This window comes from Furipterus horrens, unplaced genomic scaffold (genome assembly GCF_987537825.1).
Source record: "Furipterus horrens unplaced genomic scaffold, mFurHor1.1.pri manual_scaffold_8, whole genome shotgun sequence".
Taxonomy (NCBI): domain Eukaryota; kingdom Metazoa; phylum Chordata; class Mammalia; order Chiroptera; family Furipteridae; genus Furipterus; species Furipterus horrens.
Window position 1 is genome coordinate 77,910,515 of NW_028327178.1, and position 288,358 is coordinate 78,198,872.

At 38.6% G+C, this 288,358-nt stretch overlaps 1 protein-coding gene across 1 annotated transcript; it reads right to left on the minus strand.

The window, feature by feature from the left end:
- Positions 1–22,722: 22,722 nt before the first annotated feature.
- Positions 22,723–170,483, minus strand: SPTLC3 (serine palmitoyltransferase long chain base subunit 3). Its single transcript, XM_090285212.1, has 12 exons — positions 170,106–170,483; positions 134,621–134,806; positions 119,897–120,051; positions 119,113–119,261; positions 97,321–97,445; positions 93,507–93,600; positions 73,375–73,480; positions 63,451–63,670; positions 54,391–54,517; positions 33,635–33,770; positions 28,618–28,747; positions 22,723–23,890 (listed from the first exon to the last, which is right to left on the minus strand). Exons 1-12 carry the CDS (start codon positions 170,304–170,306, stop codon positions 23,777–23,779), a joined length of 1,743 nt encoding a protein of 580 aa, XP_090141338.1. The 5' UTR covers positions 170,307–170,483; the 3' UTR covers positions 22,723–23,776.
- Positions 170,484–288,358: the final 117,875 nt, after the last annotated feature.

Below are 288,358 nucleotides of genomic sequence, written 5' to 3' on the forward strand. Positions count from 1 at the left end.
GCCTGTCAGTCCATAGTATGTATATTTGTGTCAACTAAAATAAAGAAGCAGTGAGGTGCTGGGGAGTGGAAGAGGAGAGGGGGAAAAGGGGAAAGTTCCAGGCAGATGGAACCATGTATGCTTGATGCCTGAGGCAAGAAGAAGATAAAAAACATTTAAGAAATATGGCATTGGAGCTGGAAGTGGAGAGAGGTGGGAAACAGTGCTGAAGGGGAGGCCCAGTGATTGTTGTGGAGTGCTTGGATTCTGTTTTAAAAACAGTGAACTAGTTATTCCAAAACTCAATTTCTATCACTCACATACTTAATAGGTAGAAAGTTGGACATTGTGCCTTACTACAAATTCACTTTTTAGTTTTTATTGTTATTTAAATTAAATATTTTTAATGTTTTTGTGAAATTGTCTCATGTCTTTAATTTATGGGTTCTTTGTGATACTACTACTTTTTCAATACATTTATTGTGTATTATATATGTTTTCTTTCATGTTTGAGGAAAAATTCTTCTTGAGTCTTTTGTTTCATTTGAGTTGTTACCCTTCAATTATTTAAAATGTATATATCTTCCCATCTGTTGGTCTGGCAACTCAGTGGTTTATAACTATAAGCATTGATTTCTCATGTCTGTGATTTAGTTGAGATTCAGCTAATCTAGACTGGGCACTTTATAAATATGTAGTTGGTGATTTCTGGCCACATGGTCCTATGGAAAGGCTAATGTTTGATTTCTTGGAGAAAGTTATAACAATGTCATAGTTGACTCCAATAAGACCATAGGTCTCAAGATTAGATTGTTTGTGGGTGAAAAGGAAAGAGGTGCCTTTTTTCTTGGGTTTACCTTACAGCAGACTCAGGAAAAACAATTTTTCTAGTAGTTTATATTGGAGATGATTCCAAAAGCATGGTGAGAGAATGAGGAAGGAAGACAGGGGAGAAAAGGTGGCCAATAAAGAATTTACTGATGAGAACATTAACATTATGGGTAGTTGAAGCTCTATCCTACTGAGGACATGCTGAAAGACTGTGTAAAACATACCTTCAAATTATGCTCCCATATAACATAAAAGTCAAAGTGCTCATCTGCCAACTCCCATTGCTCTTGTGGTATCAACTCTTAGTGTATGTGGACTGGGGGTTGCTGAGTCCAAAGAAAAACCCTTAGGCAAAGGGATGCAGGTGCTTGTAGGAGGAAGCTGTCAGTGTGCAGGAAAATGTCCAATTATCTGCAAGTGACCTAAAGGGACAGCTAAGAGAACAAGAAACTTTAGAATGTAGAGCCTAAAATGAGCCTGAGGATGCAATGACTCCTTTTATTAAATAATGCTCTGAATTCAGCTGTCTTCAATAAGCACTTGTCATTGTGAGTGAGCACCTTGCAGGTAAGAACAGAGTGATTTTATTTCCCTTTCCCAATATTTAGTTCAGAGAGGACCACACCCATCACTTAATAAATGGTGTAGGGAGGCAGTTTAGGAGCATAGAGAGAGCTTGGCCCCTGGGGCTAGATAGACTATGTAGAGTCTTGTGGCTTGGTGATTTACACCATTGTATTCCCACTGGCAAGTTACTTGCTCCTTTTAGTCTATTTCCTCCATCTTTAACATTGAAATAATAATGTTGTACTCAAATATTGTAAGAAGCAAATGAGTTAACAGATGTTCAGTGACTCTCCTAGAATTTCTATACTGGGGGAACTTAGAGCAGATATCAGTCAGGGTGGAAAGGAAAGCAGTGAATTTGCAAAAGATTGACAGTACATCCTTTATTGGGGAAAGACTGGTGGAGCTTAAAGAAGCCCTTTCATATACCCCTTTGGTTCTGCTACTGTATATCTGTTAGGTATCTAGACTAAGGCTTGGCAGTTAACAAGGTGTTTAATCTAATGTAGATTTTTATAGTTTAATGCATGAGATTGTCCCATTTGGAAATGTTGTGCAGATAGCATATTGATAGTGTTTATGTCTTATGATATGTAATTTTTATTGCAATACAGCTATAATGATGTGACATCTGAAACAATAAACTTACAGTCCAAGGCAGAAAGTACCCTTGAAATCACTACTTTTTCACGTGATTTCTCTCTTGATATCTAGGCCCTCATGAGTGACCATCAACACTTAGAATCAGGATTCAGAATGAGGTGAGGAACCCAATCCAAAGACTGGATGAGTGATAACTAAGCAGGGAAGGTCAGGCATTCTACTCTGAACACCAAGAACGATGAGTTGTATTTCATAGAGCACAAACTCTGTAGCATAGCCGACCTTCGTGGATGGTGATGTTGGGGAAATCAACAAATTCATCCTATAAGACAGAATGAGGTGCAGCCATGTCAATCACATTACTGTGCTTGCTGCCAGGCAATTGGTTGGGCGTCCTGAAAAACTTGCTGCAGGCTCCTCCAAGTGGCTGGCTATAAGGGATAAGGGACATGGTGGCAGGGACCCGTGAACAATTCAGATGTTTATCCTGAGTAATAAACACTCCGTATCTTAGATCCAGATTTCATTGTGTTTGGACAATAAGACTTCTCAAGAGGCCTTTCCACTCCTCTGTCTCTCAGTGCAAAATTATACATTATGAGCAATCTTGATCACTATCTTTAGAGCTCAGCTCCAAGCCATTTGGGACTTCAGGTCAAACCAGAACCAGGGAAGAATTGTTAATCTAAGAACAATGTTCTGAGTTAGTCTATTATGTGTTATTTTTCCTATAAAATCTATTGCAGAAGATCACATACACACACACACAATTTTATCCCTCCAAATTGGGTATAGTTTTCAAGATTTTTCTTGGTGGATTTATGTATTGTACATATGAGTTTAACTGTTTAATTAGTTTTGCAAAAATATTTATACTGTCAGTATCAATAAATACATTTTATAGTATCATTTAACCTGAGTTAATTAAAATAAAAAAAAATCTTAAACAGAAAATGGAGGTATAAATAGACACGATTCACCTCCTTCCACAGCTATAGGAAGGATTACATCTACCTCAAAACAAAGAACAACCAGAACTTCCAGAGAATTGAACTGCATAGAAGTCCAACAAAGATATAAAGAAGCAATAATCATCCAGACAGGTAGGAGGGGCAGAGCCAGGGAGCCAGGGAGGAGAGGATGGGGTGTGGTGGTGGCAAGGCAGTGGCTGTGGCTGGCTGGAAGAAAGAACAGTCACACATTATAAAAGCCGGGAGGGACACCCAGGGAGTGATCCCAGTACCAGGGCAGACCAAACAGCTCATGGTTTCAGTGCTGGGAAAATAAAGCCTCATTGCTTCTGGCTGTGAAAACCAGTGGGGATTGGGGTGGCAGAAGAAGCTGCCAGTCTCTCAGGAGAGTCCATTTAGTGGGCTCCCATGGTCCTAGAACATATGCAAACCCACCCACTCTGGGAACCATCACCAGGACAACAGCTGGAGGGGCAGAGCAGCATATGGGAAGTGGGTGAAGTGCCTGGAAAAGGGGAGGGTGCCAAGCAAGCAGCAGTGTTCTCTTACCCCTCCCCCACATACAGCACCACAAGGTGGTGAAACAGGTCATCCAGCACTGATGAATACATAAAGCTCTGCCCCTTACGAGGTAACAGGTGTAGCAGCCATACCTAATACAGAGAAGCAAACACAAGAAGTTGCCAAGTTGAGAAGACAGAGAAGTACAGCCCAAAAGGGGGAGCATATTAAGGCTCCAGAGAAAGCACTAAACAAGGGGGAGATAGCCAACCTAACAGATGTAGATTTCAAAACACTGGTGATAATGATGCTCAGAGAAATGATTGAATATGGCAAATGCATAAGGAAAGAAGTGAAGGCTATACTAAGTGGAATGAAGGAAAAGCCACATGAAACCAATGGTGAAGGGTAGGAAGCAAGGGTTCAAATCAACAATTTGGAATATAAGGAAGAAATAAACAGTCAACCAGTACAGAATGAAGAAAAAAAATTGAAAAAATAACAAGGAGAGCATTAGGAACCTCTGGGAAAACTTTAAATGTACCAACATCCAGGGGATTAGGGAAGATGGTGGAGGAGTGAGGGGAGGCTGCACTCTCAGGCTCCCAAGACCCGTCTGTAGTTTGGACTAACTGCAGACAGAACATCTCAGTGAGCAGCTGGACACTGGCAGGAGTCGAGCCTTGGCACTTCTGGATTAGAGAAAAACCATCTGGGAACAACCTGTTTAGTGAGGATAGTGGGAGAAAAAGGGACGAAACAGGATTCCTGACTGGGGCGGCTGCCTGAACTGCAGCTGAAAGGACACAAAGGCTTTTTGGCGGCCACAGGCTTCCCCAGAGAGGAGTCGGGAGGAGAGCGGATCTCTGCCCGCTGGCAGAGACAGGACTCGACCAGGCAGCATTGACGCTGGAAGATGGGAGACAGCGTGCTGCTGAGCAAGTGAAATCGTAATTTTTCCTTTGTATTTTTCTCTTGTGAACTGTGGAGAGGGAGGGAAAGTTTGGGGGTGGTAGGCCATTCTTGAGGAGCGCAGGCACAGAAGTGCACTTGCCCACTCCTCAACCCTCCCCTTGGGTCGCGGGCGCGCATAGGGAAGTGCTCTCATTCACTGGCCCAGGTGCACAGGGCTGCGAGTCCAGTTGCCCCTTGGACACACCCCAACAGACATAAGATCAGTGCCCCAACGGGCGCAGGGAGGGCCCACTGGATACGCGGAAGACTGTGCGCAGTCGCCCCTGGCCAGCTCCAGTGGGCGCCAGGCCCGAGTGCCAGGCCGGAGCACAAAGCATTTGCTCATGCTCTGCTTGTGCCTGCCCAGGCGGGTGCTGGAATGGTGGGCGGCTGCAGCGCCAGAACAGCAGGCAGTAGCGACTCACAGACACTCACTTCTACTGAGCACAAGCGTTTGGGGCCCCGCCCTAAGAGGCGAGAGACTAATTCTCAGAGCGTTGTGTGGCAGGCCTGAGGCTAGCTCCCCAGCCACCTTGGGCTAGCATGGGCGCGCAAGCGCAAAAACACCTTGCTGACATCAATAGGCACCAATGCTCACTTCCACTGTGCACGAGTGTCTGGGGCCCAGCACTGGCAGGCAAGAGACCAACTCCCAGAGCGCAGTGCGGCAGGCCTGAGGCAAGCTCTCGGGCTGCCTTTCCTGTTCACAGGCATGACTGCAAGGACACCTTGGCTAGCTCCAACAAGCACCTAAGGAACGCGCTGTGTGGGGGCGGGGCCCACTGCTGAAAGGAAAAGGAACCTCTGACCCACCTCATTAGACCAGCTGTGAATACAGAAAAACAAGACAACACACAAAGGCTGAACTGACATCTCCAAAAAAGAATTCAAGATAAAGTGGATAGAGTGACTCTCAATCAACTAGCCAGAAGGAAGATCCTAACAAAAAGCATCTGAAATATAACCAGACAGCATAAAAAATGGCATAAAAGGTACCCCAAGAAGATCAGGCTCAGGAGATCAAAGAGCCTACACCACTGAAACCCCCAGATCTACCATAAAAAATCTCATACCACAAAGGTGGGAAGGCAAAGCAGACAAATCTAAAAAACAAAAAACAAACAAGAAGAATCCAACATGGTAAGACGCAAAAACAACCTCTCAATGAAAAGAAAAGAGGAATCCCCAGAAAGAGAGGTAGATGGAATAGACATAGCCCAAATGTCAGACGTGGAATTCAAAACAATGGTGGTGAAGAAGCTCAATATAATCGACAACCTTAAAAACAACTATGACAGCCTCCAAGGAAGTTACCAACAGCTCCAAGAAAATTACAGGGAACTTGCAGAGAACTACACCAGCATAAAAAAGGACATAGAAACTATTAACAAGAACCAGGAAGAAATGAAGAATGCAATCTCTGAACTGAAAAACACAGTAGAATCAGTCAAAAGCAGACTAAATGAAACAGAGGATCGTATCAGTGAGTTAGAAGATAATGTAGGAAAAAACTCTCAGATGATATAGCAAAATGAAAAAAGATTTAAAAAGTACGAAGAAGAGGTAAGGGAGTTACAGGATAGCATAAGGAAGAACAATATAAGAATAATTGGAATTAAAGAGGGATCAGAAGAACAAGGAACAGATAAACTGATAGGAGAAATAGTGACAGAAAAATTTCCCAACCTAATGAGAGAAAAAGTTATGCAAGTCCAGGAAGCACAGAGAGTTCCAATAAAGAGGAACCCCCAAAAACCCACTCCAAGGCACATCATAGTTAAAATGGCAACTTTCCAAGACAAAGAGAGAATCCTAAAAGCAGCAAGAGAAAAACAGCAAATGACTTACAAGGGAGCTCCAATAAGGCTATCGACCGATTTCTCAACAGAAACACTACAAGCCAAAAGGGAATGGTCAAAAATATTTCAAGCAATGAAAAACAGAGGCCTACAACCAAGAATACTCTACCCAGCAAGGCTCTCATTCAAAACAGAAGGTGAAGTAAGGAGTTTCTCAGACAAAGGAAGACTAAAAAAATACATCTCCACAAAACCAGCATTGCAAGAGATGCTAAAGGAAATATTCTAAGAAAAAGGAAGAGAAAAAACAAAAAAAGACTAGAGGACCAGAGGTACAAAGGGAAATGAATAAATACATGTCAATAATAACCTTAAATGTAAATGGATTAAATGCTCAAATTAAAAGACATAGGGTAACGGTATAGATAAGAAAACAGGACCCACAGATTTGCTGTCTACAAGAAACACACCTCAAAACAAAAGATTTACATAGACTGAAAGTAAAGGGATATAAAAAAATATTCCAAGCAAACGGTCCTGAAAAAAAAGCTGGGGTAGCAGTCCTCATATCAGACAAAATGGATTTCAAAGCAAGGGCAATAAAAAGAGACAAAGAAGGACATTTCATAATACTTAAAGGAACAACCCATCAAGAAGATATAACATAAACATATATGCACCCAACATAGGAGCACCCAAGCACATAAAGCAAATATTAGGAGACCACAAGAAGAATATTAACAACAACACACTCATAATAGGGGACTCAACACTCCATTATCAACAATAGACAGATCATCCAAGCAAAGAAACACCAAGGATATACAGGCATTGAACAACACACTAAACCACATGGACTTAACTGATATATATATATAGAACTTTTCACCCCAAAGAAGCAAAATATACACGTTTTTCAAAGGCACATGGGACATTTTCAAAGATAGACCACATGATAGGACACAAAACAAGCCTCAACAAATTCAAGAAAATTGAAATCATATCAAGCATCTTTTCAGACCACAATGTCTTGAAACTAAAAATCAACCTCAGAGAAAAAAATCAAAGACGCCCAAACTCATGGAGAATGAATAACATGCTATTAAATAATGAATGGGTTAACAATGACATCAAAGAGGAAATCAAGAAATTTCTAGAAACTAATGACAATGAACACACAACAGCCCAAAACCTATGGGACACAGCAAAAGTAGTCCTAAGAGGGAAGTTCATAGCAATACAGGCGTATCTGAAAAATATAGAAGAAGCTCAAATAAAAAAATCTAATCCTAAAGCTACAAGAACTACAACAACAACCAACAAAGCCTAGGGCAAGAAGAAGAAAGGAAATCATCAAGATCAAAGCAGAATTAAACGACATAGAGACTAAACAAACAATCCAAAAAATCAACAAAACTAGGAGCTGGTTCTTTAAAAAAATAAACAAAATCGACAAGCCTCTAGCCAGGCTCATCAAGAAAAAAAGAGAGAAGACTCAAATAAACAAAATCAGAAATGAAAGAGGAGAAATCATGACTGATACCTCAGAAATACAAACAATTATAAGAAATTACTACAAACAACTGTATGGCAAGAAATTTGACAACCTAGAAGAAATGGACAAATTTCTAGAAACATATAACCTTCCAAAACTGAATCAAGAAGAAGTAGAAAGTCTCAGCAAACCAACAACAAAGAAGAAAATTGAAACAGTAATCAAAAATCTCCCTGCACACAAAAGCCCTGGACCGGATGGCTTCACAGGCAAATTTTACAAAACATTCAGGGAATAACTAACTCCTACCCTCCTCAAACTATTCCAAAAAGTCCAAGAAGAGGGAAAAATCCCAAACTCTTTCTATGAAGCCAGTATTACTCTAATCACAAAACCAGGTCAAGATACAACAAAGAAAGAAAACTACAGGCCAATATCACTGATGAACATAGATGCTAAAATCCTCAATAAAATTTTGGCAAACAGGATCCAACAATACATCAAAAAGATCATACACCATGATCAAGTGGGATTCATCCCAGGGATGCAAGGATGGTTTAATATTCGCAAATCAATAAATATAATACATCACCGAAACAAAATGAAAGACAAAAATCACATGATCATATCTATAGATGCAGAAAAAGCATTTGATAAAGTACAACACCCATTTATGATGAAAACACTCAGCAAAATGGGAATAGAGGGAGCATACCTTAACATAATTAAGGCTATATATGAGAAGCCCGAATCCAACATCATACTCAATGGACAAAAAGTGAAAGCATTCCCCCTGAAATCAGGAACAAGACAAGGCTGTCCACTCTCTCCACTTCTATTCAACATAGTGTTAGAAGTCCTAGCCACAGCAACCAGACAAGACAAAGAAATAAAAGGCATCCAAATTGGGAAAGAAGAATTAAAACTATCATTATTTGCAGATGACATGATAGTATACCTAGAAAATCCTATAAACTCCACTAAAAGACTACTCGATATAATAAGTGAATTTGGCAAAATAGCAGGGTACAAAATAAATATACAGAAATCTAAGGCATTTCTGTACACCAACAATAAAATATCGGAGACAGAGGCAAAAAAGAAAATACCATTTACTATAGCAACAAGAAAAATAAAATACCTAGGAATAAACTTAACCAAAGAGATAAAAGACCTGTACACTGAAAATTATGCAACAATGAAGAAAGAAATTAAGGAAGATACAAATAAATGGAAGCAAATACATGTTCTTGGATGGGAGGAATCAACATCATCAAAATGGCCATACTACCCAAAGCAATTTACAGATTCAATGCTATCCCTATTAAAATATCAATGACATATTTCACTGACCTAGAACAAATCCTCCAAAAATTCATATGGAACCAAAAAAGACCCCGAATAGCAAAAGCAATCTTGAAACAGAAGAACACAGCAAGAAGAATCACGATACCAGACATCAAACAATACTACAAAGCCACTGTGATCAAAACAGTCTGGTACTGGCATAAGAACAGACATATACATCAGTGGAACAGAATAGAGTGCCCAGAAATAAACCCAGGCCTCTATGGTCAACTAATATATGATAAAGGGGGAAGGAACATAAAATAGAGTGAGAAGAGCCTCTTTAACAAATGGTGCTGGGAAAACTGGACAGGGACGTGCAAAAAAATGAAACTAGACCACCAACTTACACCACACATTTGAGAATAAACTCAAGATGGATTAAAGACTTAAATGTAAGCCGTGACGCCATAAAAGTCCTACAGGAAAACATAGGCAGGAAAATTTCAGATATCCCACGTAACAGTATCTTCATGGATACATCGCCTAAGGCAAGAGAAATAAAGGAAAAAATAAACAAGTGGGACTACATCAAACTAAAGAGTTTCTGCTCAGCAAAAGAAAACATCAGCAAGATGAAAAGGAAACCAACCATATGGGAAAACATATTTGCCAATGATATCACAGACAGGGGACTGATCTCCAAAATATATAAAGAGCTTATACAACTCAACATCAAGAAAACAAACAACCCAATTAAAAAATGGGCAAAGGACCTGAACTAACACTTCTTGGAAGAGGACATACCGAAGGTCCATAGGCACATGAAAAAATGCTCAACATCATTGGCCATCAGAAAGATGCAAAAAAAAACCACAATGAGATACCACTTTACACCAGTCAGAATGGCCATCATCAACAAATCAACAAACAAGAAATGCTGGCGAGGATGTGGGGAAATGGGAGCCCTACTGCACTGTTGGTGGGAATGCAGACTAGTGCAGCCACTATGGAAAACAGTATGGAATTTCCTCAAAAAAACTTCCATTTGAACCAGCGATTCCACTGCTAGGATTATACCCGACAAATCCTAAAACCCTAATTCAAAAAAACTTATGCACCCCTATGATCATAGCAGCCCTGTTTACAATAGCTAAGTGCTAGAAACAGCCTAAGTGCCCATCTGTAGATGAGTGGATCAAAAAACTGTGGTACATTTACACAATGGAATACTATGTAGCAGAAAGAAAGAAGGAACTCCTGCCGTTTGGGACAACATGGATGGAACTAGCGAGAATTATGCTTAGTGAAATAAACCAGGCAAAGAAAGCAAAATACCATATGATATCACCTAATACAGGAAACTAAAGAGCAACACAAACAAACGAACTAAATAGGACAGAGTAGAATAGTAGTCAGTAGGGAGGAGGGGGGAGAGAGAGAAGGGGGATAAGTAATGGAAGGGTCTATTCAAGGAACGTGTATAAATGACTCATGGACATGAACAACGGGGAGGGATATGATTGTGGGAGAAGGGATGGGCTGGGTGGGGGGAGCAATGGGGGAAAAATGGGACAACTGTAATTGAAAAACCAAAAAATAAAAGAAATTAAAACAAACAAACAAAAAAATGTACCAAGATCCAAATCATAGGGTTGCCAGAAGGAGACGAGGAAGAGCAAGAAGTTGAAAACTTATTTGAAAAAATAATGAAAGAAAACTTCCCTAATTTGGTGAAGGAAATCGACATACAAGTCCAGGAAGCATAGAGTCCCAACAAGTTGGACACAAAGAGGACCACACCAAGATACATCATAATTAAAATGCTAAAGATTAAAGATAAAGAGAGAATCTTAAAAGCATCAGGAGGAAAGAAGAAAGTTACTTATAAAGGAATTCCCATAAGACTGTCAGCTGATTTCTCAAAAGAAACGTTGCAGGCAAGAAGTAGTCAAAGTGATGAAAAGCAAGGACCTACAACCAAGATTATTCTATACAGCAAGGCTATCATTTAGAATGGGAGGGTAGATAAAGTGCTTCCCAGACAAGGTAAAGCTAAAGGAGTTCATTATCACCAGGCCCCTATATAAAATATTAAAGGGACTTATTTAAGAAAAAGAAGAAGATCAAAACTATGAACAGTAAAGACAATGAACTGACGACTATCAACAAATGAATCTAAAAAAAAAAAAAACTAAAACAAACTAAGCAAACAACTAGAACAGGAATAGAACCATAGATGTGGAAATCATATGGAGGGTTATCAGTGGGGAGAGGGAAGGGGGAGAATGGGGAAAAGGTAGGGAATAAGAAGCATAACTGGTAGGTACAAAATAGGGAGACATTAAGAATAGTAAAGTAAATGGAGAAGCCAAAGAACCTATTTGCATGACACATGGACATGAACTAAAGGAGTGGGGGAATTGCTGGAGGGAAGAGTGGTACTCAGCAGAGGAGGGCAAAAGGGAAAAATTGGGACAACTGTAATAGCATAATCAATAAATTATACTTAAAATCTTAAATAAAAACCTTAAAAATTAAGAAATTAAAATTAAATAAATCTCCTATTTATGGACAGTTACATTATTTCCAATATTTAGATTTACAAATAATACTCTGATCCTTTTTTCTAAACCTTTGTAACATTCTTAATTTATTCTTAAACTTGTATTTTGTATATCTTTATCTCTCTAGGATGCATTTTGAATAATTTTCTTTCTTATAGTTCACTGATTTTCTCTTAAGCTATGTCCAAGTTGCTAATATTTAATCCATATTTCGAGATTTTCCTTTCAATAATCAAATTTTGACTTTTCTAAGAGTTCTGTTTTCCAGATCTATCTCGTCTTTCTCATATTCTTTTTATTTTTCATGTCTTTAATCATTTAAACATGATTATTGTGGTGTTATCCAAAGGTGTCTATTTTCATTGTTTCTGATATTAACCGCTATTGCTCTTGTTCATAGTGGACTATTTTTCCATGAGCTTTGTATTTTTGGACTGCGAACTCATCTTCTGTGGGACCTCAGCGGGGATCCTGGTGTAAGGATATATGCCTTCAGAGAGATTTTCTGGTAATTTCTGCCACACACACATGGGAATTATCAGCTCAGAACACATTTTATGTTAATTTCTTGACATGGGAATTTGAGTGTAAATGTGAATACCTAACTCATTAGGACACTTCAATGGTTATAAATTCTCAGAGTAAACCAATTTTTTCTTCATCTAGAGCCTAGGCAGAAAACATCATTGTCTTTGCCTTTAGATAGATTGTTCTCACTGGTCTAAATTCTCATCTGCATTCCCAAATGAGCATTAAAACCCAAGTCTCTATGATACTGATTTTAGAAAACACCCATATGGCCACCAGAGTTTCAGCTCAGCACTTACAGGTTAAGATTTCACATTCCTTTTTAGTTTTCACCCCTGCGGACTTCCCTAACTTTCCTGCAGACTTGGCTCTGTATATAAAAGGATCTTGAATTTTCTCTAGTATTTCCACTTTGCAATGAGAAGTTTTCTGGTTATTTAGACTACAAAGTTGCCAGCAACTAAAGTTTGTGAGCATTTCTTTAGATAAATAATAAACACTGTTGAAAGCAGTTTGTCCTCGCGGAAACATCCTATAATTCAAAAGCACAATAATACAAGTCAATTTTTTAATAATCTCTTAGCTCCTTGGTTAACTCAATCTATGTTCAACTTGGCTATCTCTCATTTTAAGCATCTTTTTATGAAAACTTTTAATATTTTCCACAAAATGAGAAAAAAATGTTTCAACATGTGAAGCTCATGTTAGATTTTTGTTCTGGTACTTTTTTCTTTTAATAGAACATCTGTCTCATCACAATGTTTTGAATTGTAAATCCAAAATCCTGAACATAAATGTTCATGGAATTTTGATGAACAAACGTTTTCTAAAAGCATGTTCCCAAATTATTACTTTGCCAGGAGAAGGCCTACTCTATATAAATTCTATTTTCATATCACTCACATATATTCCTGTTTAAGGCTAAATGGTTAAAATGAAGGAAGCCACTATGTGGGGGTGGGACAAGAATGAATTACTGTGCATGCTGTTATTTTTAGTGGCTGCCTCTCCTAGTCCTTAAACAGTCACTGAAGAGTAGCTTTGAATAGGCTGCAAAACCCTGAAAGGTCATAACCCAGGAGGGGAGAGACTCCAAGAACGTGTACCAGGGAAGATACAGATGGATAAACAAGCCATAAAGTGCACCATATTTTCTCTTTTCCAGCATTTCACTGAAGAGTTGACCCCAGGCTATTACCCTGTGAAAGTGGAATTTTAAGAGTCAACCCCAAACAAACCTATACTAATCCAGGGTTGGCTGCCTTTCCCCATCACTAATGAAACCCAGGAGGGTCCTGATGTGAGGTGTGACAATTTGAGGGGCAGAGTGAAGATCACAGAGGCGAGAAACCTATCACCTCTCTTTTTATATCCTGAGGAACATATGGGCCAGACTCAGCATGCTCAAAGTTCTGGTCGGCCACTGCCTGAGATCTGCATGCAGATGAACACCCATCTCTGTGGCACCCACTCCTGTAGTCTGGCCCAGCCCAGCCTTTTCAAAGGTGCCTTAGCTGAGAGCATCAGATCTGATGGCCACCTTGCACATATCTTTCCTGAGGAACTAGGTGAATGCCTCCGCATGAGATGAGGTGATGAGAATGAGAGATGGGATAAGCAACTGGTCTAACCTGCTAACCAGCAGACTGTGGGTTCATGACTCTGGGTTCTTTGACTGGAGTCTGGATAGAGCTTATAAGGTCTTTCTCTATCTATGGGAATAAATGGGGTTGGTGTGGGAAGAGTGCTGGGAGAGGCTCTCTGGTAACTGAGATATTAGGGTATTATTTGCAGCAATTCTGCTTATAAATCTCTGGATATTTCTTTTATATTGTGGAATCAGAGCCTGCCATTCTCCTTAGAACATATCCAAAGAGTCAGAGTTAATTCAATCATTAGACAGGAATAAGGTGTGGGATTCCTTCACACTCAATTTTACTTTCTCACAGGTCGAAATCTGCAGCCTCTACTACACATGAAATGACAAAGTCGTAGGGCTTGGTGAAAGTTGAGGTGAGAAACCAGTCTGGGCCCTTGAAACACTCTGTGGAGGAAGGTGCTTACCAACCACAGAAACTAAATTTGACTTTTCTATGAGCAAAAACCAGTCTATCACCTTTTGTTATAAAAGTTTAATTTACTTTAACTAACAAATTATCATTCTCAGATTTCTTTTCATTGTACTCCTTGATTATTTCTGCTCTTTTCTAGATGCCATGTCTTCCTTTCGCTTGGATGTATTTATTGGAGTTTTCATTAAGTAATTTTTTTTAAGAAAGGGTACCGAGCAAATAAACTTTCTGAACTTTTCATGTAAAATAAATGTCCTGATTTCACCTTCCCTTGATTATATAGATTTTAGATTCAAACTATTTTCCCTCTGAACGCGAAGGAATTGCTTGATTGTCTTTTAGCATTCAGTAATGCTAATGAGAGACATTCAGGATAAAAAACGAAGTGGCAGTGGATACAAAAAAAAAAAAATGTGCAAAACACCAATACAATATGCACACAAACAAGTACGTCACTAGTAAGTGGGAATCAGACATTAATGAAAGCCCGTTTTCTTCTTTATCAGATTGATAAAGACTGTAAAAATGGTAATACTTAGCATTGGCACAGATTGGGGAAGTATTTTTATACACTGCTGAGAGATGTGAAAATTGTAATAAATTTGATGGAGGACATGTTTATAATTTTCAGAAACAAAATCTGTTATTTTCACCTTTGTAGATGAGACTATTTTTCTTTCCCCAGCTGGAAACTTTTTAGATTTCCTCTCAATCCTTGGTGTAACAAAGTTTCATTAAGATGTGTTTAGGTGAAAAAATTAAGAAATACAATTGGCAGTTACAAAACAGTCATAGAGATGTGAAGTATAGCATAGGGAATATAGCCAATAATATTGTAATAACCGTATATGATGCCAAATGAAACTATACTTACCAGGGGATCATTTCATAAGTTATATAAATGTCTAACTACTATGCTGAACCCTTGAAATTAATATAATATTGAACATCAACTGTAATTAAAAAATTTAAAAATAATTTAAAAATCTATTTTTATAAATCAACAGCATTTATGGGCCATTTCCATTTTCTGTTTTGTTAGCTTAGGGAAATAGTTCTATTATTTCTTTTATTTTTCCTCTCCCTTCACTTTTTTTCTGATTCTTTGTTCTCAACTTTTTATTAGATGAAAATGGTACTCATGTATATATTTGTTATATCTTTTAAATTTTCTGTCATATTTAAAAAAATTTTTGTCATTTGCTTTGTGTTTTGAAAAAGACTTAAACGTTTTTCTTCTTTGCTTTCTACTGATTTTTTCCAAACACTTAAATGTTAAATATTTAAAATTTATGAACTCTGGTCCTTTTTATATCAACCTATTCTGTTTGGGGGATATGATAGCTTCATACAATTAGGTTGACCAACAGGAATGATAATTGGAATATTTAAAAAGTTCTCTTTCCCACGAATGTTTCTGTTGGTGAAAATTATTTTTCTTTAAATCTTGGCTACTCATTCGGTGTTGCTGGTTTTTCTCAAATATCTGGTAATTTCTGATTTTCCATTCTTTTGTTACGATTGAGGTCCATGTTGATTAATTTTAATAGCTGGCTTGTTTCTTCTCTCCTTGGTTATAAATAATAAACACAGTAAAAATGTAATTTTTAAAAGTTAGTTTTAACTTCATTGGAAATGAACCAAGTTTAATAAAATATTTTAATTTTAATAGTATAATTTATTGATTATGTTGTTATAGTAATCTCATTTTTTCTTTCCTTTGCTCCTCTCTACCCAGTACCCTCCTTTCCTCCAGCAATCCCACCTGCCTTAGTTCATGTCCATGGGTCATGCATATAAGTTCTTTGGCTTCACCCTTTCCTATATTATTCTTAACTTTCCCCTGTTTATTTTGTACCAAACAATTATGCTTCTTAGTCCCTGCACCATTTCCCCATTTCTCCTCCTTCCCCCTTCCAGCTAACAACCCTCCAAATGATCCCCCCATACCTATGATTCTGTTCCTATTCTGGTTTGCTTAATTGGATTTTGTTTTTATTTTTTAGATTCAGTTGTTGATAGTTGTGAGTTGGGTCATTTTAATGTTCATAGTGTTGATCTTTTTCTTATGTAAGTCCCTTTGAAATTTCATATAATAATAGCTTGGTGATGATGAACTCCTTTATCTTTACATTGTCTGGAAAGTGCTTCATCTGTCTTTCCATTCCAAATGATAGCTTTGCTGGATAGAGTAATCTTGATTGTAGGTCCTTGCTTTTTATCACATTGAATATTGCTTGCTAGTCCCTTCTTGCCTGCAAAGTTTCTTTTGAGAAATCAGCTGGTGGTCTTATAGGCACTCCTTTGTAGGAAACTGTCCGCTTTTCTCTTGCTGCTTTTAAGATTCTCTCTTGATCTTTAACCTTCAGCATTTTCATTATCATGCGTCTAGGTGTGGTCCTCATTGGGTCTAGCTTATTTGGGACTTCTGTGCTTCCTGGACTTGTATGTCTATTTCCTTCACCAAATTTGGAGAATTTTCCTTCATTATTTTTTTACATAAGTTTTCAACTTCTTGCACTTCCTCTTTCCTTTTGGCACCCCGACGGTTCGGATGTTGGCACGTTTAAAGTTGTCCCAGAGGTTCCGAAGCCTCTCCTCATTTTTTTCAATTCTTGTTTCTTCATTCTGTACTGTTTGACTCCTTTTTTCTTCCTTATGTTCCAAATCACTGATTTGAACCCTGGTTTCCTTCCCTTCATCATTAGTTTTGTGTGGATTTTCCTTCATTTCATTTATCATAGGCTTCACTTCTTCCCTTATGTATTTGCCATACTTAAGCATATATGTCAAGCCTGTGAGCATCTTTATCATCAGTGTTTTGAACTCTACATTTGTTAGGTTGGCTATCTCTTCATCTGTTAGGTTGGTTATCTCCTTGTCGCTTAGTTCTTCCATTGGAACCTTGATCCGTTCCCTCTTTTGGGCCATACTTCTGTTTCCTTATCTTGACAGGCTCCTGTGTTTGTTTGCCTCTGTGTCTTAGTTAGAGCTGTCACTCCTGTTATATTATAAGGGGCGGAGCCTTAGGTATTCGTTGGTAGAGGGTGACTCGTTTCACCATGTTGTGGTGCTGTTCATGGGAGAGGGGTCTGAGAGGGAACAATGCTGCTTTACCAGCACTTGCCCCTTTTCCAGGCACTTCTCCCACTTTGTATGGGACTGGTGCCTCTCTAGCTGTTGCCCTGGCCACTGTTCCCAGAGTGGGTGGATCTCCGGATTTTCTAGGACTGTGGGGGTCCTTTCTTCCTTCACCCCAACCTCCACTGGTTTGCACAGTCAAAATCAATGAGGCTTTATTTTTCTCGGTTCTGGAGCCATGAGCTGTGCGGTCCCGTCTGGTGCTGAGAGCACTCCCCAGGTGTCCCTCCTGACTTTTTAAAATGTGTGACTGCTCTTTTCACCAGCTTGCCACTGCCGCTGCTGCTGCCGCCACCACACCGCGTCATCTCTGCCCTGGCTCTGCACCTGGATGAGTATTTCTTCTTTATATCTTTGTTTGTTGGACTTCCACGCAGCTTGATTTTCTGGAACATATGGTTGTCTCTAGTTTTGAGGTAGTTATATTCTTTCTTAGCTGTGGAGGGAGACACAGAGTGTCTGTCTAGGTCTCCATCTTAAATATTTTAATTTTAAAATATAATGCACTTTTAACATTTACTATCTGTAAAACTTATAGACTTACCTACATAGAAAATCTTTAACATTTGGTTGATCCCAGAGTTGACTTCTTAATAAAATATCTTACAAATACATATTTTGAAGTTTTATGTAAATTTTGAGTTAAGTTTTTTTCATAAATATTCAGTTGAAAACATTTTAAGTGAACTAAATTATATTTTTAAATATTATCACACTATTTTATATATAAAAGAGGACCCATTTTGTTATAGGTGTCTATACTTTGTGTCCATGATTTATTGATACTTTATGTGTGCAGAGACTTTTCAAAAAGATTGGTATAAAGTGTATGAAGTTGGTATGGACACTAGTAAACTAGTTGCATGACAACTACAATTATATGCAAAATAGATTCAGTATGAAGAAGTTATGTATTGCTGGCAATAGGTAATTTTTTTTCCCTTTTAAAAAACTGATAGACTGATTGGCTGAATCAGACTGGTGAAAAATTTTCACTCAAAAGATGCCAACATCTTTTTCCATGATCTCACATTGCTACTCATTTCTTTTTCTCACAGAGTGTTATTCATGCTGGGGATTACAGTCAGGTTGTAGGCTAGATTGAACTCATCACAGAGAAGCCTTTCCACTTCTCTCGATCTTCCTCGCATGTTTGCTCCATGCATGCTTCAAATCTGGAAAAAAAATACTTATGGGCTGGAGAAACAAAGAAGCAGCAATTTTGTTGCCTTGTTCCTTAGACGGTGATGAAGTAGAGAGCATGATGTGGTGATTGGAGCCAGACTTAACCCTGGCCATGGGCATTGCAGCCGACCTAAACCTAATTAAGAAAGATCCTGAATAAACTTGAGTAAGAGCCAAAATCACTAGCTCCTTCAATCAATATTTTTGATATAAAAATTAGCATCTGGGCTGAATAAAAGGGAACACTGTTTCATTCCTCAGCAAAAACAAAACAAAACAAAAAACCCCTCTTGTTTCTACTCTAACCTCTTGATGTTAGATATTTTATTGATTTGTATCTGTGATAACTTTTCAGAGCATTTGACTGGTAACCATCAGATATAAGCCTCTCACTTGAAACTATGCAATGAGAATCAAAGTGACAAGTTCTACCTTAAACACTAACTGTCACAGGCAACAAACTTTTCCGAATGGGTAAGTTGAGCTTATTTATTCTCTTATTTCTGCCTTTGTTATCCTGAAGACTTATTTTTTAAAGAAGTTAAATTAAGGAACAAGTTAAGATATCTACCTTTTAGAGAAATTCAGTGAAGTATTTACTGATAAAATCTTATGATTTCTGGGGCTTGCTTCCCAGTGATCTGGTGGAAATGGGAGTGAAATGGGTGGGGCAAACAAATAAAAAATACTGGCCACAAATTGATAATATTTGAAGCTGGTGATATGTGCATGTTGGTTCATTATACTATTCTCTATGTTACTGAATTTTTAAAAGTTTCCATTATAAAATTGTTTTTAAGTAGATGGATTAGAAATAACTTTTTTAAAGTGGTTGGACTGCTGTCCGCTCAAAACTGAGTTTCTCCACACAAACTGCCTTCAGCTGAATAGTCTTGTTCAAGGTAATGCCCTTCCCCACATCTAGCATGCATCTTGTGACTAGTTGATGGCAGGGAGGACACAAAACCTTGGCTCCCTTGCCTTATTTTGCGATAAATCTAAACTACTATGTCAGTTGCATAGCTCCCCATGGAATTGGCTAAAGCATTTTTTATGGTATCACAGTTCAACTTCTTCCTTTTCCAATCCTGTTCACTCACTCCAACCTAGATATTGTACCATTGTATGTGGTCTCAGTGGTGTGCTGGTAAATGTTTAACAGCTGGCTCTCCAGATCCCTAATTTGTAGTGTTTGCCAATTTCCTTGGTTTAAATACTTGCAACACAGCCAATTTTAAGCTACCAATATGATGTCACTGAATGTAAAATTGGGAAGAGATGAGCACAATTAGTACTTGTGACAAAATACAAGCCAGCAGCAGCCACTCTTGCCAGTTTTCCTCAATGAAATTCTGAAGTGCAAATCTCTACCACAGTCTTCTTTTAAAAGAATACCCCAAACTAAATTAATGTAAAACAACTAATTATTTTTATATCATGAATTTTGGTGTTTTGTTTATTAAACTAATATTTCACAGGTAGAATGAAATGAAATTGGTCACCTCAAATGTTTCATTGAAACACACACATGCACACTACAATACTATAAGACAATGTCCAACAATAATTGCTTAGAAACATTTAAAATATAGACCTTTTAACTTCCTAGACATTATACAGCTGCAAAAGGTGTTCTGAGAGAACAGACTTCAAATATGTTACTCTTACTGAGACCAGCAAAAATTGCCAAGAAATCACTAGATAAGTTCAAAATAAAATTATTATAATTGCTGTAAATAAAAAAAATATATTTAAGAATTAAGTTTTTGTCATCGGAGCTTTTAGGTTAGAGTAGGTCACTTTATTTGCTATCTCTGAGGAAAAATACAGAGGAACATCGCATGTTTGAAAAACTGTTAAGACTTTCACCCTATTCACGAGTTGTTGTTGGAATAAATAAATAATCAAAGGTTGAATATTTTTTTAAGGACTATAAAGAAAATAAATAAACAAGACACCACATTCAATGAAAGCAAGTGATTGAAGGAAAAAGAACATCTTGTAGGAAATGATACAGAGGAGAATGAGAGAAGGAGTAATGTGTTCAAATTAATGATGGTTGTTATTCAATATTAGATACCTTTTTGGTAGTAAAAGAAGATACTTAGAAAATGGGAACAAAATGTCCAAATGAGTAGAAAAGTTTGGAATAATTCACTTTAGTTTAGTAGTATAAACACCCTGAACTATAAACAGAGAATCAGAACAAAATTTCTGTTATGTTATTAGCGCCAATTGGTCTATCAAAACAAAAGCTCCAATAATGGTCTCAAATTATGATATGGATTAGAATCCCCTGAGATGGCTGGTGAAAACATAGATTCCTGGGCACTACCGCTATTCTGATTCAATGGAAGACTGGTGTGGAATCCAGGGATCAGCATTTTATCCTAGTAAATACTGAGGCCTGTGATCTCTGTTAGACCAAAACTTGCTGAAAGGCAATCCAGACAAACACCCATGATACTGCAGTTCCATAAGATTAGAAATGTATCCATGTCATTTTATTATGCAAAACATCTTTCTTACATATATCAGTCTGGATCCTTTATCTTCTGCTTCCCTGAAGATCATTTTTGGACAACACCTTCCATCTATCTACCAACAGATCAGATTCTTCTCTCTCTAACTTTATACTATTTCTTGCTCTGTAAAGGAAGAGTAAGAGTGTGTGTGTGTGTGTGTTAGCAAATGGGAAGTTTGTGGGTAATAACATTCTAGTTCTGTTAGAAAATTCTCTTTCCCAAAAGAACAACCAAAAAGACATTTTTGGCTCTGTGATAGTTATGGAAACTCAGTAATCCTTACTGAATTAAAATCATGGTCTTATTAACCTAGCAGTACAAGATGAATTCTCAGTATTCACAATCATCCTCTTAACTAACCTCATTCTGTATAATATATACTAGTGTGTGTGTATATATATATTTATGTGTGTGTGTATGTTACCAGCCCAACAGGACCTGGATCCCTCCTAATGTGCTCAGGAAGCATTACTCTTGAATTGCAGTTCTTATAAGTGTATATTCAATATAGACTGACAGAGATAGGTCTTTTAACTTGTACACGAGAAAGTAATAGATTGCCCCAGAACTCTCGGATCTCAATGAAGAGAGTAACCTCTCCCTGCTGCCCAAACCAGGTGGCTAAATAATTAGTTTCCTATCATGAGTCAAGATGCTCCTTGAAGGTATAATAATAGTAATTCCTGCTCACAAAGTACCCCTCTAGAGGCTTAAAACTCAAAGGGTGGGTGTGAAGATCACAGGTATCTGGAAAGGAAGGCTTGCTATGCCTTAGGAAAGGCCCAGAACTTCTGCTGCCCTCTTTGTCCCCTGTTTCTTCTGCAGGTCTGAAGACATTCATGCATTTTGGAAAGCTAACTAGGATCAGCTTTATTTAAGTGCACATTATCAAAAGGAAAGACCTACATGTCTTCCTTGTCTTTGTACATTTATAGAACATATTTTCTTTGCACAAGTAGTGCTGTACTGGTTCACTGAGAAGAACTAACACTTAAATTACCAGAATCAGCCATTGGATGGGGCAACTGCATCTTCAGAACCCAATTTCTCTTCTTTTAAGTTAATGAGACAAAGAATGGTCACTAGGAAAATTATAATGCTTAAAAACTTTTATAAGAAACTTTCTTCTTCTGCTAACTTCTTAAAAACATTCTTGATACACGTTTACACTGTTGTACCTACTAGGGGTTATAATTTCCCCATGAAAAACTTTCCACTCAGATCACCTTTATCCTTTAATAAGTTTTGAGTATCAGGGCGTATTGCTGCATCCAACACTGGTGCTTTGGGTTGAATTTTTATCTCAGTGCACACAGCATGAAAGCTTGGGTCCATCTGTGTCACACAAAGTCAAACTTCTCTTGAAGTGATTTGTTTATGGTGTCATTTGATGGAGTGGAATGTTCTGTAACTCATTCAAACTATTACAGAAGCTTTGCTAAAAGGTCACCACTGCTCTTTAGAATTTCCAAATCTGGGCACCATCTGGGAGCTTGTTAAAGATAAGGTTTTCCACTGGCTTTTTCCATACCAACTAGATCCAATTAGCAACAGGGTACTATTCCAGAGGAGTCTGTGGAAGAGAGAGAGAGAGGAGAGAGAGAGAGAGAGAGAGAGAGAGAGAGAGAGAGAGAGAGAGAGAGAGAGAGAGAGAGAGAGAGAGAGAGAGAGAGAGAGAAGAAGGCACTGAAGTAAATTACATTTAGTTGCCAATACTGCACAAGTTTACTTTGCAAATTAAAGTGCATGAGGCAGACAACAGTACTATTTAATATTAATTGGTCTAAATGGGTATGTGTGTCAGTCCAGAAAAAGTTGAATAGAATTTGCCTTTAGATATTTTTGAACCAATTCTTCAAGGGTAGTCTTGAGAGTCAACTCTAAAGAAAATTGAATCTCATTATTTACTCAAAATTCAATAGGAAAACAACTCATTACTTAGAGTCATGAAGACTATACATGCTAAACACTCACACTGCATAGCACCAAAAATGTTCAAGTTCTTTTAACTTTATGGTTTTAGTTTAGGCCTAAAATTGGCTTGTGCTTGCTTTCTACCCCCTTCCTTATGAAATAAACATCTTGAATTTTCCAAACCTCAAAAGTTCAGCTGTAAAACTACAGGAGACCTGAGAGAGGAAAAAGAAAGTTTCTTTCAAAGAAGTCTCTAGGCACTGCTGGCCAGTTTTGCTTTATTCCTCAAAACATCAACTATGGCTTTTGACACTTGTCCTTGGAAAAAGTCCAAATGTGACAAATGGTAGAAACAACATTTCTTTACCTTCCTGCCTGGAACTTCCTCTGATATGAATGAGTTCTAGCTGGTGGTTTAACGCGGGGAACAAGGAGGTCAGCTATTGCCCACCACACTTGCCCATGTCTGCAGATGGAGTAAGTAAACATATAGTGAGATTTACTGAATTAAAAACCCTCTCGATTAGAATTCCTGAAAGGGTCTGGACCAAAGAGGCTGCACAGTAGCAGCTAAAACACAGGCTCATTGCCATTAAAAACATTCTAAGAAGTGTGTGTGTGTACTTGTAGCAGTATGCTTGGGAGAGGAGGAACTTAAAATCTGAAACCATATTTTTGTCTCTGCAGTCCTGAGTTGGAGACATTAAGAACACAACAAACAACTCCCTCAGTTCAACCAAGCTGGTTTGGAAACCAAACTGTCCTTAGAAAGGGAGAGAAATCCACTTATATCCCTTTTGAAGCAAGGAGAGAGTCTTTCTGGCAAAGTCTTTAGGTTCCAGTCAGGACCAGGAAACTTAATCATCGAGTTCAAAGCTTGTCTCGTCATAGAGTTCAGGGCGCACAGACTTCCTGTTCCGGGAATACTTCAGTTGCAGGAGATCACCCATCTCATCCAGGGCTTCCAATACCTGAAAAGAGAGAGCCTTCCATCAGTTATCTATACACCCCTGAGTGGCTCTGCTCTCCAGTGCCTCACAGATAGTCACACTCTCCTTTTGCCAGCTTCTTTGATTTTAGAGAAAAGAAGAAAGATCCAGTTCATTAAGGTGTGCTGTATAAGGCAGTCCTGGAGAAATGCTAGATGCTAATTCACTTTACTTCATATTCTTTAATAGTCTAACTTCACATTGTGAATGTTTCACTTATTTTGGGGGTATGAAGAAAAGAAGAAAAGCATCTGACCCATGCTTATCCTTTAGCTTTATTTTAAAGTTTAATGCCTTATATATAAACTTTTGGAAGAAAAAGATATGGTTGTGAATTACATTTATATTATATCTTCATGACACAGCAAATCAACCTGACCGATATTAAAATGGAACATTGTGGGAGCTGATGATTAGTATTGTCCTTTCTCTCCCATGCTTGCTCCCCATCCTCACCTAGGATCCTCCTCCCCCACTATTAATTAATTAATTATTTTTATTTATTTATTTTTTTAATTTTATTTTTTGGTTTTTCAATTACAGTTGTCCCATTTTTCCCCCATTGCTCGCCCCTCCCAGCCCATCCCTTCTGCCACAATCATATCCCTCCCCGTTGTCCATGTCCATGAGTCATTCATACACGTTCCTTGACTAGACCCTTCCCTTACTTATCCCCCTTCTCTCCCTCCCCCCTCCCCCCTACTGACTACTAGTCTAGTCTTTGCCTATTTAGTTCGTTTGTTTGTGTTGCTCTTTAGTTTCCTGTATTAGGTGATATCATATGGTATTTTGCTTTCTTAGCCTGGCTTATTTCACTAAGCATAATTCTGTCTAGTTCCATCCATGTTGTCGCAAATGGCAGGAGTTCCTTCTTTCTCTCTGCTACATGGTATTGCATTGTATAAATGTACCACAGTTTTTTAATCCACTCATCTACAGATGGGCATTTAGGCTGTTTCCAGCACTTAGCTATTGTAAACAGAGCTGCTATGAACATAGGGGTGCATAAGTACTTTTGAATTAGGGTTTTAATTTTTCGGGTATAATCCTAGCAATGAAATCGCTGGTTCAAAAGGCAGTTCCATTTTTAGTTTTTTGAGGTAATTCCATACTGTTTTCCATAGTGGCTGCACTAGTCTGCATTCCCACCAACAGTGCAGTAGGGCTCCCATTTCTCCACATCCTCGCCAGCATTTCTTGTTTGTTGATTTGTTGATGATGGCCATTCTGACTGGTGTAAAGTGATATCTCATTGTCGTTTTTACTTGCATCTCTCTGATGGCCAATGATGTTGAGCATTTTTTCATGTGCCTATGGACCTTCTGTATGTCCCCTTCCGAGAAGTGTTTGTTCAGGTCCTTTGCCCATTTTTTAATTGGGTTGTTTGTTTTCTTGATGTTGAGTCGTATAAACTCTTTATATATTTTGGAGATCAGTCCCCTGTCTGTGATATCATTGGCAAATATGTTTTCCCATATGGTTGGTTTCCTTTTCATCTTGCTGATGTTTTCTTTTGCTGAGCAGAAACTCTTTAGTTTGATGTAGTCCCACTTGTTTATTTTTTCCTTTATTTCTCTTGCCTTAGGAGATGTATCTGTGAAGATATTGTTACGTGGGATATCTGAAATTTTCCTGTCTATGTTTTCCTCTAGGACTTTTATGGCGTCACGGCTTACATTTAAGTCTTTAATCCATCTTGAGTTTATTCTCGTGTGTGGTGTAAGTTGGTGGTCTAGTTTCATTTTTTTGCATGTCCCTGTCCAGTTTTCCCAGCACCATTTGTTAAAGAGGCTCTTCTCACTCTATTTTATGTTCCTTCCTCCTTTATCAAATATTAGTTAACCATAGAGGCCTGGGTTTATTTCTGGGCTTTCAATTCTGTTCCACTGATCTATATGTCTGTTCTTATGCCAGTACCAGACTGTTTTGATCACAGTGGCTTTGTAGTATTGTTTGATGTCTGGTATCGTGATTCCTCCTGCTGTGTTCTTCTGTTTCAATTTATTTTTTATTTTTAAAGTATATTTTATTGATTATGTTGTTACAGTAGTTCCAATTTTTTTCCTTTTGCTCCTCTCTGCCCAGTACCCCCTTCCCTCCAGCAATCCCATCCCCTTGGTTCATGTCCATGGGTTGTGTATATAAATTCTTTTGCTTCACCCTTTCTTATATTATTCTTAACTTCCCCCTGTCTATTTTGTACCAACCAATTATGCTTCTTAATCACTGTACCATTTACCCATTTCTCCTCCTTCCCCCTCCCAGCTGATTACCCTCCAAATGATCCCCATACCTATGATTCTGTTCCTCTTCTGGTTTTCTTAGTTGGGTTTTGTTTTTATTTTTTTAGATTCAGTTGTCGATAGTTGTAAGTTTGTTGGTATTTTAATGTTTATAATTTTGATCTTATTTTTCTTAGGTAAGTCCCTTTGACATTTCATATAATAATGGCTTGGTGATGAACACCTTTAGCTTTACCTGGTCTGGGTAGCACTTCATCTGCCCTTCCATTCTAAATGACAGCTTTGCTGGATAGAGTAAGCTTGGTCCCAGGTTTTCCTAAGCCTCTCCTTATTTTTTTCAATTCTTGTTTCCTCATTCTGTACTGATTGACTGTTTTTTTCTTCCTTATGTTCCAAATCATTGATTTGAACCCTGGTTTCCTTCCCTTCACCACTGGTTTTGTGTGGATTTTCCTTCATTTCATTTAGCATAACCTTCACTTCTTCCCTTATGTGTTTGCCATAAGGGAAGCATCTTTATCACCAGTGTTTTGAACTCTACATCTGTTAGGTTGTCTATCTCCTCGTCGCTTAGTTCTCCCACTGGAACCTTGATCCATTCCCTCTCTTGGGCCATACTTCTCTGTCTCATCTTGGCAGGTTCCTGTGTTTGTTTGCTTCTGTGTCTTAGGTAGAGCTGTTGTACCTGTGACGTTGAAAGGGGCAGAGCCTTAGGTATTTGTCAGTTCAGAGCAACCCATTTCACCACGTTGTGGCGCTGTATGTGGGGGAGGGGTCTGAGAGGGAACAATCCTGCTTTTTCAGCACTTAATCCTTTTCCAAACCCTCCTCCCACTTCTGTATGGGACTGGTGCCTCTCTAGATGTGGCCCTGGCTGTCGTTCCCAGGGTGAGTGGGTCTGTAGATGTTCTAGGACCATGGGGACCCTTTAAAAAAGCAGACTCTACTGAGAGACCAGCAGTTTCTTCCTCCACTCCAACCCCCACTGGTTTGCACAGTCAGAGGCAATGAGGCTTTATTTTCCCCAGTGCTGAAACCATGAGCTGTGTGGTCTGGTATGGTGCTGGTAAAGTTCCCCAGGTGTCCCTCCCTACTTTTAAAAGTGTGTGACTGCACTTTCCTCTGGCCTGCTGCTGCGGCAGCCACCACACTTCATCCTCTCTGACCTGGCTCCACCCCTCCTACATGTCTGGATGAGAATTTCTTCTTTATATTTTTGTTTGTTGGACTTCCACGCAGCTCAATTTTCTTGAACTTCTGGTTGTCTCTAGTTTTGAGGTAGTTGTATTCTTTTTTAGTTGTGGAAGGAGATGCAGTGTGCCTCCATCTTGGCCAGAAGTATCCACACTTTTAAATACTTATCTGTACATTTCATAGAAAGGTAGATTTTAAAACCACAAGGGACCAAGAACTCATTTGCTTCAATTCTCTTAATCAGGCAGGCAAATATATCCCCAATTTTACAAATGAAACACCTAAGATCCAGAATATACAAAATATAATTTTTACTTTTATTATATCACTAATTCTTTAGTATTGGGCATGACTTTTTACTCTGTTTTGAGCCTGTTTTCATAACATATCAAATGAGGTGGAAGACAATGTTAGTGTCTAATGCTTTGAAAAAGGTGCAATGGGGCTTATGGACCTTCCCCTTTTAGAAGTAATTTCTATTTTCATGTATAATGACTCATTCATATATAATAAATGAATGTGTATAATCATATATAATAACTCATTCTTACTTTCATGCTCTTGCAGTCATCTATATATTTATATTTCAAGATGAATGTATTCTGTCTGGTATTATCTTTAGTTGCTTACTTAGTAGTATCTCCTCTTAAACTTTTTGCTCCAGAATTTTTCATTTAATAGACACTCAATTAGTGTTTGTTAAATTGTATTGACATTATTGGAAAGCTCCATCAGCTCCAAACTGATTGAGATGGCTTAGTTCTCTGATATTATTTATTCACATAAAGATTTAAATAAAAGGACAGTGAAGTGTGGTTTTTAAATCATGAATATCTCAGGTAAATTGCTGATTGGATGGATCTATCTTTGCTACTGATTTTCCAACATGTTGCCTAATTGGGTTATATGTCATGATGAGTTTGGTGGCTATGCAAAACATTGTAATACAGGCAGTTGATGCTGAAATGGCATGTTAGATTAGCTTTTGCCTTTAGAACTAGTAGATAGCAAAACACTTGGCTACTCAGTAAGTATTTTCTATAAAAACCAAAATACTGACTTGATTCAAGTGTTACTAAACCCATTTCCTTTTCTATCTATTGAGCTGATCATATTGTTGGGCAGTGTTGGCATACCCTTTGCTTTTTTATTAGCATTATTTTTCTAAACCTCACAAGAAAGACCCAGGGAACCCTAAGCTAGTTCAATAAAAGTGTGCTCGGAATCCAAGGTTACACTACCGGAGACTCCACTGGTGTGTCCTGTACTTACTGTGTCTAACATCTCTCGTGTATGTGCTGCTGAGACACAGAACCGTGCCCTAGCTTCTGCTAGAGGAGTAGCTGGAAATCCAACGACCACCACCCCAATTTTTCTGTTTAGTAGATGCCTTGCAAAAGCCCTAAAGAAAAGACAAAAATGGAGATTAATTGAGAGATGACAAAATTATACTGCAAAAAAAAAAAAAAAAAAAGAATGTGGCTAATTGACTTTTTCTTTTCTTTTTTTACAACAATTAGTAGAAGATAACATCTGTCAAATACAGTTAACAATGAAATGGGCAGTCACTGGGTGGCACCCATAATTGACTGTGTATATTATGGGATGTGGCCCATTTATTAAATAATCTTGACTACTAAGCCTCTGACATTGAGCAGAAAATGCTGATATACCTGACCCTGACTTAACAAGTCTGCATTGATGTTAATTTTTTTTGTCTTCAGGATTCCTAGAAATAAAAATGAAATTACTAACACAGTGCAATTACATAAAGAAAGAGTAAACATCAAATGCACACCTACATATTTTAATAACTTACTACCAGTAATATAGCATAAAAATTTCAAGAAGCCTATACTTAATGACCATATTGTAAATTGAGAACCAGGATCAGAGGTCCTGCAGAAGCCAATCCCAAGTCATATTCTCACTCCAGAGCCAAAGATTTTATTTTCCATTAAACCAGAGATAGGAAATAGCAAGGGTTCCCACATTTCTTTCTGTGTGAATGAACACATCCAGGTATGTTCAGGGATAATAGAATCATTGACTGGTTAAAAGACAAATGGAGCAGGAGGGAGACAGGGGAAAAAAAATATGCATGCACAGGGTGGCTGGCTGGTAGATGCAGCTTGTAGGACCTAAGTCACAGCTGCAAAGCTTTCTGATGCAGGGTAAAAACTTTGAAAGCTATGATTTCTTCTCCTTTACTGCTTCTAGTCTCTTTCTTTTCCAGAGCAAATCTCAGTAACAATTCTAGAATATCAAGCTGTCAAAATCTGTAAAATAAATGTCCCAAATGAAACATCACCTTTGTACTCATTTGTTCTCTCAGGAAACGTTGATTACTGAGTGAGGTAAATGCCTCATACCTGTTAGCATTAAGAGGTTGCTGGTGTCTTGTTTGAGCTGAAAGCTGTTGGCACCATAGAAACGCTCCAGTCATAGGAAGGATTCTTGAACCAGGTGTGAGAGCAAGCCTGCCCATTCATTCATTCTTCTCACCCTTCAGCTCTCTGCCTTTTGGTTGCCTCATGAAGGTTATCAAATGCAGAAATGGAGATTACAAGATCTACTGAACATACAGCCTCTCTGGGCCCCTGGCTTGGATAAGGCAAGATTCGTCTTTTGATTTGGACTGGGAGGGTTACAAGCAGATGAAGCTTTCTAACTGAGAAAGCTTGAAAACAGAGGCTGTTCGCTTTCTTTCTTGATCACCCTATGGAAGACTGCCCACGGAACTACACAGGATGAGAGCTCATAATTGTCTGAGAAACAAGTCAAGTGTTTTTATTGAAAGAGTACAAACCACCTGACCCATTATCTCAGGCCGGTCGTTGGGACTCCCAAAGGAGCATTTTTGCTGTCTGTGTGATCCTCTTTGTACCAGAGGAAGTGAGTTTTGCCAAAGAATGTACAGCAAACTATATGACTGTTGATTCATTAGGCTAATCTGAGGCCTCCCTGGAGCACTTTTGAACTTAAAACTTACACTACTAAATTTCGTTTCTTTCAGTTAATGCATGTGATTGCCCTGAACATTTTATATAATAAGCCTCTGGGTTTGTATTCCCCAAAGGAAATCAGAGCTGGCATAGGCTGAAAGAAACTAAATTATGCAATAATAATAATAATAATAATAATAATAATAATAATAAACACTAGCATGTGTTGCATGCAGCACCACTGCATCTTGTGTCCCATCATCTTCCAAGTGTGTGACAAGGACCATGAAAGGAAAATGTAAGCCCTGGACCAAATAGTAAATACAATACATTTTTGATTATTTAAGTGCATGTTTTATTAGTGAAATCACATTATACTGAACTCCTTAAAAGGTTCCAGTGGTAGAGTTGCAACAGGACTTTTTTCAAAAGTTCATCTGGCTAGAGATTGTATTTTCATTCTGCAGCTCTTTAATGAAATCAAAGGTTTTAAAATGAGAAAGTAAAAGAATTGCTCATACACAGGCTTATATAATTAACTCATTGTCTCAAAAGCTTCTCTACATATAAAATTTACATTGAAGGAATATCAGAAAGAAATCAGGTCAGCGGCAGGGCAAGCTCTTACCAGCACCTCCTGCTAAAATAGATGATATGACCTTTTTGTAACTAACCTGTTTAAGTTTACGTAGACAACTAAACAGTTATAGTATTTTTTTCATTGTAGTGACTGATGTTTTTGGATTCACCAAAGGTGACATTAAAGGGGGTTAAACTTATACCCTGCCTTGCTTTAATGAAATATGCATTTTTTTTTTTTTTTTTTGCCCTATGGACTAAAGCTTGAGAGGCTGTGCTGTGCACTGAAAAGAGCTCTGGCTTAGGATGCAAACAGAACTGGCTTTGAATTCTATGTTCTATTATCTACAATCTGAATGACCCTTAGAAAGTAGTTAACTTTTGTGAGTGTTGGTGTCCTCATTTATAAACTAGGGCTAAGAGACCTATCCTCAATGGATGATCACTGGTTCTATGAGCCTTAAGTATCACGTAATTGGCATTTGGCAATGTTAGCTCCTCATTAAAAACCATCTTAAATTAGAAGGCACTAGATAGTTTGCATATCCTCCAATGTTCAATATATCATAATTGATGCAGAGTATTGCAGGATCTTTACCTGCTACTTTTCTGGAAGTTCTGTTTTCATTAATGTAACTAAAGATTGCAATAATTATTTTGGAGAGCCATAAAAACATGTGACTCCATCTTGCACTCAGTTGAAACTAGTAATAATCATCATTGTACCAGAATTAGAAGTAGTAGTAATAACAATGGCTACCACCGATTGAGTACTTACAGTAGGCCAAACACTAAATAAAGTGCTTTATATATATTATTAATACTATTAATAATAAAAGCTAACACTGAGTAGCTTCTATATAAGAGCTAATGCCTAATGACAATAGACCTTATCTTGTTTAATCTTCACAATGGACTTATGAAATAGGTACTGTTATATCTCATTTCAAAAATGAAAATACTGGGGCTTCAGAAGGTTGGGTAACTTGTCCAAAATTTCCCTAGCTAAGAAAAGGCAGAGTCAATTTTTTTTTTCATCCCAAACATCTCACAACACCATAGAGCATAACTTTCACATGAAGCTCCCTGTCAGTTCTATTTTTATTTTTTCATGTTTACTGTTGTCTAGTCAGCACTCCTGGCATATAAAGGAGCAGGGATACTCTCTCTCTGGTATTGTACATTTGAGTTCTTGAATTTAAATGAATTTGTTTTTACTTTTCATGGATTTTTCTCATTGGATTAATCCATTTCCCAACCTGTTGAGATTTTAATTCCAGATTTCATCATCAAGGTCAGAATTATCCAGCACACCCCCTACTGCCACCTGCCAGAGCTGTGCACATCACATTCTAAAATAATAAAGTAAGCTGATTTGGCAGCTTCATTTGAGCTAATGATAAAATATTAGACTGATGTGAGCTAAATGTGGAGTCTTTCTTTCAGAACACACAATTTCTCCAACTACTCTGAATAAATGTAGGTGGGTTTTTGTGTGTGTACCATCTGATTTGCCTTCCAAATCAGATGGTAAAGGATTTTGGATTATCTGCTACTTTAAATCACCTTTGTCACCCCTCCCTGCCATTAGCACACAGCAGTATGCTGTGTGACCTTTCTGTAGCACACTGTCTTTTGCCACTCCAGGCATTGATGTCCTGATCCAGATCTGTGAACAAAAGGCCTACTGGCGAATAAGCCAAAGCACATTAAACAACTCTCCTATGTGTTTTAACTGCTTAGGATTTTGCTGTGGTGAAATGACACAAAAGTCTACTCCAAAGAATTAATCTTTTGGGAACTATTAACTCACTCTTACCCATCATGAGGTCTCAATTAATAGCTCTGGAGGCTCTTTTGTATACCTCCAATACTTTGCCAATCTATTCAGACTGTTAGCCAGACACAAAGTTCCAACAATGGGTTATGTTCAAAGAGAGTCAGGACCTCTAGAATCTGATAAATACATGTTGAATATTACTTTCCACCATGGGCTTGGTCAGACACATGAATAAGCATTTACATTTAGAAAGAATGTTTATTGACTTTCTTTTAATTACAGAGGTAATTAATCTCTAGCAAGTTGGAAAATAGCACATATATAAAATTCTCTGACATACTGAGAAAAAGTCACTTTTTTCTCTTTATGCTGTTGCTACTTATGCTCAATTTGAGTTGTGATCAGTGGAAAACAACTCCAAGTAAGCTCACAGGAGAGGTATTAAAATTTGGTGTGAAAAGCATGAGCTTAGGAGTGAGCCTACGTTTGGGTTTGCTGTTTGGTTTTAATACTGCTTGACAAGTATGACTTTGAGAAAGCTGTTTAACTGATCTCAGCTTCAGTTTCCCTACACTTAAAGTGAGGCTTCCTTCTGAGAATGGCTACAAGATTTCAATGGGAGAAAGCACAAAGCCTAGTAATGTTATTGTTAAATATTAGGAAAAATGATCTCCAGAAGTTCTCCCTGAGAAAAAGCTATGGCAGGAGGAGGCTCAGGATCATCTTAATTTACTGTTCAGACTTGGGGTGAGAGTACGTGACTCCCCTAAATTCACAGAGCTTAAAAATGGTGGGCCCTAGCATCTGTGAAAAGACCCAGCTGATGGGCTGCCCTGTGGCCTCTGAGAAGGTCTACAAATGAATTCTGAACTTCTTCAAAGTGCATTATCAATGCCTATGCTGCAGGAGCCTCTTGGTGATAAAAGCAGCATCTTAGTCAGATTACCTTGGGCCTTAGGCATTTGAGAGTCTGTTGGATACTCACGCTACTTTAGCAGGTAGGTAAAGGAGCAGGGGAACAACAGGAGATTCCTCATTGCCATAGATAATGAATCCCATTTCGTTCAGTCTCTGTCTGAAGTATCTTGTGTTTTTTGCAAGTTGTCGTACTCTCTTTAACCCTGAAAGGAGACAGGCATGAAATCCATCAATTCCCACCAGGAAGAAGGATGCAAAGGTCAGATTGGCTTGGCAAGCATTCCTAAGTCTTTCTGCAGGCCTGCAGCATTAGCTGGGATGAGGTGGAAGTAGGGCAGGGACATACCTCCTGGTGAGTGGGCGTGGGCACTGATGCTTGAAAACTGTCCTGAGCCTGGAAGACAGAATCTAGAGGCAACGGTGCTGCCAGGTATTGCTAGCAACTAAAGGCAGGCTAGGCTGCAGGAACACAGTGGGGTGGGGTGGTGGGGAGGGTTTCTAGCAAGAAGGAAGGAGATGAACTATCTTTTACTGGGTACCTACTATGTATGGACTCTGCACTAACTGTTTTAAAAACATTAATTCAAGAGAAGTGACACAAGAAGTCGCACACACACACACACCATATCATGCTAGTAGTTTGTAGAGGCTTTTTAGCCAAGCTTAGCTAGCCCACTTAATTGCTCCTCAGCTAAGTCTCTAATTAAAGAACATGTCTCCCAACCTGAATTTAAAGGGGTAACACATCCCTGGACAAGATAGGTCCAGCTGAAACCAGGACACTTTTGTAAGTTGTTTGGAAGGAAGGGAAGGGAAAAGGTAGATCTCTGCTTTCCCCAAGCAGAAAAAATATGATAGTGTTGAACCCAAAAAGATGCTCAAGCCAAGGTACATGTGTCAATTTCCAGGTTATTGGTAGTTTTGCTCAAAAGCTTGTCCTCTGTCCTCAGCATGTGTACAGTAGGGAGGTTACACATGTTAGATGACAATGGAATTAAAGAGCAGAAAGAGTTCTGAGTACATCTGTCTACTCCAATCCTTCCTCTAATCAGGAAAGTCAGTAAATCATCCACAACTAGTCAGTAGATCCTCAATAAGGAAGGTTGAATAGGATTGGGTGTTTAAGCTCCTTAGAAATCAGTTCAATGTTAGCATTTGATTCAAGCTTGCTATTCAGCAGGAATGTGCTGTTACTGCTGACCTCTATTCTGATTGGTTAGATGTTCATTCAAACTGATCAGAGTTGTCACTCTACCAATTATTCAATTGTTTGAACATTATTCCTGGTTGCCTGTAATTCTCCAAATGTAAAATGGGTAAAATGTGTGGTAAACATGTCCTCTAGTATCTTCTTAGAGACATGGCTGTAGATTGTGCCTTGAAAATGGGTTAACCAACGGATATCTCCTGCTCAGCATCCTTCCTCCAGGGCACCATGGTGTTCAAGTAGAGTTTGCCTTGCTTTTCCATTTGGCAGCAAGGGTAGCATGTGATCAATCCCTAGCCAGTTGAAACACTTCATTTTTCTTATTATTGGTTCATGATGGAACACAACCTGGGCCTATCAGCATCTTTCAGATCCACTGAGGAAGAAGTATAAGAGTTAGGTCAATCTCAAGCTACATCTTTGTCACTATACGGAGGAAACTTGCTTAAGAATGACATCAGTCCAGAAGAAAGCTGAGGTACAAGTCAGCAAGAGTCCTGATGGCATCATAGGAACTCTTGGGTCTATTCATATCTAAATGAGTCCATTTGTTGGACTTGCCCTGTTGTGTGAACCAGTACATTTCTTTTTTCTTATTTATGTTACTTTGAGCTGAATTTCTAAAACCTATAACCAAATGTGTTCTGAGTAATATAGGTGGCCACTAATTGAATGAAGTTACCTCTAAAGGATAATAATAATATCAACAACAATAATGGCTGTAGCTCACAAATAGGTAATGGCACCACTGTTATAAGCACTTAACATTTAATAGTTTATTTAGTCCTTATGAGAACTGTATTGACATAGATGTTGTAATCTCATGTAATACATGAGGAGGAGCCAAGTAGGTAACAGTGTCAGAAATTGAACCCATGTTCTAGAGTCTGTGTCATTAACTTCTGGATTATTGCACTTTCTCAGGAAAGCTGACCCCTTACCCTCACCATGTTCTTGGATGCAGGACACCCTTGACCATTTGGGTGTTGGCCAAGGAGCCATGCTTGGTCTATCACAGTAACTTTGCCAAAGAGATAATAAATATGAATTATACCAATAAAATCCTCTTACTGGTAAAATGTGAATGTGAAAAAATTTAGAGGGGACCAATAATTGGTAGTAAGACTAGATATTAAGGGACATAGGGAGAAAAGCTAATTATCAGAATCTATAAAACTGAGGAAGCCACAAATATAAAATTGCAACTCTGATGAGTCCTGTAAAGAATGCTATTTGGTTTCATGAGGGCCCATATTAGATTGGACCAAGTCTGAGGAAGTCAATACATGATAAGGGAGCTTAGATCTCAAGGATGAACAAATATGAACCTGGCAAAAAGCCAGAGGAGAGCATTTCAGACACAGGAAACAGAACAAATGGAACAGTCCTATGGTTTGTAGAACAGAGTGGTTGAGAACCAGGCAAGATGCAGTTGAGTGTGGGCCATGATGAAGCTGAAACTCTGGGTAGATCATTAAAAAACAAAAGCACAGGGATTAAAGGATCTAACATCTAATGTTTTGGAAATGGAAGATGAACTTAAAAGGTAGATAAATAGCAATTGGTGAGAGAGAGATAAATCAAGAGATAAAACAGTGTTCATTGGATTTATCAATACAGCTGATTGATAACCTTTACTTTCAGGTTCCTGATTGGGATTTTGGTTTTAAAAAATAAGCAGTTGCAAGTATGGTTTTACTTTAACTCACATATGCTTTTATATTCCCACTCACCTTTTTTTTTTAAAGATAAGCCTTCTTCCCCAAAGTTCCAGGTTTGAAACTTGAATACAAGTAAGGGTATAGAGAGGTATAGAACCATTTGTATAAATTTTATTGACACAGCCTCCTTGGGGCTTAAAAAACCCTGTTTTGAACAATGCTGAAGCATCCCTTGGAAACTTGTTATGTTTATAGAGAGCAACCTATGTGAAGGAAAGAACTAAAAATTAGGAAGGAGAATATTTTTCTTCACTTAAAAATTTTTTTCTCATGCATACATTGAATCTGTGTATTTAGGGAGATGTGAACATAAGAAATAGGGGGAGATTGTGGATGGGAAAGGAAAGGAAAGGAAAAGAGGGACACTAAGACTTATTTTAAAGGAGGTGACTGAAATAAAGGCACAGATATACATCCCAGCCACTAAAATGTATTCCATATGGCCTGTCCCCTTGTGCATTTAGCTCTTTTGTTGATCATTAGCGGCATAAAGAATAGATGACTTCATCAGGCTGGGTCTGATGATTCCTAAATGATCCCCCTCAAAGACTAGAAGGGTTTCCTGGCCTGGAAGTACGGGAACGACTTAAATTGCTTTTCCCAGTGGCATTATCTTTGCACTTGCACATAATGATTCATCTATCATTGGGCTGCCCAGCTACTTAATTGGCCCCGTCTGTCCCTTCTGCCTTGATTAACCCAAGTAACTGAATCATCAGCTAATGTCATCACTTTACTGCTTCTAGATTCTTTGGGGAGTTGACTAAACAGATCAGAGTATCAATCCCAGGGGCAGCTGACTCTTAAGAACTGAGTGTTTTATTTTTGCCCAGTCTTCTCTATCTTTGAACTATTTAGCACAGCATGGATTATGAGCCATTATGACACACTTTGTGGTCACCATGTTTTCTCATATAGGTCACTATAAATGGCTTTGAGGTCTTTTGAATTGGCCAAGATACAGCTCCTTTCAATTACTCTATTGCTCATTCTTTAAAATTGGAAACATTCTCCTACTCTTGAAGGGCCTGGGGGCAGAGAGGAATTTGTACATATAAAATGCTACTCATCTAGACAGGATGTGGGTGATTTTATTAATTACATTGTGCTTTGAGATCCTTGCTTGAAGAGTGCTGTATAAAAATAGAAAGAATTTTTAGCACTTGTCATAAAGGGATAGCCATGCCAGGATGACCTGGGGATTGGCCATCGCAGTCACATTCTGTTCCCAACACATGAGGTCTATCCTTAATTTCTGATCCTTCTTCTACCTATTCCACAGAAGACAGGAAAGGAACCTGCACAGATATATTGGTGAATGGGCTGATTTCTTCTGTAGGGTACTGGAGAGTTTACTCAAGTGTTTTATTTTGCTTTATTCTAGGTTCTCTGAAGAGGCTGTTGAATGGAAAAGGATAGGTTTCAAAGCTAAACAGTCTAAGAATCAAGCTGTACCTGGGTGACCTAAGGCCTTAACATCCCAGTTTGACCTGTAAAATAGAGATAAATAATCTTATCTCCAAGTAAAATTTGGAACATTAAAGGCGTTAATGCAGGGAAAATGCTTAGTACTATGACTGGCATATAGTAGGTGTCTGAAAGGTTATTATTACCTTTTTTCATAGGGCAGCAGTTCTCAGCATCCTGGGTGCTACCTCAGAATCATCTGGAGAGCTTGGAAAGATCTCAAGCCTAGCCGGCATCCCAGACCATTCAAATAAGTTTCCCCTGGGATGGGACCAGGCATGAGTTTTGGCTTTCACAAGGTAGAGGCAAGGAGACTCAGATGTCTTAGAAAAAGCTGCCATTACCAGTTCACCTTCAAGACCATGCATGGCAGTGTTCGGTGCCTGATTGTGTCCTGCCTGAGTCATACTCCCTGGTTGGACATAGAAAGCAAAAGGGGCTTATATCATAGCCTCTCATTGAGCACAATGACATCCCAAGTAGTTATTGAGTGCTTAGGTGCTCAGATGGCACGTATTATGGGTTTACCTGCTCCCTTGACAGCTATCTGCTCCCAAGTGCTCACTTAACTTGAGTTCAACCCAGTGTCAACCTCACCCCTCTCATGAAGGTAGATGAAATCAGGAATGAACCCATCTGAGCAGATGACATGTATGTTACCATTCCATCCATTCAGATCCCTAGCTCTGCCGACTTGAGAGACGGGCTAGGTTAAAAGAGGCCACAAATACTTTAACCTTCCCTCCAATGCTGTTAAAACAAAAACAGCTGGGGTAGGGGAAGGAAAACAAATAAAACACAAAGCATCCCACTACAAAGCTTTGCAGTCCCCTAATAAAAACAATCATCTGTGGCCTTTCCAAAAATATGTTTGGGACAACTCAGTCTCCAGAAGGGCCAGATGGAATTGTGGACAGTAGTGACTCCCAGAATAACCTGTCAAAAGCTAAAGAAGGAAAATTTCTTTTCTGTTTCATCAGCATGAAAGAGAGAGAGGCATTTCCCCTTATGAGACTAAGTAAAAGAGGCGGATTTGAGGAGCTCGTGAGCCAACACCAGTGCCTCTCTCTATTTTCTGCAGACTTTGCAAGCTCACTTTTGAAGAGAGGAAACGTGAATACGCCCAGATGCCATGGGATGACTTATTGTATTATTTTCCAGGCTTAAAAATGCACAAGTAGAAATACACACTGCTCTCCTTCCTTAAATTATTTAGCACACCACCACTGTCCAAATACAGACTAGATGACCTCAAGCACACTACTAGGCAGCATTACTTGGAAAATGTGGTCCTTTTCTTCAGAGATGGGAAGAATCTTTCCGTAAAATATGTCTCACTGAAAAATCAAATTGATATTAAAGAATGCCTGCAGTGTTCTAAGAATGCCTGATTTCCCTGCCTCTTCCCCCTTCTTTGTCTGCCAGGTCAGCCTTGTTTCTCCACCTGGCACGGGAAAGGGGTGGGAGGTTGGGGCTGTTGAGGAGAAACCTTGGAGTAAAGTTTCAATGTGGCAGCAGGAACCCAGTGTCTATTATTTTAAACTCTGAACACCAGACAGGACATTTTGTTTCTAATGCACTCAGGGGCAGCAAGATCTCAATAAAGATCAAGAGGGTACAGAATGGCAAGAATCATAAGAATCACATTAGCAGTGACAAGCTTCCCAGTAGGATAGAGAAAACAGTGGAGTGGTTTGCTGAGAGGAACGCACATTTTTATCAGGCATTGAAGCGCTTTCTTTTGATGTCCGGATTCGAAGTTTATGGCATGTTTTATAGTCATGTAGACATATTCCAAGGACTCTCCAGGCCACTCAGTTCTACCCCTGTGGAATGCATGTGGGAGCAGGTGGGCCGGACATCAAGGGTAGATGGCTGTCCGCATGGCCTGATTTCAAGGGCCCTGGGAAGACGCCACCCTCTCCTCCTACCTACCAACTGCTCAAATACAACAAAAGGGATTTAATCCACGAGGAGGGATAAGAACAGGCATCTCTTGAGCACCTAGTATAAGCCAAGCAGTGTGTTTTGGGGTTCCCTTTACAGATGAGGAAACTGAGCTTGGAAGATCATTAATGCATTACCCAGCTGACCCGGAAACTGGCTGTGTCTCCAAGTCTATTTAAGTCTGCTCTTTGGAAAGAAGCTGGTAAACTCATTCCTGATGATGTGTGAATTCCATGATTCATGGATTCGTACATTTCACAAATGAAAAGCACTCACTATGTACAGGAGCCAGGCCAGCTGCCAAGGTGGAGTAGAAGATGAAAAATTTCTGAGGCTGTTTGCAAAAAAATGATCTACTAGTAGACAGGGCAGGTATTAGATAATATACAATTGAGAAGAGCCATAAGACAGATGAAGATGAAGTTAGCACGCTTTTCACATACTAGTGTTTCATGAATAGTTACAGGATGAATAATGATTTGATGTTAACTTGCATTAAATAGAGAGCAGTATTGTCAAAAGTCACTAATTATGGAATTTTCCACATTAAATGGGAAAATCTGGAAAGTTAGGATCCTTCTAGGAACCTTGTAAATTAGTAATTCTTAGGCAGGAAAACACAGAGAATTTTAGATTTTTTTCCTCTAGAATATACACAGTAGGGCCCTCTCTGTAGAGATCCTGCTCCAGAAGGTTTGAACTGGACCTTTTAGAAAAACCTGGTAACTGGTGTGCACTCCAGTTAAGAACCACTGCTCCAAGTCACAAATTATGTTGTTATATATTTTTGATTCTACAAAGATAATAAGGCTGATCTTAATTGAAGACACCTGAGATCAATTTAGTCTCAGTATTTTGTCCTCTGTCAACAGATCTGTGCATTAAGTTCCATCCAACCTTTTCTTTTTTCTAGGAAGATGAGCAAGTCACTCATTATCTCTAAGCTTCGATTTACTAATTTGTTAAATGTGGATGATAACAATAGCTGCTCCACCTATTTCCCAGGACTTTGGGGAGGATGCTACTTAGTGACTGTTGTGACCAATGGAGGATTAAAAGGCAAATGTATCTGCTATTTTCAAGAAGCTAGAAAATAGCTTCATGACTGGAAAAAATCATGTAATTATAAAGGAAGGAGGAAAATTGAATGATCCACGGAAGAAGTGCTTTGAGAGTTTAGAGTAAAAACCTAGAGGTGATAGGTTAATCTCTTGTACATGTAATTTTGGAGGCAGGGTGGGGGATGTCACCAGGGAAATGGATAACTCACTTGCCTAGAATGTTTGGGTTACAGTCATGAGAAAGATCAGTGAAGTCAGACCATTGAGTTTTATGAATGCCACCCTAAGAGCTAGAAGCTTCTGCTGAGCAGTCGGGAACCATGGCAGCATCATGAGCAGAAAACACTATGTTCCTAGGGGGTTTAGGAAGAGAAAGATCATTGTGTATAGTACATGGATTAGGATGAGGAAAAAAATTCAGGTGGCAAGACAAGGTAGGAAGCCAGAGAGGCAACAAATGTCTGTGTGTCAGCAACTGCCCTGGTTTATGGCATGAAGGCAAAGGAGGTGGCAAAAGACAGGTCCTGGGTTGAGTACCTAGATGACTATGGCCTCTGAAAAGGCTCTGAGAAACAATGCAAATGAAAGTGGCCATGAGGAAATCCTATTTGTGACAGCTGCCTACATGATTCAAACTTTTGGTTTTCAAAGTGTTTGCTTGGTTTTGCACTGAGCAAACCTCAGGGAGGGGCATGCAAGGAAAAATTGAGGGAGAGGCCCAGCAACTGGGAGATCCGACCACCCTCTTTTCCAGCCTGCCCCCAGTACAATAGCAGCATCAAGGCCAAGTGCTCAAGAACTATGAGCCCAGTGTCTTGGGTTCAGAATCAGCTCTGCCATTTTGGACAAGGTACTTCATCTTTCTGTATCAGGTTATTCACCTGTACAATGGACTAATGATAATAATAATGATGCACATTATATGCTGTTCATGAGGATTAAATATTAAGTACTTAGAAGAGTATCTGCCACACACTAAAGCCCTGTATGAGTGTTGTGAAATTTAAAAAGTATATATATATATATATTTTTTAATAAAATGTACTTCCACATACATTTCATTTGAAAAAAATTCTACAGTTCAAAACTATTAAAAACCACTCACTTGAACAAAGATTAGACTGAATGACTTGGATTTGCCCTCCACAGCTGGACCTCTGTGATCAATCACAGTGACCTGTGGCACCTGCAGCCAATCTGGCTGTTACTGTGCCCTCCTAAGTCTTTTTGGTGTTTGGGATAGGTCTTCAGATATCTTTTTATCTCCCAGGGTTAAGTATTCACCAAATAATTTTCATTCTTAATATTCAAATTGAAGCATATGATCACTAGAAATCTAACTACATAAACTCCTCCAATTTACAAAGGTGAAATACATTTTAAGGACATTAAGACCTAATCAGGTGAGCCCTTAGATGGGACTGGGCTCTTCCTAAAGAAAGAGATTCAAGAGAGAGGTGTATCTGATATGAAGAAAATTCTCCATGGCTGGCTTTAAGGTGGCTTGGGGCCACATGTTAAGAAGTTCAAGCAGTCTCTGGAAGATGTGAGGGCCCCTGGCTGACAGCAGGCAAGGAAACAGGGACCTCAGTCCTGCAACCCCAAACAACTGGATTCTGCCACAACCACATGAGCTTGGAAGAAGAGTCTGAGTTCCAGAAAAGAGGGCAGCTATTGCCACCTTGATATCATCCCTGAGAAAACCCAAGCAGAGAACTAACTGTGCCTAGACTCTGCCCCAAAGAGACTATGAGATAATAAGTGGGCATTGTTTTAAGCCACTTAGTTTGTGGTAACCTGTTTTACAGAGATAGAAAACAAATACATTCTCCCTAGCCAAGAACACACGCTGGGCTTCTCCAGGCACAAATCCACCTGCTTAATCCTCCCCAGCTGTGGCTGCTAGGGTAGCTGGTTTTCTCCACAAATTTCTCCAGACAAAAGTGGGGCGGGGGTATGGCCCTTGCTGCATTTGGGGCTTTTGCTGCTTAGCTGAAAATGAACCCATGATGGGAAAAACAAAGATCAATGAGGAACAGCAGTTTCCCCTTCACCCTCAAAGATGCTACAGCTGGAATCATGTTCTTTCTTTCTCCAGTTGTACTGAACCAACATGAAATTCCATGTGTGCTACATCACAACTCCCCCATCCCAGACTCCATCAATACAGAGGAAGCCAAAGTGAGGAGGAAGCTTCTGTAGGACCCTTGGTGTAAAAGGATATCTTGTTTGTAGGTCAGTGGAAGGAAGTGGCCACACTATCCATTTGCCCCATTGCCAACTAAAAGACAAACAGTTTCTCTTTACCCACTTGCTAGGGGCATTTTTAAGTCCTAAAAGCAAGTGCAGAATTTACTGAGCTGCCATAAAATTCTACCCTTGGCTAACTGTTAAGGTGAAGTAAATAAAGGGACAGAAGGTTGTGGAACATTTTGTAAGTGATTTCTGCATAAACAGACAAACTCCCCCCTCCTAGATAGAATTCCATTTGCTGGCTAATTCTGTGTTTATGGGATAAACCCAAGTCATCCTACAGGCACATAAGCAGCAATAGGGCAGAGAGGCAAGGCCTGTCACTTCACTTGCTAACTGCAACCTTAGGTCCACACACAAAAAGACCAGGTAGAACGTTTTTACCCCCCAGCACAGGTAATTAATCATGGACGAAGGCAGCCCCTCAGTTGAAGGCCAGCGGAGCGTAGCACCCGCCATCTGTTTTGTATTAGCTATTGCTGAAATGCCAGTGGCCTGAAACCATTTAGAAAGCGCAGCTCTCCGTGCCCTGTGTCTCTCTCTCTGCCTCTTTCTGCGTCTCCAGCTGGTAACCAAGTAGCAAATATATTTAGGAAGCAGCAGCTAATTCCTTCCTCAACAAAACCAAAGACCTTCAGTGTCAGGGCCCTCAGACAGTGCATTCAGGTGGAATTCTCACATTCATTGAGGGACTTCAGAGGGACAGAGGGTTTTTTTTTGGGGGGGGGGGGGTAAATTGTAGGAAGCCAATTTTGTATTCGCTGAACTCTACGCCAGGATAGATGCTGAGAAACATGAGAAGACCTTTTAAAACCCTGTGTCTAATTATCACCGTTTTATCACCCCACTCACTGTCCTTTTTGGTTTTCACTGTCTCTTCCTCTCCCTGAGGAAGACAGGTCCCTGAGGAAGAGATAGGTTTGCAGATGAAGAGCAAATCAGCAAGAACAGCTGCAAGATAAGCTTGATGCTGCGGACAGGATAGGTGTAGTTTGCAACCCCCAAAGCTGAAGAAAAGCAACATCTTATGAGGAAAGTTTGTGAATGTATCTTGTGTCAAATATAAACAGTAGGAAAGTGAAAAAATTCCACTCTTGAGAGCAAACTGCTGTCACCAAGTGTACTCCTTTGTTTCCTCTCTCAAAGCCCTAAATCTTCCCAGTTAGTCACTTCTGTTTTTTAAACCTATCAAACTCAAGTGTAAAAATATGTGTGCCCTGTTTCAGGGACCAGAGCAAAGGTCCAAGGTCACAGCTGGAAGGCGCTGGTGCCACTTTCTCCAAGTCCATGTTGTGTTAGAGACAGGGTTAATACCTCACCTGCCAATCTCATGATAAAATTTCACAAATGATCAGGATGAATGAAATAATCCAGATGAAATGCTTTAAAAATCAGGCATGGTTGTATTTTTTGGGGCTAATGCATTCTAAGTCTGCTCCCTGCCACCCCCGCCCCCTATTCTATCCTCTGTAGAGAATAAAGAAAAGAAAAATGATGGAACTCCATAAGTGAAGTTATTTGAGAGATGTTGTCATTTCATACAACTCCTTCTCCTAATAGTTGAATAAGCAACAGAAATTTAAGCCTTTGAAAAAAATTAGAAGTCTTAGGTATGGTATAGAATGAATTATCTGGAGTGAATGGTCTCTGTGGATATAACAACAGAAGCACACAGTGTTAGTGTTAGTGTAGATGAAATGCCTAAAGTGATGTTGATCAGTGTCATAGTTTCCTATGAATTTAATTTTGACATGGAGTCACTAGTTTTATCTCTACTAGGGCTCACAATTCAGTCTTCTCTTGTGCCTGCTTACCTTGACAAGTCAAGTGTTGGGTGCTGATGTGATGATATCAGAGGTTCAATCCTTGTTCAAACCTCCTTTTAGCCCATGGTCCCCAAAAACCAGAGTGTGGCTTTTTGAATAGGAGAGTTGGGGTGATTCAAAACAAACCCATCCAATTCAGATAACTGGCCTAAATGTCTGTGTTTTTAAATTGCATGTTTTTAAGTGCAATTTACAATTTTCTGATACTGATGCAATTTATAATTTTCTGTTTAATGACACCCCCATCCCCCCCCCCCCCCAAAAAAAATGTCCTTAATGTCTGAGAGTGTGTTACTATTTCCAAAATATACATTCTCTCCTGTTTTGGCCTCATTTCCAGAGCTGTTCCAATTTCATGTTATTTTAATATCTTCTGGGGAAGCATTATGCCCAGGGTCCATTTTCTCCCTTCAAACAGTACACAGCATTGGGGAATTTAGCAACATAATAATGATAATGATCTCAGTCCCTGCCATGGCCCGAGACTAGGTTCTCTGAAAAAGAAGCAGAAGTGGTTGGAGTAAAAGCCAGACAAGAAGCCCTGAGAGTCCCTATAAAAAGAGAAGAAATTTGTCTTCAGTGCTTTGGATTCTGTTTTTCTTTTGTCCTTAGCTACTTTTATTTCATTCCAGGTCAAGAGTTTATTTACTAAGTCAATAGAGAAAGATTGGGAAACTGTCTAAAATATACAATGTCTTTCTACAGTATACACCCAACAGAAAGTCTGGGGAAAGAATGTGCTGGACTGAGGTTAAGTACTAAAACAAAGACTGGGTAGCTATTCACCAAACCCATTTCCCTGGCCGAGGAAGACAGCTAACTTTATTTTCCTGGCTCCTTTGTGGTTGTGCAAGGGCATATGACTGAGTTATGGCCAATAGAATGTGGACAGAAATAAAATATGCATTTCAGAGACACATGGCCTTTGAAAACACCACACACATGATCCTCTGTGCTCCTTACTGCATTGGTGACAATCTTGAAAGCCCTATGTTCAAGCTGGAGGAGTCACAAGAGGAAAGGAGGCTGGGTTCCTGGAAGAGGAACCTGCTCAACAGAAACATCCATTTTGGACTTGGTATGAGCAAAAAATAAATTTCTATTGCATTAATTCACAGATATGTTGGGGTGTGTCTGTTATGGCAACTAACTTACTGATATACCTTAACTAATACAGGACTTATAAAAAAAAGATACCGTAAAATTTTCAAGGATTCAAAATATTAAAGACCTCTTTTTTTTATTGGCTGTATGGTGTAAAGGGAAACTCTACCTGTGGGAATTTTACTTTCTTAACTTCTCATTACTTGTCACGATGTAATGTCAGAAAACATGATGCTTCTTGGTTGAAGAAGATCCTAAGTACCTAAGTGCAAATCATCATTAAGATGGGGAAGAGGAAAGAGGGAAGTCCCTCCAGCATACTCAGTGGAGAATGCCATTTTTGCATACTTAAGAATCAATCTACTCTCCTTTGTTTTAGAAATGTACTTCAGTTTGGACAGAGAAGATTAGCTGGTGCCCAATCTTTGCTGATTACTGTGTGTAAAAATGTCAAGTGCACCTCTGAGCTTTGGATGGTGTCTCCATGGGAAACCTTAAGTGAGGGATTCAGCTAACTGTTTGGATAATTAAAGGAAAAACTCCATTTTTGCTTCTGTTATTTGGGCATTATTGGCTTGAATTATCCAGCTTACTCACCTCTATATTAGACAGTACCCAGACAAAGCTTTAGTATATAATGTAAAACCGCTCATTTATCAGAAGAGTAGAAAAGGAACTCTAGATTTTGGGTTATTCATGTACCCACCAAGGAAGTGATTATAACTCTAATATTTGAAGCAAAGTACTTCTATAGGTAAGCTCTGAAGAGATTAAGGTCATGATTAGGGTCTAAGCTTTGCCCAGGAAATTTTCTTCAAATACAAAATTAGGTCATTCAATATTCATTCATTCATTCACATATTTTATTCTTAAGGCATAATTAATTAACTAATCACCACCTGTTTTAAGGGCTGTGGTAGGATGTGTAAGACTAACATCATGGAAGCAATAGACCACATGAAACTGAGAAGGGAAGATTTTCTTCTGACTGCAGCTGTTCAGACAAGGCTTATAAAGCTGAACAGGGGCTTGGAAGGTAAAGAACAGGTAGAATGGGTTGTGGGGAGAAATAAGGACTTTCCACATAGAGGAAATACAACAGGGTTGCAGACTGGAGGTACCAACGCCTGCTGAGTAACTGATGGGTTCTGGTCAATGCTTACATTGAAGGAAGTCATTCATTCAGCCAACATTTTCTGCTTGAGGTTTAGGACAGTGTCTCTCCCTTTATAGCACATGTACTCTCCTGGGGGAGACAGACAGTGACCAGAAAGACAAGTACATAATTTCAGGTGGTGATAAGTGCTATGAAGAAAAATGGTGCAGAATAAGGGAGTAGATAGAGTCACCTACAAGGAAGGGGGTGTATTTTAGAAAAGGTGATTAGAGAAGGCCCCTCTGGGTTGGTGACAGAAGCTAGGAGGGTCACTATAGTGTGAAACTCCATTCCAAGCTGTTCTGACTCCATATAACATTTCAGCCCCAAGCTTTGGTCTGGGACTGTTCTGAGAGATGAAGTCAAATAGCAGAAAGCATAAGGGCATTTTTGTCTGGAGTCAAGAGCAAGAAAGGTCTGTGTGCTGGCCAAGAGGTCAAATATGAAGGAAGTTGACAAGCTGCTGGAAAATCAGAGAAGACCCTAATTGTTTTCTTTGATTTTGTAGAAAAACTATCTCTTTGTTTGTGGGGCTAAGGAAAATGTTACCAGTGACAATTTTTGACTTGTGTTTTTGAACAGGATTTGAACTTCTTCAGCTAACAGAACCCATGTCCCCTTTCCATTGCTTGTTCTTTTTTGCATAGAAACCACAGCCATTTTTAGTACCTTGGATATTCTCAATTAATAGAATCAGGGAGCTCGCAATGGAGGGATGGAATAGTTTTAACTTTAGAATAGGCAACATCGCCATAAAATAATGACACCGGAATATAACCAAGTATGGATTTAAAGGACTTCTCTTGCCCAGTTCAGGAAGGGAGAGTCTTCCTCCCAGAGCCAGAAACTCAGAGGAAAAAAGAATAATCCTATCAACTGAGAGCCTTCATTCCTCAGACTTGCCAAAAGCAGTATGTGATGTGCAAACAAGAGGTCTAGGGCCCATGTAACAACTTCTTCACAGATGGAATGTTTTGAATACTTCCCAAGTCAAGCAAGAACTAAAACCTCAGAAAGATTTAGTGTGAGGAGGCCCTCTGTTGGGGAGTGTGTCTATTTAATACTTCCCCCTCAGATCCTGGGCCGATCACATTTTTAATTTTCTAAAGGGCAAAGGGAACTCGGCTTGGGAAGAATTGCTTGTGTTGGAACATGGCTGGAGGTACTTAGTTCTGATTTTCAGGCTCAGTTTCCTCATCCTTCTCTAATTGGCCTTCTTTCAACAGTTCACTAAAAGCTGGGTTGGTACACTCTGAAAGGCTTAGTAAGCTCTTCTTTAGATTAAAAGTGGGGAATTGTGGTAATATATGGATAATATACAAGTTTGATTGATAATATCTAAGATGACTGAGAAGTATGAAACTGAAGGTGTAACAAGAATCTTAGTATCTGATTTTCCACAGCGGCATCAGGCTGAGCAGATCATCTTTTCTTAGAAAATTGCCAAAATCATCTCAACACTGTGCTATCAAAATTGTAACCATTACAGCAGGAAGATGAGTAGCCAACAGGAAGGGGATAATTATAAAGTCAAGCAGCCTCCACATAATTGTAGGAAAAGCCATTCTCTCTGAGTTATGAATTTATCATAATTTAACTTAAACTTAATTGGTCATAATTTAAACTAAGCAGTGTTGCTCACTGGGGATTTCCTTTCTCACCAGCTGGATTCCACCTATTAAAGATGCACTGAAGAGATGAAGAATTTAATTATATGAGTAGTACCCTGTCCATAGCAAGAAACATGAGTTAGAGAAATGGCAGTATCTCTGCCAGATGCCTACTATCAAATCAAATAATATAATCAATGCTGTGACTATGACCAATTAATGACTTTATAAACTTCAGGAAGTTATATAAAAGCACAGATTTAAGGAGGAGCCTGTTGTGGGGCACATATATTTCATGAGACATAAAGCTCTTGGCTGTTCCTGATATCAGAGTGATCACAGCATGGGGGAGGAACAGGGTAGGTGCTTGCAGTAATTGAGTGAACAGGATTGAGGAATCAGTGGGGTTTTAAAAAAGTAGATCAAAATGCTATTTTCCCCCTGGGTTTTCTCTTATTTTTATCTGTACTTCCTCCTATTCTCCTAGTACATCTACCCCTACATGCATTTGCCAGAATTCTATCCTCTGTTCTTTTTACTTCCCCGCTGCACAACATCCTCACCTGTTTTTTCCTGCACATAGAAACGTTGTTCTAAAACTTGTGTCTGTATCAGAATCACCTGCAGGGATGGTAAAACCAGACTGCTGACCCTCCCTCAGTGCATCTGATTCAGGAATTCCTGATGCAGTTCTCACTTTGAGAACCACTGCTCTACTATGATTTGTGGCCATCTTCTCTCTCTCTTCAGGTAGTCCCATCACTTCAGATGGTTGGGAACACATGTGTAATTTTTTCTGACATCTGTGGCATTATAATTAGAATATACATGGAAAGAGCAAAACTAGACATGAGCATAAGTAAGAATTTCAAGGAAAAAAAAAAAACTGATCTTAGAGAGTTTAGTTGCTGAGAGGGCCTGTGTTAAGTGTTTAGATATTCTGCTAGAGTCTTTTGATGAAAAGATGGCCCTAACAGATATTTTATCAGCATCTGAATCATGGCAATACATAATTGGGGGTTAGAACATTTATTTTTAATTCAACTTGAAAATATGTATTGGAGGCCTACTATGTGTCAAGCACTGTGCTGATCACTGGTGATATGATGGTCTCTATCCAGAGGAAATACACAAACCATTGCGCCTGATGGAAGGGACAGGATGATTAATTATTAGGTCATTATACAACAGTGGTTCTCATAGTATGGTTCCTTGACCAGCAGCATCAGCATCACTTGCAAGCTTATGAAAGTTGCAACAATAATTTCTGAATCAGAGGCTCTGGAGGCAAAGTCAGCAATTTTTCATGATCCCTCCAGGTGACTCTGACGCATACTCAAGTTACTGGGTGTTGACTGTGTATCAAGCATCATACTAAGTTCATTATCTATATGACATAATTCAATCCTCCTGACAACCCCAATTTACAATGAAGGAACTGAGGCTAAAGAGGATTCACACCTTACCAGTCATGGAGCAAACAGTAAGTAGATGACTGGGCCTCAAGCAGTCTAGCTGCAGAACACACACCCTTAATCCTCTTTGTGATTTGAGAAGTGACAGGGTACCCAACGTTGGGGAAAGGAAGGGTGGAAAAGCAGGGACAGGATTGGGAACTCATAAAAAATGACTTAATAATTGAAAAATATGCATCAAAGATTAAATAAATAATAACAGAATTATTGACAATGCTTGCTTTAGGGGAGTCATTGGTGTGGTTTGGGGCTCACCCTCCTGTGGTTGCTGGTGAAACGTCTGCTTATATGAAGAAAATGACTGAGCTGCAATCTCTTTGGACCTCTTTAAAAGTTATGCCAGTCACTGAGGGCTCCCAGTTATTGAGGGGTCCTTTCAGTGGCCACAGCTGGTGTGGAACTGATTCTGGGCTCCGGGTCCTGAGCTAAACCTCTCCTCGATGTTGTTTAGCATAACACTGATGCTGAAATCGAGTGGCTGGCGAGATGGAAGTTGAGTCATGACATATTTATTAAGCTGAGCACTGGCTTTAACACTCAGAACACCAAATTAATTCAAGACATATTTCTAGGCCTCAAGGGGCTTACAGCATTGGTTTTGCTGGTGGACCACCCAACATCCATTAGGATGGAGAAACCAAATCTTCACTGTGGGCTCACTGTGCTGCACAGAGTGACAGAACAGGAGATGAAAAGGGCCTCAGTGCATGTGGATCGCACGCGCGACGGGCCTGCAGCCCCTCAGCCTGTGTGCATTAACCCCGCGAGCAGCCCGGCTGCAGAGGGAGGTGGTTGTTTGTGCATAAACACTGTCATTTCACTGGGACTGCTATTTCATCTTTGAACCTTGGCTTCAAAGGAATACTGACCTTATTCCTGTAGCTTGTCTTTCTTTGAAGCGCATGGTTTTGCATTGCAGATTAAAGTGAAGACATTCATCAAAAAAGAGATCTGGCCAACCGCTCCCCAAACTCTACCCGAAACAAAGCCTTGAAAGGCTCCAATCACAGTGGCAGTGGAGTGGGCCGAGGATGAAGGCTCGGAGCCGGGCCCTGTTTCTCAGATCCTGTAAGGCGGCTCCGGCGTGACATAGTGCTTCCCTTTGAGCATGGGGCAACTTTACCCTGAGAGTCAGTCTCAGCAGAAAGGGGTGAGTTAATGCAATATTCCTAACCTGTCCAGCCCATTTTATTTAAAGCAGGCATTGTCGTAAATGAGGCCAGCATGATCATTCAGTGTGTGCCTTTGAATTCTTCAAAAAACGTGTCAGGCAGAACCATCTGAAATTTGGCTGATGATTCTGTCAGTTTTCTTTCCTACTACTTCCTTTTGTTCATTCCTTTGAAAAGAAACTGTCCTCTCTTTCTCCCTGGTTCTCCGATCTTGGCTCTAAGGAAACAGGCTGTCCACATAGCCTTCTCTGTTAGTTATTTATCTCTTTTCTCTCTTAAGATGGCAAGAGTAGTGAAGGGAGAAACTTAAACTGGGAGGTTAAAAATAATAACCAAATAATTCTTTAATTTTAAGACTAAGAGAGAAAACCAAGGGAAATATCTCCCACCGCAGAGGAATAAGTATTGATGATAGACAACTACAAAAGGAGAAGTGATTATATCTTGAACGCAGTTTTTCTGCAGACCTTCAACTGTGACCAAACACACAGAATGAGTTCTCTCTGGGATGCAGTGGTAAAGCAATCCAGGGGAAAGAAGGAAATGATTGTCAAGTGGGGTACATGTAAATCATCTGATTCTGACAATAGATACACAAAAGGGCTTAAGAAATAGGCTAATTTTCAAAATAACTTTTTTCCAGTTATTCATCTCTAAAATAAGACCAAAGGATAATTCTGGTCATTGTAAGACAATTCACTGAACTTGTTCTTTAGTTTACATCTCAAATAATTGTTTTCCATTAAGAAATGCATAAAGTTCAGGATCGTTAAATGCCTTCATGAGAAACCAGTGGTGTTAGGGTAGCTTTTTACACATGATAGCTCACATGGGAATGGAAACAGCTCTTCTTCTAGCTTAATTTTTAAAAGGTTGAAAGAAATTGGCTTATCCATATCATATCCATATCCCTTAATTTACAACCCTCCCCAAGTTGGCATGTGGCCGTGTGACTAGATTTGGCCAGTGTATTGTGAGCAAGGCGGTAAAAGTGTCACTTCCAGGCTGTTGTTCTCTTTCTCTTGACCATGGAGGTGGCCAAACCTCAAACTAGCAGCAACCTGAGTCACTGCCCCCATGGAGGGAAAACTGTGCAAAGGGTTGTCTGATTTGTATTAGATGTGGTACGAACGAAAAATAAACCTTGGTTTTATTAAGCCACTGAGATTTTCAAGGTTTATTTGTTATGTGGCATAACAATTTATCCTGACTAATACAGGACCTTGGAGTACTTGTAGTCTTACCTTACTTCCATCATAAGAATCCTTCCTATAGCAGCCCTGAGACAATAGTCCAAATACTTCTTGAATACTTCAGGAATAATAGCAAATAATATAGCAAGTAATTATATAGTGCTTACTATATAATTGTTTTCAGACATGATTTTAAGCATTTTACATGTCTCATAAAAACCTTAACTCATCAATAATATTTCCCTCCTTTTACAGCTGGATGAACTGAAGCACAGAGAAGTAACTTGCTCAGGGTTAAACAAATAACTTAAGTCATTTGCCTAAGGCTACCTAGTATCTTAGGTGTCAAAGTCAAGTAGTTGCTTTCAGTCTATGCTTTTAACCATCGCACCATGTGGCTTCCCTAGATTAGATTTTCATTTCCTTTTCACACAGACTGTTCAATAAAACACAGAATTATAAAACCCAAAAGGCAAGACTGGAAGAGACCTTAGAGCTCAACCAGTCACTGCATTTTACATGGAGGAGAAACAAAATCTCTGCCAGCATTTTCCTGCTTTTGTGAAAAAGGCCTCTCTTGAGGGTTTTCAGATTAGTGACCTGGGGATCAGCAGAGCTCAGTAGAAGGTCACAGGGACCATTAGTTTGGAGATTAGAACAGATCAACCCTGCTTTAATTTATTTTATATAGCAGACTTCTGGGTAAAATTTGTATGTGAATATTCTGTTGCTCTGATAGAATTGAAAAATGGTGGATTTCTCCAGACTTCTATCAAAGCAGTAGGCTTGTAAGGTTGGATTAAATAAAAGGACCTCACATTAGCTGCATTGTTTATCCCAGTGGTCGGTTCTGGGCTGGGATAATTTGCTAATTCCATGGAAGGACTCACTAGGTTTTCTGGCATCAAGAACTGCCTTATTTACCACTGTTACCTACACTACAGTACGTAGTAGGAGCTCTATAAACCATATCTGAAAGAGAGAAGGAGGTTTCCAAGAGGTCTTGATGAAACAATTTTTCAGAAAGAAGATAGAGTTAATTTGGGTTGGGCAAAGTAGCACGCTTTGGCTGCAGTGACCCAATGTCAAAGAAATGGCTGTAAACTTATCATTGTGTGTTGTTTTGTCTATATATTCTCAAATGGCCAGTGGTGGATGTTTTTCGCCCATGGAAGAAAGAAAAGAAAGAAAGAAAAGGAAGAAAGAAAGAAAGAAAGAAATACAGAAAGAAAGAAAGACAGAAAGAGGTGGATAGATTTAAAAAATGTATATTAAATTGACTGACAGCTCTGAGAAAGCACAGGCAAACACACACCATTGTTTGATTCATTTTAACACAACTAATAATACAAAATTATCCAAATTTTCTCATCACATTAAGAGGTAAATTAGAAAGTTTTCTAAAGAAGCATTTCTTTTTTCTGTGTGCTGACAGCATTCTGGTACATTTATGTACTATGTATGATGTGTATTAGGTACTATTTATGAACACATGGCTTAATTTACAAATTTGGTTACATTAAGTCAAAGGTACACATTTTAGAAGAGTGGAACTTGATGGGGCAAAAGGACACAGGGAGAGGTCTAGGAAAGGATTTTATGGGAACTGTGCTCATTGCAGGCCCTCTTACCTTGCGTGGTCCCATCCAGTCCCATGATGAATTTCATTGATCTGATGATTTGCTCTGCTATTGGGGGGCTCATGGATGTAGCATAAGCAGCACTATGTGAGTGAACCCGTAAATAATCCACAAGGTCCTTTAATAAAGGAGAAAAATCCAAAAAGAAGGCAAGTGAATCTCAGTGTTGGTGGTGATAATCACATCTTGTCCCAACCCCATTCATCATAGCATAAGACATTTGATTCATGAATGTGGTCCAGTTTCCAATGGGCATTACCAAACTTTTTGTCTATCCCTTTTCTTAGTTTCTTTCTCATAGGTTTTCAGTAAAAAATGAAAATTTGGAGTTGAGGTCTGTAACGCCAAACCAGATGTATAAAAGAAAAATTATTCCCCAAACTTATATTGAGTACTCAGTATGTACGAGCACTGGATTAGTATTCAGGAGTGTCCAAAGAATATAGGATGTGATCTTGCCATTGAGCATATTACATTAAATTATGCCCATGGAAAAGTAATGGTAGGAAAAGTAACAAGATATACAAACTAATATATGCAACAGGGCTATAAAGTGCAGAGGGAAGAGGGTGGGTATTTACTAGCTGGAGTGGGTAGGGAAGGTTCCAGCAAGAAAGTGAAATTGATTAAGTCTTGAAGAATAAAAACAAGTATAGATCAAAAGAAACTTGGGCAGGAGGATGGAGCGGCAGAAGGCAGAGCTGGTTATGCCTTAGGTGACAGGGAACTATCAGAATTTTGTACAATGCTTTTTGGAGTGCTGACTAACTACAGAATGTTGATTTTCAGTGGGAGGAATGATTCTCCACCTGCATGTCTGACTCCTGAAGCCAAACATAAGGTCCCAGGTAAGCCTGTTGAGAGCCTAAAGAAGCTCCAATAACCTAATGTCACAGTCAGGAGGGCCTCAGAGCTGGCATCTGGAGGCACTCAGCTCCAGCTGGGAATACCATCTATCTGCCCACCTCTACTGGCTCATTACCTGGGACCTTCAGGATGTTCTGCATAAAAGCTAATGGCTTGATGATGGCTTTCTATATTAGCAGTGGGGTCTATAAGGTATCAGCCACCTTTTCTTCTAGGATAACAAGACAGTTTAGAATCCCACTTAGGTGTCTTCTCCAATTATTCCTTCTTGTAGGTAAACTGGGTGAGGGGGAGATCTGCTTTGGGTAGACCCATCTCTTCCTAACCCTCCCATCACTGGCCACATCTATTCCCATCTCTGAGCCTGGGACTGTTCCTTACCCTTCACTTTTCTATCTCTCTTGGGGTCTGGGTGGCATGGTTGTTCAAAAGCATTTTAAACATTCATTGTTCTTCTTCAGTAAAGAAAGTTACCTACTTCACAGCTGTTTGGTCACAAAATGCCTCTACTTGGCTCATGGAGTAGCTCCATCCTGTCCTTCCTGCCTGTTTCAATGTGTCCTTCATTCTAATTCTCCTCTTTCAAGCATCCTTCTTCCCTTAATTCCTTTCTCTCTTTTCTCCTTCATTTTACACTCTTCCTTTTATTCCTTTTTTGTTTCTTTCCTCCCTCTTTGCTTCTACTCTAATTTCCTCTCTCCTTTTAATTTCAAATTCTCCACCTAATTTTTTTCTCCATTTCTATTTTCTTCTTCCCTGTTTGGTATTTTTTCCCCTTTATTCTCTCCCTACCTCCCACCCCTCACCTTCTTGCTCTGGGCTACGTTCTGGGCATGGGAGTCCAAAAAGAGAAGGATAGAAAAACTAGTTCTTAACAGCTATTATCTACTTACATATTAAAATTAAAATTCAATTTTTATCTTCTTTTGTTTAGTGGGTTTTTACCATATTTGAAGAGTATGTGCCTGATGATGGCCTGACCTAAGGCACTGGCCACATGACATTTGGAAAGTTCACTTTGGAGGATGGCAGGGTTGGGGAGGAGTTGCTCAAAGAGAGAAAGGCAGCCATGTTCCAGGTAGCTTCAGCTGGGCTGTCCTTCACAGTTCTAAGTTCAGTGTTCCCTTTGAGCAGCAGCAAGTGTTTTCTTTCTCTGTTTAGAGCCAACTAGGAGACATGGGAAGGGCTCCTGTGAGACTGAGTCAGGAAAAGGCTGTTTCAGGGAGGTAGTCTGGCCTTGAAGGATGGGTAGATTTGGACACATGCAGAAGAGGGGCAAGGCAAGGGCATGTGGTAAAACTAGGAATAGAGGTGGCATCTTAATCAGCCAAAACAGAGGAGTCAGTTGGGAGTAGAGACAGAAGCTAGTGCTTCCAAGAAAAAGTGGTGAGGGGTTGTCTCCTTGAAGGGAGGTATGACCTTGGAATTATGGCACAGGCTCTGGATTGTTTGGGTTCAAACCCTGGCTCTGCCACTTACTGATATGTGACCATAGGCAACTTACTAAACCTTTTTGTGCCTTAGTTTTCTTCTTTGAAAAATGAGATAATGATACTTACTTCAGAGTCATAAGGATTAAATGGGTTAATATATATATATATATGTATATATATATATATATAGTGCTTAGAATAGTATCTGGTACAATACACAGTGAATATCTGATGCTCTTGGGAGTTATCAATGGATTGTCAACTTGGAGATCTTGGAGATTCTTAGAACTGGGAACATGGGGCGGGGGGTGGGGACCAAAATATAAAAACTCCTTGAAATCCCTTTATTCTAGCTCCCTTGTTTTGCACAGGGTAATTAATGTTCTAAGTTTATGTAACTACTGATTGAACCCAGACATCAAACAAAATATTTTCATCCCAGTACTTCCTCCATAATTATTTGAGTGAAAAGAATGGAAAATGGAGGCTTTAAAGAAAGGAGTACCCAGATTTGACAGATTGCCTGACGATGAAGAGAGGACATAGCTGATATGGTCATTGATGTATCTACAGCTGAAATCCATTGGCTGCTTGAGGCTCCCTTTTAAGAACTTTACATGTGTTAACTCATTTTAGCTTTACAATAACTCTGTGAGGTAAATACTATTTTTATCTCCATTTTATAGATGGGATTTCTGAGTCACAGAAAGGATCAGAAAATTATCCAGCTGAATAGTGGTTGGATAATAAGGCTATAGACACAAAGAGCCTGGCTCTAGAGTCCCCAGCCTTAACACCACATTGTATTACTTCTTCGGACCAGAAGTGGGGGACCAGAAAGGCACAGAGATTACCTTCACTTCTACTTTTTCCTAATCCATAGGGATTGTTTCTCTTTTTGGCGGGGGGGACAGGAGAATTCCTTATATACTCAAGTGTTTATAGTACTAAACTACAGATTGAATTGCATCAGTATCAACTGTTTCATGTCTATTAATCTCATAGCTCCAAAGAGACTGAAATCTCCTTGAGAGCAAGGAACAGAGTTATACACTTCTCTGAAAATTCATAGTGGTCTGTTAAATACTGATAGTCTAATGAAGAATAGGGAGGCACTTTAAGGTTTAAGGAAGGATGGTGAGGGTCCCTGAAGTATATAGGGGGAAACTAAACTGCATTCTTAGGGGGAAAAAATGTAGCCTTGGGACATTGCTGACAAAAATCAGACAAGGAAACAAAACAAGGCTGCTTTTGATCCCTAAAGGGCTCTTCTCAATGTCCTCACCCCCAATTTTCCTTCAAAAATTGAGAAATTTCATAAAGCTAAGGTCATGTGCATTCTTTGTTTGAATAAATGCCTCATCAGTGCAATATCACTTCCTTCTGACATTATGACTACCATGCCCATAATCTAGTTTCTTCTAGACTGAGTCCATTTTCTATCAGAGTCTGAGTGTATAGACATGGGCTAATTTGCTTCTGTGGTTAGGAAAGTTGGGTTCCTTAATTTCTGCAGAGCATCAAGGAAGCCTTGTTTTCTGTTTTTTGTTTTGTTTTGTTTTGTTTTTGTATTCCCTTTTAGCATTCCCCCATTGGGTGCCACGAGCCAGGAATTAAGAGTTGGTTTTGGTTTTTTGCAAAGCAAGTCTGGGTTGTGTCTTCCTTCAGGGCAGGTTAGAGGTCTTCTCGCACCAAAGTTTCCATGTCCATTTGTACATTCAAAACCCTGATTATTTTCTCTACCCATAGGCCTGGAGTTCAAGGACAAGGGTGGTTTTTCTGAGAAAATCAGACAGGAGACACTTAGAATAAACATCTTGGTGTTCATTCCATGACCCCCATTTACTTCAAAGGGCTGTTAAATACAGCCAGGGCTGAGCACGCAGGGCAGAGTTGGCTTCTGCATGGGGCCTGCTTTCGTCTGGCACACAGGCTCGTGGGGCTAATGCTCACTCCAAACTCAGCTGCCCTGTCCCGCTTCCCTCCTCCAGAATTCCAGCCCTGCAACCTATCAATCATGAGGGTTACCTTTGCTTTATTCATTTGTAAGTCTCTGGTCAGCCTGCGGAGACTGTGAAAAACAGTGGTCAGCACCAAGCATGCAAGAGAACTCAGGATCATGCCTGAGAACAATATGGATCCCAAAATTGGGTTTTCAGATTTGACCCATCTCCTCAGCAACTGGATCAATAAAAATTAAAAAATAAAAATAGGAAAACTAGCCCCATCATCTCAGGCATTCTTTAAAGAAGCCATTCATGGCATGAAGCTCTGACAGGTGAAGAAAATTACCTGACATTTTACCTCAAAAGTCTTAAAAGAACAGAATGCTTCAAGGTGGGTTGTTCACTGATCATCTACAGCAGCTCCAAACTCTAAGTGAGCAAAACAGCAAAATCTTGCTGACCTTTGAGAGACTTTTTAGCAGTTTCCCTGAAGTGAGGAGAAAAGGTTGAGGTCAGGGCAGTCGTCGGCAGCCGTCCGTCTCGAGAGACGATAGTGTAGCTTCTTAAGAGTCTATCTGCACCGCCGAGAATGGTTGTGCAGTCCGACTCGGGAGTGACACGGTATCTGTCTCCTCCCGTGTTGAATCGACCTCTTACGATGACGCTGGAGTGTCCTCTCCAGCGAAGCTGAAGCTACAGAGCCTGGGCAGGGTGATATGGAGGGTCTGCTGTTGCCCATGCAGCAGACCCCCCCTCTCTTCGCAGCTGAAGGGTCCAAGGGAAAGACGGAGTCGATACAGCTTGGTTTCAGGTGCGCCGCAGGAGTTGCCGGTGTTGACTACAACGTCAAACCGCCTTAGGGACTCCGGCTCCGGATTTTCTGTCGGGGTTTACTCCCTTAGCCTTTCCCCTGAAGAGGTATGCCGCAAGGCAGCGGAGGTTTTTTGGAGTCAGAGTTTTCCTTCTCTGATGTGCCCTGACTGGAAGATCGAACCAGCGACACTTAGCTCGCAGGCCGACGCTCAATCCACTGAGCCAAACCAGCCAAACCAGGTCAGGGCAGTAAACAGATGAATTTGTAGGGCCCTTTGTGACAGGAAAACTGAGGCCAAGATGAAACATCTACTCTTTGTGGTAGTATCTTAACAACAAATCATTTTTTCTCCTCCTGTTTGTTTCCAAATATTTTTTCTTACCTGATGCATCTGATTGCTGATATATGTAGTTATCACCTTGACCACATTCACAAAGATTTCTAGAGCCTTCTAGTAACTGTTAGTGAGAATATGTATAGATCCCCTACAACTAACCCTGACATTGACATTCAGTAAGAGAGATAAGAGCCAGGAAGTAATTTAATTTTATTTTAGTTTTTTAGACTCAAATGATATTTTCAAATCTTCCAAGATTTACTAAGAACCTGATGAACATAGTAAAATTTAAATTATTAGGGTTTCAGAAAAATTTAAAGTCCTAGTATGGGCATGTTAACATTTTTTTATGGTTAATTTTGTTGCTTTTTTAGAAACCTGGGTACTATGTAGTATCCATCAAATTGAGACATATTCTGAAAAGTATCCAGGGAAATTTGTATGCTGAAACTCTGAAAACTGTGCTCTAATTATTTAAATAGATAAGTAGCAAGATTTTTTCAAGCAAAAGCATTAGCATTTGCCCAATTCTATGTCCCATCAGTTAAAAAAGCATAATTTAGAACAAAGTGAAAACTCTTCACAGTTATTCAAAATTCAGGGTAATAAAAACTGTGATTTAGCCCTGGCTGGTTTAGCTCAGTGGATTGAGCGTCGGCCTGCGAGCTAAGTGTCGCTGGTTCGATCTTCCAGTCAGGGCACATCAGAGAAGGAAAACTCTGACTCCAAAAAACCTCCGCTGCCTTGCGGCATACCTCTTCAGGGGAAAGGCTAAGGGAGTAAACCCCGACAGAAAATCCGGAGCCGGAGTCCCTAAGGCGGTTTGACGTTGTAGTCAATACCGGCAACTCCTGCGGCGCACCTGAAGCCAAGCTGTATTGACTCCGTCTTTCCCTTGGACCCTTCAGCTGCGAAGAGAGGGGAGGTCTGCTGCATGGGCAACAGCAGACCCTCCATATCACCCTGCCCAGGCTCTGTAGCTTCAGCGTCATCGCAAGATGTCGCTTCAACACGGGAGGAGACAGATACCGTGTCACTCCCGAGTTGGACTGCACAGCCATTCTCGGCGGTGCAGATAGACTCTTAAGAAGCTACACCATCGTCTCTCGAGACGGACGGCTGCCGACGACGACGACGAAAAACTGTGATTTAAATTGAAACTATACATAACTTAAAATTAACATAATTTTCAAAATTGAAGGTAGGGAAAGCAGAAACAAAAGTTCCATTAACTAGGGCTCATTAGCTGAAAGCGGTTTGTCACAGTCTGACCAAAAAAATAATTTTCCAGACAGATGTGTATCTAACTGATTTTTAAGTCACCAGGGAATGACACAAACAGACACCTTGTCAAGTGATCTCCTATATCACCTGATCACTCTTCATTTCATGAAAACGTCCTTATGTTTTCTAGGTTTTTCATCTTGCTGTTTCAAGGCAGAAAGTCTCAGTACAAGCTAATGGATCTCTGCCAAACACTTCCAAATTCTTGCTGCCATCTAGTGGTAAACTCAGAGACTGCAAGGAAACGTGAAGAAGAGGTAGGGGAGGAAGAGAGAGAGCAGGAAGAAGAGGAATGATGCAGTCCTCTGGATCCAAGTATGCAGAAAGTGAGTATTTTAAAAAGCAAGAAAATAAACATATCTGCATACATTTTCTGCCTCCTGATTAATGCAAGTAATAATAATTTTCACAATTGCTCAGTAACTACCGCAAATGAATAGAAGTTACATAGACAAGAGCAAGTATACCTTGAAAATAGTCTACTGATTTTGGGACATAGAGTGTGAGAGAAAACTGTGAGCTGGTCCTTACTTTAGGGTAATCACAGACCTTTGTTTAAAGTGATATCAAATGAAGGAACTCTTAAGGGAAAAAATGTGACAGCTACCAAATTTGACAATATTTCAAGGATCCGCTTGCTTCAGTTTATTCAGGTGCCTTTAGTTCAGGAAACAGAGTTACGCTTGGTTAAAATTTTTGTAGCTCAGAACTGCTGCTAAAGTAATCACAAAACCACAAGCTCACAAACTACTGTAGTCTGGAGAAGGGGCCTCCTACATCTGAGACCCTCTGATCCCATTTCTTTTTCAGTCAAGGAAGGGAATATTTAACCTTTCACTAGATTAGGCTGAATTTTGTAGGATCCTGGGCGTTCTCTATGTTTTTAGCATTACCCAGCTAATTCCTACAGGATGAAAAACAATGCTTTGAGCTTGGAAAAAGTAGTACATATCAAAGGGCAAAGACCAATGAAAACTCTGAACATTTGAAGCATTTGTTCAACTCATGGCAGGGCAAGTGGCCACAATAAAATCTGTTGTTTTAAATCACAGGATTTTGATGACCAGACTGTTTCAGCTGTCCTCTCTGGTTTGTCTAACGGGTTTATCAGGAGTCTGAACTCTTGATCCTGCTGGTCACAATGAGTAAGGAACTAGGAATTTTAGGTAAGCCGTTGATGGCACCTGCATGCCCTAGTGTTGGGTTTGCTGTGCCCATCTAGGCAGAGCCAACACCACTGTCATGCAGTCTCTTTAGGGACAGGTGTAGGCCTGTGTGAGATAGTCAGGATGTAGATGAAACTGTCATACAATGAAGCAGCCAACTGTCTCCTTTATCCCTCAAACCCAGGTTTTGAATACAGTAGTCCCTTCTCTATATCGCGGCTCACTTATTGTGTCCCCACTGTATCATGGAATTTTAAAAAATATTATATTTAATTATTTATTGTGGATTTTTCGCTATATCGCGGGATTTTGTGGTACTGTATACATATGTTGTTAAATTATGTAGGTTTAAGAGTGTAGAATAAATGTAAGGTTCTTACTTCACGGAGGGGGGCGTCTAGAACATAATACCTGCAATAAGTGAGGGAATACTGTATTTCATTTTCTACTTCCCTTTCCTTTTAAATTTCTTTTAAACATTTACTGGTTTATACTGGCAATCCCCTTGGGGATACTGGCACTAGAATGACCATAGTGATACTCACTTAACAGTCTAACCGCATCAGATCAGAGTTTTTAAGTCATGTAGATTTAAAGGATGACAAGATTTGATCCAAGAATTATCCAAAATTGTGAGAGATAATTATTTTGCAGAGAAAATCCCTTAAAAGGATGTTTCTAATCTTGCTACTATTTTGATTAACACTTTTAAAAACCACATTGTAGCAGAGGGTTCCCCTCTTGAATATCTGATCTTTGCGCACACTGTTGCTTTGTATTTTCATGCCACAAAACCCACACTGCTTACAGAATTGTAACACCCCCTTATCATTTCTCTGGTTTGGTATACAGAAATATAACCCCCCATCATTTGCCTACAAAACTGCCATTCATTCTAAGACTTCTTCCATGCTGCCTGCAGAGTTTATCAGCCCTCTCCTTTCCGCTGTCTTTGCTTGTGTACACTGCCAATGTTGCTGTTTTTTTATAACATGATTACTCATCATATGTTCCTCTGATTGTCAGATGGTGAGCTCTTTGGCATTCTGGTTGCTACTTGGCTGTGAACCCCCTGTCATGAGACTGCAGTGATCCATCGACATGTGGTGAACTGAACTGAAGCTCTCATGGAACCCAGATAAGCCCTTCAGAGCATCCCCAGATTGTTCAAGTTTTAAATAGACACGAGGAGCCCCTCTCTTACCTTCCTTCCAGCTATGTAACCTCCTGAGGCTCCAAAGCTTTTGGTGAACGTGCCCATAAGCACATCGACATCTCCAGGGTCCATTCCAAAGAATTCCACTACACCCCGGCCAGTCGGGCCCACAGACCCAATGCTGTGAGCTTCATCTATGTAGAGGTAAGCCTTGTATTTCTTCTTCAGAGCCACGATCTGGGGCAGACGCACAATGGAACCTTCCATGCTAGGGCATAAGGAGAAATGCTCATCACTAGTGTGTACCCTCCTGGGAAGCTCTGCCTTAGTTTCCCTTTCAATATTTTGCAGGCAGCCTGCCCTGACATCAGTCAGGAATGACAGGGATATGCCACTCCTTTCTTCTTAGGGGATATCTTATGTGGCTGAGACAACCTTCTCAATCTTATAAGGTTAATCTGGCAGTATTTTATATGAAAAAAAAAGTTACATTTAGTTGGTTTAAGTGCTTTGAGTTTTTATAGCTAATTCCCAAGTAAACAATTATCTCACAGTATGACCAATTTATTTTAAAGACAAGTTTGATTAGACTGGCCATTACAGATTTTCGGTATTTTGCTAGTTTTAATCAAATTGCTCTACGTGAAGCATCCTTATCAGTCTGTCACTCCCTATCTAGCCAGTTCTGTCTGACCTAAATTCAGTGGTTGAACTGCCAAAGATTGAAAAAAGGAATTAAAAACACACAAAATAACTTTATTTTAGAACACATATTATTAATTAAAACACAAAAGAAAGTTGTTAGGATCTGTTATCCAATACAGTCATTCCCTCTCATCCTTGGGGGCTATGTTCCAAGACCCCCAGTGGATGCCTGAAACTAAGCATAGTCCAAACACTGTATATACTGTACTCACTTTTTTCCTATATATACGTATCTGTGGTAAAGTTTAATTTATAAATTAGCATAGTAATAGATCAACCACAATAGCATATAATAAAGTATAATTATAATAATATATGGTAATAGAAGTTATGGGAATGTGGTCGCTCTTTCTCTCTCCCTCTCTCTCTGATAACTGATCTGATGTGATAACTGAGGTGGCTGCTAAGGGACTCATGGTCAGAGAGAGTATACATTGTGGATATTCAGGACAAAGGGGTAATTCATGTCCTGGATGAAATGCAGAAATTTCATCATGCTACTCAGAGTAGTGCATAATTTAAAACGTATGAATTGTTTATTTCTGGAACTTTCAATTTAATATTTTTGGACTGTGGTTTACCACAGGTAACTGAAAAACATAAAGCAAAACTGCAGATGCAGGAGACCTCTGTAGTCATTGGAAGTCAACGGTTCTGGTGAGGCATCTAGTGGTGGCCCCTCTTTTTGTTTCTTCAGGGCAACGGTTGTCAGTCTTGAGGGAACATCAGACCCCCCCCCCCCGAATGGTTTACTAAAGCACAAATGGCTGGGTCCCTACCCCAGAATTTCTAATTTAGTGGATCTGAGGTGGGCTGAGAATATACTTTTCTACCAAGCTCCCAGGACATGCCCGTATTGCTGGTTGGGGACAATAGTTGAAGAAGCACTGCTGCAGATAAACTGTTTTGTTTTAGTTCTAAGTGCTTACTTTTTCGTGGTATTATAAGTTGCAAAATCATGTCAAGTTCTCCAGCAACGAGAAAAATATGAAGTGAATAAGCAAAATTGTAATTTATATTTACATGGCAACTCTGGAACTCAATGGATTTAAAAGAACTTTTGACTTTCCTCAGTTCTCAGAACACTTGGTAAGCTGTGTCTACATCGCACACAGTTTTGACTGCACTGACAGGCAAGTGGTATGAGAACATAGACTCGCACCCTCACCCCACAAAGGAGTTTGTCAAACAATTCAAACAACCCATCAGTTTAGTTCAAGAACTAATCAACTGATGCAAACAGAGTTGAATTTTCCCTTTCTTCCTAATTAGTTTATTTATTAAAGTTAATACATTAAAAAAATAAACTTAAGTGTTAGGTCAATTCAATCAAAACAGTCCAGCTGGTTGTACAATTACCCAGACCAATGGTGTTGATTTGGAGGGAGTATGATGATCGACTGCAGCATGCGTATGTGTGTTTAGAGGACTTTGTTTTTTAGGGCAGTTTGAAGTTCCCAGCAAAACTGAGAGGAAGGTACAGAGATTTCCCACATGCTCCATGGCTCACACATCTCCATAAACTGCCCCTGTTATCAACATTCCCCACCAGAGTGGCACATTTATTACAACTGATGGACCCACATTGACACATCATCACCCCAAATCCATAGCTTATATTAGGCTTTACTCTTGGTGTTGTACATTCTATGGGTTTGGACAAATGTATATATAATGACCTGTATCACATGCATCCCTCATACAGACTATTTTCACTATCCTGAAAGTACACTGTGTTCTGCATATTCTTCCTTACCCCCTTAACCCCTGGCAACCACCGATCTTTTTATTGTCTCCATAATTTTGTCTTTTCTGGAATGTCAATATTTGGAATCATACACTATATAGCCTTTCTGGATTAGCTTCTTTCACTTTCTAATGTGCATTTGGTTTTTCTTCATGTTTTTTCATGGCTTTATAGCTCATTTCTTTTTAGTGCTGAATAATATTTCACTATTTAGATGTACCATAGTTTATCCATTCATTGACTGAAAAGCACTTTGGTTGCTTCCATGTTTTGACAATTATGAATAAAGATGCTATGAAGATTTATGTGCAAGGTTTTCCATGGACACACCTTTTAGGTAAATACCAAGGAATATGATTGCTGGATTTTAGAAAAGAGTGTGTTTAGTTTTGTAAGAAATTACTAAACTGCCTTTTCCCAGTGGCTGTACCATTTTGCATTCCCACCATAAATGAATAAAAGTTTCTGTTGTGATACATCATTTCCAGCATTTATTGTTGTCAGTGATTCAGTGTCTGGCCATTCTAACAGATGGTTAGTGGTACCTCATTGTTTTTGTTTTTGTTTTTTAAGATTTTATTTTTTTATTTTTAGAGGGAGGGGAAGGGAGAGAGAAAGAGAGGGAGAGAAACATCATCATGTGGTTTCCTCTCATGTACCCCCAACTGGGGACCTGGCCCACAACCCAGGCATGTGTCCTGACTGGGAATCGAATTGGCGACCCTTTGGTTCACAAACCAGAGCTCAATCCACTGAGCCACACCAGCCAGGGCTCATTGCTGTTTTAATTTTCATTTCTCTGATGTCATACAATGTGGAGCATCTTTTCACATGTGTATTTCCATTTGTATATCTTCTTTGGTAAGGTATCTGTTAAGGTCTTTGGCTCATTTTTAAAAAAATATTATTGATTTTAGAGAGAGAGGTATTAGTTGTTCCACTTATTTGTGCATTCATTGGTTGCTTTTTTAATGTGTCCTGACTGGGGATTGAACCTGCAACACTGGCATATCAAGACAATGCTAACAAACTGAGCTACACAGCCAGGGCTTTGGCTCACTTTTTAATCGAGTGATTTGTTTCCTTACTGTTGAATTTTAAGTTCTTTTATATTTTAGGTGTATCTTTTGCAAATATCTTCTCCATCTGGAGCTTGTCTCCTAATTCTTGACATTGTCTTTTGCAAAGCTGAAGCTATTATTTATTTATTTACTTATTTACTTATTCATTTATTTATTATTTTTGTTGTCGAAGCTCTTAATTTAAATGAAATCCAGTGTATTACATTTGTGCTTTACCCAAGGTTGTTCTGAATGGCTATTTTCAAATTTTAATGAAAAATGAAGATGAAGTAGAGTCATCTTTTCTTACTTAAGTTTGTGAGTTAATTCCAACATTTTCTTAGATTAATTGCTTGCTAATGTTGTTTCCATTGAGAAGGAGAAAGTACAGCCATCTAATTACCTAAGCTCAGATTGTAGCTATACCACTTATTGAGGATGTGGACAGCTTACATGATTCTGTGCCTCAGTTTTCTCGTATGTAAAATAAGCATGATGATGAGACCCTCCTTATAACATCTTTATTAGAATGACTAGAAATAATGCTGGCAAAGTGTCTGACACATGAGTGAGCATTCATTCACTGGGATAGTGCTATTCTTAGGAGGAAGTCACAGCAATTAGGCCTAACTTGAGAAAGCAGGAGCCCTTGACAATGCTCTGTGTTGCATCTTCTAGAAAAGAGGCATATGGGTGTCACATATAATAAATGGCTTGATGCCCTTAAAATTCTAGAATTTTCTTCTCATCTTTAAAATGTTTTAAGTTGCTAACACAAATATACTAAAAACATGACATGTCACAAATAACTCTGCTTTGTTCTGGAACTGAATTTGGCAGGAGCCAGAGTTAATGTTGAACAATTTGCAGACACTCAGAGCAGCTAATTAGCTATCCTTCACTGGGGCTGGTCTAGCTGATGTTAGGAGTCTACCCACCTGGTTTATATTTCTCCCTGTAAGATTAATGACTCTACGATACTGCTGATTTCTGGAGTTAATGCAGGGCACACATGAGTCCAAGGAGAATTCAGAATTTATAAAGAGTTATATTCACTTGCACTAAGTCTTCATTTTCTCATTGTGGCCCAGTTTGATTTGAACCATTCCCTATAGTGGGTTATTGAGTTTGGTGCATGAATAAAGACTATCTATGCTATTCCTCTGTCTGTCAAAAATAATATAGAAAACAAGGAAAGTGTTTTATTCTTTCTTCTGGAATGGAAAGTCATGTTTTCTTTTGACTTCAATAGAAGAAAGTCAACTAAAATACAACTGTGGATAAAGATAATTCCACCAGTTAATTTGAAGCCCTGTGCAGGGATTTGAATTATGCTTAGACCAGCAAGACAGTGAATAATTTCTTTATACCTTTTCTATTACATAATATATTACTTAAGCGACAAGACTCCTTTTTGAAATCTCCCTCTCGCCACCTTCCCCTTCACATATAAACCATATTATCCACTAGCAGGATATGGAATTAAACCAGTGGTTTGCCAGCTTAAATGGTGGAAAAACCTCCTTGGTGGACCCAAAGTGTAACCAAAGAGAAGAAAGGAGGATGGAAAGAGAACGAAAAGAGCTAAGACTAATTAATAATAGAGTAACTAGTGTTTTCTTATTCTTTGTCTTTATTTGTTTAAATGATAGAGGTATAAGTTAGAGATTACCGCTGAAGTTCTCGATGCTTAAACCTACATTATTTTGAGGAGGAGAATGGATTATATCCTTAGAGAAAGTGGCATTCTGAGACTTCAGAATTTGCCTATATATATATATGTGTGTGTGTGTGTGTGTGTGTGTGTGTGTGTGTGTATTCTTTTTGAAGGACTGGCTGTTATTTCTTGGTTAATTTTATTTTAAAAGTTTGTGCTCTAGCTATGTTAGTTTATCTCAGGTTATTTGGGACCCCTCTCTCTTCTAGTATATTTTTGAATAATTTTGAGATTTCTCAACCACAATGAGTCAAAAAACTAGACTCCTTAGAGACATAAAATTAGAAGAGTGTGACTTTAAAGCAATATTTAAAGGAAAACACACATCAGAACACTAAAATATTGCTATTGTACTTTTAAACCAAAAATCATGGAGTCATGGAACTTCAGGCTTGAAGTTTCAATCTTCCTATTTTACAGATAAAGAAACTAAGCCCTACTTAGGTTAATGCTGAGAGTCAAATGGATAACCTTGCAGTTTCCACATTTATTTCATTAGATGTGGACACATTAGCTTTCTCTCCTGTTTACACTGGGCCTCTGTCTTAACAGGGCCACCTGGTTTGAATCCCTCCTGTTTCATCTCAGTTATCTGCCCTGGGGCAAGCTATCCAGGCTTCAGATCCTCAATGTCTTCATCATCACAATAACTTCAAGAGACCTGAGGAGACTTACTCAAGATGGCACATGTGAAATGTTTAGTAAGGAGCAGACACATGGTCAATGTGATTTCCTTCCTCTGACAACCCTCCTTGAGGTGGGTGAAGAGCAAATGAAGCTGCTTTGCTACACGACTTCATTTGCCATGGTATGTTTTCCAAGTTGCAACTTCCTCAACTGAAAATAAATTTAATGATGAAGGCAGCTACCCTTGGTTGCAGGCTTACCATGGGGTGGGATTAGGCAAGCACTTACGACACAGCGTTACACAAGGCACCAGCTGTAGGCAGCAACAAAAAGATTTGAATGCAGATCCCCAGCCTCCCTCCAAATCCTGGCTCTTCTCTATGTAAATAATAACATACAGATGATTTGTGAATGATGACATTATTAATATTTTTGCTGTTATTTTTAAACTGTTTTTGTGGTGCTTACTGACTTATTGGCCTTGGTATTTAGCCTTTTCTACTTTGATACCTGCCTGAAACTTTCTAATTTGGTTGACTGTTCTCTTTTGGAATTATGAAAACATTGATTTATGTGAGCTCTCTGTGGTGGGATAGCTTTGCCTATGGTGGGAAACCACAAGCAAGAGATTAAAAAAACCTGAGAGTGAAAGTTCAGTGGAGGTTTTGCGTAGATATGAACAACGAAGATGTCCATAATATACCTCTAAAAAGTAGAAATGGACCAAACTATTGATTTCACATTCCTAACCAGGAAGGCCCTTTGGAAAATCTTGTGGGAAGTAATTTCATTTTCTGGTGACAGCATCAAATGAGAACAGCCATGTTCCAAAACTCTATTCTTGGCTAGTCTTATTTTACATATAGGGAAACTGAGACCTGTCTAAAATATGCTATTTCCTATCTATGAATGAAGCATTTTAGTCACAGTCTCATTTAAAGACGAGATTCCTGTGTGAGTGAGATAAAAGGAGCCTCTCTTTGATAGCATGTGCATAGGAAGTGGACATTTCACTCTGCATACATGCCAGGTTAATTGAACCATTAGGGTAGATCCCCAGCAAAGATGGCTGTCTGCACACATAAGACAGCTCTCCCATCAGGAGGTGGGCTCTATTCCCCTCTTTCTGAATTAGGGCTGGCCTCGTAATGTGCTTTGACCAATAGAGCATGGCAGAAGTGGTACTGCACCAGTTCTGGGCATGGTCATTGAAAGGCCAGCAGCTTCTGCTTTTCTTCTCTTGGAATCAGCCACTGTGCTATAAGGAAGCTTTGGCTGAATGGGACAAGCCTATATACAGAGAAAGCACCCTAGTGAAGAGGAGAGAACTGTGCACTTCAGTCAACAGCCAGTACTAAGAGCCCAAATGTATGAAGGAGGTCATTTTGAATGTTCCAGTCCCTCCTAAACTCCCAGCATAATACAACCCCATGAATGACCCCTAACCAACAGCATGTGGAGCAGAAGAAGAACTTCCCAGGGAGTCCAGACAGCCCACAGTAGCATGGGAAATAACAACTGATTGCTGTGTAAGCCACTATATTGTGGGGTTGTTTACAAGGGGAAGGGACCCAAAATTCCTGGAATTTATTTATAAAAATTGTGCATTTATTCTTACATGTTTAAACTTCAGTCACCTTAAAAGTACTCTCCATTTGATGCAGTACACATACAGAGATGTTTTTCCATGACTCAGAACAGTTTTTGAACTTGTCGATTTTGATGCCCTTTAGTGCTTCTGCTGTTTTTTGTTTCACCTCTTCCATAATGGCAAAACATTTCCCTTTGAGGATTTTTTCATCCAAGGAAACAATAAAAAGTTGCTTGGGTGAGTTTGGGGGAGTAGGGAGGGTGGGGCATGGGGGTCATGCCATTTTTGGTCAAAAACTGCTGAACACTCAGTGTGGTGTGAGCAGGTGTGCTCATAAATGAAATGGGCTAATGTGTTTGAGTCTTAAAAAAGAAATCACTGAAGCCAAACACAACCTCTCACAATAATGCCAGTAGGTACACTGCTACTGATGGGTTCCTAGAATACCTAGCAGAGGAGGCCCACCCTCCAGAAGATAATTCCATTTTGGGGGCATCCCCCATCGTATTATGCAGCAATAGATAACAGAACAGTCATCATTAGTAGTGAAGCCTAAGTTGTGGTTTGGTGCCATGCTAGCTGAGAGCCAGAAGTCCACGCTCAGCTCCCCTGTCCTCCTGAGCTCATGGTAGGACACAGGCCCAGTGTAGCCATTAACAATTCCTGCTGCTGGAGTGATTTCTTTTATTACTGATGGCAATATTTGAGAATAAAACACTGGTAGCCCATTTAATTTCAGCCATGATCAAAGTGCTTATAATGCAATTTTCCTTTAGTGGAGTCACGTTTTGTTTATTTTCAGTTGGATTTTGTTTACTCTGGTTAATGGAAATGCCCTATCTGCTCTCCCTCTATTCCAGGCCTGAGTGACAGGTGTTTAGATAAGGGCTCCCCTCTCAGACTGGCAGCTGTCACAAATCACACAGGAAGAAATATCTGTGCCTGCAGTATGATAGCTCAGAGACAATGTGAAATTATTTCTTAAAAGTAGCAAGTTCAGGGCCAGTGAGTAGTTCAATTATTCTACAGCAGGGTTTTCCAACCTCAGCCTGGTTGACATTTGAGCTGGATAATTCTTTGTTGTAGTGGACTATTCTGTGCACTGTAAGATGTTTAGCAGCAATCCGTGGCCTTTGCCCACTAGATGCCAGTGCGTTCTGCATTTGTGATGACTGAAAATCAACAAATGTGCCTGAGATGGGGATGAATTGCGGGTGAGAAATTACTCTGGTTGACAATGCTGCTCTAAGGTGATCCCAGAGATTTCATAAACGGGACACACTCTCAGGCTGACCCGAGGAAGTCCCAGTAAGTGATACAGTGGGTGGCCTACTAGAAATGTGAAATGCCAACTTTGCCACCCCACAGAAGTACTGGGAACACCCAGAACACCAACCATTGGGGCAGTAAGTACTAGAGGAAAAAAATAAAATGATACTAGGATGATGATGATGATAGTTTTAAATTTTAGAGAAAGCACTTCTTTTTTTCCAAAATGGATAGACACATTTTGTCTCTGCTTGTTACTTATTTAAGAGTGATAGTGTACATTCCGGGACCAATTTGATTAGCTGGCTGAAAGAAATGCTACTTCTGTTCTCAAGTCTCCTTTGTGGATGCATTTCTCCTTGTTGGGAAGTTAAGCCCTCATTCCCTTCTTTTCATATTTTTCACTTTTCTATAATTATCTTATAGGAAACATCTTCCTCAATTCCTCTAATATTAGGATTGTTTGAGAACTGATTTAGAAGTAACTCTGAGACGATATTTCTTGACTCTAGGACTAGAGTATCTAACAGAAGAAAAGCTTGGAGGAAATTTCCATTTCGGTAATAATAATCAATTCAGACTTGGATTGAGGCAAATTCAACCACAAACTGCAATTTAAAAGCACAACTCTGAATGGCTTTAATGGGTGTTTTGTCTGCTCAGCTCAACAGGGATGGGAAAACTCAGGCTAGAGCATACCTTTAGATGCTAAGACGATTCTTTCCCCCACCCTTCCCCAATTCTTTATGGAGAATTGTACTCCAGGTTGAGGAAAATTAGCAGGCCTTTTGTATTTTGATAGCAACTACCAGCTATTGGCTAAATTCAGCAAGCAACTGGAGGTTGGGTGCACTATCCATTTAGAAACATCCAGGTGACCATGAGCGATATCTACTAGAGTTTTAGTGGCAAGGAGCATTCTGATGTTGCATCACCCAGCCTCCAAAGGCCTTTGAAACTGTGGCTCAGCCAAAGGTAGAGGGAAGAATCAATGCAAGTCAGTAATGTCCTGTGAGGATATTTCTGGAGAAGTATTCACAAGCATACTAGCCCCCAAGGTGCTCTAACATATGTTTAGTCAATAAAGACAGGTGACCCAAGGCCTGACAGCTCACATGAATAGCTCTAGCTCAGATCCCTCCATAATATCTGTATTAACCCATTATTCTCCTTAGCTAGGAGAGGTCAACCTTTTCCCATTTGTCAGCTTGCCATGGGCTTCAGAGTGCTCAAATATCTCTGGTTATTTACATACCTGTAGACGCCCTCCACCAGGATGAGAATCTTTTTCCAAGCTCTGCGGATTCGAGGCTGGCCGTAGATTACAGCATCTCTCAGGAGCTTCTCTAGGCTTTGCATGTCTTTGAATTAAAAAAAAAAAAAAAAAAAAAAAGACAAACCCTAAATCATAAGAGGGGTTTTCTTCCTCCCCTATTATCTTTTTTGGGGAGGTGCCAAATTTTTAGGCTCAGGCTGAGATTTGAACTTTTGGAGAGCAATGTTGGAATCAGAGGACAGCTGGGGCGACAGAGGGGTCCATTATTTTAGTAAAATTGAACTCTGACAAGGTGAGTAGTTGTACTTCTAAAACAGGCAGAATAAACTTCTGCTGGAGGCATATGGCTTCATAGGCTATTAAGAGGCTCTCCTTTCCTGCCTTAGCAGAGACTGAAATTCTACATTAAATATCTCTTAGGTGTAAGCTTTCCTGCCAGGCTGAAAGGAACCAGGAGAGGTAAAATGAACTAACACTGGTTTTTAAGACATGAGCATGTTAGTGTTTAGTTGAGTTTGCATGGAGTGGTAGCATTGCTGGTAGCCGCCTCACTTCCTATGCTCTGGGACTTTTACTTTTGGTAACCCCCAACTTCAGACCTGTCAACACTTTAAAGGCAGTGGGACAACTTTGCAAAATATTTGGAGACTTCTGGACATATTAATAATAGCTTACAGTTATTGAGCCCTACCTCCATTCCTTCCAAGCACATTCATCATAATAACTCATTTACTCCTCTAAATGACCCTAAGGAGGAGGTATCTGCATTTTATGGTTCAGAAAACTGAGGCACAGAGAGGTCTGGCAAATTGCCTGAGGTCTACGATCATAAACAGCAGAGTCAGGATTTGAACCCATGCAGTCTCGTACCATGACCCACATCTGTAACAACCTTTTCTGTGAGAGCCACTGTCCCTTCTCATTCTCCATAGTGATGTAGAACAAGGAAGAATGAATGTCTGCTAGATTTTTCTTGTCAACTTTTGATGTCAAATATAATTAATAATGACTTTTTGTTTATCTGCAGTCAGATGTAGGTGACTGGGCTTTGGTCGGGAAAGATTTGCCTACCAATCTAGCTGTGTGTGTGTGTGTGTGTGTGTCTGTGTGTATGTTTTACCTGCAAAGCTGAGAGAGAGAGAGAGAGAGAGAGAGAGAGAGAGAGAGAGAGAGAGAGAGAGAGAGAGAGAGAGAAAGCAGAGATTTATGTACACATTTTATACTCATATTTCTACTATATTTCTTTGCACCACTCAAGATTTTCCTATTTTTGGAATCTAAGACTATAGTCCTTTAGACCTAGAATTCACTCTTAATTTGAAAAGATAGGGATGCTACTGAACTGCTGACTTGACTGTCGTATAATGGTCACTAGGCATTAGAGATCTCATTTTAAATGCTCACAAAGAGAAACATAGCAAAAATAAATCTAAAACAGCACAGTCAATATTAGTTTTAGCCACTGAACACAAGCTCTCATGAGGCAGGTACTTGTAGATTTATCACTGGTCTACGCTCCAGTTAGCTGAGATTCTTGGTCTCAGTAGAAAGCCCTTCAACTTTGTCTTTTAGTCTCCAGTCTGCGGCTGGATCTGCTTTAAGGTTACCCCCACAGCTGGCTGAATGCATTGGTGCATGCATTTACTTTTCCACACTACAATCCTGCCACCCCCAGTGAGACCGCAAGTATTTCTTTGAAATAAAATTATGGAGGTACTAGTGGTATATTTTAATCGATCGAGTACACTAGAGCTAACCACATTCACAATGGTACACAATATAAAACATATGAATTGTTTATTTTTAAAGTTTTCTATTTCATATTTCAGATCATGGTTGACCAAGGGTAACTGAACTTGTGGAAGCGAAACCATGGATAAGGGAGTAATGCAATCTCCAAGGCCTTCCTGACCTAGTTCTTGTCTATTTTCCTGACATAGCCTCTCATGGCTTTCCAACACACAGCCTCCCAGCTTTCCTTTATGCTTTTTCTTTCTTGTCTGTCTAGAGAATTCTCACTCATCACTCAAGTTTCAACTCAAACTCTACTGGCTGATAATACAGATTTTCTTTCTTCTTGGTGATTCTGATGCTTTTTTATTTTTTAAAGTATATTTTATTGATTATGTTGTTACAGTAGTTCCAATTTTTTTCCCCTTTGCTTCCGTCCACCCAGTACATCCCTTCCCTCCAGCAATCCCACTCCCCTTAGTTCATGTCCATGGGTCGTGCATATAAGTTCTTTGGCTTCACCCTTTCCTATATTATTCTTAAGTTCCCCTGTCTATTTTGTACCAACCGATTATGCTTCTTAGTCCCTGCACCATATCCCCATTTCTCCCCCTACCCCCTCCCAGCTGATAACCCTCCAAATGATCCCCATACCTATGATTCTGTTCCTATTCTGGTTTGCTTAGTTGAATTTTGTTTTTATTTTTTAGATTCAGTTGTTGATAGTTGTGAGTTTGTTGTCATTTCAGTGTTCATAGTTTTGATCTTCTTTTTCTTAAGTAAGTCCCTTTGACATTTCATATAATAATGGCTTGGGGATGATGAACTCCTTTAGCTTTACCTTGTCTGGGAAGCACTTCATCTGCCCTTCCATTCCAAATGAAAGCTTTGTTGGATAGAGTAATCCTGGTTGCAGGTTGCCTTTCATCACATTGAATACTGCTTGCCAGTCCCTTCCTGCCTGCAAAGTGTCCTCTAAGAAATCAGCTGATAGTCCTATAGGCACCCCCTGTAGGCAACTCTCTGCCTCTCTCTTGTTGCCCCTAGGACTCTGTCTTTATCTTTCACCTTTGGCATCTCAGTCATGATGTGTCCTGGTGTGGTCCCCTCTGGGTCCAGATCGCCTTGGACCCTCCGTGCTTCCTGGACCTGTATGTCCATCTCCTTCACAAAATTTGGGAAGTTTTCCTCGTTGTTTTTAATTCTTGTTTCCTCATTCTGTGCTGGTTGACTGATTTTTTTTCTTCCTTATGTTCCAAATCATTGATTTGAACCCTGGTTTCCTTCCCTTCATCATTGGTTTTGTGTGGATTTTCCTTCGTTTCACTTAGCATAGCCTTCACTTCTTATGCATTTGCTGTACTCTAGTATATCTGTCAAGCCTGTGAGCATCTTTATCACCAGTGTTTTAAATTCTGCATCTGTTAGGTTGTCTATCTCCTCATTTGTTAGATTGGCTATCTCCTTGTCTCTTAGTTCTCCCACTGGAACCTTGATCCATTCCCCTTTTGAGTCATACTTTTCTGTCTCCTCATTCTGACAGGCTCCTGTGTTTGTTTGCCTCTGCATCCCAGGTAGAGCTGTCACTCCTGTTAAGTTGTAAGGGGCAGAGCCTTAGGGATTCATCAGTACAGGGAGACCTGTTTCACCATGTTGTGACACTGTATGTGGGGGAGGGGTCTGAAAGGGACCAAAGCCGCCTGCCTAGCACTCGTCCCTTTTCCAGGCACCTCTCCCATTCCCACACCGGACTGGAGCCCCTCTAGCTGCTGCCCTGCCATTGTTCCCAGAGTGGCTGGGACTGTGGATATTCTAGGACTGTGGGGGCCCTTTAAACAAGTGAACTTTGCTGAGAGACTGGCAGTTTCTGCCTCCACCCCAACCTCCACTGGTCTGCACAGTCTGAAGCAATGAGACTTGATTTTCCCCAGTGCTGAGACAGTGAGCTGCTAGGTCCAGTGAGGAGCTGGGAATGCTCCTCAGGTGTCCCTCCTGACTTTTTAAAAGGTGTGACAGTGCTTTCTGCCGGCCTGCCATTGCTGCCACTGCTGCCACCACACCGTGTCCTTTCTACCTGGGCTCCGCCCCTCCTACCTGTCTGGATGAGTATTTCTTCTTTATATCTTTGTTTGCTGGACTTCTATGCAGTTTGATTTTCTGGAACTTCTGGTGTTTCTAGTTTTGAGGTAGTTGTATTCCTTCTTAGTTGTGGAGGGAGGCGCAGCGTGTTTGTCTACGCCTCCATCTTGGCTGGAAGTCAAGGCTATCCCTGATTGTTTTTTAAAAGCACTCATCATGTTCCTCATTATTCAGTTTCCTGTCTCTCCTCCACGGAAGTCAGGGACATTATTTTATTCATCCTTATAACCTTAGTCCTAGTGTACAGCATTAGTGCATGAAATAGAATGTAGACCAAGAAACAGGAAAGAGAATTATACTTTGGAATTAACTATGTATTATTAGAAAAGCCTCATGTCTGCAATAATATTTCTTTAATAAACTGTTTTTGCTTTTTTTTTTTGAAAAGTCCGTCTTCACGGATGTAGCATTTATTGACACTATATCATTAACCACTAGATGGCAGTCAAGAAAACAAAAAGCAGATTTCTTATTTTGACAATTTCAGGGACAATGAATATTCTCCTGTATTGACACCTTATTTTCCTATTTACTTTAGGCTGGGCTCCTAAAATGTTGAAGGAATCAATGTAAGTTGGGGAGCCAGATTCCTTTTCCGTAATCTACCACAAGCCTTTTAGCCTGTGAATGGAATATAGAGATGATGAATACAAGCATTCCTGTTTAGTGCTTTTTCTTCTGGGACTTGGAATTTGTAAGTTTTATATAGAAATGACACAGAATGAGTGTAGTTCCAATGCTAAAGTAACAAAAGCACACCCAAGTGAACAAAATTAGGGGTCATTTAAGATGAATATTCTAAGATTTTGAAAACTCTGTGCATGAAGAGATTATTGTATTGTTTATGCAATCAAAAAGATCATAAGCATATTACATACTTAGTCCGGAATTAAATTTAAAATAAACACCACTAAAAAATAAGAGAAATCTCTCTATACTAAAGAACAAGCAGGACCTGAAAACAAGCCTTTAAATGGCCATGATGTGATTTGTGCATTTTGCACATAAAAGCCAGAGGAATCCCAGGTACTTCCTTGGCAGGGGACTCATTGTATTTAATGTAAAAGGAGAGTTCCACCAACAGTGCACCAGGGTTCCCTTTTCTCCACATCCTCATCAGCACTTGTTTGTTGATTTGTTAATGATGGCCATTCTGACTGATGTGAGGTGGTATCTCATTGTGGTTTTAATTTGCATCTCTCTGATGGCTAGTGATGTTGAGCATTCTTTCACATGCCCTCTGTATGTCCTCCTTGGAGAAGTGTATGTTCATGTCTTTGACCATTTTTTAATTGGATCGTCTGTCTTCTTGGTGTTGAGTTGTATAAGTTCTTCATATATTTTGGAGATCAGTCCCTTGTCTGAGGTATCATTGGCAAATATGTTTTCCCATATGGTTGGTTTCCTTTTCATCTTGCTGATGTTTTCTTTTGCTGAGCAGAAACTCTTTAGTTTGATGTATTTCCATGTATTTATTCTTTCCTTTATTTCCCCTGCCCTGGGAGATATATTGGCAAAAATATTGCTACATGAGATATCTGAAATTTTACTGCTTATATTTTCCTCTGTAATTTTATGTTGTCACAGCTTGTATTTAAGTCTTTTATCCATTTCGAGTTTATTCTGGTGTATGGTATAAGTTGATGGTCTAGTTTCATTTTTGTGCATGTCCCTGTCCAGTTCTCCCAGCACCATTTGTTGAAGAGGCTATTTTCACTCCATTTTATGTTCCTTCCCCCTTTATCAAATATTAGTTGACCATAGAGACCTGGGTTTATTTCTGGGCTCTCTATTGTGTTACATTGATCTCTATGTCTGTTCTTATGCCAGTACCCGACTGTCTTGATCACAGTGGCCTTATAGACTGGTGCAGCCACTATGGAAAACAATATGGAATTTCCTCAAAAAGCTAAAAGTGGAACTTCGGTTTGATCCAGTAATTCCATTGCTAGGATTATACCCAAAGAATCCTGAAACACCAATTCAAAAGAACTTATGCACCCCTATGTTCATAGCAGCATTATTTACAATAGCCAAGTGCTGGAAATGCCTAAGTGCCCATCTGTAGATGAGTGGATCAAAAAACTGTGGTACATTTACACAGTGGAATACTATGTAGCAGAAAGAAAGAAGGAACTCCTGCCATTTGCGACAACCTGAATGAAACTGGAGAGTACTACGCTTAGTAAAATAAGCCAACAGTGAAAGACAAATACCATATGATGTCACCTAATACAGGAAACTAATGAACAACATAAACAAATGAGCAAAACCGAACCAGAGGCATATAAACAAGGGAGAGATGACAGGGTGGTGGGGGTAGAAAAAGGGTGGAAAGAAAGGGGAAAGGTCTAGTCTAGGAACTAGTATAAATGACCTATGGACACAGAAAATGAGGTGGGGCTAGACTGTGGGAAAGGGGGTGGGTTGGGGTGAGGGGGAGCAATGGGGGAAAAAGTGGGACAACTGTAATAGAAAAGTAATAAAAGAAAGAAAGGAGAGCTCCATGGGGAGAGGCTTTTGGTGGAACTTCACAAAACCCCTGGTATTCAGAACCTAGAATCCTTGAGCAGAGGGAAAATCAATCAGCCATTTTTTCACCTGTGGGGACAAACTCGCTGACCTCTTAGAATCAGAGAAACTAGACAGGGAAAGGGATAACTTCACTCAGCATGGGATTCTGGACCCATGTTAGTTAGCATCTGGTAGTTTGTAATTCTTACGGTCTTCCTGTATTATGCTATAGTGTGTGGGTCACAAACGTATAGGGTTCTGGATATTGTGGCTTATGATCTGCAGACCTTATAAGATCCTACTGTTCTAGCAAGCCACATACTAACATCTGCAAGGAATTTTTAAACACTGATGTTTATTAAAGCATTTAAGCTTGCATTATGTTAATTCTCATAATAGCTCTGAGAAGTAGGAAGAATGATTAGGTGTTTGTTTTTTTCTGATGAATAAACTAATGCCCAGAAAGTTTATAAAATCAACAACTACAATGACCTCCCTCAAAAACAAAGACAAAACCAAATTCCAAACCCAAACAAACCAATTTCTTGTTGATGTATGAAGATAACTCTGAAATACGAAAATTAAAAGAATAAATTTGATGCCATCATGGTGCACATACACAGAGCTATTGTACAATGTGGTTATAAACTTATAATGATACACTTATGGACTTGTAATCACCACAAATTTGAGCATGGACAATGCCTTAGATAGTATTCACCCCTAAGTCTGACTCACCAAGGCTTTTTCCTTTGGTTTGTGAAGGGCTGAGAGGATTAAGTTTTACTGGTGGGTGATGATCACAAAGCTATTAAAAATGAAAGCACTGAGACCACATACTGCTGCAGAGCTGATCCTGGTCCGTCACAGGCATGGCTATTGGATTACAGAATTACTAGGTACCCAGAATAATATGACTATGGGCCAAAAACTAGAATCAGGCTTAAGGGACAAGTATACTTTGAGAGCTTGTTATTCGGCCTGTTCTAAATTCAAAGCCTTTGGGATCTGGGAAGGCAACAGATAAGGTCCTGTGAAAAGATGACACAAGGAACCAAGACACAGTCTTCTAAGCAGAAAGGTTGGGTGTAGTTTTAAGAGTGTCTTCCAGAAGATAAGAACTGGATAATTGGCTTTGTCCTTACTTTGCTGTACAGGGATAACACTGTTTCTTCTGCCAAGGCTTCCTCCTTCCTCTTCTCTTAGGCTTTTGTTGAGACATGAGCAATTCCCTCACTGCCCATCTCTCAATGTCCTTTTTCCTCTCTGGACCCAGGGTCCATTGTCCTTGTTGGGATGAATGTCAACTTCCACTTTCCATACACCGCCCAGTGTGGTTGGTGCTTCACCCTTCATCATTCCAAGCTCCACAAACTCTACTCCTAGCTGCACATAGATACAACCTCTGGTTCTCTATTTCATATGCTGAATGCCAAAAATATTTTCATACTTGCATATGGTAAGCACTCAACAGCTACTGCTTAAATAAAATATGGTTGGATGATGAAGAAATGCTACTTGTTATTTTTTATAATTCCTTGGTCCCCATCTTTTCTCCCATCCCATTTGTTTCTTCAGGGATACCCAATTTCATCCTTCAATATTGAGCCCAAAGGTGAAATACTAAGTAATAGGTACTTTAATAACTATGGACAATAATAAAGAAATTATTTTTACTTTTGAGACTGCCCATTATTTAGCCTTTGGGGGAAAACAAGCCAGCTTTGGCAATCCAAGCAATGTATTTCTTAAAATCACATTTACAGATTCTTTTTTCCACGAAATCAACGAGGGCATTACCGATGTATTGAAAATTTAGTGCTTTAAATTTTGCAAGGCAGTTCAGGCAAATACTTTGTGATTCAGATTTCCTTGATGGCTTTGTAAATATGTGGGCAGGTTTTACGTGGCCTTTGGTAAGTCAAAGAAGCAGATGATCTTCTCAACTGGACTAAATTTGAGTGAGGCAGCTACTAGGGCAGGTCTGTGTACCTTGGGAGGGAGTGTCATACCCACAAATTCTGACCTTGGGGACATGAAATGAAGAAAGGGCAGAGCCTAAAGCATGGGCACAGTGTGTCCCATGCACTCAGACTCTGGGTCCAATGCAGTACTTAAGGCTTTAATCCTCAGGAAGGGGCCTGTAGAATTAGACAAAGTACTGAGATGAGATCCCTAAGTCAGTGGGTCAATGCAAGGAGAGATATGAAAGGTGAGATATGATTCAGGAAACAATATGGAAGCTCAGAGGTCAGTGCTGGGATCCTGAGTCTTAGGTAAAAGGTGTCAGCAAGGGCAACTGGAATGAATGCTGGCTGCATCTGCTGGACCCAGCTGTCCTGACTCACGGACATTGCATGGGAGATGGAGGCTACTAAGAATTGCCCACATCAGTTTACCATCAAGGGGGAGGAAGGGGGTGGAAGAGGCTGGGACAGGAGGTAAAGTGCATTGTGCTTAAAAATGGGAATTCTGGAGTCAGAGCTCCTTGGTTTAAATCCCAGCTCTGCCCCTTTCTAGCTCTGTGTTTCTAAGGACATCATCTTACCACTTTGTGCCTCAGTTTCTTCATCTATAAAAAGGGCATAATCATACCAGGTGCCTCCTTGTGTAGTTTTGAGGCTAAAATGAGTTAGTGCAAGTAAAAGGCTCATATAGCAAGAGTTCAATACTGTTAGTTATTGTTTAAATACATAGAGGCAATTGCTGTATTTATTAAAGTAAAGAACCTAGTTCAGGAGCCCAAGTCATACCTTGAGATCAAAAGGTCATGGATTATAAAGTAGTCTAAATAATGTTTATAGATCTGACCTTCTATTCAAATAGCTCTCATGAGCCCTTGTTGTACAGATGAGGTGGGTCTCAGAATTTTCCCACTAACACTTCACTCTTTGTTCTTCTTCCTCTTGGCCTTTAAATGCCTCTAGGCAGAGTCTTGGTTCTTCTTCTCCACTTTTTTTTTCTTCCCAAACCATTCCTAATTTCTGGCCTGCCCAGCCCACTGACCTCATGGCAACTCTCCTAGCTGAAAAGACTACTTCTCTCCAAGGCTAGTTCAAGAAGCCCTTTGTGGCTCACTTGAGGATGGAGACAGCCTACAACGTTGGTGTTTCCTGTGTGGTCCTGCACCAACGGCATTGGCGTCACCTGGAAACTTCTCAGAATTTCAGAAACTCAGGGCTCAACCCAGATCTACAGAGTCTGCATTTTAACAAGACCCCCAGTGACTCCTGTGTACATTAAAGTCTGAGAAACAACATTACTTTAGAATCTAGATCATGTGTATTTACCAGTAAAGTGAGCAGATTCAGGAGGAAAAAATTACTCAGTCTTGATATTCCCAAATGTCTAACAGAAGATGTTAACCTTTCCAGAGAGTCAAATCTTACCCAAGGGTTTGAGGTCCTGGCATGCTCAGGGTGTTAATACACTCAGCCCAGGGTTTGTGTTTACCAAAGCCAGAGAAGTGCCCCAAGGGGCTCTGGCCTATTTCCTCCAATACACTAAAATCCTAGAGGAAATCATCCTTGATCCCTAATTGGAGCTGACGCCTTAGTGTAGGGTGTGCAATGGCTGGAGTGTCTGTTTTGTGCCACCAAATGAGTCACAAAAGCAACTAAGGATTGGCTATTTCACTGAAGCTGCCCACAGTAGAAAATCCAAGGAAATATTCTCAGCACTGAGGGATTCAGAAGCCATACTTCAGCATTCTGGGTTGAAAATCGGGCTACTAACAGGATAAGCCATTACACAAGACTAATTTTTACAAGGACACGCAGCCCTCTGGGTCCTACATATGGCCTGGCAGTAGTCAGAATTAGCTAGTGGATAAGAAATTTAGCAAGTGCTGTTCATGCCCTGACTATATCCCTCAGCCCAACTCCTTATTGCAAACACCGGCCATTCTTAGTCCAAGAACTTTTTTTTCAGGCTGTGAAAGCAAACTAAGCCTGAGTAGGGACAGCTCTCAATCAACTACAAGTGTGAACTGGTGGCTAAATACCTCAGCTCCCTTACTCCTGAGGTAGGATAACACAGATATATCAAATCTACAAGGCTTCCAGAGTTCCCTAGTAGGATTGAGCTCCATTTGTGTATTGTGATAACTTGCTAGACAACATGCCCTTTACTGGCTGCCTTTCCTTTTCTGTCTCCATTCCCTGCTAATCTGCTGGTGTTTCCTGGGGTCACCTCCTGAATAAGTGGTTGGGAGAAATAAAACAAGGTGAGAGAAACAGACTTGGGTTTGAATTTTGACTTTCATCATTTGCCATCTGTATGACCTTGAGTGGGCCATTTAATCACTTTGATGATCGGTTTTCTCATAATAATGAAGAGAACTATGAATCCGAGTTTTTGTTAAAATTAAGTGAGCTGGTTATGTAAAGGGTTTAATGTATTTGCTGGCACCAGCGAATCCTGAATTAATGACAGTTATGATCTCAGTAATTGTTTACACTTGCTACCCAGGAGAGCTAATCCATGGCGATAAAGGACTGTGGTACACAATTTTGAATCTAGCACTGATAAAAAGGCACTTCTGAGTCCTTAGAGAGTAGCTTTTGGTTGTTCCAATTTTGCTCCCTTTCAGAACTTTTGTGGGAAATAAAGAAAGAGAAATGATGAATAGATTGGTCAAACCTATTTACAAAGGATTCAAAGTTTATTACGGTGGTCTGAATAGGTTTAAAGGCACCTTAGGTATATTTTTCCCATGCAGAATTTCAAAATTCAAGGGTTGAGAATTTTGATTAATTTAGAGTTGCTCTAAATAACAAAAGTTATTTGCTGGTACTGAACTATATGGAATAGAACTTCCTCTCTTTCAAAAGTCAGGAGAGTATCCTAAGGTGTAAGCAAATGATGCAAAGTGGATGAAAGTCCAGGGGAGCAGAACATGTAGAGTTGTATGAAACCCCATAATCCTGACATCTGCGAACCTTCTGGTTTAGGTAGTCATCCTCAAGAACACATCTCACAAGTTATTAACTCCTCTCTGGGCTGGTTGCCCGCCTCATACTCACACAGGAAGGCAACTTTACATCTCTGCAGATTCTTACAGAATCTCCACTTGCTCATTCCAATCTTCATGGATGCATATTGTGGATTAAAGCATCGTTATTTACTGAGGTATTTAATATTATCCTGGGACCAGCAGACTAGCAACTGATGCCATACATTTTGTAACTCAGTTTAATTCTTTCCCTCCCATATACCTTCTAAATCCCTAAGTTCTCAAATAACAAGTCTGGAGGTAAGGGCCCTGGCTCTCAAAAGTGGCTATTTTTGTGATGTAAATCAGCAGTAGAGAAAGCATGTTCATGGGTAAAAGTCCTATTGAGCATATTGGTGAGTGGAAACAGGCTTTGTGATTCTGAGGATGAAAGTGTATTAGTTTTCTATTGCTACTGTAAGAAATTAGCACAAACTTAGAGGCTGAGAAACAACACATTTATTTTAGAGACAGGGAAAGGGAGGGCAAAAGAGAGGGAGAGAAACATTGATGTGATGAGAGAGAAACATCAATTGTCTACCTTTTGTAGGCAGTCTGACTGGGGACTGAACCTGCAACCCAGGCATGTGCCCTGATTGGGATCAAACTGGTGACTCTTTGGTTTGTGGGGTGATGCCCAACCAACTGAGCCACACTGGCCAGGGCATCAACACAAATTTATTATCTTACAGTTCTGGAGGCCAGAAATCGGAAATGGGTCTTACTTGGCTAAAATCAAGATGTGGGCAGGGCTGCTTTCCTTTCTGGAAGCTCCAGAAGATAACCTGTTCCCTCGTTTTCTGCAACTTTTAGAGTCTTCTGGTGTTCCTTGGCTTGTGGCTTTTTTCTGTATTCAGAGCCAGCAATGGCCATTAAAGTCTTCCTCACACTGCATTTCTGACTCTCCTCTTCCCTTTTCCACTGGACCACACAGATAACTTCTTTATGATAAGGTTAGCAGAGTAGCAAACTTAATTCCCCTTTGCCCCATAATATATCTGAAGGTTCTGGGGATTAGGATGTGGACGTCTTTGGTGGGGGGTTATTTCACCTACCACTAAAGCAAAAGGGTAGCAGCAGCTTATATCTAATAGTTTCATGGATCATATGATGGACTTGTGACCCTTGCCACACACAGTGCTCTATTAGTTGGGAAGGCCAGCACTTATACAGACAGTTTCAGGCTTCACCACTAAGCAGCCGTATGATCCTGGACAAGGGGTTTAATATCTCTAAGTGTGAGTCTTCTCATTTATAAACTAATACCTACCTCATAGGGTTGTCCACAGAGTTAAATAAGTACATAAGAGAAAGCCATTAGCTCAGCATCTCGCAAAGACTACATTCTCAATAAGTGCTAGTTGCTGGTATAAAATAACCACAGCTAACATTCATTGTAAAAATATAGATAACAAGTATTATCTCTTTTCTGAGAGTACAAAGGGAGGGCATGAGGAATAAATTATTGAAAGCTTTAAGAGCTTTGTAAACCTGGAAGATAAAATTAAACTCTCAAATTATAATTTCAGCAAAGAACTAAGGATTTAAAACAATTTTATATGGAAATAATTTTAAACTTATAAGAATAAGAATACTACAAAGAACACATATATACCCTTTACCCAGATTAATCTATTAATACTTTTTACCATTTACTTTATCATCTCTCTCTCTCTCTCTCTCTCTCTCTGTCTGTCTGTCTGTCTGTCTATCTATCTATCTATCTATCCATCCATCCATCCATCCATCCATCTATCTCTGTGCATATATATGTGCATGTACATACATATACTCACATTTTTTTTTCTGAATTTGGACTAAATTGCATATACCATGGCCCTTACTCTTAAACACTTTAGTGTGTCTTCCCTAAGAATAAAGGCATTCTCTTACAAGACTCCAGCAGGGGTCAGAACAATTTTTCTGTACAAAGTCATATAGTAAGTAATATTTTAGGCTTTGTGGACTACATATGGTCTCTGTCACACATTCTTCTTTGTTCTTTATACAACACTTTAAAATACGGCTATTCAGGTCTCACAGGACATAGTTTGCCGTGGATTACAGTGTGGTCATTCCGTCGTCGTTGGCAGCCGTCCGTCTCGAGAGACGATGGTGTAGCTTCTTAAGAGTCTATCTGCACCGCCGAGAATGGTTGTGCAGTCCGACTCGGGAGTGACACTGTATCTGTCTCCTCCCGTGTTGAATCGACATCTTGCGATGATGCTGAAGCTACAGAGCCTGGGCAGGATAATATGGAGGGTCTGCTGTTGCCCATGCAGTAGACCCCCCCTCTCTTCGCAGCTGAAGGGTCCAAGGGAAAGACGGAGTCAATACAGCTTGGCTTCAGGTGCGCTGCAGGAGTTGCCGGTGTTGACTACAACGTCAAACCGCCTTAGGGACTCTGGCTCCGGATTTTCTGTCGGGGTTTACTCCCTTGGCCTTTCCCCTGAAGAGGTATGCTGCAAGGCAGCGGAGGTTTTTTGGAGTCAGAGTTTTCCTTCTCTGATGTACCCTGACTGGAAGATCGAACCAGCGACACTTAGCTCGCAGGCCGACGCTCAATCCACTGAGCTAAACCAGCCAGGGCAAGTGTGGTCATTCACTTCAGGATATTTAACATTGGTACACTACTCTTATCCAGTATTATCCAACCTACTGTCCATATTATAATGTTGTAAATTGACTCAGTAATGTCTTTTATAGTATTTCCCTGTCTTCTTTTGAAGCCAGTCTGGAATCAGGTATTATTCTTTAATCTGGACCATCTCCTCAGCCTTTCTGTGTATTTTATGGTATTAACATGTTTAGAGAATACATTCCTCTTTTATTTTAAAAAATAGAACATTCCTAATTTGGATTGTGTAATGATAAAATTTAACATTCTGATTGAAATACTATGTAAGTGATGTTGAGTCCTTTTCAGGGTATCACACATAAAAATACATAATGTTCTTCTGCCCCTCAGTGATGATGTTGATTTTTACCACTTGTCAGCATGCTGTCTGATTTCTCCTTGATATAGTTACTATGTTTTCCTTTGGGTATAATTTCACTGGAATTTTATCCTGAGGTTGGAATTGAAAGGACAAGATGTAAAATAGCTGCATAGGATGTCATGGGCTGGCCCTGGAATAGCAGGCTGAACTTTTCTATGTATGTGGCTGAACTGCATCAGTTTATTTAAATATTTAAAATAAAGTTGTTTTGTAGGGCTCTGCTTAAAATATCTTCCCAGTATATGATTTTGGCTAAATTATTTGTATTTTATATTGATGTTTGAACAAAAAGTGGAAAAAATCTGCACTGACATGTTCAAATTGTTGTTATCTACTCCATATATCCAGAGATAAGAGCAATATTTTTGATGACTATTTGTGGAACTGGAATGTGGGTGATGATTATCTCTTCTCTTCATATTTCAGCCTTAGCCAATAGGAAAAGAAGCACTTCAAGCCATCTCTTCCCCACTCCTCCCCACAAAAAAGGGGTTGCTAACATGGTGAGTTAGAGCATGACATTCTTTGGCCATGATGACCATGGGAAACTATGTCTCAGAAAGCAGCAGACAAACCTTATTTCACTTCCTGACCTTTGTGCTGCAGGCTCTCAAGTTTCTTATCCCTTGTAGACCAAGAATGGCTAGTCTTCCAACTTGTCTTATTCTGGCTTTTTTACTGGTAAGCAGGTGGCTAAAGTAGTTGGGTTGAAAAACTCAGGCTCTGCTGAGCCATTCATTTTAGAATAAGCTGTTCACTCTAGATTCAAAGAAGGAGGAAGTAGGAAGTAGGAAGTTACGCTTGGGTGTCTCAGCAATAGTGGCCAGAGAAGGTATATAATTTATCTATAGTTACGTAACAAATTATCCCCGAACTTAGAGATTTAAAACAACAGACACTTATTATCTTGAAGATTTTGCAGGTCAGGAATTTGGGAACCTTTGCTGGATATTCTGGCCTAAGAAACTTGTGAGGTTTCAGTCAAAATGCTGGCTGAGCTACAATCATTTGAAGGCTTGAAGTGAGGCCAGGAGATCATTCAAGATTTCCTGCTCCCATGGTTGTTGGCAGGAGGCCCTTTCTTCATAGGCTTCCTGAACATCCTCATAAGTGATCCAAGAAAAGAGAGGCAGAAGCCATAATATCTTTAAAACATAATCTTAAGAGTGACATATCCTCTTCTCTGCTGTATTCTTTTGATCACAAAAATGAATCCTGAGACAATGCAGCAGGGGACTATACAAGAGCATAAATACCAGGAGGTGGTGGATCATTGATGGCATCTTGGAAGATTGCTACCTAAAAGTCTTGAGCTGGAGGGTGGGGGTGCTTGGATAATAATTTAAAAAGGTTTCATTTAGTCTCCCAGTTGGGTATGTATACATGTATATAGGTCCATCTGTCTATCCTCTTTCTAGCTGACATCTAGCTATCTATAAGTATCAACATCATCATATATATGGACTCTCCAATACTACTGAATAATAGAATTTGAGCTGAATTTCAAATGACAACAAAGGCAGGAGAGAAGGTGTAACAGAACTATGGGGATAGTCAATCTTTATATTCCATAAGTAAATGGTCTTTTCCATATGTTGCTGCTTAAAGATCTAATTTAACTCAAAGCTTGTATGTCTAGTTTCATCTTCACTGAACATATGAGAGGGCTATCAAATACTTTGATCAAAGCCAGTTCACCCAGGGAATAGAATGGCATGAAGCCGACTGCCAAGCTTTCTTGCTTCTTGAAGTACATACATCTTAGCTTATTTATATCTCTTAGCAGCTCTACATTAACTAGCCAAAGCCTTATTTTTCAGGCTCATCTCCAGTATTTCAGCTCCATAGTCAGGTCACACTGGAATTATTGATGCTCTTTTCACACTCCAGCTTATTCTTCTGTTTGAAATATCCTTTCTCTCATTCCTGATTAGAATTCTCTTCATCTTTCAGAATCTAAGGCAAACTACTCATTTCATGCAATCCCCTAAGTAAAATGACCTCTGCATTCTTCTGAGTCGCTATAATGTTTTCTGTTGTTCCTTAGTGGTACCGGTGATGAAAATGATGAGGATAATAATTACAATAACCCAACAGGCACAAAAAATTCAGTAGATGCCATTACCAGGCATTGTGCGAGGTAAGCACTTTATATGCTTCCACCAACATATCAGGAATCAGGTATCATAATTATTCTTACTTTTGAAATAAGTAGATTGAGATCTAAGAAGATTAAGTACTTTTCCTAGGACAACATGCTAATAAGCTATAGAACAAGAACACAAATGCTTCAGTCAATACAGTATTCCCTCACTTATCGTGGGTATTACTTTCTAGACACCCCCGCAATAGGTGAAAATCTACAAAGTAGAAACCTTACATTTATTTTAGTATTTATGTATATTTTAAGGCTTTATAAACCTTTCCCACACATGTATAAACCTTTCCCAGTCTCTTATTAACCTTTCCCAATCCCTTATTAACCTTTTCCACACTTTTATAAACACTACTTATGTTCTTAAACATATTCTACACTCTTAAATCTACGTAACTTTAACAACATACGTATACAGTACCACAAAATCCCACGATATAGCAAAAAATCTACGATAAAATATAATATTAAAAAAATCCCATGATACAGTGAGGCCACAATAAGTGACCTGCAATATAGAGAGGGACTACTGTACCTATATTAGTTTAATACCAAATCAATGGTTTTACATTTATATATACTGCATGATCATCATATTTTTAGGAAAATTTACTTACAACGAAATATACAGATGTTAAGTGTACAATTCAATGAATTTTAATAAGATTGTAAGCAACACCCTTATTAAAATATCAAATATTTCTATCACAGAAGACAGTTTCTTTAAGCCTCTTCTCATTAATTTCCTCCTCCACAATAAGAGGCAAGCATTGTTATGATTTCTATTGTCATAGGTTAGTCTGCTTTTGAATTTACTATAAACATATTTATGCAGTACATACTATTTTGTGTCTACTTTATTTCATTGTAAAAGTGTTTCTTTAGAGTCATGCATGTTGTATGTATCAGTAGTTTATTCCTTTTTTTATAGAGTCATAGTCTACTGTATGAATAAAACAAAAACTTTTCCATTCTCATTGATAAATGTTTGCATTGTTTCCAGTTTAGGGCTATTATAGAGCTGCTATGAACATTCTGTACAAATCTTTTTGTTAACATATGCTTTCATTTCACTTGGAAATTCCAAGGTGTGGAATTTCTGGATCATAGTACACGAATATGCTTAACTTTATTAGACTTTGCCATAAAGTTTTCTTAAAAAGTTGTACTATTTTCCCTTCCAGCAATGGGAAGGAGTTCTAGTTGCTCCATATCTGTCAATATTTGGTGTTGTCATCTTTTTTTTAATTTTAGCTATTCTAGTATGTGCATTAGCCAGAACTTGTACTCTTAGCCTGATATCACCAGAGCTGTTTTTTTTTTTTTGCTTTAACTCCTAATACAGTTACTTTCACACATATATGTTTTTCCTACTAGATTGTAAGCTCTCACATAGTTAAGATATTACCTTATCATTTTTATAGTCCTCAAAAGGCTGAACACAGTGCCTAAATCAGAATAGGTGTTCAATGTGTGCTCAATAAATTTTGGCTTGGAAAACTCTCCAAATTTTTTTACCCCCTTTGTCAGCTTTGGACTGGAAATGTTAATAACACTAGCCATGGTGAGAGGAAGAATGAGGATAGTTAACATGCAATGTGTGTGTGATTGTATATCCCAGGATTCACTGGCAAGATCCAGTGTGAGCCTAAAAAAAGAGGTTAGAAAATAGGTTTATAGTCCTCCTTGTGCATCATAATCATATGAAAGTGCTCTAAAAAAATTCATCTGCCTTGACCCCAATGAAGATGTTTAAATTCTATTTGTCTGGAGGTGGGTCCTGTCATTGATCTTTCATAGATGATCCCTACTGTGTAACTAGGTTCATGAACCACTGCCCTTAGTAGAATGGAGTGAAGAAACAAAAGATTAATCTTCACCACGATCTGGTTTGTTCCTTATAGATCACAATTTGAATATGTCTGCTTCCAGGAATAAGATTATTATGTTTAACCATATCTATGGATGGAACTACAGTTGAATAATTATCAACTATTCTTTATCCTTCCCCAAGTAGATAAAACCTTTGATCACCAATTATCTGTCATGCCAAAGAATCAAAAGAATATAGCGTAATTGTGCTAATATCAAAGACATTTTATGTGGTCTCTAAATAAATTCACTTTTTGAACACCTGAAAGATGTTTACTCCAATCATGGATTCCCAACATTGTCAAAATAATTGAAGTCTATATGTGACAATCAATGGTAAATTAAATAGAACTAGAGGAATGTAACTTATCAGAGAACAGCCAAGATTGTTTGATGCAAAATTAATACATGGACAAAATTAAGACATATTTTGAATTAACATTGAGCTGGCTGTCATAATTGAGGTAGGTCTGAGAGACCTCAAGTCTGGTTGTCCCAGAGGGTCTGGTTCTGAACTCAATGCCAGAGTATTCATATTTACACAGCTGCTGAAGGTGGTTCAGTAAAGGCATAGCAAGACCTCACCTCATTCAGTTAGAGCAGGAGATTTTTTATTTGAAAAATTCTACAAGTTAGAAAGTAGATTCACTTTAGAACCATCCCATTCATTTGCTTTTCTTCCCATGTGACAACTGTACTTTGATTGAGATTTCTGTGAAGTGGACATAACAACTGGAACAATTCCTCCTCAGTTCTCTGTCACTTTTCTTCTCCTCACTTTAGTGTTTGTTACTCTTTTGAACCATTGTGGGTAATGCCTAGGAAGAGGAAAGGAAAATATAGAGAGGAATGGAAAGCAGGAGAAATCTGGTGAAAAGGAAGGGAGAGGAAACAAGACTGTGTATGTGTGTATGTGCACACACAGAAAAGAGAATTTCGATGATAGTAATGAAGAAATGGAATCAGAAAATTAACCAAGAGGACCCCTGTGCATCAGAAAATACAACACCCTTATTTTATATGAAAACTGAGTACAAGAATGATTTAAAGGATTTACATCAGGTGATGCAATAAGGCAGAGGCACAGCTGGACAATAGAACACAGGCGTCCCCCATCAACTTTTTAAAAAGTATTTCCTAATATTACCATGCTGTCCTGTCAAGTCTCTAAGAATAAGTACCTCTGCCTTTTCCTCATCACCCAACCATACAGCTCAGAGCCTGAAAGACCATTTTAATACACTTGAATAGACTGTTTGTGTGTGTGGTGTCTGAATATATGAAGGGTAGAGGTAATGAAAAGAAACATTATGCTAAGGAAGATCACTTTTTGCCTGACTATAGCATACAACTTAAGTTTTCAGATTTTCCCAAGGCAGAGTAATAGAAAAGGAGGAGTTATAAAACTTATGATAATTAAATGGTAGTCCTAAGAGATCAGTCATGTCTTCAGAGGACACATTACAAAACCACTAACAACACTGACACTAATGTGTTTGGGTTGCACTTAACAATCTTGAGTGTTTAATGTACTTTTGCCATTTGTTCTGGGTCAGCAGAGGTTAACAAGCCAGTAGTTAATGTAAACATAATTGTGTTTCACTAGGCTAAGCTCCCAGTTTGAAAAACAAGAATAAAGTTCCAACAGTCATTTTTACTTTCTTCTAGAAACAAGTGGTAAATGTTGGATAAATATACTGGTACTCACTGTTGTGTTTGAAGATCCTTATAGTTGCACCTGAGAGTCTGGCCCCGAGCACAAGAGATGCATGGTTTAACTCGTCACTTAAAATGAGACATCCCTGTTCAGAAAACAAGCACACAAAACACAAGTCAATAAATAAAATTAAGGAAAAATAACATGTGGGAGCCGGAAGATACTCAAGACTTGAACCACAGTTCTGCAAACCACTTCAATTTTAAAAGCCCAGCAGTTTACTCTGGTGTCTATATGAATAAAATACTATACAGCATTTAGCTGATGGAGATGGGGATTGTTTGAAGGGACTACACTTTTAGTCATTTGCATGTAATTTTCAGCAGAAAAGGTCATTTAAGATCTTGGTTAAGCACCAGCTATCGTCTAAAGAATTGATGTTTGACAGAAAAACTGATATCTTTTGGGTGGGTTGTGGACTTGCAGGGGCCCTTCAATCCCATGATGGATTATTTGAGACAGTTTTGGTGTATTCCTTCTGAAAGTCAGGGGTCTTTTCTACAGGAAAATTACAACTCTTGTTTTTTTATTCTTGTTCTTTTTTTTCCTTTTTGTTGAAGTTATTGGGGTGACACTGGTTAAAACAATTGTATAATTGTTTCAAGTGCATGGTCCCACAACCCATCATCTGTACACTGTATTGTGCATTCACCACTCCAAGTCAAGTCTCCTTCTCTCACCATTTATCTGCCCATACCCTCCTCCACCTTCCTCCACCTCCTTCCCCCTGGCAATCACCGTACTGTTATCCATGTCTATGAGTATTTCTTTTTTCATTTCTTTTTTTACTCAACCCCTCCAGCTCCCAACCCAGCTCCCCAATGTCCCCTGACAACAGTTGTCAGCCTGCTATTTATTAGTTTGTCTCTTTTTTGCTTATTTCATTTTTTTTATTCCATATATGAGTGGAATCATATAGTACTTGTCTTTCTCTGACTGGCTTATTTCAATTAGCATGATAATCTTCAGGTCCATCCATGCTGTAACAAAGGGTAAGATTTCCTTTTTTTTTTTTTTTTTTTTTAATGGCTGAGTAGCATTTTATTGTGTAAATACACCACAGCTTTTTTATCCACTCATCTACTTATGGACACTTGGGCTGCTTCCAAATCTTGGCTATGTAAATAACACTGCAATGAACATAGGGGTGCATACATTCTTTTGAATTAGTGTTTTGGATTCTTTTGAATAACTTTCCAGAAGTGGAATTACTGGTTCATAAGACCCTGATATCAAACTATACTACAAGGCCAAAGTAATCAAAATAGCATGGTACTGGCATAAAAACAGACATATAGCTCAATGAAACAGAATAGAGAGCCCAGAAATAAACCCATGCATTTACAATCAATTAATATTTGACAATGGAGGCAAAAATATACAATGGGTAAAGATAGATTATTTAATAAATGGTGTTGGGAAAAATTAGACCGATACGTGCATAAAAATGAAACTGGACTACATTCTTACACTATACACAAGAATAAACTAAAAAATGGATTAAAGACTTAAATGTTAGACTCAAAATCACAAAATCCCTAGAAGAAAACATAAGCAGTAAAATCTCAGACATTTCTTACATCAATATTTTTTTCTGATATATCTCCTCAGGAAAGGGAAAGCAAAGAAAAATAAACAAATGGGACTACATCAAACTAAAAAGGTTTTGCACAGCAAAGGAAACAACAAAATGAATGGGAAAACATATTTGCCAATGATTCATCTGATAAGGGATTAATATACAAAATTTATAAAGAACTTTAACTCAACATCAAAAAATTAAAACAATCCAATTAAAAAACAGGCAAAGGAGAGACCTAAGTAGACACTTCTCCAAAGAGGACATACTGATGGTCAATAGACATATGAAGAGATGCTCAATGTCACTAATCACTACAAGAATGCAAATTAAAACCACAATGAAACATCATCTCACACTTGTCACAATGGCTATCATCAATAAATCAACAAGTGTTGGTGAGAATGTGGAGTTACTGATTCTCATTCTTCACTGTATTGGCCTCCATGTAAAAAGAGCACCACTGCTTTACTGTTAAAAACGCTGCATTTGGAAAAGTATGAATGGCAATTCACTCTGAGACATGTGGAAAAGCACTATCTAATCTACTGCTAAGAAATTACAGCTTGTAAAATTATTTTTCATTTTTAATTAAAAATTTTAAGTTATGAAATTGTTCAACCATATCAAAAATGCAGACAAACTATGGCAGCCATCTGTCTTTCATGGCCACTCAAAATCTGTGAGTTCTTTCTTATATTTTGGAATTATAGCATGTTTTAAGTTTCTGAAGCAGGAGCCAGCAACATTCCCTTATTCTATACTCCGGATGTGTGAATATTTATTAGTTTTTTTTTGTGAACATTTGAGTTACTCATAAACCTCATAATACCTCTCCCTGAAGTTCTTCAGCATGTATTTATTATAAACAAGAATATTCTCCTACAAAATCACAAAGCAATGATCACACCCAAGAAATTAAACATTTATATAATGCTATCATTTAATATACAGTTCAAATTCATATTTCCCTAGCTGTTGTAATAATGTCTTAATGTCTTTTAATGATGTTTTATTTCCCTCTTTTTATTTCTAGTCAATTATTTTATTTACCAGCAGTATCCACTAGAGAGGAAAGATTAGGTAGAAATTCTAAATCCTATTCACTGCACAGACTGAGTCATCTGTAGTGCTTTTTATGTATAAAAACCAGCCCCTGTTAGTAGCCGCACATCATAAAAATATTGGTTCCAAATAACTTAGTCTATTTCTAATATTTATTTACTTACATAATTATTTTACAGTATTTTTTAAATTTAATTTTTATTTTATTTTTATTGTATTATTTCCTTCTATTTTAAAATGCATACTCCAATAAAAAACCATACATTATATTTTGTTGTCATGAGTCAGATTAAAACAACAACAACAACAACAACATAAATCTGGTTATGGCACTTGCTTTCACTTAAAGTGAACCAACCAACTCCTCATTTTTCCCAGGAAGAATTTCAAATACTTTAATGATTTATATGGCAAGACTTTTGCAGTTTGGCCTCTGCCTTCATTCTGGTCTCTTCTTCATCCATTACCCTATGTTCTAGTCCTTCCAAACCTGGGGCTTTACACATGCTGTTTTGTCTTCCTTGTTGTAAGCAAATAACTTACCTAGCTTAACAGTTAAGTAAAAGATTCAGTTCTTATGTCACCCACTTTGTACAGGTTTTCTCAAGAACAGTTTGGAGGCAAATTTTTGTCCTTCCCCATCTATATATATACCTTTTCTGTGGTAGTCATCCATTTTATTTGATGTGTTTGTTCTCTCACTAGAAGGTAAACTACATAAATTTGCAAGGCACAAGTCTTGTTCATCTTTATATGTCCTGTATCTTGCCTCACAACAGGATATAGTAGATTCTCAACCAGAGATTTATTAGAAGAAAGAATAAATGAATGCTACAAGCAAAATATTTTATTCAAATAAATGCTTAATAAGTTTTGGCTACATTACAGATGGTCACTTGAGAGCCTAAAAATTTAATTGGGTTTGTTAAACCTACATGGAAGATGAAATTTGACCAACATCTAGGCTGCAATTTGGTAACCAGAATATCATGATGAAGAGATTTTGTGGACTAAGATGGTACATTTATTTAAAAAGCTAGACATCTAATAGGCTTTTTCTCAGAAAAGGATCTTCTGAGCCATATCTCTAACAAAGGGCCTCTTCAGAGTTATAATTCTTAGGAATAATACAGCAGTAGACAATCATGTTAACAAACTTACCTTTCCAACTAATGCAGGAATATTCATTGAGTTAGTTGCAAAACCCATCCCAAAGACCATGGCTGCTTCTACATTCAGGAACTTAGCCACAAGATCCTCCAACTCTTTATGCTTATTCAAGGTTCCTGCACATGAGATAATAAGATAAATGAGTCTTCTCCTTCAACAAGTCCAAGGATGAAAACTCAAATCCCAGTACATACCCAACACCAAAATACAAAGATAAGAATGTGCATAGCAGGTATGCTTGCTATAGTTCCAATATAAAAACAACTCAAATGTCTACCTACTATAGAATAGATAAATGTATTGTGGGGATATTCATATAGTGGAATTCAACAAAGCAATGAGAAAGAACAAATTACTGCCCTAAACAACAACATAAAAAACTCTCACAAATCAGTGATTGAGTGAAAAAAGTCAGACACTTATATACTCATACAGGTTGTATGAGTCCATTTACATAAAATTTACAAATAAAACTAACCTATAGTGTTGGAAGTCAGGATGGTGCTTTCTTTTATTGGGAGTATGAGAAAAGGTTTAAGATTTTCTAATTGTTTTATTTCTAGATGTGGGTGCTAGTTTCACAGGTGTGTTGGCTTTGTGAAAATCCACTGAGCAGTATACTTATAATTGGCACCATTTTTTTTTCTATATAAATACCTTATAATGCAAGAAAAATTACAGAAAAATGCCACAATTTCTCTCTCCCTATACCCTACACCCCAGAAATAATTAATTAAAACCTCTCAAAGGTTCCCCACACTTAAATGCAATCAGATCCTATGACTTGCATGAATTCTAATAACTCTAGTTATAATTTATTGAACCTTTGAAATGTGCCAGATTTCAAAGCCCACTATTGAGGTTCTATCATTTAATCTTAATAGCCCAATAATGCAGGTATTATTACTTTACACCCCCTGGCTGGTTTGGCTCAGTGGATTGAGCGTCGGCCTGCGAGCTAAGTGTCGCTGATTCGATCTTCCAGTCAGGGCACATCAGAGAAGGAAAACTCTGACTCCAAAAAACCTCCGCTGCCTTGCAGCATACCTCTTCAGGGGAAAGGCTAAGGGAGTAAACCCCGACAGAAAATCCGGAGCCGGAGTCCCTAAGGCGGTTTGACGTTGTAGTCAACACCGGCAACTCCTGCGGCGCACCTGAAGCCAAGCTGTATTGACTCCGTCTTTCCCTTGGACCCTTCAGCTGCGAAGAGAGGGGGGGTCTGCTGCTTGGGCAACAGCAGACCCTCCATATTACCCTGCCCAGGCTCTGTAGCTTCAGCTTCACTGGAGAGGACACTCCAGCGTCATCGCAAGATGTCGATTCAACACGGGAGGAGACAGATACCGTGTCGCTCCCGAGTCGGACTGCACAACCATTCTCGGCAGTGCAGATAGACTCTTAAGAAGCTACACCATCGTCTCTCGAGACGGACGGCTGCCGACGACGACGATTACTTTACAGATAAGAAAGCTAAAGTGTAAAGAGGTCAAAGAAAAAAAGCAACAGAGATAATCTAGTACAACGGGTGGACTCCAAAGTTCACGTTTTTACCACTCTACTATCTTTTATATGCTTACTCTCTGACCCTTTTCTATACATAATCCCCTCATGCCTTACCTAGAGCAAACCTAGTGCTCCCATATTTTTCTGTTTACCACCACTATAACTTCTAGATTGGTAGTAATGTCCCATCTGATAGCCTCAAACTACATGTGGTTAGTGAAATAGAAAAACTGACTTTTAAGTCTTATTTAACTTAATTTAAATTTTAAAGCTGAAGCATTGTAAAATATTTTCCACTAAATTCAAACATTTTTATTAAAACTTTTTTATTATCAAAGATTTATTATGGAATAAAAATATGTTAGTAACCATAAATTGGAGGTGATAAGAGCTCTCCAAATTACCATGTTGTCCATATATTGACATTTGTTCTCACCCTCAAGTTTATTTATTCAATGGATCACTGAATAAAAGTATAAACACAAGCTGGGTGTATCTACTTGAGAGCTCTCAGTATTATTTCATGTGCCAAATACTGGGTTTATCACTATCAGTCAAATCAATAAAAGTCAGATTCAGGATAAAAGTACTGATACTATGTTTATAGATGATGTACTTCTGGATTTTATTGACATCAGCTGGCTAATACATTTAATTAGAACATATAGATAGATTTCTGGCCTTCATATTAACTCTGATTAATAGTAAAGCATGTGGGTGTTATTAACAATCTGGTTTCACAACCACCAATTCTTTCTGCATGGCGCCTGTGAGGTAGTCACTTTTTTTCCACATTGACTGTAGTCACTTTTTGTCCAGATTATCTTGTTTGTAGATTGTCTCTTAGTCTTGACCTAGGAGCAGGTTATTATTTATCATGGCAGCTGGCCAGCTGGCTCATCTGCCATCCTAGTTATGCTGTGATAATCAGCACACATCTCAGCCACTGTGCTTGAACTGGTGATTCCCGTTAAAACCAACATGAAAGCTTCTACCTAAAGAATTCTACCTTTCCGCTCATCAATCAAAAGCTCTTAGAATACCTTGCTTTCCTCCTTATTCCACTGTGTCCAGTCTGGTGGGGATTATAGGGCTACTATACCTCTTTAGGAGCTTTGTTTTTTTGTGTGTGAAACATTCAGAATAAGTGTGAAAAAAGCCACATGTGGTGCCTAAATTGGGTCTAGAACATACTTTATATTGCACATTGGCTACTGCTACTGGGTCAAGAGACCTTCCATCCTAATGAAATAGAAGAAAGAGCTTTTATCTTCCCACCTACCCAGGCCTTGATTTAAACAAACCATTTGCCATCTCTTGGTAAGTTAAAGCATTAGTGATAATTAGGATATGATATGAACACAAACCATAACTGACACATGGACATATATTATGAACTTTCCTGTCACAAATAATCCTTATAAGAGAAGAATTTTTAAGTAGAAAGTAGACCAAATGATGACCTCTACCTCACCTCTGGCACTATGCTCAATAAATTCATGTTTTTAGCCTACCTTTTCTACTTTACAATGTTTTATTTTGATGTAATTTCAGACCTACAGAAAATTTTCAACAATAGTACTGATAATCTATAGATACTCTTCACTCAGATTTCCTAATGTTATTATTTTACTAAATTTTCTTAAATATATCTCCTCCCTCTCTCCAAGTATACACATATATCATATATAAACGCACATACATATACATGTAATTTTTTCTAAACTACTTAGTATGTTACAATCACAATGTCCCATTTACCCTTAAATATTTCAGTATATAGTTCCTAACAAGAAATTATCTTATGTAATTATAATACTATTATTGATACAATAGTATTATCTATTGTATAGAACTAATTCAGATTTGATTTTCTCTCTTTTAAATCCCACCTGTAAAACAAAGCAGATAGAAGAAAGTAAAATGAAGCAACTTATAATATGTGTTCACTATGGTACCATGATTATTTAATTTAATCATCACACCTGCACAAACTCTGTAAAATAGTGACACTTGCCCTTATTTTATCAATGAGAAAATAAATACAGAAGTAATATCACTTGCCTAAAGGACACAGTTAATAAGTGCAGGCTACCCACTTAATGACATGTCAACCTACCATGCTAAATATTTCAAGATTTATCTGTTAAATGTCATATAACTTTTTGAGGATAGTTCTTCTATTATCCCAATTTTACAGATAAGGAAACAATGCTTGAGTGTTCACTTGCCCAAGTTTACACAGTTAGTGAGCCAAGAACCAAGATTTAGGTTCAGCATGTCTGACTCTAGAGAAGGAACTCTTCATCACTATCCCATGGCATTTTCCAAAGTCTGGCCTAAGGGGTCCTAAGCATCTGTATGTTTTTAAAGACTTATTGTTAAGAACATCAAAGGCCAAGAGGGGCTTCTGGGCAAGATGGCAGCATAGACAGACATGGCTAACCTCTTTGTCCAACCACATCAAAATTACAACTAAAATATAGAACAACCATTACTCAGAACCATGAGAAATCGAGTTGAATGGAAGTCTGAGAACTACAGAATTAAAGAAACCATATCCATCCAGTATGGTAGTAGGGGCACAGATGTGGAACAGGCTGCTCCCTCACCCATGTGTGGTGAATAAAAATTCAGGAGGGGTATCTTGGGAGTGAGGAGTCCCAGTCCCACACCAGGCCCCCCAGCCCAGGTTCCAATGCCAGGAAGATAAGTCCCCACAACTTCTGGCTGCGAAAACCAGTGGGGATTGAGTCGGTGGAAGAAATTCCCAGAGCCCCAAGCTGTTCCTTTTAAAGAACCCACACATGGACTCACCTACTCTGACTCCCTCCCTCTAAGCTCCAGCTCAAGGGTAGCAGCTTGAAAGGCATCAGTGGTATATAGGGAGAAACTGAAGAGTCTGGCATCAAGACGAGCAGAGGCCATTGTCTCTTCCCCCACAGAGCCGACAAGCTGGTACCATATCTGAGACTCTATCAACCTGGCTAATACTGCTTGGCCCACCTTGGAGATCCTCACAGCCTCCACCCCACCCAACTTATGGGCCCACCCAAGCTGCTTTTCCATATGAATGGCTGGTCTCAGCTCATACTTCACAATTTGATAAATCCTATGAAATAAGCAATAGCTGGCCTCAATGAGCTCCAGGCCTGGCACTAGCAGCAGCCAGCCTAGATTCCCAGCTTGGCTTTACCGGTGAATCTCCAAGCCTAGCACAATTAGCAGCCACCTTAGGTTGCTTTATAGCTCAAACAGGGTGGTCCCAGGAAAAACATGTGTGGGGGCTGACTTTGGCCCATACCATGTGGGAACTCCAGGGTTAGTGCACCCAGTGGACAGCTACAGACCACATCAGAGCACCACCACCCTGCTTCTGCACAGCTGATCCTCCACAAAGGGCAAAGGTTGGTGGTAAGTGTTCACAGCTAATCCTTGTAGCTGACTGCCCTGGGTAAATTCCTCTCATTGATCTGCCAACAGCAAGCAAGACTCAACTACAAGAGGAGGGTGTACTCAGCCAACACAAAGGGCACACCTTGAGTATGCAGTTTGGGTGATAGTAGAGGCTGTACCACTGGATTCCACAGGACAACTACTACATCAGGCCATACTACCAGGACATGAAATCAAAGCAGCTCTACCTAATACATAGAAACAAACACAGGGAGGCTGCCAAAATAAAGACACAAAGGAACATGGCCCAAATGAAGGAACAGATCAAAACTCCAGAAAAAGAACTAAACAATATGGAGATAAGCAATCTATTAGAATTAGAGTCCAAAACACTGGTTATAAGGATGCTCAGGGAACTTAGTGAGGACCTCAACAGCATAAAGAAGATCTATCAGAAATGAAGGATACACTAATTGAAATAAAAAACAATTTACATGGAAAAAACAATAATCAAATCAATGATATGGAACATAAACAAACAAAAAAAAAACCAATCAGAACAACAAGAAGAAAAAAAAATCCAAAAAAATGAAGATAGGATAAGCAGCCTCTGGAACAACTTAAAGAGGTCCAACATTTAATTGATAGGGGTGCCAGAAGGAGAAGAGGAAGAGCAAGAAATTGGAAATATATTTGAAAAAATAATGAAAGAAAACTTCCCTAATTTGGTGAAGAAAATAGACAAGTCCAGGAAGCACATAGGGTCCCAAACAAGGTGGATGCAAAGAGGCCCACTCCACAACACATCGTATGTAAAATGCCAAAGATGAAAGATAAAGGAGAATCTTAAAAGCACCAAGAGAAAAGAAGCTAGTTACCTACAGGGAGACCCCATAAGACTGTCAGTTGATTTCTCAAAAGAAACTTTGCAGACTAGAAGGGATTGGCAAGAAATATTCAAAGTTATGAGAAGCAGGGACCTACAGCCAAGATTGCTTTACCCAGCAAAGCTATCACTTAGAATCAATCAGAGGACAGATAAAGAGCTTCCCAGAAAAGAAAATACTAATGGAGCTCATCATCACCAAACCATTATTATATGAAATGTTAAAAGGATTTATTTAAGAAAAAGAAGATGAAAACTATGAATGATAAAATGGCAAAAAATACAAATCTATCAACAATTGAATCTAAAAGACAAACTAAGCAAACAAGAACAGAGACAGAACCATGGATATAGAGAGCCTTTTGATGGTTTCCAGATGGGAGGGGTGTGAGGGGGAATTGGTGAAGAGTTAAGGGGATTAAGAAGTACAGATAGGTAGTTACAGAATAGCCATAGGGGTGTGAAGTACAGTACAAGAAATGGAGTAGCCAAAGAACCTACACATGACCCATGGACATCAACAATGGTGGGGGCATTGCCTGAGGGAGTTGGGGGCGCTGGGTGGAGGTGCAGCACAGGGGGAAACATCAGGACAACTATAATAGTATAATCAATAAAATACAATTTAAAAAAAATGAAAAAGACATCATAGACAATTTGAAATAATAGCATGCATATTCTTCTTAAATAGTTTATTTTTCTGCTTTTTTTTTTTTAATAGGTAGCCAGGAACTATTTAGTTCTCTGTTTCTGGAGAGTTTCTTGATATAGTGCCTAAAGTGAAAATTGCTTCCTTCCTGTCTCTGGAGAAAGCTTACGCAAATTGAAGGGGTTACACTAAATGTACTCAAAAGAGTGAAATAAGGGTATCTGAGAAGCAGATAGGGTAAGAGACATTTGATCAGGACTGGGGTCAATGGATCCATGTGCATCTCTTGGTGGCAGCTACCTGGGGGAAGCTGTAGGATGCATAAGAGTAGCTTGAATGCTGGACACTGGGCTTTCTATCCATACCAGCCCTCAGCATGGGACAAAAATATCTGGACTGCTGGACCACAGGGATTGTGTTCACTGACACAGTGGGTCTCTCAACAGGGGACCAAAGACCAGGGAGATATCCCTGCTGTTTGGGAACTGCATAATACCCCAAGAATATTTGCTCTCTCTTTATGAATGGGAACCTCAACATGGACTGAAAATGGAACAGCTAGATTGGGGCTTAGAATTAACTTTAACTTATTTTTTAAAAAATGAACTTGAGCGCTTCTTGCACACCTGAGTTTGTAAACCACCCGGCCTTTTCATTTATTAGCTATGTGATTGGGAAAGTTACTGAGACTTTTTGGACTTTGGTATGCTTTTTTATAAAACATTGTTATATTAAACACAAGGGACCTTGTCAACACTCAGTTGTGATTTCATTATCTTTTCTCAATTTTACTTCCATGAAACAGCAGCGAATTAAATATGGACATGATATATTTTAAAATAGGTAAGTAATACCTGGTAGCATGGATTGAAATTAATTTATAGGCTCCTGTGTAGTCTTTATGTTCTCACTTTTTACTTGTAGATCTTATCCTGCTTCTTCTTGGCTTACTAAAATATACTCACAGTACACAGGGTGTCAAGCTGGTATAGAGTTCAAGAAAATATGAACAGATGTTTGCCCTGAAGCAGTAGGGAAGACACATGACATAGCTAGAAAAAAAGTAGAAGAAACCTTGATAAATTCCTTGACTCTGCAACTTGTATTCTTAATTCTACTAGTCTACACCTTTAAAAGAAAATAAAAAGGCTTGAGAGAAAAGCAATGAAATCTCACTAGTCAGATTTTACAATAATTTGGTCTGAGAGGAATTGGCATTGTTTATGAAGAAGGGTTTTGCTGTACAAATTAGGAAGGTAAAACTAACTGCGGTGGGATGTTTATAGCCTATTTAATGGAATCCACTGCTTTAAAATATGCTTATAGCATTGCTTTGCATAAAACTATGTTAATTAAAATTGATTTCTTTAAAGAAAGTAAGATCTCTACTTGGTAAGAGTTTCTCAGAAATTTCTCATTTTCATAAGAACTTGAAGGACACGAGCTAATATTCATTTGAAATAGGATTTAATTTCAACATTTTGCAAATTCAGGCTGTTCTCTTATTTAGTATTTCAGGTTATCAAGACTGCGTATTTCCTGTATCTAGCTACAAACATTTGAGAAAAAAAATAAAAAAAACACACATAAGAGCCTTGATGATTTGAATTAAATGATAGCAGAGAACTTGTCCAGAACATAGAGGGAGACAAACCATCTAATGATTAAGGACAATGTTTTCAAACTTTGAAAGACAAAAGATATTTCAGCAAATTTGCACATTACACATAATATGAAAATCAGAGCTGAAACTCAGGAACGGAAAAAAGAATTTCCTATTATATTCAGTTGCATTGATTCCTGAGTTATTGTGTCCTTTCTGATATTTTCGAGATGAAAATATTTGAAGACTGTCTCTTGAAATTGTAATTATAATTTGAAGGAATATTCTGACGCCGTTTTTAGGTATGCATACTATTCAGGTTTTTCTATAGAGATGAATCAGATACAAGGCTTTATTTCTCAAAGGAAGAAAAATGTACATGTAGAGATGAGCTTTCTTGGCACAGTGTTGGTCTTGTGGCATTCCATGAGTTGTTTTCCTAGAAGTGAACTTCTGCCTAATAGTTTCTGGGTGAAACTATGGCAGCACAAAGGGCTCACAGAGTGTACATATTCAAATACAATACTGCTACTACACATCTACCACAAACCCTTGTAGTATAAAAGTGGAACAGGGAAAAGAAAGAAAACAAAAGCTTCTTTCTGGTTTGCTTGAGATTAACCTTTCCTGATTTTGGAAATCTGGACAGCAATGGGTGTCAGGTAGGCTATGCTCAGATCTCAAAACCAACTGTCTTCACTGATTTTCTGGGATGTCAATTACCTAGTTATCAGTTTTCACTGATACACCTCATCTGCTAGCATACCTGTATTTACTTTGCACAAAGTATAACACATTTTGAAAGTTTTTAGACTAATTTGGTTAACATTGTTTTCAGTGGTTCCCAAATGTGGTCCTTAAAGCAGCAACATTACCTGGGAATGCATTAGGAATGCAAAATCTTGGGTACTATTCCAGACCAACTGAATTGGCCACTCTGTAAGTAGGTACAACAACCTGTGTTTTTCTGTGGCATGCAGGTAATTCTGATGTGATGTAATATTTGAGAACCACCGATTTAAGCTTGAGAAATAAGAGTGAAGAAATAAAAAGGAGTCATTAAAGTCAAGGTGCTAAATCAAGTAGGGAGAGGCTTGAGGATACAATTTTATTCTTGTTTTATCTAGCCTGAGAAATTAAACTTTTGAACTTTCCAGTCTTGTGTCAATTCCTGGATATACACCAAACCTCCAGATAACCCTCTGATTACTCTGACGGACTACAGAAAGAATGGTCACTTATTCAGATCACCTGATATCCATTATCTAGACCACTGGTTATCTATAGGATTAACATCTTGATCAATCCAGAGGCTAACAATACTGGACTGATTCTTCTCAAGAATGTATTTTTTACTATAAGAGCTCTTAGCTTTTCTTTCTTCTTTGGAATACTCTGGGTATTTTCTAGCTGTATTTCCAGTTTGCAAACCCTAAGATTCTTAAAAAAATCTTTATCATTTATTTCTAGCTGAAGCCTCCAGACTCTTCTTGAGTTCGATGGACGAGCTAAAGAATCAACACAGCCTGTGGCAGGGTCCCCCCAGTAGACTGAAAAGTAAGGTAAATGTGATTCAGTGACAACATCTTGGAAACACCAGAACTATTTTTGTAAGACTGTGTTTCACTTTAGGCTTCTGTTGATTTTTGAGAAAATAACCCCCCAAATATGAGTTCATTGTGGAACAACTAGAAAATGCTACAAAATAAAATATTACCATCCTTATCAATGCAGATATTCATGTATTTTAAAAAATGGTCCCATAATTTACATATTGTTTTATAACTTCTTTTATCCTTTTAACAATGTATCTTACATTTTTTTTTCTTTCTGTGCGGTTGCCTCTCACTCGCGCCCCCAACTGGAGACCTGACATGCGACCTAGTAATGTGCCCTAGCTGGGAATCAAACCAGCGACACTTGGCTCACAGGCCGATGCTCAATCCACTGAGCCACAGCAGCCAGAGCTTTATTTTATATTTTAAAGGCAAAAAAAATTGAGGACTAAGAAGACATATAGCTTATTTCAAGCCCTAGCTAGTTAAAGGAGTAATTAGGATTTGAATCCAAGCAACCTAATCCTAGAGCCTTTGCTCTCAACCATGGAGCTGCATTATAATTTTGCATGACTAAATAATAATAATTCCACTTCACATGACTAATTAATATACCAAGGAGATCTGTTTAATTAAATTTATATTCATGAAAACTCACTTATATCTAAATATTACTATTATTAAAACATTGCAATAATTATTCTTTATAATATACCTTTCATCACTATTCAAATTTTTAAGGCACAATTTCTCAAAACAGAACTGCTGAGTTCAATACCTTGCTGTTGATACATTTTCTTTCTTTTTTTGTTTTTGGTATATTTTATTGATTATGCTGTTACAGTTGTCCCAATTTCTTTTCCCTTTGTTCCCCTCCACCAGCACCCCCTCTCCCTCCATTAGTCCCATCCCTCTTGGCCCATATCCATGAATCGTGCATGTAAGTTCTTCTCTACATCTCCCTGTCCGTTCTGCACCCTCCTACTATGTTTCTTGATTCCTGCACCATTTCCCTCCTTCTTCCCCCTTCCCCCTCCCAGCTGACACCCCTGCACATGTTCCCTGTACATATGATACTGTTCCCACTCTGGTTGTCTGCTTAGTTTGCCTTTGTTTCCATTCCCTACTATCTGTTGATAGTTGTGATTCTGTTATTTTAATGTTCATAGTTTTTGTCTTCTTTTTGTTAAATAAGTCCCTTTAACATTTCATATAATAATAGCTTGGTGATGATGAACTCCTTCAGCTTCACCTTGTCTGGGAAGCACTTTCTCTGCCCTTACATTCTAAATGATAGCTTTGCTGGATAGAGTAATCTTGGTTGTAGGTTTTTGTCTCTCATTGCTTTAAATATTTTCTGCCTGTTCCTTCTTGCTTGCAAAGTTTCTTTTGAGAAATCAGATGACAGTCTTATAGGTACCCCTTTGTAGGTAATTCTCTTCTCTCCTGTTGTTTTTAAGATTCTCTCTTTATCTTTAACCTTTGGTATTTCGATTATGATATGTCTCGGTGTGGTCCTCCCTGGGTCTAGTTTGTTTAGGACTCTCCGTGCTTCCTGGACCGATATGTCCATTTCCTTCCCCATAGTAGGGAAGTTTTCCTTCATTATTTTTTCACATAGCTTTTCAATTTCTTGCTCTTCCTCTTCTCCTTCTGGCACGCCTATGATTCACATGTTGGCTCATTTAAAGCTATCCCAGAGGTTTCTAAGCCTCTCCTCATTTTTTTTTCAATTCTCATTTCCTCCTTCTGTACTGGTTGACTGTTTATTTCTCCATTACATTCCAATTATTTGATTTGAGCCCTGGTTTCCTTTCCTTCACCACTAGTTTTATGTGGATTTTCCTTCATTTCACTTAGTATAGCTTTCATTTCTTCCCTGTCATGTTTAATCTTTTCTGTCAGGTCTGAGAATATCTTTATCACCAGTACTCTGAACTGTACAACTGTTAGATTTGCTATTGCCTCATCTGTTAGGTTTGTTGTCTGCTCGTTGCTTAGCTGTGTTACTGGGACCTTGATCTAATCCCCTTCTGGGTGGTACTTCTCTGTCTCATCTTGACAGATTTCTGTGTTTGCCTCTGTGTCTTGGTAGAGCTGTCACACCTGTTATGTTATGAGGGGTGGAGCCTTAGGTATTTATCAGTGCTGGTGACCCATTTCACCACGTTGTGGGCGAGCGGTCTGAGAGGGGACAATGCAGCTTGCTCAGCACTTGCCCCTTTTCCAGGCACTTCTCCCCCTTCCTGTACTAAGCAAGCTGCTTCCTTTTTGAGACTGGTAGGTTCTTCCTTCACCCCAATCCCCACTAGCTTTCACAGTCAGTAGCAATGTGGCTCTATTTTCTCTAGCACTGGAACAGCAAGCTACATGGTCTGTTCTGGGGTTGGAATCCATCTGGTTTGGGGTTGGGAACACTTCCCAGGTTTAATATGTATGACTGTGCTTTTTGCCACGGCTACAGTCTCTGTACTGCTAGCTGCACCAGCAGCCACTGCTACCTCTAACCCCACTGCCAGTTACTGTAGCCTCTCACTGCTTGCGAGCTGAGTCCTCCAAGCACCTCCCCTGCAGCTACTGCTGGCTCCTCACTCTCTGAGTTCTAGCTCTACTCCCCTACATTTCTGACTGAATATTTCTTCTTTATTTCTTTGCTAAATTTCCCCGTAGTTTTGATTTTCTTTTATGGTTTTTTTTTTTTTTTTTCTTAGTTTTGAAGTAGTTGAAAATTCCTTCTTAGTTGGGTTGGAGACACAGCATGTCTTTTTAAGCCTCCATCTTGGCCAGAAGTACTGCCTTTCAAATGCCCTCCAATGTACTCTATCTGTAGTATATAAGGATGCCCTTTTCTTTACTCCTTTGGGATATTATTATTATTATTTAACTTTTGCCAATTAGGTGAAAAATGGTAACTGTGTCTCAATCACTCTTTGATTATTGATGGGGAAGGGAAGAGCATTTTTCACAGGCCTCTTGTTTACTTATATTTCTTTTTTTCTTAACTGTTAATTTGTATACTGGATCTAACTTGTTATGAAAACTTTTATTGCACTACAACATACATATAGAAAAAGAAATCCATTGTAAGTATGGAGCTCTTGGAAAATTCATAAAGTGAACACACACATACAACTGCATTAAGGACAAAAACAATATGAACAGCAACTGGGAAGTCCTTTTGTGATTCTTCTGGTCACCATCCATTTCCCTCCAAAGATATCCACTATTCTGTGCATTCTCAGTAGGGGTGTTATTATTACCAAAGGGTTGAAATTACTCTACTTATGTACAAAGCCACAAATATTCATATATTATATAAACAGATATACTGTATATCGGTGGTATTAAAACATCATGGAAGGAGGAGATAATAAAAAAGTTTGAGAAACATCGTATTATTCTGACTGCAGTTTTACCTCTATTGAAGTTTGTCAAAATCTTGGTCCACTTCTTAAATTGGAGTGATATTTTATTTTGATTTGTAAGTATTTACACATTAAGAATTTTAATATTTTGTCATATAGTTGGAAATAACTTTTTCTAATTTTGTTCTTTGACTTTTAACTTTGTTGACATTGTTTTTATGTGTGGATCTTTAAGTGTTTCCTTTTGTTGACTCTTTCCTCTTAAGTTTTCTGGGAGTGCTCTCTGGTTCCCTAGAGAATTAGGACACAGTAGATTACTGCCTGGATTAGGCTTGAAATATCTGAAGGGAAAACAGCTGTGAACAGCAGCTGGATTGGAAGCAAGCTGGCTCCTCTAACAGGGAATAGTCCTGGTTTTCCATGAACGAGGGTGACCTGGGTGGTATAAAGTTAGCCTGGAGGTCATTTTTTATAGATCTCGCCCACCTAAGAGGGATTCTGCCAAGTGAGGTGAGTTCTGCTGGAAAAGATCGGAGATCATTATAGGTTGTAGAACTAAGTGGTGGTTATAAATAACAAGTGAGAGTAAGGCTTTTATGGTCTGAATGTTTGCATCTCTCCCAACCCCTAAAATTTATATGTTGAAAACCTAATGCCCACAGTGATAATATTAGGAGGTAGGACCTTTGGAAGGTGATTAGGTCATGAGGATGAAGATCACATAAATAGAATTAGTGCCTATATAAGAGAGGCCCCAGAGAGCTAACTCATCCTTTCTACCATGTGAGGATGCAATGAGAAGTTTGCAACACAGAAACAGGCCTGCCTCTGACCATGCTGGAAACTTGACTTGGACCTTCAGCCTCCAGAGCTGTGAACTTCTGTTGTTTATAAGCCCAATCTGTGGTATTTTGTTATAGCAATTCAAACAGGCTGAGAGGTGTCGCTCACACCAAGGGAGCTACAGTCTGACATTTCTAGCCAGGCACTTACAAGGAACACACACAAGTGCATTTTTGTATTCGAATTGTCTGAGTAGCTTTATTCTGTTCTTGTTCACTGATTCATCGGTTCATTCATTCATTCAATTTCAATTTTATTTATATAGTTATTTCTTATGGTGGTTGGCTCTTGTTTTTTAACACTTCAATTCCAAATGCATTTGCAATTTACCTAAGTATAATTTACCTAGAGGTAAAATGTGAGGTAGAAATCTAATCTATTTCCTATATGATCATAAAGTTATCACAATACTAATTATTTTCCAACTGATTTGAAATATTGTTCTTACTATATACAAATGAGTGAACCACACTGTGTCTGTCTCTAGACTTTCAGTTTAGACTATACCTGGTGCCCCTCATCTATTTGTGCCATTGGGATTATATTCAATTTACATATTCATTTGGGAAAATATTGATAGAACTACAATATCAAGTCTTTCCTTCTAGAATATAGTATCTCTGTTTTTCTTTTTAATATTTTCTTTTAAGTTTTTTAAATAAAGTTTTAGAGTTTGCTTCAAATGGGTTCTAAATATTTTCAAAATAATTTTATTCCCAAGGTGTTTGCTACTTTTGAATGGAGGTCTTTTTAAATTATGCATTGAATATTTATTATTTGTAGTAATTTTTTTTGTTTACTTATGGAAAATAGAAGAAAGTGGACTAAAAACTCCCTCTCCTGTTCAGCTCCTCCTCATCTCTATGGTGGCCCCAAGAAAAGCCCCTTCAGACATCCCCATTGCTACTCACAGATGACAGCTTGAAAACTAGAGATGTGAACAGTCAGATCATTTACAGAAAATGATTAGTTTACCTTTTCTTTTGTTATACATATACTTCTTACTCTGTCACATGGTAGTCATTTAATAAATACTTATTGACTTAAAAATGAAAAATAAATGAATAATTATATTGTTTAGTATACTTCCAAAGGTTATTAAAATTAGTGGTAAAAATACATTTTCATCTTTTTCCTGACGTCAAAGTGAAACCTTCTAGTGTTTCATCACAAAGTATAGTATAATCTCTTTGTTTGAAGTAGATATTTTAATTTCATTCAGGAATATCTTATTTTATTCTATTTAAAGTTTTATAAGGAATGTATATTGGATTTTATAAATGCATTAGCAACACCTATCAAGATAATACATTTTTTTCTTGGTCTTTCAATGTTATAAATTCTTATTGAACTAACTGACTAGATTAAAGTGATCATGCTATCCTGTTATTTGAATACACTATGGGATTTGCAATGCTAATAATAATGTTTTTTTAAGTAATAAAGCCTAATAATTTTCCTTTTATTAAATTCTTGTTTGATCAGGGTATGAGAGCTCAGGGGTTGTCAACTCTGGCTGCTCATAATAATTATCTTTAAGTGAATTATTAACATACAGATGACTCAGCCCAATAGTAATTATTCTTCTGTAATTCATAAGTTTATGTTTTTATCTTTAATAATTTAAGACTTCTGCTTTCCTTTTATTTGTTACTGCACTGAATGCTTAATTTATTAGCTTCAATCTTTCTTCACTAAGAAAGAACATATATGCTACTCTGAGTACACAACTACCTGGATCCTGTGGAGTTCCCATAATTGTTACTTTATGAAGATGATGTAACTGTGAATTTATTCCATTTTTGATTCAAGGGTCTCTTAGGAGAGGACTTAAAATCCTCAGTTGCTTTTTAAAAAAATGTTAGCTTCTAATTTTGTTATTAATTTCTAGCTTTATTTTACTCTGATCCAATAAGCCAATGACATATAGATTCCATATTTTGAAATTTAATGAGGTTTCCTTTGTGGCATAATGTATAGCACATTTTTGTGAAATTTCAATGACTATTTAAAAAGATGCAGTATACTGATAATGTTTTAAGGTTCAAAACTTAATATATTTTTTCTTTATTCTTTTTTTAAATATATTTTATTGATTATGCTGTTACAGTTGTCCCAATTTATTTTCCCTTTGTTCCCCTCCACCCAGTGACCCCCCACCCTTCAGTTGTCTGCCCCCTTAGTCCATGCCCATTGGTTGTGCATATAGTTCTTCTCAACATCTTCCTGTCTACTCCACTCCCTCCTACAATGCTTCCTAATTCCTGTACCATCTCCCTCAGTTTCCCCCCTCCCTCCTCCCTGTTCACCTCCCCCCATAATATTCCCCACACCTATGATTCTTTTCCCACTCTCATTGCCTACTAGTTTGCCTTTGTTTCGGTTCCCTGTCTTCTGTTGTTGGTTGTTGTGATACAGTTTTCATTTTAATGTTCATAGTTTTGATCCTCTTTCTCCTAAATAAATCCCTTTAACTTTTCATATAACAGTGATTTGGATCTGAGGAACTCCTTACTTTGTCCTGGAAACACTTTCTTTGCCCTTCTATTCTGAATGACAGCTTTGCAGGGTAATCAAAGATTGTAGGTTTTTGCTTTTTATTATTTTTTATTACTTTGAATATTTCTTGCCAGTCCCTTCTTGCCTGCAGAGTTTCTTTTGAGAAATCAGCTGATAGTCATATTGGGAACCCTTTGTATGTAATTCTCTTCTTCTCCCTTGCTGCTTTTAAGATTCTCTCTTTCTCCTTAATTTTTGATATTTTGATTATAACGTGTCTTGGTGTGGTTCTCCCTGGGTCCAGTTTTTTTGGAACTCTCTGTGCTTCCTGGACCTGTAAGTCTATTTCCTTCCTCAGGTGAGGGAAGTTCTGTTTCATTATCTTTTCACATAATTTTTCCATTTCTAGTTCTTCTTCTTCACCTTCTGACAACCCTATGATTTGGATGTTGGCCTGCTTACAACTGTCCCATAGGTTTCTGAGTCTCTCCTCATTTTCCTCACTTTTCGTTTCCTCTTTCTGCACTGGCTGACTGTTTGTTCCTTCCCTATGTTCCGATTTGTTGATTTGATCCATGGTTTTCTTTCCCTCACCACTAGTTTCATATGTGTTTTTGTTCATTTCAGCAGGACTAGCCTTCATTCCTTCCCTGTCTTGTTTTAAGATCTGCTGTTAGGTCTGTAAGAATTTTTTAACCAAAGCTCTGAACTGTGCCTCAGAAAGATTTCCTATCTGCTGCTTCATTAGATTAGATATTTGCTGTCTAGTCAGCTGTATCACCAAAATCTCTATCATGATCTGTGCCATCCTGACAGTTTTGTGTTTACCTTTGCTTCCTGGGTTGGGCTGTCACACCTCCTATGCTACAGGGGGTGGAGCCCCGTGCACTTGTCACAACCCAGAGATCCTTCTCACCACATTGTAGTGTTTTGCATGGGGGTGGGGGTCTAAGATGGATTCCTGCCATTCACTCTCTGCTGGGAGAACGGGGGCCTTCTCCTCCATCCCCACCCACTCCAGGCCTCACGGTCCAAGGCAATAGGGGTCTGCCTTCCCTGGCATTAGAATTGCAAGCTGATGGGTTTGGTCTGCAGCCAGGGGTGCTCCCCAGGTTCTTCTCACCTCCCCTTAAATACAGGTGTTTGTGCTTACCACTGTCCTATTGCCATCACCGCTGCTGCCACTGCCAGCACAACTTGAGCTCTCTATCCCAGCTTTGCCCCTCCTACCTGTCCAGATGAGCACCACTTCTTTATAACTTCATACGTTAGACTTCCATTTATATTCTGGAACTTCTGATTATTTCTGGTTTTGGAGTAGTTGTATTCCTCTTAGTTGTGGTGGGAGATGGAGCATGTCAGTCTAGACCTCCATCTTGGCCAGAGTCCCAAAATTTAATATATTCTTAATATTAAACTAAACTTAACAATTATATTGTTAATGTTCTCTATATCTTTGTTTATTCTCTTCTTCACTTTTCAAGGACTAGGAGGTACTTTATGATCTCCTATCACTATTTCATTTTTTAATTTTTATTGTACTTTTTTCTAATCAGCTTGTGAAATATTAAATTGAACCACGTGATTTTCAGAGCCTCCCACATTCATTATCCTACTAATTTCCAGTTGTACAAAAGAAATAAACAGCTAGGTATATCTGCTGTGTAACAATGAATAGAGGATATAGGCATTGTATCTATTTTCATTATGGGCTCTCTGTATAATTCCTCTAAGGTGAATATCTTTAATGATTTATAACTTAAGCTTAATTTCTGCTTTTCTTCTTGTTCCCATTTGCACCACACATTTAGATTGTTATTTATTTGTTTTTAAGTTTCAGCTTATTGTTTACTTAAGCTTAATTCATATGAAAGGAAACAAGCAATTGTGCATTTAATACTTTGCCTTATAGTTTGCTGCACTATATTTTTCATCTTTAAACCAATATACTTAAGTAAACATCTTTCACATACAAAGATACTTAAATAGTTCTTTCCAGTAAAGAAATTCAAAGGTCAATGTGGTAATATTTTACATAATAGAAATATTATTGATTATTGTTTGATGTTAGTACTCTGACATTATGAACAATTTTTATATATTTCTCAATCCCAGTGCTGAAAGTCTAAGTAAAGATCCATGTAGTTTCTGAACCAGTTTGCAGTTATTCTAGTGAGCTTCCAACTAAAAATAGGGAAACAAGTCACCTTAAAAAGAGAATATTGAGTATAAGACTCTTCAACTTTTGATAACCTGTTCACTCTAGAGTTTACAAATTCACAACACAATGTTACACACACGCACACACACACAAACCCTTAGTAATTTCTAATCTTTCACAGCACATTAAGTTATTAGGATAAACTATGCTGTAATTACCAAAGCTGTCACACATGGCACACATACAATTTGAAGAATACAGCCTAGATCAAGGAGCAGTCTAACAAAAAACAACATGAGTATAGAAGATATAAATGTAAAATATCAGACATTTTAAATGCTTGATTATGACTCCAAATTGTCATTTCACTCTGTTTCATATTCAGAATATAAAAACTGCCCAGCTCTCCCAACGCCATCAGCCCATGGATTGTTAAATTGACTGACAAGAGTGTCAAAACCTCCCTTAATTCCATATTCCATTATTTTTTAGTTGTACCCAAAATGAACAGCAGTACATCATTTTGGTTCTTAAACATAGCACTTGCAATTCTGTAATATCTGTCTGGAAATGTATTGTTTCTAGGTATATTTTGGGCTTAGTTTGAACATTTGCAGGTACAGGTTTGGCAAATAACCTTACCCTTGGACTCCTTTGCAGCTCCTTCAACTAAGTCAATCTCCCTCTTGGGCACTGAGGTATTTTGGTGGTGGTTGCAGCATGAAAGTGGGAATCAGGTGTCTGGCTGGGACCTATCTTTCTACCCTTATCCTTTGTAATAACTTTAATTTAATTGTATTTATTTGATTACAGCACATAGTTGAGTTTTGTTTTTTGGTGAAATCTTAGTTCTTTCAATAGGCAAATATGTTCTAGTTACATATTTTTGGTCAAAATAATATGTGTGGTCTTCTATCCTTTTGTTATGTTTTAAATACTTCCCCTAGATATTCATTTTTGCTTAATTTTTCCTATTTTATAATGTAATTTTTGTGTTTTTTTTCTCCCCAGGACATTGGAAATTATTTTTAAAGCTGTGGGAGATATTCTTAAGTGATTAAACACTCTTAAACTTTACTTTTGGTTCCTCAAGAAACTATTTGGTTACTAAAAATTAAGTCTCTGTAATACCAAGTTCTCATTGTTAATCTACTTACACTATTAAACATTTCCTTAAGACTATATAGTTTAAGTTTTCCAAAAGTTACTTATATTTCTTAAGTAAATGACATTCAAAATTATGCTACTAATTCTTGCATGTTATGTTTAGGCTACTATTTATGTTTCAGAATTATTTTAAATTTATCCTGTTTACTTATTTATTTTGGATTGCTTATATCCTTGTTTTTAGTCCTTTTATTTGCCTAAAATTAGTGTGGGTGTCTTCTATTTTGCTTTCTGACTGTTTACTTGCAAACTGTTAAAATCTTCCTAGAGCTTGAGCTGGAGAGCTTGATGAAGCAGGTAAATATTAAAAGCCCGCCTATTCAAAACGGTGAGTAGGTAGGGAAATAACTGAGGCTGCAGGCAGTCCAAATCAAGATTTTCACCTCTGCTTGGTTCTCTGGGTTTGTTGAGCCTGCAGAGTCAGGGACCCATATTTTGCATGTGACTTCTACTGGAGGAAAACCAATTCCTGTGTCAAGCTCCTGTGCTTCAGGTTCTGCAGGCTGTGATGGGGGAGTGTTCTGTCTCAGTGAGTTGAGGGGTAGGGTTCATCATGTTCAGGAATGTGTTTTCTGTCTCGTTTGTTAACAGTTCTGGTATTGGGTGTCACTATGACCAGAGGAAACTCCCAAATGTTACCGACTGTATGTCTCTTATGACCAGAGGTCTTCTTCCAGTCTCTGTCCCATTGCCAAATGAGGCATTGTGGGTAACCCAGGCCTAACTGGAGTAGAACCTTCTTTTCATACCCTGCTTTTCACACCTCCAGCCCTCATGTCTCAAATAAAGATAAGTGAGATGTCTTTATTAAAAAATTGGGGGAACCACTTATACATTCTGGAGCTTTAGCTAAATATTTAATGGTTACTTGAATTAAAAAGTTACTTTGTTCAATTTGAGTTGTTATTTATTACACAGATCTAAATAATTATGTTTTTAGAGCCCTTCTTCCAACTGGTTATCTAAGTTGTGACTCATTTTTTATTAATAATAAATCTCTTTTTAACATATTTATTTATGATTCTTAGGCCAGATATGGACCTGTGGGAACCTACATATATTATCCTGGATGGGAAACTGCTATAATAGAAATCACTGAGCTATGCTAGGAATTAAGTACATTAATAATCCATCATGGATCAATCACTTAATCACTATGAACCTTAATTTATTTCTCTAGAATATGGGAATAATACCACAGCACAGGATTTTTGTGAGGAATAAATAAGATGATATATAAGAAAACAATGTGCCAGGAATAGCAAAGACCTTCATAGGTGGAAGCATGCATTGCTCTTTCTCCATGAAGTGGAGTAGTAGTTTCCTTCTCATTAATTTCACTCTGAATAAGAGAATATTTCAGGTAGAAAAGAAATAAATAAGCAGTTTGTTCCACCTTGCCCATTTATTCATCATTTATTCATTCATTCAACACAACAGTCATCAGGCCTGTTCTTCCTTCAGAAGCTTATCTTTTAAGTAGCAGAGACAGGACATCATTCAGAAAAGTGGAAGAAAGACCCAAATCTAAATGAGAAGTCACTTTTCAATGGCTATAAAGTTTCAGTTTTGCAAGTGAGTAAGTTCTAGATATCCGCTGTATAACATAGTGCCTGTAGTTAACAATACTTTATTGCAAACTTAAGAATTTGTTAAAAGGGTAGATCGCATGTTAAGTATTCTTACCACAAAAAAAGGAGAGCACTAAGAAACTTTCAGAGGTGATAGATAATGTTTATTACCTTGATTGAAGTGATAGTTTCATGGCTGAATACATATGTCCAAACTCATTAAATTGTATATATAAAATAAGTACAGTTTTTTGAATATCATTGTACCTTAATAAAGCTGTTTAAAAAAAGAAAAAGAAAGGTACAAGACAAAAGAGACAATAGTTGCTATTTTAGATTTAAAAAGTCAGGAAAGCTCTATTAAAAAATACAAACTCTGATGGACTAAAATCTGTAATTAATAAACTATTTGGTGAGAGCATAATGTTTGAAATTTTCATGAAGACTTTCATATACCTTTTCCCTTTCGCATTTTGTAGTAGATTTTTGAGGCACACAGTATAGATATGATGTAGATTTGAGAAGCAGCCACAGGGACTCTCAGACCCAACAGGACAAAATCTCAAAATAGTGAATATACATACCCATTTCATGTCTTGTACTGGCCACACCTACACCAAATGCCTCTAAAACATCCTTCACTGTCCTCATAGATTCATCGTACCTGGCTGCCAGGCCAAGGAAGTTATAGGAGCCCATGTTGATAACATCTTTGATGATTCTTCCAGTGAACCTGCAGAAAGAAGGGCAGGTGAGAACAAAGGACTTTGTTATTTAATATCATCCTAGTGCTCCAGAAAAGACTCTCCCAAAGAGACCTTGGGTCTAGCCCAAGTCATATATTTTCTTTTAAATTTTCATTGTTGTCACCACAAAGTGGTTTGCCGTTAGAGGAAAGTATCACCATAATGAAGCTGGGTAGAGTATTTAGAATATTACAAAAAGGCACGCAAGCCATGCAATATTATTTAGCCCTGATTTGCCTTGGGCACTCACTTTCATCACACCTGTGCTCTGGTTTAAATTTCAGCAAAAACTTTCTAAATGAGAAAAAGCCACAGTCATTACTGTTTCCTTCAGCAAGAGTAGGAGGGTATAATACATAAATAAAGCTAAAAAGGGCTTTTCCTTACTGGTTCTGTGTATTCTGCACCTTCTGACTCCCATCTTGCTTAAATTGTAATATAAACAGGTCACCCTTGGTGGCATAATTACTGTGACTTCCCCCACTGGCATATGAGGTCTTGCAAAACTCTGAATGATGGAAGACCAGCTGCTTCCATGCTTTGGTTTTTCAGATCTGTAATCTGGTACCCATGATAGGATTTCATTGAAAGGATTTTCTTTCAACCGAGGTGGCTGCCTCACCTAAATGTCCAGTTGTAGTCATCTGACACCCTCTCCATCAAGTCGAACAGAGGCCCCGGGGCACTGCATATCGGCCGGTTCCAGTTGTCCCTGATTCTCATGTATAGGTTCCGTGTGTAAAAATTCTCAAAGTTTTGATATAGTGGCACGAAGTCCTGTATATAACAGTAGCAGAAGTTTAGCTTTTGTCCACTGTTTTTTGTATCTCACTTGTAATTGAAGACTAGGAGAAGCCCTGGAAGAACCATGCAAATATTTCATCTGCAAACAATTTTTGAGCAAGGGTTTATGGGTAAGGGGACAGGTAGGGTCCATAAATAACTCATCCTATCTAGATAAAAGAGACAAGTGGGCCTTTAAGTAATATTTCTGAACTCTGAAATTATGGTTATAGATTTTATGAAATATCTTAAAATAAAACTAACAGGTGGCTTAAGAGAGAACTTAACAGTTGATTAAGGAAAAATGGTTGGTATTAGGTAGAAAAGAACCAAAATATTATGTCTCCAAAATTAAAACAAAATTAATTTTGGACATGGAACCACAAGATGCACTATATATCAGGGCAGAGGGGTCATGGGAATCATACAGTTCAAATACCCATTTGACAAGTGAGGAAAATCAGATTCAGAAAAGTGACTTGAACTCCAGTCAACCTCTCACTTCAACCACTTCCTCAGTAGTCACTTTAGGGTAACCTCAGGATGGCATCTGCCCCACCCAGCTTGTCCAAGCTTCCCTTTAAAACACCAGGAATGACAAAAAATAACCTACAATATAGTTACATGTTCCTGAGAGGGACAGTTGAGCTTGGAAACCCACTTAGAACTCAAAATCTGGTCCAGGGAAGAACTTCTTTGCTTTTGGCACCTCCTCCTTCTCTTCCTCTGCACCTGTGAGGCTCCCTACCAGTGCATGGGTGTGTTGTCACCTTACGGCATTCCTTTGAACACCAGTGAGATTTCTTCAGGAGCAGTCAACACCTCGCAAAGGTCAATGTCCTCTAGTCTCAGTTAAGACTCCCACAGCATTTTAAGCATACCAGAAAATGAAACTAGACTAGATATTGCAGAAACAAGCCTTGCAATAGGATAGCATTGCAATAGCTTTGCAATATTTTTATCCATCTGTAGATTTAATTTGTCACTTGACCTACTCACTCTATTTTCTTTTCCTGACACAAATGACTAGATGTGAGAGTACATCTCAGGCTATAAGGACACAATCACTTTAGGGTAAGGTGCAGCAGGAGTCAGCCACACAGCAAAGCCTAAAAATGTAGCTACAAAATGGCTTGTTTCTTCTGCAGTATGACAACCTTTCTTTTTCTACCTTTAAACTTGTAAGTTTCTTCATAGTTTTCCAAGTGTTACAGATATTTCTATTCAAGTTTTATAGATAGTTAATGGAAAGGCATAAAATTTCTGTGGACAAATTGGGGATTGTACTTTGTTCTAAAACCAATGCTCTTTTCAATAGATCGTGTTGCAGGGCTAGGTGTTTATAAGGAAATAAGGAGGACATATCCATGGCCCATTGTAGAAAATCTCCCAAATTTGGAAGCATATTTTTTCTTATTTGACTTAATTACATGCCCATTCAGTAGCAAATAGAATCATGGATTTGTAGAGAAAGTATCATTATTGAGCACTGTTATTCATTTGTTCCTACATTGACACTTCTGTTCTCACCCAATACTTAATTTTATATCATTATTTCCTTACCAGGGTTGCGCTCAGAATAATAATAAAATGTTTGCGTTTTCTATTTTGTTGAAAAGGGTAACTATGTTATAAACAGTCCTTTGAAGTATGAGAAACACAAAGGAACAATGGATACATTTAATTTTTCTTATTAAAAAACTGAAGGCTGAGTAAACATGGTGGACTCAGTGCTTATATGTATATTCTATTACTCATCTAAAAGTCCTAGGGTCGGCATTAGCTCAAGTGGTTACTTCATCATAGCAGTTACTAAAAGTCCTGTGAAATAATAAAAAATAGGAATTTAAAAACAAAATAAATTTATAAATGCCAGAAAGACAGTCAAGAGTATCATAAATCAGAAATATTGAAGTCACAAAATATAGAAAATAAATAAGACCTGATCAATGGAGATATAAAACAATAGGAAACCATAGCTCTAAAACATCTGTAGAGAAGATTGTTATGGACATAAACTTCCTATGGGGGAGCTCCGAGCTAATAAGTTGATACTCACGGTGAATAACTGGGAACCTAGATCTCTTGTCCTCCTTGTATTGAGTTAATAAGTAAGAAGCAGTAACATTGTTCACAGGACAAAGCACTGTGGTGGGGAACAAGAGCTGAACAGAAGAGCAATGCCTCAATGTGGGGGGCCCACACAGTAAGAACACAAGCTACTATTCCTGAAAACTCATTCTATTTCCTTCTACAATCACTCAAGATAGGTGAATATGTGTGTAAATAAGAATTTTAAATACAAAAATGAGCATGAAACAAAGTGTCACGACTATATAAGGAAAACTAGCATAGTAAGAGGCATCAAATTCAACAAGCAGAAAAACTAACATCTATAAAAAGACAAGAGAGCAAAAAGAATTATTTATATATGTATATATACGTATATGACATATTTATAGAGACACAATAAAACAATATATCCTTTAAAAATAAAATATTTAAAAGTATAATGGATATAGCTGAAAAACAAATAAATCAGCTAAAATAATAAGCTATTTTTTAGCAGTTAATGAAAAAAGAGAAATGAAAATATGAAGGAAAAGTCAAGAGCTATGAAGGACAGATTCAGAAGATCTAATAGGAGATGCAATATTGAAAGAAGAAGTGGAAGAGGAAGAAAAGGTGAAGAAGAAGGAGGTGGAGGAGAAGGAGGAGGGAAAAATTCCAGAGAGAAAGAAAGGTTTGAATCCTAAAATGTAAATTATCTATTAGATAAGATGAAACAAATAAGTAAAAACCAAAATCATTATACATCTTGGTTAAAATTTAGATCTCTAAGAATTTAGGGGAAAATCTCAAAAGTGTTCCAAAAAGGGGAAAGACAGTTTATATTCAAGAGAATAAGAATTTTAAATAGCTTCAGACTGAGGTGAAAGTTGTCGAAAACATTATGAGGGAAAATTATTTTCAACTTAAAATCCTGTACTCAGCCAAACCAACAATCAAATGAGAAGCCAAATAAAAACATTCCAATGTCTAAAAGAAGTCATGAGTTTAACTCCCACAGGCCTTTTCTGTAATAATTGAGTGTGCACCTCAACAAAACAAACAGTGAAATAACTAAGGAGGAAAAATAGTGAGTGCAGGCACTGATGAAATGTGGTTTAGCTCAAGTAGTCTTATTTATGCAGTATGAAGAAACAGAAACTAAAAAAATAAATAAATGACAATGTGGAGAATGGGTGTGCGGAAGAGAGAAAGTGAAAGTTTATTAAATTCTTCTCATGGTAGGGGGAGATTCTAGTTACTGAAAAATGATATCTAAATTCTAAATATATGTGTTAAATATTCTAAAAGAATCATTGAAATAACAGGGGAAATACTATATACGACTTCCTAAGAGTGATAAGGACAAAAATTCAGAAAAAAACCTCAATCAAATATACCAAAGGTACAAAAGAAGAAATAGTTAAAATTAAAAATAAATAAACAACAGAAAATGTCAGTGTCAAATATAAAGGTAGCAGAAATAAGTTTAAACACATGAGTAATTAAAATATTAGGTTTAACTATATAGAGTTGCCAGTGTTTGACATTTTAACCTATAAAAACATCAGTTTCATGTGGTTCAAGTAAGTAATTGTTTGTAAATTAGATTATCTTATTAAAATACAGAAGCCTTTACATTTGTTTTACAAATAAACATATATGCCGCTTACAAGAGACACATGTTTCTGAAAAGGATGAAAACTGAAAATGAAGAGTTGGCTGTTGACAAAAAAGCAAATGTTCCTGTTGGGCAAAATAAAGTACAAAATAAAAGCACAATAAAAGGAAAAATCCACCAAAAATTATAAGAGCTATGGACTTTTAAGCATCTGACAGTTAAGTTGAAATACATAAGAAAGAAAACTTGACAAATCCACCATCCCAGTGGAAGACATTAACACACATTTCTCAGAAATTGTAAGTTTGAGTAAACATAAAATAAGTCTAGAGGACTCAAATAACATAACTAACAAGTTTTTTTGTAATAGATTTAAAGGACAATTTACAGTTTTTCATGGCTCACAAGGAAAACTTACAAGAAATTGCAATACCATCTCAGAGTTTATCCAGGTCTAGTTCTGTCCCCTGAAAGTAGAGGAAGATTTTGTTTGTCCTTCCCTAATCCTGTTGACTCCTCTCCATCAGAACACTGATCTTAACTAAATGGGCCTTGAAGACTAGCCAGGAAAACAGCTGTTTGTAAAATAACTTGTTTCTATGGGAAAATATGATCTAGTTCCAAATAACATATCTATCCACTAACACCTAAGTTCCAGGTATGGGACATACTTTTAGCACAGAAGAGGCTGATAATTTAATTAGGGGAATAAATTGTATACATTAACCATGAATGGCCAACCCATGATGTAATCAAATGCTATTATACAAACACACATACTCAAATGTTTGAGAATGGAGGAATCAAGAAAGTGTGTCCAGGATTGGGTGTCAGATTTCAAAAAGTCCTTTGACAAGTTGCTCTCAGAGAAGGGCAGCCGGGATGGGAAAATATCTGCTCAAATGGCTCCAACAGGAAACATGTCTATACTGAAAGGTTATACGATGAAGGTGCCAGGTATATGTGGTCTGTAGAAGAGATCTGTTGGTTTAGGGCAACATACTGTACAGGGCTTTGGAAGCAGACAGATCTAAGGCTGAGCTTCATTTTTTATTTGCTTTATGATCATGAACAGGTCAATTAACTCTTCCAATAATAATTTCCTCTTCATAAGGTGGAGATAATAAGGCCAATGTGTGGTGGAGGTGATCGTCTATATGTTAAAAAGCATAGTGCCTGACAGATGTCCACAGCAGAGTTAGAGTAAATGTAGTTAACATAGAGGGGTGTGAATCTGGCTCCACCATTTAATATTTGTATAACCTGTGGCCAGTTTTTTTTAACCCTCTTGGGCTCAGTTTTTTTCATGTGAAAATGGGAATAATGATTCCTATTTCATAGGTGCCTGGAAAGTTCAATGAGCATTCATGTCCAGTATTTTCACAGAATACTCTATGAATTCAGGGAAAAAGAAAGAAAAGAAATTGCAATTCAAGTATTTGAGAAACTGTGACAACTAAGGAGAGAATTCATTAAAGTGGCAATACTTGAAATTCATATGAAAATAACAATAGCTTTCCTATAAGCCATCAATAACTAATTAGAATATGGGATAGGGAAAAAGGTAGTATTCATATAGCAGCATGATAAAAAAAAAAAAAGAATCATAGGCAAATAGTAATCAAAGAGGAAATGATGGAACTTTAGAATAAAGAAAATTATAAAATTCTATTAAAAAAATAAATATAGAGACATATCATCTTTCTAAATAGACTAAATATTATTAAAATGTCAAAATTTTCAGTTAACCTATATTTAATGTATTGCTAATTAATTAAAATAAAATTTTTCTTAAAATCCAATACCTGATAAGCTAATTCTACAGAGAGAAAAAATCTTTAAGAATTACCTAAAACTTACACATTTACCTAAAAAATAGATCAAATCAGTGTGTAAAAAAACCCTATTTAATGAGTGATATTAATACAATTAAAAATCTTTTAAAAAATAGTCCTCCTACCTCACACAGCAAATACAAATAATGTCTAGATGGGTTTGTGGGTTAAATGTGTAAATAAACACATAAAATCGTAAAAATACTGAATTAAATTATAGAAAATTATATTATAACTTTAAAATAAAAAGGAATGACTTCCTAAACAAGATTAACTTCCCATCCCCGAAGAAAAAAGAAATAACAGCAAAATAACAACAATAGCAAAGAAACATAAAAGAAATATTCTATACATATGATTTAAAAATTAAAACTGTATGTGCAGCTAAATATAACATAGAAAAAGTTAAAAGCCAAGAAGCAGAATTAAATAAATATTTAAAATACACTTAACAGACAAGTTATTAGTATAAGGACATATAGAAGGAACTCCTATAAATCAGTAAGAATAAATAATTTAATAAAATATGAGCAAATGTTATGGGTAGGCAATTCAAGAGGAGTAAGTATAAATGACTAATAATCATGTGAAAAGGAGCTCAGTCTGAATCTAATCAGGAAATGCAAATTAGAGAAGAACAAAAATATGTTCACCTATCAGACTGACAAAAAATTTTTTAAATGCTGATAAGGTCAATGTTATTAAGTACTGGTAAGGAAGCAAGAACTCTCAGATACTGCTGGTAAGTCTAGCTAGGTAAACTTTTTTAAAAGGCAATTTACCAATCTCTTAGATGTTAAAATGTACATTCTTTGAACCAGAGAGCAACTTCTGGGCATTATCCTCAAATAAATGTTTGTGTTGTTCATTGAATAATTATTTGCAATAATAAAAATATGGTGATTCAATAAATAAACACACATCCATATTATGGCACACCATCATGCAATTATTAAAAGGGATGATATAATTCTGTACTGTCATGTAAAGATCTCCAGTTTGATTTTAAAAAGTAAGTCATAAATGTGTATGATATGATCTCATTTAAGGGAAAGACAGGGTAAGTGCAAATGAACATATGTGTAATTAAGTGTATGAAAAAGACAAAAAGGATGCACAAAGAGACTGCTATTGCTCATTAATCTATAATAAAAAGAGGAAACAAATACATGAGTTCGAGGAAGCATTCTTTATTAAGGCTGGTGATACCCCATCCATTCCCCGTGTTGGCTTAGTACTAGTTGTACACATTAGCATAGCTCTACCTTATCAAAATCAACCAGCCCTGCCTATTATCATAGATCCTTTCTTGCAAAGGAATGTGTGTACCTGAGTATTCACTGTGAGCAGGCTGTGATCTTCTAATTTTACTTTTAGTCATAGTCTTATTTTACAAAATATTTCTAGAACTTTGATTTTAGAGTTGTTTTGCCAACCTATGGGACAGGGTCTTCTGCTAGATACAACTGTGAAAAAAAATTCATCCCTTGTGAAGATGCATGTGCTTTTTAGAAACAGCCAGAAGGTATTTGCAACCAAGCTTGATTGGAAAGATTGAAGATTTCACTGGCCAGTGATTCCCGTTATATTTAAAGCTATTGATTTCTTAGTGATAGTTAAGTCAGGGAAGTGAGAAAGAGTCATGCCGAGGGAGGACCATGCCAAGCAGAGGGAAAGGAATGAAAAATCCCTGAGGGAGGTACAGATGATCTCTTCTTGAGAAGGAATGAGGAGGTCCCAGTGTTTGAGGCACAGTGAGAGAGCGAGGCATAGGGGAGATGAAAGTGGAGATTAAGGTGGGGGTGGGGGCTGCATTCTGTAGGGCCTTGGCCAGCTCTGGCTCTTACTCTCAGTGAGAAGAAAAGGCTTTAAAGGATTTTTCCCACTGATGCCAAGTGACCTCACTTAGGTTTTAAAGAAATCATATTGTTAGCTGAGAAGAGGTTGGAGGAGTTGAGCATGGAAGAAAGTTACATCTAGGCAAGAGAAGATGGTTGTTTGGACAAAGTTGGTGTGGCATCAGGGGTGGTAAGAAATAGTTGAAAAACAAATATATTTTAAACATAGCACCAACAGCATTTGGGGACAGATTTGACTTGGGGTCCAAGAGAAAGAGAGGAGTCAAGAATGACTGAGGTTTTTGGCCAGAATACCTGGATTGATGGAGTTGCCATTTACTGCTCTGGGAAAGATTGTTAAGAAGGACAAGTTTAGAGGGGAAGCTCAAGTGCAGTTTTGAACATATCAAGACTAAGTGATTGCTGATAAATGGCATCCGGTGTATAGGCAGACTGCACAGTGGCCTGGACAGGAGCCCAGACATCTACTCTATGGTCATGAGAAGTGATGGGGAGGTCAACTATGTGAGCACAGGGTCACGTAAGTGGTGGCTGAGGAAGCATATGGAAGTTCTGACTTTTTTCTACTTCTCAATGAAATAGGAGCAAGATTATTAGCTGAAAGTCAGGAGGAAGAAAAGTGTTGGAAGTTTGGAAAGAAAAGCAGAAAGTATAAAATATGTAGTCATCTAGAAGAGCTAGTGACTAAATGTACTAACGTAATGTAATGGGTAGCTAGTGTCAGAATTTAGCTGAATTCTTGGACATCCCTGTCCAAAAATTGTTTGTTGGTGTGGAGGGACACCCGTATATTGAAATTGAGTCTCAGAAAACTATTTACACCTGAACACAGGAGATAACTGAACTTCAAATTGAGTGCCTCTAGAGTAGAAATGCTTCTTACACTTCACACTTTAATGTGTCCTCATCACTTAGAGATTATGAAAAAATAAACATTTTGCTTCAGAAGTTGTGAGCTGGGCCTGAAATTTTGTATTTCTAACAAGTTCTTGTGTGATATTGATGAGAAGGATCAACTTGTGGTCCCTAGAGCACCCGTATTGGCATCACTTGGGAGCTTTTTAGAGCTGCAGAACCTTGACTCCATCCCAACGCTATTAAAGGATAATCTGCATGATCTCTAGACCATTTGTTTGTATAGTAAAAATTGAGAAGTATTGCTCTACAACACTTGTTTCTAACTTGGACTGCACATGAGAATCACCTGGGAAATTTTTATGAACCCCACCAGCCAGGGCACAACACAAAACAATTAAACCAGAATATCTGCAGATAAAGCCCACATATTAGCATCTTTTAAAGCTTCTCAAGTGATTCCAATATGCAGCCAAGACTAAGAAGCACTGCTCTGATACTACCACACTACAAGATGCTGACTAACATGCTAAATCCCAGAGAAGACCCAATAAAGCTCTGAGTTTGGACCCACCCAGGTCTAAACAGGGAAACCAGTGCTTGCACCATCTGTTTGTTTTAGATAAAATTGTATCTCACACCCAGTGATCTTAATGCACCCTGTACTTCAAATTACTCAGAAGGAAGTCTCTCTGGGAGAATCAGGCTATTGCATCATGATGCAAAACCACAAGTTTTAATTCATGTGAACATTTGGAGATGTGTCTTAAAGATTCCTGTAGCTACAACTTGCTGAACCCTCTTTCTTTCATGTGGAAGTAAAAATCTCTGAAGATGGGCTAGAAATGTCTGGGATTTACTTGCAGGGTCACCGAGGGCTGTCTGGATCTAATATGAACACAAAATTGCAATTAAAATATTTTATAACAGTCTGGTGTCATTACAGTAAGTCTTGATGAACCTATTAACAAACCATAAGAATTGACAAATGTGGCTGTGCATAAAGGTTTTAAAATCTCTGATGATGCTTGACATTTATTTAATTATATTTGCTTATTTTTTTTTTTTTTTGGTTTTGAGAAGTTGGGCCATTACATCATTGAGAGTGTAATTCATCTAGAGGTCTTTAATAAATTGTAATTCAACTCTAAAGTGGCTTTGATTTAAAAAAAGACAAATTTCCCAAAAATTAAGAGTTAAAAGGAGAAATTAAACAAACATTGAAAACTTGTATTGCCCTGTCTGGGTGGCTCAACTGGTTAGAGTGTTGTAGTATGCACCAAAAGGCTGTGGGTTTGATTACTGGATAGGGCACATTCCTAGGTTGTGGGTTCAATCCTTTGTCAGGGCACATAATGGAGGCAACGGATTGATGTTTCTTTCTCGTATCCATGTTTCTCTCACTCTCACTCTCCCCTTTTCTTTCTCTCTAAAATCAATGAAAAAACATCCTCAGGCAAGGATTAAAAAAAATTTTTTTAAAAAGGAAAAATCCTTGTATCTGTATTGCTGGTGGGTGGAGTCTATGGGAGGTACTAGCTGCCCTGGGCCTGTGATGTTTTTAGTGCTCTCTTCAACAGAGATTTTGGTTTTCCTATTCTTTTCACTTCGTTTATACTAATGAATCAGTAATCAAGTGATTCAGAAAAAGAATTATCAGAGCCTTCATGTTTTGGTATCAATTTCAGGGAGTTTGGGTTAGAAGTCAAGAAGAAAATAAAGCAAAAAAAAAAAAAAAAAAGAAAAGATTCTAAATTGGTAGCAACACTTTAGTTTAAGTGCATGTTTTTGGTACGCCAGAAGTCGTCCCGGTAAGAGAGAAAATAGAGATATTTAATTAATAAATACTTATATCTGATTAAGTAAAAAGAAGGGGGTAGACGGACATGTGCATTTGTTTAAATTTTTATATACATTTTACTATGTGTATAAAAATATCATGTTGTACACCTTAAATATATATAATTTTATTAAAAATAAGATTAAAAAATTAAAAAATGAACAGAGTCAAAGAGTGTAATCAGAAATAACAATACCCATTTATGATACTTTAAAAAACATAGTAACTCTTGTCCACCACCACTTTGTGGATGTACTTTCTTTCCTGGTGTCATTTTGTGCATGGCTGGTTTGTCTTATGGGACAATCTGTTCTGTACTCCCAGTGACCAGCTTTTAGAATAGAATAATGTTCACTTCTGCTAAAAGAACCAGGAGTCATTGAAAAGCAACACATTCCATGTTACCAGCCAGAGATTTCAAGATGTACCTCAGATAGCTTATTAACACAGAGCAAGAATAGTTCAGGGCTGGGAGCAAGTATTAAAAGGATAAAGGTCAAACTGGAGATAGAGTGCCTAGTGAACTAGTCCCATAAAAAAGTATATGGTGATTGTAGCCATTGCAGTTTATTAGCACCTGTTATTCTGAAAGCCTCTAAATCTCTAAAGGGGCTCAAAAGGAAGAAATATAATAAAAAGGATGTATATAAAAGGATTATCTATTAAGGTGAGTTAATTGACTGATGCTCTCTATTTCATGGAGATCAAATGGGTGGGAAATTATTTATTTTTTAAAGAAACACAACACACTGATTCATTGAATGTGATGTCTTCCCCCTGAGAGGTGGTTTAAGTGGTCTCTGCAACAACAGGGCAGGTAGGTGTTACAGACAGGCTGTTGTGTGCTGCACCTGTCATGTTGTTCAGGACCAAAACACCCCTTCCTCCCCTGATTCTGAGAGTGTTGGAGCTGACAGTTTAATGAAGGTCAAATTCCCCTCTGGTGGCAGTTCCTACCTAGCAACCCCCTTGCCTCAGTGCTTCTGAAGGGCCCTGCCATCTCAAGAGCTCCTTCTGGGGCCCACTGAGGCCTTTGCTGGGACTGCATCACAGGTCACCTGCACCATCTTGCCCCTTCATTTTCTCCCCAATAACCCTCCTATCTTCAACCATCTCAGAGTTGGCTGTGCTGAGGACCCACTTGCATGTATATAAATATGTTCTGCTTGAAATGTAAGAAATGCTTTAGAAAAAACAAAACAACTAGTCACTCTGGGGTGACAGAGCAAAAATATTGAAACAGGTTACATAATAGATGGCAGATCTGAAGCCTAGGCCTGCCAAGAGATGCCACACCTGAGAAATTTACATTTGACTAACCCTTTGTTTCAGCAAAAATTCTGGAATGTTGTGATTGACTGTGCATGTTACTTCTACCCTGGGACCAGTCAGATTGGTGATAAGAGTTTCTAGAACAGACCAGCTGGTGTCAGGGAGGGGCTGTGGAGATCTTCATGAGAGTGGCCAAGAAGAATGTGCTTCCTCGTCCCAATTTCCCAGTCTCATTATCAGCTCTGCTGGGACCTAGGTAACCTGTAACGTTCTCTGGGAGCCTGCTGGATTGTTTCCTGTTGGATTTAACTGCTTCAATATTTTTCACCATTCAAAAATCTTTATGTCCTGAAAATTATGTCTCCAACCATCTTTTTGCCAAAATAAGACCGTTTCATTGTGCTGGGTATGCCGCTACCATCCTCATATCTGACCAAAGCAGGAATTTGGCATTCCTCCCTCTATATTATTTTCTATACTTATTTCAAGTCTTGTTCATTCTACCTCCCAAACGTCTCTATAGTTAGTTCCCTTTTTCTTTCCTTCTACCTCTTCCCCAGTTCAAGCACAAATTATCTCTTTCCTAAACCATTATAAAGCGTTTCTGTTGTCACTTTGCTTGTAGTCTAGAATTGGAATTCCATCTCTAACATCAATTAAGTTCTCTGAAGGTCTTTGTTCTCTTCTCACCCTTCCACTTTTTTTTCTCTCTACAGACTTTCCTTCAGAGATCTCATCTACTTCTGTGGGTCTGATTAATATTGATATGCTCAAGATATACTGAAGATGCCAGAATATACTTCTGAGACTTTTCTCTTGAGGTTTAGACCTCTATATCTAGCTGCCAATTCTTCAAACTCAACTTGTCAAAAATGAATTGACCACTTTTCCCCTCCAACTGGATTTTCTTTTTTCCTCCTCTATTTCCCATGTCAGTGAATTACACCACTTTCTTTCTACTCAGTTACTCAAGTCATAAACCTAGGCGTGGTCTTTGATCTGTCCATCTCTCTTTTTCCTCAAGTCATGTCAATCATCCCTTACTGTCTTCTTAAACATCTCTTGGTCTTATCTCTTATTACCACTTCACTTATCACTACCATATTCCCAGCCCAAATTCTCATCTAGAATTTTTTTAACCTGGATTTCTGCATCAGCCTTTTAACTGTTTTTTTGTTTTTTTTGTCACTGTGTTATCCTCCTGTAATCCCTTTTTCATAGGGTGGTGAGCATGATCTTTCTAATCCACAGATCTACATTCCTCTGCCTGAAATCCTTCAATGCCTCCCCATTGTTCTTACACTAAATATCCATGGCTTATATAAACCCATTATGGTCTGGCCCCTCCTTGCCCCTCAGACAATCTTCTCCCTATGTACTTCCACCCTTACAACACTTCAGTCATTGGAATTCCTTAGTTCTTCGAATGTACAATGCTTTCTCTCACCTCTGGACAATTTTGCACCATGCTTCCTGTCCCTGAAGACTCCTTCAGTCCCATTTTGCCTTATCCTTGGTTTTACTACTTATTCTTCAGTCTTCCGATCTCAATTTAACTTTCTCTTCCTCCCAGAAGTCTTCACTGATCACCAAGTTTGGGTTGGATATTTCCCTTTTTTAGCTCTCTTGGCATCCTCTATTACCTCTATAATACCTCTTATCAGATTCTATTGCAATTGCTTTTTTATGGTTAGCTCTCTGAAGGCAAGAACCATATCTGCCTTGGTTATTCTTGTATCCCTAATTGTAGAACAATGCTTGGCACAGAATACATGCTCAAAGAGAATCTGACTTGCTTAATAAGTTAATGAACCTTGGCACAGGCAGTGGCCTTTTCTGAAAATGTCATTCTTTGCACTCTTGCTCACTAGGCAATTTCCTGATAATCATTGAAGACCTAATATCATGCCTTCTTGACTTCCCAAGGGAATCACAGAACACAAATTTCTGTTTCCCACATCACACTCCTCCTCTGCATCACTTTTTGTCATATGATTTGCTTGTGAGTCTATTTTTGTACACCAGACTTCAAATTCTCTGATGGCAGGACCTGTCTTTAGTGTATGTTAGCACCCATTACCTGGTATATTGCATGTGTTCACGTACTTGCTAAAGGCAGAAGTAATAGTAATAATAAACTTGGGCTCAATTTTCTTCTGAAACGGATACAGTTGACTTAAGGCAATTTCAAAAGAAATGCCCCACATGATTTGTTCATGGGAGCATTACTGTAATAAGTGTTTATCTTACCATAGGTACTGTTGCTGATTTACAGGATTTGAGGTTCTCTCATTGCATTGAAATTCATGTCTCACCTATCTTCTTTGCTTAGATGTGTTTAAGGCTACATCATGTCGAATAATCCATGCTCACACTCATAGTTTTCCAAATCAATTTTTAGGAAAAAAAGATTCACAGCATCATAAATCATTTGAACCAGTTTAGAAATAGTGTTAACAAAATGCAGGCTCTGCATATCGCTGAATGTTTTCCAGGTTGTTTCTGTTAGCTCTATGTGAAAAGAGGATGATGTATGCTTTTATAGATTAACTATTGAAAGTGTCTAGATCAATGGTTCTAAAACAAAGGTGATTTTGCAGTCCATGAGACATCTGGCAATGTCTGGATGCATTTTTGATTGTCACAAGTGTGTGAGACAGAGCTAATGGCATCTAGCGGGTAGAGGTCAGGGATGCTATTAAAAATTCTATAATGCACAGGGTAACCTCCTACACCCCAAAATTATCCAATCCAAAATATCAATAGTACCAAAGCTGAGAAGCCTTGATCTAGATGAAACAAAATTTCGCACTTCATTTAGACTCATTTTTCTTTTCCAGGATAGAACATAAATAATTCTCATCTTACAACTAGAAGACCAGAGTATAGTCCTACCCACATACCTTGTTCTTATATTATGATTTTTAAAAACCTCTAAAATGATATTTTAATATATAACTCATGGAGTTGTTACATAAATTAAATATGGTAATATATGAAAAAAACTCTTAGTTCAGTATCTGGTAAATAATAGGTTACTCAATAAATATTTGTAAAAACAAGTCTATGAATACATAGGGAGTGGGATCCAGGGTTGAAAATAAATAGCATTTACCCTAAGTGGTTCCTGAGCTCCTTACCCTGTTTAGGATCTGGATGTGCATTACCACTTCTGAGAACAGTTTAGAGAAGAATAGCATTGACAAAGATCAAGGCAGATGTGCATACATACTTTTTGTTCTTCTCGCTCTACAGCTGCATTGCATTTTTCTATTCCCCAGTTTCTCAAAAAGTCTCTGAGATAGCCAAACAGGGTTCCAATTCCATATCCCATATAAGTGAAAACCATAACATGAAGAGGTGCTTCCTCAAAAGATTCAACAATTGGCTTTTCATAAAAATGTGGCTTCCCATTTTGCTGAAAACACAAAAGAAAAGCAAAGGTTAGCACTCTCCCATTACAATAAAGTGTAATACTTAAAATTTTGGATTATCAACAATTTGGGAATATATCATTGATGAGGTAATCAGAAATGTACACTTTATTTTACAACCCCCTAAGGAAATAATTGATTAACGTAAAAATTCTCAACAGATGTTAAATACAATTAAGTGAAAAGTAAATAAAGAATTGGGTTTTTACAAGATGACAAGGTATTATTCATAGGTTACTACTTTATCACAAACTTGGGATTACAATCTTAACCAGGTGATAAAATTACATAATAGATATTGGAACTATTAGCCACTCTGTGCTCTTATTATGTTGTATCAATATACCAATGAAACATTTCAGCAGAATTTAGTCAAGCTCTTATTTCTCACTTCCATTTCACAAGAAATATCAGGATAGAGGAACATGGTAAATTGCTCCATGAAGGAGCAATCAGATAATCCACAGTGTGAAATTTTCTATATGACAACTAGCTTCATCTTTAAAAGCCAAAATAAAATGGGAACTACATCAAAGTAAAAAGCTTCTGCACAGCAAAGAAAACAATCAACAAAATTTAAAAACAACCTTTGAATGGGAGAAAATATTTGCAAACCATACATCTTATAAGGGGTTAATATCCAAAATATATAAGAAACTCATACAACTCAAAAAACTAAATAACCCAATTAAAAAATGGGCAGAGGATAAGAACAGATGAACATTTCCTCAAAGAAGACCTACAAATGGCCAGCAAGTATATCAAAGGTGCTTAACTAATCATCAGGGAAATGCAAATCAAAATTGCATTGAATAATGCAATTGTGAATAATGAGATATCACTTCACACTTGTTAGGATAGCTATCATTAAAAAAACAACAAGAGATAACAAATGTTGGTAAAGGTGTGGATAAAAGAGAAACCTTGTGTACTATTGGTGGGAATATAAATTGGTACAATCATTGTGGAAAAGAGTATGAAGTCGCTTCAAAAAAATTAAAAAATAGAAACCCTATTTCTGGGTATATATCCATACAACATTAAATAAGTATCTTGAAGAGATATCTGCACTTTCATATTTATTGCAGTGTTATTTACAATAATCAAGATACAGAAATAATCTAAGTGTCGACTGATGGATGAATGAATACAGAAAATGTTATACACAAATACACGAGAATATTATTTACCCATAAAAAAGGGAAATCCTGCCATTTGCAACAACATGGATGAACCGGAGGACATGATTGGGTAATGAAATACAGGAGTATGGGAGGAGAGAGAACGTAAATGACCATAACATAGGCCAAAAAGTAAATTCATAAAAGTGACACAGATGGGAGGACCATATCATATGAAGTGATCAGAACTGGCAACCTGAAAAAAGTGGAATTGGAGCCCAGTCTTGATGGTAGTTACAAGCATAAAGGTGGAGCATGCTTGCACAGGAGTGAGACTGCCTGAGTTCAAAGCCAGGCACTTTCATTTGCTGACTGTATGACCTTGCCCTCAAATGTCTCAAGTGTAAAATGGAGCTAATAAAGGTCGTTGTGAAAATTAATTGAGCCAATAATATATGCAAAGCATCTGCCACAGAGTAAGAACCCATTAAGTGTTAACAATCTTTATTAATCTGAATAGAGATGATAAATAAAACTGTTAGAATGGATTATGCTGCTTTTAGAGAAATTTTGGAGAGGGAGAGAAAGAATAAGTATAGAGCCTTGGCCAATCTTAAACATAGAAAGAAATAGGAGAATGAGGGTCCAATAGGAAAGAGCAAGTATGAGACGTAAGGAAGAAATGGGAGGCTGAAGAGGAAAGACTGATGGTGGCCGAGAAAGACCATTGTATATGGGAACTCTTACAAGAAAACTGGACCCCTTCTTCACAACATACACAAAAATTAACTCAAAATAGATCATAGACCTCAATGTCAAAGCTAAAACTGTGAAACTCTCAGAAGAAAATATAGAAGTGATCATGACCTTGAGTTAGGTAAAACCTTCTTAGATATGACACCAAAAGCACAAATGACAAAACAGATAAGCTGCACTTCATCCAACTTAGAAGTTTTTGTGCTTTAAAGGATACTATTAAGAAAGTGAAAGGACAACTCACAGTATTGGAGAAAATATTTAAAAATCATATATCTGATAAGAGTTTGGTATTCAGAATAGATAAAGAACACTTACAGCTCAATAGTAAAAAGACAAATAACTGAATTTTAAAAAATGGACAGAGAATCTGAATAAACATTTTTCTAAATATATACAAATGGCCAACAAGCACATCAAACACACACACACACACACATACACACACACACACAAACACTTACACACACACATATTATTATTCTTAAAGGTAGGTAAAATTTAAGGCAGCTCTTCTCTCAGTAGAATTCTCCACGTTTACTCTAAAATGTTTGAGTGCCTTATTTATTTCCAAGTTGCCATTTATTTCTCATCTAAAATACTTTGGAATGTCATTAGATATGGTTGAAGTTATACAAATAAAGTGACGCCAAAGCTCATGAGAGTGAAGTGATACAAGAATGATGAGAGTACAGTAGTCCCTCTCTATATTGTGGTTCACTCATGGCCTCACTGCATCGCGGGATTTTAAAAAATATTATATTTAATTATTTATCGCAGATTTCTTGCTATATCGCAGGATTTTGTGGTACTGTATATGTATGTTGTTAAAGTTATGTAGGTTTAAGAGTGTAGAATAAATTTAAGATTCTTACTTCGCGGGGGTGGGGGGTGTCTGGAACATAATACCCGTGATAAGTGAGGGAATACTGTACCCAGTTTTCCTTATTGGAAGGGTACTCAACATCTTAAAGTTGTTTGGGGATTTTAAAATATGAGTATTTTAACCACAGCTTTATGTCATGTGCTTTATAAACATAAATTTCACCCCTAGTGTAATTGATCATTAACTTATAGGCAGACCTTGGAATATGATATTCCACATGATACACTCCAGGTGGAAACCTATCTACGAGATCTCATGATCAGTCCACTCAAGTTGTTCAGATTGCTGAGATATACTAATACATGAAAACTTCAATTAAATTTTATTTTTTCACATTGCCTTAAAACTCCAGCATTGTCTAGCTAAAAGATTTTTATTGATATTTTATTCCTATTTCAACACTAAACGAAGCTTTACTAAGTGTCTATGTTACCAAATGCTCTGCCAGAAGACGGGATGTTCTTACAGATAGATTACAGACTGAAAAATGGTACCAGAGAGATGTTTAGGGTACTGTGAGAACTGGGGAAGATGCATTTAACACTGGCTGGAAGAGGTAGGAAGCTTTCGTGAATAAGAAGTCAGTTGACCAAAGGCTGGAAGTATGGGGACTGTAAGGATAAGGACAGTAAGAATGCGTAGAGAGAAAGATCCCCAAGGCAGAACTGAGAGCATCTGGGGAGATGCTCATCAGCCTTTCTCCTGGACCACTGCAATTACTTTCTGGAAGGTCTCTTTACTCCATCCTGATTCCCCACATCTGCAGTTGCTAGAGTGCTCCCTAGAGATGCTCATCAACAAAAAGGGTTATGGAAAGGCTACATACCTCTGCAACTCTTGGGTATTCTTCACAGTGTATGTAATATAGAAAGTGAGAGCCAGGGGAGATATCTTTCTTGTTCATCACTACATCTCCATTGTCAACACATAGCTTCACACAGTAGGTGCTAAATAAATATTTGCTGATTGATTCAGCTTACTGAATATTATTAAAATACTGAAGTGCAAATTCACATAACTTTGGGAAACCCAAAGTTACCTAATCCATGGCAAAGCTCTACTGGGAAGTGTTGGTTTTCAACATAGAGTTAAGTTACTTAGGATAGGAGACAATGCCTGTCTGAAATCCTCTGATTTTCTGTCTTCCATTTGTTGCTTAAGCAATATCAAACTGCTTTTGTTAATACCCTGATTTTTATCCTCCTCAAATCTTTTCTCATGCTTCCACTTTTGTAATTTCTTTAGTTTTCACTCATTTTTTTAACTATCCTCCGCTGCCACCTTTTCTCTACTCCTCATACATATTAATATACTATTTGCCAGCTTAATATCCACTGTTTAAGATCCAGCGGTGGCTTTTCATTCTAAAAAAATCCAGGCTAGATGTTCTCAGTGCATAACACTACCATTACATTCATCACATTGTATTACAATAATATTGTTAAAAGACAAATCATTTGATAACAGGATTGAAAATGAAGGATCACTTGCAAAAATAATAGCTTTCATTATCTCTCTCAGGCCTTTCAAATATTTCTAATATTTTAGCCTTGTTGTCCAGTGTGGTGAAAACTGGCTTTTCGTTAAAGCCATTTTCCTTTCCTCTTTCTCTCAGCTGGACTACATTTTCCATATCTGTGGCAGACAAATGTGGCCATGTGACTGAGTTCTACCAATGTGAAAGGCGTAGAAGAGAAACACGCCACTTCCATGCCTGACCCATAAAAGTCTTTCTCACGATCCATCTCTTTCTCTTTTGCTTCTGTTGCCATCTGAGTGCTGATGGCCAAGGTACCCTTAGGAGACACATATTAAGGACTGTAGAGCTTTTTTATTAGTCTAGTTCGCTGAATAACAGTGTGGAGCAGAGTCCTTAACACCTCCCCTTTCAGCTCTCTATCACTGCCAATTAGACTTAATAAAAGTGAGAAATAAACTTCTATTTGGTGCCTTTTGTAATATGACATCTAGTATTACCTTAATGAATATGTACTACAGGGATTTTGTTAAAATACTTCTATTTCTAACTCTTGCTTAGAAGCCTTTGAAAGAAGTCTGAGAATCTTTTTACCTTCCCGAGGAAATGTATCAGGACACATCTGGACAGACCAAAATTCAAATTTATATCTAGGGAAGTTTATGCCAGAAAATGAACTGAGTCAAAAGTTCAAGTCTTGATTTATCAAGCTTTGTGCATGTTTGGCAGTGCATGATGGGAAAAAAAAAAGTATATTACAAGATTTAGGCTTTAGCGATTGCATTAGAGAGAAAAACATATAAACATGGAACTGAAGATGGGACCAATTCTCTATATTTACCTACTTCAACCCCTTCCCCCCGCCCCCCCATTGGTACATGAGTTCAGTTCTTGAGAGGTTAAGTTGTTTTCCAGTTGTTTTGAATCTCTTAACTAACTAAGAAATTAGCTAGTAAGTCAGAGCAGCCTATGAGGAGAGCCATAGCCTTCTATAGGACACACCCAGACTGAGAAATGGATTAACAGAAAGAGCAGGATTGCTTGAAGGGGTCTAAACAGAGTCCTCAGAAGAGTGCCAATGACTATGTGCTGTAGAAATGAATGAAGGAGAGAGAGAGAGAGAGAGAGAGAGAGAGAGAGAGAGAGAGAGAGAGAGAGAGAGAGAGAGAGAGAGAGGAGAGAGAGCCAAGATTGAGAAAATTTGGGAGAGGTGAGAGGTGAGGGTCTTTCTAGGAAAAGAGGACCAACATAGGCACTTGTTAATGGAGTAGAACAAGAACAAGACCTTGCATGGACCTCTGGCAGGACCTCATACATTACCTACTTGGAGATGAGATGTATAAAGCCCACTGGAATGAGATAGGCTTTCTATGGCAGGCAAGCCAGACCGTCCCTTTCACACAGCAGTGAAAGAGAGGTGTACCTTTCATTGGGATGCCCCTTTATCAGAGCTGCTGGAGAAATGAAAGGTAGAAAGATTTGTAGGATCCTAGGATCCTACCTGAGATAGAGGCTTTAAAATCAATTAAACATAATTCAACTTTGAAACAAAGTGGCTGTCTCACCACCCTGTCAATGATTGAATTCTTCTGATCTTATTTGCAACTAACTGACTCATTTGAGAATCACAGAGCTTTCATTAAGTTATCCTGTTAAATTAAAGAAAACAATGTATCAATGTTTTAATATCACTGAGAATAACTACAACTTACTATCTTCTTGATCATTTATAATGTGAAAACTGTCTTAACTCTGAGGTGTTCAAAGCTTTTGTGGCCATGATCTTATTTATTTAGATAATATTCCTAAGAGGTAGATGGTGAATAGCTATAATTTAATTAGAATTATCTTCACTTAATAAAAGAGACATAGGATATTAAGCCAAGGTTGCAAAGCAGGAAAAGGCAGGACTAAGTTGAATTTCTCAACTCCAGGACACCAGAGTTAAAGCAGGAAAGCTTGAAGTTAGATCTCTAAGACATGACAGATTGGAACATATATCAGAAATAAAATAGACAAGAGGCTGAATCTTTCTCCTTTCCAGGTGGGTACTGGTAGTAGCAAACACTCCATGGGAAGGCTAACTACCATGTACCTGTGCTGGGCACTAGAAGGAGCATTCAGGTAGTGTCTCTTAAGCTCCCATCCTCATGGAGCTCATTGGGTGATAGGGAGATAAACTATGCATACAAAAATATAACATTTTGGCCCTGGCTGTATGGCTCAGTTGGTTGGAGCATCATCCCATACACTAAAAGGTTGTAGGTTTGATTCCCAGTCAGGGCACACACCTAGCTTGGGGCGCATAGGGGGGCAACATATTGATGTTTCTCTCTCTCTTTTCCTTCCTCTCTCTCTCTCAAATCAATAAACATATTTAAAAATATGTAACATTTGGATACTAGAGAGCAGGAAGTATCAAGTGACAACATCTAATTAAGTATATAGCAGTGGTACAAAACAAGAAGTTTAATAAGTCACTTCATATTTACACATTTGTTCATTCATTCAACAAACACATTTTGAGCACTTACTCTGTGCCAGCTGCTGTGCTAGGTCCAGGTGACCCAGTGGTGAATAAAAGGGACACAGCTCCTGTCCTCATGAGACTCATGGTCTATATGATTGCTGTTCAACACACTACTCACTAGTCACACATGGCATTTATATTTAAACTTAAGTAATTAAAATTAAATTTAGAGACTTAGATCCTCAATTGCCCTAACCACATTTCAAGTACTCAACAACCATATATGGCTGATGGCTACATTACTGGAGGGGATAGATATACAGCATTTCCATCATCAGAGGAGTTTCTGATGTCTGAAGTCAGCAAATTGTGGCACACAAAGCAGAACTTGCTCACCACTTGCTTTTGCAAATAGTTTTATTGGAACACAGCTATATCCATTTGTTTATGTATTGTCTCTAGCTACTTTCAAACTATAATGGCAGAGTTGAGTAGTTGTGACAGAGGTTGTATACATAGCTCAGAGAGAAGAAACATTTACAATATTTACAACATTTGCCAATTCCTGATCTAGACAGAAATACAGATGCAGAATAAATACTTACAAAAAAGAAAGTGATGAATAAGTAAGATTGCTGTGTAGTGCATAGGATGGGAATCTGACCTAGTTCAGGAAGAGACAGAGCCCTCCCTTAAGAAAATGGTATGTAAAATGAGAATGAATAATAAGTAGGGGATTACCAGGCAGAGTGCTCCTAACAGCAGGAAGAGCCTGAAAATCTGCGGGAAAGGGGTGGGGGTGTATAGCAGGGATAGTGAGGGGGAAGGTGTGGCTGAATGTCAGTTCTAGGAAGGGAACTCCATCCATTTGTCTGTTGCCAGTGCTCCAGTGTCTCGAATGGCATCTGATATGAAGTAGGTGTTGATTAAATACTCGATGAACGACTGAATAGGCTAAGAAGGTTACGAAGAGCTCATAAGTCAAGTTTAGAATTGCAGCTCTGATTCTAATAAGGGAAGCCCTGATGAGTTTTAAGCAAATGATTACTTAAAAATCTGATCAGATATGTGTTTTCAAAAGGACTCTTGCAGGGCTATGTGAAGACTATGTCCTCCAGGATCCCCCATATTCAATGACTCACAGTGATTTGTCATTGTGTGGTTGGTAAGTTTAAAGTCTGTACCATATCCATTGTAGGAGAGGATTGATAAAGCAAACTTGTTCAGCTGATTTTGGAATTTTGAATCTACAACCAAAAAATCACAAGTGTCTCCTAAATGTCATGAGAATTAACCAATAACAGAGGCATGCTTTGACATTACAATGAGGTGTGCATTGTGGCATTTCTTTCCCACGTCAGGCAGACAGTGACTCATAGGTGAGTTATAACAAGATGGGGCTCCTGGAAGCACACAAAATGTTCTGAGTCAGTTGACTAAACTCAGTTGATTAAACTTGGATTACAAACAATAAATTTTTCTTTGAGTCAAATTGAAACAATTTCTTCTTGTACTTCAACGATCCTGAACCCCACCCAAAACTTCTTATTCCCTGAAGCTAGACCAACAATGCCAGCCATTCAACGACACAAAGAAGCAGAAAGCCTTCCTACTCAGAAAGAGAGACAGTGGCTAAGGATTCAGTTGTTGTTCCTTCTCTGTGTTTATTAGGATTTTTGCATGTACCTTTTCTTCTTGCTTCTCTGTCTGCTACCCTATAGAAACACACACATTTATGCATGTCATGGGCAGCTTCGGAGCCTATCACCTGGTTTATCTTTTGCTTGCCTTTCAAGATAGAATGTGTCCATAAAGAAATAATGCTTAGGATTTCTGGCCAAGATGGAGGTGTAGGTAGACATGTTTGGCTCCTTCCACAACCATAAGAAGGACTACATCTACCTCAAAAACAAAAATGATGAGTATTACCAGAAAAATCAAACCACATGGAAGTCCAGAAAACAAAGATATAAAGAAGCAATACTCATCCAGACAGGTAGGAGGGGTGAAGCTGGGGCAGAGAGGACACTGAGTGGTGGGTATGGTGGTTGTGGCAGGTGTGGCTGTAGCAGCAAGGCAGTGGCAGTGGCAGGCCATTAGGAAGAGCAGTCACAGATTATAAAAGCTAGGAGGGACACCTAGTGATTGATCCCAGTCCCAGGCCAGACTCTGTAGCTCATGGTTCCAGCACTAGGAAAGAAAAGCCACATTTCTTCTGGCTGTGAAAACAAGTGGTGGCGGGGACAGCAGAAGAAACTTCCCATCTCTCATGAGAGTCTGTTTACAGGACCCCTGGTCCTAGAACATCTACAAACCCACCCACTCTGGGAACCACAACCAGGGCAACAGTTAGAGGGGTGCCAATCCAATACAGGAAGCAGGTGAAGTGATTGGAAAAGGGGCAAGTGCTGAGCAAGCAGCATTGTTCCCTCTCTAACCCCTCCCCCACATACAGCACCACAAGGTGGTAAAAGGGGTCGCCCAGCACTGATGAATACCTAAGGCTTCGCCCCTTACAATGTAACAAGTGTGACAGTTCTACCTGAGACAGAGGCAAACACAGGAGGCTGTCAAATTGAGGAGACAGAGAAGTATGGCCCAAAAGAGGGAGCAGATCAAGGCTCCAGTGTGAGAAGTAAGCGATGAGGAAATAGCCAACCCAACAGACACAGAGTTCAAAACATTGGTGATAATGATGCTCACAGACCTGACAAACATGATTATGGCAAACACATAAGGGAATAAGTGAAGGCTATGCTAAGTGAAATGAAGGAAAATCCACATGAAACCAATGGTGAAAAAAAGGAAGCTTGGGTTCAAATAAACAATTTGGAACATAAGGAAGAAATAAAGAGTCAACCAGTACAGAATGAAGAAACAAGAATTTAAAAAAATGAGAGTCTTAGGAATGTCTGGGACGACTTTAAATATAGCAATATCTGAATCATAGGGGTGCCAGAGGAGAAGAGGAAGAGCAAGAAATTGAAAACTTACATGAAAAAATAATGAAGGAAAACTTACCTAATTCGGCAATGGAAATAGACATACAAGTCAGTAAGCATATAGAGTCCCAAACAAACTAGACCCAAAGAGGACCATACCAAGACACATCATATTTAAAATGCCAAAGATTAAAGATAAAGAGAGAACCTTAAAAGTGGGAAAATAAAAGAAGAGAGTTACATACAAAGGAGTTCCCATAAGACTGTCAGCTGATTTCTAAAAAGAAATTTTGCAGGCAAGAGGGGACTGGTTAGGAGTATTCAAAGTGATGAAAAGCAAGGACCTACAATCTAAATTACTCTATACAGCAAAGCTATCATTTATAATTGAAGGGCAGATAAAGTGCTTCCCAGACAAGATAAAGTTAAAGGAGTTCATAATCACCAAGCCCTTATTATATGAAAAGTTAAAGTGTCTTCTTTAAGAAGAAGATAAAAAATATGAACAGTAAAATGACAACAAACTCATAATTATCAACAAATAAATTAATTAAAAAAAAACTAAGCAAACAACTGGAACAGGAACAGAACCATAGATATGGAGATAATATCGAGGGTTGTCAGTGGGTTGGAGGGTGGATGACAATGGGGGAGGAAGTGGAGGGATCAAGAAGCCTAACAGGTAGGTAAAAAATAAACAGGGGGATGTTCACAATAGTATAGGAAATGGAGAAGCCAAAGAACTTATATGCATGACCCATGTACAAGAACGAAGTGGGGTGGGGATTGCTGGAGGAATGGGAGGCACCAGGCAAAAGAGGGCAAAGGGGGAAAAACTGGGACAACTGTAATAGCATAATCAATAAAATATACTTCAAAAAAAAAAAAAAAAAAGAGGAGAGAAACAAGATAGCAGAGGAGTAAGTGGAAGCTACACTAACTTCCTCCTAGAACTAGTCTGGATTTGCAATGTAATTTTGGAGAAATCATCTGGAATAACCAACCGAACACCAGCTGGAGAGAAGTCTTATAACCACGGAGAGACAGAAAAGGCCGCTACATCACAATGTGACAGGTAGGGAGTGCGGAGACGTGGAAGGGACTGGCTGGTGTCACACGGGTAGCAGCTGAAGGGACTGAGAGACAGCTCAGCAGCCAGGGATTCCCCCTGAGAAGGGCAGGGTCTAAACCCCCAGCTGAACTTCCCAGCCTACAGCAACAGAGTGGAAAGTAAAATAGTATCCAGCTGAGAAAAGCGAAAAGCCACAGGGTTTCTTGCTAGCCGGAGAGAAACAGCTGGAGAAAAAGAGCTCTTAAGCGGATCACATATGAAAATATTCTGCCCCCACTTACCCTGGGCACAAGCAGAGGGAAGACAGAGAGGACTGGAAATGCTTGGGGAGAGTTTGGTGTGGTGGCTTTGAGGGGAGAGCTGGGGAAGCGGCCGGCTGGGTACCAGTGCTGACTCATCCCCACACTGCAGGCACACCATTCCCAGACAAGTGGCGTCAGCCTGAGGGGAAGCAAAAGCCCTGCCTGCAGGAATTAAGCTGCCACACCCATGGTCCTTAAGCCTGACAGCTAACCACAGATTGAATAGATTAACAACTAAAGAAGCCAGACAAAGGCAGTAGATCCCTGAAAGTCTCCAACAGGCTGCCTAGGCCCAGACTGGTACAGGATCTGATACCACCAGGGGCAGATCCAGGAAGTGCAGATCATTCTAAGAAGCACCAACAAACAATAGGAGTCACAAAAATGGGGAGACAGAGAAACAACCCCCCATCGAAAGGAAAGGTAGAATCCCCATAAAGAGTGCTAAATGAAATAGAAGGGAGCGAACTATCAGATATGGAATTGAAAGCATGGATTATGGAGAAGCTGAATGAGCTCAGCAGAAACTACAAAGAACTCCAGGAAAACTACAGTGAACTCCAGAAGAACTATAAGGAACTTCCTGAGAATTATACCAGCATCAAAAAGGACATGAAAGCTATCAATAAGAGCCAGGAGGAAATGAAGAATACGATCTCTGAATTGAAGAACACAGTAGAAGGAATTAAAAACAGGCTAGAGGAAGCAGAAAATCGGATCAGGGAGCTGGAGGACAATGTAGACAAAAACTCACAGACAGTGCAACAAAATGAAAAAAGGCTGAACAAGACTGAAGAGGCTCTAAGACAGCTGAAGGACAACATGAAACGTAATAATATCCGTATCATAGGAATTCCAGAAGGAGAAGAAGAAGAGCAAGGGATAGAAAACCTCTTTGAAAAACTAATGACAGAAAACTTCCCTCACATGAGGAGAGAAAGAATCATGCAAGTCCAGGAAGCACAGAGGGTCCCAATGAAGATGAACCCCAACAGGCCCACTTCAAGACACATCATAATTAAAATGCCAACATTCAAAGACAAAGAGAGAATCCTAAAAGCAGCAAGAGAGAAACAACTAATAACATACAAGGAAGCTCCAATAAGGCTATCATCAGATTTCTCAGCAGAAACACTACAAGCCAGAAGGGGATGGCAAAAAATATTTCAAGCAATGAAAAACAAAGGCCTACAACCAAGAATACTCTACCCAGCAAGGCTCTCATTCAAAAAGGAAGGTGAAATAAGGAGTTTCCAAGACAAAAGAAGGCTAAAAGAATACATCTCCACCAAACCAGCATTGCAAGAGATGCTAAAGGGTCTGCTTTAAGAAGATGAAGAAACAGAGAGAGACAGAGAGGAACATGAGTACAAAGGGGGAAAATGATAATGAATAAGTACTGAAAGAAAGAAGGAACTTCTACCATTTGCAACAACATGATTGGAACTAGAGAGAATTATGCTTAGCGAAATAAGCCAGGCAACAAAAGAAAATTACCTTATGCTATGACCTGTTACAGGAAACTAATGAACAACACAAACAAATGAGCAAAATTGAACCAGAGGTATGTAAACAAGGAATAAACTAATAGTAACAAAGGGGGAGATGGGAGGGAGAGAAGTGGTAAGAAGGGGAAGGGTCTAGTCAAGAACATGTATAAATGACCCATGGACATGGACAACTGGGTGGAGACTGAATGTGGAAGAAGGGGGGGGCAGGGTGCAGGGAAGCAAGAGGGGGAAAAAAGTGAGACAACTGTAATGGAAAAACAAACAAACAGAAAAAATTTTAGTGGAGGGAAAAAAATAAAAATATAAAGAATAGAAATGCAAGTTCAGTTAATATTAGAAGGACAAGGATTTTCCTTCACACTGTATATTTTTCTCCCTATCTGATCCCTCCAGAATTTGGCATTCTAAAGAAGTAAGTAATGACCTAACTTTCTTTGCATAAAACTATTAAGACCAGTTGTTAATAGAGGTTTTTGGTTTTTTTTTTTTCTTTTTTAACTAAGACTTTGAATGGAATGTCATGCCTGAAGGAGACATGCTTGGGCTTTGGTTGTTACCAAAAAGCCCTGAGCAACTGGGACTGACTTTCAAAGGTAATAAAAGTCCACGAGATAAAAGGCCTGGTACCTTGGTTGGATGTGTGGTCCATGGCAGTCTTTCCAGGGAAGGAATGAAGGTTGTTTTCCTGAAAGATGGCTAGAAGGGACCTTAAGGCACAATGGAAAACCAGGAGGACCTGGAAGAGACAGGTGTTTACAGGCAAGGCTGAATGCCAGGTATGTGGATCTGCTTCTGTGGCTTGAAAGGGAGACTGAAGGTCACCCTAAATGTTCCTTGCGTAAGTTCCAGCAAAGCAGAACTAAAGATCATAAGTGATCATTTGCTGCTCTTGTTGTGTTTATGCAAATGAACAGGATAAATTAAAAATGGACTTAATGCAGTCCCTTTAATGAGAAGGAGGGTAATCTTAGGGAGAAAAATCACGATTCAAAGAAGATCACAATGCCCAGTGGTACACTATAAAGTAGTGCAACTAACCGTCTTTAAAGTTTCTTTTCATTTAAAATTTGTTTTCATTTGAAAGTTAAACTATGTCTGTGGCATTATCAAAGATGTTTAATTTACAGGCAAGAAGAATGTCAAATGCCTTGCAACTGGATGTCTTTCCGATAAGACGGTCCTACAGATTTAGAGACTTGTATGTGGGTTATGTTACATAAATTAACATGTGTTTTCTGTTTTCAAAGGGCATAAGCCTACGACCTCATTACCTGTATGTATAGGCCTCACTTAATCCTGTCTGCAGTGCTGCCTCCTGAGACTCAATGGTTTGGCTGAACTAAGTGGCTGGGTTGGTGAAGAACAGGGTGGTCTCTGGGCTTCACTTTAAAACTGGTTTCTCTTTTCTATCCTAATGGCTTGGACAGAAAGAACCCAGAGGCCTGAGAGGGAGGAAACCTAAAATATTTCCCTCAGTCCAAACTAAGTATAATGGGCAAAAGGGTTTTGGACAGGTGAGATGTACCTGACATACCTTCCTCCAAAGAAGCCCTTATTTTCCCTAATGTGGGACACTGAAAAATTAATACCTGTCTTTTGTCATCTAGTGGTTACAGATTGAATGATGTCCTTTAACCCTGTTGCCCCCAAAATACAACAAGGATGCCAGCCTGTTAAACCAAGCATGCTGTTGTCCAGAGACAGCCCACCAACCTGGAGTCTGCACGATCCTTCCCCTTGTGGGAAGGCCACCCTCCCCTCCACACCCCCACTCTTATTAGGAATTTCTTGACCCACGGGTAGGTAGGACGACGACCATGTCCAGCTTGAAGCAGCTAGAGGAGCTTGAGACCTTCATCCATTGTCCTTTATAAGATTGTAAAGGGTCTTAAGTCTGAGAGGGAGGGATTGTTATTTTTTATTGTTAAAATATTTAACTAATTAGTTAATTATTTTTAAAAAAGAAGAAGAAGAATATATGAAAGGGTGAGGCAGGAGAGCTTGTATGTACAACCCATGGGCATGGACTTGGAGAGGGGATTGTTGGGGAAGGGGGGTGCTGGGAGGAGGGGAGCAAAGGGGAAAAAATTGGAACTATTGTAACAATATAATCAATAAAATATACTTTAAAAAAAAGAGAAGAAAAGAAAAGAAAAGAAAGAAAGAATGCTTAATTGAATATATACAGATTTCCTGGCTGAAATCTTTTGTTTTCATGGAAGGCAGAACATGACATTTTATTTTCTATATGAAGTTTTGCTCCTTGGAAAAATAAGCATCTTGTCTCTGAACAGCCAAGTCACCAAGAATATGATATCACAACAATTTATTTCTTTGCTTCCAAAATATCTGATAATATTCATGGTCATAGTCATAATTATCTGATAAATTTTTATGATCATGTGGCACATAAGATAGAAAGAAAAAAATAACTTCTCCCAGAGCAAGGCTAATCTTCACTAGTATTATTTTTTTTAAATAATTTATTTATTTAGTTTACTTTTTAAAGAGAGGGGAAAGGAGAAAGAGAGGGAGAGAAACATCACTGACTGGGAATCGAACCAGCGATACTTGGCTCGCAGGCCGATGCTCAATCCACTGAGCCACAGCAGCCAGGTTTTAATCTTCACTAGTTTTTATGTATACTTCTGAATCAACCAGCTTAGTGGATGTAATGCTTTGTACACAGAAATGATAATAGCTGAGAGGTGAAGTGAACCTGGCAGCAATAGAATATGCTACTGTCACTATGATTTCATAACTGCACCACCTTAATACTTAACCTTCACCTCTTCCTATTATTTTTCTCTAATATTCAGTTTGTTTTCATTTTAAGACTTGTTGGTATTTCACTCAGGTATTTCTGACAATGTGTGTTAAAGGCCATGACAATATGCATTCCAATATTCATCTTCTCTTTGTATTCTGGCACTGTTTCACAAAAGAAAGGCTAGGGATAGAAATAGGCAGATTCCTGCAAGGGCCAACATTAACAAGAGCTCACATTTATGGAGAGTTTTTTTTGGTCATTGGCACTTTCCTAAGTCTTTGCATGCACTACCACAGTATCACTTACAATAATTCTATTGGGTAAGCACTACTATTATCCTCATCATTCAAATGCAGAACTGAGGCACAGAGATATACCACTTACTCAAGATCCCAGAGTTACCAACATAAATCTAGAATTCAAGTCTAGGTACTGCCATGGGGAAGCCCTGCTCTCAATTTCTGTGTGGTGATTCAGTTTATCAGGGCAGCAGGACTGTGGGATATGGCAACAGGTTATATGATATAGGAGTCGAAATTCTGGTTCCACTACTTTCCAGCCATATGGGTGACTGACCTCTTTAAAGCCCAAATTCTTCTATGTGAAATTTGAAAGCCTATTGCTGATTAACAATCTTATTTCAAAAAGCACAAACACATTGTAGGTGTCCATGTGTGGTAGCAATTGTTACTTTAATTAATATTGATTTCTTTGACATAGTATTCTAAGAGATGCAAAAAATGGAGCTCTCTACACATGGACTTTTGGGAAATAGGAAAGAAGACGCCTTTAGTTCTTACATGAAACAAATGGAATTTTGCAATATCAATTTTGAAATCAAGACTAAAGAATTTGCAATAGCAGATACCATGCTGAGTTTTCAAATATGTAGTCCCTGACTATTTGCTTTAAAAGCTTGCAGTTTTCACAAAAATGCTGCTTCCCAGAGAGGACCTTGGTCTGGGTGACAAGAGACTAAGGGAGTATCATATTGATGTGACTTTGGAAGCAGTCACTTAAGTTTGCTAAGCTTTATTTCTCTATGTGTGGGAAGCCAGGGGTTGAAGTAAAATTGTAAAAATTTCTTTAATTATTTAAAATGTTAACTTTTTAATATATTTTATTTTATTGTTGTTCAGTTACAGTTGTCCCAATTTTTCCCCCATTGCTGTACCCTGCTCCACCCAACCCTCTGCTCACATAGTCAATCCGCACCCTGCTGTCCATGTCCATGGGTCCTTTGTACTTGTTCCTTGACTAGACCCTTCATCTTCTCTCCCCTATTGTCCCCTCCCTCCTCCCTTCTGGTCACTGTCAGTGTGTTCCTTATTTCCATTTCTCTGGTACTAGTTTGCTCATTTGTTTGTTTTGTTCACTAGGTTCCACTTATAGGTGAGATCATATGGTATTTGTCTTTTGCCACCTGGCTTATTTCACTTAACATAATACTCTCCATTTCCATCCATGCTGTCATGCAGGGTAGGAGTTCTTTCTACTGTGTAGTATTCCATTGAGTCACATGATCATATCAATAGATGCTCAAAAAGCATTTGATAAAGTAGAGCACACATTTATGATAAAAAATGCTCAGCAAAGTGGAAATAGAAGGAGCATACCTCAACATAATAATGGCCATATACAAGAAACCTACATCCAACATCATACTCAATGGACAAAAACTAAAAGCTTTCCCCCTAAGATCAGGAACTAGAAAAGGGAGTCTACTTCTCCACTTCTATTCAACATAGCATTGACAGTTCTAGCCACCGTTATCAGACAAGAAAAAGAAATAAAAGGCATCCAAATTGGAAAGAAGGAAGTAAAACTGTCATTGTTTGCAGATTACATGATAGTGTACATAGAAAACCCTATAGTCTCCACCAAAAAAAACTACTTGACCTAGTAAGTGAACTTGGCAAGCCAGCAGGATACAAAATCAATATTCAGAAATTGAAGGCATTTTTGTACACCAGCAATAAAATATCAGAAACAGAAACTAGGAAAAAAATCCCATTTACTATAGCAACAAAAAAAATAAAGTACCTAAGAATGAACTTAACCAAAGAGGTAAAAAACCTGTACTCATAAAACTATAGAACACTGAAGAAAGATACAAATAAATGGAAGCATATGCCATGCTCATGGATTGGAAGAATTAACATTATTAAAATGTCCATACTACTCAAAACAATCTACAGATTCGGCACAACTCCTATTAAAATACCAATGACATATTTCACAGGTATAGGAATTGTAAGAATTTCTGAACTAAGTCCCTTTACTGCTAACTGGATTATACTAAAGACCAAAAGCGAAAATGGACTTCTCTCGTGAATCACCCTTCCCTTGAGCCCTTCCTTTACCTCATTTGATGCTAATTTATTTATTACTCAGTCCTTTTATCCAGAGATAAAACTCACCAGTATTCAGATAATATCTTTCTGCAGTCAAACCTATTATGAAACCCTTTCCAATAAGAACAATCAAAAGGTAGTGTCCAAGATGCATTGAATGGTATACTTAAGATCTGTCCATTTCATTATATGTAAATTTTGACTTAAAGAATAAAAAAGAAACTATGAACAAAAATTGAAATCTAGTTAATGATATGTACATGGAAGAGTTTAGGGGTGAGGTGTATTGATTCTACAACTTACTTTGAAATGCATAAAGCATATGAATCGATGAATGGAGAGAAGGATAGATGGGTAGACATGAGATAAAATAAATATAGTAAAATGTAGAATTTACAGTTAGAATCTAACTATAGAATTCACATGGTAGGTATATGAGTATTCATTGTAGAACTCTCTTAATTTTCTGTAAGTTTGCAAATATTCACAATTAAATCCTTGAGGAGAGGCTTTTTTTTTTTTTTTTTTTTTTTTTTCTTGTGATAAAAACATAGACTCTGGGGCCAGCTTGCAGTACCAACTAAAGATTTAATCTTAGGAAAAAATTTTATCTAACTTTGTATAATCAGTTGCCTCATCTAAAAAAAAATGGGGATAATAACTATCAAAACCATAAGGATATTGTGAAGATCAAGTAAGTTAGTATTTGTAATGCTCTTAACATGTAGTGTGATGAAAAAGTTTGTTAAATGAAATTTTAAAAATGATCTCATATACAGCGTCATTGGTGGGAAAACAGATTGTACTGACTTTTCTCGGATATTCAATGAAGGATTTTATTAAAACCAGATGACAGACGTGTATACCCTGAGGTATTATTAGTCAGTTTCTCTCTAATCCAGGCATATTTCACCTCCTGCTAAGAGGTAACAGAATCATCAGGATTAATCAATAATATTTAGTTTCTACTTTCATATTCTTCAAAAAGTTTCACTTGCTTAAAGCATGTTCTTTGACCACAGACTTGAAGCATATATGATATCTGAATATTAATATAAATTATGCATTGTTTATTGGATTGAAAGTTAGTGCAGCCAAGCAGCATTGAGCTTCAAACAGCATTGAGCTTTTGAAGAAAATTAAAAATAGAACTACCATATCACCCAGCAAATTTACTTCTTGTTATTTATCCAAAGAAAACAAATTCTAATTCAAATATATATATGCACCACTGTTTTCATTCCAGCATTATTTACCATAGACACAACATGGAAGCAACCTAGGTGTCTTTTGATAGGTAGTGGATAAACAAGATGTGGTGCAAATATACAAGGAAATATTATGTGGCCCTAAAATAGAATGAAATATTGCCACTTGCAACAACATGGATGGACCTAGAGGGCATTATATTAAATAAAATAAGTCAGAGAAAAGCATGTATGTAGCTATTGGTCACACAAAATAATCTAGTGCTTTAATGATTTTTAAAAAGAGGGCAGTAAATGTTCTCTGACAAAGGTTACGAAGTTTGTAATTTATAAGATGTTACATACTTTGAAGTCTACAAAGAAGCCTGTGTATCATGTGTGGAGCCTTTTTAGTCTTTTAAAGAACTAGGTTTGTAGACAGCAAAAGCAATTTGAATAACAAACCAAACAACCTGAAATGAAAGTCCTTAACAAGAAACAGATTAATAAAAACACATGGTCTTTACTCATTCCACAAATATTAAGCACTGACTAGGTGCAGGCTCTGGTCTAGGTGCCGGGGATTCAGCAGTGGATAATATAGAAATCCTTGCCAACGTGGAACTCACATGCTGACAGATGACAGATAGAAAATAAATTTCTGTGCATGTGTGTGTTTGTAGATGGCATTAAGTGCTAAAGAAAACAAGCATGAAAGGGAGGCAGGAAGTGAGAAGGTTTGCCATTTTAGATAAGATTAAGATTACCTTTAATAGAGAAAATAACATTTGAGTAAGGACTTCAAGGGAGAAAGGGCACAGGCACCTGGATACCTGGGAGGTATAAACGGGAGAGGAAGTGCTAATGACCCCAGGTGGATGGATGCCTGGTGCTTGTACTAGTGAGACTGGAATATATTGAGCACTGGGAAAAAGAGCAGGAGATGAGTCAGAGAGGACCAAGCCATGGGGCCTTAAGGCACTTGTAAATTTTGGTTTATAGTGAAATGGAAGCCATAGAAAAGGTTTGGGCAGAGAGTGACATCTTGATTTTATTTCACAAGATCATTTTGCAGTTGTGTTGACAACAGTCTTGTGGTTTTGCTGGTGGTGGTGGAGGGGAGGACAAGGGTGAAATAAGGGTATGGTGGTTTAAAAATATGTTCATAAATTTTTTGATACTCTTCACATTGAGAGGTGGAATAGTCCCTTCCCCTTCAATCTGGTGGGCTTGTCTGTGACAACTTCAACCTATAAAGTAGGGTGGAAGTGAAGCTTCCCTTTGAGCCTAGGTTATAAATGGCCATGAAACATCTATTTCATTTACTAGGAAATTCTCTTCAAGTCCCATAGCTGGAGAGGATTCATGTGGCAATTTAGTCCACAGTTCCAGCTTGTCCTGTTCTTCAGCCATCCCAGCCTGGATTTTATGTATGGGAGTGAGGAAGACATTTTGGAGGAATATCCTTCTGACCCAGCTGTTCTCAGCACAGCCATCTGAGTCATCCTCGCTGAGGCCCCAGATATCATGGAACAGGGAAGAGCAGTCCCCACTGTGTCTGCTTCTGAATTTCTGACCAGTAGAATCCATGAGCATAACAAAATGACTCTTATTTAATGCCATTGTGTGTTGGGATGGTTTGTTATGCCGCAGCAAATAACAGGGACATAGAGAAGAGATGAGACTCCTGCAACAATCCAGGTGAGAGATCATGGTGTCTGAGACCTGAGTGAGAAGTAGTCAGATTCTGGATTCCCTGTGAAGGTAGGATTATGAATTTTCTAACTGATTGAATGTAGAATGAAAGAGAAAAGTCATGAATGATGCCCAAGTTGTTGGTGTCAGCCACTGGAAGGATAGAGTTGTCATTTACTGAGATAGAAAATACTATAAGGAGAGAAGGTTTGGGGACCGAGAGACAGAGTATCAGGTGCTCAGTTTTAGAGATGTGAGACTGGAGATAGCTTTTGATTATCCAAGTGGAAGGATCAAATAGGCAGTTGGAAGTCACATATACACAGAGAAAGGAGACAAGATAAGATAATCATGGTAGATATGCAGTTAGAAAAAAATAAAGTACAAAGACTGAGCCTTGGGTCACTCTATTGTTAAAAGGTCAATGAGATGAGGAGGAATCATGAATAAAAACTAGTAACTGTGAAGGAATAGCTTGTGATATAGAAGTGTCACATTCTGGAATCAAAGAGAAGAAAGTGCTTTAAGGAGGAGGGAGTGATTACTTGTGTCATATGCTGCTGACAGGTCAAGTAAAATAACAACTGAAAAGCCACCAGTAGATGAGAGAAGTTGAAGGTTTAAGATTGTCATTTATTGAACACCTATTATATGCCAGGCATTGTACTGCATGCATGCTATTACAATAGCAGAGAAAGAGATGGCTGCAGGCTAGTATTAATAGATAACAGCTATCATTTATTGAATATCTACTACATATCTGATAGTTATTGGGAGCCTTACATATGCTATCTCATTTCATCACCATGGCCTTATGACATATGGATCAGAGATATGAAGTTACCTGCCCGATCTGACCCAGCTAGTAAGGGGCAGAGCTGGGTCTTAAGCCCAGTCTTATCTGATATCAAAGTGAGTGGCCTTCCTAATATCAATCTTTCTTAAGTGGTTCCCTGAGAAATCCAGAGAGGTTCTGGGGTATGAAAAGTCACCAGGACAGAAATACCTTTCTGGGAGTTCATTTTTCCAAAAAAATTTAAGGGGTGGAGGCATAAAGTAATTTTATAGTAAAATATACAAATATATTTTAGATTAGAATGCAAAATTCTAATGTAAAATTTTCAAAAAATGAATAACACGTGTACTTATTGCTTGAGTCACTTTGGGTTTTGTGTGGTTTTCTCTTCTTGGTGAATCAGTTTATGAATATCTTATCTTATCTCCTCTGGAGAGGATGATGTGCTGGTTTTTCTGGTTAGGTTGTGAGAGTAGATGTAGCCTAATTAGTAAAGGCGTTCCACAACTGAGGTTCTTAAGCTAGGGATTTGAGAAAGTCAGAGAATATATGAACTCTCTACATGAAAAATTTTATGATTATGATGAACACATTCATTTTCTTTTTAAAGTATATTTTATTAATAATGCTAGTACAGTAGTCCCAATTTTTTTCCCTTCGAGCCCTTCTATCTGGTATACCCTTTTCTTCCAGCAATCCCCCCTGCCTTAGTTCATGTCCATGCATCGTGCATACAAGTTCTTTGGCTTCTCTATTTCCTTTACTATTCTTAACATTCCTCTTTTACTTTGCACCTACCAATTATGCTTCTTAATACCTGTACCTTTCTCCTTCTTGCTGATAATCCTCCATATGGTCTCCATATCTATGATTCTGCTTCTGTTCTAGTTTGCTTGGTTTGTTTTTGTTATTTAGATTCAGTTGTTGATAGTTGTGACTTTATTGTTATTTTACTGTTCATAGTTTTGATCTTCTTTTTCTTAAATAAGTCCCTTTAACATTTCATAAAATACGGGTTTGGTGATGATGAACTCCTTTAGCTTTATCTTGTGTGGGAAGGACGTTATCTGCCCTTCCATTCTAAATGATAGCTTTGTTAGAGAGAGTAATCTTGGTTGTAGGTCCTTGCTTTTTATTACTTTAGGTACTTTTTTCCAGTCCCTTCTTGCCTACAAAGTTTCTTTTGAAAAATCAGCTGACAGGCTTATGGGAACTCCTTAGTAGATAACTCTCTTCTCTTGCTGCTTTTAAGGTTCTCTCTTTATCTTGAACCTTTAGCAATTTAATTATGATGTGTCTTGGTGTGGTCCTCTTTAGGTCTAGCTTGTTTGGGACTCACTGTGCTTCCTGGACTTGTATGTCTATTTCCTTCACCAAATTTGGGAGGTTTTGTTCATTATTTTTTCACTTAAGTTTTCAATTTCTTGCTCTTCCTCTTCTCCTCTGGCATCCCTATGATTCAGATGTTGGCACTTTTGGAGATGTCCCAAAGTCTTATTCTTTCCTTATTGTTTTGAATTATCGTTTCTTCATTCTGTACTGTTTGACTGTTTATTTTTTCTTTTTATTTTCTATAAAAAGTGTCAGCTTCTCAAATGATCCTTAACTTCCAAATGATTAAACCCCACATGGCAGAGAAAGAACAGTCAAGTATAACTTGTAGTTAACAGAATAATTATGATTTACATATAGCCTTTTCCTTGGGCAACTTTTGAAGGCCCCATTATACCATATTTAGAGAACAATAATGGTAACCAAGCTTTATGGTGCATGCCTAACAAAGGATTGTGTGTCTCTTCCTATGAAGTCTGAGAAATAAAGTTTGGCTAGAAAAACTGTCAGTTCTGTGATATTTTGATGACCACTTTGGTACCTAATATTTAAAATCAGGGCTAGTCAAAGAAATCTAGTATATGTTGTCTGTCATAATTGTTCCTCAAACTTGCATATTCCAGGATCAAGTGATAATATAACGTCAGAAAAATGAAGATATATTTTAATATCATCTATTGTTTTTTAAAATATAAAATAAATTTAAATTAAGAGGAGCTACATTTTTGAACCATTCTTTCTAAATATGTATGAGGAAATAGCACTCTATTTATAACCTCTTATTTTTCCCACCCTATTTACCTGTAGTTTAGAGATTAAAGACTTATGGTAGAAAGAATATTTCCTTGAAATCTACATTTTAAATCTACTTTTAAAGGTTAAATACCAATACTTAAAAAAGAGGAGATTTTCTCTTCCTCCCACTTCATTTGAATTTCCAACTTCTTTTGAAAACCCTAAGATCTGTCAACACAGGACCTATTCTCCCTCATAACAACAAAAAGCTTTGCTAGGTAAACCCATTCTTACCACTTCCTATTGTTCCATTCCAGGTCCTTCCACCCTTCCAGGCATTTGCAATCTCAGTGTCTGCTGTAATCAAATGATCTTCAATGTGACAAAACTATTGAGTGGAGTAGGATTCAGCTGGTGCTTTGATGGATAAAATAGATTGTTGAGAACAATTTTGAATACTTCTCTGAGTTATGCTAATAGTGTTTTTCCCCCCAGATGTTTAACCTAAATTGTAAATTACCTGACCAATGTCTTGGTTTTTAATAGGGTGGCAACAGCTCCTTCTCACATTAACTTACAGGTTTGTGTACTTTAGAATTCCAGTAAAACTATATTAGTTTAGGCCAACTGAGACAAAGGTGTGAATATTTAGTCAAAATATTAAATTCAGTGTATTTAAAAAAAAAGTAGTAAATTCCTTGCAAATATTTAGATTAACATCAACCCACTTCTAAGTGTTTCCAAAAAAGACTTTTTTGAAGAAACTTTAGCAAAAGATAAAATTAATTTCTAATTGGCAGATATTAAATATACTTAAAAATATATATTCTTTTAATTAAGAAAACATCTGCACCTGAACACACATACTCTTAAGCCAGTTATTTCTTCATAGGTAATGCAATAAATTACAGGCCACCTCAGTTTGAATAATTACACTTCAGATTTGGCAGCATTCAGATGATTATGGTTTTGCATTGGTGATATTTGAATTTGTTGTATTTGGCTAAACCAGCCAGACACTCATCTTAAACATACAGTCCTTATGCCAAAACACAAAACAAATTGAAAGCAAATCAATGGCCATATACAAATTATTCCCTCAAAAGGTAAATGCCAGCACTGAAAATGAGTATGATGAGATTGGAGAATAAATTTTCTAGACATCTTAAATATAATACCCATTTGTTCACTTATTTATTGCTATTTAGCAAACCACTGCCATACTTAAAACAACAATCATTTATTTGCTCAAGAATTTGTAATATGTGCAGGACTCAGCAGGGACAACTCATCTGTTTTCCATGAGGTATCAATTAGAGCCAACAGATCCCAGGCTGGAGGATTCATTTCCAAGAGAGCTTGCTCATACAGTTTACAAGTTGGTGCGGCATCTCAGCTAGGAGCACAACAACGATACTTGGTTTCTCTTTATCTGAGCCTTTCCTCCAGGCTACTTGGGCTTCCTTCAAGCATGCTGGTTGGGTTCTAAGAGTGAGTGTTCTAGGAGGACTAGGTTCAAGCCATAAGGATTCTTTCAACTTTAGTCTCAGTAGTCCCAAATAGTACCTTCTGTCATGTTTTATAGGCCAAGTAAGTCATTAGGTAGCCCAAATTGAGAGGGACTAAAGTAGGTTTCACTTCTCAATGGAAAATTTGTCAAATAATTTGCAACTATCTTTTATCTATTGTATTGCTTATCTAAGATATCATTATTATCAGGAAATGCTGTGCTATGTGAACTGCTTATTCAGGGTGACCATGTACTCTTGAAGAAAGCTTCTAAAAGGCAGATTATCTCTAGAACTTCATCTGGAGCTCAGTATGTTTGTATGACTCAGGGTTAAATGGAATTGGTTTTCTTTAACTCGGAGTTGTTTAAAGTAAAAAATGGGTGAAGGCCAGTACACTGATGCAGTGTGTCTGTGAATGAACAATATTGCATATTGAAGGCTCTGGTATGTGGCAGTTTGGAGTCATTTGCAATAATAAGATCAAATTTTTGTTAACAATAGTGAAGCAAGTAAGCAAAACAACCCATGATACCTTTAACTCACACTGATTCTGCCCTTTAGGCTGACTTTAATTTGCCCCTTCTTTGTGGCAGTAAGCATGAGTCTCACTTCTACTAACATCTTGTGTTTAGAGAGACAGCTTGGACTAAGAAATACAAACTTGGGTTTTAGAATTGGGAAAACCAGGTTCCAAAACTGGTTTTGATGCTTCTGAGCTGATGACTTTTGTTAACTTACTACAACTTTGTTTCCTCACCTCTAAAATAGGTCTGATAGGAATAATATTTACCTTGTTGGAATGTTGTGAGATGATGAATGCAAAGCAGTTAGAATGCCTGGCACTTAGAAAGAATGCAGTACGTGTTAGGAATTATGCAATACATAATTATTATTTTCTTGGTACTTCCCAAGGTTTTTAACTATAGGCCACCATGTTAGGAGTTAGAGCATGATATTCTCGAATATTTGTGGTGACAATGAAAGCATAATCTCCTTTATTTTCTTATATGTATCCATACCATAGCCAACCGGAATTTTTGGTTTTTAAAATAAGAGTTTCGATGTATATTTTAGTGGGAAGTGGATAATACCATGGGGTTCTGGTACCAAAAAGAAGTTAGGCTAAGGTGTATGGTCTAGAGTTTATGTTCCAGTTTTCTTATTGCTGGGTAATCTTGGGTAAGTTATGTTCTTTGAGCCTCAGTTTCCTCATCTGTGCAGACATGGCTAATAGTATTCATTAACAATATTGTTATGAGAATAATATGAGGCAAAAGAACCTGGCATGAAGTAGCTACCTATAATGCTATTTATTAGTCCTAATATTATTATTGAGCTGATCAAAATAACTAGATTATTCTAACTTTCAACTTAATTTCATACTTTATAAACACAACCCAAGAAACTAGATTTTTTTTTTCCATCTTCTCATGGAAACTAATTGTAGCCTATTTCTTTCCTTCACTTTCCTCTTTTCCCTTCTTTTTCTTTCTTTTTTTTTAAACTTTTTAAATTTCTATTTCTACTTTCTTCGCATATTTTGCCTACTATTTTCTCATTTTCTCTTTAGTTCCTGGATGTTTTCTGTGTTGGTTTCTAAGTTTTTTATATATTAAGACATTTGCATTTTGTGATATGAATTGCAAATATTTCCTGGTCTGTAATTTGTCCTTTGATTAATTTATGTTTTTTTTTTGTTGTTGTTTTGTTTTGCCATGAGAAATAAATGTCTGATTTTTATGTAGTAAAATTTTCTTTTATGTCCTCTGGGTATTTTATCATAGTTGTAAAGACTTTTCCCATGCACATATTATTTAAAAAAATTTTTTTAGCACTTTCATGGATTAATTTTAACAATTAAAAATAATACTTTCCATTCACATGTTATTACATAGCATATCTAATTCTTATGCTACATAACATGGTTTATTAGTTGGCAGGGCTAGTCACCCCTCACTATAACTCTTTTAAATAATTCTCTTTAATCTTACTTGTTAATTTTTCCACATTAATTTTAACATCATTTGTCTGGTTTGTAGGAATTGTTTTATTTACTGGACTCACTTAAATTTATAGTTTAACTTAGGAGGAATTAACATATTTTTCATCTCGAGTCCTCCTCTCCATGACTATTGTATGTTTTTTTCACTTATTACAGTTTCTTTCATGTACCTCTGCAGCATTTTAAAACTCTTCATAATGATTTTAACTTTACATCTTACATGTATTCCCACATATTTCATGTTTCTGATGCTATTGTAAGTGGGGTTTTTATTTCAATTACATGTTCCAATTGATTTTTTCATGGTTCTTTATTATTTTTTATGTAAGTAAAACAATTAAATTTTTCTTTATGGTTTCTGCTTTTTCACTTTGAGTGCAAGGGGAACAAGTTATGGTGATGATATGCAGCCTTGACGTATCCCTCATGTTCCTACATTTCCAGACACAGTAGGTAAGCTCTGTTTATGTTGCTTAATAACATAAACTGGTCTTCCACAATGATTACCAAATTAGGCCAGAGCTAATCCATAAACCATGTTCTAAGAATCGCCAGAGATAAAACCCACACAGCCTGAGAAAGCCACATCTGATCATGGCAATTCTATTCTCAAACCTCCATCACTTATGAATATCTTGCATATTATGGCAGATACTCTTGATGCAATGTCCAAATCACCTTACATTCTGATAATTTCTTTATATTTAAAAAATATTTTATTTCTTTATTTTTAGAGAAAGAGGAAGAGAGGGAGAAAGAGAGAGAGAGAAACATTGATGTGAGAGAGAAACAGATCAGTTGCTTTTCTTGTGTGCCCGAACAGGAGTCTGAATCTGCAACCAGGCATGTGCTGTGACCAGGGATTGAACTGGTGACCTTTTGGTTTGCAAGATGATGCCCAACCAAGTGAGCCACACCAGTCAGGGGTAATAATTTTTTACTAAAAGTATCTTTAGATCAATTTCAGGGCTTTCTCTAGTTATATGTAAGCAAGATAAAAATGTTATGTGGTTAATGTTCCTGGGAGCATTCTTCAACTGATGATAGACAGGAGTTGGTTGATATATAAGGACTCCCAAAAAACAGACTTTATTTATTTAAAAAAGTATATTTATTCTTACATGTTTAAACTTCAGTCATCTTCAAAGTACTCTTTATTTGATGCAATATACCTATGGGGACTTTTTTCCACTGCTCAAAACTGTTTTTGAACTCATAGATTTTGATGTCTTTTAGTGCTTCTGCTGTTTTTTGTTTCACCTCTTCTACATCAGCAAAGCATTTCTCCTTGAAGATGGTTTCATCCAGGGAAATAAAAATAAGTTGTTCAAGGAAAACTTGTGTGTATAGGAAGGGTGGGGCATGGGGATCATGCTGTCTTTTTGTCAAAAAACTGCTGAACACTCAGCACAGTGTGAGGAGGTGAGCTTGTAAATCACCCATCATGAAATGGGCAAACTCATTGAATGAGTCTTCAAAAAAATTCACTGAAGCTGAATGTAGCCTCTCACAAGAACACTGGCTGGTATACTATTGATACAGATGGGTTCCTAGAACACTCACCTATAGGGGAAGCCTGTACTACAAGATGCTTACACTCCAGAAGATAATTCTGTTTTCTGGGGGTCCCCTCGCATACCTTTTTTACTTGTGCCTTAGTGGGGACAACTATAAAGCATGTTCTATATTGTCATCTAGATATCCACAAAAGTCTGGGCTCCAATTTCCCATAGTGGTACCTATTCATGAATGTATTGGCTCCCTTCTCTTCTGTGTCTCACTTCATGATTACCCTCATTCCTGGGTTCAATTTTCAAATAAATTTCTTGCATTAGAATCCTTATTTCTGAGTCTGTTTATTGAGGAACATAAAATAAAGGTATTTTACAATCTTATCCCACCTACTTTTATAGCCTGGTTGCCTGTTTCTCTAATTAAGCATCCAAACTTAGTCTCATTAACCCAACCTCCAATGCCCAAACACTTCATGTCTGATGTTTTGTATCTTTCTAAGAGCTTTTCTCTCTGTTAGAATGCCTTTCCATGACTGTGCACCTGGCTATTCTGTTTTTAAAACTTGTATCATAGGGGTGCATAAGTTCTTTTGAATTGGTGACTCAGGATACTTAGTGTACATTCCCAACAGTGAAATTGCTGGACCAAAAGGCAGTTCCATATTTAGCTTTTTGAGGAAATTCCATACAGTTTTCCACAGTGGCTGCACCAGTCTGCATTCCCATCAACAGTGTACTAGAGTTCCTTTTTCTCCACATCCTTGCCAGCACTTGTTGTTTGTTCATTTTTTAATGATGGCCATTCTGACCAATGTGAGGTGGTATCTCATTATGGTTTTAATTTGCATGTCTGATGGCTAGTAATATTGAGCATCTTTTCATATGTCTATGGGTCCTCTGTATGTCCTCCTTGGAGAAATGTCTGTTCAGGTCCTTCAACCATTTTTTAATTGGATTGTTTGTCTTCCTAATATTGAATCATATAAGTTCTTTATATATTTTGGAGATCAAACCATTGCCTGAGGTATTGTTGGCAAATATGTCCTCCAATAGTTGGTTCCCTTTTCATTTTGATGATGGTTTCTTTAGCTGTGCAGAAGCTTTTTAGTTTGATATAATTCCATTTGTTTATTTTTTCCGTTATTTCCCTTGCCCTAGGAGATATATTGGCAAAAAAATACTTCTATGTGGGATATCTGAAACTTTCCTGTTTTCCTCTAGGACTTTCATGATGTCACGACTTATATTTAAAAGTATTTTACCCATTTTGAGTTTATTCTGGTATATTGTATGGTGTAAGTTTGTGCCTCGTTTCATTTTTTAACACGTAACAATCCAGTTCTTCCAACACCATTTATTGAAGAGACTATCTGTACTCCATTGTATGCTCATGTCCTTTTCGTCAAGTTTTATTTGAGCATAGAAACTTGGGTTTATTTCTGGGCTCTCTATTCTGTTCCATTGATCTATGTGTGGGCTCTTATGCTAGTACCAGACTGTTTTGATTACAGTGCCCTTGTAGCACAGTTTGATATCAGGTATTGTGATCTCTCCTACATTGTTCTTCTTTCTTAGGATTGCTGAGGTTATTGGGGGTCTTTATTGTTATATAAATTTTTGAAATATTCCATTGGTATTTTAATAAAAATTACATTGAATCTATAGATTGCTTTGGGTAGTATCGACATTTTAATGATGTTAATTCTTCCAATCCATGAACACGGTGTATATTCTCATTTATTTGTATTCCTTAATTTCTTTCTTCAGTGATCTGTTGTTTTCTGAGTACAAGTCTTTTACCTTCTCGGTCAAATTTATTCCTAAGTACTTTACTTTTCTTGTTGCTATAGTAAGTGGGACTTTCCCCCCTAGTTTCTCTTTCTGATATTTCATTGTTGGTGTACAAAAATGCCTTCAATTTCTGAATATTGACTTTGTGTCCTGCTATTCACAGTAGTGCTATTTGCAATAGCCAAGTGCTAGAAACAGCCTAAGTGCCATCAGTAAATGATAAAAAAAAATGATAGAAGGAACTCTTACCTTTTGCGACAGCCTGGATGAAACTGTAGAATATTATGCTAAGTGAAATAAGCCAGTCAGTGAAAGAAAAATACCATATAATCTCACCTATAAGGGGGATCTAATGAACAAAATAAACTAACAAACAAAATAGAACCACAGGCAAGGAAATATGGAACACAGTGAAAGTGACCATAGGGTAGGCAGTAGGGGGATAATGGTGGAGAGAAGGGGAAGGGACTAGACAAAGAACAGGTATGAATGACCCATGGACAAGGACAACAGTGTGGGAATTGACTGTGGGAACAGTGTGGGTGGGGTGGGTGGAGGAGGGCAAAGGGAGAAAATTGGGACAACTGTAATAGAATAACAATAAAAAATGATTTAAAAAAACACTTGGGTTAAAAGTTGTTCTGTCTAGAGTGACTTTGTCTTCCTTGCCAGGGCCAAATGCCCTCTCCTCTATGCTCGTAAGCATGGTTCATATATCTCAGTTGTGATGAACTATTCCCCAAAATGGTCACAGTAATCCTGCCAATCCCTCATAAACTTTTGTAACGTGACTTCACAGATACTCCCATTAAGAAGCATAATCTAGCCCTGGTTCAGTTGGTTGGGCATTGTCCTGCAAACCAAAGGGTCGCTGGTTTGATTCCTGTGGGTTCAGTCCCAGGTTGGAGCATGTACATAAGGCAACCAGTCAATGTTTCTCTCTCACATCAATGTTTCTCTCCTTCTCTTTCTCCCTGCCTTCCTCTCTCTTTAAAACTAAAAAAACAAAATTAAAAATTAAAAGAAAAGAAATAGTCTATTTACCCTACCCTTGCATTCGGGCTGGTCTCGTGACTGGCCTTGATGACAGACAGAACATGGCAGAAGTAAGCCTAAGCTTTAGGAGGACTTTCAGTTTCCATTTTCACTCTTTTGGAGGCTAGCCTTCATGTTAAACAATTGTAGGTTACTCTATAGATTATAAGACACCACAGGGAGAAGTATCCCTATGAAAGAGATACAGGTGTCCTGAACAACAAGCAGGACCAAAGTCTCAGACATGTGAGTGGGTCCTTCTTGGCTATACATTAAACACCATGTAGAGTACTGACAAGCCTTGCCCAAGTTCCTGGCCCACAAAAGGCATGAACAATATAGTAGTTGTTTTAAGTCATTAAGTTTTGTGGTGGTGATTATACATCAATAGATAACTGCAATGTTTATCATAGAACTCACCATTAAACGCTATTGCTGTTTACTCATCTGTCATTCACACTTTGAATTATGTATAAATGGGGATTGAATATTTTTATCTTAATAGTTGCAGTACCTGACACACAGGAAAGCTTTACAACAATGATCCAATGAAAGTAATGGGGACTCAGCAGGGAGATCAACAGAGAAAACTTGTTAAATTGTTGTGGAGTTTTTGTTTTAGGAAATAAGAACCACAAAACAAAAGGTACTAGAGAATGATTGCAAATGAGAATAGATGAAAATTCAGAGTAATTTAAAAAAGGATATTTAAAGCTTTTAGTTCATGAATTCTCCTAATACTTGGTGATATTTTTGACATCTGTTTCAATCAGTGTACAGGCTAGATGAGCCTCAGAGACGCTAGTATTTATAGGCCCCTGTCAAGCCATTACTGCTGTGTGTGATTGAACTGTCAGTCATAGTTCTCCCTCTCCAGAAGAAGTTTATGTCCTAACAGAAAAGCAGATGTAGCAGGACATTCCAGGTCTCAAGAGAATATAGTAAGGTGTGGACAAAAGGAAGGTCAGCTTCAGTGGTTATAAGTTTCCTGCTAATAGGTAAATTACAACTTTTAAATATACCTTTACATGTCCCAAGGATAATAGATTCTTAATAAGTATTGGTGCTTGAATGATTAAACAATAGAATGAGCAGCTACCTCTTAGGACTCAGTATACAACACTTTGTCATGTTACAATATTCAGGATCAAGAACACACTGAATTAGAATAATTCCAACCATAGGACATTTTTGTTTGCTAGGTAAGGAAATGATTAGGGAAAATTTAAACAGTTTTCTTTCAACTCTTAGGATCTATTTCATAGAAGAAAATGCAGCATCTTATGAAGATACCTCTGAGGAAATGCAATAATAAAAGACACAATGACTACCTTCCTACCTTCAGGATTTCCTAATAAAATTTATGGCCAGGTCCAAAATACTGAGTGGGGATGACAGAGCAATTATATGGAGATTAAGTTAATAAACAGAAAACTATAGAAACTTTCAAGTTTGGGTGAAGACATTAAGGGTCCTTCTGTCTGTTATGTGGGTATGCTCATGAGGAGGGAGAACAAATCCCCTAGGACAATAGCTTCATCTGCCAGGATAAAAGATAGGATAACATATTAGAAGTGAAAAAAGAAATGGCCTCAATCAATGATGAAAACCAATTATCAGTGTATCCTCAGGTCATATGAGGTTTAAAGAGAGAGAGAGAGAAAAAAAAAAAGACAATACAATCAAGTTCCAAAAAAGTTCCAGAAAGGAACTCTACATTTCCAGAATGAAAAGAATCTGGTCCCTTGCCAATCTCAAGGTTGGGGACGTGAGTGTAGACCCCAGTGCTAGGGTATGAAAGTGATGCCGCATTGAAACAAAGGAAAGGAGGGTTGCTGAGAAACCGCCTAACACTGCTTTTTAAAAATTGTCGTTGTTGTTTTTAATTCCAGAAAATCCAGTGTTAACAGAATCTTACAGGGTAGCCCAATATATGCCAGAGACAGATGTATTGCCATGTTGTTGCAAAAAAACAGGAAGCGTTAGGGGATTTTCAGAGGAGCTGGTAGGACTTTAGATGCCCTCTTATAGGACACTAGGCTGGCAGAATGTACTTGGAAGACAAGTGGCCCAGGATAACTGTAAGCCTTTATGGATTGCTTGTCAACTGTCCTGTTTTTGGCCAAGACTCAGTTTTTTAAAGGGCCATATAGCAAAATGGACTAAAACTGTAACTGCGGATCATAATAGTGAAGACAACTTCATCCACATCATGGCAGGTATGCAGGCCCTTGTCTATCTTACTAAACTAAGGTCTCAGCAGGGTTTATTCTTTCTGGAAAATATTTTTAACCAATGATTGAGGCTCTCAGTGGTTGCCAATTCCAACTTAGTAACACCTAAATTTATCTGAGACAACAGGTTCTGAATGGCCCTTCAGGAAGAAATGCCATAAAAGGTAACAGCTGCTTTGATATTTCCTGCTGCTCTCAAGGAAGCCTGAAAGTCCAGGGCTATTTAGTAATGAACTTTTACTTAAGGAGCACTTAGTAACAAACTTTTAGGATACTGGCTTTTCCCCTTACTTAGGAATGGTTGTTGTAACCATCTTGCTAAGTTCCTAACCTCAGACACTAGAAGGTGGTTATAAAATCAAGTAAAGAGAGAGAAGAAGGGCTTTGAGGGTGTCTCAGCCCAAGTGAGAGCCCTCAGGGTCAGATTGTTTCAAAAGGTGAGTAGGCAAACACCCAGTGTCACAGGCATTTCAGGGACAAGGAGCATCTTGGGTGATAGTTTGAACTGACACAGTTACAAATTGTACATATTATTATGACTTCCCTCATACAAACCGCAGGAGCTGAGTGTTTTCTCGTTACATTGTGTTAATTAGGTTTCAGATACTCAGCTGGGAGAGTCCTGGCCTGAGATTTTCAGTAGACACTTTTAAGGCTAGGGTAATGCCTTTTATTAAAGAGGTAACCACAACCTATTTACACACAGCCTATGCTCCAGAGTGGCCCCCTACCCATTCCAACTGGATGCACAGATTTAATGTACTGAGTGGTGGATTGGCTCCCAGCAAGCCCAACCTGTCCTGTGATCTTACAACAATTTGACCTGTCCACTGGGCGGATGCTGATTCTCTGAGGATGGATGAGTGGTGGAGGACTGCAAAGGTTCCCTGCCCAGATTCTCATTTCCCAACAGTGAAGCTACCTGTTTGGCTAGGCTAATTTGCTTCTGAAGCAGATGAGCTCATCCTTACTACTCAGAGTAGTGAGCCAGGGCATCATGTGGGAAATGGGGAACTCTTTTTACAAGTATCTCATAGAGCCCAGCTCCCTCTTTGAATAAACTGACAATATTTCTTGAATTCCTTCTCCTCCTCCTCTGTCATACACTCTGCCTTATCAAACACTCTGTCATAGCAGGAGCCAAAAACAATATCAAATGGTAAAACAAAAGATTGTTTGGTTCCTGTGTGCAGCATGTAACAATAAGCCACACTTTCTGAAGTGTCTTCAAAAGTAATGCTGTGATGTCAAGTCTCAAAGAAAGACTCTGGCCCAAAATCAAACTGCAAGCTATGACAATGCTCCACTAAACATCAAAAGTAATTCATCTTTTATCCAGAGAGGCATTACTCATGGAGAGGGGAAAATGCGATTCATACCACATAATCTCAGTGACTTTCAGTTTACTTCCACTTCCTCTTTTTCTTATGAGGCATAATGAGCGTAGCCTGTCATGATTTCTTGATGGACTGAAATTTAGTTGAAAAGTTTGAGCCTTCACAATTCTTTACCCCATGAAATACTTGACAATAAAATTCTAATGGATATGTTTGTATTTTCAGGGTTTAAAAGGCTCTTGGGACTATGTATGTCCTCTCTTATATAGCAAAGAAACTCTCTCCTTGACCCACCTAACCATTTGGTAGCCAAGCATTTGAAATTAGCTGAAGTGAAGAACCAAAACACATAACACTTCATGAGAAGGACTTTCAGTTACCATAGCTTCCAACAGCTTTACAATAAACATTGAAATGCTCTGGTCATTCAGTCAGGGAGGGATTGACTCTTACCTGGGCTTCTTTCACGATCCCATTCTTCGTGCAGTTTCCATTCTGTGAGCTGTCAGTCTGCTTCTTGTGATCGGGAAGTTTTCTGTTGCAAACAGCACCCCCTCCAGAATTGGCCATTTGTGTGAAATCGTGTAATCCAGCAGGTTTTTCTCCAGTGCTTCTTGGCAAGCTGCAGTTTTGAAGTTGGTTAGGGGATGGCATAAAGCCCTCGGGGCTGAGCCTTTGGAGGAATCCTACCAATCAGGCTTTTCCAGAAGAAGAGCAAGAGTCTATCTTTTGGTCAGATCTTTGAAACTAAAAACAAACGGTTACCTTTCCACTCCTCACTTCAGAATGTGGCTTCCACGGCAACGAACTAGCTCCTGAAGCTGCAGAGATTGCCCGTGGACTGAGGAAATCAGGAGACTGCAAAACCCAGTGGCGAACTATTGAGGGGGCGGTCTGGGAGGAGGAAAGTCTTTTAAAGACACACACACACACACACACACACACACAGCACACAGCACACTCACTGTGAGTCTTTCACATGCATGCAGTCAGTTCTAAATTTACATCTATTCCCCACCTTTCCCTTGTGCACCTAATTACGTTTTCTTGGTTGTAAATCAAGCTCAAAGTCAACATTTTTTTTTTCTGTAAAGTAACATTCAGATGTAATTACCAGGAGCAGGAAGAAGGAGAGAATAGAAAGTTACCATTTAATGGGCACAGAGTTTTAGTTGGAGAAGAGAGAAGAAGTTTTGGCAATAGATGGTGTTAATGGTTACACAACAATTTGAGTGTACTTAATGCCACTGAACTGTAAACTTTAAAATAGTTAAAATGGTACATTTTATGTGATGCATATTTTATCATAATACAAAAATGGCAAAAAAAAAAAAGGAATATTCAGAATCCGCCTAATATTAAAATCAATGATATAATGAGAGGTACTAACTCATAAAGAATCCCTGTAAGACGGATGTCTAGGAGACAGAATATTTGGTTTCTTAGCATGGCTGCATTACCTTTATTATGTGACCCTGGGGAAGCCATTTTCTCTCTTTATGCCTCACTTTCTCTACCTATAAAATGAGATAAAAGATTTTTGTGGGCTAATGCCTGATGGGTGGCAGGAAAACTAAACACTGGCTTGGCTTTGTAACTGACATAGGTGTTGTGAGCCGATGGTGACTGCAGCATCTCAGTCCAGAACGGTTCTGGTTTAATTATTAACAGTCTCTCAATGCATCAGTCAGAGGTCTGTTTTCTCCTGTCACTATCTAATGGCACTGTAGTGATGTGGTTGGCAGCATCAATCATTTAAAGCCTATTGAGTCCTCCCAAACCCACTTTCATTGTTTTCCTAAATCAAGTCTTCTTTAACATCAGACACTTAGAAAAGTAACCCATTTATTGGGTCAGTGGACAAAAACAAACAAACAAAGAGAAAACAAAAACAAAAGGAACAGCCTCTGTTGTCCAAGCCTCAGTTCCTGGTTCTCAGCTTTGGGTAGGGTTTGTTTCCCCTCCAGAAAGAGGTGGCTACAGTGGAGGTGGTGATCACGTTTTTCTTAACCATAATTTGCATGTGAGAGTTGCCTTTCTGCACATCCCACCCCTTTCCCTGGAGAGTTAAAGGAATAAGATTTTGGGCCAAATAATGGGATGGAATTAATACCAAGTTAATATCCTTGTGTCTCATTCTCAGAATTTATATTGCATCTCTCCTAGCCATTGTCTTCAGAGCAGAATTAGCTTTTTACTGACCTCTCTCTTCCATGACTATTACACTGGGAGTTGGGAGCTAAACCTGTGTTGTTGGCTTAGTTCCTTTTAGACTTATCCAAAAGACTGATGAAAGGGTTAGAGGGAGCATTGATAACTGTTGTCTGACTGACTCAGCTTACTGAGAAAGACAAGTTGAAGACACATATTTTTACTGACTTTACTGACCTGTAGAAAGTTATTTTTAACATGAGAATTTTGAGATAAAAGTAAATTTCTAAATAGATATTTCTATTCCCCCTCCTTTATTTCTTCCTTTTTCTCTTTCTTCTCTTAAATTTTCCCTTTCTCCTACTTCTCCCCTTTCTCCTCTTCTTCTTCTTATTTTCTTTATTTTCTTTTTACAAAGGGATAAAAACTATACATTAAAAAATCTCAAAACAGAGATGAAATCTGCTTTACTTATTTTTTCCTAATCCTAATTTGTCAAGGTTAGATAATCACATGTAGACCTTCAGGAAACATCTACCACATATTCTCACTCTTAAAACTTTTCTACTTGCCATATTGGAACATGTTAATTGCTGTGTGCACAAAAACATCTGAACACTCCAACCATTTGGCATCAGATACTCAGGATAGGCATAATCAACAGTGGCTCATTTCATACCATCTTCAGTGAAAATAAGTGTGAAGGTCTGTTTGAGAGAGTCGTAGCTTTGAGTGTAATAATGTTGATTGCTAATAGTCTGAATGTTTGTGTCCCCCTGAAAATTCTTATGTTGAAATCTGAACTAACAAGGCAATGGTATTACAGGGTGGGGTTGTTGGAAGGTAGTTAGGTCATGTCATTAAGATAGAAATCTCATAATGGAATTATTGCTCTCATAAAAAGATGTCAAGAACTTCCCTTGCCTCTTCAGTCATGTGAGGTTACAGCAAAAAATGCACCTTTAGGAAGCAGGTCCTCAGGAGACACCATATCTTTTGGTGCCTTAATTTTGGACTTCTCAGCCCTCATAACTGTGATGAATAAATTCTATTGTTTATGAGCTATTCAGTTTATGGTATTTTGTTATAGTTACTCTAACAAGCTAAGACATTGATTAAAAGTAAAACACAGACTAATTATTGAGTATTACTCAGTCTCTGAATAACTAAATGCATTTTAGATCAACCAGTAAACCCAACAATTATTTGAATGACTATTATATATTAGGTTATTTGCTAAGCTCTTCATTACAACAATGAACAAGACACAGGCAGTCTTCACCCTCACAAAACTAAATTAACAGCATCTGCATATCTTCTACTCAAGATCTCTCATTATTAAAGGTAAAAAACAAACAAAAAAACCCATTCCTTTAGTGTATTAAGGATGACTACTAAATTAGATAACAACGATCTGATGGTATTCCCTGAAGGGACATTTTTATCCAGCTACCAGCTTCTAGGGGTAGGCAAGAAAGGGAAGTTCAGAGGCTTGGTAATGTGTTCTGAAAAAGCTTTGGGAACCACTTAGAGATGGAAAGTCGACAGAAAAGAGTAAATGAGCAAAATCAATGGTCAGAATTGTATAGTATCTAGAACTCTATTCAGTGAATTAATCTTTACATAAATAATGGAAGGTAATAATAATGCAAAAGCTAAAGCTCCAGCAAGTTAAGTGTCTTCTCAAAGTTGCAAAAATATGTGGCAGAAGTAGGTCATGAATGCTAGGTTTTTGAGTCCAGAGCAAGTCCCCTTTCCCTAATACCATGATTACAGTCTTTCAACTATTGTCTTGAATACAAAGATCAAGAAGAAAAATAACAGAAAGTGATATGATTTGGGAAATTTCATTGAGTTGGCCAAATAACAAATAAAAATAGTTTATTTTGCCTTTCTGATTCATTAAAATCATGTCATCTATTAAATAGAGGCAAAGATCTAATTACATCTCAGTATTTACTGAGATTTGATTGTCTGGGATTCCTCTACAGGGAAGTATTTAAATTTTCTAAAAAGTTCAGTCTGGAAAATTATCAGTGTAAGATAATTCAGCTCAAAGACTTTTTAATCAGTAAGTTGTAAACATCATGATATAGAAGGCCAGATACCAATATTACAGATGTCAAGGTTTCTTTTCTTTATTTCAAAACATGGTCTAATAGGATGGCAATGCTGTTTTAAATTTTTAAAAAATCATGTTATCAATGACTACTACCCAAGGTCAGCAACACTGGAATATTTCTGCTTTTCTTCCAGGAAGTACTGTCTAGATAAGTTCTTGTAGTAACAGTTACCTTCAGAATGTCTCGAGGCAAAGAACAGGGTTTCATCCTACTTATAGATGTAGTAACTCTTTGCCTATGAAACTGAACATCTATTTAAAAAAAGGTCCAGAATTCAGACTCTCAAAATATATGGCTGGGTACTTCTAAGAAGTACTCAAGAACCACTCTATCACTTTACTATTCCGGATGTTTGAAGATGAGATTCTCAAAGCCACTGTATTTTGGGGCAGCTATCTTACTTTTTAAATTAAAAAAACTCTTTTATATCTGCCAAAATTAGTTCATTTGTTTCTTTGGGGGGTTATTTGTTCAAAGCAATGATGATTTATTTAGGTGGGTTTTAAGTTAATATTTGGTATATTAAATTACAAATTGGCAAGCTAGTTAAGTTTTCTCTATAAATTTTGTTTATAAGTCCTGTGTGAACTAAGAATAATTACTTTTGTGATTGTTAATTGATACTTGATTAACATAAGTTGAGTGGGCTAAATTCTCCTTAAGCTAAATAGTGACATTTATAAATGTAATTAATGCATTGCCTTAAAAACATTTAAAACTTAGTATATTAAATGCCTTTAAGTTTTAAAATGTAAAAACACTTGCATATATTTTCTTTTCTTTTAAGCACTTCAAATGGCTACTGAAACTTCTAACCTCACCAAGCACAAAATTGATCCAAGTAAATTTAATAATTTTAAGTAAATTTATATGGTAAACATAATATTACCCAATTCTTAATATTACCTATAACTTAATTAATATTCTGTTACATATATTTAAAATTACAAGTCTACTATGTGAAAGTATAATCTGCACACAGATTATATCTAAACTTGATCAGTAAGTATTAATACTATGGACTTAATTTTTGTCTTGTTTTTTTAACAGTCTTGATATGGCTTCTTCTTTTTATCTTTAGTTATTGAGTTCTGTTCAGCTGGTCTTCAGGTGGTTCTTAAGGGTGGTTGCTCTATAATTTAGTTGTAATTTTCATGTGGCTGTGCGAGGAAGCCAGCAAACTCTGGGGTCTTCACCCGAACTCTTCTTGGTTTTGTTTTCTTAATCATTTCCTTATTAACTTCAAAATTTCCAGGACTAAAAATATAATCACCCAACTCTAAGGAATAGGTGTGTCCTTTAGGTGAGATTGAGGTACTGATACATTTGTGTAGCCTGTCTTTCACTTTGCTAGGCAGTTCATTTGGACTCCAAAGTGTGACTGGGTCGTGTTAGACCCCTGCTGGGTGGGCATAATATAATTTTAAAAGCCCACCTTGTTCCAGACATTTGTAGGGTAAACTCATCCTGGAGTGACCTGACCCTACAGGTAAGTCCTGAAGTGATTCTGGGGCCTTGGAAGGGAGAAGTATTCTAAGCTTCCAAGTGGCTGGTGGCTGAGCTTTTCTCATAATAATAATAAGAGGTACAATACTGTGGACTGGAGAAGATGACAAGCATTGGGTCTGCTGAGGGCTGAATTTCTCTAAGCACAGCAATCATAAATATGATGTACATAAATCACAACCCATAACTCAGCTATGTAAAAAAATAACTTTCTTAGAATTTAATTTTAATTTTGAAGAAACATCTCTCATTTCGTCAGTTGGTCTAGTTATGGTCTAGATGAGGGGTCATCTGATTCTACAAGAATGTGTGCCTTTTCATTGGTTTTATGTTCACAATTTTATGGAATCAGGTTGCTATGGGGACAGTGGGCTTGGAGAATGACAATGTCTTTGGTCACTGACATATACAAGTGAGTATCTTCTCATTATTATCTTCTGTCTTTTTTCTCTCTAGTGGATTTCTCTCTGCTTTCCCTTTGCCATCTGGGAAAGCAAAGTAGTCATTCTGCTTCTTCCCTGCGAGGCTAGAAATCAACGATTTTTACAAGTCTGCCTACAGCCTCATCCACCCATTCTATAGCAGGACTAGCTACCTAATTTGCAGTCCTGGTACAAAATAAAAATGTGAACCTTTGTTAAATCAAGAAGCAGAACATTGCACGCACCCTAGAATCTAGCTCAGGCTCCCTCCAGCATAACCTTCCCCATGTTAACCATTATCCTGACTTCTACAGCACAGATTAGCTTGGTCTTTTTTTATTTTATATCAGTGAAACCAGGCAGAATATGCTTTTTGTGCCTGTCTTCTTTTACTCAACATTATGATTGGGAGATTATTTCATATGCTTACATGTAATTATAATTAGCTTATTTTTTAAGTATATCTTATTGATTATGTTTTTACAGTATCACAATTTTTTACCCCTTTGCTCCCCTCTGCCCTGTATCCCCCTTCCCTCCAGCAGTCCCACCCCACTTAGTTCATGTCCATGGGTTGTGCATATAACTTCTTTGGCTTCACCCTTTCCTATATTATTTATAACTTCTCTATGTCTATTTTGTACCAACCAATTATGCTTCTTAATCCCAGCACCATTTCCCCATTTCTCATCCTTGCCTCTCCCAGCTGATAACCCTCCAAATGATCCCCATACCTATGATTCTGTTCCTATTCTGGTTTGCTTAGTTGAATTTTGTTTTTATTTTTTAGATTCAGTTGATAGTTGTGAGTTTGTTGTCATATTAGTGTTCATAGTTTTGATCTTCTTTTTCTTAAGTAAGTCCTTTTGACATTTCATATAATAATGGCTTTGTGATGATGAACTACTTTAGCTTTACCTTGTCTGGGGAGCACTTCATCTGCCCTTCCATTCTAAATGATAGCTTTGCTGGATAGAGTAATCTTGGTTGTAGGTCCTTGCTTTTCATCACCTTGAATACTGCTTGCCAGTCCCTTTCCTGAAAAGTTTCTTTTGAGGAATCAGCTGAAAGTCTTATAGGCACCCCTTTGTTGGTAAGTCTGCTTTTCTCTTGCTGCTTTTAAGATTCTCTCTTGATCTTTAACCGTCAGCATTTTCATTATGATGCGTCTTTGTGTGGTTTTCTTTTGGGGGGGGCGGTCTAGCTTGTTTGGGAGTCTCTCTGCTTCCTGGACTTGTATGTCTATTTCCTTAACCAAATTTGGGGGGTTTTCTTTCATTATTTTCTCACATAAGCTTTCAATATCTTGCTCTTCCTCTTCTCCCTCTGGCACCCCCATGATTCAGATGTTGTTACGTTTAAAGTTGTCCCAGAGGTTCCTAAGCCTCTTCTCATTTTTTCCAATTCTTGTTTCCTCATTCTGTAATGGTTGACAGTTTTTTTCTTCCTTATGTTCCAAACCATTGATTTGAACCCCGATTTCCTTCCTTTCACCATGGGTTTTCTGTGGATTTTCTTTCATTTTATTTAGCATAGCTTTCACTTCTTCCCTTATGTGTTTGCCATACTTAAGGATATCTGTGAAGCCTGTGAGCATCTTTATCACCAGTATTTTGAACTCTGTATATGTTAGGTTGGCTATCTCCTCATTTGTTAGGTTGGCTATCTCCTCATCGCTTAGTTCTCCCACTGGAACTTTGATCTATTCCCCCTTTTGGGCCATAATTTTTTGTCTCCTCACCTTGACAGGTTCCTGAGTTTGTTTGCCTCTGTGTCCTAGGTAGAGCTGTTGCACCTGTTATGTTGTAAGGGGTGGGGCCTTAGGTATTCGTCAGTATAGGACGACCCATATCACCATGTTGTAGTGCTGTATGTGGGGGAGGGGTCTGAGAGGGAACAATGCTGCTTGCTCAGCACTCGCCCCTTTCCCAGGCACTTCTCCCACTTCTGTATGTGACTGGTTCCTCCCTAGCTCTTGCCCTGGACATTGCTCCAAGAGTGGGTAGGTCTGCAGATGTTGTAGGACCATGGGGTCCCCTTAAACAAGCAGACTCTGCCGAAAGACCAGCAGTTTCTTCCTCCACCCCAACCCTTACTGGTGTGCACAGTCAGAAGCAATGAGGCTTGATTTTCCCTGGCACTGGGACCTTGAGCTGTGTGGTCTGGTCAGGAGCTGGGAACACTCCCCAGGTGTCCCTTCCAACTTTTTAAAATGAGTGACTGCTCTTTCTGCCAGCCTGTTGCTGCCACTGCTGTTGCCACCACCACAGCACATCCTCTCCACCCCAGCTCTGCCCCTCCTACTTGTCTGGATGAGTATTTCTTCTTTATATCTTTGTTTGTTGGACTTCCATGCATCTCGATTTTCTGGAACTTCTGGTTGTCTCTAGTTTTGAGGTAGTTGTATTCCTTCTTAGTTGTGGAGGGAGACACAGTGTGTCTGTCTAGGTGTCCATCTTGGCTGGAAGGCCTGTACAGCTTATAATTAGGTTATTCTTGTTGAATAAATTTTAATGTATAGAATATTAAAATTGTTAGCACTAGTATCATAGTAAGGTTCATTTTCCCCCAGAATTTCCCCTTTCATGTACCCACATAGACATACCTACATACATAGAGAGAGACAGACACACAGACATGCACATTATGATGAATTCAGTCTACTCTGAATGGAAGTGGGAGAAAGTGGGTTGCATACTAACTGAGTTCTTACCTTTGAATAAGGTGTCTGTTGCTCATAAACAAGGATGTGTTCCATTTCTGGAAGATATTGGTTGGCACATTTAATCAGATTGTTTTCTCTTTCAAAATGGCTACATTTAAACTTTTTTTCCTTTCTGTGAGGAAGCTAGTGCAGGAACCTTCAGCTGGAGACTTGCCAAATCTATATTCAACCTGTTTTTCCAGTTCTGGGAACCCGACAATATTTCCTCACTCCATTTCCCATCAGTTGGTTTTTTAGTTCTTGCCATGTTAGTGTGATGGTGAGCATGAAGAAATAACACATATATAGTGACTTATGGAAAAATTCAAGGAAACAGACTGCAAGGAAGATATGCCTTAATTAGAAGTTAAAATTTTTTGAAAGAAAGATGGTGGAGGAGTGAGGGGAGGCTGCACTTGCTTGCTCCCGAGACCTGTCTGTAGTTCAGGCTAACTGTGGACAGAGTATCTCAATTAACATCAGGATACTGGCAGGAGTTGAGCCTTGGCACTGCTGGTAGCAGAGAAGACCATTTTGAAACAACCTGTCTGGTGAGAATCGTGGAGAAGAAAGGGGCAAGATGTGAGTTCTGCCTGGCTTGGCTCTCTGAGCTGTGGCTGGCAGTGCACAAATATTTTTCAGTGACCTTAGGTTTCCCTTGAAAGGATTCAGGAGTGAAGAGTAAGGCTCTGCCTCCCGGAAGAGTCAGGGGTGGACCAGATGGCATCTGGTTCTGAGAGGCAAAGAGCAGCATGTATATATATATTTTCTTTTGATTTTTTTTTTTTTTTTTTTTGTGGACCAGGGAGTAAAGGCTAGGGGCAGGGCAAGGTTCTTGAGGAACAAATGCACAGGAGCACACTCGCCCACTCCCCATCCCCCACCCCGGCCAAAGCACAGAAGCGCCCATAGTTCATCAGCCCTGGCATGCAACTGGCCCGCCTGCTCTGGCACAAAAAAACACAGATGGCCTGCCTGTGGCCCACCTACCCCCAGCCTTCACAAGAGAGTGCACTTGCCCCTGGCTAAGGCCAAAAGAGAGTGAAGTGAACTAGAGGCACTTTGTAAAATTTTGGGCGCTGGCTTTGGAGAAAGAGCTGGGAGAGCAGTGGACTAGGTTCCAGTGCAGAATCATTACCAGTGCTTTGGGAAAAATCTCTTAAGCAGACTACTCCCCTCCAAGTGGCATCAGCTAGAGACAGCAGCTCAACAACTGTATACAAGAAGGTCACACCATAAAAACAGGGAATAAAAGCAGGTCAATCTAAGAACAGAAACAACTAGAAGAGCCACCTAAAATGGGATAAGGAGAATTAATACCTCAAAAAAAGCAAAGGAGGAATTCCCAGAAGGATTGGTAAATGAAATAAAGGCAAGCAAATATCCGACATGGAATTCAAAACAATGGTAATGAAGAAGCTCAATGAACTCAAAAAACTCAGAGAAAACTACAATGAACTCTAGGGGAACTACAAAGAACTCCAGGGAAGCTACAAGAAACTTACTGAGAACTACACCAGATGAAAACGAACATAGAAACTAACAATAAGTACCAGGAAGAAATGAAGAATACAATTTCTGAACTGAAGAACACAGTAGAAGTAATCAAAAGCAGGCTAAATGAAGCAGAGGATCGGATCAGTGAGCTAGAGGACAACATAGAAAAATTTTCAGACAGTGCAACAACAACAAAAAAAATTGAAAAAGAAAATGTAGAGGGTTTAAGAGAGCTTCAGGACCACATAAAATGCAAAAATAGCTATAGCATGGGGATACAAGAAGGAGAAGAAGAAGAGCAAGGATAGAAAACCTGACTGAAAAAGTAATGACAGAAAACTTCCCATACACGAGGAGAGAAAAGTCTTACAAATACAGGAGGCACAAAGGGTCCCAATGAAGAGGAACCCAAGGAGGCCCACTCCAAGGCACATCATAATTAAAATGGCAACATTCAAAGACAAAGAGAGAATCCTAAAAGCAGCAAAATAAAAATGGCAAATAACATACAAGGGAGCTCTGATAAGGCTTTCAGCTGATTTCTCAGCAGAAACACTATAAGCCAGAAGGGAATGCAAAAAGTATTTCAAGCAATGAACAACAAAGGCCTACAACCAAGAATACTCTACCTAGTAAGGCTCTCTTTCAGTATAGAAGGTGAAATAAGGAGTTTCCCAGACAAAGGAAAACTAAAAGAATACATCTCCACCAAACCAGCATTACAAGAGTTGCTAAAGAGCCTGCTTTAAGAAGAAGAAGAAAAAGAGAGAGAGGAACACAGGTACAAAGGGAAATGAATAAAAACTTGTCGATAATAACCTTAAATGTAAATGGATTAAATGCACCAATCAAAAGACATAAGGTAGTGGAACAGATATGAAAACATGATCTGCATATATGCTGTCTACAAGAGACCCATCTCCAAACAAAAGATCTACACAGACTGAAAGTGAAGGATGGAAAAAAGTATTTCAAGCAAATGGACATGAAAAAAAAAAAAAGCCTGGGTAGCAATACTTATATCAGACAAAACAGATTTCACAACCAAGGCCATAAAAAGAGACAAAGAAGGATGTTTCATAATACTTAAGGGAACAATCCATCAAGAAGATATAACCCTGGTAAACATATATGCACCCAACACAGGAGCACCCAAATATATAAGGAAAATCTTGGAGGACTTCAAGAAGGATATTGACAGCAACACACACATAGTAGGAGACTTTAACACCCCATTGTCAATGATGGACAAATATTCAAAGCAGAGAAACACCAAGGATATTGAGGCATTAAACAACACTCTAGATCAAATGGATTAGGTTGATATATATAGAACTTTCACCCCGAAGTAGCAAAATATACATTCTTTTCAAATGCACATGGAACATTTTAAAAGATAGACCACTTGGTAGGACACAAAACAAGCCCCAACAAATTCAAGAAAATTGAAATTTTATTAAGCATCTTCTCAGATCACAATGCCTTAAAACTGGAAATCAATGTCAAGGAAAAAATTCAAAGACATTCAAACTCATGGAGACTGAATAACATGCTATTAAATAATGAGTGGGTTAACAATAACATCAAGGAAGAAATCAGAAAGTTTCTGGAAACAAATGATAATGAACACACAGCTGCCCCAAACCTATGGGATACAGCGAAAGCAGTCCTGAGAGGAAAGTTCATAGCAATACAGGCCTACCAAAAAGGGAAGAAGAATCTCAAATATAAAATTTAATCCTGCAGCTACAAGAACTAGAGAACCAACAACAAACAAAGCCCAGAGCGAGTAGAAGGAAGGGAATCATCAAGATCAGAGCAGAACTAAATGACATAGAGACTAAACAAACAATTCAAAAGATCAATAAAACCAGGAGCTGATTCTTTGAAAAGATAAACAAAATCGACAACTCGTTAGCCAGGCTCATCAAGACAAAAAGAGAGAAGATCCAAATAAACAAAATCAGAAATGAAAGAGGCGACGTCACAACCAATACCACGGAAATACAAAGGATTGTAAGAAATTACTACAAACAACTGTACAGCAAGAAATTTGATAACCTAGATGATATTATATGTTTCTGAAAACATATAATTTTCCAAAACTGAATCAAGAAGAAGCAGAAAGCCTGACTAGACTGATAACAACTAAAGAAATTGAAGCAGTAATCAAAAAACTCCTGGCACACAAAAGCCCTCGACTGGATGGCTTCACAGGCGAAATTTAGAGAACATTTAGTAAAGAACCAATACCTATCATTCTGAAACTATTCCCAAATATCCAAGAGTGTAGACTCCCAGACTTTTTCAATGAAGCCTCTAATTCCAAAACCAGGTCAAGACACAACAAAGAAAAAAAAACTACAGGCCCATATGGCTGATGGACATAGATGCTAAAATCCTCAACAAAAATATTGGCAAACCAGATTCAGCAATACATTAAAAAGATCATACACCACGATCAAGTGGGATTCATCCCAGGGATGCAAGAATGGTTTAATATTCATAAATCAATAAACATAATATACCACATAAACAAAGTGAAATGCAAAAATTACCTGATCATATCAATAGATGGTGAAAAAGCATCTGATAAAGTAAAACACCCATTTATTTATTTATTTATTATATGTTTTATTGATTATGCTATTACAGCTGTCCCAATTTCTTTTCTCTTGGCTCCCCTCCACCCAGTGACCCCCCTCCCTCCAGTTGTCCCTCCCTTTTAGTCCATGCCCATTGGTTGTGCATATAGTTCTTCTCAACCTCTTCCTGTCTACTCCATTCCCTCCTACTATGCTTCTTAATTCCTGCATCATCTCCCTCCCTTTTCCCCCTTCCCCCTCTCCGCTGACCTCCCCCCAATATGTTCTCCATTCTATAATTCTTTTTCCATTCTCGTTGCCTACTTAGTTAGCCTTTGTTTTGATTCCCTAGCTTCTGCTGTTTGTTGTTGTGATACAGTTTTCATTTTAATGTTCATAGTTTTTATCCTCCTTCTTCCAAACGAGTCCCTTTAACATCTCATAATTGTGGTTTGGACCTAATGAACTCCTTCAGTTTAACTTTGTCCTGAAAGCACTTTTTCTGCTCTTCTATTCTGAATGACAGCTTTGCTTGATAGAGTATTCATGGCTGTAAGTTTTTGATTTTCATTACTTTGAATATTTCTTGCCAGTCCCTTCTTGCATGCAGAGTCTCCTTTGAGAAATCAGCTGATAGTCTAATTGGGACCCCTTTGTACATGATTCTTTTCTTCTCTCTTGCTGCTTTTTAGATGCTCTCTTTATCCTTAATTTTTGACATTTTGATTATAATGTGTTTTGGTATGGTTTTCCCTGGGTCCAGTTTTTTTTAAACTCTCTGTGCTTCCTGGACCTGTAAGTCTATTTCTTTCTTCAGGTTAGGAAAGTTCTGCTTTATTATTTTTTCACATAATTTTTCCATTTCTAGTTCTTCTTCTTCACCTTCTGGCAACCCTATAATTCTAATGTTTAGTCGCTTATAGTTGTCCCAGGGGTTTCTGAGCCTCTCCTCATATTCCTCACTTTTTGTTTCCTCTTTCTGCACTGGTTGACTGTTTATTTCTTCCCTATGTTCCAATTTGTTGATTTGATCTCTGGTTTTCGTTTCTTCACCACTTGTATGTGTTTTCGTTCATTTCAGCATGACTAGCCTTCATTCCTTCCCCGTCTTATTCAATATCTTTTGTTAATTCTGTAAGCTGCCTTAAGACTATAGCTCTGAACTGACCCTCAGAAAAATTTTCTATTTGTTCATTGGTTAATTCCCATATTTGCTTTTTGATTAGCTGCATGATTGGTATTTCAATCATTATTTCTGTCATCCTGACCATTTTCATTTATCTTTCCTTCTTGGGCGGGGCTGTCACACCTCCTATGCTATCGGGTGCAGAGCCCTGAGCACTTGTCACAATCCTGCAACCCTTCTCACCACACTGTGGTGCTTTGTGTGGGGGCGGGGGTCCAAGGTGGATTCCTGCTGTTCACTCTTTGCTGAGAGACCGGAAGCCTCTTTCTCTGTCCCCATGCCCTCTGGGCCTCACAATATGCAGCAATGAGGGTCTGCCTTCCCCAGTGTTAGAATCGTGAGCTGATGGGTCTTGACTGCAGCCGGGACTGCTCCCCTGGCGTTTCTCTCAGTCCCGCTGCTGTCACTGCTGCCACTGCCAACAGCACAGCTTGACCTCTCCACCCCACCTTTTCCCCTCCTACCTGTCCAGATGAGCACCATTTGTTTATAACTTCATACATTGGACTTTCATGTAGTTATATTTTCTGGTACTTCTGGTTATTTCTGGTTTTGCAGTAGTTGTAGTCCTTCTTAGTTGTGGAGGGAAACAGAGAGTGTCAGTCTAAACCTGACTTGGCCAGAAGTATCAAAATAAAATCAGTACAACACCCATTTATGATGAAAACACTCAGCAAAATGTGAATTAGAGGGAGCATACCTCAACATAATAAAGGCCATATATAAGAAACCTGCAGCCATCATCATACTCAATGAACAAAAACTGAAAGCATTCCCCCTGAGACCAGAAACAAGACAAGGATGCCCACTCCCTCAACTCCTATTGAACATAGTGTTGGAAGTTCTAGCCACAGCAATCAGACAAGAAAAAGAAATAAAAGGCATACAAATTGGAAAAGAGGAAGTAAAACTGGCATTATTTGCAGATGACATGATAGTGTACATAGAAAATCTTATAGACTCCACAAAAAAACTACTCAATGTAATAAGTGAATTTAGCAAAATAGCAAGGTACAAAGTCAATATTCAGAAATTGAAGGCATTTCTGTATGCCAAAATTAAAATATCAGAGATAGAGACAAACAAAAAAATCCCATTTACTATAGCAACAAGAAAAATAAAATACCTAGGAATAAATTTAACCAAGGAGGTAATATGGAAGTATATACCATGTTCATGGATGGAAAGAATCCATATAATTAAAGTGCATACTACCCAAAGCAATTTATAGACTCAATGAAATCCCTATTAAAATACCAATGACTTATTTCACAGACCTAGAACAAATACTTCAAAAATTTATATGGAACCAAAAAAGACCCTGAATAGCCACAGCAATCTTGAGGAAGAAAAACACAGTAGGAGGAATCACAATATCTGATATCAAACTATACTAAAAAGCCACTGTAATCAAAAGTCTGGTACTGGCATAAGAACAGACATATAGCTCAATGGAACAGAACAGAGAGCCCAGAAATAAACTCAGTCTATATGACCAACTAATATTTGACAAAGGGGTAAAGAACATAAAATGGAGTGAGAAGAACCTCTTCAACAAATGGTGCTGGGAGAACTGGACAGGGACCTGCAAAAAAAAAAAAAAAAAATGAAATTAGAATACCAGCTTACGCCATACACCAGAATAAAGTCAAGATGAATAAAAGACTTAAATGTAAGCTGTGACACCATAGAAGTCCTAGAGGAAAACATAGGCAGGAAAATTTCAGATATCCCACATAGCAATATTTTCACTGATATATCTCCTAAGGCAAGGGAAATAAAGGGAAGAGTAAACAAATAGGAATACATCAAACTGAAGATTTTCTGCTCAACAATGGAAAACATCAGCAAGATGAAAAGGGAACCAACCACATAGGAAAATATATTTGCCAATGATACCTCAGACAAGGGATTGATTTCCAAAATATATAGAGAACTTATACAACTCAACAGCAAGAAGACAGACAACCTAATTAAAAAATGGACAAAGGACCTGAACAAATACTTCTCTGAAGAGGATGTACAGAGGGTCCATAGGCATATGAAAGAATGCTCAACATCACTAGCCATCAGAGAGATGTAAATAAAAACCATAATGAGATACCACTTCACACCAGTCAGAATGGCCATCATCAACAAATCGACAAACAAGTGCTGGCGAGGGTGTGGAGAAAAGGGAACCCTAGTGCACTGCTGGTGGGAATGCATATTGGAGAAGCCACTATGGAAAACAGTATGGAATTTCCTCAAAAAACTAAAAATGAAACTGCCTTTTGATCCTGCAATTCCACTGCTAAGATTATACCTGAAGAATCTTGAAACACCAATTCAAAAAAGCCTACGCACCCCTATGTTCATAGCAGGCTATTTATAATAGCCAAGTGCTAGAAACAGCCTCATTACCCATCTGTAGATAAGTGTCTCAAAAATTGTGGTACATTTACACAGTGGAATACTATGCAGCAAAAAGGAAGAAGGAACTCCTACCATTTGCAACAACATGGATGGAACTAGAGAAATTTATGCTTAGCGAAATAAGCCAGTCAACGAAAAATACCATGTGATATCACCTAATACAGGAAACTAATGAACAACACAAACAAAAGAGCAAAACTGACCAGAAGCATGTAAACCAGGAACAGACTAACAGTGACCAGGGAGGCGACCAGGGAGGCGGAGGTGGGGGAGAGAAGGGGAGTAAGTAGGGGAACGGTCTAGTTGGGGAATTACTATAAATGATCCATGGACATAGACAACTGGGTGGCAATTGACTGTGGGAGAAGGGGTGGGCTGATTGAGGGTAGAGCAATGGAGGGAAAAAGTGGGACAACTGTAATAGAAAAACAAAAACAAAAAAAAGATATTCATCAGTTACACTTTAGCTTGTTTTGAATGCAGTGGGATGCCATCAATATTTTCTCCTGTTTTTGAAATTTCCAAGACTAATCTTTATTATTTTTATTTAAGTTAACATATAATTCGTACAATTCACAATTCACTTATCTAAAGAATACAATTTAATAGTTTTTACTATACTACTGTACTCACAGTGTTGTGTAGTCATCGCCACAATCAAATTTAGAAAGTTTCATTACCCTAAAAGGAAACTACATACCCATTAACAGTCATTCCTTATTTTTTGCCCAATTTCTCCCTCTCTCCTTCCTCAATTTGCCCCTGGCTAGAGAACCACTAAGCTACTTTTTTTCCTCAACATATTTACCATTGTACTTTTTTTTTGAAACTTTATATCAGTAGAATTATACACTTAATCTTCTTTTGTGAATGATTTCTTTCACTACTTCATTGTTTCTATGGCCAAATAATATTCAAATATACAGTAATTCCTTTATATATTGTGGTTCACTTATCGCAGCCTCACTGTATCGCGGGATTTTTAAAAATTTATATTTAATTATTTATCATGGATTTTTTGCTATATCGAGGGATTTTGCGGTACTGTATACGTATGTTGTTAAAGTTACATAGGTTTAAGAGTGTAAAATAAATCTAAGGTTCTTACTTCATGGGGGAGTCTGGAACTTAATACCTGTGATAAGTGAGGGAATACTGTACCATACTTTGTTTATCCATTCATCAGTTGATGGATATCAAGATTGTTTCTACTTTTTGGTTATTATGAATAATGCTTCTCTGAACATTTGTGTACAGATTTTTATGTGGAGATACATTTTTATTTTTCTTGGGTATGTATATAAGAATTGCTGGGCTATATGTTAACTTTATATTCAACATTTGAGGAGCTACTGGACTGTTTTCCAAAGTGACTGCATCATTTTACATTACAAACAGTAATGTATAATGGTTTCAATTTCTGCATATCCTCATTAAAGTTTGCAATTATGTGTCATTTGATTATAACTATTCTAGTAGATATGAGGCAGTAACTCATTGTGGTTTTGACTTGCATTTCCCTGATGCCTAATAATAGTGTGCATATTTTCATATGCTTATTGGTCATATCTATGTCTTCTTTGGAGAAATGTTCATTCAAATTCTTTGCCCATTTTTAAATTGCACTGTTTATTTATTATTAAGTTTTAGGAATTCTTTATATAACCTAGCTTCACATATCTTATACATTTATAATTTGCAAATATTTTCTCTCATTTTGTAGGTTGTTTTCTGCATTTTTAGTTGGGGGAAATGATTTTTAAAAATACTTGAGGATATGTTTATTGATTTTAGAGCAAGAGAGGAAGGGAGAAAGAGAGAGAGACAGAGAGAAACATCAATGTGAGAGAGAAACATCAATCAGAGGGTTGCTTCTTGTACATGCCCTGACTGGGTATTGAATTTACACCCTGGGTATGAGCTCTGATTGGGAATCGAGCCTGCAACCTTTTGGTACACGAGACACTCCTCCTGGAAAGGAGAGATGATTTTTAAAAAGTTTTTTTTTTTCAATTAAAGTTGACATACAATATTACATTAGTTTCAGGTGTACAAGGCAGTGATTATACATTACATAACTTACTAAGTCATCACCTAGTAAGTCTAGGACCCCTCTGACACCATACACAATTACAATATAATTGACTATATTCCCTATGCTGTCCTGTATATCCCTGTCTTTTCACTTTCTTGATGGTATTCTTTGAAGCACTAACATTTTTAATTTTGATGAAGTCTAAGTTACCCTTTTTGCTTTTTACCTTGTGCTTTTGGTGCCATTGCACTTATTCTCAAATAAGATGTCAAAGCATTTTTGAATTGTTAATGCTTAAAAATTAATTGCATTATTTTACTGGAACTTGATATGTTTACTATAATTTTAGGGAAGGCTTTTTAATGGCAAACCAGTCAACAATTTTCTATATGTTTTGGGGAGGTTAGAATTTTCACTTGCTATCTACAGCTAGGTTTAAACAAATAAATCTTAAATGGACTTTTTTTCTAACAAAGGATTTAAGAATGACCTGGAGATGAATAATGCTGGGATCAACCACAGGGTAAGAATGTTTGGTAGGTGACTGGGATCTTGTTGTCTTGGCAGACAAGATAACAAGATACTGAGACAGCAATTTCCAACCCTTTTCACTTCATGCCCCACATGAACTAATTACTACAATTCTGCAGCACACCAAAAATATATTTTTTGCCTACCTGAAAAGTTATAATTTTGACTGATTTACAAAAAAAATAATAATAGTAATTACTACCTGTTTTCTTCCAAAGTGACTTTTTAAAAAATCAGGTGCCTATACTGATTCCTGGGACCAAGAATTAACCAATCAGGTGTAACCTTACTGTGCGATGTGACCAATAAGATGCAACTCTATTATGACCCATATATTTATGGTTCAAGACAGGTCATTCACACTTGACAGCTCATGTTGTATGGGCTGTTGTCATTTTTTTAAATCTGACATTCTAAGGGAAAAGAGGTCAATGTCCCTGACTAAATAGTCAGGTATTGCAGGTTTTAAAAATTCTTGCAGCATGCTGGTTGAAAATTGCTCTCCTGAAGTAGTCAGGCTAGCAGTACATACTTACTGATTCCAGGCCCTAGGCTGATCTAGCAGTGTGGGATGCTGATAAGTAGAATGAGCTCTGTTCTGTTTAGGATGTTATAAACTAGGTGTAAGATATATATCTAACATAGAAAGCAATATATAAATAACCTATTTAATTCCCAGTGTATCTAGTTTAATGCTCTTTAAGTAAGTCCTCAATAAATACTTATGTAATTAACTAAATTATAATATAGAATGAGGGACCAAAATATGTGGTATGGACTATAATAATGATGTGACCTTGGGTAAGTCACTTCACCTTTCTGAGCTTCTGTTTATTCATCATAAATGGGGACAATAATAATGCTTAGCTCAAAGGGTTATAAGGAAGGGCAAATGAGACACTGCCTATGCAAGTGTGCACGTAACTGTTAAGACTTGTGATAGCTGTGAGTGCAGAAATAGAGGCAGCAGAGAGGAGTGGTTCAGACATAGGGCTTGGAATTAAACAGAGCTGGGTGCACTGTGTCTCTGTGCTCTTGGACACATTTGTAAAACCTGCTTTATGAGATTGTTGTGTGGAATATTTTATTTTATTTTATTTTTTAAAATATTTTATTTATTTATTTTTTAGAGAGACAGGAAGGGAGGGAGAAAGAGAGGGAGAGAAACATCAATGTGCAGTTGCCTCTGGCATGCCCCCAACTGGGGACCTGGCCTACAGCCCAGGCATATGCCCTAACTGGGAATTGACTTTTGGGTTCACAGGCCAGCACTCAATCCACAGAGCCACACCAGCCAGGGCTGTGTGGAATATTTTAAATGAGATAATATACATAAAAACTGAACGCAGGAGAATTTTTTAGGTGAAGGAGGCAACAGGTGCAAAGCATAAAAGTACATATTTTTCCTGGGATGATAGTATGTGTTAGGAGGTAACCAAAAAGCAGGTCTAGGAACACTTTTGGAAAGGACTAAAAACAGAAACAGAGAACTTAAACCAGTCCCCCAGGGGCCTGCTGAAGGACTATAATCAACAGCTATTTTATCTGATGCTTATCTCAGACAGAAAGCAACCTGCTACAATGGAAAAATCTCTGTAAGGATAAACTGGAGACCTGGGTTTGGTTGTAGCCCTGCCACTAGTTAGTTAGCTGTGTGTCTTGGACAGACTGGTCAGTTAACCTCCCTGGGCTTTCTCACAAAGTAAGCTCCTGAAAGTTAATTTTGACAAACAATAAGCTCCGAGTTGATAGATCTGGTTTTCTTTTTTTCTTTTTCTTGTTTAATTCTCACCTGAGGATATGTTTATCAATTTTGAGAGAGAGACAGACAGACAGACGGACAGACAGACAGAGAGAGAGATGTGAGAAAGAAATATCAATGGGTTGCTTCCCATACACACCCCAACCAGTGATTAAACCCTTAACCTAGGTATGTGCCCTGACCAGGTATTGAACCAGCAACCTATTGGTATATGGGACAATGCTCCAACCAACTGAACCACTTGGCCAGGGATAGATCTGGTTTTCATAATGTGCCTCAGTTAGATTGCTGCCAAAGTTCAGAAAACAAAGAATCTTTGGCCATCTGGGACTTGAAGCAATTTTTTAATAACAACATACTTGGCATTTTGAAACATCTTTGATGGTTTGTTGCAAAGTATAGGAGCATATATGGATATACAATTCCAGTCCAGAGTGGTGTTTGGCAAATGTTCCAGATTCTTCATGTACCTCTCTGCAATGTGACAGACATTCCCATGAAATCACAAAAATGCAGTTCTTGAGTATTTATTGATATATAACACACATAGAGAAAAGTGCTGAAATCTTAAGTGTCTTGCTCTCCTAGTATTCACAAACTGAACTCATCTGACTAATTGATTCCCAAATGAAGAAACAGAACATAACTAGGGCCACGGAATCGCACTTGCTCTCGCTTTCAGTCATTACCTTGCCAAGGATAACAATTGTTTGTAACATCATAGAACAGTTTTAAAATGTAAAAATAAACAAACAAAGCCCCCAACAACTCATTTAAAATAAAAATTGATGATTCTTTATTTAGAGATCTTTAAATGTCACTCAGAAATCTAACCCTTTGCTTGTGCCTGCATAAAGTATTTTCTACACTTTTGGAAAATAATTTGGCAATATGCCATTTATTCCATTCTGTTTTTTTATAATTTATCAAAGGAAAATCTGCTTTAAAAAGATGATTTTATATTTATGAATATTTTCACAGTAATTATTAAACCAGAAAGTAACTCAGACACTCAACAATAGGTGAATCATTAATTAGTTTATAGATATTAACCATGAAACATTATCAGTTGTTAAATGGGAAGACTCCATACAACAAGGAAACTATTTATCTTGAAATGTCTAATAAAAATTGGAAGTGCCAAATTGCACTATGCTAGAACCATATCTTTATAAAACTCAAATGCATATAGACAAGAACTAGAAAATATTTATGGAGGAATGTTAGTTGCTTTCTATATGTTATGTTGTAAAATTTTTACTGTAATAAAAATCTGATAGGCAAAATAAGAACATGTAATTTTTTCTATTTAAAATGAACATCTCATAACAGCAATGTCAGGACTTTTAGAGTACAAAGGAACAAAAAATTACATACCCGATTTTTAAAAATTTAATGTCAACTGAAAGCTATGAGAATTTAAAAAATTGTTAAAGTGTAGCAACTGCCAATGTTGGCAATGATGCAAGGAAATGAGCATTTTCATATATTTATGGTGGTTGTAAAATTGCTACAATATTTCAAAAATAAGCATTAACTAATAAAATAAAAATGCTTGTGCTCTTTGACCCAAAAATCTTTCATAGGATAGATCTAGGAATCCATTTTATGTAAATTAAAGTACCAGGATTCAAAAACACCTGTGTCAAATATATCAAATTATTCACAGCATTGTTTGTGGTAGAAAAAACACACAGCCACAAACAAACCTGGGCACAACCTGAATGCCCATTAGTTCTGCAATGACTGGGCAAATTGTGGTACATCCATAAAATGAAACATTTTGAAGCTATGATAAGGAATGACTTAGATCTATCTCTAAGATTGACTTGGAGAAACACAAATAATTCCTAAATGAGAAAAAATGAAAGATTAATATGAATAATATAAACTTGTTTTATAAAAACTTCATAAATGTGAAACTATCTTCCAATTACCTGAGGAAGAGGATGAGTATTAACTTTTCTTAATGTATCTTCACATCAGTGAATATGAATAGGAACTATTGTGTGATTTCTGAAAATGAATTTAATATAAACATTTTTTAAAGTCAATGACTCTACCAAAGCACTTAGAATTGAATACTGATCAATAATTTCTCTGATATAACTAAGTGTAGAATTATTACTGAGGCTATTTCATCTAATATTAGTTAGCATATAATGATATACAAATGATTCCTCTGTTCAGTTTCATGAAGAATTCAAACACTTCTAAAATAAAAATATTCTGTCCTATGCTTGCCTGAGAACCAAAAGATTGCTGGTTTGATTCCTGGTCCGGGCACATGCCTGGGTTTAAGGCCAGGTCCTCAATTTGGAGCATGTGAGAGGCAACCAATCATTTCTCTCACACATCAATGTTTCTCTCTCTCCCTCCCTTCTCCTCTCTCCAAAAATAAATAAATAAAATCTTAACAAATGTTAAAAAATAAAATGCAAATGTTCTTTTTATATAATTCTCATGTTTTTGCTATGAGAACTATTTTATAATATGTGCTTTTTTTGAAGAAGTAGGATGATGTAGCATCCTTAACATTTTCACTAAGTGTAATATTTTCTTGAATATTGTCCAGGAACAACTTTGTGGGAGAAAGTGAAAGAGTGAGAAGCCTCTCTCGATTTCTGACATCTATAAATACCTGAGCCTCACTTCTGGTTAGTGAAATGTCATCCCTTCTTCCTTTGTTTATTTACAAGGGGTCAGGGGAGAAAGCTGAGCCACCATCCAGTTGTAGCTGCTGGGATTCTACAGTTATGAACCCTGTCCATGTCCTACAAACTTGCTTTATTAAGGAGCAGGACTCTCTTCAGCCTTGTCCCCAGGAATTATCTGCTTCCTGGTGACTAGTGGGATAAGAGCTCTTAGTTATCCAGCAAGTATAGTTGCCGAACCATAAGGACACCAGAGAAAACACTTCTTGGGTGCAGAGAAATTGAGTGTCTAGTCCCCAAGGTGTATCACTGGCAATGGTCCTAATATTCACATATTTCTTTTGCCAAGAGACTGTCTGATCAAAAATCTTGTGCAGCCAGCTAAATGGCGTGATGGCACACTCTTGATGCTCTTGAGAAATTATTATCTATGGGCACAAACTTAGTTAATTTTTTTTCTTAACCTATATTTCTTTTTCAGTATTTACTGTTCAGGTGAGAAAACTCTGACATGTGATTTCTGTCTCTTTATCCTCCAAATGACAGGGCCTAAACTTCTGTTGTGTATTATGCTGAATTTTCAAGTACCTGAATCACAGAAAAGGAGGAGACATTGCCTCAGATCTCAGGGAATATTTGACCTAAACCTCTTGTTCCACTAAATATCCCATGAAGACTTTTTAACTAATGATAAAGCTTGGTTCCCAAAGTTTATTTATAATTTACTTTGGAAATCAGCATTATAATATTTTGGGTTGTATGAGGGGGTCATCCTAAAAGGGCCCATTACTTACCTTTTCTTTTTAAAAAAATTAATCCTCACCTGAGGATATATGTATTAACCTTAGAGAGAGGAAGGGTGAGAGAGAAGGGTGAGAGAGAAAGAGAGAGAGAGAGAGAGATGTGAGAGACAAACATCCATTGGTTGCCTCTCATATGCTTCCCTACTGGGATCAAAACTCAACCTAGGTATGTGCCCTGACCAGGAATTGAACCCACAACCTTTCGGTGTATGGGTCAGTACTTCAACCAACTGAGCCATCTAGCCAGGGCTTACCTTTTTTTATTGTAGGAAGAACAGATAAGATGAGACCTACTCTTAACAAATTTTTAAGTGTATAGTATACTATTATTAACAATAAGCATATCATTATATAGCAGATTTTTAAAATTTATTAATCTTGTATAACTTAAACTTTATTCCCCTTGAATAGCAATTCCTCATTTCTTATCTTCCCCCAGCCCCTGGAAATAATCATTCTACTTTTCACTTCTTTAAGTTTCACTGTGTTTGATTTCCACATAAGTGGAATCATGCAGTAGTTGTTCTTCTGAGACTGGCATAATGTTCTCGAGCTTTATGCATGTTGTTGCATGTGGCAGAACTTCCTTCTTTTTATGGCTGAATGATATTCCACTGCGTGTATAGATGTCATTTTCTGTATCCATTCATCAATGGATGTTTAGTTTGTTTCTACATCTTTATTTTTAATTTTATTATTGTTCAATTATAGTTGTCCCAATTTTTCTCCCATTTCTCTCCCCTGCCTGCCCTCACTCACATTCAATCCCCACCTTTGGTGTCCATGTTTGTGTTCATGGGTCCTTTATACTTGATCCTTGACTAGACCCTTCTTCTTCTTTCCTCCATATCTCCCTCTCCCCACCCCTCTGGTTGCTGTCAGTTTGTATCTTATTACCATGTCTCTGGTTTTGTTTGTTTGTTCATTTTGTTCATTAGGTTCCTCTTATAGGTAAGATCATATGGTATTTGTCTTTTGCCGCCTGCCTTATTTCATTTAGCATAATACTCTCTATTTCTAATCATGTGGTCTTGAAGGGTAGTAGTTCCTTCTTTATTTCTGCTATGTAGTGTTCCATTGTGTAAATGTACCACAGTTTTTTTATCCACTTTTTTAATGATGGGCACTTAGGCTATTTCTAGCACTTAGCTATTGTAAACAATGCTGCTATGAACATTGGGGTGCATAGGTTCCTTTGAATTGGTATTTTCAGATTCTTAGGGCAGTTCCACATCTTAACTATCATGAACAATGCCACATGATCATGAGAATACATAAATCTCATCAAGAGACTAACATTAATTCTTTTGGATGAATACCCAGAATGAAAATGTTGGGTCGTACAATAATTCTATTTTTAATTTTTTTCTTTTTTCCATTTTTTTGTTCTATTATAGTCCCATCTTTCTCCCATTGCTCTCCCCTGCCTTGCCCACCTCCCTCCTTTCCCACAGTCAATCCCCACCCTGTTGTCCATGTCCATGGGTCATTTATAATAGTTCCTTGACTAATTACCTTTCTTTCCCCCCTTCTTCCCCTCCACATTCCCTTCTGGTCACTGTCAGTCTGCTCCTTGTTTCCAAGCCTCTGGTTCTATTTTTCTCATTTGTTTGTATGGTTAATTAGGTTCCTGTATTAGGCAAAAGAGATTGAATGGCAGGCACACTGGGTGCATACTCTGGGCCCTGACTTCTGAAGGGCCCCGCAAAACCCAACTTTACACTTTTTTCTAATGACACCTAGTTTGGTTTTAATATGTGCAATTTTAATTACATACAAGTTTACAATCAGTGGTAAAGCCTGATAGTATGTGTATATTTGCTTATTTTCATTATTTCATTACTACACTGTATACTATACACATACTACGCTGCATAGGCCCTGCATGGCTGCGCTAACACTCATTGAAGCAGTAGAATCATATTTGCTACTTTGTACTTACAAAGGTTCTCCTGCAGTGCAATTTTATTGGAAATAAAACATTAATAGTACATAATATTTTTTATTTATTTAAAAATATGTTTAACATGTATTTTTATTTTCCCTGTCTCTCTCTCTTTTTTTTAAGGGACCCAATATTTTCTTCTGCACCTGGGGCCTCAACTGACCTTAATCTGCCTCTGCTATTAGGTGAGACCATATGGTATTTTTCTTCTGCCACCTGCCTTACTTTATTAAGCATAATACTCCCTAATTCTATCCATGTTGTCACAAAAGGTAGTAGTTTTTTCTTTCCTTCTGCTGCATAGTACCCCATTGAATAAATGTACCACAGCTTTTTGATCCACTCATCCACTTATGGGCACCTAGGCTGTTTCCAGTCCTTGGCTATTGTAAAAAGCACTGCTATGAACGTAGGGGTGCATAGGTTTTTCTGAATTGCTGTTTCAGGATTCTTTGGGTATAATCCTAGCAGTGGAATCACAGGATCAAAAGGCAGTTCCATGTTTAGTTTTCTGAGGAAATTCCATACTGTTTTCCATAGTGGCTGCACTAGTCTGCATTCCCACCAACAGTGCACTAGGGTTCCCTTTTCTCTGCACCTTTGCCAGCACTTGTTGTTTGCTGATTTGTTGATGATGGCCATTCTGACTGGTATAAAGTGGTATCTCTTTGTGATTTTAATTTGCATCTCTCTAGTGACTGTTATGTTGAGTATTCTTTCATATGCCTATGAACTCTCTGTATGTCCTCCTTGGAGAAGTGTCTGTTCAAGTCCTTTGCCAATTTTTTAATTGGATTGTCTGTCTTCTTGGTGTTGAGATGTCTAAGTTCTTTATATATTTTGGAGATCAATCCCTTGTCTGAGGTATCATTGGAAAATATGTTTTCCCATATGGTTGGTTCCCTTTTCATCTTACTGATGTTTTGTTTTGCTGAGCAGGAACTTTTTAGTTTCATGTAGTCCCATTTGTCTATTCTTTCCTTTATTTCCTTTGCTCTGGGAGATATATCAGCAAAAATATTGCTGCATATGATATCTGAGATTTTACTGCCTATGTTTTCCTCTAGGACTTTTATGGTGTCACAGCTTACATTTAAGTCTTTTATCCATCTTGACTTTTTTCTGGTGTATGGTGTAAACTGGTATTCTAATTTCATTTTTTTTTGCATGTCCCTGTCCAGTTATCCCAACACCATTTGTTGAAGAGGCTACTTTCACTCCATTTTTATGCTCCTTTCCCCCTTTATCAAATATTAGTTGACCATAGAGACCTGGGTTTATTTCTGGGCTCTCTACTCTGTTCCATTGATCTATATGTCTGTTCTTATGCCAGCACCAGACTGTTTTGATTACCATGGCCTTGTATGATAATATAGTTTTATATCAGGCATTGTGATTCCTCCTACTTTGTTCTTCTTTCTCAAGATTGCTGAGCTATTCTGGGTTGTTTTTGGTTCCATATAAAATTTTGAAGTATTTGTTCTAGGTCTTTGAAATATGCCATTGGTATTTTAATAGGAATTGCATTGAATCTATAAATTGCTTTAGGTAATATGGACATTTTAATGATGTTTATTTTTCCCATATATCAACATGGAATACACTTCCATTTATTTCTATTTCCCTTAATTCCTTTCTTCAGTGTTCTGTAGTTTTATGAGTACTTTTACTTCCTTGATTAAGTTTATTCCTAAGTACTTTATTTTTCTTGTTGCTATAGTAAATGGAATTTTTTTTCTTTTTTTTATATCTGATATTTCATTGATGGTCCAGGGCTTTTGTGTGCTGGGGATTTCTTAGTTACTGCTTCTATTTCATAGTTATTATTGGTTTATTCAGATTTCTGCTTCTTTTGATTTGGTTTTGGAAGATATATATGTTTCCAGAAATTTGTCCATTTTGCCCAGGTTTTTAAGTTTTTTGTCTTATAGTTGTTCATAGTCATTTCTTATAATCCTTTGTATTCCTGTGGTATCAGTTGTGATTTCTCCTCTTTCATTTCTGATTTTATTTATTTGGATCTTCTCTCTTTTTTTTCTTGATGAGTCTGGTAAAAGCATTGTTGATTTTGTTTATATTTTCAAAGAACCAGCTCCTGGATTTATCGAGGCTTTAAATTGTTCTTTTGGTCTCTGTGTCATTTAATTCTGTGCTGATCCTGATCCTGATTGTTTCCTTCTTTGTACTTGCTCTGGACTTTGTTTGTTGTTGTTCCTCTAGTTCTTGTAGATGTAGGGCTAGGTGTTTACTTGAGATTCTTCTAACCTTTTCAGGTAGGCCTATATTACTATGAACTTCCCTCTCAGGACTGCTTTCGCTGTGTCCCATAGGTTTTGGGCAATTGTGTGTTCACTATCATTTGTTTCCAGAAACTTTTTGATTTGTTCCTGATGTCATTGTTAACCAATTAATTATTTAATAGTATGTTATTCAGTCTCCATGAATTTGAATGTTTTTGAGTTTTTTCATTGAGGTTGGTTTCTAGTTTCAAGCCATTGTGACCTGAGAAGATGCTTGATATGATTTTAATATTCTTGAATTTGTTGAGGCTGTTTTGTGTCATACCATGTGGTCGATCTTTTAAAATGTTCCATGTGCATTTGAAAAGAATGCATATTTTGCTTCTCTGGGGGTCAAAGGTTCTGTATATATCAATTAAGACCATTTGATCTAGAATGTTGTTCAATGCCACAATATCCTTGTTTCTTTGCATGGAAGACCTATCCGTTGTTGACAATGGGGTGTTAAAATCCCCTACTATAAGTATGTTGCTGTTGATATCTTTCTTGAAGTCCTCCAGGATTTTCCTTATATATTTGCGTAGTCCTATATGGGTGCATATATGTTTACCAGGGTTATATCTTCTTGATGGATTTTTCTCTTAAGTATTATGAAATGTCCTTCTTTGTCTCTTTTTATGGCTTGGGTTGTAAAATCTGTCTTGTCTGATATAAATTTTGCTTCCTCAGCTTTTTTTTCATGTCCATTTGTTGGAATGTTTTTTCCATCCTTTCATTTTCAGTCTGTGTAGAGCTTTTGTTCTGAGGTGGGTCTCTTGTAGACAGCATATATGTGGGTCATGTTTTTTATCCATTCAGCTACCCTATGTCTTTTGATTGGTGCATTTAATTCATTTACATTTCAGGTTATCATTGATAGGTACTTATTCATTGTGATTTTCCCCCTTTGTACTCGTGTTCCTCTCTGTCTCTCTCTGTTTCTTCATCTTCTTAAAGCAGACCCTTAACATCTCTTGCAATGCTGGTTTGGTGGAGATGTGTTCATTTAGCCTTATTTTGTTTGGAAACTTTTTATTTCACCTTCCATTTTGAATGAGAGCCTTGCTGGGTAGAGTAGTCTTGGTTGTAGGCCTTTGTTTTTCATTGCTTGAAATATTCTTTTGCCATCCCCTTCTGGCTTGTATGTAGTGTTTCTGTTGAAACAGAAATCTGATGATAGTCTTAACAGAGCTCACTTGTATGTTATTAGCTGTTCCTCTCTTGCTGCTTTTAGAATTTTCTCTTTGTCTTTGAATGTTGCCATTTTAGTTATGATGTGCCTTGGAGTGGGCCTCCTTGGGTTCATCTTCATTGGGACCCTCTGTGCTTCCTGGACTTGCATTACTTTTCCTCTCATCAATTTAGGAAAGTTTTCTGTTATTATTTTTTCAAACAGATTTTCTATCTCCTGTTCCTCTTCTTCTTCTGGTATTCCTATGATACAGACATTGTTACATTCATGTTGCCCTGCAGCTCTCTTAAACCTTCTTCATTCTTTCTCAGTCTTTTTTTATTTTCTTGCACTGTTTGGGAGTATTTTTCTAAATTGTCCTTCAGCTCACTAATCCTATCTTCTGCTTCATCTAGCCTGCTTTTGATTTTTTCTATTGTCTTCTTCAATTCAGAAATTGTATTCTTTATTTCCTCCTGCTCTTATCAATAGTTTCTATGTCCTTTTTAATGCTGGTGTGGTTCTTAGTAAGTTTCTTATAGCTTCCCTCATGTTCTTCATAGTTTCCTTGAGTTATTTGTAGTTTTCTTTGAGCTCACTGAGCTCATTGACCTTCCCTACAATCATTATTTTGAATTCCATGTCTGATAGTTTGCTTACCTCTATTTCATTTAGCACTGTTTCTAGAGATTCCTCCCTTTCTTTCAATGGGAGGGGGTTGTTTCTTTGTGTCCCCATTTTAGGTGACTCTTCTAGTGTGTTTCTGCTTTTTAGATTGATCTGCTTTGACTTCTTGTCTTCGTGTTGTGCTCTTCTGTGGTAGGAAAACTGTGGGATTCAGTGGTGCAGTCTCTTCAATCTCCTGAACTTGATGCTCTTGGGATGCCCTTAATGCAATTTATTTGGGCTGTCTGGTTGTACTTGGGTTTTGCTTGTTGTTGTGTTGCTCTTGGTGGGTCCTTCCCTCCAACTAGCTGACTGAGAACCACTCTTCCCACCGCATCTTGTATACTGTTGTAGAGGTGCACTTTCTTTACTTACTGAATCTGCCCCTGGTGGTGTCAGATCATGTCCCAGTCTGGGTCTAGGCAGTGTGTTCAAGACTACCATAGATCTACTACTTTCAGCCAAGATGGAGGCGTAGACAGGCCTGCTGTGTCTCCCTCCACAACTAAGAAGGAATATAACTACCTCAAAATTAGAAACAACAAGAAGTTCCAGAAAATCAAACTGCATGGAAGTCTAACACACAAAAATATAAAGAAGAAATACTCATCCAGACAGGTAGGAGGGGTGGAGCTAGGGTGGAGAGGATGTGGTGTGGTGGCGGTGGCAGCAGCAGTGGCAGCAGTGACAACAGTGGCAGGCTGGCAAAAAGCACCGTTACTCGGTTTAAAAAATCAGGACGGACACATGGGGAGCATTTCTATCTCTTCACCGGACTGTGCAATTCATGGTCCCAGCACCAGGGAAAATCAAGCCTCATTGCTTCTGACTGTGAAAACCAGTGGGGGTTGTGGCAGAGACAGAAACTGCTGGTATCTCAGCAGAGTCTGCTTGTTTAAAGGGCCCCCATGGTCCTAGAACATCTGCAGACCCATCCACTCTGGTAAGCACAGCCAGGGCAACAGCTAGAGAGGTACCAGTCCCACAGAAGTGGGAGAAGTGTCTGGAAAAGGCGGTGAGTGCTGCACAAGTGGTATTGTTCCCTCTCAGACCCCTCCCCAACATACAGCACCACAACATGGTGAAACGGGTTACCCTAAGGCTGTGCCCCTTACAGTGTAACAGGAGTGACAGCTCTACCTAAGACACAGTGGCAAACAAACACAGGAGTCTGTCAAGATGAGGAGACAGAGAACTATGGCCCAAAAGGGGGAACATATCAAGGTTCCAGTGGGAGAACTAAATGACGAGGAGATAGCCAACCTAACAGATGAATAGTTCAAAACACTGGTGATAAAGATGCTCACAGGCTTGACAGATATGCTTGAGTATGGCAAACACATAAGGGAAGAAGTGAAGGCTGTCCTAAGTGAAATGAAGGAAAATACAGACAAAACCAAGGTTGAAGGGAAGGAAACTTGGGTTCAAATCAATGATTTGAAACATAAGGAAGAAAAAAACATCAACCAGTACAGAATGAGGAAACAAGAATTGAAAAAAACGAGGAGAGGCTTGGGAACCTCTGGGACAACTTTAAATGTGCCAACATCTGAATCATGGGGATGCCAGAAGGAGAAGAGGAAGAGCAAGAAATTGAAAACTTATGTGAAAAAATAATGGAGGAAAGCTTCCCAAATTTTACAAAGGAAATACACATGCAAGTCCAGGAAGCACAAAGAATTTCGGGTGAACTGGACCCAGAGGGGACCACACCAAGACACATCATGATTAAAATGCCAAAGGTGAAAGATAAAGAGAGAATTCTAAAAGCAGCAAGAGAGAAGCAGAGAGTTGCCTACAAAGGAGTGCCTATAAGAGTATCAGCTGATTTCTCAAAAGATACTTTGCATGCAAAAAGGGACTGGCAAGCAGTACTCAATGTGATGTAAAGCAAGGACATACAACCAAGATTACTTTATCAAGCAAAGCTACCATTTAGAATGGAAGGGCAGATGAAGTGCTTCCCAGACAAGATAAAGCTAAAAGAGTTCATCATCACCAAGCCATTAGTATATGAAATGTTAAAGGGACTTACTTAAGAAAAAGAAGATCAAAACTATGAACACTAAAATGACAACAAACTTACAACTTATCATCAACTGAATCTAAAAATAAAAACAAAATCCAACTAAGGAAACCAGAATAGGAACACAATCATAGGTATGGGGATCATTTGGAGGGTTATCAGCTGGGAGTGGGGAGGGAGATAAATAGGGAAATGGTGCAGGGATTAAGAAGCATAATCGGGTGGTACAAAATAGGGGAACGTTAAGAATAACATAGGAAAGGGTGAAGCCAAAGAACATATGCATGACCCATGGACATTTACTAAGGGGGATGGGATTGCTGGAGGGAAGGATGGTACTGGGAAGAGGGGAGCAAAGGGGAGAAAAGATTGAAACTACTGTAACAACATAATCAATAAAATATACTTTAAAAAAACAAAACAAAACAAATCAACAAAAATAAGTAAATAAATAAATAGAATTTTTTGGGAAAATAAATAAGACTACTAGTAATCTAGTGTTTTTGCCTGTCTCCTTTAGTTGTTAATCTATTCAATGTGTGATCAGCTGTCAGGCTTAATCACCAAGGGTGGGGCAGATTAATTTCTGTGGGTGGGGCTGTTGCTTCCCCTCAGGCTGATGCCACTTGCAGGGGAGTGGTCTGCCTGCAACTTGGGGAATGAGTCAGCACTGGGACCTGTTCGGCTGCTCCCTCAGTTTTTTCCTCAAAGTCACCGCCCCAAACTCTCCTTAAGCATCTCTAGTTCATTCTGAGTCCACGGTAAGTGGGTGCTAATGTATTTTTGTACATGGTCCCTATAAGCACTCTATTTCCAGCCATTTCTCTCAGGCTGGGGGAAAAAAAAAAGCCAACCCACAGCTTTTTGCTTTTCACAGCTGGATGATATTTTATTTTCCGCTTTGTTGCTGTAGGTTGGGAAGCCCAACTAGGGGTTTAGACCCCACCTTTCTCAGGGAGAACCCCCTGCTGCTGAAATGTTTTTCCCTCCCTTCAGCTGGCACCTATCGGAGCCCAGCCAGCCCTCTAGCATCTCTGCACTTCCTACCAGTCACGTTGTGATGAAGCGGCCTTTTCTTTCTGTCCATGGTTGTAAGGCTTCTCTCCAGGTAGTGTTCAGTTGGTTATTCCAAGTAATTTCTCCCAATTAAGTTATAATTCCAGATTGGTACTGGGAGGAAGTTAGTGTAGCTTCCACTTGAATCTTGAATCTCCTTATTTTTAATTTTTTGAGGAAGCCCAATACTGTTTTCTATAGCAGTTTCACCATTTTACATTCCTACCAATAGTGTACAAGGATTCCAATTTCTCCACATCCTCACCAACATGTACCTTAAAATTTTTTTAATGATTATCCTCTAATAGGTGTGCTCATCTTGAGTACTCTAACCTCCTAGTGTGACCTAGACCTCTCCTAAAGCTATTTATCACTGCGAAACCTGTTTCTATGGGGGAGTCAAGGACTGGGATTTCTTATTCTCCCATCTCACTGCTGTTTTCAATATTCATCTAAGTTTTAAGTGATAATTTCTTTTTTTTTAAATGAGGTTAATTTTAATAAAATAGAAATATATCTGTAGTATAATTTCTACTTTATGTGATGATATTTTACAACAATTCTATAAGGGAGATAAAGGCAAATATACCACTTAAATGACCTCAAGAAGAAGATGTTCCATTACCTGAGTCACTGAACATCTGAAAATTACCATCTTGGAACTATCAAGGGAAGAAGAATGCAGGACTATTTCTTCTCAGGAATGTGCTTTTTACTACAAGAACCCTCAGCTTTTCTTTCTCCTTTGAAACACCTCATTGTTTTGCCTAGCCGTATTTAATTTGCAAACCCTAAGACCCTTGAATAAATGTGTTATTTATTTTCTAGCAAAATCTCTTGACTTGTTTTGAGTTTGTTGGACACAATACCACTCCAAAACTTGTATTTTTCTAAGAATACTCCATTAAATCCTCAACTGTTCAATCAGGTCATGTCCCTCCAATATAAGTGGCATTGCTGTATAAGCTTTGGAATATTTCTGATTTAAATATTTAAAAACATTCCCCAGACTTTTTTTCTTTGATACTCACTGAGTTTGCATTCGCTAGACTTTTAGCACCTCCATAAACAATGTCAGACCTGAGAGATCTCATTTCAATCTTAAGTGTTCTGATCATTATTGCCCCAATTATCATTATCCCAGGTGTGGCATGGAGCTCTGAGTGTTCTTGAACAATCATTTGACTTCTTTGAGCTGATTTTTTTTTTCACCTAGTGTGCTGAATCCTAAGTAAGACACACAATTGATGTTTAACAGAGGTGTGCTGAATAAATGAATAAGCCTCAGTTTCTTCATCTGTGAAGTGAAGAGTTTGGAAGTAGCCTATTATAAATTGTCATCCAGCCCAAACATTTGAAAATTCTTGAAGTTTGTATCATCATAACTGCTAGGGTACTATGCCATATGCTATACAAATAAGCTAGACATGGCAGCACCCTGCAATTAGTTCTCTATTTTAATCAGAGGACATTGATGTGCATATATATTTAATGCCACAGAATGAAGACAAGTTATACACAGAATGGGCTTCAGAATAAAACATTTTCTTTTGAAAAATATACAGATATTCTCAAAAAGTTCATTGAGAATATTAATAAAAGATAATATTTTTTGTTTGTCTTGAAGTGGCCAGAGCTTAATTAGATTCTTCTATCAACATTAAAGGCACATTTACTAGTTTATCCAATCACCTTCAAGGTGAGTTGGCTGGTGTCTTGACCTGTTATTTATAAGCTTTCAATGAGAAAAGTTATACAAGTGTGTTAGGGAGCTAGTCCTGATTTGAGATGCTTATACCTAACCTGAGACAAGCTACACAGCTTTGGAGGCAGACAAATGTGGTCTTGAATTCTAGATTTGAATCTGCTCCTTACTAATTGAGCTCTCAGCCTTTCTGAGACTCAATCTTTGCATTTGTATTATATGCAATAAATGTAATATTTCTTCTATGTTTCCAGACTTCTGGACACTCTGTGATGTATTTATTGTAGTTTTCCAACTGATAATTAAATATATTGCTTTAAATTTAATATCTATTATTTTAAAATAAAACTAACACACTATTTTAAAATCACTTTATCCTATCATTTCTACCATTACAGATACACTATTGATGCAAAATATTTTCATTTCTGGAAGTAAAATGCATGTTAATGGCAAATAAAACATTGTTCTTAAAGAGAGGATGCAAATCCCAGAAACTGACCCAGATACCTCTTCCAAATTATGAGTGTTTAAGCTTCCCTAAGCTAGAAAACAGGCCATTGAGAATGAAGTGCAAAGGAAAAGTAAGCAGGATTAATAATAATTAGTCAGGAAGGAGGACACCTAGAGCAACCCTAAGAGCTCAAAACTACCATATTCCATGACCAGGTTAGAAAGCTTCAGATGTAACAAAGGGGGAAGTAGCTCTTTACCTACTGAACCCCCATCGGACCTGCCAATCTAGTGTTGCTTTTCCTTATGTGTCACTGAGGAGTCTCATGATTTACTGTAAAGAATTATGCAACCTGGACATAGAACCATGTCCTCAATGCCTCCAGCATCATCAAGCCAATTGTTACCAGATTGGTTTTTCTCCTCCTCCTGAGATGACCTATTATGAGGCTCTAGCAGCATGGAAACAGAATCCTCAATTTGTTCCACTTCCTAGATAACTCAACCTTCTCAATTAGACTGTGATAAGGGATATTTGTGTGTGTGTGTGTGTGTGTGTGTGTACAATATTTATTAAAAAACAAAAATAGAAATGGCTGTTTTTGACATTTTCCAGGTTGTGAGAGTTTATGACAACTTTTTGTGGTGTTTTTCTAAGTTGTATTAGTTAATTCTGATGAGGTAAAACCATCTCCTTTTACAGTTGGAGAAACTAAGGCCCAGAAGAGTTGCATGACTTGTAGAGAAGAGCACTTCTGGCTAATGGCAGAGCTGAGGCAAGAATCCATTTCTCCTGACTCTAAATCCACTGCCTTTTAACAGAACTATGTAACTCCATAGAGAATGGTGGTTTTAATATTCACCCATATTCTTAAAAAAGAAATATGAATTTTGTGAGTCTAGTAGAAATAACTCTGGGAGTGGCCCCTCTGTGGATGAGCCTACGGCTGAATGGCCAGTTCTCTGAAGTTGAAAGCAGAGGTTCAGTGCCACAAATAACAAAAACAAGAGGCTGCATGGTGAGGGCCCAGCTGTGAACATGGACTGGTCCTGGCATGAATTCAAGAAGCCAGTTGAGTCAGAGCTAGCTCATTAGGGCTGGTAGGCCAGGCTATTGCAGCTGAGATAAGATTCATCCTAATGAAACCTTCTGGGGAGTTCCTTCTGCCATTTCCTGTGCTGTTTATAATTTTGAGTTGTGCAATCGTATAAACTATGCTAAATCCTTTGTTGCGATGTAGTCAGGTAGATCCATAATTCTTCTTTAAAAAAAAAAAAAATCCAGAAGCTTACTTTTAGGAGGAAGACTGGTTTTTTTTTAAACTTTCATGTATACAATTTTTTCTTTGGCTATAGCATTCTCAATCATGTAGTCAAAAATCTCATCTCCCACTTTATATATAACTCTAATAGTTATACCTCATCAGACCACTTTTGTATGGATGAATTTCTCTGCTGTCCAATTTGATAGCTGCTTCTCATAGTGGCTATCTGAATTTAAATTTAAAACAATTAAAATTAAGTGAAAATAAAAATTCACTTCTTTAATCACACAAATCACATTTTAAGTGCTCAATAGCTACAAGTATCTAGAGACTTCCATTTTAGCCAGTGGAGATATGGAATATTTTATCGTCACAGAAAGTTCTATTGGGCAGCACTGGTCTTTTTGGTAAAGATTAAAGAAGTGGACTTTATAACTTGCTAAATTATATTATATATGCTGAATTACCCTCCCAAGTGAAATAATAAAAATGTTGAATGAAATATTTTTGAAAAAGTTTTAAGTACCTCACCAAGCTGGTATTACAAAAAGAAAAAGAAATAAAGAAAAAAAGAAAAAGGAATCTGCAGCCTCCAAAATGAAGTATAAGAAAGAACCCTGAGAGTTAGGTTAAGTGCTACAGCTGGAACTTCTCTAGGAGTTTCTAAGAAACTTGGGGAACTTGAACTTCTGAATTGACTTTATGAGATAAGATGGCACAAGAGGCAAGGCTTAGGGCCTCCCCGTAGCAGAAGTCTGTTAGGACCTCTCCTCATAATTCTGGAGTTCTTAAGGGCTAGGCCACTGGAGGTAAAGTGAACTAGAAAGAAATCTCACCCTTCAGAAGGGAACATCAATGAAATAGGTCTTTGTTGAGCTTGGTACTTAATATAAAAAAATAATAATTCCCTCTAAAATGATGTAACCATAAGCCAGCTCTCACATGGGTTTTAGTCCATGTTCACACTGTGTTTGTGGTCTGGAGAATTTCAATCAGATCATTTAAGTGACACCATTTTGATAATGCTCTTAGGCACCTTGCAGATGAAAATGCGTATTCTTTCTGTAAAACCTCAAATTCAAACAAATTAAGAAACTTCCACAGATAAAATTTTAGGTAAAGTGAGTCATTCATAGTCAAAAAATCATAATACACAATCATAATATACAAGGAAATAATGTTCAAATTCATTGTAAGAATATAAATACAAATTAAAACAAAAAAGAGACACAATTGTACCTTACCAGTTTGATTATATTTATATTTGATGATATCAAATGATCATAACACTATAGAAAAACTAGAATATTCATTCATTCACTGTTGATTTGGGTGTAATGGTACAACTTTGGAAACCAGTTTAGCATCAAATATGCTACTGAACCTATATATTTTTAAGACACAACAATTCACTTCAAGAGACAATTGTTCAATCATGTAACAGAATATATGCATAAGAATGTTCAGAGTATCATGATTCATAATAGCCAAAAACCCAAAACAACCTAATTTTTATTAAAGTAGATTGAATTAATAAATTATAAAATAGTCTAGCAGTGAAAATAAATAAATGACAGCTACATGCCTCAAAAACATAATGTTGAATGAAAGAAGCAAGTTTTAGAATATTTAGACCATAATTCTGTTTATGTAAGTTCCAAACCAAGCAAAAACAAATATACCTTATATTATATAATTATATATAAATGACATAGATCTAATATAAATATTAAATATATAAACATAGGTGGTAAAACTTAAACAAGTCAAAATAAAATAATGATTGCCACAATTTAAGATCAGGAATGAGAGAGGGATGTGATCAGGAAGAGCCACAGAGGGCCGCTTCTAGCATACTATGCCTTCCATGTCTTAAATTAGATAATGAAAACACACATATATAAGTATATTTCATATCCTCTTGTAAATTTGATCTATTAAATAATATTGAAAGATCTGAATTTAGTAAACTTCCTGGTAATAAGTGGCAGTGCTGGAGTTGCAACCCATTTCCACCAGGTCCCTGGCTTCTTGCACATATGTTCCTCAGCATGCATTCCAAGATTTTCCTCCTTGCCTCTTCCTATTCTCTATCTTCCAGAAATATGCGGGCATCTCTTGTCCTTTCACCATAATCTCGCTCTCTGTTCTTTTATTTTAGGATAATTCAATCACACACACACTGGCCCAGGAAGACAAAGAGATAATCACGGCACAAAAGAGAGCTTAAAGACATACCAATTCAAGAACATATTGCATTCACTGTCCCCCTCAAATAGAAGAAAAACATATTGTATTCATTATAAAGTATACACTATATAAAAGAACAAAGTGTATAAAAGAATCATTTTAACTAAAAAGGGTGAAAATTTAAAAAATTCTCAAAAGTGCGGAGCCAAGAAAAGGACATGGGACATTTTAGAGAAATAGTTGACATACAGGATCTATCCAGGAGGTCCAACAGCTAGCAAGTAAGTAGTGCCAGGAAGATAAAATAGAGGAAGTGCAGGGGTTAAATGATCTAAGGAGCAATCTGAGGATATTTTTTTCAGATCTGAAGGGGATCAGAATAGGTTCTGATTATGAGATGTCAGATTAAGAGAAAAAAAGACATTTTGGCAACAGAATTATCATTGGAAACATTAGATACTAAAAAAATAATGGAACAATGCCTCCAAATTTCCAAAGAAAAAAATTTCCTTTCCTTTCTTTTCCTTTTCTCTTCTCCATTCATTACTCCATCCATCCATGTTAACTCATCTTTTCTGAATTTTCTTTTATAGTTCATACATTTTCTTATACATTTATTAAGCTATTGTCTTAGATGTCAAGTTTTTCCTCTTTTGCTGGCTTGTTTTCATATCTTATATTGGGGTATTCTCCTTTGTGATTTGATCTTACTAAAATGAATACTTACAGTACACATTATGCTGAATCTTGCCTTTTCTCATTTAACATATTAACACTATGCAATGTCATATGCATCTAATTTAATTATGAGTTAATAATTCCTTGTAGAGATTTAGCACTATTTATTCAACCACTTGGCCATTAAGTATCATTCCATTTATTTCCAGTAACCAAGTTCTAGTCTCTTAGAGTAGTAGAATCCTAGAGAATTAATAAGTATGCAGAGTGTGGAGTGGAGGAGACCTAAATTATCATAATATATTTCAAGAGTTTGTATTCAGTTTATCACTCTCTAGTCTGTATCTGATTTCTACACAGAACCACCTGCTTTTTACTAGAAAATACATCTCCAGGTAACAGCCTATCTTTTCTTCTTGAGAGAGGTACATGAGTTGCATATGGTGAAAGCTGTATTTTCCTTCTCAAATGGAGTTTCAATTTAACTCACTTTTGCTCCCCAAGCAAGTCACCAGAATGACAGTTCTACAGATACCTATCTTCCTTTTAAACAGGAAATGTAATTTCTGACTCCCCAAACAGGTAATCTTAAATATACACTTCTTAGAACTTATCTGAGTGAGAGATGGTAAATAGTAATTTAATTTTGCTTCCTAAGCTAATTACATAAAGCTACATGCTGCCTTTTTTTACATGAGCGCTATTAGTCCAACAGGTAGGACACACTTCAGTCAGCGTTATAGCACTTCTCAGTGTGAAGAAATAAATGCAGGCAATCAGTTTTAATTCCGAAGCAAATTTTATGAGCCATGAGCTTAATTGAGAAAATATTTCTTATAAAGAGTTCATAATAAACACTTTTAAATATATAAATTTAGCATTTAAGCCTAATACTGGCTTTTTCTGCAACAGGACTTTAGTTCTTTTAATTATAGATTTAAAATAACACACCACTGCTTTATATTTCCCAAGTGGCTTCTCAGAATTTTTGGCCATAATTTAACATTTGAGATATATGCTATCATTAAAAATTAATTTTATAACATTTATCATCTCTCATAAGAATGATTAAGTTAATTAAAAATCTAAGCATATGGTTTTTATTTTTGCTATAGATTTTTATTGGTTTTATTGTTCATTTCTATGCTTTTTTGAACCATTATTTCTGCTGTTTTATTTAGATTGATCCCTCAGGTAAAGTGTTTAAGTGTTTTAATTATTTTGTTTTCAGAAAAGTTGAGTGGATGCTACGTTTTCATGGCCCTAGAACATATTTTAAAACCAAGATATAATTAACAATATAAAATGCAGAAGTATCACATGTTCAGATTGATGAGTTTTTGACAATTATGTGTGTAACTACCAAAAATAATATGCAGAACATTTGCGCCCTCCAGAAAGTTCCCTCATGAAACTTTCTAGTCCATTCTCCTTTACTTTCCTCCTTAACACTTAGTATTTGATTTCTATTGCCATAGGTTAATTTTTAGTAGTTCATTCTTTTTTATTGTTAAATGCCATTAAATTATATGAATATATTGAATTCTTATATCTAATTTTTTTTATTGATGGGCATTTGAGTTGTTTATAGTTTTTCAATATTTTGAGCGAGGATGTCAGAAATATTCCCATACAAGTTTTTTTGTAGATGTGTGTTTTCATTTTTCTTGGGTAATGCCTAGGAATAAAATTGCTGGGTCATAAGGTTAATTTAAACTTTATAAAAACTTGCTATACATTGAAAAGTGATTATACTGCAAACAGCAGTGTACAAAGTTTCCAGTTGCTCCATGTCTTTGGCAGTATTAACTTTTATAATGCATCCTATGATACCTGTAATAGTTGCCTGGTTGTTCTAACTTTTATGTTTACTTTTTCAGTTTCTCCTCATTTAATTGATCCTACAGTGCAGCAAGGCTCACTGTCCTAAGACTCAACTCTAGGGAAATAATACTCAGCTCAAATTATTTCATTAGTGTTCCAGTCACTACCTTAACCCGACACTGAAGGTCCTCTGTGACCTGACCCTTACTTGAATTTTTAATTTTATCTCCCAATCTCTAATCTATAAATTCCACACAAGTCACATTCCAGGCAAACTTGTTACAGCTGTCTGTTCCCCAAACCTGCTAGATGATTTCTTGCCTCTCTGCTTTCCTTCCTGCCCACCACCCCCCAACCCATATGCATATCCTTCATCTCTATAGCCTGCTCATTCCCCGACTCAGCTCAGGTTGTAACTTTCTAGGACATTCACTCCCCCAGATATGAAACTGAACTTCAGAATCCCTTTAAAACTTGATTTTTGCCTTTGTTCTAGGTTGTTTCACTTTCACCTTTTATTATAGTTCATTTCCTGTATGCTTTTAGGCCCCTTCCTATTTGCAAACTACTTTGAAGGTAAGGTTATATTCGATTTCTTCTGTGTTCACTGGACTCTCGGTAACTCCTCACTGAAGGAATGAATAAACTAAGTGAATTTTAAGTGGAAATGGTGAGTGCTGTCTATGACTGGTTGTAGTCATTCCTTTTTAATTGAATGTTACCTTGGTGTCAGCTAACTTAAAACTTGTTATTCAGAGAGATTATCTAACCCACTTACAAGATACTATTTGTATAAAAAGCAGTAGAAGTGGTAAAAGTGTGGACTTTGGAATCAGACAGACCTGTGTTTCTGCCCCATTTACTAGCTGTAAAATTGTGAGCAAGTCACTGAATACTTTCTGTGCTTCAGTTTTCCTCATTTACCAAGTGTGGATGATATGAGTTCGTTGGCTTGATGACAATTGATGAAATAAAGTATTTGAAACATGTTGCAGTTTTTTTTTTCTTGAATACAGCATGCCAATCCACATATCAAACTTTAAATTCTCTTTAATAATTGTTTTCTATGTAAAATTTAAAAGATGTTGAAGAGGACATTTACTGTGGCCCCATATTGGCAACAATGAACCAAACGTAAGGATCAAGTGAGTTTCATACCCACTTCTAAAGAGCTGAAAACTGCGGGTGCCAGGCCTTGCCCCAGGCTTCCCAAGAGGAGACACATCATCCCCACTATTCTTTGTCACTTCCTAGACTATAAAAAAAGCATTGAGGGAGTTGGGGGATTCCCAGAAAGTATGGGTGTCAGTCTGGTGAAGCAAGTGTTCATGATAAAGATATTCTCTCATCTCCAAAGCCAGGTGAGATCTCTAAGAGTCTCTCAAAGAGACTGGGGGTGCCTGGGGAAGGGTTCCTGAATCTCTCCAACATGGACATCTCACTAGGCAGGCAGGCTAGTCCATCTGCCCCAGAACTAAAGAAAGAGAGCAAGAAGAGACAAGGAGGCAGGAGAGAGAGAGAGGTGCTTGCACACCCACAGCTGGAATGTAGAGTTTTCCACAGCATTACAGAAAGACAGTCATGTCATCTTGTCAATTCTCTGAACATGGCTATGAAGGTTGCCTACCAGGAATAGGGTTGGAGGGTTTTCTACCTGGAAAGGGAGGTCAGAAAAGTAGAAAGAGATTGAAGTGAGACACTACATCAGCAAATTGTAGAGATACCCCAATAAAGCTGTAAAAAGATTTTCTGTTTGTAACTTGTGAGAGAGCCAGCTTTTGAATGTCTCTTCCACTTGGAGGGTGTTGGTGGACACTCTGTGGTAATGCAGAAGCAACCACCCCCACAGAGAAATGATGACAAACTTGCTCAGTAAAAAGGCTTTTGATGATTTTCTCTGATGCCTTTATTTCTACCCAACTTCAGAGGACAAAAGAAAGAGCACCAAGAGGGATTCCAGAAGATGAACTGTGTCTTCCCAGTGACCAACCTCAAAATGCTAGATAGAGGAAAGGAAAGAGGAGAGCACAAACTCATCCATCTGAACATTCTGCAGGTGCAGCCTTTGCCTAGGAAGGGGGAGAGATGAGATCAAAATAGATACTTAGAATAAACTTTTAAAATAAGTAGAACCTTGGTAATTGAAAATGACTAGAAAGTTATAGAATCTGCCCAAGAGGTCTCAAAGGGACTGAATGGGGAGGTCCAGCAGAGCTCCAAGGAAAGTAATAGTGTGAGAAACAGAAAACCTTTGTTTTTACCCTACTATATTGAGAATTAATGAACTGCCCAAAAAGCATTCATAATAATAAAATTTTCACAAATTATCTTTGGAAGTAGTCAAGACCTATACAAAACTTAAAAGATTTCACTATGATAAGTCACCTGAACAGTATATGTTTTTAATGTTGATTTCCTGAGAATAGAGTATATTCTCATATGGATTTTTTGCAGGTCCCTTTTTTAGTCAGTTTGTGATCTTGTGAAACAGATTCTGCTAGTTGCTTTCCCAACAGCCTTGATAGTGGAGCCCCATTTTGTTCAAGTGGGGGCAGTGCCATGCCCCAGGGGTTGGGTCTAACCCATCTAAACCTATCAATGGATCCCCACTCCTCTTCCTGGTGACCTTTTCAGGGACATGCTGGCCAGTGAGCTGTAAGTCTATACTGTTGGGAGGTGTCTGGAACAGATTTCCACTTCACAAAAATTTATGAGGCAAGAAAAGAAGCCCCTGCCCCACCTTCGTTGTCTTTGTGGCAAGAATATGATTCTTAGAGCTACCACAGGCATCTTGTACCCATGTGGTCCCACTGGCACATTGGGGAGGACAGGTTGCAAGTGAGAAAGTCATTTTCATTTATGAAGGCATCACCAAGCTTCTGAGCCAGCCCTGGAGCTGCCTTCATGCACCTCCTGGATGTAGGTACGTCGTGTCCTCTGTGAGGATTAGGACAACTATTTCCTGTTCTTGCACAGGAAATGCCAGCGCCCTCCCAGGCTTAGCGACTTCTGTGAGAAGGAAAGGTGGCTCTTCCGGAGATTGTGCAAATTGCTGTTGGCAGAGGCCCTTTTGAAGCAACTGGAGTTTAAGGTAATCAACTGTTATTTATTTAGAGCTCACAATCCAAAGATCACTCATCTGCTCAGAGCCACAAGGGTCTCATTCAGGAAGAGCTTCCAGGGAAAGTAACAACTGTGGCTACCATACCTGATCCTGAGAGAGGAAAAAGAAAACTTAGTCTGTGGTCTAGGAGAATGCCAAGATGACTGAGCTTGGGCTGACATCTTCTGGTTGGATGTAAAATAGGTGCTTCTTTAAGAAATTATTCCCATACACTGGCAATTGGCTGCGAAGAGAGGTGGCCATGAGAATAGAAAATAATAAAGACAAATTCATTTTTTATTATATGATGATATTGTTTAATTGTACTTAAAGGACATCTATAAGAAATATAATATTTAACTATAATATTTTATTGTTGGCTAATCCAAATGTAACAGGTAAAAGTTATCCATAAATATGACTAATTCTGTGTCTAATTAATTTCCAGTGTATGGGAGGTCCCCTTTCCTTTACTGTAATCTGAGTGCCCTGTGGACACTGTGTCACTGAGAGCCCCAAGGGGTGCTAGAATGTTCCTCAAGCCCACCTGTGCTCCTCTGCACTTCATGCTTCGGGCTCAGGCTCAGTTTCCTCCCTCTCTCTCCTCCTGAAGATCTCTGACCCTTTTCCCATGTGGTATTTTATTTTTTATGGTCTGTTTTGCCAAATAATGTAGACAAAGATGATCCTTACAATCAAACCTTACAAAAGGGCTATGAATTACACAGACTTTCCTGACACCTGAGAATAACATTAGGGTCCTGTCTTGCACAAAAAGAAACAAAAATAGACCTTCAACTTTATTTTCCTAGAATTTATCAGCTGCCATTTCCCTCTAATTTCTCTACTAGCCATAGCTCCCAGCACAATGCCTTGTTACGAGGGCCTGTGCTTTGCCCCAAGAAGAATTCAAGTTTTTAATATCCTCCTGCCTCTCTCTGGTTTCTCTCTGAAGAGGAAAAACATGAATCCCTGTTGTATTAAGCTCTGCAGTGATGAGCCCACTCTCATGCTGGTCATGCTTTTAAATAGGACATTTTTAAACATTTGAATTGAGATTGTGTTGCAAATGTTCAGAGTTCTCCAAAGAACACTGGGTCCCTGTTACTGATATATTTCATAACAAAAGTGGCTTAGAAAGATGGTTCTTCTCAAAATCAAGAGTCTATCCTAGTCCCTAATTTTAACTTTTACTTTCAATGCTACGTGAAACATATGTTTTAAAGTAGAAGGTTTGTCTGTCACCATGCAACTGAATGCTGAGGGCAAAGAGTTTAATCCTTCTAGACCTCCAAATGGTAATATATGCTTCATTGGATGAGGATAGTGAAGTAATTTATAGGAAAGCATTTTATAAACTACATTACATAAACATAAGTGTCTGTGGAGAGCAATTTTCAAGTCTTCTTAACTCAATACGTCTGAAGCTAGTAATTTAGAGTTTGTTAGTTATTTAATTCTGTGTTAATGCAGGGATATTTGGGGAAAGTGCTATTTTATGTTTCTGTATATATGGCCTTAGTCAACCTCAAGTACTGTGTGGTCTTGGGAAGATGGGTGATGTGTGGGGACTGGAAGGGTGGAGAGAGATAAGAGTTGTTATAGCAAAAATTCAAAGAGAACAGAAGGTAATATTCTGATATGTAAAATTGTTGCTATTGTTTTTAAACAAAGTTTTGACAGTCAGGCTTCATTATGAGAGAAAGGGTCTCCTAAAATTCCTTTCAGTCCCATTAAACAGATAAGGAGTTGAACTTGGAGGGTCTGATCATAGATATTCTTCCAAATCCCTTCTATCTATGACACCAGGGAAGGGGTAAATGAATATACAGTGGAGAAAAGAAAAGCCCAATCAGAGGTCACTGTCTTTGGATATAATATTGAAGAAAGCAAAGCCTAAAGATCATTGCATTAAATATTCAAAGTTTGCTTTAAGGAAAGGGAAGAAAAGAGATGCAGAGGAAGGAAGATATCAGTTGCTTATTCCTAGTAATATGACTATTTTTTCTCAAGTTCATACTGATAGGTCTGGGGTAGCCTGGGAGTGCTGAGGCTGTGGTCTGCTTCCCTGGGCATCTGGATGGAACCTGCAGGTCTCTAAGAGAAGTACTGCATCTGACCACTTTCAGCCAGGCAAAAGGCAATGGTGCTCTTGCAGGGACCACAGATAATCAGACACGAGTGAGATCCCTTTCGAGACTTCGTTCCCATTTATGATTCTGGGAAAAGAACCTTCACAGTGATAAAAACAGAAGGAGAGGGCTTAAAATTGAGTGTACCCAAGTGGCCCTCAGTTCTTAAGTGACAAGAATGGAACCCAGCCCCTTAAGAGGAGAAATAGAGATAATTGGAAGCAAGGTCATTATGATAGAGAAAAAACACCATCTTGGAACTGTCTGGCCCATGATCATGGCCATATAATGGGAGGAATTCAGGTTATCATCCAGAGCTGAGGTGCTGATGGGGGCCCAGTCAACAGGGACAGTAACTGGGTACTGCTCAGCTATGCACTACATGAGTGATACAGAGGCCAGCAGCTGATGGCGCACCGGTGAGGATTCTAAATGTAGTTCTGTGGCACTGCTGCCTCCATGTCAGGAGAACACTTTTACCTTTTACCCTCTGTATTCAGATGCTCTTTTGCTGAGGGCAGAGAAGGGAAAAAGTGTTCAGTCTGGCAGACTGAAAATTTTACATAGTGAGTGATTTATGCACAGTTCAACATATTGAAGCAGATTGAGGTTACCAGATTGAAATATAACCATTACCCCACTCTCCATGTTTAGTAATAGGAAGGTGGCATGGGGTGGTTCTGGGGTGTTGATAATGTTCTAGTTCTTGATCTGGGTTCTCACTCTGTGGGTGTGTATTCTTTGTGAAAACTCATGCAACTGTACACTTAAAATATTTGTTTATATGTTATGTGTGTTATTATTCAACAAAAATATCTCTTTGGAAATTTGAATGCCTCTGAATATCCATTCACATTCCTGAGGACATGCATGTACACCAGCAGGTGGCACTTGTGAGAAGCAAAAAAGTCAGTTTTAGAGAAATAAAGGTGCCACCCTTCTCCATACATTTCAGTGCAGTGAGCAAAAGTGTAAATTCACTTCATGTGCTTTTGCTGAAGAAAGTGAGTCAAAAATCCAAACACCTGGAAGACTCCCTAAATACAGTGTCAGTAGTGCCATAGGAAAAACTCAGGCTGTTGCTATATTTAGTACTCTCTAGCGTGGTAAATTATCTAAAAGTAATTTCAGGTGACAGAAATTAAAAAGGAGATTTAGTCATCATATCTTCACACTAGCATTTTAAATGTGTTAGTAGATGGACTCATTTCTTATATTTTATTATTACTTTGATATAGTTTTGGAAGTATCACATATATTCCAATGTCCTTGGAGGGGTTAAATGAACTTTAACTAAAATCTTCCCCAGATTGGCAGTGGCCTTGTAATTTATGAAGGTATAGCGGAAAGGAGAAAAGAGAAAGAAGAAAGTGAGTTAAGTCCTTACCTCTTAGCAGTCCTAAAGTGAACCATATAATCTCTCAGGCTGCTTCCTTACCAGTGAGATAATCCTTGCATCTGACCACCCACAGCCTTGTGGGAATATAGGAGATATTGCATATCTAAATCCTCTACAAACTGCATTTACAGGATATCTGTTGATGATTACAGATCAGTCTTGAGAAATGACAGATTATGCCCATGCTCTGCCATTTCCACGGGAGTTTCATATTTCTAGTGCTTTGGGACCTTGCTTGGTCTGAGGCAAGCAGCACTGGCAATGTTAAAATTAAGTTGGTCACTGATTAATGTTGCATAATAATCTGCCACACAAAGTGATCTATCTGTAAAATAGCTTTGCCACATGGATGTCAAGTGCTCTCTGGAGTATAATACAAGCCAGGAGTAAAATAATCCTTTCTTTATATTTGACCCTGGGGAATGTAAACTGTAGCTGACATTGTTGGTGCCCACCCTCCTCCTTCTCTCCCACTACTTCAGTGCACACTCATAGATTTCAGCTGCCAACTCCTGGTCATTGTGCTAGGGGGCTCTCTCTGGTGTGTGAGGCTGGTTCTGCCTGCTCGTGGAAGGGGCTGAAAATGTCAGAGAATTAATGCCCCTCAATCAATATTCTTGTTCTCTTGTCTCTGGAGAGAGACAATATTCAGGTTTCTGATCTACACCGGTCCAAGAACTCTCCAATGTGTCTAAGCTTCAGTTATACCAGTGGCCTGATATCATTATTGGGTGACTTTTCTGTCTCACTTCCCCACTGGCTTACTCATTTTTTCTTCACCTCCTAGATACACCAGTTGCTTCAAATCCCTGTCTTAACATTTGCCTCTGGGGCATTCCCAAACTAAAAGTCTTGAATTTATTGCTCCATGGCACTCCAGACCATGGATCAATGGTATAAGACTGATTTGGGAATAGAATATTGGTTTATTTTGGTAGACAAATCATGTATTCATTAACATACTTGCTAAAATTAATCATTATGTTTAGTATCATCTGGGTTGCTTCTTCTACCCAAAATACAGATTCACTGGAGGTAAGTTCCAAAAAAATAACTTGAGAATGTTTAAGATAACAAAGATGTATGTTTCTTTAAGGGAAGAATATTTCTAAATGTGTTAATTTATCAGAGAGGAATGAAATATTTTAAAAGATGAGATTCATTCTACTGAGTATTTCTTCTCTCTCTTGCATCAATGCTCCTCCCCCCACTTTTATCTTTCTAGTTTCCTTCCCTAATCTTTTGTCTTTCCATTGACCTCACCTTCCCACCTCACTTTAAAAGAAGAAGTAATCAGGTGACGATGTCAGAGACCTCTCACAAGACAAACACAATTGCCCAGATAATGGGATGCATTGCAAGATATTTTTTCTTGTTACTAAATTAATTTAAAAGACACTAGCTTCTGAGTACTTCATGAGCTGAAGTCTTGCTAATTAAAATATTCTTTAGTGGGATGGGCAATCTGGGAGTCATGTGTTCTAGTCTGAGATCTTTGATACCTTAGGACAGCTTATCATAGATCTAATAAACAAGCTTTGGCTTAATCAAGACAGATGAAGAGTAGTATTTTAAAGAATGAGCCAGTTTAAAAAAAAAGAAAAAAAAGATATGACGTCCAGTCAAGATGGAGGCATAGGTAAGCACGGCTTGCCTTCTGACACAACCACAGCAAAAAATAACAACTAGATTATAATACAACTATCACCTATAATCCTCAGAAAATCGAGCTGTATGAAAGTTTGACAATCAAGGAATTAACAAAGTCACATTCATCCAGATGGGTAGGAGGGGCAGAGACGTGCAGGTACAGAATGGGCAGTCCCACATTCATGTGTGGTAGATAAAAATTGGGAGGGATACCTTGAGAGCAAGGGGTCCCAGCCCCACACCAGACCACCGAACTCAGGGTTTCAGTGCCAGGAAGATAAGTCCCCATTACTTCTGACTAAAAACCAGTGAGGGTGGCAGCAGCAGAATAAACTGATGGATTCTGAGGAGTCTCCTCTTAAAGGGCCCACAATGGACTTAGGACTTATGCAGACTCACTCCCTCTGGGCCCAGCACAGGAGCAGCAGCTGGAAGAGCACAACTGGCATACGGGGAGAAATTGAAGTGTCTGGCATCAGGATGAATGCCAGGGGACAGTTTCCTCTCAAAGAAAAATTCAAAGACAAGGCAGCAACATTCTCCTTTCTGATCCCTCCACCACACAGAGTCACAGAGCAGGGACACCATAATGGAGAATCCATTGAGCTGGTTCACACAGTTGCCTGCCCAGGTGATAACCTAAGGCTCTGCCCCTGCTAACTTATTGGTGTGCTTTTCTACAATAGGCCACACTACTAAGACAGGGAATCAAAGTAGCTCTACCTCATACATAGAAACGAACACAGGAAAGCTGCCAAAATGAAGAAGCAAAGAAATATCATCCAAATGAAAGAATAGAACAAAACTCCAGAAAAGGAACTAACTAAACAAAGTGGAGATAAGCGATCTATCAGATGTAGAGTTCAAAACTCTGGTTATTAGGATGCTTAAGGAACTCATTGGTACTTCAACAGCATAAAAAGACCCAGGCAGAAATGATGGTTACATTAGTGAAATAAAGAAAAAATTATAGGGAACCAAATGTGGAGTGGATGAGGCCAAGAATCAAATCAATAATTTCCAACATAAGAAAGAAATAGTCAATTAGAAAAGCAAGAATAAAAAAGAATAAAAAAAAAAAAAAAAAAACCAAAACACCAAACAAACCAAGGATAGGCTAAGGAGCCTTGGAACTACTTCAAAATACCAACATTTGAATCATAGGGGTGCTGGAGGAGAAGAGGGAGAGCAAGAAATTGGAAACTTATTTGAAAAGATAATGAAAGGAAGCTTCCCTAATTTAGTGACAGAAATAGTCATACAAGTCCAGGAAGCATAGAGTGTCCTAAACAAGACTGACAAAAAGACCACACCAAGACATATTATCATTAAAATGCCAAAGTTTAAAGATAAAGAGAGAATCTTAAAAGCAGCAAGAACAAAGCAGATAGTTAATTACAAAGGCATTCCAATAAGACAATCAGCTGATTTCTCAAAAGAAACTTTGCAGGCTAAAAGGGACTGGCAAGAAGTACTCAAAGTAATGAAAAGCTAGGCCCTACAGCCTAAATTACCGTACCCAGCATAGTTGTCATTTAGAATTGAAGGGCAGATAAAGTGCTTCCCAGACAAGATAAAGCTAAAGGAGTTCATCATCACCAAACTATTATTATACGAAATGTTAAAGGGACTCATTTAAGAAAAAAGAAGATCAAAACTATGAATATTAAAATTGCAGTAAATTTACAATTATCGACAATTAAATCTAAAAAACAAACTAAACACACATCAAGAACAGAAACAGAATAATAGATATGGAGTTCATTGGAAGGTTATCAGTTGGGAAGGGGAAGGCGAAGAATGAGGGAAAAGGTTCAGGGATTAAGTACAAATTGGTAGGTACAGATAGACAGGGGAATGTTAAGAACAGCATAGGAAATTAAGTAGCCAAAGAATTTATATGCATGATCCATGGACATAAACCAAGGGAGGATTGCCAGAGGGAATGGAGGTACCGGGTGGAAGTGGGCAAAGGATAAAAATTGGAATAACTGTAATGGCATAATCAATAAAATATATTAAAAACAAATATTATGAAAGACTCTATATATCTTCAAGAATTTTATGGGAAAGTATAGCCTGGCTTATAATCATGAAATCACTAGAAAACCAAACCCTACATAACCAAGAGTCCACCGAAAATTTTGTTTTCTTTGTTCCAGGCAAGAGGAAGAGAAGACCTATCAACCTGCTCTGGGGAGATTTGGCCAATAAAAACAACACTGAATCTGGGTTTTTCTTTATAACTGGAATTCCAGGAAGAAATGTTTATTTCTCTATTTTTTTTTTCTACTAGATAATTCTGGTTGATGTTTAAATAACACAGAGCTTTTCAAAATGGGTAGAACTGAGAAACAAAAGAAGGAAACTTCTGTTGTTATTGTCGGTGTTTTCTCTGTAATTGCAGAATCCATTCTTTTGTAAAATTCAACAGGGAATCAGAATTTTCAGAGTTTTGAAGTGCTCCTTTTGAGGATTGGGGAGGGTACACTTTCAAAGTACCCCTAGAGTTTCTGTGGGGAAAGGAGTTTACCATAAAAACACAGGATATATGACTAAAATATAGTTTACTTTATTGCTATGAGCATAGCCTAATTTATTATGGCCTGAGTTTTGTTTCTTTGCAAAACAAGTCTTACACTTTTACTCAGTCAAGTGTGTTTGCATAGCTCCCTTACAAAAATGCTAGATTTTCTGATATAAAATCTGCTTAACACCAAGGGGCCCTTGATGGGGAAGGAATCAGCAGTTCTTGCAGTGAAAAGCCCATTTCCCACACTGTGGGAACTTCCTGTTTGGTGAGATCTTAAGACTTCTCTGTGCTTAAAGTGTAAATAAATGTGTTTGTTGAAAATGGTATTCCCACAATTGCCATGAGCTGGAAAGTTTTATTTTCTCTGCTTTGATCATAGTTGAAAGATCCTTAATCTTTTTGTGTTCATAATTTGAGTACATCTCTCCCTGAAACACACATAATCCACATGCTTTCCTTTAGTAGGAGTTGTAAGAAAAAACTAATTGATTCTGGAGAAAAGTGAACATTCTAGGTTTTAAAAAAGTACCATTTTCTCTGTGTTATTTGAATTATTCACAAATAAAAAGAGGAGGTGGAGGTGTTTAGTTTGCATCACTCACTATAAAGTTATAATGTTCAAACTGAGAAAGAATTGAAGGTTAGAAATGAGACTTTTCTATGCTCTGATTTTTTAAAATTTAATTTTTATCATATTTTTTTCATTACCATTTATCCCCCTTATGCCCCTCTTGCTGCCACAATCACCACACCATTGTCCCTGTCCATGAGTCCTTTTACTTCTTTGCTTAATCCCTCCACTCTTAATTGTCCCACCCAGAGCTGTCAGCTTGTTCTTTATGTATGAGTCTATCTCTATTTTGCTTATTAGTTCAGTTTGTTCATTGGGGTCCACATCTTGAGTGAAATTATATGGTATGTGTCTTTCTCTGACTGGCTTATTATACTTAGCACCATGTTCTATAGGTCCATCCATGCTGTTGAAAGGCTAAAATTTACCTCTTTTTTATGGCCAAGTATTATTCCATTGTGTATATGTTCCATAGTTGTTTTATTCACTCATCTACTGATGGATACTTGGGCTGCTTCCATATCTTGGCTATTGTGAGTAATGCTGCAATGAATATTGGGTGCTTATATACTTTTAAATTAGTGTTTCATATTTCTTTGGTTAAATTCCCAGAAGTGAAATCACTGGGTCATAAGGCAGTTCCATTTTTTAATTTTTTGAGGTATCTTCATACTGCTTTCCTCAGGAGCTGCACCAGTCTGCACTTCCACCCACAGTGCAAAAGGGTTCCCTTTTCTCCACATCCTCATCAGCACTTGTTGTTTGCTGATTTAGTAATGGTGACCATTCTGAAAGTGTGAGATGGTATCTCATTGTGGTTTTAATTTGCATTTCTCTGATGATTAGTGATGATGACCATCTTTTCATATGTCTATTAGCCATGTGATACAAAAAAATCAATGAATCCAAGAGCTGGTTCTTTGCAGAGATAAACAGTATTTACAAACCTTTAATCAGACTCATCAATAAAAAAATAAAACAACAGAGAGGATCAAATAAATAAAATCAGAAACAAAAACAGTTCCAATAAAGATGGAGGTGAAGGGAAATGTGGTTTGCCTCCTTGCACAACCACAGCAAAATTATAGCTAAAATATAAAACAACCATCACTCAGAACAGTCAGAAAATACAGCTGCATGGAAGTCCAACAACTACGGAATTAAAAAAAAAAAACTACATTCCAAATTAGTAGGAGGGGTAGAAGGGTGGAGACAAGGAGATGTGGAACTGGGTGGTCCCAAACTGATGTGTGATAGATATAAAATGGAGGGATATCTCAGGAGTGAAGCATCCCAGCCCACACTAAACAACCCAGGCCAGTGCTTCAGTGCTAGGCAGATAAATTCCCATAACTTCTCACTGTAAAAAGCAATGAGGGTTGGGTCAGTGGAAAAAACTGGGATGCTCAGCTCTCTCTTCTTAAAGGGCCTAGTGCCACACATGGACTTACACAGACTCACTCCCTCTGGGCTCTAGAACCAGGGTAGCAGCTTGAAGGGCAGCAGTTGCGTATGTGGAGGAACTGAAGTATTTGGCATCAGGGTGAGAGCTTGGGGAACAGCTTCCTCTCCAACAGAACTACAGAGAGCAGTCATTGTACCTTTTCTGAGCCCTCCCACACACAGAACCATAATGCGAGGGCACCATATCTGAATCTCCATCAATCTGGTTCACATGGTAATATCTGCCCTGATGATTACCAAAGAGTCGACTCCATGCACTTACAAGCCCATCCAAGCAACTTTCTCACACTGTTAACAGTGGCTTTTCCATATGAATGGCTGAGCTATGCCCAGGCTTCATACCTTCCCAGATATGCTCAAATAAGCAAGAGTTGAGCCCAGGCCCCATACCACTTGCTGAATCACCCCAGGCCTGGCACTAGTGGCAGCCACCTACAGATTGTTTTATAGCTTATGCCAAGGGACCCCAGACAGAACACAGGTGTAGGCTTACTTTAGTCCACACCACCCCAGGGTCTCCATAACCTGTGCACCCAGTGCATAGTTACAGACCACATTGGAGCACCACTCACTACTCCATAAGCCAAGAAGGGAGGTGGTTGCTGACCAGGGGTCACAGTCAGTCTTACCAGCTATCTGGACTAAGTAAATCCCTCCAGTTGACCATCCAACAACAATTGAGGCTCAACTACAAGAAGAGAGAGTACTCAGTCCACACAGAGGGAGCACCTTGAGTACAAAGCTTGGAGATAAGGGAGGCTGTGTCATTAGACCCTACAAAACACCTACTGCCATAGGCCATGCTACTAAGACATGGGGTCAAAACAGCTCTACATAATACATGGAAACGAATACAGTGAGGCTGCCAGAATGAAGAGGCAAAGACATATGGCCCAAATAAAACAACAGAACAGAACTCCAGAAAAAGAACTACACAAAATGGAGATAAGCAATCTATCAGATGCAGAGTTCAAAACACTGAATATAAGGTTGCTCAAAACAGTCAGTGGGTAATTCAACAGAAAAAAAAAGGCAGAAATTAAGGCTATATTAACAGAAATAAAGAAAAATTTACAGGGAATCAACAACTAAGTGGACGAAACCAAGAATCAAATAAATGATTTTGAACAAAAGGCATAAAAAGACATCCAATCAGTATATGAAGGGAAAAAAAGGATAGTGTAAGGAGCCTCTGCAACAATCTCAAGTGTTCCAACATTTGCATTATAGGGCTGCCAGAAGAGGAGAAAGAGCAGGAAATTGGGCACCTCTTTGAAAAAATAATAAAACTTTCCTAATTTTGTGAATGAAATAGACATAAAGTCCAGGAAACACAGAAAACCCCAAACAAGCTAGACCCAAAGAGGACCACACCAAGATACATCATAATTAAAATGTCAAAGGTTAAAGATAAAGAGAGAATCTTAAAAGGAGCAAGAGCAAAGCAGATAGTTACCTACAAAGGAGTTCCCATAAGACTATCAACTGATTCCTCAAAAGAAATTTTGCAGGCTAAAAGGAACTGGCAAGAAGCATTCAAAGTGATTTAAAACAAGGACCTACAACCTAAATTACTCTGCCCAGCAAAGCTATCATTTAAAATTGAAGAGCAGATAAAGTGTTTTCCAGACAAGATAAAGTCAAAGGAGTTCATCATCACCAAACCATTATTATATGAAATATTAAAGGCATTTATTTAAGAAAGAGAAGGTCAAAACTATTAACACTAAAATGGCAATAAATACATCAATTGAATATAAAAATAAAGTAAGCACATAAGAAGAACAGAAACAGAATCATAGATATGGAGAACATTGGGTTAGTGGCCAGTGGGGTCTGGGGGAATGGGGAAGAAAGTAAAAGGACTAAGAAGCACAAATTGGTAGGTACAGAATAGGCAGGGGGATGCTAGAGTAAGTGTAGGAAATGAAGTTGTCAAAAAACCTAAATGCATGACTCATGGGCAAGAACAAAGATGGGGGATTTCTGGAGGGAATTGGAGTGCTGGGTGGAGAGGGGCAAAGGGGTAAAAATTGGGACAACTATAATAGCATAATCAACATAATCAGAAATTAAAGAGTAGAAATAACAACTGACTCAAAAGAAATACAAAGGAACGTAAGAAAATATCATGATCAACTATATGCTAACAAATTGCACAAACTTGATAAAATTGATAAATTTCTGGAAACATACAATCTTCCAAAATAATTCAGGAAGAATAAGGTAATCTTAACAGACAAATTATACCTAGTGAAATTGAAGCAGTAGTCAAAACACTCCCAAAAAACAAAAGCCATGTACTGGATGGCTTCATAGTTGAATTTTATCAAACATTTCAAGAACTAATACCTCTCCTTTACAAACTATTATAAAAAATTCAAGAAGAGGGTAGATTCCCAATCTTATTTTATGAATCCAGCGTTATTCTAATTCCAAACCAGAAAAAGACATTACAAAGAAAGAAAACTAAAGGCCCATATCCCAGATGAACATAGATGCTAAAATCCTTAACAAAATACTAGCAAACTGAATACAGCAATACATTAAAAAGATGTATTCTGGGAGTGCTAGGTTGGTACAACATTCACATATCAATAAATGTGATGTACCACATAAACAAAATGAAGGATAAAAACCACATGATCATTTACATAAATGCAAAAAAAGCATTTGATAAAATCCAACACCACAAGGACTTCTGGCCAAGATAGAGGTGTAGACAGACATGCTGAGTCTCCCTCCACAACTAAGAAGGAATACAACTACCTCAAAACTACAAACAAGTTCCAAAAATCAAACTGCATGGAAGTCTAGCAAACAAAGATATAAAGAAGAAATACTCATCCAGACAGGTAGGAGGGGTGGAACTGGGGCAGAGAGGACACGGTGTGGTGGTGGCAGCAGTGGCGGCAGTGGAAGGCTGGCAGAAAGTACAGTCACACATTTTTAAAAGTCAGGATGGACACCTGGGGAGTGTTCCCAGCTCCTCACCAAACTGTGTGGCTCACAGTCCCAGCACTGGGGAAAATCAAGCCTCATTGCTTCTGACTGTGTAAATCAGAGGGGGTTGGGGTGGAGGCAGAAACTGCTGGTTTCTCAGCAGAGTACGCTTGTTTAAAGGGCCCACACAGTCCTAGAATGTCTGCAGACCCACCCACTCTGGGAACAATGGCCAGGGCAACAGCTGGAGAGGCACCAGTCCCATATGGAAGTGGGAGAAGTGCCTGGAAAAGGGATGACTGTTGGGCAAGTGGCATTGCTCCTTCTCAGATCCCTCCCCCACATACAGCTCCACAATGTGGTGAAACAGGTCGCCCTGTACTGATGAGTCCTTAAGGCTCTGCCCCTTACAACGTAACAGTAGCGACAGCTCTACCTAAGACACAGAGGCAAACACACACAGGAGACTTCCAGCCAAGATGGAGGCTTAGACTAACACGCTCCATCTCCCTCCACAACTAAAAGGACTACAACTACCACAAAACCAGAAATAAACAGAAGGTTCAGAAAACAAATAGAAGTCCAATGTATGAAGTTATAAAGAAGTGATGCTCATCTGGAAGGGAAGGAGGGGTAAAGCCAGAGTGGAGAGGTCAAGCTGTGCTGGCGGCAGCAGCAGTGGCAATGGCAGTGGGACGGTGGTAAGCACAGACACCCATATTTAAAGAGAGGTGAGAAGCGCCTGGGGAGCATCCCCTGCTGCAGATCAGACCAGTCAGCTTGTGATTCCAACGGTGGGGAAGGCAGACCTCCATTGCCTTGGACTGTGAGGCCCAGAAGGGGTGGGGTTAGAGGAGGAGGCTCCTGGTCTCTCAGCAGAGAGTGAATGGCAGGAACCCATGTTGGACCCCCACCACCACAGAAAATGCCACAGCATAGTGAGAAAGGTCGCCTGGTTGTGACGAGTGCACAGGGCCACGCCCCCTTTAGCACAGGAGGTGGGCCAACACCCAAATCATAGGATTGCCAGAAGGTGAAGAAGAAGAACTAGAAATTGAAAAATTATGTGAAAAAGTAATGAAGCAGAACTTCCCTAATAGGGAAAGGAAATAGACTTACAGGTCCAGGAAGCACAGAGTTAAAAAAAAACTGGACGAAGGAGAACCACACCAAGACACATTATAATCAAAATGTCAAAATTAAGGATAAAGAGAGACTCTTAAAAGCAGCAAGAGAGAAGAAGAGAATTACCATGATTACTCTATCCAGCGAAACTGGCATTCAGAGTAGAAGGGCAGAGAAAGTGCTTCCAGGACAAAGTAAAACTGGAGGAGTTCATCAGATCCAAACCACTGTTATATGAAATGTTAAAGGGACTTGTTTAGGAGAAAGAGGATCAAAACTATGAACATTAAAATGAAAACTGTGAGAAACAAGATGGCGGAGGAGTAAGTGGAAGCTACACTAACTTCCTCCTAGAACTAGTCTGGATTTACAATGTAATTTTGGAGAAATCATCTGGAATAACGAACCGAACACCAGCTGGAGAGAAGTCTTATAACCACGGAGAGACAGAAAAGGCCGCTACATCACAACGTGACCGGTAGGGAGTGCGGAGACGTGGAAGGGCTAGCTGGGCTCCCACGGGTGGCAGCTGAAGGGGCTGAGAAACAGCTCAGCAGCCGGGGATTCCCCCTGAAAAGGGCAGGGTCTAAACCCCCAGCTGGGCTTCCCAGCCTACAGCGACAGAGTGGAAAGTAAAATAGTATGAGCTGTGAAAAGCGAAAAGCCACAGGCTTTCTTGCTAGCCAGAGAGAAACAGCAGGAGAAAAAGAGCTCTTAAGTGGATCACATACGAAAATATTTTGGCCACCACTTACCCTGGGCTCAAGCAGAGGGAAGGCAATGAGGGCTGGAGACACTTGGGGAGAATTTGGCACGGTGGCTTTGAGGGGAGAACTGGAGGAGCAGCTGACTGGGTCCCAGTGCTGACTCATCCCCAGTACTGCGGGTAGACCATTCCCCTCCAAGTGGCGTCAGCCTGAGGGGAAGCAAAAGCCCTGCCTACAGGAATTAAGCTGCCACACCCACAGTCCTTAAGCCTGACAGCTAATCACAGATTGAATAGATTAACAATCAAAGAAGACAGACAACAGCAGTAGATCCCTGGAAGTCTCCAACAGGCTGCCTAGGGCCAGACTGGTACATGATCTGACGCCACCAGAGGCAGATCCAGGAAGTGCAGATCATTCCAAGAAGCACCAACAAACAATAGGAGTCAAAAAAATGGGGAGACAGAGAAACAACCTCCCATCAAAAGGAAAGGTAGAATCCCCAGAAAGAGTGCTAAATGAAATAGAGGGGAGCGAACTATCAGATATGGAATTCAAAACATGGATTATGGAGAAGCTGAATGAGCTCAGCGGAAACTTCAAAGAACTCCAGAAAAACTACAAGGAACTCACAGAAAATTACGTGAGCATGAAAAAGGACATAGAAGCTATCAATAAGAGCCAGGAGGAAATGAAAAATACGATCTCTGAATTGAAGAACACAGTAGAAGGAATTAAAAGCAGGCTAGAGGAAGCAGAAGATCGGATCAGCGAGCTGGAGGACAACCTACACAAAAACTCCCAGACAATGCAACAAAATGAAAAAAGACTGAACAAGACTGAAGAGGTTCTAAGACAGCTGCAGGACAACATGAAACGTAATAATATCCGTATCATAGGAATTCCAGAAGGAGAAGAAGAAGAGCAAGGGATAGAAAACCTCTTTGAAAAACTAATGACAGAAAACTTTCCTAACATGACGAGAGAAAGAGTCACGCAAGTCCAGGAAGCACAGAGGGTCCCAATGAAGATGAACCCCAACAGGCCCACTTCAAGACACATCATAATTAAAATGCCAACATTCAAAGACAAAGAGAGAATCCTAAAAGCAGCAAGAGAGAAACAACTAATAACATACAAGGGAGCTCCAATAAGGCTATCATCAGATTTCTCAGCAGAAACACTACAAGCCAGAAGGGAATGGCAAAAAATATTCCAAGCAATGAAAAACAAAGGCCTACAACCAAGAATACTCTACCCAGCAAGGCTTTCATTCAAAATGGAAGGTGAAATAAGGAGTTTCCAAGACAAAAGAAGGCTAAAAGAATACATCTCCACCAAACCAGCATTGCAAGAGATGCTAAAGGGTCTGCTTTAAGAAGATGAAGAAACAGAGAGACAGAGAGGAACACGAGTACAAAGGGGGAAAATGACAATGAATAAGTACTGAAAGAAAGAAGGAACTTCTACCATTTGCAACAACATGATTGGAACTAGAGAGAATTATGCTTAGCGAAATAAACCAGGCAACAAAAGAAAATTACCTTATGCTGTCACCTGTTACAGGAAACTAATGAACAACACAAACAAATGAGCAAAATTGAACCAGAGGTATGTAAACAAGGAATAAACTAACAGTAACAAAGGGGGAGATGGGAGGGAGAGAAGGGGTAAGAAGGGGAAGGGTCTAGTCAAAGAACATGTATGAATGACCCATGGACATGGACAACTGGGTGGGGACTGACTGTGGGGGGGGGCAGGGTGCAGGGAAGCAAGAGGGGGAAAAAAAGTGAGACAACTGTAGTGGAAAAACAAACAAACAGAAATTTTTTTAGTGGGGGGGGAATAAAAATATAAAGAATAGAAATGCAAGTTCAGTGAATATTAGAAGGACAAGGATTTTCCTTCCGATAAGACAGTCCTACAGATTTAGAGACTTGTATGTGGGTTATGTTACATAAATTAACATGTGTTTTCTGTTTTCAAAGGGCATAAGCCTACAATCTCATTACCTGAGTGATTATCTGTATGCATAGGCCTCACTTAATCCTGTCTGCATTGCTGCCTCCTGAGACTCAATGGTTTGGCTGAACTAAGTGGCTGGGTTGGTGAAGAACGGGGTGGTCTGTGGGCTTCACTTTAAAACTGGTTTCTCTTTTCTATCCTAATGGCTTGGACAGAAAAAACCCAGAGGCCTGAGATGGGGGAAACCTAAAATATTTCCCTCAGTCCAAAATAAGTATAATGGGCAAAAGGGTTTTGGACAGGTGAGATGTACCTGGCACACCTTCCTCCAAAGAAGCCCTTCTTTTCCCTAATGTGGGATATTGAAAAATTAATACCTGTCTTTTGTCATCTAGTGGTTACGGATTAAATGATGTCCTTTAACCCTGTTGCCCCCAGAATACAACAAGGATGCCAGCCTGTCAAACCAAGCATGCCGTTGTCCAGAGACAGCCAACCAACCTGGAGTCTGCACGATCCTTCCCCTTGTGGGAAGGCCACCCTCCCCTCCACATCCCCACTCTTATTAGGGATTTCTTGACCCACGGGTAGGTAGGACGACGACCATGTCCAGCTTGAAGCAGCTAGAGGAGCTCGAGACCTTCATCCATTGTCCTTTATAAGATTGTAAAGGGTCTTAAGTCTGAGAGGGAGGAATTGTTATTTTTTATTGTTAAAATATTTAACTAATTAATTAATTAATTTTAAAAAAGAAGAAGAAGAATATATGAAAGGGTGAGGCGGGAGAGCTTGTATGTACGACCCATGGGCATGGACTTGGAGAGGGGATTGTTGGGGAAGGGGGGTGCTGGGCGGAGGGGAGCAAAGGGGAAAAAAAAATTGGAACTATTGTAACAATATAATCAATAAAATATACTTAAAAAAAAATAAAATGAAAACTGTATCACAACGACCAACAGCAGAAGCTAGGGAATCAAAACAAAGGTAAACTAAGTAGGCAACGAGTGGGAAAAGAATTATAGGTATGGGGAACATATTGGGGGACATCAGCAGGGAGGGGGAAGGGGAAAAGTGAGGGAGATGGTACAGGAATTAAGAACCATAGTAGGAGGGAGTGCAGTAGACAGGAAGATGTTGAGAAGAACTATATGCACAACCAATGGGCATGGGGCGGTGGAGACAAGTGGAGGGAGGAGAGTCACTGGGTGGAGGGAAACAAAGGGAAAAGAAATTGGGACAACTGTAACAGCATAATCAATAAAGCATATTTTTAAAAAATCCAACACCAATTTACGACAAAAACTCTCAGCAAAGTGGTAGAGGGAACATACATACCTAAACATAATAAAAACCATATATGACCAACCCACTGCCAGCATCATACTCAATGGGCAAAAACTATAAGTATTCCCCTTAAGATTGGGAATAAGTCAGGGATGTTTGCTTTCACTTGTCTTATTTAACATAGTACTGACAGTCCTAGCCCTAACAATCTGACAAGAAGAAAAAAAAGGCATCCAAATTGGAAAGGAAGTAGTAAAACTGTTTTTATTTGCAGATGATGTGATACTCTGTATAGAGAACTCTAAAGATTCCACCCAGAAACCAATAGAACTGATAAATAAGTTTAGTTAAGTAGCAGGATAGAAAACTAATATCCATAAATCAGTTGCATTTTTACATGTCAATAATAAACTGTCATAAAAGGAAATTAAGAAAGCAATGTCATTCACAGTTGCTTCAAAAAGAATAAAACACCTCGGGATAAATCTAACCACAGATATAAAACACCTGTCCTCAGAAAATTATAAAACACTAAAGAAGGAAATAGAAGATACAAATAAGTGGAAGCATACACTGTGTTAATGGATAGGAAGAATAAACATCATTAAAATATCCATACTACCCAAAGCAATCTATAGAGTCAATGCAATTCTTATAAAGATACCAATGATGTATTTCACAGAATTAGAACAAATATTTCAAAAATTTATATGGAACCACGAAAGGCCCTGCATAGCAACAGTGATCTTGAGAAAGGTGAACAAAGTTGTAGAAATCATGCTACCTTATATGAAATTATATTATAAGGCCATAGTCATCAAAACAGTATGATAGTGGGATTAAAAACAGATACATAAATCAATGAAACAGAATAGAAAGCCCAGAAATAAACCTATACCTTTATAGTCAATTAATATTTGACAGAGAAAGCAAGCACATACAATGGGCTAAAGACAGTTTATTCTATAAATGGTGTTGGGAAAGTTGGTCAGATACATGCAGAAGAAAAAAACTAGACCACTATCTTATGCCACACAAAATAATAATTTAAAAATGTATTAAAGACTTAAATATTAGACCTGAAACCATAAAAGTCTTAGAAGAATGCATAGGCAGTAAAATTGGGAATATATTTTCTGATATCTCATCAGGCAATGGGAACAAAAGAAACAATAAATAAATGGGACTACAGTATTCCCTCACTTATCATGGGTATTACGTTATAGACCCCCCTGTGATAGGTGAAAATCCACGAAGTAGGACCCTTACATTTATTTTAGTATTTATATATATTTTAAGGCTTTATAAACCCTTCCCACACACTTATAAACCTCTCCCAGTCCCTTATTAACCTTTTCCATGCCCTTATTAACATTTTTCACACTTTTATAAGCACTACTTATGTTCTTAAACATATTCTACACTCTTAAACCTACATAACTTTAACAACATAAATATATAGTACCACAAAATCCTGCGATATAGTGAAAAATCCATGATAAATAATTAAATATAATACTTTTTAAAATCCCGTGACACAGTGAGGCCACAATAAGTGAACTGCGATATAGAGAGGGACTACTATACACCAAACTAAATATGTTTGCAAAGAAAACTATTAACAAAATAAAAAGACAATTCAGTGAATGGAAGAACATATTTGCTGACACATCTGATCAGGGTTAATATCCAAAATTTATAAATAACAAAACTTTACACCAAATAAACAAATAGTCCAATTAAAAAATGGGCAAAGGAATTGAATATACACTTTTCCATGCTCTGCTTTTTAGTTCAGACTTTCTCTTCAGTGTTCAGTAAGCCTATGAGCACTGGGAAAAGAAAGACTTTATTGGTTTGTGGCTCCACCCTTTGAACAGGTGTATGCCAGACTATCAGTATAATATTTAACTCTCTAAGACGTTTTACTGCGTTCTCAGCTTGCAGCCTCTGTAATCTCCTCACTCACCTACATTCTTTTTTTTTAACATGCTTTATTGATTATGCTGTTACAGCTGTCCCAATTTCTTTTCCCTTTGTTCCCCTCCACTCTGTGACCCCCCTCCCTCCAATTGTCCCTCCACTTAGTCCATGCCCATTGGTTGTGCATGTAGTTCTTCTCAACATCTTCCTATCTACTCCACCCTCTCCTACTATGCTTCTTATTTCCTGTACCATCTCCCTCCCTTTCCCCCTTTCCCCTCCCCGTTGACCTCCCCCCAATATGTTCCCCATACCTATAATTCTTTTCCCACTCGTTGCCTACTTAGTTTGCCTTTGTTTCGATTCCCTAGCTTCTGTTGTTGGTCATTGTGATACAGTTTTCATTTTGATATTCATAGTTCTGATCCTCTTTCTCCTAAACAAGTCCCTTTAACATTTCATATAACAGTGGTTTGGATCTGATGAACTCCTCCAGTTTTACTTTGTCCTGGAAGCACTTTCTCTGCCCTTTGCTGGATAGAGTAATCGTGGTTATAGGTTACTGCTTTTCATTACTTTGAATGTCTCTTGCCAGTCTCTTCTTGTGTGCAGAATTTCTTTTGAGAAATGAGCTGAGAGTCTCATTGGGACACCTTTGTATGTAATTCTCTTCTCTCTTGCTGCTTTTAAGATTCTCTCTTTATCCTTAATTTTTGACATTTTGATTATAATGTGTCTTGGTGTGGTTCTCCCAGAGTCCACTTTTTTTGCAACTCTGTGCTTCCTGGACCCGTAAGTCTATTTCCATCTTCAAGTTAGGGAAGTTCTGCTTCATTATTTTCACATAATTTTTCAATTTTTAGTTCTTCTTCTTCACCTTCTGGCAACCCTATGATTTAGATGTTGGCCAGCTTATAGCTATCCCATAGGTCTCTGAGCCTCTCTTCATTTTCCTCACTTTCCTCACTTTTTGTTTCCTCTTTCTACACTGGTTGACTGTTTGTTACTTTCCTATATTCTGATTTATTGATTTGATCCCTGGTTTTCTTTCCCTCATCATTAGTTTTATATCTGTTTTTGTTCATTTCAGCAGGACTAGCCTTCATTTCTTCCCCATCTTGTTTTAAGATCTGCTGTTAGGTCTGTAAGCATTTTTATAACCAAAGCTTTGAACTGTGCCTCAGAAAGATTATCTATCTGCTGCTTCATTAGATTAGATATTTGCTGTCTGGTCAAGCTGCATCACCAGGATTTCTACCATCATCTGTGCCATCCTGACAGTTGTGCGTTTAACTTTGCTTCCTGGGTGGGGCTGTCATACCTCCTACGCTATAGGGGGATGAGCCCCGTGCACTCATCACAACCGGGCAACCCTTCTAAGCACACTGTGGCGGTTTGCATTGGGGCGGGGGTCCAAGATGGATAACTGCCTTTCACTCTCCATTGAGAGACCGGGAGCCTCCTCCTCTGTCCCCATGTCCTCTGGCCCTTACAGTTCGAGGCAATGGGATCCACCTTCCCTGGTGTTGGAATCGCGAGCTGATGGGTTTGGTCTGCAGCCAGGGGTGCTCCCCAGGCGCTTCTCACCTCCCCTTAAATACGGGGTGTCTGTGCTTACCGCCATCCACCGCCATTGCCACAGCTGCTGCTGCCAGCACAGCTTGACCTCTCTGCCCCAGCTTTTCCCCTCCTACCCATCCAGATGAGCATCACTTCTTTATAACTTCATATGTTGGAATTCCATGTAGCTTTATTTTCTGGAACTTCTGGTTATTTCTGGTTTTGTGGTAGTTGTATTTCTTCTTAGTTGTGGAGGGAGATGAAACATGTCAGTCTAGGCCTCCATATTGGCCAGAAGTTGTCTCCTCATTTTGACAGGCTCCTTTATCCACATTCTTAAGACAGAATTTACTGTGATCTCTCTCTCTCTCATCTGAGTTATTGCCACAAATAACACATAAATATATATTATTTATCTCTATAAAGATTTTGAAACCCAATTTTAAATGTCTGACATTATTAAGTGCTATAAGAATATAGACCAATAAGAACTTGTATATATCTATAAGGAATGAAAATTGGTATAATACTTTAAGGGGAATTTGCTACATCTGATAAAATTGATCATTTGCAGATCACATGACCCTTCAACTGCTCATTTATCTTTTCTTTGTCCATAAAAGGAAGATAATAGTCATTTATCTCATAGGGTTGATGTGAATATAAAATAACTTAATATATGTAAAATATTTAGAAGTATCTTTAACATTTAATAAGTTGCAGCTTTGAGTTTTAGTAATAGTAATAGTAATATTATTATTATTGAATATCACCCTAGAAAAACTCTTGCACATATCCACAGGGTGACACATATGTGCGTGTTCACAAAAATCTCACTTGTAATAGCAAAAAAGTTTTTTGAAAAACTTAAGTAAATAAAAAATAGAATAAAAATATTATTCTATATATTTATACAATGGAATATTATACAACAACTGCATGTATTGTTAACCTGAAAATAAAAAGTCATTTCAAAGTGAGTGGTAAACAAAAATTTATTTGAGATAAATCAGAATAGCTATTCAGGAATTATTCATTCAAGTAGAAGCCAAAACAATGTTCTGATTAGGAGACAAAGTTGATGGGTATTGATGAGAAAGGGTAGGAGAACTATTACCTCAATAGAAAGAAGGTATAAAGTTGGTGCAAAAATAATGTCCAATTTCGAGGTCTATTTTTAAAATGAAAAAACCATGATTATGAAAATATTTATTCATTAACATAACCTCCTTTGCTTTTTAGAACCTCACTCCATCTGTCGACTAGCTTATAAATGCCACGCTTGTAAAATTCTTTAGGTTTTGAGGCAAAATATGAATCCAACTCATTTTCAACCTCTTCTCTTGATGTCAACCTAAGACCATCAAAATTGTTCTGTAGTACCTGAAACAAGTGATAATCAGAAGGAGCAAGGCCAGGAGGATATGGAGGATGAAGCAGTATTTCCCAACCAAGCTCTTTCAAGAAATTTTTGGTGAGTCAAGCTGTGTGAGGATGAGCATTATCATGATGGAAGTTAACTAAGGAGGGTCGCCTTTGGTTCAAAGCTGCTTTCAAACGATGAATTGTTCACAGTAAAGATTAGCAGTAGTTGTTTGTTGTCTAATAGTTCATAATGGACAATTTCTTCCATATCCCACCATACACTCAACATGATCTTCTTTGGATGAAGTCCTCCTCTTGGCTGGTGAACTCTTCTTCCTCCTCGACTGCTCCATGATTGAAGGCATTTAATATTATGGTAAAGGATCCACTTCTCAGCACCTGTAACAAGCCTACCTAAAAATGGTGCCTGAAGGTGTCGTGAAAGCAATGATTCACAACAAGCAACACACTGTTGCAGAGTTTCTGGAGACAGTTCATGTGCAACCCATTTTCCAATTACTGAAACCTTTCTGATCCTTTTCAATTGGTGTGGCACAGTTGTATGGGCTACGTTACATTGTTCTGCAAGTTTCCTAGAGGTAATGGTGGGGTTTTCTGTGACAATAGCTTCCAACACTTCAGAATCAAGTTTTTTTTTTTTTTATGACTCTCTTTTGGCTTGTTTTTCAAACTGAAATTCCCACTTTGGAAATGGGAAAACCACCTCCTGCAACTTCTTTCAGTCCCTGCATTGTCCCCATAAGCACTCTGAATAGACTTTGCTGCTGTGCTTGCATTGGTACCTTGATGAAACTCAGAGTAAAACATTTCTAATGTGGTTTTTAGATGGGATGAACATGGGTGCAAATATCGTGGACAATTATGAACAATACTTCAATAATCTGAAAAAATAAGGCATAAATTAGTCACTGTGACATCAAAAAATTATAAGAAGAGGCACAAATTTAATAAATACTATCTAAATTTTTTTTTAAAAAGTCGGACATTACTTTTGCACCAACCTATTTCTATTGGTGCAGATAATATTATGTAGAATGTTAATTCTAAATAATGTTCTTAATTTTAGTCCAATCATCATCAGTCCAGTAGTTAGAACAACTGCTTTCTTGTTATCTTTGCAAATAGTTTTCTTTGCAAGGCACAAGGTTGCTCAAGTCAAGTCCAAAGGTTATTTTGCCCTGTTTTTAACATTTTAAGATTTGAGGTATATGGTGTGCAAGGCAGCTCTGCAATGGCAGCTCTGGCTCTATTTTAAAGCGACTCAGTTTATATTATTATCTATAGCATCCATACAGATAAAAGTCAAAAATATAATACTGGGTGAAGTAAAACGATTTACCAAAAAATATCTAACTTATGATAACAGTTACATGTAAGTTTTAAGTATGTAGACAATACTATATATTTCTAGGGGTGAATATACATGTTAAAAAGTACAAAGAAACACATGGTAATAATAATTACCAAAGCTTAGGAAAATGTTACATCTAGTGAGGAGAAAAAAATCTATGATTAGGGATGAGAGCACTAGAGGTTCAGTTGGGCTGAAAATGTTTTATTTGTCAAGTTAGGTAGTGTGTAAATGGGTTTGTGTTGTCATTCTTTATGTCTTCCTGAAAACATTAATATTGCATAATAAAATAAAAAGTAACAAATAGCAAGAGTAAAGAGTAAATAATATTACCACGAACCAAGTGTTTATTTATTGGAAAATTTTATTTGTTACAGTGGCCTATTGACTTGAATATATATTTTAAATAGTGAGTTTTGATTCAATTTGCATCCTTGCGAAGGAGTTGAAAACAAGTGACATCCAAATGCACTTTGAAAATTCATGTAGCAAGTACCTACAGATAGGATTAATAATGGCAAAGCACTTTACTTGAAGTTATTTGTACCAAAGTGAGTGTAAATAAGACGAAAGTGAAGCTAGTCATTTTTTGTTGTATTCTGCCCAACACTGTAACCCACTTCCCTTATTCCATGGCCATTGTGAAGATCTTTAGCAGGATTAATTGTTCATTTGTGCCTGGACTATTTTTATGCTGTAGTCTGGATGCCCAACACTGAATGTCATTGGTAGTATTTTCTTTAATATTTAAGGTTTCTAGAGCACTAGAGTTCAACTGAAATCACCCATCATAGCCCATTCATTCATCCAACAGACATTTAATGAGTGCTTATTATGTGCCTAGCACTGGAGTCCTTATTAAACTATCTCAATAAGAGATGTTGCCTAATAATATTCTGCAAGACCTTTGTTTGATGCTAAAGCTTTGGGTCCTTTGTCCTCACCAGCCCTACTTTAATTCCCAAGTGCTTGTGCCTTCTGTATTTTTAAATGTTTCCACAAAGCCTGGAGCCTTTTACAGCAATCTATAATATAGATAACAATTGTCACCAATGACTGATATTAAGAAATATAAGAGAACATTTAGTGAAGAGTGGGAAAAGTTCTTACTTAGATAAGCTTCTTTTTCTACTGAGCATTAGCTAAGGGACTGATTTAAATAACAGTCTTAGACACCCTAGCTTAATTGTCAAGCCCATAAAATCCACAAGAGCTCACACTGAGCTTGTTGAAAGAGCATTTTCAATGTGTGATAGGTTGTGTGCATTCTGGGCCTTGTCACATAACTACAAATGGGGTTCCTGAAGTGGAAAGTTGCTATCAGAAAATCTCTGTAGCCAAGGTAAATGTTTGTTTGTCTTCTTCTATTAGCTTAAATCACCCCTAGTAAAAATGGCAGTAGAAAAGGAAACTTCTGGAAAATAAAAAAATGGTAATTGTAGTGGATCATCTAGTTCATAAGGTCTTGCAAAATTTCTATAAATGATCTGATAGTAAATATAATTGGTTTCGAAGGACATATGGTTTCTGTGGAAACTACTAGACTTGACTATTGTTGTGTGAAAACATTGATAGACAGTACACAAACAAATGGGCATGGCTGTGTTCTAGTACAAGTTTATTTTCATAACAAAACACAGGGCTAGATCTGGACTGCCAGCAGTGGTTGCCAACCACAAATCTAGTTGCATCCAAAAGAACACTAATGTGCCAGCAAGGCCCATGCTTTTTGGCATGGCCTAGAGAAAGTTAAGACTAAAAGGACAAGAAACAAAATGAGATAGAACATAGTAGCATTTACTAAAATTAAGACATACGCACATTTTGCAACACACACATTTTATATGAACTGATACAAAATAAAAGACATACATAATAATGATTTCCTTTGGGGGAGGTCAGAAAAAAAGAAATGAGAAATTATGATAAATAAATTAGGAAAATAGTCTTGGAGGGATCAGTGATTACAGTGTGCTTTGAACAGAACTTATGATTAACTCAACCCCTTGGTGTTGAGTTCCCATCAGGAAAAACATACTCAAAATAATACAAAAAAAAAAAAAAGCACAATCTTTCATTTTGATTTGAACCCGAAGAGAGACTGCTTGTGTAAGAAGGCTTCTTGGAGGTAGAAGATCATGACTGATCATGAATATAATGACCTAGTCTCATTGTGTAATTCTAATAAATACTGAAATTGATTTAAGTACAGGACAGTATGCCTTACTATGATTTGTATAAGCTATGGAAATTAACTAAGTATCATGTCTAGAAGAACCCCATCTTTTGGGAGAAATTAATCCAACAAAAGTGTGGTCTGTGGACTTGGGATTTAAAACTTGCTTACTGTTGTCTTGGAAACCCCACCTAGTGTGCTGGAGGGTGCTTTAAAGGGGCAGGGTCAAGTGTTTGGGGTGGAGTCAGAGCTGCTCCATGGCCCCACAACTCTGACTGAGACCCAGTGCTTCTGAGTAACTCGTCTGCTTGGCTTCTCAGACCCAGCTTACCCCTGTGTCCAACTATTGGCTCATGAAAATTCATGATATTTACCTCCATGGTAGATAGATGGAGGTGAGATGGGAGAAAGGCAGGCAAGAACTAGGAGACAAGTGTTGCTGGATGTGGCTTTCTGGAGCAGGGGCAGCTCAAGGGAACCTCCAGGGATAGAATCATGAGTTGGGGAGCATGAAGTCATAAGGGTCTCATTGTGACCAGGCAGGAAAAGGGGGTTGATAAACGATGGGTTGCCAGGGCCTGAGAGACCAGCAGAAAGAAGCCAGATGTGAAAGGATGGCACTGGGGCTCCTGTTCCTACTCCTCCTGGCCTCTTTCACCTGTGACCTCCTTTTCATGGTACTTTGTCAAGGAGCCCTCTCACCACATCCTCTCCCAGGTCTCAGGCTCAGACTGTGGTCCACTGCTTCGCGCCCCAGCTTCTCTTCTTGGTCCTTGGCTTACTAGGTAATCTTCCCCTGTGTGTCCTGTATACCTACAGTTCCAAAAGGAGCTTCAAAGCCTTAGATTACTGTGATAGTATAGCCATGTAAGTTTTCTGGATCACTCTTCAGGTGAGAAATGTGTCCTATCAGAGGGAAGAGTTCAAGTTTCATGGCAATGTTAATTTGAAGAGGAGACTGAGGAACACATAGCTCACCAAGCATGCGTGTGATACCACAAAGACACTGCTGTTAATAAATTCCTGCAGGGGTTGCAGATATTGCTTTGGAGGGAGATTTCAAATACATGGCCTGTGTGCTGACATATTTTACCCTGGAGGAGCCCATTGGCTACAAGGAGTGTAAGAAGCCTTCAAGGCAAGAAGGTGTCTTGCTGTTCACTCAACTACTAGGAGAAATTGATGCCATGGAACCTAGAAAAGTCAGAAACTGACTATAGAAGTGCTTCTCTGAAGACAGTGGTACCCAATGTAGATAAGGAGCATTGCTCATGGGAAGAAAACAGTGGCCACTGGAAAATGCACAGATACATCATACAGTGGAAGAGTTCTCAACACATAATTACTCCTATCTTATTCCTGACATATGTACTCTTTATAAAGAGAAGACAAGTTTTTCAAAAAGACAGACTGAGAAGGTAAATATATTAAGAGAAATCCAAGCAATTTTTAACACTACCATGTTTTAATATTTTTATAAGAATTTTGCATGGTGCTTCAAAAAAATTTAAAATTACAAAGAAAAGTGAAATAACAAAGGATCAGACGATACCTAAAGTGCAATGACCAGTTTCAAGAATAGGAGGAGAAATGATAAGAAACTAAGTAATTCTACTCTTAATTAAAAAGCTCATGTAGTTTTAATTATAGCCTGGACAGCAGAAAGAGCTCTTCATGCAGAGAGAATGAGAGATGTCCTTAGAAAATATACCATTAGATAGCTTAGTTTTTTGGCTAACTCCAGAAACATATGTTCACCAAATGTTTTCACAAAAATGGCATGTCAGCCAAGGGGGCTCTTTGGCCTTCACATTAAACTTGGGGAAGTTTTCTGCCATCCAAGATGTCCCAACTTGTGAGGTTTTCCTCTTTCAGAAAGGGAAGGTTGGGCTTTTACCTAAGGGCCTACAACTAGTCCTAGTGAGGGGAAAAAAAAGTTTTTAGTAAACAATCAATTCTGAGTTGGGCCATCTTGTGGCCACATTGATAGCCTCAAAGCAGCCAAGACCCTTGTAGGAGAGGAGGGATATTTTTCACACTGGTGCCCCTGGTAGCAAGTTTTTTCTACAGATACCAACATCATCTCATCAACCAGAGGGTACATTGTCCATTTAAACCCTGTTCGCACTTGTGGGAAATTAATGGCTTTTCAACCCACCTCAGCATGTTGTTAGGCCATATCCTTAAAGTGTCTTTCCTGGGTTTTCACATGGAGAAAGAGAAAAGCAGCCCCAGATATCTCAGAGCTGGTCTAGTGTTGCCAGGAGGTAGCCTGGTACTCACAACTGGGCAGCGGTGTTTTCTTATTGACCATAAGCAGAATATGAACATTAAATGCCACTCTATGATAATGATAAATCAAGAGAAAATGAGCACTCTACAAGCATACTGAATAAAGACAAAAACATGAAAATTGCTCAAACCACAAAAATGACCATTTTTCTCTCCTGGTTGGAATATAAATAATTGCTGGTGTGTGTGTGTGTGTGTGTGTGTGTGTGTGTGTGTGTGTGTGTGTGTGTTTAAATCAATCACAGCATCAGCCTCACTGTCCCATCACCTTCTGGGTAAGATTTATCAAAACACCTAATCCTGAAGTTGCTCCCACTTTCTGATAACATCCAATACAGAACAGAGCTCTGCTTCTTTAAATTCTCTTCAGACCTATCTCACACAAGTCCACTCTATAAGTCTTTTCTAATACCTTATTATTGTGATGGCTAACCATTCCTTATGGTGTGTTTTTTAATTATTTTAATGAATCAGTAAGCCAGATGCTAAATTTCAGGTGTTTCCTTAGGGTCTTTGCCTGTAAGGCATTGACAGAAATGAATGTTCACCAAAGTTCAGCTGAAACCAGTTGAAGTCTTAATTGCCTTGGACTGGAGTCCTTGACTCAGTAATAATGTGCATGTGAAACCTTTAGTGTGTCTACCTGTTAAGGTGCCAATTTGCTTATAGCTGAGTGGAAAGGTAATATACAATAAGCTCTAATAGTCAATGAAACTCTTTTTGTTCTGTTAATTTTTTTCTAATTTTCAAATCTTCTGGTACTTTTTTTATCTGATCAGATCTGTATTGTTCCACATTGAATTTGTTTTCTGGCTTAACACTGGGTTTTGTGATTCCTTTGCTTATCTAGATCTTGTGTGTTTGTAAGAAGAAATTTTTTTAGGAAACAGATTTGTGTAAGCCTGATGAGAAAAATTAACTGAGCTTCAGAGACCTGTGGGACAACATAAAATGAACCTACATGTCGTCGGCGGCGGCGGCAGCCGTCCGTCTCGAGAGACGATGGCGTAGCTTCCCGAGAGTCTATCTGCACCGACGAGAATGGCTGTGCAGTCCGACTCGGGAGTGACAATCCCTGCCGCACTTGTTACAGGTGAAGGCAGATGGCTGTTGTTGCTGCTGTTGACGCTGCTTCCGCCTCGATCTTTTCTGGACCGCCTCCTCGTTGCGCGCAGCCTCTGCGCGTGACGTACCTTGCCTGACCGCGAGCCTCCAGGCTAGGCGGTCATCTGCTTGAACTTCCCATGTGTTGAGATTGATGGAGCATTGTGTCATGTCCTTTTTGCAGATGTCTTTGAACCGCAGTTTTGGGCGCCCTGTCATCCTCTTGCCTTCTGCTAGCTCGCAGTAGAGGAGGTCTTTGGGGATACGGCCTGCATCCATTCTTTTGACATGGCCGAGCCACCTGAGGCGTCTCTCACTAAGAACTGCATGCAAACTGCTCATGTTTGCTCACTTCAGCACCTCGGTGTTGGGAACCTTATCCTGCCAGGTGACATGCAGGACGCGTCGCAGGCACCTCATGTGGAAGCTGTTGAGTTTCCTTTCGTGCCTTGCGTAGGTGGTCCACGTCTCGCTGCCATAGAGGAGAGTGCTGAGTACGCAGGCTTGGTAGATGCGCAGTCTGGTTTTCTCAGTGAGGCTGGAATTTTTCCACGCTCGCCGGTTCAGTCTGGCCATAACTGTGGCTGCCCTGGCGATTCTCCGGTTGACCTCCAAGTCGACTGACAGAGAGCTCGAGATGGTGGACCCGAGGTAAGTGAAGTCGTTGACAACCTCCAGGGTGTATCCGTCGATGCTGATGCATGGGGGAGTCCCCGTGCCTTGAGCCATAACATTCGTCTTCGTCAGGCTGATGGCTAGTCCGAACTCCTTGCATGCGTGGGAAAGGCAAGTGACTAGCTGCTGGAGTCCCTCTTCGGAGTGTGATGTCAAAGCTGCGTCGTCGGCGAAGAGCATCTCACGGATGAGCACCTCTTTGACTTTGGTCTTGGCTCGTAGACGGGCCAGGTTGTAGAGCTTGCCATCGGATCTGGTGTGAATGAAGACACCCTCGCTGCAGTCCTTAAAGGCGTATTGGAGGAGCATGGAGAAGAAGATTCCGAACAGCGTAGGCGCGAGGACGCAGCCCTGCTTTACTCCGCTGCTGACTGGGAAGGCCTCAGAGGTTGCGCCGTTGTAGGACACCGTGCTGTGCATGTTGTCGTGAAAGGACATGACCACAGCAAGCAGATGTGGTGGACAGGCAATCTTCCGTAGCAAGCTGAAGAGTCCGCTTCGACTGACCAGATCAAACGCCTTCGTGAGGTCGATAAAGGCGAGGTAGAGTGGTTTATGCTGCTCGTGACACTTCTCCTGCAGCTGGCGTAGGGAGAAGATCATGTCCACTGTTGATCGGCCAGCTCTGAAGCCACACTGGGACTCTGGGTAGACGCGGGAAGCAAGGGTCTGCAGGCGGGCAAGAGCGACCCGGGCGAATACTTTGCCGACGACGCTGAGGAGAGAGATGCCCCGGTAGTTGTTGCAGTCGCTGCGGTCTCCTTTGTTCTTGTACATGGTGATAATGTTGGCGTCTCTCATATCCTGAGGGATGTAACCCTCCTTCCAGCAGAGACAGAGTAGATGGTGGAGCGGCTGTAGCAGGACTGATTTCCCGCTCTTTAGGATTTCTGGAGGGATTCCGTCGCTTCCTGGTGCTTTCCCGCAAGCGAGGCGGTCGATGGCTTTGCCGAGCTCTGCCGCAGTAGGTGGGGTGTCTAGCTCCTCCATGACTGGTAGGTCTGGGATGGCGTTAAGAGCAGTGTCTGTTACGGTGTTCCTCGTCGCGTACAGCTCGAGGTAGTGCTCGGTCCACCGCCGCATTTGCTGTTCCTGGTCAGTGATGACCTCACCTGTCTTGGACTTAAGGGGGGCGATCTTGGAGGGGATTGGGCCTGTTGCCTTCTTGATACCCTCATACATTCCTCGTGCGTTGCCTATATCGGCGGCTTCCTGAATGCTTCTGCACAGGTTTAGCCAATAGGTGTTGGCACAGTGGCGGGCGGTCTTCTGGACTTTGTTCCTGGCAGCCTGTAGAGCTTGAAGTGTACTGGGAGTGGGCGTGACCTTGTAAGCCAGTAGGGCCTTCCTCTTAGCCTCGATCACGGGTTCCATTTCTTCCCAGTGAGCCTCGTACCAGTCAGCGTTCTTCCGCTCTTTCTTCCCGTAAGCAATAATGGCGGAGTTGTATATGGCGTCGCGGAGACGTGACCAATTGGATTCGATAATGTCGTCTGCCGCCATTCCCTCGCCGAGTGCATCTTCCATCTTGTTGATGAATTGCTGGGTCTTAACTGGGTTGCTGGCACAACTGGTGTTGATGCGTGGGCGACCCTTCACCTTGGAGTGGTGCAACCTCTTCGGCATTATGCGCACCTTGCTTACCACGAGGGCATGGTCCGTGTCGCAGTCTGCACTGTGGTAGCTGCGGGTGAGGAGGGTGCTGCCAATATCCGTTCTTCTGGTGATGACGAGGTCAAGCTGGTGCCAGTGGCGGGAGCGGGGATGCCTCCATGACACCTGGTGGATCTCTTTGCACTTGAAGAATGTGTTTGTCACGCATAGGCCGTGGTGACACGAAAGCTCAAGCAGTCGCTGACCATTCTCATTGATCTTTCCTCTCCCAAAGTTTCCGAGGCAGGTGGGCCAGGCCATGTGGTCGGCTCCTACTCTTGCGTTGAAGTCTCCAAGGAGATAAAGAGCGTTACTTCTGGGGATCTTGGATAACGCTTCGTCCAGTGCATGGTAGAACTGTCCTTTCTCTTCAGTGGTGGCGCAGAGGGTTGGGGCGTACGCGCTAAGAATGCTGACTGGGCCGAAAGTTGTTGACAATCGGAGGGTAAGTAATCTCTTTGTGCCTCCTGTGGGTGGCTCTATGGAGTTAACAAGCGTGTTCTTCACAGCGAACCCAACACCGTGCTGTCTTGGTTGGTCCGGAGACTTCCCTTTCCAGTAGAAGGTGTAGTTGGTTTCTCTGATAGTTCCGTTGTCGGCCAACCGGGTCTCCTGTAGAGCCGCAATGTCGATGTTTAGTCGTGCCAGTTCCCTATCGATGACAGCGGTTTTCCTGGCACCATTGATCCACGGAAGGTCTGCAGTAAGTCCGGGGCACATGGTCCTGATGAGGACACTGGAGAGGACACTCCAGCGTCATCGCAAGATGTCGACTCAACACGGGAGGAGACAGATACCGGTTATAAGCTCATCCGATTGGCGAAGGAAACGAGCGCCAGGGGTCTCCTCTGACGGTGGGAGAGGTCATCGCACCTCACTGGACAGCTACTGTCTCGCCATGGCTCACCTGCCCCACTGGGTGCGTGGGGATCAGAGAGGCGCCTCTCGAAAAGTGGGCCACAAAACACCCGCACCAGTTAATTCCAAGCAAACAACAAGAAAGAAGCCTCCGGCTCTTCGCCTCGCTAGCTGGAACCTACATGAGTGTAGTCGAAAAGAGAAGGAGAGATAAAGAGGAAGAAAAACTATTTGAAGACATAATGGCTAAAAACTTCCAAAACATTACAAAACATATTAACTTACACACCCAGAATTTTGACAAATGTTAAGTAAAATAAATATGAAGAATACACACCTAACACATCATAGTCAAACTTTGGAAAGCTAAAACTAGGAAATCTCAAAAGCAGCAAGAAAAAAAAAACCTCATGACATACAGGGGAGCAACAATGCCTTAATGAAATGACTCCTTATAAAAAACTGTGGATGCCAAAAGGCAATCAAATAAAATATTCCAAGTGCTGACAGAAAGAAACAAACAAAAAAATTATGTATCAATAACTTTATACAGCAAAACTATTCAAAACATGAAAGCAAAATGAAGACATTCTCAGATAAACAAAGTTATATTTTGCCCTGGCTGGTGTGGCTCAGTGGACTGAGCACTGGCCTGTAAACCAAAGTGTTGCCAGTTCAATTCCTAGTCAAGGAACATTCCTGGGTTGCGGGCCAGGTCCCCGGTTGGGGGTGCATGAGAGGCAACCATTCTTTCTCTTTATCTCTCCCCTTCCCTTGCTTTAAAAATACATAAATAGAATCTTTTAAAATAAGTTATATTTTAAACCCTAGAGCAGTCACTTAAAAATAACACAAAAGTAGTAAAAAAGCAAATCAAAACAAAAAAAAATTACTAACTAAAATATTAGATTAAAAATATTTGACACCAAAGAGAGTAGTCAATAAATATGAAGAATAAAAATTACAAGGTACATGTAGAAAACAAATTAAAATTAGACATAAATGCAATCATAGGACATTAAATACAAATGTTCTACATACTACAGTCATGAAGCAAAAACTGTCAAACTGAATGTGAAAGCATGATTGGACTCTATGATATTTGCAATAGGTATACCTTAAATTTAAAGATACAAAGAGATTAAAAAAATATGCAGATAATAACCACAAAAGAGTTGGAATGGTTGTATTGAATATAAGAGATATTAAGATATTATAATAAAATTTTAACACATCAGGAAACATAATTATAAATGTATACATACCTAATACATAGCCTAGTGATACATAAATAGAATAGAGAGGAGCACTATAAAGTTCAATAACTATAGTTTGAGAATTTAATACCCCATTCTGAATAACTGGTAGAACAACTGGACAGAAAAATTAGCAAAGATATGGAAGACTTGTACAACACTATCAACCAACTTGACTTTACTGGGATATATGGAACACTCCATTCAATGACTGCAGAAAACAAATCTTTTCAAGTACACATGTAACATTCTCCAGGATATATCATATGCTAAATCATAAAATAACACTAAATTTAAAATTATTTAACTCTTACAAAGTGTATTCTCCAACTAAAACAACAGAAATACATGAAGTCTCCAAATATTTAGAAATTAAGAACACATTTCTAAATAACTGTCAAAAGAATAAATTACAAGGAATGTTAGAAAATGTTTTGAACTCAATAGAAGTGAGAACTTAATATTAAAATACATGAGATGTAGCTAAAGCAGAGATTAGAGAGTTCAAATACCTACATAAAGAAAAAATCAAGGTCTTAAAGTCATTTAAATTATACATTCACAATGGGAAAAGTTCATGCTATATAACGTATGCCTCAATAAAGCCATTAAAATGTGTAAAGAAAAAAGAAGAAAGTTCAGTGGTGTTTCTTCTAGGGACAGTTAAGCATAGTTACGTAATATTCTTTTTTCATGATTTCGTTTTATTTTTAAGTACAGTATATTTTATTGATTAAGCTGTTACAGTTGTCCCAATTTATTTCCCTTTGCCCATCTCCACTCGGAACCCCTCCTTCCCTTCAGGAATTGCTCCCCACTTAGTTCATGTCCATGGATTGTGCATGTAAGTTCTTTGGCTTCATCCTTTCCTATTCTATTCTTAACATCCTCCTTTCTATTTTGTTCCTACCAATTATGCTTCTTGATCCCTGCACCATTTCCCCTTTTCTCCCAATTCCCCCTCCCTGGTGATAACCTTGCAAATTATCCCCATACCTATCATTCTGTTCCTGTTCTGATTGTTTGCCTTGTTTTTTAGATTCTATTTTGATAGTTTTGAGTTTGTTGTTATTTTAATGTTCATAGTTTTGATCTTCTTTTTATTAATAAGTCATTTTAACATTTCATATACTAATGGCTTGGTGATGATGAACTCCTTTAGCTTTACCTTGTCTGGGAAGCACTTTATCTGCCCTTCCAATCTAAGTGATGGCTTTACTGGATAGAGTAATCTTGGTTGCAGGGCCTTGCTTTTCATCACTTTTGAGTACTTCTTGCCAGTCTCTTCTTGCCTGCAAAGTTTCTTTTGAGGAATCCTTTGGGAACTCCTTTGTAGGTAACTCTCTTCTCTTGCTCCTTTTAAGATTCTCTCTTTATCTTTAACATTTGACATTTTAATTATGATATGTCTTGGTGTGGTCTTCTTTGGGCCAGCTTGTTTGGGGATCTCTGCGCTTTCTGGACTTGCGTGTCTATTTCCATCACCAAATTAGGGAAGTTTTCTTTCATTATTTTTAAAAAATAATTTTTCAATTTCTCGCTCTTCTTCTTCTCCCTCTGGCACCCCTATGATTTGGATGTTGGTACATTTAAAGTTGTTCCAGAGGTTCCTAATTCTATCCTCACTTTTTTTCAATTCTTGTTTCTTCTTTCTGTTCTAGGTGAATGTTGATTTCTTCCTTATGTTCTAAATCATTAATTTGAATCCTGGTTTCCTTCTCATCGGTGTTGGTTCCCTGTATATTTTTCTTTAATTCACTTTGTATAACCTTCACTTCTTCCGTTATATCGTGGCTGTACTCAATCATTTCTCAGAGCATCCTGATCACCAGTGTTTTGAATTCTGCATCTAATAGGTTGGCTATCTCTGTTTTGCTTAGTTATTTTTCCGGGGTTTGTTCTGTTCTTTCATTTGAGCCATGTTTCTTTGCCTCCTTAATTTGGCAGCCTAACCTGTGTTTGTTTCTGTGTATTGGGTAGAACTGCATTGACTCTGTGTCTTGGTAGTGTGGCCTAATGTAGTAGGTGTCCTGTGGGGTCCAGTGACACAGTCTTCCCTATCACCCAAGCTGGGTACTCAAGGTATGCCCTTCATGTGGGCTGAGTACATCCTTTTCTTGTAGTTGAGCTTTGGTTGCTGTTGGCAGATCAAAGGGAGAGATTTACCCAGGCTAGTTAGCTACAAGGACTGGCTGTGACCATTGACCACCAACCTCTACCCTTCGTGGAGGATCAGCTGTGCTGGGTCACAGAGGTGGTACTTGGATTTGGTGTAGCTGTCTACTGGGTACACTGGCTCTGAGGTTTCCTGAGTGGTGCAGAACAAGGTCAGCCCCAACCTGGGTTTTGCCCAAGGCCACCCTACCTGAACTATATAGTAATCTGAGATGGCTGCTACTTGTCTTCGGCTTGGAGATTTCCAGGCAAAGCCAAGCTATGAATATAAGATTTCTGCTGGTAGTGCCAGGCCTGGATCTGAGACCAGCTGTTGCTTATTTGAGAGGATTTAGGAAGTTGTGAAGCATGAGCCCAGATCAGCCATTCATATGAAAAAGCAGCTTGGGTGGGTCCATAAGTTGGGTGTGGTGAAGTCTCTGGGAATTTCCAGAGTGGGTCAAACAGTGTTAGCTAGTTTGATGGAGTCTCAGATATGGCACCCCCTTGACAGCTCTGTGCGCAGAGGGTTTAGAAAAGAGACAATGGTTTCTGCTGGCCTTCATGTCAGACACTTAAGTTTCTCCCAGTATACACTGGTGCTTTTCAAGCTGCTACCCCGGTGCTGGAGCTCAGAGGGAGTGAGTCTGAGTAGATGAGTCCTTGTGTGTGTTTTTTAAGAGGAACTACTTGGAACTCCAGCAGTTTCTTCCACCGACTTAGTCCCTGCTGGTTTTTGTAGCCAAAAGTTGTGGGGACTTATTTTCCTGGCACTGAAACCCTGGGCTGGGGGGCCTAGTGTGGGGCTTGGACTCCTCACTCCAAGAAAGCCCTCCTGGATTCTTATCCACCACATGGGAGAGACCAGCCAGTTCTGCGTCTGTGTTCTTCCTCCCAGTCTTGATGGATGTGGTCTCTTTAATTCTGTAGTTTTCAGACTGTCATTCAATTTGATTTCTGATGGTTCTGGCTGATGGTTGTTCTATATTTTCATTGTAATTTTGATGTGGTTGTGGGAAGAGGAGAGCCTTGTCTGCCTGTGCCTCCATCTTGACTGGATCCCCCATAGCCTTTGTTGTATAGTTCTGAACTAAGAAGCAATGGCATTTGGTTGAAGGTGAAAAAAGTGATTTGGATGTGGTTTAGTGCTTAAAAATAAGTTTACCATATAAATATGTCAGGACTGTATTCTTTTTCCTTAAAGACCAGGTGAAATTTCCAATTATTTAAATTTTATGAATTTTCTATATTAGATTTATGAATTATTTAAGTTTAGCACTATTTACATTACTGGTTTAAAATTAAAAATTATATATATAAACTTAAATTTTATATATCCATAATGAAATGGAATGATAACCAAAATTATAATTATGGATGTATTTTTAAAGGTTTTAATTTTATTAAATTCTTACAATTAAAGATTCAATGTATTAACTAAATAATCAGTTCCCAACTCTTTTTAAAAAAATATCTTTCATTGATTATGCTGTTACAGTTGTCCCAATTTCTTTTCCCTCTGCTCCCCTCGACCCAGTGACCCCCCCTCCCTCCAGTGGACCCCCCCTTTTAGTCCATGTTCATTGGTTGTGCATATAGTTCTTCTCAACCTCTTCCTGTCTACTCCATTCCCTCCTACTATGCTTCTTAATTCCTGTACCATCTCCCTCCCTTCCCCCTTTGCCCCCCCTGCTGACCTCCCCCCAATATGTTCCCCATACCTATAATTCTTTTTCCAGTCTTGTTGCCTACTTAGTTTGCCTTTGTTTTGATTTCCTAGCTTCTGTTGTTGGTTGTTGTGATGCAGTTTTCATTTTAATGTTCATAGTTTTGATCCTCCTTCTTCTAAAAAAGTCCCTTTAACATCTCATATAATAGTGGTTTGGATCTAATGAACTCCTTCAGGTTTACTTTGTCCTGGAAGCATTTTCTCTGCCCTTCTATACTGAATGACAGCTTTACTGGATAGAGTATTTGTGGCTCTAGGTTTTTTATTTTCATTACTTTGAATATTTCTTGCCATTATCTTCTTACCTGCAGGGTCTCCTTTGAGAAATCAGCTGATAGTCTAATTGGGACCCCTTTGTACATAATTCTGTTCTTCTCTCTTGCTGCTTTTAAGATTCTCTCTTTATTCTTAATTTTGACAATTTGATTATAATGTGTCTTGGTGTGGTTTTCCCTGGGTCCAGTTTATTTGGAACTGTCTGTGCTTCCTGGACCTGTAAGTCTATTTCCTTCCCCAAGTTCAGGAAGTTCTGCTTCATTATTTTTTCACATAATTTTTCAATTTGTAGTTCTTCTTATTCGACCTCTGGCAATCCTATTATTTGAATGTTCATTCGCTTATAGCTGTCCCAGAGGTTTCTGAGCCTCTGCTTGTGTTCCTCCCTTTTTATTTCCTCTTTCTGCACTGGTTGACTGTTTGTTCCTTTCCTATGTTCTGATTTATTGATTTGATCTCTGGTTTTCATTTTCTCACCACTTGTCTCATATGTGTTTTCGTTCATTTCAGTGTGACTAGCTTTCATTCCTTCCCCGTCTTGTTCCAAATCTTCTGTTAATTCTGTAAGCCACCTTATGACTATAGCTCTGAACTGAGCCTCTGAAAGATTTCTTATTTGCTCATTGGTTAGGTCCCTCATCTGCTGCCTGGTGAGCTGCATTACTGGGATTTCAATCATGGTCTGTTTCATCCTATCAGTTTTCTGTTTACCTTTGTTTCCTGGGTGGGCTGTAGGGGGTGGTGCCCTGTGCACTCGTCACTACCTGGAGACTGGCAACCTTTTTCACCACTCTGTGGCGCTTCGTGTGGGGGCAGGAGTCCAAGATGGATTCCTGCCATTACTCTCCACTGAGAGACCAGGAGGCTCCTTCCCCATGGCCTCACTGTCCAGGGCAATGGGGGGGTTTGCCTTTCCCAGCCTTGGAATTGTAAGCTGCCAGGTCTCAACTGCAGCCAGGATTGCTCCCCTGTCATTTCTCACAGTCCCACTGCTATCCCCACTGCTACTGCGGACAGCACAGCCCGACCTTTCCGTCCTGATTCTGATTTCACCCCTCCTACCCATCCAGACAAGCACCACTGGTTTATAACTTCATACGTTGGGCTTCCATGTAGTTTTTTTTTTGGAATTTCTGGGTATCTTTGGTTCTGAGGTAGTTGTATTCCTACTTAGTTGTAGAGGGAGACAGAGCATGTCAGTCTAAGCCTTCATCTTGGCTGGAAGTTAGTTCCAAACTCTTATCTGATTTTAAGATTTTAGACAAATGAGCCAGTTAATCAGTTGTGAAAACCTGGAATGTTTCTAAGTAATAAGCAGACACACAACACTAATAAACATAATTTTATTCTGTTTTAAATTGCAATAAATGAAAAACAAAATATGTAATTATTTTTGTATGGCATCTATCTCACCCAAAGTATACAAATGGAAATAAATATATATAAATTTATATTTGTGTATATTCATCCACTCTAATTGTTAAAATGATGTGTTTAGAGAAAATATTGAAACAATTATAGGTTTTTGTCTTTTATTTTTTTATGTCTGGAAAAAATTGTTACTTTGATTAAAGATTTTTATACAACTGTTTAATTATATAAGATATTCTAGAGAAAAAGAAATATGTATAAGGAAATATACATATTTTCTCTTAAGGAATTTCTAACAGTTTATTCATAGGACAAATAAATATGATATATACATTGTTTAATATACTGATTAGTTAACTATATTTTAAAATTCTAAGCACAGGCTTAAATTATTACCTATTTATACATATTTGTATGTTTATATATATACATATAAAAATATAAGAATAATTCCAACATTCCAAATTATTACATAAATAATGTAAAATAAAAATACTAAAATATGTGACAGCTATATTATCCTTGGATTATGGATTTTCCTTTTGTAACTTATTATGTTAAACCTTAGTACATTTTTTACACTTTAATCAATTTTTTATAAATCCTTGTTTTTTCTTAATTTAGTTTTTAATAACATTTGTGTGTTTTTTTGTGCACTTCAACAATGTCTAAAATCATTTCTGATTTTAGATATGACACAATCTTCTCTTCTGCAGCTATCAGTCTTTATTTTGCCTTTCCAATATTCAGAATAATAATTTTTGTCTTTTACACTACAAGATAAAAGGAAATAGGAATAATTAGGTTTGCTAAAATTCTTTAGGTTTTAATTAATTTAAAACTAATGAGAGGCTTTGTCCTCCAACCTTGGTATTTAAAAGCAAACAAAAAACAGAACCATAAAAACCAACAAATCCAAAAGAGAGTTTATCTTCTAGGTGAATTGAATAGAAGTAAAATACATTATTAGAAATACTTTTAATAATTGTATATTTTTCAAGTTAAAGAATCATGCTCATGTTTAAGCAAAAATACTGAAACAATAACTGTCAATCAAAAGCTTTTCTTCCAGGATTCTAGGTTCACAAATTTCTTTCACTTTTTATTCATAAAAGTCCTGAACAAGTGATAGGAGTAGTGACTCAACTATGTGGAATTTATTAAAGGCCTCCTGTTTATTTCAGTGTTTTGTTAGATCCAGTAGGCAAGCCATAGCCACCTTTTTAAAGATGTACAACAATAGCAAATATAAGAAAACTTCTGTTCATTTAGTTCTAGGGTATTCACTACATTTAATGATTTCTCATCTTATACAGACTCTTATATTTTCACATTTGAAAAACTGCATCATACTTTAGAAGATATAAAAATATAAAACATTTGATTTTTTTAAAAAAGTTAAAGGGCTTTAAAACTGTTTACATTTTCAACATTTTCCTTCAGATATATTTTTCTAAGCATTAGTAGACTAAAATCAGACCTCATATTAGTTTATCAATAATGCAAAAAAGGATTAATTTCTATGAGAGAACAGTTGAATGGGACATACATGAGTATTTATTGCTCCTAACACACTCCAACTATGACAAGCCTCAGAGTGAGGTATCCACAGGCAAGCCAAGTCATGCTGTGATTTGACTGCTAAACCACTCACCCCTGCATGTTTGCACTAAATCCCAGAGAAGGTAACATACAAACCCACCAAGTGATTTCTCAGTGATGAATTATACAGATGCCTACGAGTGGCATCTCGCTCTGGGAGCTCTGCTCTGGGCATCAAAATGTCACAAAGCAAAATCCTATGTGGTGGTGCCACAGCCACACATCCTTGATGCAGTTAAGTGAATATTTCACATAACCATCAGTAGAAACTTTTTTGGTTCTAAAATAATTTCCAGTACCCAAATTGTGATAATATATGAATCCATTTATTTTTAAAACCAAAAATATTATCAAAACATATATTTAAATTTATTGCTATATTTGAAAGAAGTTACAATAATTTAAAAATGCACACTTTTTACTAGAATGTGTCAATGCTTAGTTGATGAAAAAGCACTTTAGGATTTCCAGAAATAATGACACAATCCCATACTGACGGTCTGAATTCCCATCAGTCAATTCTTACAGTTTTCCATAGAAATATTTTTTGAAGAGAAAGACATTGCATCTTTTTTGTATAGGTACAGCCATTTAAAGCAATAAAATTCTAGTCAAGACAGTTAGGAATTTAATCAATTCAATTACCAAAACACAACAGAAGCATGCTTCCTGTCTATAGCCATCCTTCAGTTGAAGATGGCCATTGTCCTGGCACCAAAGTGATTGGACAGCAGAGGAGTAGTCTTAGCCACTTACCGTCAGAGGCTACCCATGAGGTGTGGACCAGGTGTTGGATACTACTCACAACACTTGGAAATACATAAAAATTTTCTCATGAATGGGCTTTCCATGGACACAGAAACCAGCTCTTTGATAGCTCGGTTCTCTGCCTTTATAATTTGGTCTTTTAAGTTAATGTAATCTTGATCCAAGGACCGAGCAACAGGTTTTATTTTATTTTTTCTCTCTCAAATGTTGAATGAAATAAAACATGTTGACATCCTGTATTTGCTTGAAGCTCCTTCTAATTTGGAGGCCAGGTGAACACAAGCCAGTAACACATGCACCATGGAATGTTTCTCAAGGACTTGGTACCAAAGAAGCACCTAAACAACACCTCTCCGGTAGCCATGGCCACCAGCTATCTGCTTCAAACATCTTCATCCATTGCTTTATAACTCTAAATCTTCATTTCTATACCTGAAAAAAAGAGAAACCAATAATCAACATAATTTTGGGAACTATCTATGACCAGCATGGACCTTCTTGATGAGATAACTTTGGTTATTCTGGCTTTATATAGTTCATACTTAAAAAGAAAAACTAAAAATTACTAAGCTGGGTATTCTATCAGAAAATTGAAAATAAACTTTGTTCAGAAATTAAATATTTCCAGACAGCTAAATTAATTGCTCTCACCCAGACCTGTCAGATGACAAAAGATAACTAAATATTTATCTGGATAGTAAGTATAATTTTAGGATATTTCATGACTTTGAAATACTTCAGGAACAAGAGATGTCCTGCCTACTACAAGATGGTGAATTAGAGACATTGAGATGTTTTTCTGTTACCTGAAACTTAATGACATAATAAAATTAGAGTTTTGTTTAAAAAAAAGCTTCATATTATCCACTAGAGCATGAGGGTATTACTGAGGATATTTTTGATCACATCTCACCTGCTTATGACACAAAAAGACTGTAAAGGTGAGACATGGTGATGGTTGAGGTTTTCCCTCCTGGAAAGCTATGGCATTGAGGATAGGGGAAAAATATTGCTTGAGTTTTCATTCCTGACTTGGGGAATTCTAATTCATGTTTGCAGTAATGGGGACACATATTTCACTGGTAGTATTACTAAGAACTCTGTAAATGTTACCTTTTATTCAGAAACTTCATTTATCATTCATAAACCTTAGGGAAAATAAATAACTAATGGGTCCTAGAACTGTAATGATCAAAGCTCTCAAAACCCCTCAAATCTCTAAGGTCTTATTCCCATTAGCCTGATATCAGTAAGATCAATTCCTTCTACAGTTTAGATATTATCTCTTCTGTTAATAACAGGGTGCCTCAAAATTTTGAGAATGACTTCCAGTTCTAGATTCTACTCTATTAGATGCTAAAATGAGTACTTACTGCATTGTACTCACACAATCCATCTGACTTTATCACTAATAGGTAGAAACAACTTCTAAAACAGCTACCAAAGCCACCACTACTTGACCTGAGAACTAGAGATTTGGTCCTCTGAAAAAGGCATTAGAGAAAAATTGCCCTTGACCTTCAATGGAAAAGGACTCTATCAAGTACTGTTACTAATTCAGTGAAACTCCAAGGTGTTGTTCCTTAGGCTTATGTTTCCCAACTTAAAAGACAACTCATTTTCTCTTATCTACTGTATGTCCACTCCTTCAGGAGGCCAGAAACTGAAGATTTTTAGAAATATTCCAGATGTTCTTGAGTACAGATGTGGATAGCTTTCACCCAAGATATCATAATAAGATAAATTAGCTGGTTCTTCAGCATGCTTTTCCATTCTCTACTACTAATCAAACCATGCCCAGTGTTGTACTTTGTCACCTTGTCAATGTGGTCTTCCTCATTTTCATCCTGTCACTTTTGACCCTCCCCTTACCACTCCTCCCCAGCTCATCCCAATGCCATGGACTTCTTGGCATATTCTTATGAAAGCATAACTTCTGAATAAAATTATTAACTTTTCCTTTAAACACTCAAGATAAAATTTTCTTCTGCAGATTATTTTTGGTATATAAGGCTCTCTCACATAACTGATCCCAAATTTAGTCTGATCAAAATTGAACCTTGATCATGTCAAGAAAATGCTTCTGCTAAAGTTATTACAACCTTTTCAATACAGCTCATGCTGTACTAGAATCTGCTTCTATGTAGCCATCAGGCTTAACCTGCATACAAGGATAACTTAGTGCATATTGTTGACCTCATAGTAATCCTGCATATTCAGGATAATTGAGAGAGACTTTCAGATATTTTAAACTACTATACCCCCAGTGTTCCTCTAAGCCAAAAATATATTGAAACCTTCAGAAAAAGGCAAGCAGAATCTATGTGGGAGAGGTCCAAGAGGGATAACTGATTCCTCTACACATAGTGTATGAGTGGGAACCCCCATGGTAGGGATAATGCCACTGGAAAAGTTTCATGAAGTCCAAAACTTATCTCTTACCTCAGGAAATGTCAAGAATGACACAGTTTCTTCTCCAGAAGCCCAACAAACCAATCTGAACTTATTGACCAGACTTGACATTGATACTCATGAAGATGTTAATTTTCTCTTAACTAACTATAGCAAACACTTCTTGCTGTACCTACATACTCCAGGCATGTAAAATAGCCTGTGACTAGGCTCCAAGAAAAATGCATCCAGCTCTCTAGTACTAACTCTGCTGGATTTCAAGACATCTTTTTTTTTTTTGCCTTGGTTTCATGATTTAGGTCCCTATTTGCAGGTCTGTTACAACAACTAATAACTATGTTTTGTTTTTGGTAACTGCCTGCAATATAGTTGACAGATGTATCCCATCCAGTGCTCAAGCTTCTGGGAAATCATTGCCATGTCAGAGGATACAATGACTCTTCCTGAAACCAGGAACATGAGAGACTAACTCTAGCTTCCTTACAGGTAGCATGCCCCAGACAAGCAACATCTCATCAACCTTAGTGATCATTGATATAAGTCCTGAATCTGGAATTTGGCCTTGGCCAGGAGAAATACTGAATACAAGAGAAAAAACCTCTTACTTCAGGAACCTGGTATGGCAATATTTTTTAGACCTTAGTGTTGTCAGAAGCAGATATGGCCCTCATGGCTAGGCCATGCTGTTCTCCTGTTGCTCATAAACCATTCCACAAATTTCCAGCATTAGAAAGAGTCATACTGGTGGATTAGGACAAAAATAAACCACTCCATGGTCATGTCTAAACTCAAACAGAAACATGAATATTGTCCAAACCACAAAATATGCTTTTTCACTATATATTTCTTTGTATATGACTTCTCTCTTCTCTTCCATGTAGTGTTTTTTTTTTTCTTCTTTTTAAGATCTTTCCCACAAGGTAAACATCTCAAATATCAGAATTTGTTGGGCCATAAAGTGTTTTCTTACTTTGGAAGACACTGATAATTGATTTTCTTCCACAGTAGAGAAGATACCCTTTTTGCTTATGGCTGCTAGGATAGGAGATAATGATTCACAGTGAAGGAAAGAAAAACTCAACTAGGAGAGTTAATGAGCTAGAGTAGAATATGAGATGGAATAAAGGAAAATTTAAAAAATGCTGCTTTTAGGTTCATAAGATGGAAATAAAAGGAAGAATGATGAAGAGGATGCAATGGGTTTGATGCCTGAGATCTCTTCCTGAGCTGATGCTGGATCAAGTGGTGGGGGACAGTTTTTCTTGAGCTTAACCACCTGGATATGGATCATCCCAAAAACAATGGGGCTGGACAGGCTTCTGAGGGTGCACTAGATAAAGTCTGCAGCCTCTATTTCTTCATGAGACCATTGCCAGCATGGCATGAGGCCACAGTGCTTCTGCAAGGGCAGAAGATATGAGGGCAATCAACTGGTATATCTGATCTTCCTTCTTAGGTCCCTAGATACTTCTCAGAATGCCTTTGACCCAGCCTGGGGTAGTACTAACTAAGAAATATTCATGCTGCAGACTCGTTAGAAGGAGAGAGAGCTTGAGTTGGGTATGGCATGGATGAGACCAAAGTGTTCTGCTATAGCAGTATAAGAACAGGTTTAGGCATTGTCATATCTGCATTTATAGAAGGATTATTTGTTGAAACAAATTTTGTATATATTGTTATTGTTACTTTATTATATTTTTGGAAACATCACATACTTGATAATATTTTTAGATGTGTTCAGCCAGTTTTAACTACAATCTTCTTTGAATCTAGTCTGAACCTTTTCTGACAGGGTAGCATTTAGCAAGGTGTAGTGGAAAGCACTTATAATTAGAGCAAGGAGGACCTGAGTTGGAGTCTTCCCCCATATGGCATTTAGAGGACATTAGATGAATTGTGTAACTTCTTGGGCTGAAGTATATAATTTTGACTCTTAATTATCTGAGGTTAGGTGAAATTTCACAGGTTAAGGGCATAGTCCTCTACAGTAATGCCTCCACTTCAGACACTAGCCCCAATCTCAGGGATTCCCAGGCCACTTACACTTCTGATCAAATGCTTACAAATTCAAAGGTTCTCCTCCTTGTAAGGTTCTACAATTTGATAAAACACTTCATAAAACTCAGGAATGGACTATACTTATAATTCATTACAGTTTTATCATAAAGAATACAAATGAGGAGCAGCCAAATGAAGAGATGCCCACAGCAATGTCTGGGAGATCCCAAATGTGAAATTTCTTCTCAAGATGTTATGGCTACATAGGCGAGATTTAACACTCTGAAGCAGTGTATAAAGTAAGCAAAGGATTTTAATAATTGCTGGCCAGTCGGGCAGACCCTGAGCTTGTCTCTAACATGATCTGACATATACTGGGGTGTAAATGCTGGGTTGTATACTGGTAATGTCCCTTTGTTTCTTCTTTGGCAGGAAACAGCCTTACGAAGAGGTGGCTGGGCAGGACTGCAGGAATGTCTTTGCAGTAACAGGAACATAAATTCGCAAGGCTATAAGGTTATCCCTAGCTTGCAGCTGCAGCCTTCTAGTTAGGTTGAATTCCCTGTAAACCAATCAATCTTGCAAAAAAGGCTAGACACTTTGTAAGACATAAATAACTCTACAAGAGTTATAGACAAGTTACAAGCAAATGGAAGGAGATAGGGGCTAAGCTGGGGTCTTTTAACTTATAAATCACTGAGTGGCTGTAACATTCTTTTTTTAAGGCTTTTTAGCAGGTCTTTGCTACTTCTTACGAAGAACATCTGAAGCCCCTACATATTTATATACCCAGCAGACCTCTGAAACTTTTTACAGGGAATATTTGGTGCCCCTACAAAGACACATCACCCACATGGCACATTGATATATGTCCTCTGACCAAAGAAGTTCTTGAGATTCAGGTGTCTAGATTTTATTATAATTTTATTATGTAGGCATGATTATTTGAATCATTGGCCTTATGTTTGAATCCAGTCCAGTTTCCATTCCCTCCCAAGAGTTGGGATGACATTATCTGACTTTTGAATAACATGGTGTTTCCAGCATGGTCAGCCCCCTCCTGAAAATATCTAGGGGTCCACCATAAGTCACTTTATTAGCATACACTTAGGTGTGGCCCAAAGAGCTCCCACCATGAACAACAAAGGTACTTTTATTACTCAATAAATTTCAAAGCTTTAGGCGCTCCCTCCCAGGAACCAGGAGCAAAGACCAGCCAAGTTATAACAGGCTGTTTTCCCATGAAGTGTTAATGTGAGGATTCTAAGAAATGAAGAATAGCAGAACACAGGACACATATTCATAATTCTAGATCCACCTTGAGAAATGAAAAGACAAAGCATGTTCTTCTTGCTGCCTCTCCCTTCCTTTTGTCACTCCATATTCCTCCCCTACACTTGTTTTTTCTCCCACTCATTACATACACTTTAAAAAGAAGACAACCTTTAGATGCTTCTCCTGGCACTGGTCACATGGTTAACACACTTCTGTATAACATATCTGATATCTTTATTTCTTTCTAAATTATTTTAAAAGATATCTGTCTTCTGAGGAAAGAGTTAAAGTACTGATAGTTAGAATATTATTTAGAAGTTGTTGGATGTTCTTAGAATCATAAGTTATAGGTATAAGTTTTGAGTAACATAAGACATAATTTCCATAATGGAGTATCCTGTCTTGATCAAGAATCAAATGAAGAGAAATATCTTTTAAAGTGACAGATAATAATTTTTTTGGTTTGAAATCATGACATATTTTATCTACTTTCAAGTGGCTTTATTCAAGAATAAAGACTGGCTTATACTAGTCAAATATGGTGAAAACCCTTTCAGTATCTAAGGGGAACCATAAGACATGGTTACTTTGCTTCAGAAGGGGGCAAGACATTCTTTCCCTGAGCCTAAGTGGTTTTGCATATGTCAGTGACACCAAACCTGGATTTCTCTTTGAAACTGGAATCCCAGGCCAAAATACTTACTTTTCTAAGTATTTTCCACTGAATAATCCAGGCTGGTATTTTAAGAACTCAGGTTGTTTTAAAATGAGCAGGACTGAGGTACAAAAGAAGGGAGATATTTTTGTTACTGGTGGTGGTGTTTGCTGGCATTGCAAGATCAGAGGAGGTAGTTGATAGCCAGTAAAATTTTTTAATTTAATAAGGACCTAGAATTTTCAGAGCTCTACAATTCTCTTTTTGAGAATTAGGGTGCAGTTCTTTAAGGAAGTGATAATACCTTGAAGTTTTTCTGTGGAGAAAGAAGTTTTCCATAAAAACATAGGATGTGTAACTAAAATATAATTAATTTTGTTGTTAGAGCTTTTCTGGATATTTTTATGGCCTGAATTTGTTTTTTAAGTAAAACAAAGCTATCCTTTTATCCAGTTAAGCATGTTTTCATAGTTCTCTTACAAAATATGCCCAAATTTTTGCACTCTAATCAACACAGAAGGTTCTTTTATGAGGAAAAAATCAGTAATAGCTGTGGTAAGAAAAGCTCTCTTCCGACACTGGGAATTTTCCAATTGGTAGAAAGACCCTGGCTGGTTTGGCTCAGTGGATTGAGCGTCGGTCTGCGAGCTAAGTGTCGCTGGTTCGATCTTCCAGTCAGGGCACATCAGATAAGGAAAACTCTGACTCCAAAAAACCTCCGCTGCCTTGCGGCATACCTCTTCAGGGGAAAGGCTAAGGGAGTAAACCCCGACAGAAAATCCAGAGCCGGAGTCCCTAAGGCGGTTTGACGTTGTAGTCAACACCGGCAACTCCTGCGGCACACCTGAAGCCAAGCTGTATTGACTCCGTCTTTCCCTTGGACCCTTCAGCAGCGAAGAGAGAGGGGGTCTGCTGCATGGGCAACAGCAGACCCTCCATATCACCCTGCCCGGGCTCTGTAGCTTCAGCTTCGCTGGAGAGGACACTCCAGCGTCATCGTAAGAGGTCGATTCAACACGGGAGGAGACAGATACCGTGTCACTCCCGAGTCGGACTGCACAGCCATTCTCGGCGGTGCAGATAGACTCTTAAGAAGCTACACCATCGTCTCTTGAGACGGACGGCTGCCGACGACTACTTGAAAGTCCTTGTGGGCTTAAAAGGTTACTGCTAATGAACTAGTGAAAACTGCCATCTCTCAAGGTCTAGTGAGTTATAAAGGTTTCCTTTGGGGGAGGAGTGGTGGGGTGGTTTTATTTGTACTAAATACTATTAATTTTGTGTTCATAGTTTGGATGTGTTTTTTCATCAATCAATCATGTATAATAAATGTATCTCCTTTTTAGAGGAGACAAAAGAAAATGAATGAATGCTGGCAAAAAGTGATAACTTTAGGTTGAAAAGAGTGTTATTGATTTACTCTGTGCTATATGAATTATTCATAAAAATAAGAAAGCAGCAGGGGCTTGGGGACACAACATTTATTAAAGAGTCATAATGTTAAAAGTACAGAAGAATTAAGAGTAGAGATAAAGAGATTTTTTAATTTAGATATCCCTCTATAGGCTTTGACAACCAAATGAGCACTGGGTAAAGAAGAATTGGCACGTGTACAGCTCTATTGCTTGGATAGATGTGCATAAGACTATCAATTAGGCTTAATACTACAGTTTTTTACTGAAGCATTTACTGAGTTTTCAACTCCTAACTTCTTTGATTGCTCTTCTGCAGTCCTGAAACACACTTTTCCTTGCTATGATTTCTGTCTTCCATTTTCTCTCTTTTCCTCTTTCTCAATCTTTCTTGATCTATATTCCAAACAGCCAATGAATATACTCTTCACATTATCAGTTTCTACGTATATATTTGAAGATAAATTTTAAGTCTGACAGTACCAAGCTTTAATGAGAATATAAATTTTTACAATTTGGTGTATTTTGTAAGTTGAAAAATTTTCATTCTACTCATTAATCCTTCTCCAATGTTTTTCTTATTAGTCGTCGTCGTCGTCGGCGGCGGCAGCCGTCCGTCTCGAGAGACGATGGTGTAGCTTCTTAAGAGTCTATCTGCACCACCGAGAATGGCTGTGCAGTCCGACTCGGGAGTGACATGGTATCTGTCTCCTCCCGTGTTGAATCGACATCTTGTGATGACGCTGAAGCTACAGAGCCTGGGCAGGGTAATATGGAGGGTCGCAACAGCAGACCCCCCCTCTCTTCGCAGCTGAAGGGTCCAAGGGAAAGACGGAGTCGATACAGCTTGGGTTCAGGTGCGCCGCAGGAGTTGCCGGTGTTGACTACAACGTCAAACCGCCTTAGGGACTCCGGCTCCGGATTTTCTGTCAGGGTTTACTCCCTTAGCCTTTCCCCTAGAGGTATGCCGCAAGGCAGCGGAGGTTTTTTGGAGTCAGAGTTTATAATGTATCTTCTTCATAGAATTAATAGGATTAAATGAGTTAGTAACCATAAAAGAAATAGACTAATACAAATTACCTTATTATTATTAGTAGTAATAATAGTTATAGTAATAGTAGTAGTATCTTTACTATTATTGTTAACTATGCACTATAGAAAACTTGCACATATCCCAAAAGAAGATTATAACACTGTTGTTTATAATAGCAAAAAATTTTGAAACAATTTACTTATCAAATAAAAAAATGGATTAATAAAAGTTATATTCATATAATGGAACAGTATACAGTCAGTACATGCAGTAACAGGGGTAAATCTAAAAAATATATCATTGATTAAAAATCAACTTTCAGAAAAACAAAGTATGATACCAGTTATACTTAGGCTAAAATATGCTAGTAATGTTATATATACTGTAAAAGGAATAATTATAAATATTTTAAAAGTGTAAAGAATATATGGAAATAATAATTCCCAAATTCAAGATAGTTGATATCTCTGATAGGAGGAGAGGGGCACATAATCGTAGATGAAAATGTCAATTGGATGGTTGTTTTATTCTTACATTGGGTGTTCATTGAATCATTCCTTATGTCTTTCACTCGGCGGCGGCAGCCGTCCGTCTCGAGAGACGATGGTGTAGCTTCTTAAGAGTCTATCTGCACCGCCGAGAATGGCTGTGCAGTCCGACTCGGGAGTGACACGGTATCTGTCTCCTCCCGTGTTGAATCGACATCTTGCGATGACGCTGGAGTGTCCTCTCCAGTGAAGCTGAAGCTACAGAGCCTGGGCAGGGTGATATGGAGGGTCTGCTGTTGCCCATGCAGCAGACCCCCCCCTCTCTTCGCAGCTGAAGGGTCCAAGGGAAAGACGGAGTCAATACAGCTTGGCTTCAGGTGTGCCGCAGGAGTTGCCGGTGTTGACTACAATGTCAAACCGCCTTAGGGACTCCGGCTCCGGATTTTCTGTCGGGGTTTACTCCCTTAGCCTTTCCCCTGAAGAGGTATGCCGCAAGGCAGCGGAGGTTATGTCTTTCACTATATCTTAAATATTGTCCCAAAATAAATTATGAAGAAGCAACAGGAAAGAACAAATTACTGATTCAAGTGTTTATGTATTTCCTGTGAATAATAGCTATTTCTTAATTTAGTAGGACCCTGTATAATGATTATTAGAAGTGTTCATACACAGAAGTCTGGGTAGAACTTGAGTCTCTGCTAAGATTGGGAGGAAATCACACATTCACCAGTGAACACTCATAGCTTTACAGAAGACCGGACACTTGACCTCAGAACCTGGAAGTGATTAGCTTTTCCAATGAAAGTGAGCTAAATTGCTTTTTTAATCTTAAATTTCACAGGCCTTTTCTTCTTCTGTGGTCCTATGATAGGTTTTGTCCATTTACATCTAAACTATTTTTACATTGTTGTCTGCATGCCCTTTATCATGCCCATGTCAGTACTTACTCACATGTTTACATCTCTAGAGGATGATATTCTGTCTGAAGCACATATAAAAGCCCATTTATTTATTCAATAAATATTTATTGATAGTCTGTTATGTGCCAAACATTGCTAGATATTGAATCAGCTCTTTAAATTTGGTGTTTAATGAATAATATTTAAATCGATCTTTCTGGTTCTGGCCAAGATGGAGGCGTAGACAGACACTCTATGTCTGCCTCCATAACTAAAAAGGACTACAACTACCTCAAAACTAGAAACAACCAGAAGTTCCAGAAAATCAAACGGTGTGGAAGTCCAACAAATAAAAATATAAAGAAGAAATACTCATCCAGACAGGTAGGAGGGGCAGAGCCAGGGCAGAGAGGATGCGGTGTGGTGGTGGCAGAAATGGCAGCGGCAGCAGTCCAGCAGAAAGCAGTTACATGTTTTAAAAAGTCAGGAGGGACACCTGGGGAGCATTCCCAGCCCCTCACCAGACTGCACTGCTCATGGTACCAGCATGGGGGAAAATCAAGCCTCATTGCTTCTGACTGTGCAAACCAGTGGGGGTTGGGGTGGAGGCAGAAACTGCGTCTCTCAGCAGAGTCCACTTGTTTAAAGGTCCCTGACAGTCCTAGAACATCTGCAGACCCATCCATTCTGGTAACAATGACTAGGGCAACAATGTGGGAGAAGTGCCTGGAAAGGGGGTGAGTGCTTGGCAAGCAGCATTGTTTCCTCTCAGACCCGTCCCCCACATACGGTGCCACAATGTGCTGAAACAGGTCATCCTGTACTGATGAATCCCTAAGGCTCCACCCCTTACAACATAACAGGAGCAACAGCTCTACCTAAGACACAGAGACAAACTAACACAGGGGCCTGTCAAAATGATGAGACAGAGAAATATGGCCCAAATGAGGGAACAGATCAAGGTTCCAGTGGGAGAACTAAGCGACGAGGGAGCCAACCTAACAGAAGCAGAATTCAAAACACTGGTGATAAAGATGCTCACAGGCTTGACAGATATGCTTGAGTATGGCAAATGCACAAGAGAAGAAGTGAAGGCTATGCTAAGTGAAACAAAGGAAAATCTACACAAAACCAATGGTGAAGGGAAGAAAACCGGGATTCAAATCAATGATTTGGAACATAAAAAGAGTCAACCAGTACAGAATGAGGAAAAAAGAATTGAAAAAAATGAGGAGAGGCTTGGGAATCTCTGGGACAACTTTAAACATGCCAACATCCAAATCATAGGAGTGCCAGAAGGAGACAAGGAAGAGCAGGGAATTGAAAACTTATGTGAAAAAATAATGGAGGAAAACTTCTCAAATTTTGTGAAAGAAGTAGACATACAAGTCCAGGAAGCTCAGAGAGTCCCAGGTGAGCTGGACCCATAGGGGACCACATCAAGACACATCATGATTAAAATGCCAAAGGTAAAAGATAAAGAGAGAATCCTAAAAGCAGCAAGAGAGAAGTGGAGAGTTGCCTACAAAGGAGTGCCTATAAGACCACCATCTGATTTCTCAAAAGAAACTTTGCAGGCAAGAAGAGACTGGCAAGAGGTATTCAATGTGATGAAAATCAAGCACCTACAACCAAGATTACCCAGCAAAGCTATCATTTAGAATGGATGGGTAGATGAAGTGCTTCCCAGACAAGGTAAAGCTAAAGGAGTTCATCATCACCAAGCCATTATTATGTGAAATGTCAGAGGGACTTACTTAAGAAAAAGAAGATCAAAACTATGAGCACTAAAATGACAATAAACTCACAACTATCAACAACTGAATTTATAAAATAAGAACAAAATCCAACTAAGCAAACCAGAATAGGAACAGAATTATAGGTATGGGGATCGTTTGGAGGGTTATCAGCTGGGAGGGGGCTGGTGCAGAAATTAAGAAGCATAATCAGTTGGTACAAAATAGGAGGAAGTTAAGAATAATATAGGAAAGGGTAAAGCCAAAGAACTTATATGCACAACCCATGGACATTTACTAAGGGGGGTGGGATTGCTGGAAGGAAGGGGGTTACTGGACAGAGGGGAGCAAAGTGGTAAAAAATTGGAGCTACTGTAACAACATTATCAATAAAATATACTTTAAATATATTAACGACCCAAATGATAGATGTTATCTGGGTGGTCCAGAAAAATGGGGATGCTCTTTCTGATCTTATAGCTTCCATCCTCACCAGGTCCTCCTTGACCCCCAAATTGGTGTTAAGCATACTTCCTAAAGACCTCACCAAACTTAAGCATTTTACATTATGTTAAGATTACTCATTATTATAATTAAAAAATTAAAATTTTACATTTTTAGTAAGAAAAAATGAGAGATTATCTTACTTTTTTAATTTAGCATAATTTATAGGGCTGATTTTAAAGCAGTTTTCAAGTCATAAATGTGGTGACTTAATTGTTCTAAGTCATAGTCCAGAAGAGTAGACATGGGGCCATGCTGTGTTTTGAAGTCTTTCAAATGACTGAACAGCTTCTGCCAGCACCAAGGGTGCTGTCATATGACAGCCAGAGGACTTTCTGAGGTGGAAATTTCCCCTCAGAAAGTATCTGCAGTAATGGATTTCTGAAGACATGGTGCATAGTGATTTGTTTGCTTCAATCAGCTTATTCCTAACTTCTATCCCTGACACAGCATCAACATCCTTTTATTTGCATTTACCTACAGTTTATGATAATATAATAACTGTTATTACATAAATAATAACATTATTATTATTATATATTTTTACTTCAGATAAAATTAAATCAATTATTGCCATATGCCAAGCTCTGTATTAAGCACTTTAACTTTTTCTAGCTCATTCAACCTAAGACCACCAGAGACAAGCCTCTAGTCCTACTAAGTCAGACTACTGAGTCATTGCAACATTACAACAAGGAAGGACACACACCATATGAAGTGTGGTGTGTCTTACCAAAGAAAGAAAGACATGTGGTCATCGCAGAGTCTTGGAGAAGGGTGGAATTTACATCAAATTTAACTGAAGCAGGTCTGTGTATAAAGGATCAGCATTCCATCTAAACACAAAGGGAATCCAGGGTTCTTTTCCTTAGAAACAATAAAGTTAAGGTAGATGTGAAACAGCATGGCCAGCAACACCTTGCTTGAAGGTCCACACAGGCTGTTATAAGTCCAGACTGTTTTCTGTGTCAAAGTGATTTAGATTCTCCATGTCAAAGTGGCTTGCTTTTGTGGGAAGCCTCTAGGAGTGGAAACTAGCCTGGCTGATAGGGAGCAAAGAAACATAACATTTGTCCTATAACTGTAAGGAACCAAATTCAGCCACCAACCTGGGTGAGCTCGGAAACACTCTTTCCCAGAGCCTCCAGTGAGAAACACAACAGTACCAACACTCTGGTGTGTTTTAAAATTATATTGTATTGTTTATGCTATTCAGTGTTCCCAATTTTTCCCCCTTTGCCCCACTCCACCGAGCACCCCTACTCCCTCAGCCAATCCCCATACCATTGTTTATGTCCATAGGTCATAAGTAGGTTCTTCAACTATTCCATTTCCTGTACTGTACTTTACATCCCCATGGCTATTCTGTAACTACCTATCTGTACTTCTTAATCCTCACATCTCTTCACCCATTCCTCTGTAACCCCCTCCCATTCTGATTTAAAAATGCCTGAGATGTGTCCCAGTGTTTGTATCTAGGTGCCTTCATCTCACTTACGCTAGGACTGTCACAAACTTCCTCAACTTTGAGTGAGTAGTGTCCCGTCTCTTTGCATGGGTGATTTTTTTCTGTACCTGGGTCTGCCTATGGGTTTGGTCTCTCCCAAGTGCTAGGAATGTTGGTTGACATTATGTTGTACATGGCGGGTGTATAATATGCCAGTGTCACACTTGTCACCAGTTGTAGGATTTATTTAATTCCTCTCCCACATCTGAAGACTCAGGGCTCTTTGCTTCCCCTGCACATGCACACAGTGGTCTTTTTTGTTGGTTACCTTCTCGTGGTGTGGTAGCCTACTCTTTGGAGCCTCAGAGAACCACCCTGTGACAGTGCCTTGGGGAACACAACATGGCAAGTGGAGCTGGGCTCATTAATAGGCTTCTCTGGCCTCTCTGCATAGGGTGGACATTGCAGTAGATAGGCAGAATGGGATCAGAACTGAATGATGTCCCAAATTGTCTAAATTTGCTCCTGGTAGAAAGGTCCCACACTTGACCCCAAGAAGCAGCCTGCAAATTGGCCTGCAGAGTCTCCTTGGTGGCTCAAAAAAGAACCAAACACTGCAATTAAGGCTGGATGAGGCATTCAATTATCCCTGTGCACTTTCTAAAGCTCCAACTGCTCCAGAGTGATGGCAGTCTCTCCGCGACAACAGAGGGCAGCCCCCAACCCTGATCTGCTTGGAGGGACAGGTTGCTATTTGAGCCTTGGGTTGTTTTTTTTTTTAATGAGTTAGTTTTCAGGTAGTCATTAAATGGTCTTCATTCTTATTCTAGGCTGTGAGGATGAAAACTTCATTCTTCAAGTATGGAGAGGGGGACAGAAAAACCCAGTGTGAGTACCAGAGATTTATATTCATATTTATCCTTTGAGGGCTCATTCATTTCTTAATTTATTAAAAAATATTTATTGAGCCCTGGCCAGATGGCTCAATGAGTTGGAGCATAAGCCTTGCACCAAAAGATTGTGGGCACACACCTAGGTTGCAAGTTTGATCCCTGGTCAGGGTGCATACGGGAGGCAACTGATCAGTGTTTCTCTCTCACATCAATGTAATTTCTCTCTCTCTCTCTCTCTCTCTCTCTCTCTCTCTCTCTCTCTCTCTCTCTCTCTCTCTCTCTCTCTCTCTCTTCCCTCCCTCTCTCAACCAAAGACTTGGGAATCCTGAACCATGTGTAAGAAGTCTGGCTACCTGAGAGCCACTTTTGTAAATAGACGACATAGAGACAGAATTGCTCCAGTCTGTCTGTTTGAGATACCCCAGAGTTAGCCACCAGCTGCCTATAACTTCATGAGAAACCTGAGACAGAACTGCTCAGCTGAGATGCTCCAAAATTCCTGACCCACAGAAACCATAAGTTAATCAATTATTATTTTTAAGTCACAAAGATTTGGTGTGATGTGTTATATAGCAATCAATAATTAATACAGAAAATTTCATATAGTCAAGATTCATTATGGTCTTTACTAATTACAACCCTTTTTGGTTGCATGTTAAGATTTTTGTAATAATAATACTGGCTAACTTTTATTGTGAACTTGGTATATGTCGGGCACTAAGTACATTGCTAAATTAACTAATTTAATTTTTACAAAAACTCCATAATCTCACACAATGTAAAATATGTGTGAAAGGAAACACAAAAAGATGGGGTAACTTTCTCTATGTCATACAACTAGTAAGTGGTAGATGAGGAGCTAAAAAATCAAATACATGCATCAATCTATCAAATCCAAAACCACACAAAGGTCACACAGAATCATTTTTTGAACCATGCGAGAACTTTATAATAAAACTGTCTATGTAAAAGCACTGCCACTTGGAAAGGAAAAAAATGACATCAGTGTTCCTTATTTTGGTGACACTAACTAAAATAAAAATAAAATTACCCAGGAATTTTGAGCAGAATCTTACACATGGATGTTAGCATATTTTTAATGAATAGGAATGTTCCCACATTTCATGTGCTGATGAAAAGAGTAAACTTGTGCAATTAAGAAATTATTATTCTACACAATAATGACAAACATTTGTCTTTGGGACCAAATCATAACTCATTATAAGAGGTCAAAAGAAAATTAAAGTAATTATAGTATTGATTGATCATTTAGTAGATGCTTTTATCATCATTTTATCATTTAATTCTTCCAAGAATTTTATGTCTTATCAATCTCATTTTACAGGTTAAGTAAAAGGGGTTGTCCAAGGTCCTGGAGCTAGGCAGGGCTGAGCTGGGATTAATCCCAAATCAGAGAGATGTCAACCAATGTCTTAGAGTGCTGTCTTTGTCTTCTGCTTTCTAGAGGTAGGAGACAGTTGACCACACCAACATTTCATACTTGTAAATTGAGTTTTCTAATTCACTGGGAGTTGTTTGAATGATTTTTACATTCATGGGAAGAAAGATGACTTAAGCAGATACCGTCTTTCTTTATTCCTGCTGCTGACAAGTTTGATTTTTCTAACCCTTCACAAGAAGACAGATTTTCTTTTCACACTTTGGTCTCCTTACCTAGAATTCTTCTCATCAATCTTACTCCAACTATCTCTTGATCTATCTGGTTCCTTTACAACTTTGTTGAAGAGTCAGCACATATGGGGGCCTTTTCTGACCCTTCCACATCACACTGACCACTCCTTGCTTTCCATACAATGTCAGAATTCTGCACCACTGTCCTGGGAGCTGCCTGAAGGTGGAGACTATGTCTGATTCACTCTTGTTTCTTCAGGAACTAGTTCAGTTCTCAGTACATAATAGGTGCCCAGAATGTAGTTGTAGACTAAATAGATAAAAGTGAGTTTTAAATAAAAAGCATTATGTGTTTGTACTTCCATTGCTTAACTGTGTCTGGTGTACAGAAAGTGCTCAAAATGTTTGCTAAATGAAGTGGTTCAGCAGTTTAGAGGTTTTAGCCAGAGTCCTATGAAGTAAAAGTTTTATGGAAAACTGTAATCTTAAGCACTCCCCAATGAACATATTTCTTTTAAAGCATCTTTAAGAAATGAAATGCCCTTGCATTCCAGAGAGAACAGAGATATTTTCACTTAATGTCTAATTGGGGATAAGATGCACTTTTGGCTTTTTCCCATTGGAAAGCCAACGCATTCACCTACAACACTGACCTCCCAGTTATTTTGAAGTAAAATTAAGCTTACAGCTGTGTCTCTATTTCTCTGGATTCTATTTCATGTTGAAAGAAAGAATTTGGATTCCCAGTGAAAGGCCCTGAGACTGAAAACCTGTCTTCTTGAGTAGAGGACAGGGAAAGAGACACTGGACATGCCAATCTAGTGGTGCTCAGAGTTTATTATTCAGGCAAACTTACATACAAGACATGTCTTGAGTGGCTGCAAGATGAAATGGATCCTCCCATGTGAGGTAGCAGGTGCCAAAGAATTACGTGGGGTAAAAGGTGGGAATAGTCACAGGTACTAATACATGAACACTACCAGGTACGGGAAATTAACTTTACACACTTGACCAGGTCAGGAAAACTTGTTCCAGGAACTAGCACACAGCAGGAGACAATGGAGGGCTGTTGATTTATACCATAATGAACATCAATTATGATTAGACAGTCTCTCAGAGGGGTTCGTGGAAAGCAATCTCTGTCTAGCCTGGGTCCAGCTTATGGGACAGACAGCAATCATGTTATGGAACAGTCTCTCCTACACATCATGTTCAAACTCCCTGGTAGCTGGAGGCTTGGCATGAGGAAGAGGTAGCCATGTGGACCTGATGGAATATATTTACTCAACTTCATTGTAATGACAAGTTGGCTGGTGTCAGATCATCCAAGAATAATGCGCTTGATAGCCACAAGGCCCAAGAGTGACTACCTTGTCTAGTATTCTCATTTCATAATTGAGGGAAATGCAGACCCAGGAAGGTGAAGTTTCTTGCTCACAGTTACACAGTTGGTGGCAGAGTTAGAACTAGACACAAGTCCTCTAGAATCTAAGCGTCATTCTAATTTTTAACACATTATTGTTGTCCATAAACTAATCAATGAATTTACTACAGATTTCTTGGAAATAATGGCAGTGCTTCTCTCCTCTACCTTTTTTCTGATATCATGAAGCAAGCTCTACATATCCTGGGCTCAGCCCATCATGGGTCTACCCAGAACAATAGATGAGGATCCCCATATCCTTCAAGCAGTGCATACAGGAAGAGCAGGTCTCCTGGGCACTTGCTTTTCTGCTCATTAGAGAATTCTCTCAAGTTCAAAATGGCCAAATTCTAGCTTAGTTATAATCGTGATTAATACTAATCATGTGGTATACCTAGACATTGCCTACCCAGAAGGAGGGGCTGATACTGGCAGAAAAAGGGCATATTGGATGCCCTGGAGCCTTATGTTTGAAACACATTGAAAATCTATATTTAACTAAGACTCCCAGATGTCAAGTCTGCTTCTTTGCCTTTCTACTTTCAGGGCACAGTTTTCTTCTTTTTTTTTTTTAAATTATTTTTTTAATGTATTTTATTGATTATACTGTTACAATAGTTCCAACTTTCTCCCCTTTACTCCCCTCCACCCAGCATCTGCCTCCCCCAGCAATCCCCCCCAAGTCCATAGCCATGGTTCGTACATACAAGCTTTCCCGCTTCATCCTTTCATATATTCTTCTTCTTCTTCTCTTTTTTTTAGTAAATATGTGATTAATTAATTATTTTAACAATAAAAAATAACAATCCCTCCCTCTCAGATATTAAGATCCTTTGTAATCTTATAAAGGACAATGGGCGAAGGTCTCAAGATCCTCTAGCTGCTTCAAGCTGGACATGGTCACCGTCCTACCTACCCTTGGGTCCAGAAATCCCTAATAAGAGTGGGGATGTGGAGGGGAGGGTGGCCTTCCCACATGGGGAAGGATCATGCAGACTCCAGGTCAGTTGGCTGTCTCCAGACAACAGCGTGCTTGGTTTAACAGGCTGGCATCCTTGTGTTCTGGGGGCAACCGGTTTGGCAAAAAGGGTTAAAAGACATCATTCAATCCATAACCACTAGATGACAAAAAGCAGGGATTAATTTTTCAATGTTCCACATTAGGGAAAAAAAAAAAAGAAAAAAAGGGCTTCTTTGGAGGAAGGTGTGCTAGGGACATCTCACCTGTCCAAAACCCTTTTGCCCATTATACTTAGTTTGGGCTGAGGGAAATATTTTAGGTTTCCCCCCTCTCAGACCTCTGGGTCCTTTCTGTCCAAGCCATTAGGATAGAAAAGAGAAACCAGTTTTAAAGTGAAGCCCACATACCACCCCATTCTTCACCAACCCAGCCATTTAGTTCAGCCAAACTATTGAGTCTCAGGAGGCAGCACTGCAGAGAGGATTAAGTGAGGCCTATATGTACAATCACTCAGGTAATGCGGTCACAGGAGTTTTCTTCTTTTTTCCAAAAAGTTCAACTTTAATCCTTTCCCAGTTCTCTATCTGTTAAGGCTCTTTGATGGCAAAGTTGGTTAACCAACACTGGCTAACTAAAGAGGGAGTAATTGTGTGGTAGACCCCTAGAGGCTTCTAGGCAGGTGGAGACTGTGAGATGCTAGCAGGAACAGTGTAGTCAGGAAGCTGTCCCAGGACCAACCATTATTGGTTCAAGGTCCTTCATCTTTGTTTAAGGTTCACACTCCAGGCTGAGGCTATCTCGCAGATCTGGCTTGAGTTACTTGATTCAAATGAGTGATTCTAGCTCAGAAAAGCAGGGCTCTGATCATATTCCATCTTAGCTTGTGTTGCCTGAAAAGCAGATCATGGGACAATAATTCAAGTTATATGTAGTATATTTGGGAGGTTAGGGAGGTTGGAAGGTGAGATGGGGAAGGGAAGGCAGCCAGGTGCTTACCCAAGTCAGCCGCCACACTTGGCACCTGAGGCTTAAGCCCACAGGGGAACTTCGGACCTATGTGGAATCCACACTGCAGAGTATCCCACCCAAGGATAAGGAACCTAGGATTTCTGTCCGTTGGATGTCTTCAGTGATTGTTTGTTAGCTGTTGGGGGCAGATTGTGGGAATGCCACAGGTAAGAGTAAAGTGATCTGAAAAAGAGAAACAGGCTGGAAGCTGGAAGCCAAGCTAAGGTGGTGTATTAATTTCCTATTAATTTCTACCATTTCCTATTAATTTCCCGATTACCACTAACTTGTAGGCAAAAGATACAGATTTACATACTGGAGGAAAGAAGACTGAAGTCAAGGGGATGCAGCCAGCATTCTTTTGGGAGGCTTCAGGGAAGGATCCACTTCCTTGTCTTTCCAGCTGCTGGCAGTGACCTCCATTCCTGGGCTCAGACCCCTTTCCTCCATTGTCAAAGCCAACAAAGTAGCATCAGCTCCCTCCGACTCTGCCTCTCTCTCCTTCATGTGGCTTCTCCTCTGACTCTGACACACTTGTTTTCCTCTTAAAAAGACCCTGTTGTTATATTGCAGGAGAAACTTCGCATCTCAAGGTCCTTAAGTTAATCAAGTCTGCTAAGTCCCTATTTTTTATGTAAGATAATATATTCACAGGCTCCAGTAATTAGGACAGGGACATATCTGAGGGACAGTTATTCAGCATACCACAAAGGGTAAGGCCACAGGCTGTCATCCTTTATCTGGGGACAGGTGGGGTTGGTGGAGAAGGGGACAAAGACACAGAGCAGCCAAGGAAGGACACATACCTTCTACAGAAAATTATTTTCTCCTTTTTTTATAGAATTTGTCCTCCCTGCACTCTATTTGGTTTGAAACAAAGTGTGATGAGGAAAAATAAAAGCCTTTGATCTTTGGGCTGTGAGACCCACTAAAGACCCTGCAGGATTCTCAAAGCAATTCCCACACAGCTGAGAGCAGTCCTGATTGCCTACAAAAGCTCCCCTTGTCCAACTGAGAGCTTGCTTGAACCCATTTCAACCATCAGCTCCAAAGTGACAACTGGACTCCCAGATCAAGTGCTTGTCACACATATGACATAGGAGTTCCCTAAATATTCACTGAAAGAAAGAAGTGGGGAGGATGCAGATAATGATGGAGCCTTGTGTGTGCACGTGTATGTGTGTGCTCACATTCAGCTCCCCTGACATCATAGTAAGCCCTCTATATAAACAAAGAGGTGCTTCTCCCAGGCTGCTGACATGCATAGTGCTGAGAGAGGGAATTGGGATCCCGGGATCCCAGCTCCTGACCCTGCCTGCACTTTGGTGCTGATCTTGCCCTAGCCCTAGGCAGGAGCAGAGCCTGCCTGGAGGAAAATCCTGACCTCATCTTGGTGCCCTGATGGGCCTCTTCCCAAAGGCCTAGCATTTCCTGAGTGACTGAATTTCAGCAGCAGGGCAAAGCTATCATCCTGGCTTACTCTAGGAACACATTATAAGAATCATTTCCCCAAATGTCCCTTTCAATAGAGTTCCCATGATCGGAGAAAGGAAATCTATCTCAATCCCACTGGTTATGGTGTCAAGCCTCCTTCTGAGGCTCCTGTACCACCACAGCTCCCAACTACTCTTCAACATGATGGGCAACTTTATTCCTGTTTAAGGAGCTAAATGAAACCCATCTCAGCTGTGTGTTTGTTTCAGACAGAAAGCTGTGCTGCTGCCCAGCTACCAAATTTTGGCTAATGGTAGTTTCTTCTATATATAACATTCTATGTGTGGGGAAACGCATAATGCTCTTCCCCCAGAAAAGCCACTGTTGTTCTGTTGCTGACCTTTTTTTGTTTTTTTTAATTTTTAAAAATCTTGGCCCTAAGCTATTACATGGAAAAACCTGAAGAAAGAGTGATTGAAGCCAAGAGATAGTTTTTCTGTTACATTTTTTGTGGGAAATACCCTTTAATTTTATTTTTCTTATTATTAGGATTCCCACAATACTTTACAATGTCAGCTAGACATTTTGCTTTCAGGTTTGCTCTGCTCATTTGGCTAATACAAAACTAAAAAGGAGGTGAGGATTTAAGTACTTTCTCAACTCTACATAGTAGGCTGGGTGCTGTGCCTGGGTCTTAATCAAGCATCTTCACTCTTGTCTCCTTAAGTGGTTTTAAAAAACAGCTTGGCAATGCTTGGCCCACCAAGTGGCCTGGCAGAGGAGGCACTTTATCCCAATACAAGGATCCCCCTCCCCCTCAGTCTTTGGAAAGTATGGGCAGAGGTGTTAAGAGTGTAAGCGGTGCCTGTGTATGGTTTTTGACTCAGTGCCTGCCTCAGCCAGCTGCCCTTGAGATTCCCCAAAGCTATTTCCATTCTCTGTAGGGTGTGGACAGAGATACTGCATTCAACTTTAACTTTCCCACTCACTGCATTTGTAAAAATTTAAGTGCATTTGAATGTGCTTCAGCGTGAACTCTCCCCCTCCCACCCACACTGGGGGATGAAGCTCACAGAAGGATGTGGAATTTGAAGCATTACCCTGCTCCCTGGCCGCTTTCAGGAAAACATTGTAGCCAAGCCACATGTGTATAGTGGTGCCTCTTTAATGGCTCCTTCTGCTCTTGGGATACAGTGGGAGTCTTTTCTGTGGCTCAAGAGGCTCTGAAAACCCCAGTGAAATTCTGCTTCTTAATTCCCAAAACTCTTAACCTGCTTTGTCAATGTCTATCTTGTCTGCTTGTTCTTAAGCTCCGGGAAGGAAGGGACCATGTTTTTCTCATTCACAGCTTTATCCCCCAGGCTTAGCCGTGTTCCTGACACATAGCAGGTGAGCAACTATTGTTTGTTGGAAGAGTGGATGGGAACAAATTACTTCTTTAGTTGACTGGACTAGTAGACAAATGCCTGAAGTCAGGAGGATTTGGGGAAGCTCAGATCACCGGCCTGCATCAGACCAGTCTTGTGGCAAGAGACTGAACGTAGAGGCCCTTGCTGTGCTACATGTCCAAGGACACTTAGGGAAAAATGGTTTAACATGCCTGAAAGGAACATAGAGGCTGACGTTTCTTTCTGGTTGGTTTATCTAAGTGCCTGTGGCAGAAGTGGGCACCACCTGTCTTCGGACCTGGTGGGTGAAAATGGGTCTAGTTTCTTCCCTTTTCTTGGAACAGTTATGTCTAATCTCCTTTTTCGGGTAGTTATGCTGGAATGGGCTCAAATAAGGTACTATTGCCCTCCAAAGAGTTGAAGGAAGCACATTCGGTGATAACTCATACACTCACTGCTCCCCTCATTTCCAGGTGCCCATGAGCCTGCAGACACCCAGGCTTAAACTCCAACCACCGAAGCAGGGACATAGCACCCTTCCAAGTTAGGATCTACTTCAGGTGTTCTCAGCGAAGGGGAAGCAGGCCTATGACAGTCAAGATCCATTAGATGGCTGTATTGCCCTTCTTTCCAAAAACATGTTTCTTATCCTGGAGCAGAGAGCTCTGTGCTGTAGGCAGCTGCCTGTGTGTCTGACAAGCCCAGAAAAACCAGAGTGAGGCTTTGTATCTCAGACCTGCACAGAGCACTGTGTTGTTTGGGTTTCATCCACACTTCTCTGGGAATGTGAAGATGTGCTGAAATGTTCCTCTGGAACACAGCTGGGCCCAAGCTTGTTGGCTTCCAGACGACACAGAGACAGCATGGTCTAATGCAGAGGCACTGGGCTAGTTTGTCAGGAGACCTGGCTTTTGTCCCACCTCATGTATTACCTGGAGACAGTGAGATTGCATTACAGGTGCACAGTTCCTCTTTCCCTCTCCACCCTCTTATGGTTCACTGGGCGTGCAGTATCCTGCCAGTCTCATTGGCTGTGGGCTTGGTCATGTGATTTGCTTTGGCCAATTGGAGGTGGACATGCCAGGATGCAAGTTATAAGCTGAGGCTAAAGGGCCCTCACAACTCACTGCTTTTCTGCTTTCGTCAGCACCATAGGAAGAACTTGCCCTGGGAGGCTGCTAAAACCTCCAGCGAAGACCAGTCCCACAGGACTACTGGCCAACCTGCAAGCTTGAGAGCGAGAAACAAAATTTTACTGTTGCAAGTCAGAGTTTTGTGGTTCTTTGGCACTAGGCCATTCCGTCGTCGGCAGCCATCCGTCTCGAGAGACGATGGTGTAGCTTCTTAAGAGTCTATCTGCACCGCCGAGAATGGTTGTGCAGTCCGACTCTGGAGTGACACGGTATCTGTCTCCTCCCGTGTTGAATCGACATCTTGCAATGACGCTGGAGTGTCCTCTCCAGTGAAGCTGAAGCTACAGAGCCTGGGCAGGGTGATATGGAGGGTCTGCTGTTGCCCAAGCAGCAGACCCCCCCTCTCTTCGCAGCTGAAGGATCCAAGGGAAAGACGGAGTCAATACAGCTTGGTTTCAGGTGCGCCGCAGGAGTTGCCGGTGTTGATTACAACGTCAAACCGCCTTAGGGACTCCGGCTCCGGATTTTCTGTCGGGGTTTACTCCCTTAGCCTTTCCCCAGAAGAGGTATGCCACAAGGCAGCGGAGGTTTTTTGGAATCAGAGTTTTCCTTCTCTGATGTGCCCTGACTGGAAGATCGAACCAGCGACACTTAGCTCGCAGGCCGATGCTCAATCCACTGAGCCAAACCAGCCATTATTGCACTAGGCCATTATTGCAGCAATATCTCATTAATATAAATACCTTCAAGTTCCTTAACTTTACTTGGATTTAGTGGGGTTTTATTTGGCCTGAGGTATGATTCGTGTGCAATCAAGTGAATAGATCTTTCAATTCTTGCTCTATTTAAGGAACTTTGACAATGTTATACACAGCCTCCCAAACAAGCTCTTGAACCTTTTCTATCATTCCAGAAAATCCCTTTATAGTCCTTCAGAGCAATTCTACCTTCCCCACTGAAGAGACAACCACTTTCTGACTTCTATCACTGTAGTTGAGTTTTACCTCTTCTTGGGTTTCAATATAGTATAGGTTCTTTGAGTCTGGCTTTTTTGATTAACATGTTTTTTAAAGATTTATTATGTTGTGTGCATAAGAAATTTGTTCTCTTTATTGCAGAGTAGTATTTCATTGTATGGATACAGTACCTCAATATACCACCATTTGTTTCTACATGTACCTGGTAATAGACAACTGAGTTGTTTGCAGATTTAGGGTATTCTATGTAAATCTGCTTTGTGTGGACATGCTTTCATTTCCCTTCTGTATATATCTGGAAATGAAATAGCTGAGTTACAGGGCAAATTGTTTCCAAAGTGGTCAACCACATTACTTTTGATTTAACAACGAATTACAAGTCCAGTGCTTTCACATGTTCCTCAGCATTTAATGTGTTCAGTCTTTTTAGTTTTAACCCTTCCAGTGGATGTGTAGAGGCACCTTACCATGGTTTTAATCTTTATTTCCCTGACGAGTAATGGTGGTGAGTATCTTTTCATGAGCTTACTGGCCATTACTATAGCTTATTTTATGTGTAAGTTTAAGTTTTTTGCCCATTTTTTAAATTAAATATTTTGGTTTTATTATTTAGCTGTAAAAGTACTTTATATGCTCTGGACACAAGTCCTTTATGCATTGCAAATATTTTCTTTCAGATTGTTCTGTCAATAATAGAGAACTGAATGTTGAAATCTATGTCTATTATTGTGAATTTGTCTATTTCTCCCTTTAGTTATACTTCATGTGTTTTGAAGTTCTGTCGTTCAATGAATCACTTATTTAGAATTGTTTGTCTTTTAGATATATTTCTTCTTTTACATTATAAAATCTCCTTTTTTTCTCTTATAATACTGTCTGTCTTGAAGTTTACTTTGTCTGATATTAATATAGCCACTTCAGCTTTTATTTGCTTATTGTTTATATTTTTCCTACTTTTCCTTTCAATCAGTTTTTGTCTTTATATTTAAAGGGTCTCTTTAGACAGGAGATAGCTGAATCTTCCTATTTTGTCTGCTCAGATACTATCAGTCTTTCAATTGTGTGGGGTTTTCTTGTGTATTTAAATTTGATATAACTATTGTTGTACTATTGTACAACTATTGTTGTACTGGGTTTATGACTACTAGTTTTATTTTCTGTTTGCCCATCTGCACATCCTTCCTTCACTTCTTTCCTGCCTTTTTTTTTTTTTTGGGTGAGTCAAGTATTTTTTTTCAGTATGCTATTCTATTTAATCTCTTGATTTTTCTGACCTATATCTCTCTGTATCACTTGTATCAGTTGAATTAGATTATAATAAACATTTTAAATGATCACAGTCTACTTTTATATATTAGATTCTTTCACACACACTATAAGAATTTGTAGCTTTATAGTTAAGTTTGCTTCCCTCCTACCCTCTATTATTTTGTTGTCATTTATTCTTACCATTATATGCTATAAACCCTACAAAATACTTTTATTATTTTTGTTTTAATTGATAGACTTTTAAAGGAATTTAATTATAATATGATAATTTTAAAAGTATTTTCTGTTTAACCACATGTTTACCCTTTCTGTTATTCTTCATTCTTTACTAGGGATCCAAGTTTCCATCTGATATTTTTGTTCAATGGGTAAAGCATCTTTTATCCTCTTTTGTAATATCAGTTCCTTTTCTATAAAGGAGTCCTCCTCCACCACTCTGCTAGAGATGAAAGCAGGCTTGATTATCTTCTCTCCTAGGAAAAAATTGTTACTTTCTACATTTAGTTCATTTAGGTTTCTTTGTGTCCTCAGCTCTCTGACAGGTTTGAAAAAATTATTGTAAAGATTATTCCATTTGTATTCTTGGTAAGGGTGGGAGTGACATTGTCTTACAACTTTTAAAATATGAAAGAGAAGGCCAGAATTTAGTTTGTTCATTATGAAGTGAGAAGTTTAAACTCCATTTATTTATTCAATCAATAAACATTTCTGAGCAGCTATTCTAGAAGTTCAGCTTCCAAATTATAGAGAAACATAAAGCTTTCCTTTCAGTAATTTCTTAGGATAAAATTTTACATCTTTAATATGACCTTGAACATTCTATTTTTACATGCTATTTTATACTTTGCACCTTTCTATCTTGATGCTTGATAATTCTTAAGAATTTTTATGATTTATTTTTCTGATTGATTCTCAGCTGCATAAAGGGATGGTCCATTCATTTTGAAATGGATGATTTGTCCTTTCATGTGCATCATTTCTCCCTACCCTCCCTTCTATCCTGGTAATGTCTTTACTTTCATGTTCAATGACCATTCTCGTTTCCCTTTCTTGAAGGTACCCTGAGACAAGTCTTTACTGTATTCTCCATCTCAAAATCCAAAAAGACCCATCATTTGGACATGTGTGTAAATATTTTTGGTTTATGCCTCAAATATTTAACTATTTCCAGGTTTGAATGTATACACTTTACTGTTTCTGAAAGGCTGGTATTCATTTTGATTGGTTAGTACCTATGCATTACTAGTTATTAAATATTTTGTAAATCACTTCAACAGGATTATCAGTGTTTTGCTTGGTTCCTGCCTCATAGTATACAAAGCCTGTCCAAAAAGTATCCAGCCAGGTACTATGAAAAATAGAGACATTTATTGCAGAAGATACAAGATACAGGAAACATTAGGACCTCACACAATTTTCCCAGTCACCATTAGCTGTCCCATCATATTTTCCTAAATCTCACCAACAGCCTAAAATCTCTTCCTTTTCAAAGGTGGGAAAAGCCAGAAGTTGCAGGGCACCAAATCTGGGCTGTAGAGGGGCTGAGTCACCTGGGTGACTTGGTGTTTCACCAAAAAACTCTTCAGAAGACATGAAGCATCAGTCACCAGTTGCCCATAGCTGCAGCCTTCTGAATCATCCGAATAGTGTCTGGGGTGGAATGTTTGAGTTTAAATCAAAACTTGATGCAGATACATTGCTCTACTTGCTTAGTCATTTTGAATACAAAAATCACACTCTACACATGCTCACTCAGAGATGTCTACTACCCCACTGACTAGTACAGTGAAGTAATCATTGTTCAAGCATATGCATTCCATGTCACTCTCTTTGGCAGCCAGGTTACACTCATGTTGTGCAAACCATTCTCATTATATTAACAATGGCTGGACCTTTTCTGGACAGACCTTGTGTATTGAATACGTATTTGCTGAATAAGGTAAGTGTCTTCAGATTGGTTGCATGGGATGGCACAGGTTTTCCAGCTGCTAGGCCCTGTTCTATGCACTGAAATACAAAGATAAACAAGGCACTGTCCCTGGCCTTAGCTGGGATCCATACATGTATATTTGATTCTATACCCACCCATCCCAACATTTTGTTCTGGCCACTGCTTTGGACACCTGCTGCATGCCACTGTCTCTGAAATAAACTTGCTATCCCCCATAGCTCTTGCTCTTCATATTATTGCCAATACTCTCTGAATCAACCCTTGATCATTTCAGGGAACACCTGGAGAGTAAATACTGTTTTTGTTCGTTTGTTTGTTGGTAGGCAGACAATTCTGGTATACTTTACACAAGTCCCTCAGAGGATTGTCAGTGGATAAAGCCCAGTTACTGCCTACAGTGTTGATTAGTTCACCTCTTGGATTGCCTTTCCTTCTCTTATGTTTCATTTTTTCCCAGCCCCCATTCCTGTTCCTTGGAATCACTTCCCAAAATAAATTCCCTGAATGCAAGTGTTATCTCTGCCTTTTGGGAGTCCTGAGCTAAGCTAACTTGTAAACAAGTAATCACAATACAATGTCATCACTGTATTAATCATCAGGACCATGAGAACCACGGAGTTCTTTCCCAGAAAATTACATTTGAATTAGTCTTGAAGGATGAGCAGAAGTGAGGCAGACACAAGACAGATAAGGGTATTCCATGCTGAAAGAACAGCATGGATGGTAGGCAGCCTTCAGGATGGCCGCCAGTGACCTCTGTCTCTTGGAATTCATAACCTTTCACTACCCTATTGTACCAGGACTGATCTGTGTGGTTTACAGGATATGACAGGATTGATAGTATGTCTCTTTTGAAATTGGGCCATAAAAGACTTCTGATTCCATCACAGGTTCTGTCCTTCTTGGATCATGTGCTGCAGAAATATACAGTTGCCATGTCATGAGAACATCAGGCTACTTATGGAGAGGCCAGGTGGTGAGGAACTAAAGTCCCTGGCCAACAGTCTGTAAAGAACTATAAGCAATCCTATTAGTGAGCTTCAAAATGAGTGTGGTAGCCCCAGTCAAGCCTTCAGATAACTGCAACCCTTGGCCACCAGCTTGATTGCAACCTGTGTGGGACCTGAAGCCAGACCACTGCTAAACTGCTCCTGGACTGAGGCAAAAGATGTTTGGGATAATTTGCAATAAACAACCTGTGCAAAGAGAAATTGTGAGAAAATGATGCACTTTGGAACTGCAAGTGGTTTTTTAGGTTCTTTCAAGTCAGAAAATAAAAGAAACACATTGTCTTTGGAGACAAACTACCCATAGTTCTTCCTCTGGTGTGCACTAACTTTCTGATATGGGGCAACTTGCTTGACTTCTAAGCTTTAATTTTCTCATCTGTAATATGGGAATAGAATTAGTAACAATGTCATTCACATAATTGGGAGAGTTAAATAACATGGTGCATATAAAGCTGATATTATTTCCCTTGCTCGTGATAAACATACAGTAAATCTTAGCTGCCATTATTCTTACAGAATGGTCCCAAGCTCCAAACTTCAACTGCAAAGATAGGTTATAGAATAAGGTCAGAGCTTTCCTTTTTCTTGTTTTATTTATAGTCTCTGTTAACCATTTTCAAGAATAAATTCAACAGAAACTTTCCCCTTTTCTTCTTGATAAACTTAGTTCCAGGAGTCTAAGAATCTGAAATATGAAAGTATATTCAATATCTTTAATTAGTAACCACTAATACATTTCCCCAATGTGCCAACTAAAAGGTTGGAAGTAATCAGTTGATAAAAGGTTAATTAACTCAATCCTTTATAATTCAGAACAGGCTGGGCTGCATTTCAAAACTCTGTATTTTGGGCGGAGAGCCTCATGCTCCTCACCCCCTAAAAAAAAGAAGAAAGAAAACTCAATCCACACTAAGCTGAGAATAAATAAGCAAACAACTCTGCCAGGAAAACTGGCTGATAACTCAGTTTATTCCCTTTTTCCTTGAGATCTCCCCAGCCCGGGTGGGGCTGGTGCCGGGAGTGCTGCTGAGAGGACACAATCTGAGACAGGCCGGCTGCTAGCCCAACTGCGTGGGCAGAAATCTGGATGAAGTGGAGCAGGGGAAGCACTAGTCAATGCCCTGGGGCCAATACTAGTCACATTACCCATTCAATGAAGTGTTTCTGAATGGCCTTGGCCTCTCCTTTTGTATCTTTTCCTGGTCTCCACCACCTTCTCTAATCCCCCTAAAGATTCTGTGTCTAAAAGACATCTCTTCTGTCTGTCATTTCTACCCTATACATTGGAGTCATTGGATTGCAACTCCTAGGGGCGTTTGTGCTTAAAGTTCCTCTCTCCTTCCTGAGAGGAGGGTTCCAAGCATCAGGGGACAGTTGTTGGGCAGATTTTTGTCTGAGTGTTAATGAACTTCTCAAAATCTGGGGAATTATTCCTGTGGTGGACTGTTACCGAGGGCATGCCTCAGAGTCCTTACAGCCCAGAGGGCAAAGCAGGGTCACAGCGCTGTGAGCCCAGAGCAGAGCTAACCCTCTGGGAAAGTAGGGTGACATTAGTATGAGTTTGGGTAATCCCACTGATGTTAAGGTATTCAATTTAAGGAAAGTATTTCCCCTTTGTTCTTTGTTAAGCATAACATTTAGAGCCTGGGTTTATTTGTGTTAGAATTTTGTCATTACATCAGGTCAGCCTTACAAAGCAAATATTTATAAGTGCTTTTCCTTGTGTCCCAACCTGGCTGTAACTACATCTTGGGCTTCTCTGATTATCCATCATGTTCACGGCAGTGCCAGGGTGGGATGGGCAAACTGCACAGTGGCTTGGTGAGTACACAGCTCTGGGAAGTGTGGAAGGGCCCCAAGCTCCAGTGTGAACAAGGTGGTTCAAGATGGGGAGGGTAGCTTGAGGAAATGGTGCCTCGCCTGTGTCTAGGACTTAGGATCTGAAAACAAAACAAAAACCAACTAAAGAAAGGAGGGACTTTCTTTTCTTCTTTCCTTTTCATCTTTGTATCTCAATCTTAAATCTTCACAGAGAGAAGAGCCATGGAAAAGCATGAGAAAAATTGAGGAGAGGCTGAAGGCGGGAGCTCACAGATTGGTGGGTGCCTTCAAGGGCTCTGCATCCTCAAAAGGAGCAGCACAGCAGCTGACAGGAGACACACTGTCACTCTCTGCACAGCAGGGCTGTCGCTCCTTGGCATGCAGGGAGAGGACTGCCTATTGTCAGGTGTCCTGCTGTGTGTGGGGGCACTCCTGAGTCCTGTGAGGCTGTGGTGGAAGTGTTTTGCGCTTTTGCCAGTCCGTATCATGGTAATCTTGGAATAGATGATCCTGGAGGCTAAGGATGTCTATTTTTGCTGATGTCATCTGGTCCACTGACTAATGGCATGACAAACATGCATATACTGATGACTTCAAGGACAGTGTGTCATTCCTAAGTGTGTTTTAGTGTGACCATCAATATCACTGGGACACTGGCGCAGTGGAACTAGCACTGTCCCGACCCTGGAGGAGGATATCCAGATGTGGCTATGACACACTGGACTCTTCGGAACCATTGGGTCTACTCATGGCAACTGAGAGCATCATAATAGATGAGTTGATTTTTTCCTTGCTCCTCATCAGTCTTGAGATTTACTTTATGTCAGCTTTTTATAGGTCTAAATAATGTGGCATGAAAAATGAATTGCTATGTTAGACCTCCACCTTTGGAATTAACCAGCTGTCTAGGTCTTACTCGTACCTTTCAAACTTGGGTCATGACTTGCAATTTTATACCAGCTGTTCCTGCTCAAGTCGTACCCAACTTACCTTAATTTATAATTTCTATACTGTTGGGGAAAAACTGAGTAGTGCCTTTAGAAATCTGAAACACCATCAAATACTTGCTCTCATGTACATACAGCTATGGGCCCATAATATAAACTTCTACAAGCAGATTGGGGAAATAAATCATTGGCAGACAACATAATAGTAATTAGTTTCAACTCATATACTGTCTTTAGTGTGCCAGGTACACATGCCATATGTTGTATATATTAACTCTTTTAATCCTCACAACAACCCTATGGAATGGGCTTTTTTTTTTTTTTTTTTTTTTTACAGTTGAGGAAACACACTGCGCAT

Excerpts from the sequence above, each read along its gene's own strand:
- SPTLC3 (XM_090285212.1), bottom strand. The coding sequence starts at position 170,306 with ATGCCATCCCCTAACCAACTTCAAAACTGCAGCTTGCCAAGAAGCACT. Across the intron at positions 97,446-119,112 it reads CAGTACAAGACATGAAATGG|GAACCTTGAATAAGCATAAA; the intron begins GTATGTATATTC and ends TCTCATGTGCAG. Across the intron at positions 23,891-28,617 it reads CACGAGAGATGTTAGACACA|GTATTGGAAGCCCTGGATGA; the intron begins GTAAGTACAGGA and ends CTCTCTTTTCAG.